This window comes from Schistocerca nitens, unplaced genomic scaffold (genome assembly GCF_023898315.1).
Source record: "Schistocerca nitens isolate TAMUIC-IGC-003100 unplaced genomic scaffold, iqSchNite1.1 HiC_scaffold_465, whole genome shotgun sequence".
Lineage (NCBI taxonomy): Eukaryota > Metazoa > Arthropoda > Insecta > Orthoptera > Acrididae > Schistocerca > Schistocerca nitens.
This window is the reverse complement of record NW_026045998.1, coordinates 2,255,436-2,507,420: the sequence shown is the minus strand read 5'-3', so window position 1 is coordinate 2,507,420 and position 251,985 is coordinate 2,255,436. Positions and strand designations below refer to the sequence as shown.

General features: G+C 41.1%; 3 protein-coding genes across 11 annotated transcripts; all 3 read right to left on the bottom strand.

The window, feature by feature from the left end:
• Positions 1–100,451: 100,451 nt before the first annotated feature.
• Positions 100,452–103,026, bottom strand: LOC126232171 (uncharacterized). The gene is made up of 4 exons (XM_049942471.1): positions 102,595–103,026; positions 102,356–102,519; positions 100,952–101,093; positions 100,452–100,687 (listed from the first exon to the last, which is right to left on the bottom strand). The coding sequence occupies exons 1-3, from the start codon at positions 102,809–102,811 to the stop codon at positions 101,040–101,042; spliced, it is 435 nt and encodes a 144-aa protein (XP_049798428.1). The 5' UTR covers positions 102,812–103,026; the 3' UTR covers positions 100,452–100,687; positions 100,952–101,039.
• LOC126232170 (uncharacterized) lies at positions 100,686–240,409 on the bottom strand. 9 transcript variants are annotated; one of them, XR_007544678.1, is made up of 8 exons: positions 174,562–174,711; positions 174,312–174,422; positions 174,123–174,204; positions 161,878–162,641; positions 160,475–161,788; positions 160,236–160,399; positions 158,683–158,972; positions 100,686–100,803 (listed from the first exon to the last, which is right to left on the bottom strand). XR_007544678.1 is itself a non-coding variant. In XM_049942470.1 (3 exons), exons 1-3 carry the CDS (start codon positions 160,689–160,691, stop codon positions 158,919–158,921), a joined length of 435 nt encoding a protein of 144 aa, XP_049798427.1. In that variant the 5' UTR covers positions 160,692–160,906; the 3' UTR covers positions 158,573–158,918. The 9 variants fall into 9 exon arrangements, 1 of the variants encoding a protein (XP_049798427.1); XR_007544679.1 differs by lacking the exon at positions 100,686–100,803 and adding an exon at positions 158,418–158,566 and having other exon boundaries at positions 158,831–158,972; XR_007544684.1 differs by lacking the exon at positions 100,686–100,803 and adding an exon at positions 158,418–158,566 and having other exon boundaries at positions 158,917–158,972.
• LOC126232168 (uncharacterized) lies at positions 215,849–218,164 on the bottom strand. Its single transcript, XM_049942469.1, has 4 exons — positions 217,932–218,164; positions 217,693–217,856; positions 216,261–216,402; positions 215,849–215,997 (listed from the first exon to the last, which is right to left on the bottom strand). Exons 1-3 carry the CDS (start codon positions 218,128–218,130, stop codon positions 216,349–216,351), a joined length of 417 nt encoding a protein of 138 aa, XP_049798426.1. The 5' UTR covers positions 218,131–218,164; the 3' UTR covers positions 215,849–215,997; positions 216,261–216,348.
• Positions 240,410–251,985: the final 11,576 nt, after the last annotated feature.

The following is a 251,985-nucleotide window of genomic DNA, read 5'->3' as shown; positions in this document are numbered from 1 at the left end:
TTTAACTTGGCACCAGGCTTTACTGTCACCGAATGTTTTGAATGTGTTACTCACGCATAAGCATGTGGAGAGGTCTTTTGTGCGACTATTAGTGTACATTATGAGACCTTTTGTGCATTTTTGCATCGAGAAGTTCATTTTTGAATATTTTTTTTTTTGGAGTATTTTAGCTTTTTTTCTGATTTTCTACACCGGTTTTATCATCGTAGTCAACGTCAAGTGCTGAAAATTTCACTGGAACTGTACTTCTAGTCCGTGTGATAATTGGTGCCTTGTCGAATGCAATACGATGACCATTTTATAGTGCGTGCTCTGCTACCGCTGATTTGTCTGGGTACCATCGACGTAAACAACTTAAGTGTTCTACACAGTGCCGTTCAGTGGTACGCACAGTCTGTCCGTTATAGAACTGTCCACACCCACGTGGTATTTTATACGCTCCTGCCATTCTCAGGCCTACGTCATCTTTCACGGGCCTCAAGATTTGTCTGATTTTTGCTGCAGCCCTGAAGACAGAATCTATTTTATGCCTCTTTAGGAGTTGGCTCGTCTTTCCTGTTATTGAGTCACAGAACGGCAAGAACGCGACCTTCTCAGTTCTCCTCAGAGTAGTCTTTCTGCATACACATTTTCAGAAAGGTAGCTTGCGCAATCTGGCGGTTGTTGCAGCTGTTTTTCTCGAATACTTGTCGCGAGTGGTTTGGTTCCTTCAGCAAGATTTTCAGAGTCTGAGACATCCACCACTTGACAATGGCAGAGGAGTATTCGGCCGAAAGCTCATGGCTTTGTCGCAGCTGGAAGCCCGAGGAACTTTTATTACTATTTCCAGTAGTCACCCTTCACATCATACACTATATGTGTGGCAACAGTTGCTTTTCTCTTCATGAGAAATCTAAAACCAATAATTTTTCCAATTGTTTTGTTCTGTGGTGCACAATGTGAAGATTTTTATTTAAGACTGCTAAACTACTTAGAAAGCTGAAAAGGAAGCTTTTGCTTTCACCAAGAACACCTGTCACTGCTTTCTCTGCGAGACCCAGACTTGTCAGTACCTTCTCACAGATTTACCGAACAAGATTTCTCCTTACAAGAAATCAGTCAGCATTGTACAAGTTGCCTCTCACTGTGGTGTACGCTGATGGGCAACAGTAACAAGACACCTAAGAATAGGGACGTCTGTGCCGATATGAAAATGCACACACCAATTTCAAAGTGCTGGGCAGTCCTGGGAAGAGAATGTGGTGTAGGAGTCTTGAAAATGGCTTTAAAGTATACCACACTGGAAGTTTATTGAAAATGATCGTGTCTATTTGGAAAGTAGTGAAGTTTAAACGTTAACGATTGCTACCTCGGAGCAGTTTCGACACAGCTCGGCACTCCTGTGCCAGTCAAACATTTGATCTACTGCCGGCAGACTAAGTGTAAGAAACTACCATTTCGAAAGCTCGAGGCAGTTGACGGTAGTAGTTCAGAAAGTCTCACCTGTCGAAGGAAGATTAGTATGAGGAGAAGAAAGAAGGGGGAGGAAGATTTGAATAATTCGACGACACGTATTTCACAGTGTCTCGGAGTTTTACTTACTTCATCTCCAAACGGTAGGACAGGTCTGTGTTACACGGGACGAATCTCACTCGGTATATCTACGACTGCCCCCCCCCCGTTGTACGCCGGGGCCAGCTCGAGAGGCTTCCTACCGTATCGGGTAAAGACCGCTCCGCCACCGACAGCAATGGCAGGTTCGCGACGGCCGCTTCGCCACGTGCGGCGACTCAGCAGAGCTGTCTGCCCGCTACCGTCCCGCGCGTCCTCGTCTGCACCGTAGAACAGCGGGACAGTCGCGGCGCCCCGTCTGCTGTATCCTGCCGCTGTCAGGAGGGGCGTCTGTCACCGGTTGTTCTGCACACTGGCTTCGTCACCCGACTCCGGCAGGCAGTTTACGACGACGTTGTTGCCGTCCTGTCAAATGCGGTGTAGCTGTTTTTACACTGGCTGTTAGCGTCCGTTCCCTGTGCCAGGATGTCTGAGCAGTTCGGCCACGTTTCCGTATTCTGCAGCTTCGTGCATCCACTTCTCGGTTGTGTGCTCCTTTGCGGCACTGTGGCAAGTGTGGAGATTTATTACTTTCCACAGAAAGCTATTTCCACAGTGAAAAGTGGCAAAAATCATTAACTACACTAATTGAGTACTATAAACCAAGTTGATCAGTGAACAGTGTGTAAGGCTCGACAACTTGTTCTAGCGTGGGCAAGGAGGTTGAGGTTACACAGAATTACTTGACAATGTCTTTAGGACTGAAAGTAATGTCAGAGGATGGTGTCGCACATTAGATCTGACGTGGGAAGCACACGCCCTTCAAAATCTCGTTCGGGGTTACTTTCCCTTAGCCATAAAACTAATTTTTGGCAAGCAAAGTTTTAGAACCCCTTCTTTAACTTTAATGTGCAGAATTTCGAGTTGAACTATGGCATCTGACATAGATTCTTAAGTGGGGATTTGCATACGACTAAAACCATCTATTAAATCGTAATATGAATATTGGCTGCCAAAACCATTAACAATCCTGTTGGTGGTGAAATTCTATTTAATGAGTAAATGTATATTCAGTATTAGAGGCTCGCTTATGAATTGACACACTGATAAAGCACCGTGACAACTGAAACTTTATTTACAAGAGGTGACCCAAAAATGATTAGAATCAAACCGTTGTGTGTGCACGCTTTGTGATAACACATTGTGCTGCCAGGTGGTGTCGGGTCGGGATCTCCCGCGTGGCTCGGTTAGCTGTCGGCAGTCGTAGTTGGGATGTTTGTTTCTGGTGCTGTGTTTGCGTTCCTGTTCCCACCCTTTGGTGTTCAATGATGTGGTTGACAAGCTGCAGAGTGTCTGAGTGAAATTCTGTTTCCTCTCGGGCAAAACCACAGCCGAGACTACGGGGGTGCTTCGGCAAGCCTTTAACGGTGCTGCTTTGCGGAAGTAGCAGGTTTGAGGGTGTTTTACTCGTTTCAAATCTGACAGCGTGTCAACTGAAAATATCGCGTACCGTGGTCATTATTTTGACAGGAAGAAATGACAATAACATTGGCACAATCGAATGTGCAATTGATGAAGACCGTGGAAGGACCGTTGACCAAATTTCTGAGGAAACAAGTGCCACACAGCACGTCCGGCAAATTTTAACTGTATATTTCCACGTGAGCTTGGTATCTGCAAAATTTGTTCTTCACTCGCTCACAAATGACGAAGAGAAAACAGTGTGAATATTTGCCACAGCTTGAAGAGTGAACTGCAAAACAATCCAAATTTTCTAAAAATAATTGTGACTGGGAATGAGAGCTGGTGCTACAGGTACGATCTGGAGCCAAAGCGAGTGTGCAGCCAGTGGGAAACTCGAATGTTACCGTGACCTAAAAGGCACGTAGTGTGGTCCGATGTGAAAATAAAGTTGATCCATTTTTCGATGTCGAGGCTTACCCACAAGGACTTCATTTGTGCACAATAAATGGGGAACTAACAGTTTTCTCTGGATGTGTCACAAAGATAGTGAGAGAATGTGCAATGAAAATAGACAGAATTGTGCGGAAACCTGAACTGGTTGCTACACCACAATAATGCTCCAGCCAACACACGTGACGGTCTGACAGTCCGTGGCAGAAAGAGACACGGTGCTCGTGCATGCTCCACCTACTCACCTCGACTTGCTCTGTGTAACTTCTTTTGTTTCCTCAGATACAGAACACTGAAAGGAAAGCAGTTCATTAATGTGGGTGACGCGAAAGAAAACGTGCTAACTACTTTGAACACGCCGAGAGCACTGTAACGAGTGCATTGATGCAAAATAAAAATACTGGTTATTTTTGAGACCCCCTCGTAAACCTGTAATTCGTACCGGAAGGCAGTGACCAAAAGCTCGGCGACTGTCTCCCAGAAACTGAAGTACGAGACACGAGCGTCGTTCCCGAGACGGGCGATCGCACGCGATTCTAAAAGTTTGGAACGGTCGACCTAATTCGCCGGTGCTTCTGAGAATGCTCACTGTATTTAGAGCAGTGGTGCGCCGTGCTGTTGCAGTGTTACGTGGCTTTATGCTTAATTACAGACTTACTATTTTATCAGTTGATACGTTTTCACCACGTAGCGCCTGCGGTTTACGTCCTCCTTCGTTGCTGAGCGATGTATCACTTTTCGTTCTGACACCGCAACTCTCCCTTTCCTATATCTCTACTACTTCTTATCTATGTAAATGATGAACTATTGGTTTTGCCGTTTAACAACTTTTTAATAACTGTGGAAGTATTACAGGTATCTGATCCCACCTAATGTGTCACCTGCCTACACATTCTACACGAACCTTTCAGAGACTCGATCGATCTGTTTACAAAGGGATCGTGATGATCGTCGGACCACGTCTTCCACGTTATCTATCTGCAACGTAAATAAACTTCCTTCCCACAGTATTTCTGAAAACCCAAAAACAAACTTGGAGAACATAATAATAATAATAATAATAATAATAATAATAATAATAATAATAATAACTGTTCTTAAAATTATTCGTATAAGTCTGTCAATTTAATGAGGGGTGGGACGGGCCTAAGCCTTGACACCACACTGTCCTCTGCTGTCTTGGAGCTCACGCTGACGGCACTCAGACACAGCTCGGAGGTGTCCCAGTCTTCACTCGGACTCAAACCGGACGCCCCGACGCAGACCATACCGCGACGCAGTGCCGAGACGGTACGCGTTCTTCCGCGACTCGACGTAGAGTCCCCGGTGCGGTCTCCACTGAGACGGAACGGCTAGTCTCCAAAATTTCGGTTGTCACTTACATCCTGCGAGAAGTCCGGGACCCCCCTCCCCCCCAACCCCTCCTTCTCCTGTAAACGCGAGATCAGGAAGTCGTTTTCTGCCCATTGTGGTGGTTAATAAAAAAGAAAAAAGAGAAGAAAAGGTTGAAAAAGTGGTGAATAAACGGGGGTTTTAAAATCGTTAATGACCGTGAAAAAGGGAAAGAATGAAATGCAAATCGCACTTCGTATTACAGAAAAGCTATCGGACTTCGTGATTCGGAAAAGCTATTGTCGGGGTGGTCCTTGTGGCGTTTCTGAGCAAAAATCAAACCAATTTCCACTACAAAAATTATTTGAAAGAGAACAGAGAATAACAAAATGTGATTAACAGGGGGAAACGGCGTAGATAAGAGTTCATTCTTTACCGTGTTAACACGTCTTCTCGCGTGCGGCGTCCAGGTCTAGTTCTCCCAAAAATCTCCTGCTTCATTTCTGCGTGAAAAGTCGTAGCTGCTCCGAAATCTTGCAATAAATTTCATTGTTCAGCAATTACTAATGTAGACAAAAACCGTCTTGATATTAAATGCAATGTATTTTATGTTGCTGCTTCCATCCTTCAAATTTTATACAAACTTCCACAATACATCTGCACATCAATAAGTTTTTTCGTCTTAATCCGACCGAGACTAGCTAATTAGTGAGTAAAGCTTCCGCTCTCGAGAGACAAAAGTGGGTAGAAAACAGAGTTACAATTTTAGTACCTTCATTTTCTTATATATTTTCTGTGCCGTCGAGCGCTCGTACAGCTGCGACGGTATAATTTATATCTGAGGGAACGAGTGTAGCGCGGCGAAATTCAAAGTCCTGCTACACCGTTTCCGGGACGTAGCGATTTGGGGAAATGGACACGCCGCTGCAGCTGCTGAGGCGGCTTGCTCCCTTCCACTGTAAAGTCCCCCCCCCCCCCCCCCCCCCCCCCCCCCCCCCCGCCTGTGGGCTGTCCTCTCGTTTGTGATTGGTAAGGCCACATGTTGGTGAACTGCTCGGTTGCCGAAAGTGAGGAATAGTGAACTACATTCTGTGAAATCTTCAGTGTCACCGTGGTTTACCTCCTTCCACCTGTGACGCGGCTGATAGTGGGACATTGTCCACTGACACGTGGCTTCCTCTTACGATGTGAGGGAGCCCTCAGTATACCACAGATGGGGGTCACAGCTATCAGTAAGACATATTTCAATTGTGTTTTACACGGTGACCTGAGGGTCGATCAGGGTCCCCCACGGGACATGCCCTCTATTAAAACTGATGATGAGGTGAGAGTTGTTTGTGTCTTAAGGTTTTCGCCTGGTGTCCATAATTCATCCCCAGATATTGGACATTTTTGTGTGTCACAGAGGGGCTTGTCACTCACTGTTTATAAGTAGTCACCCAGCCACAACCATCTACCTCCTTTTTAACAGTGTCTTTACTGATATCTTATCCCCCGTGTCAACTAGTTGCCCGCTGTCACTTGCCACGATTTTATTACGAGGTTTTCCGAATCTCACCGTATCGTCATTGCCTATCGGTACTCGTAGTGGAATGCAACTTGCCATTTCTTACATAGATTTTCACCGTGCTCGTCAGTGTATCATTAAAACGAGGGTGCTGATGACCTTGCTGTTCGGCGTCCCCAGTCGTAATGAGACATCCCCTTCTTGCCAGACAGTGGTGGTCAACAGTTGCCAAATTAGAAAACACAGCGTCCCATTAGGGAGGGTCCACGCACCGTTGTTGTTTCTGTGACTTTGTCCAAATTCCTTCACAAAACAATGGTCCGTATATTTTCCTCACAATTTTTCTTTCCTACTTTTCAATCTCTCCGATCTTCGTATGACCACGAATCACTGTAGTTTCTGCTGCATTAAGTGCTTCTGGTAAGACTTCTCTGGTGTAATGCCTTAGTTTCGCATTGACAGGAATAGATTTCTTATTATAGTGATTCCGAGTGAGCTTATACGCATTTTCAAGTCTGGAGATTCTCTCTTTATTGGCTATTGAGTTCAGTCCTGACGGTTGGATTCTTTCTCCCAGATATCTGAAGTATGCAACTTGTGCCACTTTCCCTTATTGGGTAGTAACGGGGAGATTATCTACAGGTTTGTTTTCCATATACTGTGATTTCTCATAGGAGATTTGTAGCCCAGTTTTCTGAGAGATTTCTTGTAGTTTTTCAATGCGAGTTTGGCTTCCTGTCTATTCATTAGAATGGCAAGATCGTCTGCAAAAGCCAGACACTTTGCCCCGATTCTCTGCTCTTACGTAATCCCGAGCTGACTTCCTTTTATTTCCTTTTTCCCAGTGTCCTCGCAATTTTTTCCAGAACTGTGTTCAATAGAAGGGGGACATTCCATCTCCTTGGTAAACACCAGTATGGATATGAAATCCTTCTGATGTTTCTCCCATGAATTTAACTTCGGAGGTTGTATCTGTTAATGCCTGTTGAATAATTGACCCTGTTTTCCTGTCAATCCTGAACTCCTCTTAAGTGTAGAATAATGTTTGCCTGTCTATTGAATCGTAAGCCTTCTTAAAATCGACAAAAGCTACCACAGTATCTCTACGTCTTCTCATTTGCAAAATTGTTTTTAAGTTCCGTATCTGTTGGATGCGAGATCGACCTTTGTGAAACTCTGCCCTACACTCCCCTATTAACTGGTCCGCTTGTTCTTCCAGTCTCACAGGGTCTTTGAAAGAATTTTGTACATTACAGGGAGCAGTGAAATTCCCCTGTAATTATTTGGATCAGTTTTTGCACTTTTTTTGTGGAGAGGGTGAATTAATGCACATTTCCACTCTGCAGGTATGTGTTCAGTTTCCCAAATATTTGATATAATTCTGTGGGTTGCTTGTGTGAGATTGTCATTTAATTGCCATACTTCTGCTACGATTCCTTCTTCCCCTGGAGACTTGTCGTTCTTAAAAGAATTGATTATTTCCTTTACCTCTTCAAGTGATTCTGTCGGATGCTCGCAGTTGAGAAGTGAGTGAAAATATTTAGCTAAAATTTGACAGTTCTTTTTAGGGATGGTTTCCAGTGATCCATTGGGCCGGCAAAAGCAGATTGGGTGGTTGATACCCTGTTAGGTTTCCTTTGAAATTTTGTAAAAATTTCTGGTGGTCTTCTTGATAAATTCGTGTTTAATTTCTTTAAGCTGGCTTATATCGTATCTACATTTTTCTCTTCGTATTGCCTCGGATGAACTCTTCTGCATTCTCAAATATTCCTGTCATTTTTCTGTAGTTTTGTTGCTACTGAAAGTTTTCCAAGCTTGTATTCTTTCTTCTATTGCTCGATCCCATGAACTGTTCCACCATGCGTTGTTTCTATTTCTTGGGGGTGTGCCAAATTTCATAGTGTTTAGGGCGGTCTTGTGATTTACAATCCACGGTGGTGATCATTAAAGCAGATTATATGCCCATATCGACAAGCGGTGTTCGACGAATCGTAGACGACTATGGGGCACATACGTTGGTACGTGCACAATAATCACAACATTTATATTGACCGAGATAATGAGGCAAGTACATGTTTTTTAAATGGGACGCTATACATTTTCTTTTCAATCATTCGAACGCTCCGGAACAGACGCTTATAGCGATGTAACGCACATTGCTAATGTGATTCAAACGTTGCTTACAAGACGGTGGGAAATATTGTACGATCGAAGATCAAGGTGGTCAGAAGTGGCCGCAGACTGTAAACACGCATCACGCGGGCTGAGTTGTCGTGCTCTATGCAGCGTGCACGGCCTACGCTACGTAGGTAAAGCCTCATCTGACCTCTTCACGATACACCATAGGTACGAGGGTGGCAAGTCGCGTTTTGTATTTAACTGTGGCACGTGCTAGCTAATTGCATATCAAAAGGGGATTATGAGAACTATGCCAAATGCATGGACATTCCCTGGCTGAAATGAATAGTTATTGTGTGAACATAGCAACCGCTTTGTCACGCAGTTTCTCATCCAAGCTTTGCCCCCTTCCTGCTTACATGTCACACCTGACCCACAGTATGCTGCTGATCGTGTTATTGACGGATGCGTCACGGGAAACCTTCACCGGGTGATGCCTCGGTGTGGGGTAACAAAGCGTCTGCTGTGAAACTACTGTTTCCACAGATAGTATTGGACATTAGAATTAGAGAGAATGCACATTTGATAAGATAATCATTTTATTCACATTCATATGCTGACCACCTCCCACCAAACAATACGACAGAAGGACTACCTATGTGGTACACACATTGTCCACACGTTACATTTATACTTCAAGGATGTTACTGGTCATTGACATATATTGTTCAGTAATACATTGGTAAGTACTGATAATCTTAACAATTCATAGTGTTCTTAACAGAACATGGCGTTGTACTTTACTTAAGGGGACACAGTCGTGAGGGAACTCCCATAGGGAATCGATGCTAAAACGAGCAAACGTCAGGTACACTTTCTGAAGTAACTAATGGAGATAAATACCTGAAACTTTTACAGTGTACAGCTGAAACATCATTCTCAAATCACATAAAAAATGGTTAATGTATTTTATATATTTCATGAGTAATCATTTTTTGTTCCATAAGACAAAAAATTAACTTTTCTAAACACCTTGGAGCTTGTAAACCTGTTCTTTTTATCACTACTGGTCTATTTTTTTATCTAATTAATCATCGTTGTATTAACAAGAGATACTGTAAGTCTGATGTCTGTAGCAGTCATAGTGTTTGAGAAAAGTGTACCAGAAGGTCAAAAAATGTAGTTTTGAGAAAAATGGTATTAAAGTTTTACATGCAAGAAAGTAATGTACAATGTCATACAGACACACTTTTAAAACGTTCCAGGGCTATACTGTGGCTCTTTATCTTCTTTTCTTTTCTTTGATCTTCTGGCTATCCTGGCCTCCTTGGTAGCGTTTCCTGCAGAAATATCAGCACAACGGATACGGTCCATGTCAATGTTTTTCAGTCCCCTTTCAGTATTGATACCATCCTTTGTTCCCAAGAGTCTTAATACATCAGTCTTCTTTGACACACCAGCATTGAAGCACATCACTGCATCATGAACACCAAATTTTAGTGTTTCTTTTCTAGCGAAAACAGTTTTTGGTAGCCTTGTCCAAATGACAGAATGCAAACTTTCATTTGGGTTTTGAGTTTTTCCATGGAGACACTTTTTCAAGAGCTCTTGTTGGCTAAGGTCTCTGAAAATGGGTTTCACAGCTAGCAGGATTTTTTCTGGAATTGAATGTTTCTGCTTATAGCTGGAAGATGTAGCTGGGTTGTCGAATTTGCACCAGCTGTCAGGTCCCCGTTGGCAGAGGTTATGTTGTGGTTCCTCATCCGTTGAAATTTTATGAAAGAATATAGCCCAGATGGCTCTCCTCATTGCTTCTACATTGTTGCAGTTCTTTCTAGTGGCCATACCATAATAAGTCTGGATCCTGTCTATTTCAGCCTTTGTCAGGCCCTCTTTACCACCTAACTTTTTTCCTTACATATCTTTAGAAGTCGTGATCCCATTCTTTTGTGTACATGTCCTATACATTCCAGTTTATTAATTTTGACTCTAGGCCCATAAGGTTTATCTTCTACCACTTTCTGATAAGCCTTACTGTCCCTGTCCCCAAGGTAGTCTGTATAGAGGATATCTCTTGACTGCGCAGACCTTTTGAAAATGTTAGCAACACCAGCCACTTCCATGCCTCCACTAGAACCGTCATAGGCCCTTTTGCACACATGTTGTATAGTGGGATTTTTGCTACAGATGTCACAGAACTTAGTAATAATTGCAATATCCAGAACCTTCCCAGTATCAAAAGAAGTTGCTGACACAATACCATTTAGGGATGTATGCCCACTTTTCTGGCAACTGCCATCAAAACCGGCAGAAATTTGCCTCGGGTCATATTTCGTATCATTCAACTGAACTGCTTCTTTGGCTGCTTTCAGCATTGGGGATTCACTTACTTCAGCTACAACTGCACCAATAGTCTTGTTGTAAACATCAGACTTTCTTGGAGGTGCAGGAATGTTCATCACTGCACAAAGGACAGAACCTGCACTTTGCCCTTTTCCAACAGATCTGAATGCATACACTAATCTTATACTGCTTTCATACAATCTGCTTCTTGTTACGTGGGATGACATTGTATTGGCAGTACAGCTACATTCCAAACATGTCAAAACTAAATTACAAACAGTTCCCTTGGTTTTCACCACATCTTCGTGAAAAGTAACGTTTCCACCACAGTTTTTACAATTTGTGTGTTTTGCGATAAGTTCACGTAATAACCTCATGGAGATCACAATGTTTGTGTCAGTAACAACAGAAACACTGTTCACACCACATATTGCATTGTGACGCAGTAGGGGCACTTGGAAAACCGGCAGCACCTAGAAGCTTCTTGCTTGAAGCACTGACTCTCGCATTGACTTCACTTTCAATATTATTTTCTGCCCTCTGTTCAAAACTAGCAGTTTCGTGGTTTATTTTTACTTATTTATTTCCACGAAACTCGGGCTTATATCCAAACCTCCTTATTCTACCCATTGTGTTAAAACGTTTCACAAAATCATTACATTTGTATCACCAAAATGTAAAAAACTAGGATGAAGAAACTGACAAACGATAGTCGACAATGCAGACAGGCTGTCAAACATCAGAATAACAGTTCTCTCTTGCAACCCAAATAAAGAGTATTTATATCCGTGGAACATAAATGATTGTTGTACTATAGTCAATGCTGACTACTGCGCAAGACACAGCAACAATGGACCTGGTGCAAGTTACCGTGCTTCACGAACAAATTAATAACTCCGAATCTAATAATCAGATTTGTATGAAACAAACGGCATTTTGTAGCCAAATAATTGGAGCATAGATTAAGACTAAAAAAAAAATTAGATTTTTTTAGCCTGTTCGCGACTGTGTCCCCTAAGCATGTACTCAGATGGTTTACCCTCGACTGTAAGACATCTGTAATCGATGTTCAAGAGAATGGGTAACAGATGAAAGGTCAGTGGACGGTACGACGGAGCAAGCCGTGACAATTCGGCGGCGCACGTCATCTGGCGTTGTTGGGACTTCGTGGTAGACCGCATCTTTCAGTGTTCCACACAAAAAGAAATAAAGTGGAGTCAAATCGGGGGACCTGGCAGGCCATTGTACTGCAGACTTTCCTTCACGAGCCTCCTTAAAGAGAGGGAGCTCGCACTTGTCTGCAGCTGCCATTAGTTTTGCCCAATTCCCGTGCCCTCCGGGACCTCGGCAGTGTCCATGCGACGGAGGAGGTGGTGCCTGACGGCAACCTCTGTGTCCAGTATGTGGTCACAGTCACTGGCAGATCCCGCTGTGTTGTGCTGCAGCGGCAGGAGTCCGAAGACGGGGCTCCCGACTGCAGGTATTACACAGAGTGCCTTCATCTTTCTGGTTGGGGCTTAGAGCACAAAGCTACATAATTTCAGGTAGAAATTGATTAAATTAAATCAAATACGCAGTAAGGAAATGAAAATTATCATTTATTACTTTTTTCATACATTTGCATACTACTTAGGGGATGGCTTCAAATGAAGAAAAATACACAATGCATAAAAAAGACAATATATCCTGGATGCACTCGACATAATTATGGAAAGGAATGAAAAAAGTCTTACCTGTAACAAAAAACTCCATCGGGATCTATGAAGGGCTTTTCCATACCACAATGTTGTTGTTGTTGTTGTTGTCGTCTTCAGTCCAGAGACTGGTTTGATGCAGCTCTCCATGCTACTCTCTCCTGTACAAGCTTCTTCATCTCCCAGTACCTACTGCAACCTACATCCTCCTGAATCTCCTTAGTGTATTCATCTCTTGGTGTCCCTCTACGATTTTTATCCTCCACGCTGCCCTCCAGCACTAAATTCGTGATCCCTTCATGCCTCAGAACATGTCCTACCAACCGATCCCTTCTTCTGGTCAAGTTGTGCCACAAATTCCTCTTCTCCCCAATTCTATTCAATACCTCCTCATTAGTTATGTTATCTACCCATCTAATCTTCAGCATTCTTCTCTAGCACCACATTTAGAAAGCTTCTATTCTCTTCTTGTCCAAGCTATTTATCGTCCACGTTTCGCTTCAATACATGGCCACACTCCATACAAATACTTTCAGAAACGTCTTCCGGTTACTTAAATCGGTACTCTGTTAATAAATTTTTCTTCTTCAGAAACACTTTCCTTGTCATTTCCAGTCTGCATTTTATATCATCTCTACTTCGACCATCAGTTATTTTGCTCCCCAAATAGCAAAACTCCTTTACTAATTTAAGTGTCTGATTTCCTAATCCAATTCCCTCAGCATCACCCGACTTATCTCGACGACATTCTATCATCCTTGTTTTGCTTTTGTTGATGTTCATCTTATACACTGCTTTCAAGACACTGTCGATGCCATTCAACTGGTCTTCCAGGTCTTTTGCTGTCTGTAACAGAATTACAATGTCATCAGCGAACCTCAAAGTTTTTATTTCTTCTCCATGGGTTTTTATGCCTACTCCGAACTTTCCTTTTGTTTCCTTTACTGCTTGCTCAATATACAGATTGAATAGCATCGCGGAGAGGCTACAACCCTGTCTCACTCCCTTCCCAACCACTGCTTCCCTTTCGTGTCCCTCGACTTTTGTAACTGCCATCTGCTTTCTGTACAAATTGTAAATAACCTTTTGCTCCCTGTATTTTACCCCTGCCACCGAACACTATTGCTTCAACATGGTGGTAAGCATTGGACCCGATAATAAACTGCCAAACGTAGATGTGTTGATGTGTGAATTTTACTTTTAGCACAAGGCATACACTACCAACAGATAGTCTCAAAATTACATCCTGCAACCTGTTGGCTCTGGCGTTCCTTAACACTTCAAACCTTTGTTTTGATTTACCCATAAAAAATAAGTGATGCTTACTTTTCCAGATATTTAATAAACACTGTTGTATATATTGCGTCTCCAGCATTATCACACCTTAATGAGGTTAATTCTAAGGATGAAATTAGCTAGTCCTTATTTCACTTTAAACAGAAGAAATAATAAAAATCATTCCAAATTACAGTTATTAAATAAGTAAGATAGCACCTTCAATTTCAGGTTTACTGTGAAACTGCAAATAGCACTTTTTGTCATTTTGGTGAAAGAAATGTGCTTCATATTTTCTGCATTAAATTATCGAATGAAGGGTAAATGGTCAGTGGAATAAAACTGTATTTCTTCAGCTAGGTATATTTCTTCTTTTTCTACGTATGTCTCTAAAGTCTAAAGCAGATCCTTCATCAGAAGCCCCCCCCTCCCCCCCCCCCCGCCCCTTCCAGAGCCCCATCCTTCCAGAAACGTTTTTCCTGGCACAGTGTCAGTCCATCTGCTACCCTGGTACGAAAGAGGAGTAGTCCGATTCATTTTTCTAAGGGATGAGCAAGTTTTCTGCATCTTGTACATTCCAAACAAATTTGTACAATGGTGAAAAGTTAACAGCATGAAAAATCATCTTCAAAGGCCATTTTCAGGATGTGATAAGGCTCTATAATAAATTATCTTTTGAAAAACCAGATCTGCACCACCCCCTACATGATTATATATTCCCACTGTTTCTGGTCTCGTGACCATCTATTATTTATGGCCCGGCCTTTATCCCATTGCTCAACTTCAGTTACTCTGCCTGTGGGATCTCGCCCACTCGTCGCTAATAGGATGCCTACGGGCTGCGACGTTCCTCTGAATGCTGTACGACAATTTCTAACAAATAACATTAGTAGTTTTATTTCCAGAAAGCAAACTGACAATACTTAATTTTCTTTACAGCAAATGTCGCTAGCGAGAGGCGGCGTGAAAACAGTACAGTTCTAGGTATTCACACAGTCCGAGGAAACACTCGATACTGACGGCGTAGCACTAATCACGTTGCAGATTTGGGTCGATCGTATGTGACAGACGCTAGCACGAGCTGCGTTTATGTGCAGCTGCTGTAGGGGGTGCGCCTGGGACGGTGTGGTCAGATTCTGTGCGCTGTCGGCTGCCGTTTCTTCGCTGCCTTCTCTGGTCTTTCGTTTCGCATCTTCGTTCCGGCATTTGCGATTATGCCAGACTGCCTTTGCCAACAAAGTTTGAACACAATACAACTGGCATATTGTCTACCCACTTACATATAGTAATGGCATCGGCATTAGTGATTTCTTCATAGAAACCTCTGGTTTGTTTCATTATTTCGTTTCATTATATCTTTATCTGAAAAGGCCAATTTCTTTCCAGGCCTGTTGTGCTAGATGACTAGATACCTTGAGATTGATATCTTGATTCAGAACTTGAAACAGAGGATTAGAAGAAAAAGAATTGTCAAAGTATAATTTATAGCCTTTACCTTTTAAAAGTGGGGCAGAAAGTTCTAAAACAGCATGAGCTAATCCAAATTCTCTATAGCATGTAGTACAGTTCTATCACTTTGATACAACAGAAAATTGTGCACTATTCCACTGTTTCTGTACAGCATGAAGACTTTTGATTCCCTATGGGTTCAGTTGGCCCTTAACATACTGCTTTGCAGAAAACTTCCCAGTGAAAGGAATAATTCCTTCATCCACAGAAAGTTTTTCTTCTGTATTAAGTTCATTGCAGTGTTTTCTATTGGCCTTATAGATTGGCCTTACTTTGTAAAATTTGTCTGTATTTTCAGGTGGCTTCTCCAGTATGTTCGAATGAGGATTTGCCTTGTTGTAATGCATAAGTATTGGTATACACTGCCATGCTACTGAACAGATCACCGGGTACACATCTTTTGAAGTACTTTATTGGTGAACACACATCAGATTCTTCAAAATTTGGAGCTTTGTAAGTTTCTGCAATAATACTTAGATGCTTGTGTTTCCATTTTGTATAGTCTTTAGCTGTCACCGTTACGTTGTCTCTCAGATGATCTAACTCTGGGTTATTTCCATTGCATAAAATGTTCGTGTCAGTACTCACCACATGTTTGTCATCTTCAGATGTGGTGTGTCTCATATATATATAATCATTCTTATCAACTTTGTCTACTCCAAAACATTTTGCTTTTACTTGTTTTGTAAATAAAACTGCCTTTTCTTGCTGCAAATTATTTTTCCCAGACACGGTTTGCCATTTTCTTGCTCTAAGGCATCTTCAGGGAGATCTTTAACCGTACAGTTTCATTATTTTCAGATTATCAAACTATTATATTGCCTTTTTTATGTAAACAAGTAATTACTTAGTTTGCTGTGATTTGTTTTTCCTCTCATCTGGTCTGGAGGTCCCACTAACCCTTTATTTCTGAAACAAAAGCACAATTTTGTATTCTGAACTTTTTCACGCTTTTCACTATTTTGCTTTTTGTGGGACATTGCGTTTAATAATTGATACATCATCATCCCTCAAACTGTCAGAAACTTTGCCATTTTCAGTTATGTCTAGAAACTCTTAATATCTAACTAACTAATAGACTTTAGGTTAATTTAAACACTTTGCTGGAATCAGTAAAATTTAGGCTTTCTTTCGGATGCAGTCTTATAGCTGAATTCTATCTATTAGCTCACTCGAATTTTACTTTATATCTATTGCACAATATACGTCATTGTTCATAACTTTTAGTAGGATGCATTTCCAATAAAAATAATTAGCTCATTAATTTCAGAATAGTCATTAGAATATACTGAAATAAGATTTTACTAGGGGAATTTTATTTAAACTATTTCTGAATTCTGTGCCTAAAGGCTGAAGGCCACAGAATCTGTAGTCAGAATGAAAAAATATATAAAAGTTCATAGCTTAACGAAGTTACTGAAGGAGTGTAAAACCAAAACAGGATAGCAGTGGGCAACCCCGCTTCGTTACACGTGGAGGGCATCCCTGGGCCAGAAAGACAGAAGTAAGAAGATGAGAGATCCGGGCAGGAGGGTGGACGGAGGAAGCCCACTGAAGTTTCAAGAGTGGCTCTCGGGTGTGCAGGATCCTCGCATCGTCACCGAGAAAGAGAGGTTCGTTCGCATTTCTTGTGGCGATAGGCACACTGAGGTTGTTGTTCCTTCAATTTCCTGAGGGTAGCGCAATATATTACGTAGTTCGTTGTAGTGCCACGAGGGAGGATATCAAACAGAATGTAATGCCTTCAGTGTCCTAGAAGGCAGTCACCATAACTTTACTGGCTGTGGGTGCTGCTCTGAACCTTTTCTCTGGAGGACAGGTCGTGTGGCACCACTGTGTGGTTTGCCGTTTCGTGTCCGGGCGAAAGTGGTGAACTCGTGTTTCACTGCCTGTGATGACGGTAGACAAAAAAAGTCACATACAGACCTGTAACGTACGAGCAGTTCCGTACAGGAGGTCCTCTGTAGTCCCGTACAAAGGGTCCTTTGTTGCTCTGTACAGTCTTCTGTTAGACGGCTAGTAACCCACCGGGCACACTCCTCAGAGTACCCCGACTGGTGGATGAGTGTGTCGGCACTACCAGTGAAGACGTCCAGTTGCGCACCGAGGTGTTCGATAGTGATGTGTCGATCTCCTCGAATGAACGTCCGCACGATCCGACACTGCAGGAGTCACTGATGTGTGTGGCTGGCTCGGAGCACGCCTCCATTACGGACGCCATTTTGAAGGCTGTGTTTAGTGCCACCACCTATCGGATCTTCGTGCAACTACGGGGACTGAAGTGGGAATATTTCACAGTTTCCCGTAACAGTCGGCACTTTTTCAACTCAAATTGGCCGAGAAAAACATGTGTTGCATTACTTACTAAATGCCCCTTGGATAAAATACAGGTGTGCCTAATGGATTAATACAAGGTACTAAAGTAGTTACGAAAATACACCGCTTCTCCACAGTATCAGTAATATATTAAAGCATTTGTAGGCCATAAAAATTAGTTATCCTAAAGATTCTACTTTACAAATATTTCTCCAAATATAATTTTTCATGAAATAATCAGAATAATATTGTTATGTTTCAAAAATATGTTTAGCTTTTTCATAAAGATATCTACAGTTCGTAAAAACTAAGTGTACACTGTCATTAAATGGTGATGTATTTATTTTGTAACAACTAAGTACTCACTGTCATTTACTCGTGGCATATTTCGAAATTATTAAATTTTCCTAACTATGTAAGCATCTTTTGTTTATATTGTGTTTCAGAAGTTTGTAATCACAAAAATTTAAGTTCATTTAGATTTATCTGTACTCCTAAAAGCAGAAACTGCTTTATTTATGTTTTATGACTAAGAAGTTTGTTGACACTTTTGGAATGAACATGGTTTAACTTTTGAGTTTTGTGTCAAAAACAACACTTCAATAGACACTTCTTGTGAGATTTTTCTAATACTGCTAATAAACTGCGCATTTTGTGTTAGTTTCCCCATATGCACCTTCATAGAAAACACTCTTCAATTCTAGAAGATGAACAATTTAAATTTTTATTGTTGTAATAAATCAGCATGTGCAATACACCTTGTGCAATGGTAGTGTGAAGGATTTTCACTTTGTTATTTAAGAGCCAAAGAAAATACAATAAACCTGAATCGTGGACAGCACGTATACAATCATTTGTTACATTGTTATTCATCAAACTTTTATTTAACGTTGGCACTGTCCAAGCAGGACAGGTGTGTACTGAAATAGCCGTGACAAATGCTAGAAGAGTACAATATTAAAATACCAAACTCCAAGAATGATATTTACGTAATACTGGAAAGACTGACATTACAAGCATGATCAAACAGTGCCAGTTCAGTGTCCAGAGGACATGTGACAAAGCAATCTGGGATCTTTTTATTTCCTCTCTTGTTTTCCCATCTGCCTCCTTAAATTCATTTTTGGCTAATTACTATTGATATATATCAGAATAATCTTCGTCGATCCATTATGGATCGTGGGACAACAGCTGGCGTGAACTTGTTGATAAAATAATTTACCAACAGCAGTGTGTATTGTAGAAACTTATTTTATGAACTTCTATGTGCTACCAGTATTGGCATTATATTGATGCCATCTTCAGGCCCCACTCGTCATAGTCGTAAAATCGCTATACACGGAAGGAGCCGTATAACTGGATCTGTGAATCAATTTCTCCTGCAACAGCTCTTGGTGGCCATGTGACACAGTGTGTTGCATGGCCATCAAGAGCTGTTGCAGGACAAATTGATTCACAGATCCAGTTATACGGCTCCTTCCGTGTATAGTGATTTTACGACTATGACGAGTGGGGCCTGAAGACGGCATCAATATAATGCCGAAACTGGTAGCACATACAAATTCATAAAATAAATTTCTACAATACATACAGCTGTTGGTAAATTATTGCATCGAGGAGTATATCAGAATAATCTGCATTTTCGGAAAAGAGAAAGGTTGGCCCTCGGTCTAAAGAAATACAGCACCAGATCTAATTTTGTGCTTAGTTTTGCATATGTTATCAATTCCCTAATTTATTTCGACCATTTAATATCTTTTGTTATAGGGTGAAATCAGTAATTGTTCCTTGACTTAGACTATGTTGTCGACTTATAAACAAATATAAATTCTATACTAATTATAGAACATTTGGAAGACAAACCACTAGCATTCCTAAAGTATTTATTTGGCTCCATTTGAAAACCTGCTATCAAAGCCAGCCCTTATTTATTTCCAAAATAATTACCAGGTTTGTCAAAAGTATTGTTTGTATAACTATATCTGTTAATTTCATTATTTAAACAATGAAGTAGGGCTAGTAGAAGAAACTGTTAAAAAGAAAGAATTTAGATATATTCAGTTAATTGAATGTTATGTTTTAATTGTAATTTCTGTAACCTAAACATCGAACAGTGTGTAGTTTCAGCTCCTATTATTGTGAGGATATATTAAGGCCCAGTTTTTGGTCCAGAGACAGTAGGTCCACAGCCTCTTAGAATATTGGACAAAATGACTGAGTATTTTTAGGTGCTAATGTTAGAAATGGCATTTTTGTTTGTCTACCTAGGGGTATAGTGCTGCTGCCTCCGTTACACAGAATGTCACTCGTGTGCAAATTATCACTTTCACTGTTTTACTGAACAAAACAATCTACAGAGATACTATGGTTCCACCGAGTTGTTAGTGTTTTTGATTACATTGCATAGCCTATACAGAGTTGTCAGTTAAAAATCTTATTTTAGCTCTAATAACTACAGAATTATGCATCAAATTTTGTGTGTCTGTGGAAATACATATTTATAAAAAATAGTTGTCATATGAACAAGAAAGAGTGACCTTTTTTCCTCCCTAAGGTAAGTCTTTCCACTCCTGGGATTGGAATGACTCCTTACCCTCTCCCTTAAAACCCACATCCTTTCGTCTTTCCCTCTCCTTCCCTCTTTCCTGATAAAGCAACCTTGGGTTGCAAAAGCTTGAAATTTGTGTTTGTGTGTTTTTTTTATTGTCTCTATCAACATACCAACAAAATCTAGAGCTGCAGTAAAAACAATTGACTGATGCCGACCACCTTTGTATCCTGTCACATATGTCAGAAGTAAGTTTGGTGGAGAATGTTTGGAACAATATTTCCTGTCACACTAATGGCATGTCACATTTGTGTTCCCACATCTCGTAGAGTCTCTCAGTGGAGCTGACGAGAATATTGAGAACTCCAGTCGACTGTTCCGAGTGTTCACATAAGCTAATAAATGCAGCTGTGCCTCGATGTAGAAAAGGAATGAGCATGTGTGGACCAAAGTTCCAGCATTAAAAAGCTGCAGTAGCCAGTCACATAACTGACACTAAACATCAGTGTGTGAATGGCCGGTCGCTCTGTAAGGTTTCAGTGTGAGCTAGTACTGCCGACCCAAAGCCCGGAACAAATGACGCTGTGACTTCTCTTTGAAGTCACTCCCTACTCACCTAGTTTGTCAGTTAGAACTGGTACACATTCCACGGCATACGACCAGTAAGATTGTAATTGGTCTTCAAAAAATAAAATGTTGGAGCAAATTAATCATGTTAAACATAAAGTGCTACATCACATAGGAATACATCCACAATGTTAATGAAATATTAAATTAATTTCCATATGTGGAACAACTGTTAAAAAAATTTCAGAAGGAAGCTGGGAACCAGATGCAGCTGCAGATTTACAGAAAGAAAGCAGGAGATCCCGGGTTCGAGTCCCGGTCGGGGCGCACATTTTCAGCTGTCCACATCGAGGTATATCAACAACACCTGTCGGCAGCTGAGGGTTTCAGTTAGTCATCATTTATTCCAGGGAAAAGCTGCACGGTCATCTACAGTATCTGTTCTTTCAAGGACAGTTACTGTCTTCATGTATATAGTTTTGTGAACAGTCGCAATGACACAAAATTGGAAACTGCCAAAACACTAATTCATAACTTAATTGAAACTTCACCAGTGTTGAGAAATATTTTTCATTATTTAACATAGGTGCTCATCAGATCCAACTACACCAATATTATTAGGCTGACCAGAGATCCTGCTGCCCCGAGAAAATCATTTGGGATACAATTGTCCTGGTTTTTAACTGAGAAACAAAATGAGTGCAATAATTTATTTCTCACTTAAGCACTCGTGAAAACGAGTTTCCTACTACTAGAACATTATAGAAATGTATATTTTCACAATATATAGGCCTACCACATTTAACTAGTCTTATGCCTGAAGATAGAGTAAGAGATGCTCAAAACAAGTGGGTTCTACCTACCCTCATCTCTAACTTACTGATCGTCCACTTTATGATCTTCAAAAACAAGTAAAAGTAAACTCAAAGGAGATCACTTAAACCATTTGTGCTAATGGAACTGCAGCCATACGGAAGTTAATATTGAGTGATGCAGTGTGTGTTAGCAGTGCTTTTCGAATATCATTTAGCACGTCCGCACGCTCGACTCGACCGTCCGCAGTCAGACGATACGTTAAATTTTTGTAAGAAGTACATAAGGTAAACATAACCGTAGTACTGAAGTTACGTATAAACCCAAGTGTCCCGGATTTCTCTTAGAAAACTGATTATCCTGAATGTTACTGGAGATGGAAAATGCACTAACAGCACTGCAGCAGTACCGAGCCTCGGCTACAGAAGCGAGGCACGAGTGGTGACGACACAGGCGGGACGTCCGGGCAGTGCCGGTCCACCCGTGTGGCTGTCCAGGAATAAATAACCCAAATGGAGGAACACGTACACCGTGCGGGTAGACAGAGGTCCCAGCAAACGCTCAAAATTATAAATGGTCTGGGAGAAGTGTTGGGGAGTCATACCACCCCGAGTGCAGTAGAAGACAATTTGCCTAATACGTGAAACAAACTAGAGCAACCACCACCACCGATACGTCACCTGCCACTGCCGCCCGAGCAGCACGCGGCGGCCACAGCCAACCTGCGGCATCGGTGGCTCCCCGCGATCCAAATGTCGGCACTTGTTGTACAGGAAAATACCCCGTGTGTAAGTCTAGTACGTATGGCTCCTCTGATCTCTACTTGATGTGAGACAATAGACTAATCTGCATTGTGGGGTAGATGCGATATTTTTTATATTCCAATTTTAACTTGCATGTTGGTTTTGGCACGTGTGCAGAGCAGCAAATAGTGACACCTTTCCATTAACTATAATTTACTTTTCAATTCCTAAACATTTCGCTAGACTGTTTAAAGAAATTGTGAGACAAGTCTCGTCCAGTGTCCATCCTTCCACAATTTCCAATTTAAGCCAATAATAACTTGCAAGGAGTTTTATGATACCTTTAAAACCATTACAATTACACATGCAGTTCTTGACACAAGGAATAACTGTACATTATTGAAATATTCGTAAATATAATAAAATGTCTGATGCAGCTTTCCACAATCTTTTGATTTTAAAGCTTTTATTGCATTTCTGTCTCCAGTAATATTGATGTACTTGAGCCCCAATAGTACCTCTGTTAAATAATGAGAAATGCAGAGAGAGTTCTATTCGACAATGGTCAAGTTGCAGTTTAAGGTATGAATTACTGCACATTTCTGTAGTTATCAACTTTGTTACTTCACTTTTCACAGCTCAGTTGTTTGTAATTTCTCTCTTTTTGGCAATTGTGAGCAAATCTAAACCTTTTTTTGCAGCAGTATATCTTGTTTTAACAACATTTTATGTACCAGTTATACTATCTTTTGTAAGTTAAATTTTTCATAATAGAACTGTTGTTGAATAACTTCTATTTGTGACCAATGTTGGCCAAGTGCCAAAACTATGTACTCATTCATTTTGTTGATCAATTACCTTTAAATGAATATTATGAGCAAAGTATCACTAACAGGTAAGAAACTGAAAATGTCTATTAGCCATGAATGGAAATCACTGAGACAGGATTGTCATTTCATGTCTCACATGAAAACTGACACACATTAATGGTGTTGCAGTTGCCACTGCCATCATACAAATGACTAGGATGGGGATTTAGTATTTTTTTTGTACTGATGTAAGTGTGCAAACTTGTTACTCTGATTATTAATGACTTTAGATGTTAGATTTTCAGAAATAGTTTATGATTTATTCCACAAGTCTATACAGAAGGTCCAGGTGAGAGATGAGGTAGGAGCTCTTGCGAACAAAGATTAGTCGACGAACGGAGAGACTCTGCAGTCTACAGGGTGGGCCTTAACACTGTAGCTGGAAAATCTTCCAGGAGACGTGAGTAACAGGGCTGACTGTGTAGCGAGCCCATCTGCAGCATTCAGCATTCCTTCTAAGCCCATAATGTTTTAACTGAAACCTTTATTCATTAATAAAATAAGTAGTTGATACAATTTGTCTCTCACCAGCCACTTCAGGATTTACTAGACCCCTTCCTCTTAACAATCCATTTCCATTCAATTAACACAACAGAAAGACTATTGCCCAGTTAATAACTCTTCGTGACCTATCTCTATTGAGATGATAGAAAACATGAAAACTCCCAGTTCCATACACGGATGTCTCCCAATACGTAATACCAAACAATAACCAGCACACAGTGTCCATTAGAGTTATGAGTCAATTGTTGGCAACCAGTTGCACACTGCCAATATATTTTATTAACCCAGTTAATAGTCCAGGTGAGAAAATGTGTACCATACACTGATGTAGATGTTTAAGATTTTTCTGCAATCTTATAGAATCCTACAGGTAAAAACTCAGGGCATAGTAATGGTGTGGGACAGGGAAATGGAAATGAAAGTTCAGTGGAGAGTGGTTACGGAGAGAGCTATTTACAAGTTACAGTAGTATAACTTCTGATTCAAAGCATACCCACTCATTTGTGGGAATGACACTCCATAGAGATAATCTGAAAGCAGCCAAGACTAAAAAGGACAATCCTCTGACTATTTCTATGCCGGAATGTAACTGGTTTCCTTTTCTGCATTGGCTACTAAAAGTACTGATAGTGTTAATGGGGTACATTGAGAGAGGTCAAAGAAAAACAGCATGTTTTGTATTATCACAAAATGGGGGATTGTGTCAGACGTTACACAGGATTTGGGATGGACACTGTAAAAACGGCATTTTTTGTTGCAGCAGTATCTTCTCACAAAATTTCAATCACTAGCTTCTTGCCCAAAAGCAAAAATATTTTGTCGCCAACCTACACAGGAAAAAACTGTCACAATAAAATGAGTGAACTCGGAACTCGCATAGAAAGATGCGCGTTAATTTTTTCTGTGCACTGTGGGAGAGCGGAGTAAGTTAAGTGTCATTTGCAGAGCATCCACGTGTAGGTACAGATTTATAAGATACAAGCATTGCATTATTTATGTAGTTTCAATACTCATATTTAACATCCAAATAAATGTTTCTTTTCCAAAACTGAAGATTTGAAAAAAAGTCACTAATTGCTCCAATCAAACAAGAGTAAAGAGATTTGGCGCAGTGCTTAATCTAAAGGCCACTCCCATTTGTAAGACCTATTGTTATGCATGTGTGGCATATGTTCCACATTCACATCTTTCTGAATTTCTGCCAAATTACTAAATTTAGAAATTTATGGCTGTAGAGGTATCAAATGGTTACATTCTTTTCCCATATCTAAATGAGTGGTGACTATTCTTAGCTTGACATTTTTTATTTCCACTGTTTCGTTTCATGTGTGTTACTGCTCTGTGATAAATCCACAAGGTTTAAACATCAACAGTTTGTCGTCGGTCTTGTGTCGATGCGGCTTATAGAAGTAGAATTGTAAATACTATCATGCTGTTTAGATCGTTCATTCCCATGAAGCCTTAAGTGACAACAGTCTCGAAGCAATAGACATAATGACCCGAGTCAGACAACTCACCGGTTCAATAATATTCATGTTGTGTGCAGTTAGTAAGCAAGTGGAGCTTCCACAAATGTATCTGTCCCAATAAATACTCAAGTCGTTGTTGTTGTTGTTGTTGTTGTTGTTGTCTTCAGTCCTGAGACTGGTTTGATGCAGCTCTCCATGCTACTCTATCCTGTGCAAGCTTCTTCATCTCCCAGTACCTACTGCAACCTACATCCTTCTGAATCTGCTTAGTATATTCATCTCTTGGTCTCCCTCTACGATTTTTACCCTCCACGCTGCCCTCCAGTACTAAATTGGTGAGCCCTTGATGCCTCAAAGCATGTCCTACCAACCGATCCCTTCTTCTAGTCAAGTTGTGCCACAAATTCCTCTTCTCCCCAATTCTATTCGGTACCTCCTAATTAGTTATGTGATCTACCCATCTAATCTTCAGCATTCTTCTGTAGCACCACATTTCGAAAGCTTCTATTCTCTTCTTGTCCAAATTATTTATCGTCCATGTTTCACTTCCATACATGTCTACACTTCATACAAATACTTTCAGGAACGACTTCCTGACACTTAAATCAATACTCGATGTTAACAAATTTCTCTTCTTCAGAAACGTTTTCTTTATGATAGCCAGTCTACATTTTGTATCGTCTTTACTTTGACCATCATCAGTTATTTTGCTCCCCAAATACCAAAACTCAATTACTATCTTAAGTGACTAATTTCTTAATCTTAATTCCCTCAGCATCACCAGATTTAATTCCACTAAATTCCATTATCCTCGTTTTGCTTTTGTTGATGTTCATCTTATACCCTCCTTTCAACACACTGTCCATTCCGTTCAACTGCTCTTCCGAGTCCTTTGCTGTCTCTGACAGAATTACAATGTCATCGGCGAACCTCAAAGTTTTCATTTCTTCTCCGTGGATTTCAATACATACTCCGAATTTTTCTTTTGTTTCCTTTACTGCTTGCTCAATATACAGATTGAACAACATCAGGGAGAGGCTACAACGCTGTCTCACTCCCTTCCCCAACCACTGCTTCCCTTTCATACCCCTCGACTCTTATGACCGCTATCTGCTTTCTGTACAAATTGTAAATAGCCTTTCGCTCCATGTATTTTACCCCTGCCACCTTTAGAATTTGAAAGAGAGTATTCCAATCAACATTATCAAAAGCTATCTCTAAGTTTACAAATGGTAGAAACGTAGGTTTGCCTTTCCTTAATCTTTCTTCTAAGATAAGTCGTAAGGTCAGTATTGCCTCACGTGCTCCAACATTTCTACGGAATCCAAACTGATCTTCCCCGAGGTTGGCTTCCACCAGCTTTTGCATTCGTCTGTAAAGTCCTTGAGGGAAAAAATTGTTTGCCCCCAAAAGACTCAGTTGCACAGATTCTCCCATTAGGAAATGGACACACCTGCCCTGCAAGTCTGGCAAGTGAAGAAACCGCTACCCGGTGCCACCGTATTTCACATCTCGACGGCACGTCGTGCCCGCTGTATCTCTGCTTTGACAACTGCCAGCACTGGCTACAAATATGAGACTGCAGTTCCTTTTCTAACCTGTACACCGCGCTCTCAGCACCAGTCTCCTCCTCTTACACACGAAGCTGGCTTGACCCTCAAACCGATACATCGGTCTCTCGTACCCGTCACTCGTTGCGAACATCGACTGTCTCTGCACTGCGAGAAGCGAAAATCTTTCAGTGTCTTCATTTTAATGTGTACTATATGTAAAGTAACATTCAACAATTAGCTCGACTTTGTAATTTTAGTGGTAAAGTATATTGCTCGGAAGGCAGTGTGAAATATTGTGCCTATTAACGTTTTGCTTTCAGTTGTTTTCTTTCGGATTTTCTTATTTTATAGCATTGTATTATGTGCAAGAAACTTATTTTTGGCTATAGCACGGAGTGACTTTCTAAGACAAATAAGACTTCTGCAGTTTATCCAAATTTTGAAGCTCAGGTGCAAATCAGTTACGATGTGGGTGAAATGGAACACTGGAATGATGAAATTTTTGACAATTCCGATTCTGTGGCGGCTGATGGTCACCACGAAACACAGGGATACTAGCAGAGAAAATGGTTTGTTGGTAAAAGGGGCTGTTGTGACCTGAAACTTCGTGGCAGATTAACACATGGTGTCGGTCCAGGGCTAACTCGGGACCACTATCAATATCAGAAACAAAACCACCACCATCAGCTGATTCAGCACAGCCGTCACCAGTGGCAGAAAAACCAGCGTCGACTGAAGCGAGACAGTCCTCATCAACAGCAACAGTAGGCATAGTCACAACATTAGCTGACAATCCACCATTGGTCATGGCAGAACCACCACCAGCAGCAGCAGATGAATCAGCATCATCAGTAATCCCAGTAACGAGACCAAATACTAACAGGGTGAGTAAACGGAAAACAGTGCTTCCCTCCCATCTAAAAGATTTTTTAGTGGTAGGTCGAAGGGGGAGGAAGATCTCGAGGTAAACACACTCGGGCACAGATCATACAATTTTAATATCCTTCACTGGAATGTACAGTGTTTATCTAACAAGTTGGAAGTAGTGGAAGATGTCATAGAGACTTATCACTTTGATGTAGTCTGTCTCGTAGAACACTGGTTAAAGCGTGATGAAATAGATCTAAACTTCCCTGAGGGCTACACCCTAGCTGACAAATATTGTAGAGCTGATAAAAATCATGGTGGGTGTGTTATATTTCTAAAAAAAGGGATTAAATATGAACCGATAGCAAAAGTTAAAGCATTTTCTCTAGAAAGGTTATGTGAAATTGCAGCTGTTAGGTTAACAGATTTAAATTTAATAGATGTAGCTTTGAACTCGACTAAGACTGGAGGCAATTCAACAGATGATTTTGTTAACAAGTTAGTGTCTTTATGTGAGACGGTCTGTAAGTATAAGTGTAGGATACTAATCTGTGGAGATTTCAATTTGAATTTTCAGTTGTCCACTATCTATAACTCATATGTAAATAATTTATTAAATTCTTTTGGTATTTATATTACAACCACTGAAATAACAAGGCCACATTGTAAAGGTACCGGTACCTGTATTGACAATATAGTTGTATCAAATGAGTTAATGCATCTCAAGTCAGAGGTAATTAAGGTCGACTGATTGATTGATTGAAATCAATCGATCGACCTTTGCCTGATGTGGTAAAGGGCTGTACTGACAGAGCCAACTGCCAACTCGTGACCTGTGCTCCTCACAGATTTACTTCCGCCAGCATCTCGTCTCCTACCTTCCCAACTTCCGGCAGAGCCAGTTTGTCAGTTGACTGGATTCAGGAGTACTACTCTTGCATTTGTCTCGAGAGAGCTTCTGTGAAGTTTGGAAGGCAGGAGACGAGGTACTGGCAGACGTAAAGGCAAAGGTCTCTATTTCGAGTCTCGGTCTGGCACACACTTAATCTGACACGAAGTTTCTCCACTGCAGAGAGTGATAATTTCATTCTGATAGGACCAGTTCCACAGATAATTACTCTTAGCAGGGACAGTCTTTCAAAGCAAAAATAATTTGAAGTGAAAACATTCAGAACTGTTTTGTAAGAGCAAGAAAAAACACAACACAACATTTTCAAAGGAGGAATGCTTGGACTACAAGGAAAAGTTGAATTTTGGTACAGATGCCATCCAAATCTCAAATATAGAGGAATCATGCAAAGACACGTATGTATACCAACTGACAGAATGGAAAAGAGTAAGTGTATGAGGTACTGTGCATAATAGGAAAGGAAATTGGCATATAAATGCACCAACCGAGGTCAGACAATTTGTCTGGAATGTAGTAAAAAGATGGGTGTCCACTGTGCAAAAGTTGTGCCAATTAAAACCTTCAGATAATTTGATTTTACTTACATTTACACTTTCTGCATTCTTTCATTTAATTCTACACCTACGTGTATACTTGGCAAACCACCATGAGGTGCATTGCAGAGGGTACATCCCAATGTACCAGTTATTGGGTTTCTTCAGTCTATTGATGCGTGGAGTGCAGGAAGAATGATTCAATGCCTTTGTGCACACGGTAATTTTTCTGATCTCATCTTCATGATCCACATGTGAGTGATACATAGTGGATTGCAGTATATTAAGTCATTTCAAGACTAGTACTAAGTGATTACACTCACAGTGATTCATATACATGTCGATTAATGTGAACAACGAAGTCTTTACACAGGGTTGCCACAACTTCCCCGAAGTGAAATTTCCTGATTTCTAGAGAAGTTGTTGTGTTTTTCCCTGACATATTCTGAGATCTCTAGGGTAACTAAAGACATAAGTTCAGAAAAAAGTAAGCAGTTCTGTATTTCTCTCCTGTCTGAGCAAAAATCTTAAGTACTAACATCAACATCTTTTGTAATGAACTGTTTGTAGATGCAGAAAGCAACCCAAATGGTATGTGTGTTTCATTAAGACCATTTATTTTATTTCAATAAAACATTTGGCAACAAAAATACACATTTCCTTGGAGTCACATGACAAGACTTAAAATACCTTTACTGATTTCAAAAATAATCTCAGAAAAATGTAGGCCTTTAGAAAGAAGGGTAAAGTGGGGAAGAGGTGTGTAAATCAACAGTACAGGGTGCTCGCCGAAAAGATGTCGGTTGTACTATATTTGTTGTTATCAGGTATCACCACAGTGTCATGTCTTACTTTATAGGTATCGTGTAATCTTTCTTCGAGATACCTGACTACATAGCATACAAACCACCAGCGACTGCCACAATTTTCTCATCATTCATACTTTCTAATACATTAAACTACTTTCGTGGTGCCAAAATATATTAGAATTTTAAAAAAAGGCTATAAAACACTGCACCGTACAATGTGCTTGTGGTGAGACGGTCGAAATCCGTCGTGTGGGGCCCCTCACCCACCAAGGAGCCCCAGTCCTAGGTCCACGGATAAACCACAAAAATCTGCCCCACTACAGCACACCCGCTCCCGTGGCTACATCGGCGAGACTAGATCCGACGGGCAGGGCTCACACGTCGGTGGGAGATGACCGACAGAAATGGCCCGCGCTTTTGGCCCGTCCCGGAAGTCCACTGGTCGGGCCAGCTATTTACTCGGACACCGTGTCGACGAAATGAGACCTCAGTGACCAGTCCGTGCAACAGATAGCGTGCGCAAAGACTCTGAGAGTCGGTACTGGTGGGGACAGGTAGCAACTCACTGCGGAGATAATCACCGAGGTGCAGGCAGGCACGCAGCAAGGACAACCGCACACTCTCAACTAAATTTCCGGCCGTATTCCTCGTCGGAAAACGCGAGCGCGCACACAGTCACTCGGAGAACTCAGGCGCACACGTGACCACCACCTCCGGCCGCCGTGTCGACAGTCTCCGAGAATCGGATCCGAACGAACCACTGCTCACGCCTGCCTGCCTCTCGTTAGCAGCTGCTAGGCTGGCAGCACTGACTGCCTGCTGAGGGAAGGGTTAGGAGGGGGGAGGAAGGGGAGAAGCAGTAAGAGTGAGGTGGTACGGAAGGGGCATGCCATCCCACTAAACAAACCATTTCATCTACCGAGACAGAGGCGACTGGTCTATTCACCCCGACACATTTGAAATTCCTGATTTCCAGAACTTGTGGCAAACCTGTTATAAGTGCTAAATAGCATTTCATCTGCTCTTAACAGTTTACTATTCAACTAATGTATGAGCTTATGTACTTATCTGATAAAAGTACCGGGTGATCAAAAAGTCAGAATAAATTTGAAAACTGAATAAATCACAGAATAATGTAGATAGAGAGGCACAAATTGACACGTGTGCTTGGAATGACATGGGGTTTTATTAGAACCAAAAAAATACAAAAGTTCAAAAAATGTCCGACAGATGGCTCTTCATCTGATCAGAATAGCAATAGTTAGCATATAACAAAGTAAGACAAAGCAAAGATGATCTTTACAGGAAATGCTCAATATGTCCACCACCATTCCTCAACAATAGCTGTAGTCGAGGAATAATGTTGTGAACAGCACTGTAAAGCATGTCAGGAGTTACGGTGAGGCATTGGCGTCGGATGTTGTCTTTCAGCGTCCCTAGAGATGTCGGTCGAACACGATACACTTGCGACTTCAGGTAACCCCAAAGCCAATAGTCACACAGACTGAGGTCTGGGGACCTGGGAGGCCGAGCGTGACGAAAGTGGCGGCTGAGCACGCGATCATCACCAAACGATGCACGCAAGAGATCTTCCACGCGTATAGCAGTATGGGGTGGAGCGCCATCTTCCATAAACGTCGAACGTTCCAGCAGGTGTTTATCAGCCAGACTGGGGATGATGCGATTCTGTAACATATCGGCGTACCTCTCACCTGTCACGGTAGCAGTTTTGCTGTCCAGCGCCATCTGTCGGACATTCTGTGACCTTTGTTTTTTTTTTTTTTTTTTTTTTTTTTTTTTTTTTTTTTTTTTTTGGTTTAACGAAACCCCATGTCATTCCAAGCATGTGTGTCAACTTTAACCTCTCTATCTACATTATTCCGTCATTTATTAAGTTTTCTACTTTATACTGACTTTTTGATCACCCGGTATTATGAGGATTGTGAGATGACTCATCTTTCTACTTACACACATTTAAGAGATGTTTTGCACGAGTGTTAAAATTGCATTCAGTTCATAGGGTCCTTACTTCGATAGGCCTGTCAGATTCAGTGATGCTAAGGATGTCTTCGAGTGCGTAATGTGATGCTGCAGTGTCTGCAGTTCACAGAAAAATTTAAACATTCATATTCACTCACCTCGAAGATTTGCTAGAGCGCCAGGTCCTGCTCGTGTCGGAGCCTTACGAGCAATCGAACATTGATTTCTGCACTACGATTTGCAGTCTTACAATCGTATCGTTATAACAGCTCTGGAATTTTGCATGTTATCTTCTCTATGTTAGTTGTCAAAATGTATTTAGTATGTTAAGCAAGTTGGCAAACTGATTCACATTTCACAATTATTTCTGTCCGGTGTTTGAGAATAATTTTCATGACGTCTGTACCTTCCAGTAACTGAACTGTTTGTGGTTGGCCATTACTCATCTCTCGATATCGAATATAATGATCAATTGAAGAATGTGTTATGTCCAATCTGTCAATTAACCTTACAGCGACAGTCACAGTATCCCACGACAGTACGCTTTGTCAGCCGTATTTACATTTACTGTTACAAAATTAGATCAACAAACCAGGCAGCCTGGGACATTGTCAGTAACCTGGCGTAATTTCAGTAGATTAGTGTCCTATATGCTGAAGTTTGCAGCAACTCCATATCTCGTAAGAAAGTGTTGGCAAAAGTACGGGTACCTGTATCCTCGTCACTAACCGTCGGATTAATAGTCACGGTGTTCACAAATACAAACAGTTACACGCAAAGTTGCCAAGTGACTTCACATTCAATCTCAACAACTAGTTCTGAACCTTACACAGAGCCGGCCAGTACGGCCGTGCGGTTCTAGGTCCTTCAGTCTGGAACCGCGTGACAGGTTCGAATCCTGCCTCGGGCACGGATGTGTGTGTGATGTCCTTAGGTTAGTTAGGTTTAAGTAGTTCCAAGTTCTAGGGGACTGATGACCACAGATGTTAAGTCCCATAGTGCTCAGAGCCATTTGAACCTTACACAGATTGTAAAATATGTTTTCCTTTAGGCCACCTGTAAATCAGACAATCGTGCAAGTACTTTCTGATCAATTTGGAACTAGATCAAATGAAATTGTAAATTGAAACTTAGTGTGTGATATGTGGTTAGTCTCCCTTCACAACAAACTATATGAGAGGCAAGTCACTTTCCTTTTTGTGACAAATCCAAGACCAATAATTTTTTCAGCTGTTTTGTTCCATGCCGCACAGCATAAAACTTTATTTACCATTGCTAAAATTTTTTGAACAGCTGGAAAGGAAGCTTTTGCTTTCACCAGGAATATCTGTCAATGCTTTATCTGCAAGACCCAGACTGGTCTTGATTTACCAAACAAGATTTCTCCTTACAGGAAATCAGTTAACATTGCCAACTGGTAAGTGGAGTACGCACTCTGGTGCACGCTGCTTCACCGGTGGTAACCTGACCACGTACTCCCCAGCTGTCTCTCGCACTGGTATAAGCTGACGGGCAACAGTAATTCGCCACCTAAGAATAGGGATGTGTGTGCCGACATGAAAATGCACACACTAATATCGGGCTGTGTTAACACAAGTGCTGGATGCTTGTGGGAAGAGTATGTGGATAAAGAGTCTTGAAACTGGCTTCAGAGTATACCACACTGGAAGTTTATTGAAAATGATGTGTATTTGGAAGATAGTGAAGATCGAATGTTAATGACTGCTACTCTGGAGCAGTTTCAATAACGCTCTGCACTCCTGCACCAGTCAAACATTTGATCTACTGCCTGCGGAAGGAAGACGAGTATGAAGAGAAGAAAGAAGGGGGGAGGAAGAGCAGGTAAATATTTGAATAATCCAATGACGCACGTTTCACAGTGTAATGCACCTCTTTCACCGGGGGACAAATATTAATTATTATCAGTAGTAGTATATTAAGCTACAAATTATCATTTTAAACCTGTGTGGTCTCCCCGGGGTGCCTAGTCAACCACCAGTCCCCATCATACTGTTCACTCTAACAACAGAGTACATACAGGGTTGAAGAGATGGAGAAAGATAGGTATCATCACAATTTGAATTTAGAGTAATATAACTTTGTTACCTTTATTGGTCGCTGTTGCGCGCTTGTCGTCCAGTGACGAGTCTCGCCATCCGCTGTTTGTTAAATCAATTTGAGGTCCAGGGTGTGTATTCTGCTACGTAAGAACTGACACACAGTTAAACTTCCAACTTTTATTTTCTAAATGCTGATCACGACGATATTCAATAATTTTCAATGTTACAGCTTTTCCAATACGTCATTTCGTTCCCTCTGTCATTGACCATCTCAAAGCACACGTATTACAAGATCTCTCTGCACCGACTGCCCATTGTCTCTAACACCCGCCAACCACCGGCTCCTGTTCACAGAACTTACAAACTGTGCAGTACTGCCAACCTCGGTTGTATATCGATATTTTACACATCGCACGTATACACATATGAAAAACACAGCATGAAAAAGGAAAAGTGTTTTAACAGTTTTGTAACAAATAATAATATTTCACTTTATGTTTACGCGGTTAAAGTTCACTTGCTCCTTCAAGTCAATTGACGGCACCTTACACCTCGCCAGCCGGTGGTATCGGTAGTTTCAGTAGTCCGTTACATTACAACAGATTTTACTTGCTTCAGTCTCCAAATGGTAGGACAGGCCCGTGTTACACGGGACTAATCCTGCTCAGTATGTCTACGACTGCCCTCCTATTATATGCCAGGGCAAGTTTGAGAGGTGTCCTAGCGTAGACGGCAGCAGAGCGGTCTGCCTCCAGCCGCAACAGCAGGTTCACGACAGCCGCTTCACCACACGTGGCGGCAATCTGCAGGGCCGTCAGCTCCCTGCCGTCCCACGCGTCCTTGTCCACACCGTAAAACGGCAGGACTCCCGTCTGCCGTACCCTGCCGCTACGTTGCCAGTTGTTCCGCGCACTGACGTCGCCACACGACTCCAGGAGGAAGTTACGGTCCAGACGTCGCCACCCTTTGCCGTCCAGTGAAGTGCGGTGTTGCCGTTTTCACACTGGCTGTTGACGTCCATTCCCTGCGCCAGGATCTCAACCAGTTCGGCCACATTTCCGTACTCGGCAGCTTCGTGCATCTGCTTCCTCGTGGCACACTCCTCTGCAGCACTGGCAAACATGTTGTTGTTGTTGTTGTTGTTGTTGTTGTTGTTGTTGTTTTTGCGGTCTTCAGTCCTGAGACTGGTTTGATGCAGCTCTCCATGCTACTCTATCCTGTACAAGTTTCTTCATCTCCCAGTACCTACTGCAACGTACATCCTTCTGAATCTGCTTAGTGTATTCATCTCTTGGTCTCCCTCTATGATTTTTACCCTCCACGCTGCCCTCCAGTACTAAATTGGTGATCCCTCCATGTCTTAGAACATGTCCTACCAACCGATCCCTTCTTCTAGTCAAGTTGTGCCACAAACTCCTCTTCTCCCCAATTCTATCCAAAACCTCCTCATTAGTTATGTGATCTACCCATCTAATCTTCAGCATTCTTCTGTAGCACCACATTTCGAAAGATTCTATTCTCTTCTTGTCTAAGCTATTTATTGTCCACGTTTCACTTCCATAGATGGCTACACTCCATACAAATACTTTCAGAAACGATTTCCTGACATTTAAATCTATACTCCATGTTAACAAACTTCTCTTCTTCGGAAACGTTTTCCTTGCCATTGCCAGTCTACATTTTATATCCTCTCTACTTCAACCATCATCAGTTATTTTGCTCCCCAAATAGCAAACCCCCTTTACTACTTTAAGTGTCTTATTTCCGAATCTAACTCCCTCAGCATCACCCGACTTAATTCGACTACATTCCATTATCCTTGTTTTGCTTTTGTTGATGTTCATCTTATACCCTCCTTTCAAGACACTGTCCATTCCGTTCAGCTGCTCTTCCAAGTCCTTTGCTGTCTCTGACAGACTTACAATGTCATTGGCGAACCTCAAAGTTTTTATTTCTTTTCCCAACTTTTCTTTTGTTTCCTTTACCGCTTGCTCAATATACAGATTGAATAACATTGGGGGTAGGCTACAACCCTGTCTCACCCCCTTCCCAACCGTTGCTTCCCTTTCATGCCCCTCGACTCTTATAACTGCCGCCTGGTTTCTGTACAAATTGTAAATAGCCTTTCACTCCCTGTATTTTACCCCTGCCACCTTCAGAATTTGAAAGAGAGTATTCCAGTCAACATTGTCAAAAGATTTCTCTATGCTAGAAATGTCATAGAGATTAGTTATTTTCCACATAAATTTATCATCACAGTAGACAATGGCAAAATCGTCAGCTACACCAATTGAATGCTATAAACCCACACGATCAGTGAGAAATGTGTATTAGGGTTTGAAAGTTTGCTCCAGGATGGGGAAGGAGATTGTGAGGTTACACAGAATTACTTGACACTTTTAGAACTCTAAGAAACGTCAGAGGGTGGTGTACCACATTAGACCTGGCACAGGAAGGATAAACCGCACATATATACAGATTTGGCAACCACTCCTCCGGTACAAAGTGCTCTCTAAATTTCACCAGCCTGTCGGGTAGCGTACGAGAAAGCCAGCCATCTAAAAGCCACAGTAACACTACCAATCACGGCAGTGTGTCATCGTACTCCTTGTCAGTCTTGTCCTTCGTGCAACCCTCCCCCGGAAAACTCGTTGCTATGACAGATGATGATTAATCTTAAATAATAATGAAAATACACCTGTGGGGAGGTACTGTCAAGTTCTACTGAGGAGACGTGACAAAGTTATCATTTTTCTCTCGAGACACCTGACCAATCGTGCTCAAGTTATACCTCAATACACGATTTATAGATAAATATTCATTCCGTTGTGATCTATTAGGTCAACTATACATGTCTCCAAATATACCACAACTAGCTGACTCAGCAAACTCTGTTCCGCCTTAAAGCCAATAAATAATCAGATTTTGGATGTCAAGTTCAATACTTTATTAGGAAATACATATAAAAAATTAAGTATTTTAATGATTCTTTATTCTTTGTTTTTTGGTGCATAGCTTCCACTCTTCAATTAGGTACCTTGTGACACGCGACATTTTTTGTTTTATAATCAGGCGCAAGAACATACGACGCAGATGGTCTTCCGACCCGTTAACGTGCCACATATAACTGACTGTGTGAAAAACGTGGATATTCCAGATTTAAACCACAACGTCCATCGGCCCAATGCAAATGCAAGGATACAAGCAGTAATCAGTGCCGCAGTCGTACCTAAATGCTGCTCGATTCAAATCGTCACGTGGTAAATCCCTTCTTGTGCGTCGAAAATTATCTGCATGTTGATCTCTGTTGTTCGCTCGACGATTTTGCACATTGCCAACCGAGCCGCTTAACGGGCTGCCTCACTTTGCTCTCGTGATTGAGAAGCACCAAGTCGAGCCGTACTAACGCGACACTCTTCACGGGCAATTTGTTGTTCTTCTCCAGTCCTTTCATTCGCAATGTTTTGTATCCTTCCTGCATTACGGCTTTGTCGAGAAATATTCGATCGTCTCGGTCGCGGAATTGCTAATGATGATTCAAAGAAAATACAAATTATTTCTTTAAATTTTATAATTAGTGATATATACTGATACTTAACCATAGACGTTTAGCTGTCACTTGGGGACTTATGACCTCAGCAGTTGAGTCCCATGGTGCTCAGAGCCAGCCATTAGCTGTCACTTGCGTTTTGTTATTCCATGCCAGGTCCGTTTTTGTTATACCACGTTTTATAGCAGTCGAACGGGATAAAAAGTATCCTATGTCCTTCTTCTGGTTTTGGAGGGGTATCTGTTGAGAGGCCAGACAAACGTGTGGTTCCATTTCAGTAGTCACAGGGGCAACAGTCTGGATGATTGACTGATCTGGCCTTGTAACACTAACCAAAACGGTCTTGCTGTGCTGGTACTGCAAAAGCAAGGGGAAACTACAGCCGTAATTTTTCCCGAGGACATGCAGCTTTAGTGTATGATCAAATGATGATGGCATCCTCTTGGGTAAAATATTCCAGAGGTAAAAAGAGTCCCCCATTCGGGTCTCCGGGCGGGGAGAAAGAAAACTGACGTTCTACAGATCGGAGCGTGGAATGTCAGGTCCCTTAATCGGGCAGGTAGGTAGAAAATTTAAAAAGGGAAATGGATAGGTTAAAGTTAGATATAGTGGGTATTAGTGAAGTTCAGTGGCAGGAGGAACAAGACTTTTGGTCAGGTGAATACAGGGTTATAAATACAAAATCAAATAGGGGTTATGCAGGAGTAGGTTTAGTAATGAATAAAAAAAAAGTGTGGGTAAGCTACTCTGCAGTCTGACCACAATCTATTGGTTATGAATTGCAGATTAAAACTGAAGAAACTTCAAAAAGGTGGAAATTTAAGGACATGGGACCTGGATAAACTGAAAGAACCGGAGGTTGTACAGAGTTTCAGGGATAGCATAAGGAAACAATTGACAGGAATGGGGGAAAGAAATACAGTAGAAGAAGAATGGGCAGCTTTGAGGGATGAAATAGTAAAGGCAGCAGAGGATCAAGTAGGTAAAAAGACGAGGGCTTGTAAATAATAATAATAATAATAATAATTTTATTGTCGTTCAGCTGATTACAGCAATAGACAAAGTCAAGAGCATTTATTTCTACATAAACTACTAGCCTATATCGAAGTGAATTGGTTTACATAAAATAGGTACACGTTAGAATATAGTATTTTCATCATCAAAGAATTCATCAATGGAGTAAAACGGATTGTTCACTAGTAGCTTGTATAATTTAGCTTTAAAGAAATTTACAGGCAGTTCTTTAAAGTCAGCACTTAGTCTATTAAACATCCTTAGTCCAAGAACTAGGTAAGAGTTATGCGATTTTGATAATCTATGATATGGTACGTCTACAGATGTTCTGTTTCTAGTATTATGGCTATGAATATCACTTCTCAACACAAAATTAGACACATTGTTTCTAATGTACATTAAAACATTGTAGATGAATATGTTTACTACTGTAAGACACTGCAATTTAATAAACAGAGGTTTACAATGTTCTGTTTTATCAGAATCCGTTATTATTCTTATTACTTTCTTCTGTAAAAGTAAAATGTCATTTACATGACAGCTACTACCCCACAGTAAAATTCCATAAGAGATGATGCTTTGGAAGAAGGCAAAATATGCTGATCTCACATAGTCATTGGGAACATGTCTTTTTAAATTTCTAATTAGATAAATCACTCTTGAAAGCCTAGCCAATATATTTTTAATGTGTGGTTCCCACGTCAATTTATTGTCAATAGTAACACCTAAAAATTTAATAGTTTCTAATTCCTGGTAGTTAGGAATCTCTCTGAGGCTAAAGTAAAGTGTCTGGGTTTTGGTTTCATTTAGCAAGAAGCCATTAGCTTTGAACCATAATGAGGACTGAGCAAGGGTATTTTCGGTCAGTGTTTTCAGTGTACCTAGATCAGAGCTTTTATGTAGAAAAGTTGTGTCATCAGCATACAATATTGTATGAGATTTTATGAATAAGGGCAGGTCATTAATCATTAGTATAAACAGTAAAGGTCCAAGCACCGACCCTTGAGGCACTCCGTACCTAACATTAACCAAATTTGATTTCTCCCTACCAATGCACACAACTTGTTGACGGTTCTCTAGAAAAGACCTGAACATATTTATACTGTTGTCATCAAAACCATAGTAAACTAGCTTATTCAGCACAGTGTCATGCTCTACACAGTCAAAGGCTCTGCTCAGGTCACAAAATGTAGCCTGGGCATAGTCCCTAGCCTCGAACACATCTAGGACTAATTTTACGAGGGAGTCCATTGCATCTGTTGTGGATTTACCTTTCCTAAATCCGAACTGTTTATCACTAATTATATTTAGTTTACCCAAGTAGGCACTAACTTGCTCATACATAATCGTTTCTAAAATTTTTGAAAAAACTGGGGTCATGGATATAGGTCTGTAGCTAGCGGGACAGTTCTTTTCCCCTTTTTTGTATATGGGCACAACTCTAGAAATTTTTAGTATGTCGGGGACCTTACTTTCAACTAGGCATTTGTTAACACAAAAGGTTAAAGGATAAATCACACAATCAATAACATCTTTCAACAAATTACATGACATATCATAGTAATCAACACTAATTGAAGGTTTGAAATTTTTCACTATTTTTAGGATATTATTTGGGCTCACTTCTGTGAAAGTGAAGGTGCTTGGGGGAAGCTTTTCAAAGCAGCTGTCCATAATACTAAGTGCATTTTCAGGTGGTTTGATTATTGAACTACTAATTTCTTCAATAGACTGAATGCAATATTTAATAAATTCTTCTGGGGTAATGGTAATTTCCTCTTTGTGTTTAGTGTGTGCAATGGAGTTTATTACACTCCAGGCCTTCTTGCATTTATTGTTAGATTTTTCAATGTTTACTATGTTATGCAGTTTCTTTGCTTCATTTATTGCCTTCCTGTACTTGCATTTAGCTTTAGCATACAGGTCTTTATACAGTTCTGATTTACTGGTTTTGTACAGACTGGAATACAGCATAACAGTATTTTTCAGTTGCCCTAACTGTGGAGTATACCATTCCTTCGTTTTCCTTTTCTTGTAATTACTACTAATATTCACTGTACATTTTTTCAGAGGGATGCTATTTTCAAATACATTTAAAAAGATGGAGAAAAACTTTGTGAATACAATATCAGCTGAACAATGTTGAAGCCTAATAAAACATATGTCCCAACTGACATAAGTGAGGGCATGTCTAAACCTATCCATCCTCTCTCTGCTCACTGGTCTAGTAATCACAGTTTTAGATTCTGGTTTGGTGCAGTCTGAAGTTACATTATTAAGACTAAGATATACTGCATCATGGTCTGAGAAAGGGAAACTAATTACATCAGTGGACATACAAGTTCTCTTAATATTTGTAAATATATTGTCTAGACAGGATGAGCCTCTGGTAGGTTTGCAGTTAACATAGTACATGTTAAATTGTCGAAGCACATTTCTGAGCTCAGTCACAGTTTTTCTGTCCTGCAGGACATCAAAACTTGAATTTATATCCCCTCCAATGACAACATTGTATTTTTTCCATTTCGGTATACATATGTACATTAAGAGTTCCTCAAGTTTCTCCATAAAGATATGGGGGTCACCACTAGGTGGCCTGTACACTACTACTACCATTAGCTTAAGGTTCTCAATTACTATACCTGACATTTCAAAATGCATTTCATCACAAAGGGTATTGAGATCTATCCTGCCACAGTTTGGTGCAAGAGGTGTTTTTGCATATATTGCTACCCCACCACGTAAGTGCTGTTTTCTGCAATAGCAACTAAGTAGTGTGTAATCATCCAATACTTTGTACCCAAGCTCATCCTCTTTACACCAATGTTCACTTAAACATAGAATATCTATCACGTTTTCATTTGAAAATTCGTTGACAATTAAGTTTTTATCTGCCATGCCCTGAATATTGAGGTAGCATATTTTAAACTCTACTTTAGGCATTTCTTTTTTTGCGTATTCTCTTAGTTGACATGACCTAGTGTTACTGCATGAAAGTTGACCAGGTTGTGTCCTTATGTTACTAGAACACCCAACCTGGTCTATGCATACAAGTTTTTTGTCATCTCAGTTGAAACATAATCCAAACACATTACTGGTCTTTTTTCCTTCTCTAGCTTATCCAATACTATTCCGATAATTGTATCACTTAAAACACGTTTACCTACATAACTGAAATGTTGACCATGCTTGGTATGCCATTCTCTGCTACAGCTACTGGTGTTAATTAGGGAAACATTCTTAAAGTGCCTACAGATAGCTTTGTACTCCTTGTTTGTCTGCTCCACTTCCTTATTCACACATGACCACTGGGGCCAACCATGTCGATGTGGCACATTAACAACAATCACGTTGGTGTGGGTTAACATTCCGAGAGTCTTCTTCAGTGTCGAAGTAGCAATCTTCCTTTCGTTTCTGCTGACGTCGTTTGCTCCGGCCATTACCACTACAAAGTCTCTGTCCGCGAGGACTGTGCTTTCTTTCTTGATTGATGTTGAAACATCTCGTAAACCAGCTCCCGATTTAACAGTACCTTCTATTTCAAACTCGTTAATCACACGAGGTCCGCTTTCCGTTAACATAGCTGCTAATCCTCTGGCGTAACTGTCTGAATAAATCTTGATTTTACGTTTTTTCTTATACCTTCCTTGGCTGTTCACTAAATTTTGAGAGTCCTGCACCACCTCATCAGATGAGTGTGCTGACACAGTTTCTATGTCATCTGTGTTTTGAAGCGAATTATATTTGTTATTTAATGGTAACACAAAGTCCTGCCTATGTTTATTGTTAATATGTTTGTAAGCGCCCCCCTTCGATTTTACATTTACCCATCTACTGCTAGGCCTGTTGTGAGCCGTTTTAGTCGTAGCTTCACTTTCTGGCAATCCTTCCATAGGTTTGGGGATATTAAGACATACCTGATGACCAATCTCTTCCAATTGAAGCTTGAGTCTTCTGTTTTCATCACTCAGAATTTTTGTGTCCTCTCGTAGCTCAGCAATAATTAACAACAGATCATTTTCAGAGGATGAAGCACCGATTTTCACATCTTTGGTTCTTGTTTTACCACGCCATTGCTCCGACTTTTGTGGATTTAATTCATATTTCTCGCACAGTATTTTTAATTCGTCCTGTAAGAGTCCAATAATTGTAATATATGATAGGTTTTCCTTTTTGATACTGTCGGTCTTCCTTGCTGCATCACACGTACACGTTTCTTGACCATTAAGGGATGCAGCCCTTTGTTTACAATCCGCACAATTCCACATAGTCGCACAATTATCGTCGCTTCTCAGTGAAGGATCAACCTTTCCGCAACGAAAATGAAATTTATGGTTACACTGGACACAGACGAAGCCACTTTTAACAGGTTTCGTGCACTTTTTGCAAGATAGACACTGTAAAACACTATTTTCGCGAACTTCTATATTCATTACTTCCGCAACTGACGCCATCTTCGAATACTTATTTGGGTAACAGAAGAAATATTGAATTTAATTGATGAAAGGAGAAAATATAAAAACGCACTAAATGAAGCAGGCAAAAAGGAATACAAACGTCTCAAAAATGAGATCGACAGGAAGTGGAAAATGGCTAAGCAGGCATGGCTAGAGGACAAATGTAAGGATGTAGAAGCTTATCTCACTAGGGGTAAGATAGATGCTGCCTACAGGAAAATTAAAGAGACCTTTGGAGGAAAGAGAGCCACTTGCATGAATATCAAGAGCTCAGATGGAAACTCAGTTCTAAGCAAAGAAGGGAAAGCAGAAAGGTGGAAGGAGTATATAGAGGGTCTACACAGGGTTGATGTTCTTGAGGACAGTATTATGGAAATGGAAGAGGATATAGATGAAGATGAAATGAGAGATACGCTACTGTGTGAAGAGTTTAACAGAGCACTGAAAGAACTAAGTTGAAACAAGGCCCCTGGAGTAGACAACATTCCATTAGAACTACTGACAGACTCGGGAGAGCCAGTCCTGACAAAACTCTACCATCTGGTGAGCAAGATGTATGAGACAGGCGAAATACCCCCAGACTTCAAGAAGAATATCATAATTCCAATCCCAAAGAAAGCAGGTGTTGACAGATGTGAAAATTACCGAACTATCACTTTAATAAGTCACAGCTGCAAAATACTGACGCGAATTCTTTACAGACGAATGGAAAAACTGGTAGAAGCCGACCTCAGGGAAGATAAGTTTGGATTTCGTAGAAATTTTGGAACACGTGAGGCAATACTGACCCTACGACTTATCTTAGAAGCTGGATTGAGGAAAGGCAAACCTACGTTTCTAGCATTTGTAGACTTAGAGAAAGCTTTTGACAATGTTGACTGGAATACTCAAATTCTGAAGGTTGCAGGGCTATTTGAAAGGCTATTTACAATTTGTACAGAAACCAGATGGCAGTTATAAGAGTCGAGGGACATGAAAGGGAAGCAGTGGTTGGGAAGGGAGTGAGACAGTGTTGTAGCCTATCCTCGATGCTATTCAATCTGTATATTGAGCAAGCACTAAAGGAAACAAAAGAAAAGTTCGGAGTAGGTATTAAAATCCATGGAGAAGAAATAAAAACTTGGAGGTTCACCGATGACATTGTAATTCTGTCAGAGACAGCAAAGGACTTGGATGAGCAGTTGAACGGAATGGACAGTGTCTTGAAATGAGAATATAAGATGAACATCAACAAAAGCAAAACAAGGATAATGGAATGTAGTCGAATTAGGTCAGGTGATGCTGAGGAAATTAGATTAGGAAATGAGACATTTAAAGTAGTAAAGGAGTTTTGCTATTTGGGGAGCAAAATAACTGATGATGGTCGAAGTAAAGAGGATATAAAATGTAGACCGGCAATGGCAAGGAAAGCGTTTCTGAAGAAGAGAAATTTGTTAACATCGAGTATAGATTTAAGTGTCAGGAAGTCGTTTCTGAAAGTATTTGTATGAAGTGTAGCCATGTATGGAAGTGAAACGTGGACGATAAATAATTTGGACAAGACGAGAATAGAAGCTTTCGAAATGTGGTGCTAGAGAAGAATGCTGAAGATTAGATGGGTAGATCACATAACTAATGACGAGGTATTGAATAGAATTGGGGAGAAGAGGAGTTTGTGGCACAACTTGACAAGAAGAAGGGACCGGTTGGTAGGACATGTTGTGAGGCATCAAGCGATCACAAATTTAGCATTGGAGGGCAGCGTGGAAGGTAAAAATCGTAGAGGAAGACCAAGAGATGAATACACTAAGCAGATTCAGGATGTAGGTTGCAGTAAGTACTGGGAGATGAAGAAACTTGCCTAGGATAGAGTAGCATGGAGAGCTGCATCAAACCAGTCTCAGAACTGAAGACCACAACAACATTTCTGCCACGTCCATTTGCTGCACCAGTGTGTTGTTCAGAGGCGACGTATGGAGTCACTGTATTTAGGGCAACTGTTTCATCACATGCAATACGGTTAAGGAATCGAAAGTAAGGAAGCAGTTCTGGGTATAATATTCAATTCAAATCTAAACTCTAGATCTACGTTTATGTGGATACTCCGAAAGCCACCGTGCAGTGTGTAGCAGAGGGTACCTTGTACCACTACTAGCCATGTCCTTTGCTGTTCCACTCGCAAATAGAGGGAAGGAAAAGCGCCTGTCTATATGCCTCTGTACGAGCCCCTCTAATCTTATCCTCGTGCTCCTTATGTGAAATGTATGTGGGCAGAACTAGAATCTTTCGTCAGTCAGACTCTAGTGCGGGTACTTAAATTTTCTCAACAGTGCTCTCAAAAAGAACATCGGCTTCCTTCGAGTGGTTCCTATTTGGTTTCCTGAAGCATCTGCATAACGTTTGCGCGTCGTTCGAACCCACCGGTAACAAATCTAGCAGCCCGCCTCTGAGTTGCTTACAAGTCTTCCTTTTTATTTATTTATTTTTTTTTTTAAATAATTTCGTCAGGTTAGCGCAAACGCAATCCCAGCTTCCAAAAATTATGCGCCTGAAGGACACTTCATTTTGTTTACATTTATTTATTTATTAACTTTACATCATTACAACAATACATGAGACAAATGTAATTGTGAGTAGCAGGTGAATATTATACAGAATCGAAATCCTTTAAAGAAAACAGAATGAAAACAAAAACAAATGAAATGTGTGACAAGTTATTCACAGAGTTCTTTTGGCAACAATCCTAAAAGAAATGTGTATTAGTTGTGAATTTTAAACAATTTAAATAAGTGTATCATCTAATAAAGCAAAAGAAAATGGAAAAATCTAATGAAAAAGGGAAAGAAAGGGGTATTTCTAACAAGGATATCACTGTAACTGGAACTTACTCTGATAAACATACAATAACGCAGCAGATAAACTGTTTGGAAAACGTTCGCTGTACTTCGGTGAATGGTTCAGCCGTTGATGACTTTCCCACAGGTAGGCCATACAGGATGAAAAGTATTTAAACCGACAAACTCTGGGAGGTTGTAGGAGACATCAAAACAAATATTTTTCCCTAAAGTCATTTTTTCATACGAGGTGTATTTAAGGCAGTAGAGGAAGATTTCTCTGGCGTCAGATTAATTAAACCAACAAACACTTTTCCATTTTTTATGACCAAGAGACAACAACTAGGTAGCAGATGCGGCCCAATTAAACAATCCTCAACAACACGGACCCACACATTAACGAAGAACCGTACTTGATGAGCGCTAGTAACTGTGGCATGTGGGTTATCCTCACTCCAAACATGCGAACTGTGCATCTTGAAGACTCCATCACCCCCGAACGTTGCTTCATCGGTAAACAACACAGAGGATGGAAATGTATGACGCATTTCACACTGTTCCAGATACCACTGCGAAACCTGTGCTCTGGGTGGATAATCAACTGTTTACAGGTTGTGGACACACTGTAAATGAAATGGACGTAACAATTGCTCTCGGAGGACTGTTCTTACATTCGTCTGATTCGTCCCCGTGTCACGTGCAATTGCACGAGTGATGATTGAATGATCCCGCTCCACATGCTGCAAGACAGCTTTCTCAACTTGCAGCGTTCTTACCGTGCGACGGCGTCCCTGCCCAGGTAATCCGCTAAATGGCCCGGTCTCACGCAGACGTCGGCACACAGCAGCAAAGGTCGTAGGATGCGGGATACGTCGATTAGGATATTGTTGTTGATAAACCCGCTGTGCAGCTCGTCCGTTGTGGTGCGCTACGTAGTACGAACCAACCGTAACAGTGTACTCACTGCAGGTGTATCGCTCCATTAGTAAACAGAGACAATGCACTACTACACTGGTGGACAGCAGTTGCCTACAACTGAAGAGCGTAATACGCCCTCTAACAACTGAAGATCGTAATACCGCCTCTAACAACTGAAGAGCATAATATGGCCTCCACCGATTTATATAATCCTCATAGTAAAAATGACATTAGGGAAAAATTTTTGTTTCGATGTCCCCTACAACCTCCCAGAGTTTGTCGGTTTAAATACTTTTCACCCTGTTGTTAAATCAAAAACAGCGTAGGCAGTGTGTCCCAGTAGCCAGGCCACGGCGTCGCTCTTCGCTCTTGGGTACAGTTTAAAATTTTAATCTGATGATGGACGCTCGAGCAGTACTCGAGAACTGGTCGCACCAGTGTCCTATATGCGGTCTCCTTTGTAGATGAACCACACTCTCCTAAAATTCTCCCAATCGACCAATGTCGGCCAGTCGCCTTGCCTACCACATCTAACACGCTCGTTCCATTGCATATCGTTTCACGCCCAGACATTTAAACAACTTGACTGTGTCAAGCAGGACACTATTAATCCTGTATCCGATCATTGCCTGTTTCTTCTTCCTACTCATCGCCTACTCTACTGCTCAGGCTACGCTAGTATTTTGCTTTTTACTGACTTTAACGTAGCCTTTTTCTTTAAATTCTTACTGTGCAGTTCTCTTATGTAGCAATTCCGGTCAGGTTCATATACATGCAACACTGCAAAAAGCTAGCAAGAAGGATTACGAAATTCAGGAAAAAAAAAAACAGTGACTCATGTGTACCAGAACTAAGAACAATAAGCTATTACATGGCCATTTTAAACTGCATAAAAAATGAACAAGGTTATTTGAGAAGCTGGGAAACTGTAGAACTGGCGCTTTGTATTCTTTTCTAGGGATGACAGTTTGGTGGGAGAGCAGGGCTCTACAGCTTGGCGTATGGAATATTTTTAATATCCTGGAATATAGACGGTGACTTGTAAGAAGCCATAAAAAGTTCCAGTTACTGTTCTGTTAATAAACCTGCGTAATACCGACTTTTAAATCATTTTCTTGAAAGAAATGCACCTGACTGCGCTACATTTTTTATTCTTCCCCTGACAGCTATTGGACGGGGGACCTGACCCCGAGTATGGATCCCCTTCTGTAGGTATCAAGAGAAAGCCATGTGAGGAGCTACAACCATAAAAAAAAAAAAAAAAAAAAAAAAAAAAAAACGGTGTGCTGCCAGTCCGTAATTTGCCAAACAGTAGCTTTCTGTAAATTTCGCCTCAGCTCTGCGCATGCACGTGTGGTCGCCACGAATGCTTAAACGAACCTAACCGTACACCGCCAATGCGACTCGTTTTCTGCCAGTCACGAACTGTATATGGCGATTAGAGACGGGGCTAAAAGCAAAGCCGTATCTTGAGGCAGCGTCTTGAGCTGACATCTGTTGGCAACACCGAGCAACACTGCAGTATTCGAGCGCTGTTTATTTTACTTCGCATTAACAAGTTTAGCAGGAAAATATTGGAAGTTACAAACATCATCGCGGGTATATCATTTAGTTATTTCTAGTTTGCTAACAAAATAGCAATAAGCCCCCATGTCTTTTAATTATCTATAAAGGATATACTTCACACCCATAAAGTTTCGTGGTAATGTGCTCTTTAGATATGACAACGTCGCAGCTTTGAATGAGTCCCAGTTCGTCCCGTCGATCCCCCTGTCCATCCCAACAATTCCCTCCGTCCACCCCCCACGGCCGAGGACATCATCCGGTTCATTACCGTTGTCCTCCAAAACATTCACCCTTTTCAGCGCCCCCACACCTTCCAACAAATATCCCTTGCTGCTCGCTCTGTTTTCCACCTGAATGCCTTCGCCACTTACTCCCACAACCAAGCCCACTTCACCTTCACCCGCCTCGACACCCTAGTTTAAGTCTCTTCCCTTCCCTCTCTTCCCCCCTTCCTTCCCGTCATGGCGCGGCACGAGTCTCGCATCCTCTTCCAGAACATTCGCTCCTTCCGCTCCAACAAATACCTCCTCATGCACACCCTCTCCCACCACCAGGTCGACACCTTCCTCTTGAACGAAACCTTTCTCCAGCCCCACCATTCTATCCGCACCTCCCCCTATATCCTCCACCGCACTGACGCTCCTGGTCCTCGTGCGCAGGGTGGAGTCGCGATTGGTCACCTTAAGCATATCCCTGTCCGGCCACAACCTCTCCTCAATGACCCCACTGAACACCTTATCCTTAGCGTCTTCTTCCCCTCCCTCACCATTACCTGTGCCACCATCTATGTCCGCCCCACTGCTCCTCTTCCTTATGCCTTCATCTCACACATTGACCACACCTTCTCCACCTATGTGATTGCCGCCGACCTCAACATCCATAGCCGCACTCCTGCTGCCCTTCGGCGGTGGCATCAGTTCCTCTCCACACTTCAAGGTGACCTAGTTCCTCTTCCCCAGCACACCCGACCTGAAAGTAACACCACCCCCGATGTTGTCATTGCCTCCGCCAACCTCCTTGGGCGTATCACTGTCGCCGTCCTTGACCCCACAGGTAGCGATCACCTCCCTGTCCTTCTCACCATCGCATCTGCAAACCGCCCCCCTCCGGCTCCGCACCCTGCACCCCCTCCCAAGGTCGTCCATGACTATCGCCGTGCCAACTGGGATGCCTACCGGGACTCCATCTCCGCCCAGGTCGAAAGCCACCCTCTTACCTATCACCATCCTGACGACATCAACCACGCCTCGTCCTTCCTTCAGCAGGTAATTACTGACGCCGTGGAGGCCCATGTTCCTACTAAAACCATCCACCCACACCGTCCCACTCTCCCTCCGCGGGCTGTCCTCCTCCTCCGTGAATCCCGCCGCCTCTATCGCTCCTTCCTGCGCACTCGTGACAGGGATACACTCCAACGCCACCGGCAAATACAGCGACACGTACGGAACCTTATTACAGCAACGAAACGCCGAGACTGGCGCCAGACCTGCACACGACTCAACGCCACCCTCCCTATCAACTCCTCCAAGTACTGGTCCGCCTTCCATCGTCTTACTGGTTCCCTTTCCGCTCCCCACTACCCCCTTCTCCATAACGATCGCCCCCTTCCTGACAACCTCAGTAAGGCCAACCACTTCGCTTCCCACCTTTCCGAGGTCTTCTCCATCCCCGATGATCCCCACTTTGATTATTCTCTTTTCCCCACGGTCATGGAACGTGCTGATACCTCGGTCGCTCCTCTTGCTCCTAGTCTCCAGTACTTGGGGCAGTTGCCCCCCTCCGACATAAACACTCCCATCACAGCACAAGACATTAGACTTATCCTCCGGTCCAAACGTAACACGGCCCCTGGTCACGACTGTGTCACCTACCGTCACCTTCGCGAAAGCCCCTATTCCTTCCTGACTGTCCTCGCCCATCTCTATAATGTCGTCCTCTCTACTGGCTTCTACCCTGACATGTGGAAGACCTCCCGCGTCCTCTTATTCCATAAACCCAACAAACCCCCTTCTGCCGCCTCTTCCTATCGTCCCATCTGCCTCACCTCCGTCTTCAGTAAGGTCTTTGAATCCATCCTCTCCCGCCGTATCCATCAGCACCTTGCTCAACACCACCTCCTCCCCCTTACCCAGTGTGGCTTCCGACCCTCCTTCTCTGCTGACGACCAACTCCTCAACCTTGTTCACCTTCTGTCCCTCCAGCTCAACTCCCGTCGCTCCGCCATTTTTGTTTCCCTTGACCTCCAAAATGCCTATGACCGTGTATGGCATCCCGGTCTCCTCTTTAAACTCCAAACCTACGCCCTGCCTATCAATTTTGTCCGTCTGGTCGCTTCCTTCCTCTCGCACCGTCCTTCCTATGTCACCCTCCACAACACCAACTCCCGTATCTTTTATCCCACGGCTGGCGTCCCCCAGGGTTCTGTCCTCTCCCCTCTCCTTTATCTCTTGTATACAGCTGATATGCCCAAGCCACCCCCACCCGTCCACCTTCTCCAGTATGCTGATGACACCGCCTTCCTGGCTCTCTATCCTACCCTTCAACGGTCTCAACGTACCCTCCAAACCCACCTTAACCAGTTCACCACTTGGTGTAACCAGTGGTTCCTCCGTCTCAACCCCTCCAAAACCCAGGCAATCATCATAGGCCGCACCACTCGCTCCTTCCGCCTCCATGATTTCTACCTCACCCTTTATGGTCGTCCTATCCAACTCACCCCCACCCTGAAATACCTTGGCCTCACCCTTGACCGCCACCTCACCTGGACCCCTCATCTCCTGACCATCCAGCAGAAAGCCCATTCCCGCCTCCGCCTTCTGAAACTCCTGTCTGGCCGGACATGGGGCTTGCATCCTTCTACCATCCTCCACACCTACCAATCCCTCATCCGTCCTATCCTCTGTTATGCCAGCGTTGCCTGGATCTCCGCCCCCACCCGCTTTTACAAGGCCCTCCAAATCCTTGAACGCCATGCGCTCCGCCTTGCCTTCCGTATCCGCCTTCCTTCCCCCACACGGCTCCTGTATGAACTGATCCCCTTCCCCCACCTCCTCCTGTTCCTCCAACATCTCCGCATCCTTTACATTGTTCGCAGGCTTGATCCCCCCCACCCTCTGGTTTCCTCCTTCCTCTCCACCCCCCGCCCGTTGCCGCGCCTCTATCGCTGTATCCCTCCCTCTCTCCACCTCCATACCCTCCATCTCCTTCATCAGGGCAATTTCCAACGCCTCCCCCTCCCGGATGACGAACTTCGCCGTGACATCTACCCTTCCTTCCAACTATAACCTGGCCTTGTCCCCCCCCCCCTCCCCAGGGCCCCTTTCCCTCTTTCCTCCTTCTCCCAGAGCGGATTTTCCTCTGTCCACCCCTCCCCTGAGACCCTGCACCCCATACTTGCCTCTCTCCTTCCCACATCCCTTCCTCCCTGGCCCTCTTCCACGCGCCCCCCGGTCACCTCCCCCATCTCTTCCCCTCCCTCCCTTCTTCAGGTCTCCCTCATCTCCTAGCGCCTGGCCGATCCTCTGTGTTGCTCTTCATCAGTGTGCCACATCAGTGTTGTTTAGTGCTGTTTCTCGTGTGCGTCAAGAGGTGTGATTTTAATTGTGTCCTGCCTTGAGGTTCGCCGTCAGTGTTACATTATGTGCTATGCCTTACGTCGCTACCTTTATGCTCCAGTCATACTGTGCCTCGTGTTCTTTTAACCGTCGCAGTGTGTGGCTTTTTGTGTGTGCTACTTTTAAACAGTTTTTTATCTCCATTTTAGTCTCCCCGTTTTTTTTTTGTCTTCCATGATGTTCCCCTTTTTTATATCTATGTTCACCTTATTCTCTCCTTTGCTGTTTTTAACTGTCTTCTGTTGTTTTGTTCTATGTCTTTCGGCTGCAGAGCAGCGCCTATGCTGCTGCCAGCCCGCCCCGATGGGGAATTGAAATACAATAAAGGAAAAAAAAAAAAAAAAAAGAGGAGCTTTGAATGATGTTCGACGCCGTGACTACGTTTTCTTCCAATTTTTGAAAGGCTCGGATGAAATAATCCGTGCCTCAGAAATACATTAATATTAAAAGTTTCGTTGTCTTATGTGAGTCGTGGTGGGTTAGGTACACAGCGCGGAGTGATGTACTCATAATTTTCCATGTTTTCAAATGCAGCCAGGAACTTTCTCGGTCGATCTATCGTCCACGGCTTGCTACACATATATATCCTTCTTGCAACACATCTTTATCACAGCCGCAAATTGCGTCTTTCGCATTGTTGCATCTTGTTTAATTTTTTGTATCGAATTTTAAAGCATACTTTCAAACTTGCTATTTTAGATCCTTACCGCGACTATCCTCCAGGTTTATGTGGACTAGATGTAAACAAAGTGAAAACGTATTACGAGTGCCACTAAAAAACAGTTTCAATGTTTTAGATACAGACAAAAGACCAGAAGTTATTTATGCAAATGAAAACACAAGAAAGAGTGCGTCTGTTATTACGACGAGAAAAAAAGGAAAGAAATTTTCTGATGTAAACATACTCCCAAAAACTTTACGTTATGAACATGGTGTAAATACATGTAGTTATGTGCAGCAAAGAATTAAACATCGAAATCAAAAGTAGGTCACACAAGGAACCTAAAATGTTTGTTTTGGCAGGTAGTCATGGCAGGGGTGTCGTAAATATACTAAGAAGCATACAACCAGACACAGAAACAACCGGTATCATTAAGCTTGGAACACCTCTCTGTGAAGTTGTAAGATCTTGCGAAAAAACAGTGACGCCTGGCAGTAACTGTGTTATAATTGGTGGCTCAAATGACTTGTATCATAATGAAAGTGAGCATGCAACGAGAGCTCTGAAAGAAGAAATACAAAAACTATCTCTTGTAAACTTTTATGTGGGCAGCCTCCCATTGAGACATGACTTAATACCAAAGACTTGTGTAAAGACGGAGTTAACAGCCACAAACAGAAAGTTTGAGAAGATCTGTAAAAGCTTCCCAAATGCTATCTTTATAGACATAAACAGTGATGTGAGGGAGTGTTTCCCAAGACATGGTCTCCATAGAAACACAAGAGGGAAATGTGTTCGGAGATACTGAGGAAGATAAAAGGTGAAACTGCTGTGAAGAAAGCCACAATCCCACTTCCTGCAAAAACCGAATCAGTACAAAACAGGACACTGTCAAACTCAGACCTAATATCGACAGAGATAGCTAAACCACTGCAGTCAGTGGAAATCAGTGTGGGCCTATCTTCCCCAACAGGACCTGTGGGAGATGCTGTCACAACTAATAGTGAAGTGAACACAGATGCAAAAGCAAATGGCAGTTTTACAGTCACAGGTAAAATATTAAAAACAAAGACTTCAGCAGCTTCAGGAGAAACAAGATCACCACCTGAAAAAGCTGTAGCAACTGGCAGCCAAACAATGTCTTTAAGGTCAAGAAGAGCAGCAATGCAGGAAAAGGACTTTCTATGGTGTTGTCGCAGAACAATGAGAGTGCCTTCCCAAAAGCAAACTGCAAAAACACCACCTACTAGGAACACAAAGCAGCCAAATCACCAGAAAGATTTTTTATTAACAAGAGGAAGCAAGCAACATGTAAGCAGAAGGCCACTGCATCTGTGTCTGATTACCTGCACTCACATCAAATGACAAGGACTCAAATATCGCACAAAAAACAGTGAACAAGGAAAATTGCAAGATAAACAGCCAATCGTGGGTAAGTACATCTGCTAATAGGTATACTAACGTGTTAGAACTCTTACACTACAATGTTCAATCTCCAGAAAATAAGTTATTTCTGTTTGAATTAGTAAATCTTGAACTAAAAATTCATATTCTATGTGTAACTGAACACTGGTTAGACAAAGACCAGATTATGTCAACTATGATTCCGGGTTACAAGCTTGCCAGTTATTATTGTAGAAGCAATAGTAAATGTGGTGGAGCAGCTATTTTTGTAAAAGATTATTTAAAATTTACTGCAGTAGAAAGTTATCAAAGCTTGGCAAGAGACACAACAACAGCATCCCCATAGAGGTACGCGGTCGTCCAACCTTTTAACCAGATGATCGACTGTGATTTAGTCGCCGGAAAGTAGTCACTCTCCGGATGTAAGAAGGAAGCAGGCAGGGGTAATATGTTGCGGGGTCACACGGAGGTAGCGAGCCACCACCTGTCTTCCTAGGAGCCACACGTCCTCCACCGCGATACAAGTTAAGCGGTGATGGTCGTCATCCGCTTGGCGACATTTCTGGCACAGTGGAGTGTCCGAAGTCCAATTGCACGGAGCCGTCGGTTGGTGTTGAACTTGCCACAGGCGACAGAGAACCGCAGTGCCCGAATGAAGGTAGGAAGGAATTTTTGGTGCACATGTCTCCAAATCTTTGGCCAATGCAACCTGAGGTGTTTGAGTTCAATGACACTACGGCTTATCCGTCGTAGCAGCCAAACACAAAAGTCCTTCACGCATGGCGGTCTCGTGCGCGGAACCTCGTCTCTGGTAGAACTAAGTTGCACGATGAATGTCGACACGTGCGGAAAATGTGGCGTAATGTAGCCCACCGCCTCCGGAGGTGTGAGGGACGCTGGAACCGGGAGACCCAGTAGGCGCGATGTAAGGGAACCACCCCCGCTACGCCATTGCTTCTACATCGTGGCTAGAAGTGAGCTACCCAAGCACAATTCACGCCCCGTCCCGCCAGGAAGTTTCATATCGGCGCACACTCGGCTGCCCAAAAATCTCATTCTGGTACCATACTGTTGTTCTACGGTCTGTGAATTCCCATATTGCGACCGTAATGAGTCCATAAATCTTTTCACACGGATCACCTGAGACAGCTCCGCAAAAGCACCGGCCTTGTACACCTCGTGTACACAATACTACCACCTCCTGTATGTGTGCACATCTCTGTCGCATGACTTTCGTCACCTCAGTCTATATACAGGGCTATTACAAATCATTGAAGCGAATTCATAAATTCACTGTAGCTCCATTCATTGACATATGGTCACGACACACTGCAGATACGTAGTAAAACTCATAAAGTTTTGTTCGGCTGAAGCCGCACTTCAGGTTTCTGCCGCCAGAGCGCTCGAGAGCGCAGTGAGACAAAATGGCGACAGGAGCCGAGAAAGCGTATGTCGTGCTTGAAATGCACTCACATCAGTCAGTCATAACAGTGCAACGACACTTCAGGACGAAGTTCAACAAAGATCCACCAACTGCCAACTCCATTCGGCGACGGTATGCGCAGTTTAAAGCTTCTGGATGTCTCTGTAAGGGGAAATCGACGGGTCGGCCTGCAGTGAGCGAAGAAACGGTTGAACGCGTGCGGGCAAGTTTCACGCGTAGCCCGCGGATGTCGACGAATAAAGCAAGCGGGGAGCTAAACGTACCACAGCCGACGGTTTGGAAAATCTTACGGAAAAGGCTAAAGCAGAAGTCTTACCGTTTACAATTGCTACAAGCCCTGACACCCGATGACAGAGTCAAACGCTTCGAATTTTCGGCGCGGTTGCAACAGCTCACGGAAGAGGATGCGTTCAGTGCGAAACTTGTTTTCAGTGATGAAGCAACATTTTTTCTTAATGGTGAAGTGAACAGACACAATGTGCGAATCTGGGTGGTAGAGAGTCCTCATGCATTCGTGCAGCAAATTCGCAATTCACCAAAAGTTACCATGTTTTGTGCAGTCTCACGGTTTAAAGTTTACGGACCCTTTTTCTTCTGCGAAAAAAACGTTACAGGACACGTGTATCTGGACATGCTGGAAAATTGGTTCATGCCACAACTGGAGACCGACAGCGCCGACATCATCTTTCAACAGGATGGTGCTCCACCGCACTTCCATCATGATGTTCGGCATTTCTTAAACAGGAGATTGGAAAACCGATGGATCGGTTGTGGTGGAGATCATGATCAGCAATTCGTGTCATGGCCTCCACGCTCTCCCGACTTAACCCCATGCAATTTCTTTCTGTGGGGTTATGTGAAAGATTCAGTGTTTAAACCTCCTCTACCAAGAAACGTGCCAGAACTGCGAGCTCGCATCAACGATGCTTTCGAACTCATTGATGGGGACATGCCTGCGCCGAGTGTGGGAGGAACTTAATTATCGGCTTGATGTCTGCCGAATCACTAAAGGGGCACATATCGAACATTTGTGAATGCCTAAAAAAACTTTTTGAGTTTTTGTATGTGTGTGCAAAGCATTGTGAAAATATCTCAAATAATAAAGTTATTGTAGAGCTGTGAAATCGCTTCAATCATTTGTAATAGCCCTGTATATGATTTTTTCCTTACTTGTAGCGTTATATGTCAGCTTCGTGCCCATCACCTCGCTAATGACCATTCTTATTGTGATGTACACATTTCAGTAAGACACTACGCGAAACTCAAAAAGTTTGCAACGAAAATTAGGGGTCGCTATGATTTTGCGTTTGGTGCGTATTACACCATATGTTGCTGCGTATGAAATTTAGCTAACATGCTGAATTTTTGTTTAGACTTGGGAGGAGATCTCTATCTGCCTCCGATCTCGAGAAAATGGATCCCATGTAGCGCGCTCACTTCCGAGCTCACGCCCGCGAGAATGAAATACTCGCAACATCTCTCGTATCTCCTAAACCGCTCGAGACATCGAAACGAAAGTTTGGCGAATAACAGCACACAACGAGGAGAGTGTTTTGCTAATTATTAAACACACGGAACTTTCTTATCTATGGCGATATATCACTATTTATACTTCTTTTTTTATTTATTTCACTCCAGTGACTGTAATTTTTTAAGAGTTATCGGCTGCTAGCTATACAAGAGCTTCCTAGTATGAAAATAAACATGAAATTTCTTCTTTTATGTTACTGCAAACCGATACTATGAGGTTTTTCGTAAGCTATTGAGCTGTGTAATTGCCAATTACTTGTGTAATGAGGCCCTACGTTTCGGAATTCTGTCTCGATAGCTGCTGTGAGATGAGTTTGGCAAATTACATTGTGACAAAGGAAGTACAATTAAACCAGTCACCAAGAGAAATGTGGCCTTTACTCATAAATGGTGATGCTTCTTCGAATGAGAGAAGGTTAACAACTCACACAAAAACAGATTGGCAATCCTGTTGGAATTTTGGTGGAATCCCCGTAACCCATCGTATTTTTAACACTGAGCGACGGGAATGAAAACTTACCAAAGGATTTTATTCCTTCTCTTGATCTGAGCAGTATTAAAATAATGACGCGTGTTCCTTCAGGCAGAATGACAGGCACATGCCAGATACTGTTTACTCACCTACGGCTTGCCAAACTGACAATGCGTGATCTCGAATAAAATAATTGTTATTGAGAAAAATAAACAATTGATCTGTCGCACAACACAATGGTCAGTGTATTGTCAGCAGCGAAGGATAATGCGCGCGACAGGAATGCACAAGCTAGCCACGTGTGCCTTGTGAGATGGAGTTCGGAAAACATTGTCATGAAAGTAGATCTGCCTTTGTCAGCAGCACATTTCAACAAATTAAATATATCTAATCATAACACTCTTTTAGGATATTCCTACTTTCGTAATAATACCGACCATTTTCTTCATTTGTGTAGCCTGTTGTTGTATAATTAGTTTATTAATACTGATAATGTCCATGCAACAATTGAAATGCTTTTTCTCATCACGGCGAAGCAATTAAAACATTGTTATTTGTGACTGCTTTTCGACTGTTTCTAGATTGCAGTGGAAATGTGATGTTCACATGCATGTAGAACAGTGTGTCGTATTACATTATTACATCCATATCAGAGTAATCACAGTGAAACTTCTATACTTCAGATCTTGGACGGTTTTTACCATAAGAACAAAGGGATCACACCTGTGGAGATTATCCCTTTCTAAATTTTTGTAACAGATCGTACAGATACGCTAGCTTACTAGGCAGCGAGAATATAACCTTGCTTTACTTTCCTGCCTTGATTCTTAATCACATGATTTTATAATATTCCTTGCTTCCTTATTCACTACCCTCTGACCCTTCCTGAGATCTGAAAACATCACGGAGGCATACGGTGCAACTTCAGCGGCCAATGGCTCATCAGTTACTGAAGTATACATTTTTCTTGACAGAAGAAAAACAAAACAAAACTATGCAGATATAAAGAACAGAAAAGTATAACGTGCTAACGAAGAAAGCTGGAGCGTTTAAATGGCGAAAAACGAAACACTACCGAAAGGCAATAAAATTCAGTACACAGTAAGGCAAAATTTATCGTATTGGCAGTACTACCACTGCTGATATGCGCCGTTCCGATGTGAACATATGGCCGGGCTACTTTTCCGCTCCCCTCCTCAAATTTCCCACGATGCTAGCGAGACAAGCGCGACGCGCGGCGCGAGAAACTGTGCCTCAACCACAACGCCGCGCGAACTGGCGCAGGCGCGTGTCGCGTCCCAGTCGCGTCGCGTCGCAATTTGCGCCTAGCCTAAGCTGGCGCTGCTGTTGCTTTGATACTGCCGCTACTTCTACTGCCAGTGCCAAGCCGACTGCTGATTGGCCGGTCAGCAGCGCGTTGTGAAGGCAGCGGTGGCGCAGTGCGGCGACTACTGTGGGAAACTTGGTTTGCCGGTGAGGGGAATGACGGAGAGTAACAGGCACGAGCGAGTACACAGTCCGGTTAAGCGGTCGTTCGGTTGACCGACGTTCGCATAATCGACGCTCTACTGTACTTTCTTTTCAGGTGGGATTCTTTCTCCTGTTGTATGTACAAAGATAAATTACACACTTGTTCAAATCTTACACATAATTTAGTCGAATTGTTCACATGTCCCTGTCTTGTATATGTCTGTTCAAGGTTTTTTTCTTTTGCTGCAAAATGGTTCAAATCTTATATCTCTGGCAGGAAACAAAGGGTGTTATTAGGAAAGAGACATGTATCAAGCTATCAGGCCTCATCCAACTGGGAACTAATTACATGTGGGGTCCCACAAGGTTCCATTTTGGGGCCCTTACTTTTTCTTGTGTATATCAATGACCTTTCATCAGTAACATTACCAGATGCCAAGTTTGTTTTGTTTGCCGATGATACAAACATTGCAATAAATAGCAAGTCAAATGTAGTCTTAGAAAGATCAGCCAATAAAATATTTGTGGACATTAATCACTGGTTCCTAGCCAATTCTTTGTCACTAAACTTTGAAAAAACACACTACATGCAGTTCAGAACTTGTAAGGGGTGTCCCAAGAGTATATGTCTAACATACGATGACAAGAAGATAGAAGAAGTGGACAGTGTTAAATTCTTGGGATTACAGCTTGATAATAAATTCAACTGGGAGGAGCACACCACAGAACTGCTGAAGCGTCTTAACAAATCTCTGTTTGCAGTGCGAATTTTGTCAGACATAGGGGATATAAAAATGAAAAAGCTGGCATACTATGCTTACTTTCATTCCATAATGTCATATGGGATTATTTTTTGGGGTAATTCATCAAGCCAAGCTAAAGTTTTCCGGGCACAAAAACGTGCAGTGAGAGTTATATGTGGTGTGAACTCAAGAACATCCTGCAGAAGCCTGTTTAGGGAACTAGGGATACTAACTACTGCTTCCCAATATATTTATTCCTTAATGAAATTTGTCATTAAAAATATATCACTTTTTCAAACCAACAGCTCAATTCATGGAATCAATACTAGAAATAAGAATAATCTTCACAAGGATTTAAAGTCACTTAGTCTTGTACAAAAAGGTGTGCATTATTCAGGAACACACATTTTCAATAACTTGCCAGCAGCCATAAAAAGCTTAATAACCAATGAAATTCAGTTTAAGAGAAACCTCCTTCTACTCCATTGATGAATTTCTTAGTAAAACCAACTGATTTGTATATAAGTACAACATAACTTCTGCACAATTTCAGTGCAGTAATGTGTTCATTGAAAATTTGTGTGTGTGTGTGTTAGTATAATCTAACTTCTGCACAATTTCAGTGCAGTAATGTGTTCATTGTAAATAAGTATTACAGTAGTTGTATTACCTTATAAATAAATAAAAAACTTTTTTATTTTAAATTCAGTGCATTAGTATTTGTAAAATGACTCTTAGTGTTCATCAAAAAATGACGATCATTCCACTTGGGACCTGTGGAATGGTACATTAGCTTATTTGTTTTAGTTGTAAATATTTGTCATGTATTGTTGTTTTTCTGACATGTTCCACATCCTGGAGGACCTCCTCACTACGGATCAATTGGAATGAAAGTAAATCTAATCTAATCTAAGCTGGTGTCGTTCTATAATAATGTGAGTTCATGTACGACATGACGGTTGTCATATATTTATACTCTTTTTGATTTTTGGGAATGACTCATGTAATGTTTTCAGATATTCCCCTCTGTTTCTTAAGAAATGTTTTCTTATATTTATGAATGATTTCAAGCATTTTCATTTCTTCTGTATGTAATGGAAATGTGTTGTAGCGTCTCCTGGCCAGTCGTCATAAAAGCATGTGATAGAATTGTTTCCGTGTGTGCAAGACCAGTTAACATGTATCGATATATTGCCGCGCACATGGCGAAAGAGAAATAATTTAAACACGACCAAGTGAAGCAACGAAGCAAGACTGTGTAAACATTTCACGAATGTACTATGTGTGTATGTAGAACATTCATAATTATTTGACGTTTTATGCATTTGTTAACTTTGAATCCATGACATATTATTATCTTTGAAAATCTTGTTAAATGAATTGGTGATTATGATCTGTGCCTCAGATAAAAAGGACAATTCAGTACATGTATAAATAGTAAAAAGCATTGTAATAATTTTTTTTGTTTTCTTTGCGGTTCATTACGAGTAACACTCGCGTGTTAAGCAAATGTATATGCTAGCCGTGAGTCTTTTGTTCATGAAGGTTGAGATCCACCATTAGGCGAGTTGCTGTAAAAAGGTGTGTAAAATTAATGCATTTTTGTTTGAATATATAGAGTTTGAGCAAATATGTTTTTAAAATAATTTGTAAAGTTGCCAGCCATTCGTCCCGTAAATAATTTAGACATTTTCAGCATTTAATTTAGCGGAAGCCGCTGTACCAATCTGCGAGGGCAATGGCCGCAGACGCGGCACATTTAAAGAATATTTATTTCAGGCATCGCAGTCAGCTCGCCGGTAAAGCGAGGTAACATAATAGTATTTAACATCTTCTTACAGCTTGCAGCAGTGCCTGCAGACCGTATTATATTATTCAGTGCATTTACCAGTTTGATTTGGAAGGTGCTGTGCGACATGTTCTATGCGGCCGAAAAAAGTATAACGAATAACTGTGTTAAGACTTTATCATTTTCACATTTTGTGGCAAGGTCTGCTCTGTGAAACTAAAGCAATATTTTACACTTTTTCCCTGAGATTAAGAGAGTGCGGGCTGGCTAGTCGTGCGCCTGTTCTAATTAACAGTGTCCAAAAATCCACTGCAAAACGTAAACAACATTCAGTGCTGTAACGATCATTTGAATTTCATTTCTGAGTTTTCTGAATACGATGCAAGGTAGTGAGTTCAGATACAGTTTTCTTTCTTTCTTGATTACGTTACAGTAGCAAGTTTATGTTCCCTACATGTTAATCCAGAGCAGATGTGGAAAAGCAATAATTTGATCCACGGTGTGCCACATTTATGATAAAAGTGTTTTATTCCCTCTCCCACTCCATAACCACAAGCCGAATAAAATTAACTCCAGTAGCAAAAAAGTGAGAGGTGGAGTAAGGGAGACGGAATATTGTCCTGAAGAGACTTGATAACAGTGAGTTGAGGTTCTCTCCGCTTTGCGGCGCTGCAGTTGTGTTTACCTTATTCCAGAAGGAACAGAACAAAACAGAGTAGACAGAAGAATGAGCATTGCATTGTATTTTATTCTCTTACAAAGATAATCACATTATAATCTCATACAATAAAAATAATGTCTTTTCTGCATTTATCGATCTATATTGTATATTTTTACAGTTAGTGTTATTACCTTTCGCAGATAAATCAATGTTTGCAATTCATTTTGAGTCACATACAGTCATTTTTATTTACGTTTCACCTCGATGATGGTGAATATTGCGAAAGTGACACTACAGTGGAGAGGTAGAGAGAGGGGAAATGGGCGGGGGGTGCGCTGAAGAGGGCCAGGTAGGGAGGGATGTGGGAAAGAAGGAGGGTCTCAGGAGGGGGGAAGGAAGAAAATCCGCTCTGGGTGAAGGAGGGGAGAGGAAAAAGGGAGCCATGGGGAGGGGGTGAACAAGGTCAACTTATAGTTGGAAGGAAGGGTAGATGTCACGGCGAAGTTCATCATCCGGGTGGTGGCTTATTGAGTTTGGGGGGGGGGGGGGTTAATTTCGCATTTCGCCTACACTGTATCGTTTTTCTTAATTCAGAGCTAACACTATCTAAACTCTCACTTGTCGCCATTTCTCGTGAACTTTCAATCTGTTTCGCCATCATTGTTAACAGATGTTAATAGTAAACTCTGTTTGCCAATCCTAGGGGTTGCAAAGCTTAGAGTTAAAAATTCGTTTATTCGTTTTCCACGAGGCAGCAGTGTTGCCATCACAGTGAGTTGAGGTTCTCTCCGCTTTGCGGCGCTGCAATTGTGTTAACCAATGCAGCATGCCGGTGTGCCATCTATCGGCGACGATGAGCAACAGTGCGTTCGGGAGCATCACTCATATTACTTCACCTCATTTCCAGTTTAGAACTTTGACAGAAAACTCTTAGAGGTAATAAGCAACTGCTTCGTGAGACCAAATGTTTTCTTATAGCTTTTGTTACTAATAAAATTGCTGTACGTGCCCCTGTCTGTGCAAGGGTTGTGGCGAGAATTTTTTACACCCAGGTGAGAGTTTGGTAATGTATTCTACATATTAGGTCAACTCAATGTAATTAGTTATAATATATGAAGGTCTCTACAATGCAATGTTTGTAAAGCGTGGTTGGTCAAACCACGTCATTTGTTGTAGCTGAAATGTTGTTGTAATTGTGCGCATGACATATTGTGGAACAATGCTAGGCTGTTTCCCACTGTCTATGAATGCGCGAAAGATCTTGATTATTGGATTGGACTTTGCTAGCCTGCATGATTCCTGTACTTCCCTGTCTCAACATAGCAGCTCACAGTGCGGACCTGCAAATTGCTGTGAGACTATCCTTCAGCTCCCGAATACCTCTCGCAGTTAACGTTGACCAGCATTTCTCGTTACTAAAAGTCATAGCTGGTAATCTTAGTGCTCCCTAACTTCCTTTTTCGCACAAATCGGAGGCTCAGTATACTCGCTTAGTGTTGGAAACACTGCCGAGTAGGCCAGATTATTTTCACTCTGCTAATTATTTCATTCCCTGTCCATGCAGTCGATAATCATTATCTTCAGTTCCCACAAATGAAAAAACTCATCGTTAGGTTCAATGAGTTTTATCTGTTTGCTGCTTGTGTGTAACTCTAGAGTTGTTCTATTTGAATCTGAAGCACATTTTGATGGGTGATTGATTTGGGAAACAGTTCCAAGAATCAATATCCTTTAATTGGTCTTATGATAAGTTAATCTTCCGAATTTGGTACGTTGCGGACCAGGTCTGGAGAAGATGGCACGAGATGTAATGGCGGAAAAGACACTTGGCCGACTGCACGTAGTGTACCGGAGAGGCGCGAGATGCCGGTTCGCAGTACCAACTGCCGCAGACAGATGGCAGGTCGAGTCGCTGCCTGCAAAAGTATGGCCGTCATCACATCCGCACACTGCGCAGGTTACAGCTGACTGCAGTTCGTGACATGTTCGTTTAAAGTAGGAGATATTGGGCTTTCTCGTCTTGAATAAACCAACAATGCTGTGCTGTTGGTTGTACCTTCGAAGGCAAGAAGAGAGGGACGCAGCAAGAAGAATAATACGGCTGATGAACATCTGCAGAGCATACTGGCAGATTACAAAAGCAACTGCTTTGTGTAACTTACTTTACACAAAGCAGTTGCTTTTGTAATCTGCCAATATGCTCTTTTCGCGCATTAACGTGGATTAGAAAATTTAAGATTCCGCACCGAGTATATCACGCAGTAGAGACCTGCAGTATTTTAGCTTGTTAAAGTTCTTGACGTAACTAATAGTAGATTGTTGAGGTTAAATTCAGACGTACAGTATCGGTGCTTTCACAGGTGTACACTTGGAAAAACAGAATAAAATGTCATAACTCAGCCCCAAGACAGTGACGTTTCAGTTTGTGGTGTGCAAATCCTGAAGCACGTTTTCTTAATTTTTTTTTTTTTTACCGTGTTCAGTGCATTATCACGGGAGCGACGAATTGAAACGAACAGGAAAAATGTAAAACGAAAGCAAACGGAATGAGAGCAGCATAATTAATTTCTTAATTTCTCGTTATTTTACAACTGTTTGTGTAAGATGTTACTCCAGTAAACGATCTCAAGTGCAAATAGAACTTCAACATGTGTGTGAAATATTGCTAAAGATTAAACATAACAGAAATAACATACCAAGGAATGAATGTTACTTAAGAGGAGCAGCAAAGTTTTTAAATTAAAAATTAAATTGCGTTCGAGCAATACTGTAAGTGGAATGCCACAGATGAGAAGGTATTATTGTGTGTCAGCCGAACGTGTGCAGATTGTGTGTTATTATCAGTAATATTTGTAAAGTTTTGTTTTTTTGCATCGTTTTCATTGCTAAATATAATTGTAATGGACAGTTACAAAATTTTAGCACCTATAATACACGGCTGACGTAATGAGATTAGATGATTATTGTTTCAGTGATTAATCAAATCGCTTTCCTCCAAAGCCATTTTAAACCATAGGAAATAATGAATTTGTGAGAGTTAAACCAGCACTGCAGAAAACTCTTTTTGCCGCAGTAAAACACTAATCGTATGCAAGGCCATTGCTGAGAGGAAGATGTTTTTGAAACATGCCCGTAGGAGACATGTAGCATGGAAAAATTTGTTTTATATCTTCAGTATCTGCCACATTGTATTCAGTAACACTTTAAATAAAAATAAGTTTTTATTGTACTGTATTTTTTAAAGGGGGCAAGAAGTATAAAATAATTTCATCCAGTCCCATACAGATAGCCATGAAAAATAGTAATTGTGCAACTTTGATAGCTATAGAAATGCTTGCAATACTTCAAAAAATGAGAAACGTGGTGTACATCCAGTAGATAATTGATGCATGAATAGTTCCCCTCTTTGCTATTAACTTAAGCAAGCAATTATTCCATAATACACTAGTCTGCAGAAATACGGTAAAGATGTCTGCATTATTAATTTGTCAGAATATGTATATTTCTGCAAATATTTTAGACACTCATTAAAATCCATTGGTTTTGCTGAAGAACAACTTATACTATCATAGGCTTCATAAATTTCCCATTTCCATTAACAATTTCTTGCACATCACTTTTTCAGCCTGAGCTGTGTCAATAAATATTTTGATTCGGGGTCCTGTTGTCTCCCTGCTCACAAGTTGCTAATTTCACTACCAGAATCAGATTCAAACACCCAAATAATGGTTCTAGCACATTTTACCTGTCAGAACCTTCTAAGAAAAGTGCATTAAAATACTCACAAACTAATGACTGATTCAACTTGTTTGGCAGAAAGCTCAACAATTCGTCTAGATTTCTCCTAAATCACTGATAGTCTGCTAGACCCCTGAGGAGTGTTATAATTAAAAGTGTATGATTCTGTAGTAACAACTGACAAGCACATGCTTTTACATTGTGATCTACACAAGAACCTCTTGCTTCTATATTTTTGCTTTTGTGTTAATATCCCTCCTTTTTCCAAGTAAACTGTACACACACATGATGCTAGCCTGTAATCCCTTATATTTAATTTCTCCATCACTGAGAGTACATGGTGTTGAGAGAGGCAAAAAAGACACATCTGAATTTCATACACCTTCCTGACATAAAAGAAGCTCATCTACCTATTCATTCAGCATCTTAATGTTTTAACAAACTAATTTATATTTTCTGGTAACTATTCCCTATTTTATGGTGCTATGCAGTTCTAATTCCTATCAAAGCTGTCTGTCTGTAATCTGATTCTAGCCAAAAGATGTGTCGCCTTACGCATCCTGCCAGATACTCATCTAGTATATCTCCCTAGCCACCCTATTCAGATGCAGGCGATAGTCAGCATATCCACATCTGCAAGTTGGAGCGACAGTAACAGCACACGTGTGAGACATTGTTCCAACAGACGGCAGTTCACTCGGCACCCCGATTACACGGCTGACAGCTGTGTTAACTCACGGCCGGTCGTCGTGCTGCAATACTTCCACACCAGAGTGCACTGTTACTGCTTGTATTTTCTCCAGACCAGCTTCTATACTCTGCTCTAACTTGACAGTACTATTTAAGTGAAACGAGTCCAAAACTCATTCTAGACTTTGTGTTCCTTTCTCTGTGGCTTTGTGCATCTGTATAAGTTTTGTTATTTGATGGACTGTAACAGTTGTTGAAATTTTCAGGCAGAATACATGTACACAAGTTTGGTGGACCAAAGGCTGCTGTTGGACTCTTTACTGGTGATGAGAAACGGAAAATAAGAGGCAAACGAGGGAAGAACAAACAAGCCTGAAACTTCCTGGCAGATTAAAACTGTGTGCCCGACCGAGACTCGAACTCGGGACCTTTGCCTTTCGCGGGCAAGTGCTCTACCATCTGAGCTACCGAAGCACGACTCACGCCCAGTACTCACAGCTTTACTTCTGCCAGTATCTCGTCTCCAAGCCTGTTTGGAATTGTATGAGGGTCAGCCAGCATGCGGGTTTTCTTGCCTTCGATCAGCCTGACTGCTTTTCGTACCTGCATTACTGCTGCTTTAATATTGTGGTCATCACTCCTTAGACTGATTTCATCATATCTCCAATCTAGTCCGTCATGTGCAAGCTTCTTAATCTCCGAATAACTACTACAACCTACGTCCATTTGAACTCACCTCCAGTATTCAAGGCTTTGTCTCTCTCTAAAATTTTTACTGCCAACACATCCCAATTAACCGCTACTTTTTACCTCACGATGTTTCGTGTTAACGTGACTGCACTTATAGGCAGGGGGTGCCATAAATTTCTATCCTCCCAGATTATGTACCTGTTTATCTATTATCATTATGTATCATGATCTTCTCCATTATTGTCATTGGAGAACTTCGTGGGTCAGCAAATGATAAACTGTTTATGATAGCGTAGAAGTTCCACGGCGATAATACATTGTTTTTATTTTATTACTTGATGTTCCAGTCTTTGTGATTAATTTTGGGATCTGCCACATTATCCATCTGGAATGAGGCATCGCCACTGGTCGCAGTTGGCAAAACTAGTCACAAACGTGAAATTTGTAAAATAAAACGATAGAGTGTACGTGTGGGACATTGTTCAAAAACAGTTCCTCTTAATTGGTGGTTCGGTCTACCCACCTAATCTTGAGCATTCTTCTGTAGCACGACATTTAAACAGCTTCTATTCTCCTCTTGTCTATGCTGTTTATTGCTCACGATTCACTTCCATATAAGGCTACAGTCCAGACAAATATTTCAGTCATCAGGTTGATTTATTTGTATTAATACAGGTTTGTATTGTGTCAGGATTTTAGGGTAACCTGAGGCACTGTGTGTAAAGAAACAAACCACTATTTATAAAATGGCTGTGTGGAGGTCACTAAGACTTGAACATGAATCCAAATATGTAAATAAAATAACTAAAATGTAGTACCTCCAGTGGTCATGGTCTCCTTTCTGTGCCATATACATCACAATTAACTAGCAGTGAGTTATCTGATTGTTCAGCACCCCACATAAAGGTATAAAGTTCACAGTTGAGGACAAAGTAGGCACCATTGTAAACTTACTAGACCTGACCATTTAAATAACAAGTAGTAGACATAAAATTGGAATTTATTGGAAGTCTACAACAACATTCCGCCATCCACAGCTCCTCTTGTCATCCCACAGCCCCAAAATGGCAGCATTCTGGTATGTTGTCAAGAGGAACAGCAACCCAACTGCAACACACTGAAGATAAATGTAAACAAGAGATTGAAATAAACACCAGTGTAGCAGAATCCCTGAAAAACACAAATAGTTGCAAAATAATCACAGCACACAAAACAAACATAAAATAAGACCACCTATACTGTACCATTTGTGGGTAGTATTTGGTATCAGACTGTCAATGTCTTGATACGTAAAGGCATAAACATGTCACATGCAATGCGATTGCGCAGAAAATTGTGCATCCTTGAACCACCGCAGATGTACAAATATCAAAGAAAACAGACTGAGTCCATCCTAATTGACAACATATACCAAAGCGTTTGTCGTCTCTGGTCTTAACAGCAGCGTGCCCCATTAGATTTGCAATGCACATGTCCAATCTCTCCCCACCTCCCCCTCTCCCCACCTCCCCCTCTCCCCCGCTCTCTCCCTTGTATCACATACATTACGTTTTTGCCCCACTTCATATTTACTACGAATTTCGTAATTTGTGTTTCATTAATATTTTCTAAATGAACGTTTGACATGCATACTCCCAGTACTCATTAGATCTACTTAAAATGACAACACAGTTTGGATCATTGTCAATATAGTTGGTTATAACATGCAACAGATGGAAGCCTAGCAAACCCATACCTCTGGGACGACCAAAATTTCGCTCTTCTTCTGTCACTCCTTTCATCCTCTATCTCTGAATCCCAAACCGAATTGTTATTTATGTATAATTATATCATTTCTAGCAATATAATTAGCACATTTCATGTTTTCAACAGGTCATCTGAACACACAAATGAATACAACGTTTGAGTTATGTAAACTTAAAAGAAGTCATGTTCCATTTTAAATACTTAATATCTATTCATGTGCTCAACCACAGATACACACAATACTTTAAGACTTACTCAGACATAATGGTCTGTTTTACTATATGTTCTTAGTATTTTGAAGTAGTGTTTCTGCTGTATGTTGTTTGTATCTATCACTTTCCAAATATCATCTTTGTTTACAAAGTGTGTCAGTTTATTGTGCTGTATATGATGCACAAACTAGCCTGTGAAGACCAGAGGTATTCTATTGTAACTGTTTTATTTGTACATTTAGATTTACGTCCACGTTTTAGTCGGAGATCTCCACAGAGCCGTGTTCCAAGTAGTGATTTGTTTCCCTACAGGCAGTGCCTCCGGTTAGCCAAAAATCATAACATATTACAAACATCATATTAATACAAATAATCCACCTGGTAATGGAGGTTTAAATCTTTGAAACATGGCGAGGAAATAAATTAAACAGTGACTGGTAACAGTAAACACATTGCTTCAATTGAATTAATATAGTTACTTAAAGTGGCTTCAGAAGTATTGGGGTGAAGGGCTTAACTGAACCACTCAGCATGTCTTGTAGGACTCCGAATGCAAGTAAACAGAAACCACAGGGAAATGTAAAACAAGGTAAAGGGTTGTAGTCAAATTACAGCAGATAATGCACAAGGGATTAAGAGTGGGAAATGGAACACTACTAGGACTGGACGAATTTTGCTATTTTGGCAGCAATGCCCAAACTAGAGAGCATGAAAACTGCAGTGCGGCAGTGAAAAAACTGAGATGTTTACATCACGTAATTGTAAATATGAGTAGTGGAAAGTATTTTTTTAAAGAATTTTTGTGGAGTTTTACTAGGTACGGAAGTTAACTGTGGACAACAAATACCGTAGACAGGAGGAGAAAGGTAGTTGTTTAAATGTGGTGTTACAGAAGAAAGCTGAAGATCAGATGTGTAGACTGGATAACCCATGAAGAGGTATTTGTTTTTGAATACGAGTCCCACGGGAAGTCCTCATATCCATATTTTGACCGTGTGTCTTCGAATGCGAGATAACCTTCCTTGATAAATCAACCGTTGATTCCCTTGGGTACATGCCCTGCCCATCTGTAATACATTCCCATTATAGCTGTAATTATGTCCATCCCGCCGGTCTGCTTCCTCGCCCATTTTTACTCTTCTGTATATTCAAGCTGTACTCTTAGGTCCAATAGTTCAGAAATAATACACCCAAAAACTTTCCTTCTCAGAGATTGGAAATGTCTTTTGTACTCACCTAACTTGAAAGAATTCAGAAGACATGATGGTTATATGAGGTGCCTACAGCACTGAGTGATATTTTAATCAACAAAACACACAATGCTCATTTAACTATTATTTAAGTTAGATTCTCTGCATGCTATTCAAAACTGCACATGCTCAACCATAGGATGCTTACAACTAGTATAAAGACCTCACTTATCTGTACAAATATATGGAGAGGAAAAAATTTGTTTCTTTGACTGTCTGGGAAGAAATTTTGTTTGTTATGACTTTAACTTACAAATGATTCACTGAAATGTTTATATTGTTATAAATATTTGTAGCTACAAATTGTAAACTCGTTCTTTCCGTGTCTCCACACATGACAACTCATCAGTCATGTATACAATGAAGTGGATGATGATAGATGAAATGTTTTGAAATTGCTACTTATATTTACCACAAATATGTCATTGTACCTATAACTACAGATATCTCACGCTAATGTATCTGAATCACAATCATATTCTTAAGGATGCCAACTGTTTGCAGCAAATTTGGAGGCTACAGTTCAAAATCGAGTCTTCTTGGCTTTATAAAAAGATAAACCTCTTGACTGGCAGGTTTTACTCAATTAATGAATAATAAAATTGTCAACCACCTCGAGTCACAGATATAGGTAATAAACAAAGTTGTGTATCGTCTTGGTGAGCACAGGGCATGCAACTTTTGACACCAGTGCAAGAAAAAGTTTCCACTTCTAAACTATTGTTTGAAACTCTTGGGTTTTATGCCGCACATGAGCTAATTTTCCTCTCACTCTTACCAAAACATGGTGGGTGAATGTGTCACACTTCACACAAATGATGGTAAAATGTCTATAAACTGTTTTTCCCTGTCAAATAGTGAAGTTTGATTTCACTATGAATGATTTCCAGTGACAGAAAGCAGACTTGAGTAGTACAGTGGTACAGACTTTAAGTTGAACTGAAAAGAAGGAAAGACAGTGAGGATTACCTTTGTAAGCTACGTTACTGCAAAGGATTTTAAAGGTAGCATTAAAATCATATACGAGTGTGTCACAGAACTGCAGTATTCTCATGTCAGGATGAAGGCTGCTGAAGTCACAAAGGCAGTAACAAGGCAGGAGGCCATTGCAATACCGCCACGGAACTCAATTGACATAGGTGGCGGTTGTTATTGTTGTTTATTCCAAAACACGTTTCGGCAGTGAACCGATCTTCCCTCCTGTCGTAGTACTCGGATGACTCCATCCGTCTTCCCACATATTCCCACGCACAGGCGCACACCATCCCGACACGTAACCGACTGCTCACATATTCCCACACACAAGCACACACCGTCCAGACACGTAACCGACTGCTCACATATTCCCACGCACAGGCACATACCGTCCAGACATGTAACCGACTGCTCACATATTCCCACACACAGGCACACACCGTCCCGACACGTAACCGACAACTCACATATTCCCACACACAGGCACACACCGTCCCGACACGTAACCGACAACTCACATATTCCCACACACAGGCACACACCGTCCAGACACGTAACCGACTGCTCACATATTCCCACACACGGGCACACACCGTCCCGACACGTAACCGACTGCTCACATATTCCTATGCACAGGCACACACCGTCCCGACACGTAACCGACTGCTCACATATTCCCACACACAGGCACACACCGTCCAGACACGTAACCGACTGCTCACATATTCCCACACACCGGCACACACCGTCCCGACACGTAACCGACTGCTCACATATTCCCACACACAGGGACACACCGTTCAGACACGTAACCGACTGCTCACATATTCCCACACACAGGCACACACCGTCCCGACACGTAACCGACTGCTCAAATATTCCCACACACAGGCACACACCGTCCCGACACGTAACCGACTGCTCACATATTCCCACACACAAGCACACACCGTCCCGACACGTAAGCGACTGCTCACAAATTCCCACGCACATGCACACACCGTCCCGACACGTAACCGACTGCTCACATATTCCCACACACAGGCACACACCGTCCCGACACGTAACCGACTGCTCACATATTCCCACACACAGGCGCACACCGTCCCAACACGTAACCGACTGCTCATATATTCCCACACACAGGCGCACACCGTCCCGACACGTAACCGACTGCTCACATATTCCCACACACAGGCACACACCGTCCCGACACGTAACCGACCGCTTACATATTCCCACGCACAGGCACACACCGTCCCGACACGTAACCGACTGCTCACATATTCCCACACACAGGCACACACCGTCCTGACCCGTAACCGACTGCTCACATATTCCCACACACCGTCCCGACACGTAACCGACTGCTCACATATTCCCACGCACAGGCACACACCGTCCCGACACGTAACCGACTGCTCACATATTCCCACACACAGGCACACACCGTCCAGACACGTAACCGACTGCTCACATATTCCCACGCACAGGCACACACTGTCCCGACACGTAACCGACTGCTCACATATTCCCACACACAGGCACACACCGTCCCGACACGTAACCGACTGCTCACATATTCCCACGCACAGGCACACACCGTCCCGACACGTAACCGACTGCTCACATATTCCCACACACAGGGACACACTGTCCCGACACGTAACCGACTGCTCACATATTCCCCCACACAGGCACACACCGTCCCGACACGTAACCGACTGCTCACATATTCCCACACACAGGCACACACCGTCCCGACACGTAACCGACTGCTCACATATTCCCACACACAGGCACACACCGTCCCAACACGTAACCGACTGCTCACATATTCCCACGCACAGGCACACACCGTCCTGACACGTAACCGACTGCTCACATATTCCCACACACCGGCTCAAACCGTCCCGACACGTAACTAACTGCTCGCATATTCCCACTCACAGGCACACACCATCCCGACACGTAACCAACTGCTCATATATTCCCACACACTGGCACACACCGTCCCGACACGTAACCAACTGCTCACATATTCCCACACACAGGCACACACCGTCCCGACACGTAACCGACTGCTCACATATTCCCACACACAGGCACACACCGTCACGGCACGTAACCGACTGCTCACATATTCCCACACACAGGCACACACCGTCCCGACACGTAACCGACTGCTCACATATTCCCACACACAGGCACACACCGTCCCGGCACGTAACCGACTGCTCACATATTCCCACACACAGGCACACACCGTCCCGACACGTAACCGACTGCTCACATATTCCCACACACAGGCACACACCGTCCCGACACGTAACCAACTGCTCATATATTCCCACACACTGGCACACACCGACCCGACACGTAACCGACTGCTCACATATTCCCACACACAGGCACACACCGTCCCGACACGTAACCGACTGCTCACATATTCCCACACACTGGCACACACCGACCCGACACGTAACCGACTGCTCACATATTCCCACGCACAGGCACACACCGTCCCGACACGTAACCGACTGCTCATTTGCGGACGACATCGGTCCGGCACTGACCACAGCTCCACTGCCAGTGCTGCCAACACTGCTGACCGTGCCACGTATCTCACAGTTGCACCAGCCAGCTGCTCCACTTCCACCATCGTCATCACTACGTCTGGATCCAGAAGCAGCTTCCCGGCATCCCCACATCCTCCAGCAACAACAAACCGACACCTACATGCTGTGCCACAGTTGTTACCGCACTGGCTCCGTCTGCATTGGCCTCAACCCACCTGCTAAAGGTAAGAAAAGTAAGAAAAGGCATTCAAAATCTTGTCCCACTGCACAGTCAATATCCTGTGACACCGCAGCCTCAACCGATGCCAGTAACCCACCTGAGAGAGGTACCCCACCTATCTGTGACACCCTCCCACATTTGCCCCCCACACCCGAACCTATGCGGTCAAATCCCATCCCAGCCTACACGTCTTCTACATCACATTCCTTAATCCTCTCACACTCTGATTTCGGATTCCCCAGTGCTAAAACACTTTTCCTCAAAAAAAAAGAAAAAAGAAAAAATTACTACCGGACAACATATCACAACTCGTACCCTGCAAAGACTCGGTAATCCTAAAATCCACCGATTCTGATTTCCAAACCCACCTCCTGCAATGTCTATCTGCCATCACCCTTGGTCCACATGCCTCCCTCCCCAAAAACAGTCCACTGTGACCCAGATGACGCCGACGACCCACCTCCTGCTGACTTTCATTTTTGCGATTGACGGTGGTGGGCCCCGAGATCACAGTGGGGGCAGTTGTGTGGAAGCCGAGTCCAAATCCTGACACACAGATCCAAAGAGCCCATTGAATTCGCCACAATTCTGGCCCTATATTCCTCATTCGCATCTTTTCTGATGACCCCTCAACCGTAGATCGCCACCTTCAGAATGCGGTGCTCATCTGTTACCAGAACACAAAGTAGAGCCTTCCTGATACCTAGTCAGAGACTGTCATTACCACAGATTCATCATCTACAATGATCATTTAACTCCCAACTGCGAAAACCCTCCTACGTGTACCCACTTGCCCTATTGGGTGGGGAATTGTAGGACGCCCCTAGGTAGGTCAGGGGTGCTCTACACAAAGGAAGCGGCTACTCGGGTAGCAGAGTACTTCTGGCGTGCACAGGTTTTTTTTTTTTTTTTTTTTTTTTTTTTTTTTTTTTTTTTTTAGGATAGGCATCAGTGCGAGGTGTCCCGATGAACACTCACCAGTCGACGTGCGGGCAGGGAAATCGGGACGCGCTCAGTTTAAATACACTCCAGCTATCAAGATATTAGCAGTAAATTTTCAGAGTGTTCGGAATAAAGTTCCCGAATTTACTGCCCTCCAGGAAGCGTGTGGCGCGCAAATTATTCTCGGGACTGAGACCTGGCTGAACCCTGAGACAGGAAGTTCTGAAACATTTAGTGAGGGTCTGAATGTGTATCGGAAAGACAGATTAGACACCGTAGGAGGTGGTGTCTTCATTCCAGTTGACAAAAATATTGTGTCTACTGAGGTCGAAGTAGAGTGTGATTGTGAAGTTATCTGGACACGTCTAACAGAGCAAGGAGAAATAAAGTTAATTGTTGGGTGTTATTACTGGCCACGAGGTTCCACCGTGACAGTTCTAGAATCATTCAGAGGGAGTCTACACTCTGTATCGCAGAAGTACGTGGATCGTGCTATATTAGTCGGAGGTGACTTCAACCTACCTAGTATATAGACTGGGATGTCTATGGATTCATTACAGGTGGTACAGACAAGCTGTGGTGTGAATTACTTTGGAACACATTATCCGAAAACTGTCTTGAGCAGCTAAATCGACAGCCAGTGCGTAATGGAAATATTTTAGATCTGGTAGCCACGAACAGACCAGACATCATCGATGGTGTCAGTGTTGAGACAGGGGTTAATGATCCTGATGTTGTCATTACGACTATGGTTACGAAAGTTAAAAAGTCGGTCAAGGAGTCTAGGAGAGTGTTCTTACTAGAAAGTGCGGATAAGCAGTTGTTAGCATCCCACTTAGTAAATGAATCGACTTCATTTACTTCCGGTACGATGGACGTGGAAGAATTATGGGCAAATTTTAAACACATTGTAAATCACACATTGGACAAGTATGTGCCGAAAAAGTGGGTTACGGACGGGAAAGACCCACTGTGGTTTAACAGTGCAATTCGGAGAATGCTCAGGAAGCAGAGACAGTTGTATTCGCAGTACAAGAAAAATCGGGAGAATGAGGACAGGCAAAAGTTAGTGGAGATTCGTGTTGCTGTAAAAAGAGCGATGCGCAAAGCATACAACCACTACCACCGTCGTACCTTAGCAAAAGATCTTGCTGAAAACCCAAGGAAATTCTGGTCTTACGTAAAATCGGTAAGCGGGTCGAAGGCTTCCGTCCAGTCACTCACTGATCTGTATGGCCTGGCAACGGAAGACAGCAAAACGAAAGCTGGAATTTTAAATTTAGCATTTGAGAAATCTTTCACGCAGGAGGATCGTACAAACATGCCGCCGTTTGAGTCTCGTACAGATTGCCGTATGGAGGACGTAGTGATAGACATCCCTGGGGTTGTGAAGCAGCTGAATGGGTTGAAAATAAATAAATCGCCAGGTCCTGATGGGATTCCAATTAACAGTAACAACAGTTCGTTGTCGGTGGCTACAGAGATGACAGCTGAATTTCATACAGTAACACTGTGTAACGATGTTGCTCATGTATAATACACTTTACTAAATGTAGGAGATTCGTTTTGAGCTCCACAGTAATCACCAATCAATTCAGACCTTCTTCTGTGGAGCTGTAATAAGAACGTGGCTGTGAAATGTGAACCAGCTACACATCCCTCTAAGAGTCGAGCGGCAACTAACAAATTAACTGAACTGCCTTTCAAAATCTGCACTGAAAGCCAGAGCAGTGGTGCATGTACACACAAAGCACACAGCTGTGTTTTATTTCACTTGTGCATTCCTAAAATCTGGTTCCCGTAGAGTTACTCAGATCTACAAATAATGCAGCGTTTCTGGACACGTGTAGCATACAGCACTTCACCGTGCACTAATACAAGAGAGTGTAACCTGATAGTTGTACCCATAAATGTGCGCCATGTCACACAGTCTTCTGGCGGGCCACATATGTTGTGATTTGGTAGTACAGAGGTGTTGTTGTTGTGATCTTCAGTCCAAAGACTGGTTCGATGCAACTCTCCGTGCTACTCTATCCTGTGCAAACCTTTTCATCTCAGAGTAACTGCTGCGACCGACATCCTTCTGAATTCATCTCTTGGTCTCAATCTACAATTTTTACCCTCCTCGCTTCCCTCCAGTACTAAGTAGGTGATTGTCGATCCCTCAGAATGTTCCTACCGACTTGCCTCTTCTTCTAGCCAAGTTGTGCCACAAAGCTACAGCCCTGTCTCACTCCCTTCTCAATCACTGCTGCCCTTTCATGCCCCTCGACTCCTATAACTGCCATCTGGTTTCTGTACAAATTGTAAATAGCCTTTCGCTCCCTGTATTTATCATGAGAATTTGAAAGAGCTTGTTCCAGTCAACATTGTCAAAAGCTCTCTGTGCCTACAAATGTTGTAAATGTAGGTTTACCGTTCCTTAACCTAGCTTCTAAGGTAAGTAGTGGGGTCAGAATTGGTTCGCGTGTTCCTACATTTGAACAGAACCCAAATTGATCTTCCTGAGGCCATCTTCTACCAGTTTTTTCATTTGTCTGTTTTGCAATGGTGACTTATTAAAACGATAGTTTGGTGGTTCACACACCTGTCAGCACCTCCTTTCTATGGATATGGAGTTCTTATATTCTTCTTGAAGTCCGAGGATACTTCGCCTGTCTCATACGTCTTGCTCGCCAGAAGATAGAGTTTTGTCAGGGCTGGCTCTCCCAAGGGTATTAGTAGCTCTAACGGAATGTTGTCTACTTGCGGTGCCTTGTTTCTACTTAGGTGTTTCAGTGCTCTCACCAATTCTTCACACAGTGTCATATCTCCTACCTCATCTTCATCTACGTCCTCTTCCATTTCCATAATAATGCCCCCGACTACATCACCCTTGTATAGACCCTCTATATACTCCTTCCACCTTTCTGTTTTCCCTTCTTTGCTTAGAACTGGGTTTCCATCTGAGATCTTGATATTCATACAAGTGGTTCTCCTTTCACCAAAGGTCTCTAATTTTCCTGTAGGCAGTATCTATCTTGCCCCTAGTGAGATAAGCCTCTACATCCTTACATTTGTCCTTTAGCCATCCCTGCTTAGCCATTTTGCACTTCCTGTCTATCTCATTTTTGAGACTTTTGTATTCCCTTTTGCCTGCTTCATTTACTGCGTTTTTATATTTTCTCCTTTCATCAATTAAATTGAATATTTCTTCTGTTACCCAAGGATTTCTACTAGCCCTCGTCTTTTTTTACCTACTTGATCCTCTCCTGCCTTCACTATTTCATCCCTCAAAGCTACCCATTCTCCTTCTACTGTATTCCATTCCCCTTTTATTGTCCTCTAATGCTCTCTCTGAAACACTCTACAACCTCTGATTTTTTTCAGATTATCCAGGTCCCAACTCCTGAAATTCCTACCATTTTGTAATTTCTTCATTTTTAATATATAGTCCATAACCAGTAAATTGTAATTTTTGTAATGCCCTGTATAATCAATCTGAAATCTTTTGGTGTCTCCAGGTCTCTTGCACACATACAACCTTCTTTCATGATTCTTAAACCTCCATATTCACCTACTACTTTTCGTTCTCCTCCTTTTCCTACTACTGAATTCCAGTCCCCAATGAGTATTAAATTTTTTTCTCCCTTAACTATGTGAATAATTTGTTTTATCTGATCATACATTTCTTCAGTGCATCATGTGCAGAGCTAGTTCGCATATAAACCTGTACTACTGTGCAAAAGCATTAACCCTGCTGTTTTTAGTAGCTTATCCGCATTCCTAATTTTCATTCATTAATAAACCTACCCCTGCATTATCCCTATCTGATTCTGTATTTATGACCCTGTATTCACCTGACCAGAAGTTCAGTTTCTCCTGCCAATCAACTAACTAATTCCCATTATATCTAACGTTAACCTATCCATTTCCATTTTTAAATTTTCCAACCTATCTGCCCAGTTAATGGGTCTGACATTCAACGCTCCAATCCATAAAAGCCCTGTTCTGTTTCTCCTGATAATGATGTTCTCCTGAGCATCCTGAGCAGTCCCTGATCGGAAATCCAATTGAGGAAGAATTATACCTCTGTAGTGTTTTACCCGAGAGGATGTCATCATTATTTAACCGTACAGCAAAGCTGTATGCCCCCAGGAAAACTTACGGCTGTAGTTTCCCCTTGCTTTCAGTTGTTTGCAGTACAAGCACAGAAAGACAATTTTGCGTGATGTTAGAAGGCCAGTTCAGTCAATTGCCCAGACTGTTGCCCATTGCAACTACTGAAAAGGCTACTGCTCTTCTTCAGGAACCACACGTTTGTCTGACCTCTCAACAGATACCCCTGTGTTCTGGGTGCACCTACAGTATGGTTATCTGCATCTGTATCACGCAAGGCTTCCCATTAACGGCAAGGTCCAAGGTTCACGGAGGGGGTGGGGAGGGGGTAGTAGTGCAGAGCTACATAATTACAATAGCTGACAGCAGTCATTTTGAACACAGCCGAGGGTCATGTGAAAACACTCACATTCAGTTCTGTCAGGAAGTAATAAGGGTTTAGTTTATTTCCAAGACAGCAATCAAATTTTGTTTAAATAGAGTGCATACGGGTAACACACACAGTTTATTGATGTGCTACAGTGGTCTTGCTCTATGCCTTCTAATTGATTTCACAAACTGATGGCAGATATTTTATGAAACTGCCCACATTACCATTCTCATTTTGTTTCAGGGTATCTGTCCAAGTAGTTGCGCTGCACAAAAATAGCAATCTTCAGTCTCCTTAGATTTTGTTGGTGTGGATTGGTGTAGCAATTCCTCCTGATTCCATGTCGTTTGTGGTGGCCATAGTTTTTCCGTTATTCAGTCTGATTCACCCAGAAGCCTCCATGTCATTTCCTTCTGCAGCACTATTGGTGGAAGCTGCTACAGCATCACTTTCTTGTCACGAGGTTGCATCTCTCTCAAATGTACAAAATAATGATTTAGACGTAGGAGGTCATTAGAGATGGATCAAAAGCTCAGATTAGCAAAGGATGGTAAAGGAAGTAAGGCCTTGCACTTTGATAGGACCCATCCCGGCATTACGCTGAAGTGATTTAGAGAAATAACAGAACATCTAAAATGGGATGGCTGGACACGGGTTTGAACCACTGTCTTTCTGAATACGATTCCATTGTGCTATCCACTGCTCCACCTCGTTCAGCATAATTTAGATGTAGTAGCCAGTTTGGTCTTGTGGGTAGTGAAGAAAAAAAAATAGTTAGGTAGTATCTGCACGTCACAATAAATGCACACATAAAGTTCTGATGTCTGTGGTTCTACAACTTGTAGCTGCAGCAATAGATTTAGCAGTAGTACTAGCAGTTGCAAAAATTGCATTTGTGTAAATTATATTTAGCCTTAACAGCAATAAACTAAGATACTGAGATGTTTAATTGAATTGATTAATCTGTACATTCCTGCTGCTGGTAATTATTAAAATCAGTGCTCAAACATAGTGCCATCAATTAAAGATTGTATTTACTTACTAGGTCACAAAGAGACATACACAAATATGAAAACTTACCTGAGAAATACAGATACTGTGGCAGCAGAAGTGAAGAGACATACAAAGTTTTCACTTTGACACACAAAGTGCTGATTCAGATAGCAAGGTTGGATGGGATTTCTGGATGAATTATATTTTTACAGATTGACACTCCCATCTTGAATTAAGGTCATGAAGTATCACATTTATGTGTTACATACAAGCCTTGCAAAACACTAATTGCAAAAGCTGCAAAGAATCCAGAACCTGAATGGCACATAAATAACTGAAGAGTTCATGCATGCAATTAACTCGCAAAAAATGCGAGTGCAAAGCCGTTTCAGTAGGTTAATCATAGTAACTTATAAACTGGAATTATGTTAAGTAATTGTTAATGAAGTTGAATTCCTATTTAGATGTAAGTAATGCTCTTTTTGAAATTAAAGTTCTGATGGTAGCGTACAGCCAGCGCAAACAGTTGAAAATAATTAGCTCGTAATAGCACAAGGGCAAGAATTTATTTGGAGACTGCTGTAGGATATACTATCAAGTACCGTATGTGGGTTGTTTATAATGCAAAAGGTGAACGTTGAATCCTTACAGAATCTGTTCCACATACAAGTGTCGTACTATCTTCTCACTTGTGAAACTTTGCTCATCTATCCGATTGCACGATTGAAGGTTTTAAACACACATCCCCGTTCTTCCACGAGGAAGCCGTTTTGCTAGCAAGTCCAAAGTTGGCAGCAGTGCAAGTCGAGATGCACTCCACTTTGCAGCGCTGGAGTCATGGCGTGTTTACCAGGGCAGTACAGCCTCGTATAAAGGGAAGTACGGCCATCGTATTCTGCTGCGTTCGCGGCCATCCACAGTTGGCTGAAATCACATCTTGTAACATTAGCAGCCGTTGTGGGCCCAAGCATTGTGTGTGAGGCATGGGCAGTGTTGTGTAGTTTCGTAGTTCTAAGTAGAATACTGCCTCAGTGCTGTGCTTTTGGCTTTTTGGTCTGAGGCAGAAAGGGAGGTAAACTGTACAGAATTCCTTCTGAAGGTAGAGATGCAACAAGAAGGAGAATATGACCGATGAAAACCAGCAGAGCCAACTGGCAGCCCACATGAGACTCTCGCTTCTGTATGGAAAGTACAGTTGTCATTCATTAGTGCAAATAATCTTAAGGTTTAACATTCGCTGTGTAACAGACTTGCTGTATTTCGACTCGCTTAGTGATCAGATTTGGTGTGTCATTACATGTGGTTCATCTCAAACCGGTCACATTTGTTTTTAAGAGGTACGTTGTGTGCAAGCCCATTTTTTTGGACAAACCATAGTGAAAGCTACACGTCTCTAGTTAATCTGTAATGTACTGACTGCTATAGAGGCATATTTTTTGCAACACGAAAGGTGTAATAGGTAAACACGGTTTTTCATTTAGTATTCAGTGTGTACGTCCAATTGTCGAAGATGGAAAGTAAAGTATTTGGATGTTTTAATGTATGTTGTTGGCTACGGCTATGTGTACTTCAAAGATCAATTAACAGTGCCTGATTTTCAGTAAATTTTGTGAAAATAATTGGCGTGATAATGACGTGCCTCTGTAAAGTACCTGTTACTTGCATTTAATAGTGTAGGCCTACCCTTTCGACAAACATTGAAATAAATAAAAAGAATAGCATAGTTGAATTGTATCGTCAGTCGTAACAGTACAGTATATTTATAATTAACTCTTTTAATACGGCATCTTGTATATTCAACAGTCTCAGATACAAATACTACACTATGTGATGAAAAGTATCCGGACACATGCCTGAAAATGACTTAAAATTTCCTGGCGCCCACTCTTAGCCTTGATGACAGCTTCCACTCTCGCTTGCATACGTTCAATGAGATGCTGGAAGTTTTCTCAGGGAATGGCAGCCCATTCTTCACGGAGTGCTGCACTGAGGAGGGGTATCGATGTCGGTCGGTGAGGCCTGGCACGAAGTCCGCATTCCAAAACGTGCCAAAGATGTTCCCTAGGATTCAGGTCAGGACTCTGTGCAGGCCAGTCCATTACAGGGATGTTATTGTCGTGTAACCACTCCGTCGCAGGCCGTGCAATACAAACAGGTGCTCGATCGTGTTGAAAAATGCAATCACCATCCCCGAATTGCTCTTCAACAGTGGAAAGCAAGAAGGTGCTTAAAACATCAATGTAGGCGTGTGATACTGCCACGCAAAACAACAAGGGGTGGAAGCCCACTCCATGGAAAACACGACCACACCATATAACACCGCTGCCTCTGAATTTTGCTGTTGACACTACATATGCTGACAGATGATGTGCACCGGGCATTCGGAATACCCACACCCTGCCTTCGGATCGCCACATTGTGTACCGTGATTTGTCTGTCCACGCAACGTTTCTCTGCTGTTCAATCGTCCAATGTTTACACTCGCTGCACCGTGCGCTCAACCTTGAAATCCAGTATTTACTATCAAAAACAGTCTTGATCACAATTTGTTTATTACGGTGAGTACCGATTGGTGGTAGTGATTTACCACCAGAAGGAGGTTCTTACTCATTGCTCTAAAGATGACCACAGTAGTGGTCGAAACCAGTCACCGTAATAAATAAATCGTGATCGAGACTGTTTTTGATAGTAAATATTTGTAACACATTGACCACTGTTCACTCCCGTAATGTACTTAAAAGTAACTTGAAATCAAAGTTCCCAAGTGTCATAGTACTTGCATTGGATTGTGATGCAGTTTGGAATTCCTGCGTGACGGTTTGGACAGACCCTCTTCAACTGTCGGCGGTCTCTGCCAGTCAACACAAGAGGTCGGCCTGTACGCTTTTGTGCTGTACGTGTCCCTTCACGTTTCCACTTCACCGTCACATCGGAAACAGTGGCAGTAGGTGGCAGCACTATGCACCTAATATGAAAAACTGATATTTTTGGTGGTGTCCGGATACTTTTGATCACACAGTGTAGGCAGGCGTAGACAACGTGCATCGTACAATATTTGTTGTTACACAGGAAACCTAAACCTAATGAAAATTAAACTTGAATGAAGATACATTCCCTAAAAGATGTTAGTCGTATCGTGTAAAATGAAACTTTTTCAGTTAGTTTGTAGATAGAATCTGAGTGTTACAATGTTTGTGTATAGCTACTGTACCTAACTCATAGGTCTCTGACTTCTTGCACTGTATGTAGTTATGAGTAGCATGTGCTGAGTTCTATTGATATCACACATTCATATATTTTATGTTACAAAATATAGTTATAACGTACAGTCTTGAAATTTTTATATCGCTTAAATAACGAAGTTGGTAACTAAATTCACTGATAGTACTGTTTGTGTTTACCAGAATCACTTTGCTCCAGACCAGTTTGAACCGACAGACTGGGTGGAGTGGTAAAACGTAAACCAAATGCTGTGCCAACCATTTTTGGTGATCGTAAAGCTCCTGCCGAGAGGAAACCTGTTGGCCTACTAGAGAAACGAACTGAGAATACAGGTAACTGGAAAATAACATTCACAGCTTCAATTGCTATCGGCATACAAGACGCTGTCACTTGCTCCTGAATTATGACACTCTGAAAATCTCGTGTGACTGCTAACAGCACACATTTGTTGTTTCGGTCAGTAGGACACACAGAATTTCCCTTCACAGCATTATGTTTGCAGAAAGTAGGCTTACTTGTATCGTAGTAATTGTCGTACGAAACACTTTGTCAGTTGAGTACAGCAAGATTATACCTTTTTAAAGTTGTTGTAAATGTGTTGCTTAGAGTTCCTTCTTTAGAAGTTATATTTTGTACACTCATTTTAACCCTGAGTTGTGTACAGAAGAAGACTAAAACATTTCATTTGCAAGAGCTGTATATTTTTGAAACTGACATGTGCAGGGTCTGTTGATGGGGGGAACAAAATACTTCACCACAAGGTAATTTAGTGAACAAGACCACATCTCTCACACACACAGTCCACTTGTATTGGTATCTGATGAAATATAAAGTAATGTAATTTCTCGTACCTTCGTGCTATATCGTTTCTACTGCTTGCCATTGGACACTGTATATACCGTATTTCTAATTTACAGTTAAATGTTATACACAAATGGGAAAACTGATGCTTTGATTTGTTGCCACAGCTGGTTAAAGTTTCCTTAAAAGCCTGTGCTGTTTCCCATACCATCTGTATATACCGTATTTCTAATTTACAGTTAAATGTTATACACAAATGGGAAAATTGATGCTTTGATTTGTTGCCACAGCTGGTTAAAGTTTCCTTAAAAGCCTGTGCTGTTTCCCATACCATTTGTGTTTTTCAGACTCTGTACACAGAGCTTTGCCTTTATTGGTAATATGTAGCACAACAGGTGCTAAGGTGTCTAATGTTGTGGTTAGGCCTGGTCCTGATTATTTAGTCTTTTATTGTAAATAATAATTACTTGCACTGAAAGGTAATCTCCACTAAAACCCACATCAGGAAGTAACACTTGCCTCACAGCTCTTGTAATTTAAGTATTCAGTTCTCACGTGCTGCGTTATTATTGAAGTGTTGTAAAGTGAAGCTCTTTTACAATCTATTGCTGTCGGATTTCTGTGGTGCCTAGCAAAGATCTTACAGATTTCTGGAAACAGTATAGTAGTGTTTGTTGAGAATTAAATATAATTGGTCAACTACAATTCCACTTTAGGATACGACATTACTTTACCATTTCATAGTATTAAGAGCATACTGGGAATATTACCACTCAGATTGTCATAGACTTGCTTCAGTCCTTTGAAAGTAAGATTTTGGCATCTTACGAATCTTTAAATTACGTACCACAGCCTACTGAGAAACAATTACTGGCTACCTAAAAACATATTACAGTATTAAATGCTTTTTATGTTTGAAGATTGTAATATTGCAAATATGTGTTCCAGAGGTTGGAGAGCCTTCGAATGTGCCCAATGACATCAGTCCTGCAGCGAACTTGGACACAACAGAAGATGAAGTCACCACCGTGAATAACCTAGCTTCAGGCTGGAATTGAAGCTTTCAAGAGAAAACTCATCCTCTCTCAGAAAAGTGAGAGAGGAGTGCGTTTAGAAAAAGACAGCCTCTTTGCGAGTCTGCACTGTTTATTCGGTGCAGATCAGTTTGCAGTATGAGTGAAGGGGACACGTAAAGGTAGCAAATGGTCAGTGAAAAGGGCTAAAAATTAGACCACCTTGTAGTAGTATGGGGTACAAAGTCCTGCTGGAAAATAAATTACCATTTCCTTGAGATAGATTACCAATATGTTCGCTACAGAGCATAAAATTTAGATCTGGTGTGCTGAGGGAGCTTGTGAGTTCCCTGAAAGACAAGCTTGCCCTCATGTTACCAGTGGAGATGCATGCTGTTCTCCTGATGGATGAGGTTAGTATCACTCACCATTGGAATGTGGTTGAGCATTGGCTGCACCATTGATAATGATACGACACCTCCACCAGATCTCGCCCTTGCAAAAACTATAGCTTCTAATGTATTAGTTGTTATGCTGGGTGGTATTACCTCAAGATGGAAACAAACAATTGGTTACCATTACACAGGGCCATCTTTTTCAAGTTCTCACGCCAGACATCATTATAAGCTTTATTAGGGAATCTTAGGCACTCGTACAATGTTCGCTGCATCGCGTCAGTGACGGGAGGGCAAAATTGAGCTCTATGGCGAGAATTTTCAATTGTTATCAAAAGGTTTTCAAAATTAGTTTCTGCCAGTGTCTTTGTGATGATAATTGGAAACTAATTTTCCTCACAGATACACCACACATTTTGAAAAACGAGGATTCACTTAGTCAATGGGCAATCGGTCTTCCTCTGACGAAATGTTGTCGAGGGACGTGATCTGCCTTGTAATGAGGTACATATAAATCGTGTATAACAGTGGCTTGAGGTAGACAGTGGTTTAAGTCTTAAACTGGCACCAAAACTGTGTGAGGGAAGTCTGAGGCCAAACCATTACGAGAAAATGAAAGTTGGCTCGTCTACTGCCCTAATTAACAGCCAGACTGCAGCAGCCAGTGAGTATGCTGTCAAGACAGAGAAACTGCAGAAAAATACTTTAACCACAGCAGGGTTTCTAAAGCATGTTCGTAAGTGGTCTTGCCTCATGACATCCAGAGCTCCAGTTATGCCTCTGAGTCGTTCTGATGAACAAACATACAGTGAGGCTCTCTGCCATCTTCAGGACACTCTGTGATTATTTGGAAACTTGAAAATTGGCCTGAACAGTGCCTGGAAACCAGTTCAGTGTGGTGTAGTTTTGACAGCTGGAGGTATTTTGGAATTGCAGAACACATTCCTGAATGAGAAGAAATTTAAATTTTTCCTAATAAGTAGATATACACGAGATACCTTGGAAAATCTGTTAGCAATGCTCCACTTCAAAAATCCAGTAGCAACACTACGAGAAGTAAAATCGTCACTGAGGGTTATTACTCTCTCAGTTCTTTAATACTGCCACTGATAATAATGAAATGAAGGCAGTAGTTTGCAGGCAGAACTACTGGGGGAATCTGTAAGTGAAGATGGGGATGTGTGTGCTGAGGAAGTTGGTGAGCCACTTTGTAACACTGTGTGTGATGAAGAGCAGCAGTGTCAATACTATTTGTGTGGTCACACTGTGCAAAGAAAATCTCTGTACCTGTGTGAACGTGCTTTTACATCTGAAGTCCTTCACAGATACCTCACTTATTGAGCCATCAAGTGAGGTTTTCAGTGTGTTGCAAAAGGCAGAGATGTGTTTGAGAAGCAACAAGAAGAAATTACTCTCAGGTGAATTGTTGCTCTCTGATGTAGCCACTGCCGTGCCTGCATCAGTGAAGGAGAAAGTAGTTTTCCCAGCCTGCCACAGTGCTCAGGAGAAAATAATTCACACTTTCCTGGCAACAAGAATTCATCTGGTTCCAAGGGAGGGAAATAAAAGATATCAGGGTGTAGTGACACAAGGCAGTAGAAGCAGGCCATGAGAAAGTTACTGCAGAAACTGTGATTTCCAAAATCATTCTTTAGTAAATGATTTGAAAAATTGACATCCAAACTTCATTTGGTTGCCAATTTCTCTTCAAGTGGTCTCATTTTTGTTTAAATCACAGTGATTTTTATAAATTTTTTTTCTATGTTTCTTGCTGAGTATGGAGTATTTTTATTATATCATATATTATTTGCAAGTAAACTATGTTGCTCTCCAGGTTTCAGATTGAGGCATATATAAATAAAAACTTCACCCTTCTGACCTGTGTACATATTTGACTTCTGTGCTTTGCCACCAACTTTGTGCCTTCCTTGTGCTTCATTTATGTCGTTTATTTTTTTCTCTGGATTTTAATAGCTTTTTATACATACAACGTACCCATATTTCATATAATATTGTAGAGAGGAAAAAAGTATACATTCACTCAGTAAGAACATTAGCTTGTACTCTGTACTCTTTTCTAGCCTCAGAATGAAATAGCACATATGCAAAATCTGCTGAAGAATACTTGTTTCCAAACACGGTAAAAAGTAAACGTCATTACAATTAAATGTAGTGCATATTTTGTATTGTAACTGCTATTTTTATTTATTATCAAAATTTAGCATTTTAAGTTGAAGACCGGGAATATGTGAATGGAAATGCAGTCAACTGGGGGAACTTTGCCCCACTTTAGACCATTTTTTGAAAATACTGCCCACAAAATATGTTACTTGTTGCAACACATGTTGTAGTTACAGTTACTGAGCATTTTTTATAGTAAAAATATAGACAAATTGACAGTTTGCTGTAATATTTTAATATTTATACTGATAAAGTTGCTCTGCTATTCTGGCTAAGTTTATGTCAGTCTTGGACAACACATTATTTTACCTACATAAAATACTCTGTGTAATTTTAAGCCATTCCAAAAGTAAATCGGTGGTTAATAAGAAGCCTAAATAAATTGTTCTACTTCAGTAATGCATGTTTACTTTGAAATTTAAAGATATTTATATAGACCTGTTATTAACAGTTTTTAGGCTAAGGGGTTGTAAATGTAAAAATAACACATTCGTTAAGGATATTTTTGATAACATGTGTTCCAAATAATAGTGCACACATTGTCTTCAAAGTAGAACAACACTTTCAGTAATACCATATATTAAATACATTCCGTCAAACATTTTCAGATATTTAGCGTAGATGTTCACTGCTTTCTGTTAACAGGTATTGGGCGAGATTCAGCTTTTCTGTTAATACACTGTCTTTACAGTACAAGACTCCACCTTAGCTTTGAAGCCAAAACCTATTTCTTTTCCCCTTTCTTGATCCTGCAATTGCAACTTATTTTAAATGAGATATACTTGCATTACATATCTGCTGCAGTGACTTCTCCAGCTTATGATTTACCTTCATACAGTCTAATGACAAATCATTTATTTGGAAGCTACATTCAAAGATAAATGTAAATATAATGAACAAATCTATCAGCAAGCCTAGAACCATGTTCCCTTATTGGTAGTGACAGACATGACGTTTATAAGTTCCCTGTGAGACTGCTGTTCACACCTAATTCAGCTAATTTCATGCTACTATCTGGAGCATCTCCAGGCTCATTATTTCAGTTTCTGTGTCTGAACACTGCAGCACGAGTTCTTCCACATTTCATTGTTTTTGCGTTTATCTCGGTCCCAATGGGAAAGGTTGCAGGAACTTGATTTAACCATTCAGTTAATTTCATTCATTTCTGGTCTTTTGTCTTATTTTACATTTCTGTTACTTAGTTTCCAATCCATCCGAACAGCAAAGAAAAGTCAGAAGAGGTAATAGGACGTTTTAAAGGTAATCTAATTACAAAATAGAAATCTTAGAGTCAAAACTGCCTCTGTTAGCAGATACAACGGAAAATAGTGAGTGGTAGTGTACAAAGTTATAATGACTGGTAAAAAAATTTGACCTGGTTGACTGTAGAGTATGGTTTAAATGTATATTTAGGATGCTCACGACAATAAATTGTTTTTGTTCAACACATTATAATGTAAAAAAAAATTATGCACGGTGCACGTACCGAACCTACAACCTTATATTCAGTGAATATTGACGTTACTGGCAGACTATTATTTCTGATCCCCCCCATGAACCATGGATCTTGCCGTTGGTGGGGAGGCTTGCGTGCCTCAGCGATACAGATGGCCGTACCGTAGGTGCAACCACAACGGAGGGGTATCTGTTGAGAGGCCAGACAAACGTGTGGTTCCTGAAGAGGGGCAGCAGCCGTTTCAGTAGTTGCAGGGGCAACAGTCTGGATGATTGACTGATCTGGCCTTGTAACATTAACCAAAACGGCCTTGCTGTGCTGGTACTGCGAACGGCTGAAAGCAAGGGGAAACTACAGTCGTAATTTTTCCCGAGGACATGCAGCTTTACTGTATGATTAAATGATGATGGCGTCCTCTTGGGTAAAATATTCCGGAGGTAAAATAGTCCCCCATATGGATCTCTGGGCGGGGACTACTCAAGAGGACGTCGTTATCAGGAGAAAGAAAAATGGCGTTCTACGGATCGGAGCGTGGAATGTCAGATCCCTTAATCGGGCAGGTAGGTTAGAAAATTTAAAAAGGGAAATGGATAGGTTAAAGTTAGATATAGTGGGAATTAGTGAAGTTCGGTGGCAGGAGGAACAAGACTTTTGGTCAGGTGATTACAGGGTTATAAATACAAAATCAAATAGGGGTAATGCAGGAGTAGGTTTAATAATGAATAAAAAAATAGGAGTGCGGGTTAGCTACTACAAACAGCATAGTGAACGCATTATTGTGGCCAAGATAGACACAAAGCCCATGCCTACTACAGTAGTACAAGTTTATATGCCAACTAGCTCTGCAGATGATGAAGAAATAGATTAAATGTATGACGAGATAAAAGAAATTATTCAAGTAGTGAAGGGAGACGAAAATTTAATAGTCATGGGTGACTGGAATTCGTCAGTAGGAAAAGGGAGAGAAGGAAACATAGTAGGTGAATATGGATTGGGAGGAAGGAATGAAAGAGGAAGCAGCCTTGTAGAATTTTACTAACACTTGGTTCAAGAATCATAAAAGAAGGTTGTATACCTGGAAGAATCCTGGAGATACTAAAAGGTATCAGATAGATTATATAATGGTAAGACAGAGATTTAGGAACCAGGTTTTAAATTGTAAGACATTTCCAGGGGCAGATGCGGATTCTGACCACAATCTGTGGGTTATGAACTGCAGATTGAAACTGAAGAAACTGCAAAAAGGTGGGAATTTAAGGAGATGGGACCTGGATAAACTGAAAGAACCAGAGGTTGTAGAGAGTTTCAGGGAGAGCATAAGGGAACAATTGACAGGAATGGGGGAAAGAAATACAGTAGAAGAAGAATGGGTAGCTCTGAGGGATGAAGTAGTGAAGGCAGCAGAGGATCAAGTAGGTAAAAAGACGAGGGCTAGTAGAAATCCATGGGTAACAGAAGAAATATTCAATTTAATTGACGAAAGGAGAAAATATAAAAATGCAGTAAATGAAGCAGTCAAAAAGGAATACAAAAGTCTCAAAAATGAGATCAACAGGAAGTGCAAAATGGCTAAGCAGGGATGGCTAGAGGACAAATGTAAGGATGTAGAGGCTTGTCTATCTAGGGGTAAGATAGATACTGCCTAAAGGAAAATTAAAGAGACCTTTGGAGAGAAGAGAACCACTTGTATGAATATCAAGAGCTCAGATGGAAACCCAGTTCTAAGCAAAGAAGGGAAGAGAGAAAGGTGGAAGGAGTATGTAGAGGGTTTATACAAGGGCGATGTACTTGAGGACAATATTATGGAAATGGAAGAGGATGTAGATGAAGATGAAATGGGAGATAAGATATTGCGTGAAGAGTTTGACAGAGCACTGAAAGACCTGAGTCGAAACAAGGCCCCCGGAGTAGACAACATTCCATTAGAACTACTGATGGCTTTGGGAGAGCCAGTCATGACAAAACTCTACCATTTGGTGAGCAAGATGTATGAGACAGGCGAAGTACCCTCAGACTTCAAGAATAATATAATAATTCCAATCCCAAAGAAAGCAGGTGTTGACAGATGTGAAAATTTCCGAACTATCAGTTTAATAAGTCACAGCTGCAAAATACTAACGCGAATTCTTTACAGACGAATGGAAAAACTGGTAGAAGCGGACCTCGGGGAAAATCAGTTTGGATTCCGTAGAAATGTTGGGACACGTGAGGCAATACTAACCTTAAGACTTATCTTAGAAGAAAGATTAAGAAAAGGCAAACCTACATTTCTAGCATTTGTAGACTTAGAGAAAGCTTTTGACAATGTTAACTGGACTACTCTGTTTCAAATTCTAAAGGTGGCAGGGGTAAAATACAGGGAGCGAAAGGCTATTTACAATTTGAACAGAAACCAGATGGCAGTTATAAGAGTCGCGGGGCATGAAAGGGAAGCAGTGGTTGGGAAAGGAGTGACACAGGGTTGTAACCTCTCCCTGATGTTATTCAATCTGTATATTGAGCAAGCAATAAAGGAAACAAAAGAAAAATTCGGAGTAGGTATTAAAATTCATGGAGAAGAAGTGAAAACTTTGAGGTTCGCCGATGACATTGTAATTCTGTCAGAGACAGCAAAGGACTTGGAAGAGCAGTTGAATGGAATGGATAGTGTCTTGAAAGGAGGATATAAGATGAACATCAACATAAGCAAAACGAGGATAATGGAATGTAGTCAAATTAAATCGGGTGATGCTGAGGGAATTACATTAGGAAATGAGACACTTAAAGTAGTAAAGGAGTTTTGCTATTTGGGGACCAAAATAACTGATGATGGTCGAAGTAGAGAGGATATAAAATGTAGACTGGCAATGGCAAGGAAATCGTTTCTGAAGAAGAGAAATTTGTTGACATCGAGTGTAGATTTAAGTGTCAGGAAGTCGTTTCTCAAAGTATTTGTATGGAGTGTAGCCATGTATGGAAGTGAAACATGGACAATAAATAGTTTGGACAAGAAGAGAATAGAAGCTTTCAAAATGTGGTGCTACAGAAGAATGCTGAAGATAAGGTGGGTAGATCACACAACTAATGAGGTATTGAATAGGATTGGGGAGAAGAGAAGTTTGTGGCACAACTTGACTAGAAGAAGGGATCGGTTGGTAGGACATATTTTGAGACATCAAGGGATCACAAATTTAGCCTCGGAGGGCAGCGTAGAGGGTAAAAATCGTAGAGGGAGACCAAGAGATGAATACACTAAGCAGATTCAGAAGGATGTAGGTTGCAGTAGGTACTGGGAGATGAAGAAGCTTGCACAGGATAGAGTAGCATGGAGAGCTGCATCAAACCAGTCTCGGGACTGAAGACCACAACAACAACAACAACAACAACAACATTATTTCTGATGGAACCTGGCCAAAAATTTGTAGTATACTAATAAGAGTACAGTTGTTACAGTTCCCTACAGCCTACTTTTGATCATACGACTAGTTTTACCTCAACACATTTGAAACAAATTGTATTCTCTTGTACTTTTGTAATCATTCTCCTAATGCCATGAAGAATTTGCAGAAAAAATTTTGTGGGATAGGGCTGACAAAGATATAAAGCATGCCTAATCATAAAGCCACGTTTGTCAATTATATTTACTAGGGTACCGCGCAATGCTTCATTTCATTTAACAAAAGAGACATTGGGTGAATTTTCGTACTACGAAGTAACAGGAACAAGAGGTAAGCTGATATAGAGCTTTAAATTAGCGACTTCTTTTTCCCTGCACTTGCGACCTAACATTGGACTTACTAACAGTTGGATAGGACCGATTTAATGCTAATTACGAAACAGGTGTTCAAACTCGATACCGCATCAAGAACTGCGAATCTGCTTTCCCTACTAATAAAGAATAGCAGGCAAAAAACTGTTGTGCTCCCAGCAGCAAATGCTTTTCGACTCATTTAGCTTTAATTTGTTGAGATTTTTTGTTGCAAAATATCCGACATGTTCCTTTTGCAGCCACTGATTAGTCTTAGCAGTGCAATGGAGAGCTGAGTGTACTCCTTCAGTAAACACTGCTAAACACGCTGCAGCAGTTAATGTATCGCAACTCCTGACTTGACCCGGGGTCTACCATTCCGTCTGAGCACCAAGCTAGCGACCAATGAGTGTTCAGAAGTGGGCGAAACCGAGTATCCAATCAGATAGCGCCTTATAAAAGCTGTATTGCCTGGCTGGGAACAGCTGATGTTTGTTGTAGCCTAGTAGGAAAGTACATACAAAGGCGTGGATATTTATATTTAGTTGTGAAAACTTGTTTTTTTTTTTCTGTGAAAGTTATATTTCTTCGTGGAAATTGTAGGTGCTTCTTTATGAATAGTGTGCTAAGATTACAAGTACGAATATGTTGTGCCTTAGTGATGATTATCCGCTGTAAAATCGGAGAACTGTCGATTTATCGCGTAGAACGTAAAGCTTTTGGTGTGGTTGTTACTATAAACCTTGAATGTAATTTACTCTTGATTATGTATTAACACAGTGAAATATAATAATCATTCTACTATAGAACAATAAAACTGTCAGCTTAAGAAAACGTGACAAATCACAAATTTTGTTGCGCTAAGAGTTTGTTTATAAATAACTAAGCTACCAGTCACAATTTTTTCTGTTCTTTATATTTTGCACGAAGCGTTGTGCTAAATAATAACCATTATCAATTGCATTCTTCACCATCCTGTGCCATTTTTTCGTGGTGTTTTCGCTTGTAACCATATATGTGCGTTTGTTATTTTTTTTACGTATGCCTGTATTGTGCTCAGAAAATTGGACCACAGAAGAATTTAAGGACAACAGAAGAATCAGAACCCCACACAAACACCACGAAAAAATGGCATAGTATACAGAACAATGCACTTCAAAATGAGAATTATTTCTCGAAACGCATCGTGAAAAATATAAATAAAAGTAAAAATCGTGTGGTAGCAGTTATTTATAAACAAAGCCATTGTTTGCACAGTCGTTGCTGGCTTTCACAAGCCATGTCTAACGCATAAAATCAAATTGTTCCGGTATTTTTATTAATTTTTAAAATTTATGTGTCCGCAGAGAAATATTAATTAAATGGTACATGTTTATTTTTTAAATTACACATACACTCCTGGAAATTGAAATAAGAACACCGTGAATTCATTGTACCAGGAATGGGAAACTTTATTGACACATTCCTGGGGTCAGATACATCACATGATCACACTGACAGAACCACAGGCACATAGACACAGGCAACAGAGCATGCACAATGTCGGCACTAGTACAGTGTATATCCACCTTTCGCAGCAATGCAGGCTGCTATTCTCCCATGGAGACGATCGTAGAGATGCTGGATGTAGTCCTGTGGAACGGCTTGCCATGCCATTTCCACCTGGCGCCTCAGTTGGACCAGCGTTCGTGCTGGACGTGCAGACCGCGTGAGACGACGCTTCATCCAGTCCCAAACATGCTCAATGGGGGACAGATCCGGAAATCTTGCTGGCCAGGGTAGTTGACTTACACCTTCTAGAGCACGTTGGGTGGCACGGGATAGATGCGGACGTGCATTGTCCTGTTGGAACAGCAAGTTCCCTTGCCGGTCTAGGAATGGTAGAACGATGGGTTCGATGACGGTTTGGATGTACCGTGCACTATTCAGTGTCCCCTCGACGATCACCAGTGGTGTACGGCCAGTGTAGGAGATCGCTCCCCACACCACGATGCCGGGTGTTGGCCCTGTGTGCCTCGGTCGTATGCAGTCCTGATTGTGGCGCCAAACACGCATACGACCATCATTGGCACCAAGGCAGAAGCGACTCTCATCGCTGAAGACGACACATCTCCATTCGTCCCTCCATTCATGCCTGTCGCGACACCACTGGAGGCGGGCTGCACGATGTTGGGGCGTGAGCAGAAGACGGCTTAACGGTGTGCGGGACCGTAGCCCAGCGTCATGGAGACGGTTGCGAATGGTCCTCGCCAATACCCCAGGAGCAACAGTGTCCCTAATTTGCTGGGAAGTGGCGGTGCGGTCCCCTACGGCACTGCGTAGGATCCTACGGTCTTGGCGTGCATCCGTGCATCGCTGCGGTCCGGTCCCAGGTCGACGGGCATGTGCACCTTCCGCCGACCACTGGCGACAACATCGATGTACTGTGGAGACCTCACGCCCCACGTGTTGAGCAATTCGGCGGTACGTCCACCCGGCCTCCCGCATGCCCACTATACGCCCTCGCTCAAAGTCCGTCAACTGCACATACGGTTCACGTCCACGCTGTCGCGGCATGCTACCAGTGTTAAAGACTGCGATGGAGCTCCGTATGCCACGGCAAACTGGCTGACACTGACGGCGGCGGTGCACAAATGCTGCGCAGCTAGTGCCATTCGACGGCCAACACCGCGGTTCCTGGTGTGTCCGCTGTGCCGTGCGTGTGATCATTGCTTGTACAGCCCTCTCGCAGTGTCCGGAGCAAGTATGGTGGGTCTGACACACCGGTGTCAATGTGTTCTTTTTTCCATTTCCAGGAGTGTAGATTACTAGTTTTGAGAATATAAGAGTGCAAAGGATGCCACAGAACATTATTGGTGTAAATGATTCCCACACATTTGGTCAAAGGTATACAACAAATTTATTAACTAACATTAGGGCTACTGCACTGAAAATGAGTATTTGAAATACCTGTGGACAACCACATATTCATCAGTACTATGTAACAACATGTGCCATAATCAGGAATGCCAGCCTAATTACAGAAAACCGAAAACTGTAAGAAACTAGAGGTCAATGGAAGTGTCCGATCCCACCTGTGCGCCTTCACTCGCAACATAAGGGTGTTGTGGTGTGACACGTCATTATGGCACAGAGTTATGAGCTGGTTTATTATGAGAAAACTGAGACATCTGGATCTATAAGAACATCATTCTATTGTCAGACATTTATGAAATATGGTCAAAGTTTTCTTAAATTCACTTTCTTTTTTTTAGGTGCCCATTTAAAAAAGTATTTTTCGAAGTTGCGTTTGTATTGCAGATGTTTTGATCTTATGACTCAACTTTTTACTGTGCAAAAGTAATCTCTTCAGAAAAGACTGACCAAGGCTCAATAAAACCATACATAGAGTTTCACAGCTGCTGACCAGTATTTTGGTGTATTACTCATACATTTATTATTATTATTATTATTATTATGAATTTGGCCAGTTATGGGCCGCATACAACTTAAGACTTATGGTGTTTCTTTTTCTTCCGTTCTTCCCAGTACTTCTTCATTTTCTCGCCAACTGCTCGTCTCTGCTCATCTGTCCACACTCTCTTGGGTCGAGGTTTTGGCGCATCTTCTTCATAGCTTGCGTTTTCTATAGGTGGCCTAAAGTTATTCCTGTCATGTATTATTTCTTCTGTAACACCTATTTTGTTGGCGTCTTTCTTTACTGCTTCTATCCATCCTACACAAAAAAAAATTTTTTCCAAAGCACACACAACATATGTATGAGAGGTCAACATATGTAAGTATGCAACAGTACCTATGGGCATTTTTGGGGCATTATCCTGGATAAAAACGAGTAGAATATAATACAATACATTTTATCCCAATTTTGCTAAAAATGATTCCATGGCAGCATCTAATTAGTGTATTGCTCTTTCATGACCTTTTTACAGTATTAAATGTTACTATTTAACTGACCCTTTCCTCTTTGTTTCTAGGACTGTACATCATTTTCATGCACGTAGGATGAAACATGGACACATTAACAAATGTATTAATCTTCCAGTTTGTTAATATATCTGTTTGCCCCAATAGAAGTTGAATGTAGCACAGTCAGCCATGATACATTAGGTAAATTGCCAGTACCAGACCTCAAAGGCTTTTAAGGCACAGTAAAATATGCTTAATATAGGCGTGTTGTGATGGAATCATTATAAAGAAGCGTAGAATGTACTTACCTTCAATACATTTTTTTTAGTCGAATCAGAAAATAACATGTGCTCATGTAATAGTTCAGGCTAAGCTCATAAAACTACATTCATACGGGTCCAAAAGTCTTACTTGTGTTATTTTTATACAAATTAAAGAATTTTACTAAATTAGTTTAAGTGTAAAGAAACGTGTTACGATAACACCAGTTACCTTGGATCTTAGCAAAACAAAATAGGCTAAGACTTTTCAAATGGTAACAACTTTCAGATTTAAAAATAAATATGCCAGACTGAGTGTGCAGTACAGATTAAGGTGTTGGGTGTCTGCTTTTTTTATACCCCCATTGCTGTTAAATGATATGGAGGTTTTACATCTGTCCATCTTTTGTCTTCTACTTTTAACACAACTTTGAATCTAAAAATGGGCCCTAATATTTGTTTTAACTGTATTATACTACATATAATTTTAAGAACAACAGAAAATGTGGAAATATACTTTCAGTTGCTTGTTCCACATATTGTCTCAGATTTAAAAATTACATCTATCTGGAAAAATTTGTCTAGTATTACTCCATACAGTTAAAGATTTTTCTGTGGGCAATAGTGCTTTTTTCTGTTTGTGTATGCCTTGAAGACAATCTATACATTCCAAGCTCTGGTATCCTAAAATATTATCACATAACTGATGTTTGAATGTTTGTTTACAAAGTAGATCACTTTGAGAATTCTCAGAGTAGTGTAACATGTGCTCTGCTAAAATGTTCACATGTTCTCCTTGTTCCAGCTGGCAACACATTAATGCCCACAAATTTACTCTCACATGTTTTAATCGATCTTTGTTAACTATTAGTCAAACCTCACTATGGTTTTTATTTGAATGGAAGTTCATACAGTTAGTTTTATTTATGTTTAGGGCCACTTTGTCTTTATGTGATGAATTTTAACCATCTTTGAGACATTTATTTGATTTCTCTGTCAGCTGGCTTGGATTTTTATTTGGGATTACTTAGTACCATCGTTAGTGAATGGAATTTATCCTCCATGCATGATAGTTTGTGGGAAACATTCATGAAGAGAAAGACTTTGTATAATATGGTCCCCTGAGTGACCCACACCTATTTAGGTTATGATAAATGTTTTACTAAGTTTTTTTGAAGTGAGATATCTCAACAACTTGAAGCACCCTGTTTGACAAGTGTGGTGGAGGAGTTTCATTAGGAAGACAATGACCGAGACTTAATGGTGTAAGGCGTAAGTCTTAAAAGTGAAGCTGATATAATATTAGTTATGTTTAATGCATTTTCCTGGGCAAGCTGGCATACCTGCCCTGTTGTAACTCATTCCAGTTTCTTTCCTGATACATACTGTCGTTTCCTGTGCACCTTAATGTCACAAGAGAATGACTGAAGATTGGATATGTATATACATAAAGGAAATACAGTGCGTCACTTACCTGAAAGCTGATAGCTGGCAGTGGTGGATGAGCATGATCTCCTCCTCAGATATGGATCACACAAACAGCATGCAATCCGTAAATGTGTGGTGTGCGTCTCTCTCTCTCTCTCTCTCTCTCTCTCTCTCTCTCTCTCTGTCTCTGTGCGTGTGTGTAATTGCAAAATTAGAAAATCAAAGTTACTTAGACATTACATGGTTCAGTTTTTAGTCCTTAATAGGCAATCTCTATGAAAAGAGCAAGATTTTACTATGCTGAAGTCCTAAAGGACTATCTTGTGAACTAAATAGCCTGTCAGTTCATTAGTAATATGTTCCAGGGATTACTTTGCATTATACATTGTAGTGATGTGCAACAAATCACAAATTAATTTGGACATATGATTGCATTCTCTGCATTTTTGTTGATGGTAATACCACTAAAGTTGAACATAACTCCACTAGTCAAATGGCAGTGAGAGATGTATGTATAAGCTTGCTGGCAATTTGAAGGCAGCACTGAGTGGGGTTTTAAGAGCACCAGACATCTAGGTCTAAGTGAGCTTGGTATGGGTTAGGACAGAAACACTACAGTACATTACATGAAATCCCAATTAGTTTAAATAACACAACAGTCTGTATAGCAATACAGTATCATTTTTAAAAAATGCTGTAATGTGAATAACCCCAAATTGTGTTTTACTGTCAGTGTTTGTTTTGTGGCAGTTGTGTACAAATTGTAATCATTATAGTCAATACCTTTCTTAAATTGGTTTCTTGAATTTAGTAAATGTGTGCCAGTGCTTTATCTATATTCTTAGTCTTTGTCATCGATGCATGCAGTTGGACATTAATACATATACAAAATTAAACAAATCATTACTCTCTCCTGTCCAGTTAATAGCTCTCTGTAGACCAGGCAGTGATTTGAAACACACAGTTAAATTACAAGAATCTGGCTTTCATCCACCTACTCATGTCAACCCTCATCTGCAGGTTGTTTACCACACAAGCATAGGTCTCTTTGGACCCTGATTCTGTCTTATTACTTACTCACATATTTTACAATTTTTCCACACTCCTTTGCTTTTCCCCTTTGTCTTCACTTACCAGAAGCAGAACATTGCGTCACCAAAAGCTGAACGTAAACATTCGTGGCGAGTACACTTACCTAGTTCAGCTTTCTATCTGCTATTCAAATAAAAGTTTAAAGAGATTCATTGTCCTTTCATTTCAGAATGAAGTCACAAACTGTGATATGAAGACATGCAGTCTGACTAGTTGGCTTGGCATTTAATGAAAAAATTAAGTTTTTTACAACATTAATTCACTTTTTGTTTAGTTTAGGATGGTTGCCTGAAAGTGTGTTCTCCCAGCAAAAAAAAAATAATTTACTTCCCTTTTAGTTAATTTGAGATGGAAAATTTTTGTTTGGACTCTACATGCCAGAGGAAGCTATCATCATAAGCAATTCCTTTATGCCAACCTTGGTGTAAATGGGGGCAATCTGTTCATAATTCCTATTTAAATGTGATGCTTATATTAACATTGCAAAATATCTTCACTTAATCTTCTAAAATAAAGTTTTAATACAAATTAATAAAATAACAGTTCATTCCTGCCAATATATATTAAAATGCAGGAAACATTTTTCATTATCAGCTGACAGAACTACTTCAGAAAGCAGACATAATATGACAAATTAAATAAGCTACATGTAACCTGAAGGAACAGATGTAAATAAAAAAGTCATATGCAGAATATAAAATTAGTTTACATTTTAAGAAAAGATAATTCACATTTCCCAGAAACTTGTGCAACATACACAATAAGTATCCACATTGTTGGGATATCCCAATTTAAAGAAGAACTTCTATATTTCAATAGTAAGTTTGGTCTGAGCTGTAACAAAAAACTTATTTCAATAATCGGGTTAGAAAATGGCTCTGAGCACTACGGGACTTAACGTCTATGGTCATCAGTCCCCTAGAACTCAGAACTACTTAAACCTAACTAACCTAAGGACATCACACAACACCCAGTCATCACGAGGCAGAGAAAATCCATGACCCCGTCGGGAATAATCGGGTCAGACCCGAGGTACAACAAAAAAACTTAATATATTTCAGCAGTAAGGCTAGGCCTGAGCTTTAAGAAAAAACTTACTACAATCATTCCCTTAATAGTTCCATTACGTTGGATCTCAGATTAAGAAAATCCTACACACTATGCTGCAGTAAACAGTCGCGCACCTTCAAAAGTCTGAAGCTGACTGGGATGACTGCGTAGCTGGTGATGGAAAGGTAGCCTGAAAAGAAATTAAAATCCACATTAACATTACTGAAAACCTTTATTTCTAAATTATGGATTACTAAGTTTGTTGCACTAATGTTGGGGAAAAATGTTTATGTAACATGGCTTTTCTTATCCATTACTGTACCGAAATATTCAATGACGGAATGAAACTCAAAGTGGCTCCACATTTGTGTGTATTTACATCTTTATATTGTAAGTAGCTACTTAAAGCCATAATATGTATATGCCACACCTTAAAAAAACACTTAGATAACTAATAATAAAAAATATAGGCCTAGTTAATTGTTACAATTTAGATGTCATGTAATGAGAATTTTACTGTACGTGCAAGACATACTGGACCAAAGAAACGAAATGCCATGATGTTAATAACCTAACATCTAAACAAGATTAGCAAACAGTTTGAACGTGAGTATATTAATATGGGTGATAATACCAGATGTAATTTTTCTGCCTAGATGGTGTTGTAGTCAGGACTGAGATTTTAAGCTAATGGGCAACTGCCAATCAGGAAGTTGTGTTAACACAAGATATGAGCACTTTTACCCATCAGCAATTATTCCATAATGTACTAATGCCACTGCTTTGGAACAAGACGTGTTGTGAACTATGTTGGAACATTCACATTTGCATGAGAAAGTCACAAGCCAATGGAAATATGCAATGCCGCTTGCACAGAAGGGAACATCCTGTACACACATCAATTTTTTTTCCGAATGAAACAGAATGTGTAAACACTTTATGACTGATTTGCAGTGTATCATTCAGCTGGCTTGCTGTGTAATGGAATTATCCACACCAAGTACAAGGTGTGGAGTGACTTCAGTTTTTTCAATAGCAATGTCTACAAATTATTCCACGTGACAGTCACATCAAATCATAATTAAGTATTTTCTTTAATTATACTAACAGAGCTACCTTCAGATAAAATAAGAATTATTTTAAAAATGGTGCCGGAAACTTGCATGCCATAGCCTTTATCAATACTGGATGTGAGGTCAGTCTGGAGGCAGTTTTCAGTTGCAATTTCTTATTTCTTTTGTGGATTGTTTCGGTCTTTACGCCACCATTAGCACACAGTATTAAATTTATGCAAGTTAGCCAATAGCACTGTATGTCCAGCAGTGCTCCCTCAAACTTAAAAATGTTAAATAAATAATAATTACTTTATTCCTTAATATGCCCTTTGGGGAAAGGAAAGTTGCTAGATAAATTTCAAAATGCCATACATGACTTTAGAAATGTAATACTTACCATTTCAGAAATTTCTACTGTCTTTACAAATTCCTCGCTTTGCTTAGAGTGTGGTCTTTGTCTTCCCCCCGGATGACATCTGCGACCTGCCAACTTGTTTTTTCTTCTGCTTATTGTAGTGGACTGAACGGGAATATAGTTACCGCGATTTTTTCTAGATTTTCCTGTAACAAAAATTAGAATTCATACAATATTGAATTACTTGCCATAACATTTATATAAAAGTATGTTTTACTTACCTTCACCAAAATTTGCCAAATAAGATGCAAGCTTTCTCAATTTTTCGCACATGACTTCAAGGCCTTTCCTCATTTCCTCAGGGGATTTATTTGAAAAATCTATGAGACGAGCTTTTATCTCGTCGATTAAATCATTATTTGTATTGTCTGGAACTGTCTCCGGGTGAAGTGTCTCTGGCATCTCTGCTTGGCTTTCACAGAGCAAACCTGTGTCCATTTGCTCCAAACGTTCCGAAGAACTTGAAGCCCCTGCATTCTGAGTGCAATACAGAGGCTCTAGCCACCCTTGAGGAGGCTCCTCATCTGTAGCAATAAAATAATACAGTCTACGTACAGTGTCACTATCCGTCACCTCCCTGTAGTTCCCCAGTCTATATGTTTGCAGATCTTCCCTGTATTGCCTTGGCAACAAGTGCAAACAAGAACAGCCATATTAACAATGTAATAATGATTCTCCCTTTCTTCACTGGGAATGAGCAGAACATCCTCATTGACTTGTCTGATTTTTGCTAGAATCTCCTGTGAAGGAGCCTTTGTAGGCCTACAGAAAGACTTAGGACTTGCTCCATTAGCAGCATCAAGAAGTCTCCTCTGAAAATACAAATTCACCTTTTTGAGAAAAAAGTCCACCATCTGAACCACATTGAAGGCACGCACCCTCTCAAAAATCCTGTCCTTTAAAATTCTCGTGAAGGCCCCAGTTATATTATTTGTGTTGTGCCCTTCTACAAGCATACCTCGCCGACGTGAAAGGGTCCACAGTCCTCTCCTATCCCAATACACTTCCAAGTATTTCAATAAATTTTGATTATTTTCACCGATGTTCGCTCTTGTTACATTATAGTTTACCACTGCTTCATTTTTTGTTTGCGCAAACATTTTTTTGAAATTCTGGAGGAACTCGCACTGTTTTTGCTGTGGTATAGCATTTTTTGCTTTGAGAAGCCAGCGCCACACTGCCTGCAGGACATGGAATATACACGACAAAGCTTTTGTGTTTGGGAAGCACCTTCTAATTGCATTTTGTTCTGACTGGCTGTCGTCAGTCAGAAACACACTTGGGCCATTGATGTTTCCCCCAAAATATTTTCCCCCACTATCTCTTTCAGCAACTCTAGTCCCATTTCTGTAACTCCGCAGCTTTCTGAAGACACAATCAGAACTCCTAGTGGTAAACCTCCACACTCACTGTGAGTAAGTAAAACAAACACTCTGCTGCTGTCGTGATCCAGAGAACCGGTGGAATCCATAAATACAAGTTTGGAAGCAGCTTTTACACGAGTATGGACTTTTTGCATCAGTGGTGAGCAAATTCTGAAAAACAATTATACAAATATTAATAGTAGCTAAATGTATATGCATAAAGTTTTCATCAGACTACAAATTTGTAAATATACTCTTACCATACTATATAATCATCATCTTACTGAATCATCTTGGCACACACAGCTCCAACTTCGCTGTTGTATTCCTCTAACCTCTGTTGTAACAGCTGCTTTCCATCTTTGTTCGAGTCTGTTGGCCCATAATTTTTCTTAAAAACTTTGTTGAACAAATAGTGGCAAAAGTTGTAATCAGGACACCTGCTTCTGTCTGCAAGGACTAAATGGTAATCTGAACAATTCAGCTGTATTTCAACCTTTATTGACTCAAGAGCAGTGGCTGGTGAATGACCTCTTTCAAACAGGGATATTAATATTTCTTTGACATCACTTGGTGGTTGTCTAAATCTTAAAGCAGCAGCATTCTCAACACTGTGGTTATGACCCAACACCAAGTTAACCTCACACGGCATTTCCTTGTAGACCATTGCTTTCTCTACAGACTTACCTCTGGATCTATCATGCACAGCGTGAATTGTCACTGTCATTTTTGACGGACAGTCAGTGTTTTTTGTTGCCCTTTGCACTGAACCGTGAACTTTTATACTGCGAGTATTGTGGTGACAGACCAGCCTTTGTTTGCAAACAACATACTTTCCTGATGCAGGTTCAGTGCACCTTATTGTATAAGTTGTTTTTGTTATGTTTTCAAACTGTGCCAACCACTGTCCAAACTCCTCCCTTGATTTAACATCAACAAGGATGTTTAAAGATTTAATTTCTTGCACATTACAATCATTTCTGTGCAGCTCCAACACACATGTTTTCCACTGCGGGAGAATTTCCTGTTAAGAGAGAAGAGCATGTATTACTAATACTTCTGTACTTGGCTTCATTTAAATTATGTCAGAATTTTCCTCCCTACAGTAACATACATTTGATATAAGAAGTGCAGCAGGTATGTAGACACATGGTAGACCAGACCACAATTTCATAAAAACCACCAACAAGTACACATTTTACCTTGGGTAGGGAGTGGTAAAAACAAAATAATATTTAAACTTTCGAAATTTTGGGTGAAAAGCTTTTGTACTCGTCAGAATATGGTTAAAAATGTTTCATATTCACACAAACATTTCACTGAAAAAAGAAAAAATACTTGGGGGGCACAAAAAAAGACCTAGTGACTAAATTGAAGAAAGTGCCTACACAGGTGACAGGACAATGAAAGTATGAGGCAAGATAAAAAGAATTCATATAATGGTCTATTAGACATATCTATGTCAAACAAATTAATGTAGTATAAGCTTTGAGGAAAAGGGTAGATTTTTATACAGAGGAAATATTAACTATGTCCATTAATGTTACAAACAGTATTTAAACTAATAGTTTTGTCCTAAACAAATTTTTCTAGACACTTCAGTCTGATAGTTCCAATTCCAAATCTTAAGGGAAAGACAAATGGACATGTTGGTGTGCTCCTATAGATTATTTAAAATTTGTGAAGTTTCTGGGTGATTAGAGCTGGGTGTTTGGTAAAATCTGAAAAGCAATCCTTACTGGCAAAACTTCTTTTCACTGGTAAATATGCTTTCTGTAGTACCTGAACAAACTCAGAAACAAACTTTTACCTTGAATGAAGTTACAGGAAGGCCCATGTAGCCAAGCAAGTATATTCATCTTTACTGAGAACAGATCTTTGTGTATTCAGAACTTTTTAGTATTACTCTCAGATACCAGTGGTATGTTTAAATTACAGTTGAGTAACAGCTTTTATTTACACCTGGCATTAATTTTAAACTACCACAGCATACTCCGTGTCTTTCTCTTAAAGGTTGCAGTTTAATGTAATTTCTAGGCATTCAACACTACTGACAGTCTAATGATTTCCAAATTGAAATACAGAGAGTAAACAAAAAAGTTACTAATTTAAAAAAAAAGCAAACACTATTTGTAATTAATCTGAACTTAGGACGCAGTCAGCTGCTCAAGATATGATTGCCTTCTGTTTACTCCACTTTTCCTCCACCTTTCCAAACAATGGAAAAAAACAACTCACAGTTTAGTATACAAATGTGTTTTATAATTCCAGTACACAATGTTAATAAGTTTTAGCTGATTATGAAACTTCTTACACATACACATGTTTCACATATATGTGAAACATAAAGAAAAAATGGCCTACGAAAAAAGCCTTCTTTTAAAGGATCATTAAAAGTCTATGTGGGTAACAAGAAACATAAAAACCAAATTCGTACAGAAACATGTATTAAATGGTAATTTTCCAGTACCGAGAAATGAAAATCTGTCAAAATAGGTATACCGCTGTTTTATATTACGATTTGCGTGCGCTGTTTCATACAGTTATTAAATCTCCTGCTTACTATCACACCATTTAAATTACTGGAGTCCACAGCAAGATTTTTAAATGAGGATTTCTGATCAGGTAAACAAGTTGGCTGTACCTTCATCTTATTTCCTTCCATAATGTACTCTAGTAATAGCTATTTTTACCCGATCGTGCTTATTTTATTTTTACCCTACCAATACCCTTATCTTTCATGTTTTATTTGATCCCCGTAATTCTATAATCTTAAGTAGCCAACATTACCAAGTTGCCAATAACAACTGTCAAGTGAGCAGTCTGGATTAATAGCTTCAAAAAGCAAGCAGAGAATACACCCACTTGAGAAATAGTATTAACTATTTCACTCTGCCTTTCGTTCGCCGACAGCATTATCATTGAAAGCAATGAATTTCAACGCTTAAAAAAAAACATTAAGTGCAAAAAATTCATACTAAATATGGTACTTACAAATACTTCAGCCTTTCGCTTGTACACAACACTATCTTCGAACGAAATCATTTCCAAAATACAGTACGGAGGACACGCTGACGCAGGAAACGCATACACATACAAACCGAGGGCAACGGGCTCGTTGGCCTCGATACAAACACAATAGTGAGTAGTGACTAACACAAAATTTCGCGCGCGCGCGCGCCTGATGCACAGCACTTTTTCATTGGTAGTCGTCTGGTGGCTCCTTATTGGTCGCTAGCTACAGTGCTCAGACAGTGTGGAGGGGAGATGGCTAGACCCCGGGTCAAGTCAGTACTCGCTTAATGTATCACCATCGGCGCAGTCGTTCGAAAATGTCGCTCACTGGCAAGTTGGCCATAATTTCCCTTTACATAGATTTATGCACTGCAGTTCGCGCCTGTCATCTGTCGGTGGTAGTCCGTACTACGCGGGTCCGGCTACTCTGCTGCCCTCTCGCGTCACGACTCTACACTACGTGCAGCTGGCTGGGTTAGCATCGCCATTACATCTCTTGCCGTCTTCTGCTTGCCTGGACTTCCACTGGGTAATACGAAACGTGGGAAGAGTTTTTACGTGAAGCACATAAACCTGGAGACACTCGAAGTAAGACCCTATAACAGTAAGTTGGAAAGTATGCTTGAAATTCGATACAAAAACTCAGCTAATATGCAGCGAACAAATCGATAAAGTTATGGGTTGGGGAGAGGAGAAACGTAAACGGGAAAATAAAATTAACCTGGGCTGGTTTACTGTAAACTCGATATAGGTTTTCCATAACAGATTTTCCTGCTGCTTCGAAAGGCGAAGTTAAGAAATGTTAACCATTTTGAGTTTCGTGTATGTATGTGTGTGTGTAGCCAAGCACATAGATGATAGATCATTTATCGACCGAGGAAGTTCCAGGCTGTAGTCGCAAGTACGGCTAATGAATGGAAAATTATGGGCACAGCAATTCCGGTGACGTATCAATTCCAACTGCGCGCTGTGCTGTTAAAACACGAACCCTTACGCCGCCGATACTATTGCATTTAGAGCATGTGCTCGGATCATATTCTCCGAGCCACTCAAAAATTGATTCCATCTCTTACCCAAATGATAATACACATCTTTTTTTTTTTTTCTTTATTGTAATTTTAATGACCTCATACTAGGTGGGCTGTCAGCAGCATAGTACGCTGCTCTTCAGCCTTAAGTGGAACAATGACATGACAGAGGTGATACAGAGAATACAAAAAACGGCGGGCAAAAAATGGAGATACAAAAAAACAATAAACAAGAAGCCGTTCACGTTGGACGATAAAAACGCTAACACTTGTAGACACAGCGCACAAAACACGGAGAACGGCGACGGCACATGTGAACAGTTGAGGTGTAACTGCACGAAACACAAAACGAAGCACACACACTAGACACTGATGGCGATGATCTCCGGCGCGCGAATGTCCACTCAGCGTGTACGAGTCCGGGGACCTGCCAAGAGAGGAGGTGGAGGAGGAGGAAGGGGAAATGGGAGAGGGGAGAGCAGAGATGCCATGGGCAAAGGAGAGAGGGGGAGGGAGGAAGGGGGAGGGAAGCCCGGAGGAGAGGGTAGGAGGGAGGGGGGGAAAGGAAAGAGAAGGGAAGGTGCCTGAAGGAAAGGACACAGGAGGTGGGGGGGAGGATCAAAGTTGATAGGAGGGGTAGATGCAGGGGAGGAGGACATCATCAGGGAGGGGGAGCTGGCGGAAGCCACCTTGGGAGAGGGTAAGGAGGGTGGAGAGATGGAGACCGGGTGGGACGTGGGAATACAGGCACGGCAGTGGGCGGGGGTGGGAGAGGATCGGGGACACGAGCGGGTGAGGAGGATCAAGTTTACGGGAGGTGTACAGGATCCGTATCCTTTCAAGGAAAAGGAGGAGGTGGGGGAAGGGGATGAGATCATACAGGATCTGCGTGGGGGAGGGGAGACGGATGCGATAGGCAAGGCGGAGAGCATGGCATTCAAGGATTTGGAGGGATTTGTAGAAGGTAGGGGGGGGCGGAGATCCAGGCTGGATGGGCGTAACAAAGGATAGGGGGGATGAGGGATTTATAGGTTGTGAGGATTGTGGAGGGGTCCAGACCCCACGTACGGCCGGAGAGGAGCTTGAGGAGACCGAGTCGGGAGCGTGCCTTGGCTTGGATCGTCTGGAGATGGGGAGTCCAGGAGAGGCGACGGTCGAGGGTGACGCCAAGGTACTTAAGGGTGGGAGTGAGGGCGATAGGACGGCCATAGATGGTGATACACATCATTCCAAGTTATCATATCTAAAGAACGCCTTACCAAGAAACTTTGTGGGTATGAAGTATATCCTTCACAAATAATGAAAAGACGTTGGTACTTATTCCTATTTTGTTAGCAAACTGCAAATAAGAAATTGATATACCTGCAAAGATGTGTCTTACGTCCAACGTTTTCGCGCTAAACTTGCCAATGCGAAGTAAAATACGCAGCGCTTGAGTAATGTAGTGTTGCTCGGTGTTGTCAACAGATGTCAGCTCAACATGCTGCCTCAGAACTGGGCTAGTTCGTTCGGGCGAAAACAAGGTCTCCCATCCTCACATCTTTACTTCTGCCAGTACCTCGTCTCCACCCTTCCAAAGTTAACAGAAGCTCTCCTGCGAACCTTGCAGAACTAGCACTCCTGAAAGAAGTGATATTGCGGAGACATGGCATAGCCACAGCCTGGGGAATGTTTCCAGAATGAGATTTTCACTCTGTAGCGGAGTGTGCGCTGATATGAAACTTCCTGGCAGATTAAAACTGCGTGCCGGATCGAGACTCGAACTCGGGACCTTTGCCTCTCGCGGGCAAGTGCTCTACCAACTGAGCCACCCAAGCACGACTCACGGCCCGTCCTCACAGCTTTGGAAGGTAGGAGACGAGGTACTGGCAGAAGTAAAGCTGTGAGGATGGGGGCGTGAGTTGTGAGTCTTTACTTTTTCATGGATTTGTCTATGCATTTATAGTGGTAACAGTAAATATGACAAGACAGCAAAATAATATAATACTCAAATTCTTATATTAAGCATAAAATGTAAACAAAAAGTGACATATTAAACTCATGTAATAATACCAGTTAGACATTCTCAACTATTTATCATGAAACAAAGTAGAATTATTTATTGTATGTGGTTAAAAGGCAGTATACCATTCGCCCACTGCATTTTTTGTAGTTACGTACAATATATGTAATGCACAAATGAGGTACATGTCTTTTATCCTGTATGTGCTTTCTGAACTTACCTTGCAGTTCGTTTTTGTAACAAAAAGTACACTAAATAGGGCACGAACGTAGACATCATGCTACTCTACACATCACTATGTTACATCTAGCTCAAAATAACTTGGCACCCACATACGACCAGCCTTGTTCTCAGCTCCAGGTGTGTCTACCTTTTTGTTCCAAAGGAGTGACCATCTTAGTCTGCAGTAATCTGCTGATCAGTGTACTGCATCCACTGTCAGCAGTTGCGTTAATTGTTAACGCGGTGATTTCCTTATTAGGCACTCCGGTTGTAACACCGAAAATGCAGGATGCATGGCACCTGATACAGTTATATATTTTTTTTTGCTGAACTGTGTGTAAATATTTGTAATTTAAATGCTTGCTTTTAATCAGTAAGAAAGTATGGTTCATCTGTAAAGGAGACCACATATAGGACACTGGCACGACCAGGATTAGTTAAAAACTATGGAACTGTGTACAAAGAAACACATCAAAATTACTGGGTCAGAAGATATGAAATTTTACTTTTCCCATACATTATTGTAGCTGGTTCTAAAGTTTCGGTTAATCTTTACGTGTTTCGTTGTGTGTTGTCTACCCGATGTTTCACACTGTGTCGTTAATCACATACGCGTGTTATTTTACGCAAGTGCTCTGGTTGACAGAAAGAGTCATCCAGTTTGTGTGCAATTTTTCAAGGATTAACAATAAATGACATATGATATGATAGAGGAGACAATTAGCTTCTACAGTGCGAGAAAAGAAACTGTGTGAGTGAGAAATCATATAGTCCAAAATTACAAGTCTTGGATGTATAAAATATATTTTTATTCACAGAATACATGTGGCAGTAAGATGCTGATTACCAGCTAACTATGTAGGCAGTACAGTTTACTATGTATCCTCTGTATTCACTTATGCTCAGGAAACCTTATTTTTTACCTTTATATTTATTCTCATTACCAGTTCTCCATTTCGTGAATAGACCGGTGACACACAATAATATTTGAAAGTGTTGATGTGTAAGAGAAAACATTAGAAAGGGTATCACGCACATTGATACCACAACTCTCTGCTCATTTGTGGCAAGATTCCAATTTACAAAATAATTATAATGTTAGGAACAGTAATCTTTCATTCTAGATGATATAATATCTAAATGATTATGAAACAGTAACACATCAAACACATAAAAATCGATAAAATAGTAGAAGCATCTGAAACTGTTACATTGTCTTGTAATTAGCATATACTAAAACTGCATTGTAGCACATTGCTCTGTTTTGCTGTTACCCAAAACTGAATGTCTGAAAATAATAAGAGGGAAAATTGACTTTTGATCATTTTTAATTGTAATATCTAAATAGAGCAATACTATCAAACAACTGTTTGAAAACATATATAACAAGTGGGGTTGAGGTTCGCACTGTTCACTGTTGATCTGACATTTGCAAAGGACCGTCTGTGTATCTTTGAGTAGTAAAAATTTGATATCTATAAAAGCATATACTGTTTATTCACTTACTATGCTGACTGGACCTTAGATTCATATCCTATTCTTGTCAAAAATTTCGGGAAAATGAGGAGGAAAAGACAATTACTTGAGTTGCACCAGATATCTGCCAGCCAGCCATCTGAAGTGTTTACATTTCATCGAATTATAAATTCAGTAAGCTTACATCATTTTCACAGTCAAGAAATAAAAATCATTTAGTACCAAGATTTTCTTTGTATCGTCAATAGATGGCTTAATGTGTAGAGTGGCCCCGCACCAGCAGTCCGTGAGAAATGTGGGACTGGAGCAGTGCAAAATAGGTCAATCTTAAATATTCTATAGTACATAAATCTCTCAGTTTCCATTATAGATGTGATACCTTTGACAATTTTTTGCAGATGTAACTAATGTGTTCTTCCCAGGTCAACTTGGAGTCAACATGGACTCCTAAAAGCTTAACTGTTCAATTTCCTATATCTTTAGATAGTTCTGACAGAAAATGCTGGTTCTTGTCAGGTTTAGACACAAGGTTGTTAGAGGAGAACCGTTTTACTACAGCATCTAGTGATTACAGCCACATTTGTTGTACTACTGAAGTGTCTTGATGAGTTGCAATAGCACATTACAGATTGGGGAATATGATGCAGCATTTGATATGCCAATTCAAAAAAGCTGTACAGAAAAGAAATCATTTCTGCAAAGAAAAAAGCTAATGATAACTATATTTATCAGTCCAGCAGCAAATATAAAGCAGCATGGAAAATAGTTAAAGCAGAAACAGGGCTAATTGCAGAAAATTTACTTGTTCCTCTAAGTGAAGTTGAACTAAATAATAGTTTCATAAATTCTGGAGAATTTAGATGATAGTGAGGACAGACTTCCCAAATTGCAGGAAACAGAGTTAACAGGCAACTTGCCAAAATTTGAATGGAGAACAATTTATCTTAAGGATATGCTGGATGTAGTCAGATCACTAAACAACTCCAGAACTGAGGACATCCATGGTTTTTCTAATTTTACCATAAAGAAAATATGACACTATATGCATTCCACTGTCTTACTTAATCAATAGGATGTTTACTGAGGGAACATTTCCAGACTGCCTTAAACTGACAATTGTATTGCCCATATACAAAAAGGGAGACAGAAATTCACACCAAAATTACAGACCTATAGCAATAGTACCGATATTATCTAAAATTACTGAAAGTCCAATTAAACGATTTTTTTGAGTGTCACAACCGTCTCAATAAGGCTCAGTATGGATTCTGAACTGGGCTATCAACAATAAAAGCAGTTCAGGAAGTTGTCTTATCAATATTACAAGGTTTTGAGAAAAGGGAACATACCTATACAACTTTATTTGATTTAACTATATATGACGGTAGTATCTGATCCCGAAAGAACAGTTACCGTGGATGACCATGCAGCTTTGCTAGAAATGAAATGATATTTAAATGGACACACTAGCTGCAAACAGGCGTTGATGTACTTCATTGGGGACATGTTGCAGCTAGGGTGTCCATTTAATTGTCATTTTATTTGATTTAACCAAGGCATTTGACACTGCCTCACGTAGCATTTTAATTAAGAAACTAGAAAAATATGGAATAACTGAAACAGAACTATTACTGCTGAAATCATATTTGACAAACACAGACCAAATGATCTATATAAATTCAAACAACAAATCTGACCTTCTCAAGGTAAAATATGGAGTCCCACAAGGGTCTGGACTGGGACCTTTCTTATTCATTGTGTATGTGAATGACTTGCCCAACACATTACCATATAAATCTGTAATGTATGCTGATGACACAACTTTTATCATGTCACATAATGATGTGGATGTTGTCAAACAAATGAACAAATCTATGAAGGAAATGGCAGCTCACTTGTTCCATGAAAATAGACTGTCGTTAAATAGAGATATTAATGATGTACCTAATGAAATCAGACATTCAGTAAAATTGCTAGGCATTTGTCTTGATACCAAATTGTGCTGGAATACTCACACAGAAAAGCTGTGCAGTAGGTTGGAAAGATTTCTTTATCTCCTTAGGAAACTGAAGCATTGTGTCAGTAAGGAGTGCATACTTATGGTATACCATGCCTATTTTCATACTCATCTGCATTATGGAATAATTCTTTGGGGAAACTCTGCTGGGGCAAAAGATGTTTTCCTCTGGCAGAAGAAAGCCATTAGATGTATTTTTGGTGTGAGCAATTTAACTTCTTGCGGACAATGCTTCATTGAGCACAAAATTCTTTCAGTTCCCAGTCTATACATACTTAAAGCACTTATGCATGCCAAAGAGAATTCCCACATGTAGGAAAGCAGGTCAGACGTGCGCTCATATGAAACCAGACATAGGAACTTATTAGACATTCCTTGGACACGTTTGAGTTAAATCCAAAATAATTTTTTACGTGCTGGCAAAACATTTTACAAAAATACATCACATGGAATGAGGGAATTGCATGAGAATAGATTTAAAATGGTAGTAGAGACATGGTTGAAAGAGAAAGCATTCTATAGCATAAGTGAATTCCTACATGATGAAAAAATATGATTCTCTATTATTATAAATGTGATTGTGATCAAAGGAACTGTAATTTATGTCATACAACCACACTGACCTTTTGTATAATCATATACCATATGTTAACTTTTGTGTAATCTTTAGTACCACAATCTGTATAACTATGTAACTACTGACCTTATGTATAATCATTTGTATAACCATCTGACGATGCCTACACAACACAACAGTTGTCTACAGGCAAATAAATAAAATAAATAATCACATTTAAGTTTCTTAATGACTGCATATGAGCAGTAACCACTTATGTAGTGGAGTACAGGCCACACATACTCATCCAATTCCTGTATATCAATATCTTCCACAACTACATTTAACTCTTCATTATATGTCACTCCTGGAAGGTCATTTATGTCTGTCTCAGTAGAAAAAATGTCATCCTTGGCAATTACTACACCACCCATTTTTGGGACTTTAATATTAATGATACATAGCTTCATACCCTCAGTTTCTTTCTGTCTCAAAAATCTGTCTAATTGACACATGGTAATTACCACCACTCATCTGATAAAATTTACCAAACCTGCTTTCCAGGTCATCAGTTTGAACCTTGCCTGTTAGAATGTATTGCCTCTTTTTCTCATTGAGCCAATACCTAGGCAGATCCACCAATGTGAGAATGGTATGCCCAAGAGCTAAATGTGTTTGTCTGCTAAGACCAATTAAACCCTGAGAATTTTCCTTTATTAACCAATTTGCAAACTGATGTAGGAACTCCAGTATGTGCTTAGAATTCCTGGTTATTGGCTGTTGAATCCTATTTAATAACCTTTGACCTTTTAATAATGTTTTTACATTAACTGCATCCACCACCTGCAAATGATCTCAATGAAAGTTGCAGTATTCAATATTGTGTTTAGAGCCTAATTCTCTGAGAGCAATAGCTGTTGTATGGTCAAAAATATGGAGACCAAGTTTTACATTCTGCCTTTCTATGGTTCAGGGATACAGTGATTTAAGACATAGCTTGTTTGCAAATGTCAATAAATTTGCCTTTTCCAGCAAATGAAGAGATTTCAAGCTGTTGAAAGACGCAAAACCATCACCCAGCTCATAATTAAAATCCGGAAGCTCTATAATCTCTTCTTTCTGATTCAGCCAGTTGTTTCTTATGCATTTTGATGGGCGCACACTATTGATTAGAAAATAAAATGGCCTCCTTCCAGCACCTGGAGAAGGGTGTCGGTACTTAATTTTAAGTTCGGGTGGATCACTGAAGTAAGATACAGCTTTCTTATTGATGGTATTATTATGAGATACAATACCAACAACTTCAAACTCCATGCTTTCTAACTTCGATACAATATCTTTAAGGAAGGTGAAAAGAGCAGGGGCGTGCAAGACTTTGACCAGCAGAATATGAGCTACATCGGTGTACTGTGTATCCAAACCACGCACCACGAATACGTAGGCTGCAGATGCAAATTCACTACTATTGTAGGCCTGGCCAACTATGTTTCCCCCTTTGTGACTTTAAATGGATTTCATGCACTGAGAGGAGACTGCCCGGTCTTCTTCAGTTAAAAATCTCACTGTCCAAGTTATATATCCCAGAAAATGTGCAGGAACTTGTTCAAGAGCAGTATTTCTAGCAAATCCACCACATATTCTAGTCAGAGTAGCAGGGTTAGACATAGTTATTATACCACTGCTTCTTAAAAACTTGTAACACTGAGGAGAAATAGAATGAACTAATGACCACAAAACTAAAATATCCCACGAATATCTTGCAATTTTCTTCTTGCATTTTAGCAATGGAATCTGTTCTTCCATAACGTTTACAATTTCATGTTTATCTGGCAAGTTTTCAGATAAATTATTCAAAATAGTGGTTATGAAATCAATACTCTCATTAGGTTCCTGATCTTCTCTGTTGCTAAATTTTAACTCGACAATATTAAGAATATTAGCTAACTGTGTTTTGGTACTTACGGTCACTAGAAACTTTATGTTCCCTATTTGACCAAGCTGTTAATCATTGACATGGACAGTGAAAGTGAGATTTGCGTTAATTGTAACATACCACAGAACTCTCAAAAATGGCATTTCACTAATTAAAAGAAAATACACACTACTCAACTTTTTGACACAGGTCCACTCATTCGAATGGCTACTATTAATTTTATCACATAATACCTTCAACGAAAAGAATGATATTTTCCTTCTTGTGGTGTAGTTAAATAATCAGGACATTCTGGCAATAGTGCTGGTATTGCACCTATAAACAAATATTAATTCTCAGTACCTTACCATATAAACCAAGAGTGTAAGAGATTCATCCAATAATTATATAACCTAACTAAAGTCCGTAAACGACCAACTAACCTTTCCTTAAACGTGGACGATCAAGAGGCGTGTAATTAATCTTCCAGTCTTAGCATCATATGACGATGTACTTCTTTCTATTTCGTGTGCATGGAAATGCAGCTCACAAATCTGTTAAAAATAATGGATTACGTTACGTTAATATGAGAAAAGTTTGGCCTATGTATACAGGTTATGTTTACAAATCACAATTAACACTCAGACTAAACAGAACCATTTCATAGGTTTATTTACTAAAGCTGCTACTTACCACAGAGTGATCTGAAGGGATGAAATTATCACGGTGAACTGCTCTTATCCATTCTCTCCATGCATCTTCATAACGAGGGAAATGGAATGTACTGACTCTTTCCCGAGCAGTATAATTGCCTCTACAAGCAGGCATAAAGTCTTCTTTTCTCCTTTACTGCATATCGATTGCCCCCCCCCCCCCCCCCCCTTCACAACCGTACGCTGCTCTGCAGCCTACAGACGTTAAAAACGTAAGAAGAAAAGAAACAAGAAAAACAGGTGATAAAATGGTGACTTAAATTGTAAAACGGCGGAAAATTGTGGAAAGTAGGCATACAGCATCTACGTGGCACGTTTATATGTTGAATTCTATAAGTCCCTCCAGATCCTTGAGCGTCGTGCACTCCACCACGCCTTCCGTATACACCTCACGTCCCCCACAACAACAACAACAACAGGCTGTAGAGCAGCGTACTAAGCTCCCCTTCGGGAGGAATTGAAAATCAATAAAGGAAAAAAAAAATATGCGTGGGGAACGAAATAAATAGGAGAGCGAAAATAACCTGGCCTACTCGGCAGTGTTTCCATCACTAATCGAATATACTGAGCCTCCGATTTGTACGAAAAAGTAAGTTAGGAGGCACTACGATTACTGCTTATGACTTTTAGTATCGAGATATGCCGGTCAACGTTAACTGCGAGAACTGAAAGTTGGTCTCACAGCAATGTGGAGATGCGCACTGTCAGCTGCTGTACTAAAACAGGGAGCTGCAGGAACTACGCATAGCTGCACATTCAAATGCAATAAGCTAGATGTTTCTCGGATTCACAAACACATCTGCATTGTGCTACTGAGTGCAGTGTGCCAAGTTTCGGCTACATCGTTTGACGCGGTTTCATAAACCACGCCGTTCAAAAATTGGAATTAGAAGAGTATTGTATAAAATAAACAAACATTACTTGAGTTGACCGAATATGTAGAATACACTACCAAACTTCTACCTGGGTGTAAGAAATTCTGGCCACAAACCTTGTACAGACAGGGGCACGTACAGCAGTTTTATTAGTAAAAAAGCTATAACTAAACATTAGGACACACCAAGCAATTGTTTATTACCTCTAAGAGTTTCCTGTCAAAGTTCTAAATTGGAAATGAGGCGAAGAAATACGAGTGATGCTCCCGAGTGCACTGTTGCTCATCGTCGCCGATAGATGGCACACCGGCATGCTGCCCTGGTAAACACACCGCAAACGCAGCGCCGCAGAGCGGAGAGCATCTCAACTCACTGTGCTGGCAACACGGCTGCTTCATGGAAAACGAATAAACGAGCTTTTTAACACTAAACATTTTGGCGTGAGCCATTACACACTGTGGTTAATATTCATAAGGCTTTGCATGCTGTGCTAATTCTTTGTCCAAGTATGCTGATGTGTTAACACCATTTTAATAGTTGATCGACATTGATACCTAAGAATTATGTGCCAGCTACACAGTCTATGGTTTCACCACATTCTTTAAGTTTTGTTATATTATCTTTTGTATTTGTGTAGAAGTTTATTGTTATCTGACCAGTTACACAACGACTTAATTCCTTTTCATTTTTTACTTCTAATATTTCTGGTGTCCTATCTGTAATTACTATAATGCTATCAGCAGCAAGTAACACAGTTTATCCTAGTGTGACCAACAGTGGGAAGTCATGATGGAAATGAGAAACAGTGTTTGGCCTGACACACTCTCTTGTTGACATATTGGTGATCTGAAAGGTGTTTCACCATATAATTAGGGCCACTTGAGATCTGGGATATCTCTGTACTCTGTCTGCTAGGTAAGACCAAATCATTCATTAATCGCTAGTGTTTCAATTTTACCTTGAAGTATTTCATGATCAATCGTGTCAAATGCTTCACTGAGGTCTAGGAAAATATCTGTTACTTGTTCTCCTTTACCTAGAGCTAGCTATCACTTTTGTAAATTTTGCTATAGCTTCTAGTGTTCACTCTCCAGACCTCAAGCCAAATTGTTCTTTGCACCCAAGTTACCACTTATGAAAATAACCCATAAGTCTGTTTTTCATAATAATTTCTATCATTTTCTTGAAAAGTAAGACAGCAATAAAACTGGTCTGTTGTCACCTATGTTTTCTGTATCACCTTTTTTATGCACGGGAAGGACTTTTGCTTACGTCAGGCAATCGGGGAGACAACCTGATGAGAACTCATTTATTATGTCTGTTAAGGGTGTTTTTGTGCTTCTAATGCAGGGGGACACCAAGAGTCTCCTTTCTGTGCCATATACATCACAATTAACTAGCAATGAGTTATCTAATTGTTCAGCACCCCACATAAAGGTATTAAGTTCACAGTTGAGGACAAAGTAGGCACCATTGTAAACTTACTAGACCTGACCATTAGAATAACAAGTAGTAGACATAAAATTGAAATTTATTGCAAGTCTACAACAGCATTCCGCCATCCACAACTCCTCTTGTCATCCCACAGCCCCAGAATGGCAGCATTCTGGTATGTTGTCAAGAGGAACAGCAACCCAACTGCAACACACTGAAGATAAATGTAAACAAGAGATTGAAATAAACACCAGTGTAGCAGAATCCCTGAAAAACACAAATAGTTGCAAAAGAATCGCAGCACACAAAACAAACGTAAAATAAGACCACCTAAACAGAACAATTTGTGGGTAGTATTTGGTACCAGACTGCCAATGTCGTGATACGTAAAGGCATAAACATGTCAGCCCGCATCTCGTAGTCGTGTGGTAGCGTTCTCGCTTCCCACGCCCGGGTTCCCGGGTTCGATTCCCGGTGGGGTCAGGGATTTTCTCTGCCTCGTCATGGCTGGGTGTTGTGTGCTGTCCTTAGGTTAGTTAGGTTTAAGTAGTTCTAAGTTCTAGGGGACTTATGACCACAGCAGTTGAGTCCCATAGTGCTCAGAGCCATTTGAACCATAAACATGTCACATGCAACGCGATTGGGCAGAAAATAGTGCATCCTTGAACCACCGCAGATGTACAAATATCAAACAAAGCAGACTGAGTCCATCCTAATTGACAACATATACCAAAGCGTTTGTCATCTCTGGTCTTAACAGCAGCCTGCACCATTAGATTTGCAATGCACATGTCCAATCTCTCTCTCTCTCTCTCTCTCTCTCTCTCTCTCTCTTGTATCACATACACTACGTTTTTGCCCCTCTTCATATTTATTACGAATTTCGTAATTTGTGTTTCATTAATATTTTCTAAATGAACATTTGACTAGCGTACTCCCAGTACTCATTAGATCTACTTAAAATGACAGCACAGTTTGGATCATTGTCAATATAGTTGGCTATAACATGCTACAGGTGGAAGCCTAGCAAACCCATAGCTCTGGGGTGACCAATATTTCGCTCTTCTTCTGTCACTCCTTTCATCCTCTATCTCTGAGTCCCAAACTGAATTGTTATTTATGTATAATTATATCATTTCTAGCAATATAATTATCACATTTCATGTTTTCAACAGGTCACCTGAACACACAAATGAATACAACGTTTGAATTATGTAAACTTAAAAGAAGTCATGTTCAATTTTAAATACTTAATATCTATTCATGTGCTCAACCACAGATATGCACAATACTTTAAGACTTACTCAGACATAATGGTCTGTTTCACTATATGTTCTTAGTATTTTGAAGTAGTGTTTCTGCTGTATGTTGTTTGTATCTACCACTTTCCAAATATCGTCTTTGTTTAGAAAGTGTGTCAGTTTATTGTGCTGTATATGATGCACAAACTAGCCTGTGAAGACCAGAGGTATTCTATTGTAACTGTTTTATTTGTACATTTAGATTTACGTCCACGTTTTAGTCGGAGATCTCCACAGAGCCGTGTTCCAAATAGTGATTTGTTTCCCTACAGGCAGTGCCTCAGGTTAGCCAAAAATCATAACATAATACAAACATCATATTAATACAAATAACCCACCTGGTAATGGAGGTTTAAATCTTTGAAACATGGCGAGGAAATAAATTAAACAGTGACTGGTAACAGTAAACACATTGCTTCAATTGAATTAATATAGTTACTTAAAGTGGCTTCAGAAGTATTGGGGTGAAGGGCTTAACTGAACCACTCAGCATGTCTTGTAGGACTCCGAATGCAAGTAAACAGAAACCACAGGGAAATGTAAAACAAGGTAAAGGGTTGTAGTCAAATTACAGCAGATAATGCACAAGGGATTAAGAGTGGGAAATGGAACACTACTAGGACTGGACGAATTTTGCTATTTTGGCAGCAATGCCCAAACTAGAGAGCATGAAAACTGCAGTGCGGCAGTGAAAAAACTGAGATGTTTACATCACGTAATTGTAAATATGAGTAGTGGAATGTATTTTTTTAAAGAATTTTTGTGGAGTTTTACTAGGTATGGAAGTTAACTGTGGACAACAAATACCGTAGACAGGAGGAGAAAGGTAGTTGTTTAAATGTGGTGCTACAGAAGAAAGCTGAAGATCAGATGTGTAGACTGGATCACCCATGAAGAGGTATTTGTTTTTGAATACGAGTCCCACAGGAATCCTCATATCCATATTTTGACCGTGTGTCTTCGAATGCGAGATAACCTTCCTTGATAAATCAACCGTTGATTCCCTTGGGTACATGCCCTGCCCATCTGTAACACATTCCCATTATAGCTGTAATTATGTCCATCCTGTCGGTCTGCTTCCTCGCCCATTTTTACTCTTCTGTATATTCAAGCTGTACTCAGAGGTCCAATAGTCCAGAAATAATACACCCAAAAACTTTCCATCTCAGAGATTGGAAATATATTTTGTACTCACTTAACTTGAAAGAATTCAGAAGACATGATGGTTATATGAGGTGCCTACAGCACTGAGTGATATTTTAATTAACAAAACACACAATGCTCGTTTAACTATTATTTAAGTTAGATTCTCTGCATGCTATTCAAAACTGCACATGCTCAACCGTAGGATGCTTACAACTAGTATAAAGACCTCACTTATCTGTACAAATATATCGAGAGGCAAAAATTTGTTTCTTTGACTGCCTAGGAAGAAATTTTCTTTGTTATGACTGTAACTTACAAATGATTCACTGAAATGTTTATATTGTTATAAATATTTGTAGCTACAAATTGTAAACTCGTTCTTTCCGTGTCTCCACACATGACAACTCATCAGTCATGTATACAATGAAGTGGATGATGATAGATGAAATGTTTTGAAATCGCTACTTATATTTACCACAAATATGTCATTGTACCTATAACTACAGATATCACATGCTAATATATCTGAATCACAAACACATCCTTAAGGATGCCAACTGTTTGCAGCAAATTTGGAGGCCACAGTTCAAAATCCAGAGTTGTCTTGGCTTTATAAAAAGATAAACCTCTTGACTGGCAGGTTTTACTCAATTAATGAATAATAAAATTGTCAACCACCTCGAGTCACACATATAGGTATTAAACAAAGTTATGTATCGTCTTGGTGAACACAGGGCATGCAACTATTGACACCAGTGCAAGAAAAAGTTTCCACTTCTAAACTATTGTTTGAAACTCTTGGGTTTTATGCCGCACATGAGCTAACTTTCCTCTCACTCTTACCAAAACAGGGTGGGTGAGGGCGCCAATTCACGCAAATGATGGTAAAATGTCTATAAACTGTTTTCCCCTGTCAAATAGTGGAATTTGATTTCACTATGAATGATGTCCAGTGACAGAAAGCAGACTTGAGTACAACAGTGGTACAGACTTTCTTAAGTTGGACTCAAAAGAAGGAAAGTGAGTGAGGATTACCTTTGTAACATACGTTAGTGCAAAGCATGTGCAAGGTAGTGTTAAAATCATATACGTGTGTGTCACAGAACTGCAGTATTCTCATCTCAGACTGAAGGCTGCTGAAGTCACAAAGTCATTAACAAGGCAGGAGGCCATTGCAATACTGCCACGGAACTCGATTGACATAGGTGGCGGTTGTTATTGTCGTTTATTCCAAAAACGTTTCGGCAGTGAACGGATCTTCCCTCCTATCGTAGTACTCGGATGACTCCATCCGTCTCCCCACATATTCCCACGCACAGGCACACACCGTCCCGACACATAACCGACTGCTCACATATTCCCACACACCGGCACACACCGTCTCGACACGTAACCGACTGCTCACATATTCCCACACACAGGCACACACTGTCCCGACACTTAACCGACTGCTCACATATTCCCACACACAGGCACACACCGTCCCGACACGTAACCGACTGCTCGCATATTCCCACACACAGGCACACAAGATCCCGACACGTAACCGACTGCTCACATATTCCCACACACAGGCACACACCGTCCTGACACGTAACCGACTGCTCACATATTCCCACACACACGCACACACCGTCCCGACACGTAACCGACTGCTCACATATTCCCACACACAGGCACACACCGTCCCGACACGTAACTGACAGCTCACATATTCCCACACACAGGCACACACCGTCCCAACACGTAACCGACTACTCACATATTCCCACACACAGGCACACACCGTCCCGACACGTAACCGACTGCTCACATAACCCCACACACCGGCACACACCGTCCCGATACGTAACCGACTGCTCACATATTCCCACACACCGGCACACACCGTCCCGACACGTAACCGACTGCTCACATATTCCCACACACTGGCACACACCGTCCCGACACGTAACCGACTGCTCACATATTCCCACACACAGGCACACACCGTCCCGACACATAACCGACAGCTCACATATTCCCACACACCGGCACACACCATCCCGACACGTAACCGACTGCTCACATATTCCCACACACAGGCACACACCGTCCCGACACGTAACCGATTACTCACATATTCCCACACACCGGCACACACCGTCCTGACACGTAATTGACTGCTCACATATTCCCACACACCGGCACATACTTCCCCCATGAACCATGGACCTTGCCGTTGGTGGGGAGGCTTGCGTGCCTCAGCGATACAGATGGCCGTACCGTAGGTGCAACCACAACGGAGGGGTATCTGTTGAGAGGCCAGACAAACATGTGGTTCCTGAAGAGGGGCAGCAGCCTTTTCAGTAGTTGCAGGGGCAACAGTCTGGATGATTGACTGATCTGGCCTTGTAACATTAACCAAAACGGCCTTGCTGTGCTGGTACTGCGAACGGCTGAAAGCAAGGGGAAACTACAGCCGCAATTTTTCCCGAGGACATGCAGCTTTACTGTATGATTAAATGATGATGGCGTCCTCTTGGGTAAAATATTCCGGAGGTAAAATAGTCCCCCATTCGGATCTCCGGGCGGGGACTACTCAAGAGGACGTCGTTATCAGGAGAAAGAAAAGTGGCATTCTACGGATCGGAGCGTGGAATGTCAGATCCCTTAATCGGGCAGGTAGGTTAGAAAATTTAAAAAGGGAAATGGATAGGTTAAAGTTAGATATAGTGGGAATTAGTGAAATTCGGTGGCAGGAGGAACAAGACTTTTGGTCAGGTGATTACAGGGTTATAAATACAAAATCAAATAGGGGTAATGCAGGAGTAGGTTTAATAATGAATAAAAAAATAGGAGTGCGGGTTAGCTACTACAAACAGCATAGTGAACGCATTATTGTGGCCAAGATAGACACAAAGCCCATGCCTACTACAGTAGTACAAGTTTATATGCCAACTAGCTCTGCAGATGATGAAGAAATTGATGAAATGTATGACGAGATAAAAGAAATTATTCAGGTAGTGAAAGGAGATGAAAATTTAATAGTCATGGCTGACTGGAATTCGTCAGTAGGAAAAGGGAGAGAAGGAAACATAGTAGGTGAATATGGATTGGGGGGAAGAAATGAAAGAGGAAGCCGCCTTGTAGAATTTTGCACAGAGCATAACTTAATCATAGCTAACACTTGGTTCAAGAATCATAAAAGAAGGTTGTATACCTGGAAGAATCCTGGAGATACTAATAGGTATCAGATAGATTATATAATGGTAAGACAGAGATTTAGGAACCAGGTTTTAAATTGTAAGACATTTCCAGGGGCAGATGTGGATTCTGACCACAATCTATTGGTTATGAACTGCAGATTGAAACTGAAGAAACTGCAAAAAGGTGGGAATTTAAGGAGATGGGACCTGGATAAACTGAAAGAACCAGAGGTTGTAGAGAGTTTCAGGGAGAGCATAAGGGAACAATTGACAGGAATGGGGGAAAGAAATACAGTAGAAGAAGAATGGGTAGCTCTGAGGGATGAAGTAGTGAAGGCAGCAGAGTATCAAGTAGGTAAACAGACGAGGGCTAATAGAAATCCTTGGGTAACAGAAGAAATATTGAATTTAATTGATGAAAGGAGAAAATATAAAAATGCAGTAAATGAAGCAGGCAAAAGGGAATACAAACGTCTCAAAAATGAGATCGACAGAAAGTGCAAAATGGCTAAGCAGGGATGGCTAGAGGACAAATGTAAGGATGTAGAGGCTTGTCTCACTAGGGGTAAGATAGACACTGCCTACAGGAAAATTAAAGAGACCTTTGGAGAGAAGAGAACCACTTGTATGAATATCAAGAGCTCAGATGGAAACCCAGTTCTAAGCAAAGAAGGGAAGGCAGAAAGGTGGAAGGAGTATATAGAGGGTTTGTACAAGGGCGATGTACTTGAGGGCAGTATTGTGGAAATGGAAGAGGATGTAGATGAAGATGAAATGGGAGATAAGATACTGTGTGAAGAGTTTGACAGAGCACTGAAAGACCTGAGTCGAAACAAGGCGCCGGGAGTAGACAACATTCCATTACAACTACTGATGGCCTTGGGAGAGCCAGTCATGACAAAACTCTACCATCTGGTGAGCAAGATGTATGAGACAGGCGAAATACCCACAGACTTCAAGAAGAATATAATAATTCCAATCCCAAAGAAAGCAGGTGTTGACAGACGTGAAAATTACCGAACTATCAGTTTAATAAGTCACAGCTGCAAAATACTAACGTGAATTCTTTACAGACGAATGGAAAAACTGGTAGAAGCGGACCTCGGGGAAGATCAGTTTGGATTCCGTAGAAATGTTGGAACACGTGAGGCAATACTAACCTTACGACTTATCTTAGAAGAAAGATTAAGAAAAGGCAAACCTACGTTTCTAGCATTTGTAGACTTAGAGAAAGCTTTTGACAACGTTAACTGGAATAGTCTCTTTCAAATTCTGAAGGTGGCAGGGGTAAAATACAGAGAGCGAAAGGCTATTTACAATTTGTACAGAAACCAGATGGCAGTTATAAGAGTCGAGGGGCATGAAAGGGAAGCAGTGGTCGGGAAAGGAGTGAGACAGGGTTGTAGCCTCTCCCCGATGTTATTCAATCTGTATATTGAGCAAGCAGTAAAGGAAACGAAAGAAAAATTCGGAGTAGGTATTAAAATTCATGGAGAAGAAGTAAAAACTTTGAGGTTCGCCGATGACATTGTAATTCTGTCGGAGACAGCAAAGGACTTGGAAGAGCAGTTGAACGGAATGGACAGTGTCTTGAAAGGAGGATATAAGATGAACATCAACAAAAACAAAACGAGGATAATGGAATGTAGTCAAATTAAGTTGGGTGATGCTGCGGGAATTAGATTAGGAAATGAGACACTTAAAGTAGTAAAGGAGTTTTGCTATTTAGGGAGTAAAATAACTGATGATGGTCGAAGTAGAGAGGATATAAAATGTAGACTGGCAATGGCAAGGAAAGCGTTTCTGAAGAAGAGAAAATTGTTAACATCGAGTATAGATTTAAGTGTCAGGAAGTCGTTTCTGAAAGTATTTGTATGGAGTGTAGCCACGTATGGAAGTGAAACGTGGACGATAACCAGTTTGGACAAGAAGAGAATAGAAGCTTTCGAAATGTGGTGCTACAGAAGAATGCTGAAGATAAGGTGGGTAGATCACGTAACTAATGAGGAGGTATTGAATAGGATTGGGGAGAAGAGAAGTTTGTGGTACAACTTGACTAGAAGAAGGGATCGGTTGGTAGGACATGTTTTGAGGCATCAAGGAATCACAAATTTAGCATTGGAGGGCAGCGTGGAGGGTAAAAATCGTAGAGGGAGACCAAGAGATGAATACACTACGCAGATTCAGAAGGATGTAGGTTGCAGTAGGTACTGGGAGATGAAGAAGCTTGCACAGGATAGAGTAGCATGGAGAGCTGCATCAAACCAGTCTCAGGACTGAAGACCACAACAACAACAACACCGGCACATACCCTCCCGACACGTAACCGACTGCTCACATATTCCCACACACCGGCCCACCAAATCCCGACACGTAACCGACTGCTCACATATTCCCACACACAGGCACACACCGTCCCGACACGTAACCGACTGCTCAAATATTCCCACACACCGGCACACACCATCCCGACACGTAACCGACTGCTCAAATATTCCCACACACCGGCACACACCATCCCGACACGTAACCGACTGCTCACATATTCACACACACCGGCACACACTGTCCCGATACGTAACCGACTGCTCAAATATTCCCACACACAGGCACACACCATCCCGACACGTAACCGACTGCTCAAATATTCCCACACACCAGCACACACCATCCCGACACGTAACCGACTGCTCACATATTCCCACACACAGGCACACACTGTCCCGGCACGTAACCGACTGCTCACATATTCCCACACACCGTCCCGACACGTAACTCACTGCTCACATATTCCCACACACCGGCACACACTGTCCCGACATGTAACCAACTGCTCACATATTCCCACACACAGGCACACAAGGTCCCGACACGTAACCGACTGCTCACATATTCCCACACACAGGCACACACCGTCCCGACACGTAACCGACTGCTCACATATTCCCACACACTGGCACACACCGTCCCGACATGTAACCGACTGCTCACATATTCCCACACACAGGCACACACCGTCCCGACACGTAACCGACACTGCTCACATATTCCCACACACAGGCACACACCGTCCCAACACGTAACCGACTGCTCACATATTCCCACCCATCGGCACACACCGTCCCGACACGTAACCGACTCCTCACATATTCCCACACACAAGCAGACACCATCCAAACACGTAACAGACTGGTCACATATTCCCACACACACGCACACACCGTCCCGACACGTAACCGACTGCTCACATATTCCCACACACAGGCACACACCGTCCCGACACGTAACTGACTGCTCACAATTCCCACACACAGGCACACACTGTCCCGACATGTAACTGACTGCTCACATATTCCCACACACAGGCACACTCCGTCCCGACATGTAACCGACTGCTCACATATTCCCACACACCGGCACACACCGTCCCGACACGTAACCGACTGCTCACATATTCCCACACACCGGCACACACCGTCCCTACACGTAACCGACTGCTCACATATTCCCACAAACCGGCACACACCATCCCGACACGTAACCAACTGCTCACATATTCTCACACACAGTCCCGGTGCGTAACCGACTGCTCACATATTCCCACACACAGGCACACACCGTCCCGGCACGTAACCGACTGCTCACATAATCCCACACACCGGCACACACCGTCCCGACACGTAACCGACTGCTCACATATTCCCACACACCGGCACACACCGTCCCGGCACGTAACCGACTGCTCACATATTCCCACACACCGGCACACACCATCCCGACACGTAACCGATTGCTCATTTGCAGATGACATCAGTCCAGCACGGACCACAACTCCACTGCCAGTGCTGCCAACACTGCTGACCGTGCCACGTATCTCACAGTTGCAGCATCCAGCTGCTCCACTTCCACCATCGTCATGACTACGTCTGGGTTCGGAAGCAGCTTCCCGGCATCCCCCACCTACTCCAGCAACAACAGACCGACACTTACAAGCTGTGCCACAGTTGTTACCGCACTGGCTCCGTCTGCATTGGCCTGAACCCACCTGCTAAAGGTAGGAAAAGTAAGAAAAGGCATTCAAAATCTTGTCCCACTGCACAGTCAATATCCTCTGACACCGCAGCCTCAAACAATGCCAGTAACCCACCTAAGAGAGGTACCCCACCTATCTGTGACACCCTCCCACATTTGCCCCCCCCCCCCTCCCACACCCGAACCTATGCGGTCAAATCCCATTCCAGCCCACACGTCTCCTACATCACATTCCTTAATCCTCTCACACTCTGATTTCGGATTCCCCAGTGCTAAAACACTTTTCCTCAAAAACAAAAAAAACAAAGATAGTCCCAGACAACATATCACTACTCATACCCTGCAAAGACTCGGTAATCGTAAAATCCATCGATTCTGATTCCCAGACCCGCCTCCTGCAATGTCTACCAGCCGTCATCTTAGGTCCACATGCCTCCCTCCTCAAAAACAGTCCACTGTGACCGAGCTGACCCCGACGCCCCACCTCCTGCTGACTCATTTTTGCGATTGACGGTGGTGGACCCCGAGATCACAGTGGGGGCAGTTGTGTGGAAGCCGAGTCCAAATCCTGACACGCAGATCCAAAAAGCCCACTGAATTGTCACAATTCTGGCCCTATATTCCTCATTCGCATCTTTTCTGATGACCCCTCAACCGTAGATCGCCACCTTCGGACTGCGGTGCTCGTCTCTTACCAGAACACAAAGTAGAGCCTTCCTCATACCTAGTCAGAGACTGTCATTACCACAGATTCATCATCTACAATGATCATTTAACTCCCAACTGCGAAAACCCTCCTACGTGTACCCACTTGCCCTATTGGTTGGGGAATTGTAGGATGCCCCTAGATAGGTCAGGGGTGCTCTACACAAAGGAAGCGGCTACTCGGGTAGCAGAGTAATTGCGGCGTGCACAGGGTTTTTTTCTTTTTTAGGATAGGCAGCAGTGCGAGGTATCCCGATGAACACTCACCAGTCGACGTGCGGGCAGGGAAATCGGGACGCGCTCACTTTAAATACACTCCAGCTATCAAGATATTAGCAGTAAATTTTCAGAGTGTTCGGAATAAAGTTCCCGAATTTACTGCCCTCCAGGAAGCGTGTGGCGCGCATATTATTCTCGGGACTGAGACCTGGCTGAACCCTGATATAGGAAGTTCTGAAACATTTAGTGAGGGTCGGAATGTGTATCGGAAAGACAGATTAGACAGCGTAGGAGGTGGTGTCTTCATTCCAGTTGACAAAAATATTGTGTCTACTGAGGTCAAAGTAGAGTGTGATTGTGAAGTTATCTGGACACATCTAACAGAGCAAGGAGAAATAAAGTTAATTGTTGGGTGTTATTACCAGCCACGAGGTTCCACCGTGACAGTTCTAGAATCATTCAGAGGGAGTCTACACTCTGTATCGCAGAAGTACGTGGATTGTGCTATATTAGTCGGAGGTGACTTCAACCTATCTAGTATAGACTCGGATGTCTATAGATTCATTACAGGTGGTACAGACAAGCTGTGGTGTGAATTACTTTGGAACACATTATCCGAAAACTGTCTTGAGCAGCTAAATCGACAGCCAATGCGTAATGGAAATATTTTAGATCTGGTAGCCACGAACAGACCAGACATCATCGATGGTGTCAGTGTTGAGACAGGGGTTAATGATCCTGATGTTGTCATTACGACTATGGTTACGAAAGTTAAAAAGTCGGTCAAGAAGGGTAGGAGAGTGTTCTTACTAGAAAGTGCGGATAAGCAGTTGTTAGCATCCCACTTAGTAAATGAATCGACTTCATTTACTTCCGGTACGATGGACGTGGAAGAATTATGGGCAAATTTTAAACACATTGTAAATCACACATTGGACAAGTATGTGCCGAAAAAGTGGGTTACGGACGGGAAAGACCCACTGTGGTTTAACAGCGCAATTCGGAGAATGCTCAGGAAGCAGAGACAGTTGTATTCGCAGTACAAGAAAAATCGGGAGAATGATGACAGGCAAAAGTTAGTGGAGATTCGCGTTGCTGTAAAAAAGAGCGATGCGCAAAGCATACAACCACTACCACCGTCGTACCTTAGCAAAAGATCTTGCTGAAAACCCAAGGAAATTCTGGTCTTACGTAAAATCGGTAAGCGGGTCGAAGGCTTCCATCCAGTCACTCACTCATCAGTCTGGCCTGGCAACGGTGACAGCAGAACGAAAGCTGAAATTTTAAATTTAGCATTTGAGAAATCTTTCACGCAAGAGGATCGTACAAACATACCGCCGTTTGAGTCTCGTACAAATTCCCATATGGAGGACGTAGTGATAGACATCCCTGGGGTTGTGAAGCAGCTGAATCGGTTGAAAATAAATAAATTGCCAGGTCCTGATGGGATCCCAAGAGAACTCTAATGCATTGGACAAGTATGTGCCGAAAAAGTGGGTTACGGACGGGAAAGACCCACTGTCGCGAATAATTGCCAGGTCCTGATGGGATCCCAAGAGAACTCTAATGCATTGGCTTCTTACTTAGCTTTCATTTATCGTGAATCTCTTGCCCAACTGGAAAAAGTGCAGGTGACGTCTGTATATAAAAAGGCAAGAAGGATGCATCCTCAAAATTACAGACCAATATCCTTAGCATCAGTTTGTTGCAGGATTCTCGAACATATTCTCGGTTCGAATATAATGGATTTCCTTGAGACAGAGAAGTTGCTGTCCATGCATCAGCACGGCTTTAGAAAGCATCGCTCCTGCGAAAGGCAACTCTCCGTTGTTTCACACAATACCTTGCGAACCGTGGATGAAGGAAATCAGACGGATGCCTTATTCCTTGACTTCTGGAAACCGTTTGACTCTGTGCCCCACTGCAGACTCCTAACTAAGGTACAAGCATATGGGATTGGTCCCCAAATATGAGAGTGGCTCGAAGATTTCTTAAGTAATAGAACCCAGTACATTGTCCTCGATGGTGAGTGTTCATCGGAGGTGAGGGTATCATCTGGAGTGCCCCGGGGAAGTGTGGTAGGTCTGCTGTTCTTTTCTGACTACATAAATGATCTTTTGGGTAGGGTGGATAGCAATGTGCGGCTGTTTGCTGATGGTGCTGTGGTGTACGGGAAGGTGTCGTCGTTGAGTGACTGTAGGAGGATACGAGATGACTTGGACAGGATTTGTGATTGGTGTAAAGAATGGCAGCTAACTCTAAATATAGATAAATGTAAATTAATGCAGAGGAATAGGAAAAAGAATCCAGTGATGTTTGAATACTCCATTAGTAGTGTAGCGCTCGACACAGTCACGTCGATTAAATATTTGGGCGTAACATTGCAGAGCGATATGAAGTGGGACAAGCGTGTAATGGCAGTTGTGGGGAAGGCGGATAGTCGTCTTCGGTTCGCTGGTAGATTTTTGGGAAGATGTGGTTCATCTGTAAAACAGACCGCTTATAAAACACTAATACGACCTATTCTCGAATACTGCTCGAGCGTTTGGGATCCCTATCAGGTCGGATTGGGGGAGGACATAGAAGCAATTCAGAGGCGGGCTGCTAGATTTGTTACTGGTAGGTTTGATCGTCACGCGAGTGTTACGGAAATGCTTCAGGAACTCGGGTGGGAGTCTCTAGAGGAAAGCAGGCGTTCTTTTCGTGAATCGCTACTGAGGGAATTTAGAGAACCAGCATTTGAGGCTGACTGCAGTACAATTTTACTGCCGCCAACTTATATTTCACGGAAAGACCACAGAGTTAAGATAAGAGAGATTAGGGCTCGTACAGAGGCATACAGGCAGTCATTTTTCCCTCGTTCTGTTTGGGAGTGGAACAGGGAGAGAAGATGGTAGTTGTGGTACGAGGTAGCCTCCGCCACGCACCGTATGGTGGATTGCAGAGTATGTATGTAGATATAGAATATATTAGTGCTTACTAGTCATTATTTTTGTACATATAGCATTCTCATTTATTTGCTGTTACACTTGCCAGTAGCAACGGCAGCCTCGTTAACAGTAACAACAGTTCGTTGTCGGTGGCTACAGAGATGACAGCTGAATTTCATACAGTAACACTGTGTAACGATGTTGCTCATGTATCATACACTTTACTAAATGTAGGAGATTCGTTTTGAGCTCCACAGTAATCACCAATCAATTCAGACCTTCTTTTGTGGAGCTGTAATAAGAACGTGGCTGTGAAATGTGAACCAGCTACACATCCCTCTAAGAGTCAAGCGGCAACTAACAAATTAACTGAACTGCCTTTCAAAATCTGCACTGAAAGCCAGAGCAGTGGTGCATGTACACACAAAGCACACAGCTGTGTTTTATTTCACTTGTGCATTCCTAAAATCTGGTTCCCGTAGATTTACTCAGATCTACAAATAATGCAGCGTTTCTGGACACGTGTAACATACAGCACTTCACCGTGCACTAATACAAGAGATTATAACCTGATAGTTGTACCCATAAATGTGCGCCATGTCACACAGTCTTCTGGCGGGCCACATATGTTGTGATTTGGTAGTACAGAGGTGTTGTTGTTGTGATCTTCAGTCCAAAGACTGGTTCGATGCAACTCTCCGTGCTACTCTATCCTGTGCAAACCTTTTCATCTCAGAGTAACTGCTGCGACCGACATCCTTCTGAATTCATCTCTTGGTCTCAATCTACAATTTTTACCCTCCACGCTTCCCTCCAGTACTAAGTAGGTGATTGTCGATCCCTCAGAATGTTCCTACCGACTTGCCTCTTCTTCTAGCCAAGTTGTGCCACAAAGCTACAGCCCTGTCTCACTCCCTTCTCAATCACTGCTGCCCTTTCATGCCCCTCGACTCCTATAACTGCCATCTGGTTTCTGTACAAATTGTAAATAGCCTTTCGCTCCCTGTATTTATCATGAGAATTTGAAAGAGCTTGTTCCAGTCAACATTGTCAAAAGCTCTCTGTGCCTACAAATGTTGTAAAATGTAGGTTTAGCGTTCCTTAACCTAGCTTCTAAGATAAGTAGTAGGGTCAGAATTGGCTCGCGTGTTCCTACATTTGAACAGAACCCAAACTGACCTTCCTGAGGCCATCTTCTACCAGTTTCTTCATTTGTCTGTTTTGCAATGGTGACTTATTAAAACGATAGTTTGGTGGTTCACACACCTGTCAGCACCTGCTTTCTGTGGATACGGAATTATTATATTCTTCTTGAAGTCTGAGGATACTTAGCCTGTCTCATACATCTTGCTCACCAGATGGCAGAGTTTTGTCAGGGCTGGCTCTCCCAAGGGTATCAGTAGCTCTAACGGAATGTTGTCTACTTGCGGTGCCTTGTTTCTACTTAGGTGTTTCAATGCTCTCACCAATTCTTCACACAGTGTCATATCTCCTACCTCATCTTCATCTACGTCCTCTTCCATTTCCATAATAATGCCCCCGACTACATCACCCTTGTATAGACCCTCTATATACTCCTTCCACCTTTCTGTTTTCCCTTCTTTGCTTAGAACTGGGTTTCCATCTGAGATCTTGATATTCATACAAGTGGTTCTCCTTTCACCAAAGGTCTCTAATTTTCCTGTAGGCAGTATCTATCTTGCCCCTAGTGAGATAAGCCTCTACATCCTTACATTTGTCCTTTAGCCATCCCTGCTTAGCCATTTTGCACTTCCTGTCTATCTCATTTTTGAGACTTTTGTATTCCCTTTTGCCTGCTTCATTTACTGCGTTTTTATATTTTCTCCTTTCATCAATTAAATTCAATATTTCTTCTGTTACCCAAGGATTTCTACTAGCCCTCGTCTTTTTTTACCTACTTGATCCTCTCCTGCCTTCACTATTTCATCCCTCAAAGCTACCCATTCTCCTTCTACTGTATTCCATTCCCCTTTTATTGTCCTCTAATGCTCTCTCTGAAACACTCTACAACCTCTGATTTTTTTCAGATTACCCAGGTCCCAACTCCTGAAATTCCTACCATTTTGTAATTTCTTCATTTTTAATATATAGTCCATAACCAGTAAATTGTGTACAGAGTCCACATCTGCCCCTGGAATATGTCATAGAACTTAAAACCTGTTTCCCAAATCTGTCCTACCATCATACAGGGTGTTACAAAAAGGTACGGCCAAACTTTCAGGAAACGTTCCTCACACACAAAGAAAGAAAATATGTTATGTGGACATGTGTCCGGAAACGCTTACTTTCCATGTTAGAGCTCATTTTATTACTTCTCTTCAAATCACATTAATCGTGGAATGGAAACACACAGCAACAGAACGTACCAGTGTGACTTCAAATGCTTTGTTACAGGAAATGTTCTAAATGTCCTCCATTAGCGAGGATACACGCATCATCCCTCCGTCACACGGAATCCCTGATGCGCTGATGCAGCCCTGGAGAATGGCGTATTGTATCACAGCCGTCCACAATACGAGCACGAAGAGTCTCTACATTTGGTACTGGGGTTGCGTAGACAAGAGCTTTCAAATGCCCCCATAAATGAAAGTCGAGAGGGTTGAGGTCAGGAGAGCGTGGAGGCCACGGAATTGGTCCGCCTCTACCAATCCATCGGTCACCGAATCTGTTGTCGAGAAGTGTACCAACACTTCGACTGAAATGTGCAGGAGCTCCATCGTGCACGAACCACATGTTGTGTCGTACTTGTAAAGGGACATGTTCTAGCAGCACAGGTAGAGTATCCCGTATGAAATCGTGATAACGTGCTCCATTGAGCGTAGGTGGAAGAACAGGGGGCCCATTCGAGACATCACCGACAATGCCTGCCGAAACGTTCACAGAAAATCTGTGTCGATGACGTAATTGCACAATTGCGTGCGGATTCTTGTCAGCCCACACATGTCGATTGTGAAAATTTACAATTTGATCACAGCCCCATGCATAAAGAGAACATTTGCACTGAAATGAGGATTGACACATTGTTGGATGAACCATTCGCAGAAGTGTACCCGTGGAGGCCAATCAGCTGCTGATAGTGCCTGCACACGCTGTACACGGTACGGAAACAACTGGTTCTCCCGTAGCACTCTCCATACAGTGACGTGGTCAACGTTACCTTGTGCAGCAGCAACTTCTCTGACGCTGACATTAGGGTTATCGTCAACTGCACGAAGAATTGCCTCATCCATTGCAGGTGTCCTCGTCGTTATAGGTCTTCCCCAGTCGCGAGTCATAGGCCGGAATGTTCCGTGCTCCCTAAGACGCCGATCGATTGCTTCGAACGTCTTCCTGTCGGGACACCTTCGTTCTGGAAATCTGTCTCGATACAAACGTACCGCGCCACGGCTATTGCTCCGTGCTAATCCGTACATCAAATGGGCAACTGCCAACTCCGCATTTGTAAACATTGCACTGACTGCAAAACCACGTTCGTGATGAACACTAACCTGTTGATGCTACGTACTGATGTGCTCGATGCTATTACTGTAGAGCAATGAGTCGCATGTCAACACAAGCAGCGAAGTCAACATTACCTTCCTTCGTTTGGGCCAACTGGCGGTGAATCGAGGAATTACAGTGCATACTGACAAAACTAAAATGAGCTCTAACATGGAAATTAAGCGTTTCCGGACACATGTCCACATAACATCTTTTCTTTATTTGTGTGTGGGGAATGTTTCCTGAAAGTTTGGTCGTACCTTTTTGTAATGCCCTGTATAATCAATCTGAAATCTTTTGGTGTCTCCAGGTCTCTTGCACACATACAACCTTCTTTCATGATTCTTAAACCTCCATATTCACCTACTACTTTTCGTTCTCCTCCTTTTCCTACTACTGAATTCCAGTCCCCAATGAGTATTAAATTTTTTTCTCCCTTAACTATGTGAATAATTTGTTTTATCTGATCATACATTTCTTCAGTGCATCATGTGCAGAGCTAGTTCGCATATAAACCTGTACTACTGTGCAAAAGCATTAACCCTGCTGTTTTTAGTAGCTTATCCGCATTCCTAATTTTCATTCATTAATAAACCTACCCCTGCATTATCCCTATCTGATTCTGTATTTATGACCCTGTATTCACCTGACCAGAAGTTCAGTTTCTCCTGCCAATCAACTAACTAATTCCCATTATATCTAACGTTAACCTATCCATTTCCATTTTTAAATTTTCCAACCTATCTGCCCAGTTAATGGGTCTGACATTCAACGCTCCAATCCATAAAAGCCCTGTTCTGTTTCTCCTGATAATGATGTTCTCCTGAGCATCCTGAACAGTCCCTGATCGGAAATCCAATTGAGGAAGTATTATACCTCTGTAGTGTTTTACCCGAGAGGATGTCATCATTATTTAACCGTACAGCAAAGCTGTATGCCCCCAGGAAAACTTACGGCTGTAGTTTCCCCTTGCTTTCAGTTGTTTGCAGTACAAGCACAGAAAGACAATTTTGTGTGATGTTAGAAGGCCAGTTCAGTCAATTGCCCAGACTGTTGCCCATTGCAACTACTGAAAAGGCTACTGCTCTTCTTCAGGAACCACACGTTTGTCTGACCTCTCAACAGATACCCCTGTGTTCTGGGTGCACCTACAGTATGGTTATCTGCATCTGTATCACGCAAGCCTTCCCATTAATGGCAAGGTCCAAGGTTCACGAGGGGGTGGGGAGGGGGTAGTAGTGCAGAGCTACATAATTACAATAGCTGACAGCAGTCATTTTGAACACAGCCGAGGGTCATGTGAAAACACTCACATTCAGTTCTCTCAGGAAGTAATAAGGGTTTAGTTTATTTCCAAGACAGCAATCAAATTTTGTTTAAATAGTGTGCATACATGTAACACACACATTTTAACAGTGGTCTTGCTCTATGCCTTCTAATTGATTTCACAAACTGATGCCAGATATTTTATGAAACTGCCCACATTACCATTCTCATTTTGTTTCGGGTATCTGTCCAAGTAGTTGCGCTGCACAAAAATAGCAATCTTCAGTCTCCTTAGATTTTGTTGGTGTGGATTGGTGTAGCAATTCCTCCTGATTCCATGTCGTTTGTGGTGGCCATAGTTTTTCCGTTATTCAGTCTGATTCACCCAGAAGCCTCCATGTCATTTCCTTCTGCAGCACTATTGGTGGAAGCTGCTACAGCATCACTTTCTTGTCACGAGGTTGCATCTCTCTCAAATGTACAAAATAATGATTGGATCAAAAGCTCAGATTAGCAAAGGATGTTAAAGGAAGTAAGGCCTTGCACTTTGAAAGGAACCATCCCGGCATTTCGCTGAAGTGATTTAGAGAAATAACAGAACATCTCAAATGGGATGCCTGGACACGGGTTTGAACCACTGTCTTTCTGAATACGATTCCATTGTGCTATCCACTGCTCCACCTCGTTCAGCATAATTTAGATATAGTAGCCTGTTTGGTGTTGTGGGTAGTGAAGAAAAAAAAATTAGTTACGTAGTATCTGCACGTCACAATAAATGCACACGTAAAGTTCTGATGTCTGTGGTTCTATAACTTTTAGCTGCAGCAGTAGATTTAGCAGTAGTACTAGCAGTTGCAAAAATTGCATTTCTGTAAATTATATTTAGCCTTGACAGCAATAAACTAGGATACTGAGATGTTTAATTGAATTGAGTAATCTGTACATTCCTGCTGCTGGTAATTATTAAAATCAGTGCTCAAACATACTGCCATCAATTAAAGATTGTATTTACTTACTAGGTCACAAAGAGACATATACAAATATGAAAACTTACCTGAGGAATACAGATACTGTGGCAGCAGAAGTGAAGAGAGATACAAATTTTTCACTTTGACACACTAAGTGCTGATTCAGATAGCAAGGTTGGATGGGATTTCTGGATGAATTATATTTTTACAGATTGACACTCCCATCTTGAATTAAGGTCATGAAGTATCACATTTATGTGTTACATACAAGCCTTGCAAAACACTAATTGCAAAAGCTGCAAAGAATCCAGAACCTGAATGGTACATAAATAACTGAAGAGTTCATGCATGCAATTAACTCGCAAAAAATGCGAGTGCAAAGCCGTTTCAGTAGGTTAATCATAGTAACTTATAAACTGGAATTATGTTAAGTAATTGTTAATGAAGTTGAATTCCTATTTAGATGTAAGTAATGCTCTTTTTGAAATTAAAGTTCTGATGGTAGCGTACAGCCAGCGCAAACAGTTGAAAATAATTAGCTCGTAATAGCACAAGGGCAAGAATTTATTTGGAGACTGCTGTAGGATATACTATCAAGTACCGTATGTGGGTTGTTTATAATGCAAAAGGTGAACGTTGAATCCTTACAGAATCTGTTCCACATACAAGTGTCGTACTATCTTCTCACTTGTGAAACTTTGCTCATCTATCCGATTGCACGATTGAAGGTTTTAAACACACATCCCCGTTCTTCCACGAGGAAGCCGTTTTGCTAGCAAGTCCAAAGTTGGCAGCAGTGCAAGTCGAGATGCACTCCACTTTGCAGCGCTGGAGTCATGGCGTGTTTACCAGGGCAGTACAGCCTCGTATAAAGGGAAGTACGGCCATCGTATTCTGCTGCGTTCGCGGCCATCCACAGTTGGCTGAAATCACATCTTGTAACATTAGCAGCCGTTGTGGGCCCAAGCATTGTGTGTGAGGCATGGGCAGTGTTGTGTAGTTTCGTAGTTCTAAGTAGAATACTGCCTCAGTGCTGTGCTTTTGGCTTTTTGGTCTGAGGCAGAAAGGGAGGTAAACTGTACAGAATTCCTTCTGAAGGTAGAGATGCAACAAGAAGGAGAATATGACCGATGAAAACCAGCAGAGCCAACTGGCAGCCCACATGAGACTCTCGCTTCTGTATGGAAAGTACAGTTGTCATTCATTAGTGCAAATAATCTTAAGGTTTAACATTCGCTGTGTAACAGACTTGCTGTATTTCGACTCGCTTAGTGATCAGATTTGGTGTGTCATTACATGTGGTTCATCTCAAACCGGTCACATTTGTTTTTAAGAGGTACGTTGTGTGCAAGCCCATTTTTTTGGACAAACCATAGTGAAAGCTACACGTCTCTAGTTAATCTGTAATGTACTGACTGCTATAGAGGCATATTTTTTGCAACACGAAAGGTGTAATAGGTAAACACGGTTTTTCATTTAGTATTCAGTGTGTACGTCCAATTGTCGAAGATGGAAAGTAAAGTATTTGGATGTTTTAATGTATGTTGTTGGCTACGGCTATGTGTACTTCAAAGATCAATTAACAGTGCCTGATTTTCAGTAAATTTTGTGAAAATAATTGGCGTGATAATGACGTGCCTCTGTAAAGTACCTGTTACTTGCATTTAATAGTGTAGGCCTACCGTTTCGACAAACATTGAAATAAATAAAAAGAATAGCATAGTTGAATTGTATCGTCAGTCGTAACAGTACAGTATATTTATAATTAACTCTTTTAATACGGCATCTTGTATATTCAGCAGTCTCAGATACAAATACTACACTATGTGATGAAAAGTATCTGGACACATGCCTGAAAATGACTTAAAAGTTCCTGGCGCCCACTCTTAGCCTTGATGACAGCTTCCACTCTCGCTTGCATACGTTCAATGAGGTGCTGGAAGGTTTCTCGGGGAATGGCAGCCCATTCTTCACGGAGTGCTGCACTGAGGAGGGGTATCGATGTCGGTCGGTGAGGCCTGGCACGAAGTCCGCATTCTGAAACGTGCCAAAGATGTTCCCTAGGATTCAGGTCAGGACTCTGTGCAGGCCAGTTCATTACAGGGATGTTATTGTCGTGTAACCACTCCGTCGCAGGCCGTGCAATACAAACAGGTGCTCGATCGTGTTGAAAAATGCAATCACCATCCCCGAATTGCTCTTCAACAGTGGAAAGCAAGAAGGTGCTTAAAACATCAATGTAGGCGTGTGATACTGCCACGCAAAACAACAAGGGGTGGAAGCCCACTCCATGGAAAACACGACCACACCATATAACACCGCTGCCTCTGAATTTTGCTGTTGACACTACATATGCTGACAGATGATGTGCACCGGGCATTCGGAATACCCACATCCTGCCTTCGGATCGCCACATTGTGTACCGTGATTTGTCTGTCCACGCAACGTTTCTCTGCTGTTCAATCGTCCAATGTTTACACTCGCTGCACCGTGCGCTCAACCTTGAAATCCAGTATTTACTATCAAAAACAGTCTTGATCACAATTTGTTTATTACGGTGAGTACCGATTGGTGGTAGTGATTTACCACCAGAAGGAGGTTCTTACTCATTGCTCTAAAGATGACCACAGTAGTGGTCGAAACCAGTCACCGTAATAAATAAATCGTGATCGAGACTGTTTTTGATAGTAAATATTTGTAACACATTGACCACTGTTCACTCCCGTAATGTACTTAAAAGTAACTTGAAATCAAAGTTCCCAAGTGTCATAGTACTTGCATTGGATTGTGATGCAGTTTGGAATTCCTGCGTGACGGTTTGGACAGACCCTCTTCAACTGTCGGCGGTCTCTGCCAGTCAACACAAGAGGTCGGCCTGTACGCCTTTGTGCTGTACGTGTCCCTTCACGTTTCCACTTCACCGTCACATCGGAAACAGTGGCAGTAGGTGGCAGCACTATGCACCTAATATGAAAAACTGATATTTTTGGTGGTGTCCGGATACTTTTGATCACACAGTGTAGGCAGGCGTAAACAACGTGCATCGTACAATATTTGTTGTTACACAGGAAACCTAAACCTAATGAAAATTAAACTTGAATGAAGATACATTCCCTAAAAGATGTTAGTCGTATCGTGTAAAATGAAACTTTTTCAGTTAGTTTGTAGATAGAATCTGAGTGTTACAATGTTTGTGTATAGCTACTGTACCTAACTCATAGGTCTCTGACTTCTTGCACTGTATGTAGTTATGAGTAGCATGTGCTGAGTTCTATTGATATCACACATTCATATATTTTATGTTACAAAATATAGTTATAACGTACAGTCTTGAAATTTTTATATCGCTTAAATAACGAAGTTGGTAACTAAATTCACTGATAGTACTGTTTGTGTTTACCAGAATCACTTTGCTCCAGACCAGTTTGAACCGACAGACTGGGTGGAGTGGTAAAACGTAAACCAAATGCTGTGCCAACCATTTTTGGTGATCGTAAAGCTCCTGCCGAGAGGAAACCTGTTGGCCTACTAGAGAAACGAACTGAGAATACAGGTAACTGGAAAATAACATTCACAGCTTCAATTGCTATCGGCATACAAGACGCTGTCACTTGCTCCTGAATTATGACACTCTGAAAATCTCGTGTGACTGCTAACAGCACACATTTGTTGTTTCGGTCAGTAGGACACACAGAATTTCCCTTCACAGCATTATGTTTGCAGAAAGTAGGCTTACTTGTATCGTAGTAATTGTCGTACGAAACACTTTGTCAGTTGAGTACAGCAAGATTATACCTTTTTAAAGTTGTTGTAAATGTGTTGCTTAGAGTTCCTTCTTTAGAAGTTATATTTTGTACACTCATTTTAACCCTGAGTTGTGTACAGAAGAAGACTAAAACATTTCATTTGCAAGAGCTGTATATTTTTGAAACTGACATGTGCAGGGTCTGTTGATGGGGGGAACAAAATACTTCACCACAAGGTAATTTAGTGAACAAGACCACATCTCTCACACACACAGTCCACTTGTATTGGTATCTGATGAAATATAAAGTAATGTAATTTCTCGTACCTTCGTGCTATATCGTTTCTACTGCTTGCCATTGGACACTGTATATACCGTATTTCTAATTTACAGTTAAATGTTATACACAAATGGGAAAACTGATGCTTTGATTTGTTGCCACAGCTGGTTAAAGTTTCCTTAAAAGCCTGTGCTGTTTCCCATACCATCTGTATATACCGTATTTCTAATTTACAGTTAAATGTTATACACAAATGGGAAAATTGATGCTTTGATTTGTTGCCACAGCTGGTTAAAGTTTCCTTAAAAGCCTGTGCTGTTTCCCATACCATTTGTGTTTTTCAGACTCTGTACACAGAGCTTTGCCTTTATTGGTAATATGTAGCACAACAGGTGCTAAGGTGTCTAATGTTGTGGTTAGGCCTGGTCCTGATTATTTAGTCTTTTATTGTAAATAATAATTACTTGCACTGAAAGGTAATCTCCACTAAAACCCACATCAGGAAGTAACACTTGCCTCACAGCTCTTGTAATTTAAGTATTCAGTTCTCACGTGCTGCGTTATTATTGAAGTGTTGTAAAGTGAAGCTCTTTTACAATCTATTGCTGTCGGATTTCTGTGGTGCCTAGCAAAGATCTTACAGATTTCTGGAAACAGTATAGTAGTGTTTGTTGAGAATTAAATATAATTGGTCAACTACAATTCCACTTTAGGATACGACATTACTTTACCATTTCATAGTATTAAGAGCATACTGGGAATATTACCACTCAGATTGTCATAGACTTGCTTCAGTCCTTTGAAAGTAAGATTTTGGCATCTTACGAATCTTTAAATTACGTACCACAGCCTACTGAGAAACAATTACTGGCTACCTAAAAACATATTACAGTATTAAATGCTTTTTATGTTTGAAGATTGTAATATTGCAAATATGTGTTCCAGAGGTTGGAGAGCCTTCGAATGTGCCCAATGACATCAGTCCTGCAGCGAACTTGGACACAACAGAAGATGAAGTCACCACCGTGAATAACCTAGCTTCAGGCTGGAATTGAAGCTTTCAAGAGAAAACTCATCCTCTCTCAGAAAAGTGAGAGAGGAGTGCGTTTAGAAAAAGACAGCCTCTTTGCGAGTCTGCACTGTTTATTCGGTGCAGATCAGTTTGCAGTATGAGTGAAGGGGACACGTAAAGGTAGCAAATGGTCAGTGAAAAGGGCTAAAAATTAGACCACCTTGTAGTAGTATGGGGTACAAAGTCCTGCTGGAAAATAAATTACCATTTCCTTGAGATAGATTACCAATATGTTCGCTACAGAGCATAAAATTTAGACCTGGTGTGCTGAGGGAGCTTGTGAGTTCCCTGAAAGACAAGCTTGACCTTATTTTACCAGTGGAGAAACATGCTGTTCTCCTGATGGATGAGGTTAGTATCACTCACCATTGGAATGTGGTTGAGCATTGGCTGCACCATTGATAATGATACGACACCTCCACCAGATCTCGCCCTTGCAAAAACTATAGCTTCTAATGCATTAGTTGTTATGCTGGGTGGTATTACCTCAAGATGGAAACAAACAATTGGTTACCATTGCACAGGGCCATCTTTTTCCAGTTCTCACGCCAGACATCATTATAAGCTTTATTAGGGAATCTTAGGCACTCGTACAATGTTCGCTGCATCGTGTCAGTGACGGGTAGGGCAAAATTGAGCTCTATGGCGAGAATTTGCAATTGTTGTCGAAAGGTTTTCAAAATTAGTTTCTGCCAGTGTCTTTGTGATGAGAATTGGAAACTAATTTTCCTCACAGATACACCACACATTTTGAAAAACGAGGATTCACTTAGTCAATGGGCAATCGGTCTTCCTCTGACGAAATGTTGTCGAGGGACGTGATCTGCCTTGTAATGAGGTACATATAAATCGTGTATAACAGTGGCTTGAGGTAGACAGTGGTTTAAGTCTTAAACTGGCACCAAAACTGTGTGAGGGAAGTCTGAGGCCAAACCATTACGAGAAAATGAAAGTTGGCTCGTCTACTGCCCTAATTAACAGCCAGACTGCAGCAGCCAGTGAGTATGCTGTCAAGACAGAGAAACTGCAGAAAAATACTTTAACCACAGCAGGGTTTCTAAAGCATGTTCGTAAGTGGTCTTGCCTCATGACATCCAGAGCTCCAGTTATGCCTCTGAGTCGTTCTGATGAACAAACATACAGTGAGGCTCTCTGCCATCTTCAGGACACTCTGTGATTATTTGGAAACTTGAAAATTGGCCTGAACAGTGCCTGGAAACCAGTTCAGTGTGGTGTAGTTTTGACAGCTGGAGGTATTTTGGAATTGCAGAACACATTCCTGAATGAGAAGAAATTTAAATTTTTCCTAATAAGTAGATATACACGAGATACCTTGGAAAATCTGTTAGCAATGCTCCACTTCAAAAATCCAGTAGCAACACTACGAGAAGTAAAATCGTCACTGAGGGTTATTACTCTCTCAGTTCTTTAATACTGCCACTGATAATAATGAAATGAAGGCAGTAGTTTGCAGGCAGAACTACTGGGGGAATCTGTAAGTGAAGATGGGGATGTGTGTGCTGAGGAAGTTGGTGAGCCACTTTGTAACACTGTGTGTGATGAAGAGCAGCAGTGTCAATACTATTTGTGTGGTCACACTGTGCAAAGAAAATCTCTGTACCTGTGTGAACGTGCTTTTACATCTGAAGTCCTTCACAGATACCTCACTTATTGAGCCATCAAGTGAGGTTTTCAGTGTGTTGCAAAAGGCAGAGATGTGTTTGAGAAGCAACAAGAAGAAATTACTCTCAGGTGAATTGTTGCTCTCTGATGTAGCCACTGCCGTGCCTGCATCAGTGAAGGAGAAAGTAGTTTTCCCAGCCTGCCACAGTGCTCAGGAGAAAATAATTCACACTTTCCTGGCAACAAGAATTCATCTGGTTCCAAGGGAGGGAAATAAAAGATATCAGGGTGTAGTGACACAAGGCAGTAGAAGCAGGCCATGAGAAAGTTACTGCAGAAACTGTGATTTCCAAAATCATTCTTTAGTAAATGATTTGAAAAATTGACATCCAAACTTCATTTGGTTGCCAATTTCTCTTCAAGTGGTCTCATTTTTGTTTAAATCACAGTGATTTTTATAAATTTTTTTTCTATGTTTCTTGCTGAGTATGGAGTATTTTTATTATATCATATATTATTTGCAAGTAAACTATGTTGCTCTCCAGGTTTCAGATTGAGGCATATATAAATAAAAACTTCACCCTTCTGACCTGTGTACATATTTGACTTCTGTGCTTTGCCACCAACTTTGTGCCTTCCTTGTGCTTCATTTATGTCGTTTATTTTTTTCTCTGGATTTTAATAGCTTTTTATACATACAACGTACCCATATTTCATATAATATTGTAGAGAGGAAAAAAGTATACATTCACTCAGTAAGAACATTAGCTTGTACTCTGTACTCTTTTCTAGCCTCAGAATGAAATAGCACATATGCAAAATCTGCTGAAGAATACTTGTTTCCAAACACGGTAAAAAGTAAACGTCATTACAATTAAATGTAGTGCATATTTTGTATTGTAACTGCTATTTTTATTTATTATCAAAATTTAGCATTTTAAGTTGAAGACCGGGAATATGTGAATGGAAATGCAGTCAACTGGGGGAACTTTGCCCCACTTTAGACCATTTTTTGAAAATACTGCCCACAAAATATGTTACTTGTTGCAACACATGTTGTAGTTACAGTTACTGAGCATTTTTTATAGTAAAAATATAGACAAATTGACTGTTTGCTGTAATATTTTAATATTTATACTGATAAAGTTGCTCTGCTATTCTGGCTAAGTTTATGTCAGTTTTGGACAACACATTATTTTACCTACATAAAATACTCTGTGTAATTTTAAGCCATTCCAAAAGTAAATCAGTGGTTAATAAGAAGCCTAAATAAATTGTTCTACTTCAGTAATGCATGTTTACTTTGAAATTTAAAGATATTTATATAGACCTGTTATTAACAGTTTTTAGGCTAAGGGGTTGTAAATGTAAAAATAACACATTCGTTAAGGATATTTTTGATAACATGTGTTCCAAATAATAGTGCACACATTGTCTTCAAAGTAGAACAACACTTTCAGTAATACCATATATTAAATACATTCCGTCAAACATTTTCAGATATTTAGCGTAGATGTTCACTGCTTTCTGTTAACAGGTATTGGGCGAGATTCAGCTTTTCTGTTAATACACTGTCTTTACAGTACAAGACTCCACCTTAGCTTTGAAGCCAAAACCTATTTCTTTTCCCCTTTCTTGATCCTGCAATTGCAACTTATTTTAAATGAGATATACTTGCATTACATATCTGCTGCAGTGACTTTTCCAGCTTATGATTTACCTTCATACAGTCTAATGACAAATCATTTATTTGGAAGCTACATTCAAAGATAAATGTAAATATAATGAACAAATCTATCAGCAAGCCTAGAACCATGTTCCCTTATTGGTAGTGACAGACATGACGTTTATAAGTTCCCTGTGAGACTGCTGTTCACACCTAATTCAGCTAATTTCATGCTACTATCTGGAGCATCTCCAGGCTCATTATTTCAGTTTCTGTGTCTGAACACTGCAGCACGAGTTCTTCCACATTTCATTGTTTTTGCGTTTATCTCGGTCCCAATGGGAAAGGTTGCAGGAACTTGATTTAACCATTCAGTTAATTTCATTCATTTCTGGTCTTTTGTCTTATTTTACATTTCTGTTACTTAGTTTCCAATCCATCTGAACAGCAAAGAAAAGTCAGAAGAGGTAATAGGACGTTTTAAAGGTAATCTAATTACAAAATAGAAATCTTAGAGACAAAACTGCCTCTGTTAGCAGATACAACGGAAAATAGTGAGTGGTAGTGTACAAAGTTATAATGACTGGTAAAAAAATTTGACCTGGTTGACTGTAGAGTATGGTTTAAATGTATATTTAGGATGCTCACGACAATAAATTGTTTTTGTTCAACACATTATAATGTAAAAAAAAATTATGCACGGTGCACGTACCGAACCTACAACCTTATATTCAGTGAATATTGACGTTACTGGCAGACTATTATTTCTGATCCCCCCCCATGAACCATGGACCTTGCCGTTGGTGGGGAGGCTTGCGTGCCTCAGCGATACAGATGGCCGTACCGTAGGTGCAACCACAACATAGGGGTATCTGTTGAGAGGCCAGACAAACGTGTGGTTCCTGAAGAGGGGCAGCAGCCTTTTCAGTAGTTGCAGGGGCAACAGTCTGGATGATTGACTGATCTGGCCTTGTAACATTAACCAAAACGGCCTTGCTGTGCTGGTACTGCGAACGGCTGAAAGCAAGGGGAAACTACAGCCGCAATTTTTCCCGAGGACATGCAGCTTTACTGTATGATTAAATGATGATGGCGTCCTCTTGGGTAAAATATTCCGGAGGTAAAATAGTCCCCCATTCGGATCTCCGGGCGGGGACTACTCAAGAGGACGTCGTTATCAGGAGAAAGAAAAGTGGCATTCTACGGATCGGAGCGTGGAATGTCAGATCCCTTAATCGGGCAGGTAGGTTAGAAAATTTAAAAAGGGAAATGGATAGGTTAAAGTTAGATATAGTGGGAATTAGTGAAATTCGGTGGCAGGAGGAACAAGACTTTTGGTCAGGTGATTACAGGGTTATAAATACAAAATCAAATAGGGGTAATGCAGGAGTAGGTTTAATAATGAATAAAAAAATAGGAGTGCGGGTTAGCTACTACAAACAGCATAGTGAACGCATTATTGTGGCCAAGATAGACACAAAGCCCATGCCTACTACAGTAGTACAAGTTTATATGCCAACTAGCTCTGCAGATGATGAAGAAATAGATTAAATGTATGACGAGATAAAAGAAATTATTCAAGTAGTGAAGGGAGACGAAAATTTAATAGTCATGGGTGACTGGAATTCGTCAGTAGGAAAAGGGAGAGAAGGAAACATAGTAGGTGAATATGGATTGGGAGGAAGGAATGAAAGAGGAAGCAGCCTTGTAGAATTTTACTAACACTTGGTTCAAGAATCATAAAAGAAGGTTGTATACCTGGAAGAATCCTGGAGATACTAAAAGGTATCAGATAGATTATATAATGGTAAGACAGAGATTTAGGAACCAGGTTTTAAATTGTAAGACATTTCCAGGGGCAGATGCGGATTCTGACCACAATCTGTGGGTTATGAACTGCAGATTGAAACTGAAGAAACTGCAAAAAGGTGGGAATTTAAGGAGATGGGACCTGGATAAACTGAAAGAACCAGAGGTTGTAGAGAGTTTCAGGGAGAGCATAAGGGAACAATTGACAGGAATGGGGGAAAGAAATACAGTAGAAGAAGAATGGGTAGCTCTGAGGGATGAAGTAGTGAAGGCAGCAGAGGATCAAGTAGGTAAAAAGACGAGGGCTAGTAGAAATCCATGGGTAACAGAAGAAATATTCAATTTAATTGACGAAAGGAGAAAATATAAAAATGCAGTAAATGAAGCAGTCAAAAAGGAATACAAACGTCTCAAAAATGAGATCGACAGGAAGTGCAAAATGGCTAAGCAGGGATGGCTAGAGGACAAATGTAAGGATGTAGAGGCTTGTCTATCTAGGGGTAAGATAGATACTGCCTAAAGGAAAATTAAAGAGACCTTTGGAGAGAAGAGAACCACTTGTATGAATATCAAGAGCTCAGATGGAAACCCAGTTCTAAGCAAAGAAGGGAAGACAGAAAGGTGGAAGGAGTATGTAGAGGGTTTATACAAGGGCGATGTACTTGAGGACAATATTATGGAAATGGAAGAGGATGTAGATGAAGATGAAATGGGAGATAAGATATTGCGTGAAGAGTTTGACAGAGCACTGAAAGACCTGAGTCGAAACAAGGCCCCCGGAGTAGACAACATTCCATTAGAACTACTGATGGCTTTGGGAGAGCCAGTCATGACAAAACTCTACCATTTGGTGAGCAAGATGTATGAGACAGGCGAAGTACCCTCAGACTTCAAGAATAATATAATAATTCCAATCCCAAAGAAAGCAGGTGTTGACAGATGTGAAAATTTCCGAACTATCAGTTTAATAAGTCACAGCTGCAAAATACTAACGCGAATTCTTTACAGACGAATGGAAAAACTGGTAGAAGCGGACCTCGGGGAAAATCAGTTTGGATTCCGTAGAAATGTTGGGACACGTGAGGCAATACTAACCTTAAGACTTATCTTAGAAGAAAGATTAAGAAAAGGCAAACCTACATTTCTAGCATTTGTAGACTTAGAGAAAGCTTTTGACAATGTTAACTGGACTACTCTGTTTCAAATTCTAAAGGTGGCAGGGGTAAAATACAGGGAGCGAAAGGCTATTTACAATTTGAACAGAAACCAGATGGCAGTTATAAGAGTCGCGGGGCATGAAAGGGAAGCAGTGGTTGGGAAAGGAGTGACACAGGGTTGTAACCTCTCCCTGATGTTATTCAATCTGTATATTGAGCAAGCAATAAAGGAAACAAAAGAAAAATTCGGAGTAGGTATTAAAATTCATGGAGAAGAAGTGAAAACTTTGAGGTTCGCCGATGACATTGTAATTCTGTCAGAGACAGCAAAGGACTTGGAAGAGCAGTTGAATGGAATGGATAGTGTCTTGAAAGGAGGATATAAGATGAACATCAACATAAGCAAAACGAGGATAATGGAATGTAGTCAAATTAAATCGGGTGATGCTGAGGGAATTACATTAGGAAATGAGACACTTAAAGTAGTAAAGGAGTTTTGCTATTTGGGGACCAAAATAACTGATGATGGTCGAAGTAGAGAGGATATAAAATGTAGACTGGCAATGGCAACGAAATCGTTTCTGAAGAAGAGAAATTTGTTGACATCGAGTGTAGATTTAAGTGTCAGGAAGTCGTTTCTCAAAGTATTTGTATGGAGTGTAGCCATGTATGGAAGTGAAACATGGACAATAAATAGTTTGGACAAGAAGAGAATAGAAGCTTTCAAAATGTGGTGCTACAGAAGAATGCTGAAGATAAGGTGGGTAGATCACACAACTAATGAGGTATTGAATAGGATTGGGGAGAAGAGAAGTTTGTGGCACAACTTGACTAGAAGAAGGGATCGGTTGGTAGGACATATTTTGAGACATCAAGGGATCACAAATTTAGCCTCGGAGGGCAGCGTGGAGGGTAAAAATCGTAGAGGGAGACCAAGAGATGAATACACTAAGCAGATTCAGAAGGATGTAGGTTGCAGTAGGTACTGGGAGATGAAGAAGCTTGCACAGGATAGAGTAGCATGGAGAGCTGCATCAAACCAGTCTCGGGACTGAAGACCACAACAACAACAACAACAACAACAACATTATTTCTGATGGAACCTGGCCAAAAATTTGTAGTATACTAATAAGAGTACAGTTGTTACAGTTCCCTACAGCCTACTTTTGATCATACGACTAGTTTTACCTCAACACATTTGAAACAAATTGTATTCTCTTGTACTTTTGTAATCATTCTCCTAATGCCATGAAGAATTTGCAGAAAAAATTTTGTGGGATAGGGCTGACAAAGATATAAAGCATGCCTAATCATAAAGCCACGTTTGTCAATTATATTTACTAGGGTACCGCGCAATGCTTCATTTCATTTAACAAAAGAGACATTGGGTGAATTTTCGTACTACGAAGTAACAGGAACAAGAGGTAAGCTGATATAGAGCTTTAAATTAGCGACTTCTTTTTCCCTGCACTTGCGACCTAGTATTGGACTTACTAACAGTTGGATAGGACCGATTTAATGCTAATTACGAAACAGGTGTTCAAACTCGATACCGCATCAAGAACTGCGAATCTGCTTTCCCTACTAATAAAGAATAGCAGGCAAAAAACTGTTGTGCTCCCAGCAGCAAATGCTTTTCGACTCATTTAGCTTTAATTTGTTGAGATTTTTTGTTGCAAAATATCCGACATGTTCCTTTTGCAGCCACTGATTAGTCTTAGCAGTGCAATGGAGAGCTGAGTGTACTCCTTCAGTAAACACTGCTAAACACGCTGCAGCAGTTAATGTATCGCAACTCCTGACTTGACCCGGGGTCTACCATTCCGTCTGAGCACCAAGCTAGCGACCAATGAGTGTTCAGAAGTGGGCGAAACCGAGTATCCAATCAGATAGCGCCTTATAAAAGCTGTATTGCCTGGCTGGGAACAGCTGATGTTTGTTGTAGCCTAGTAGGAAAGTACATACAAAGGCGTGGATATTTATATTTAGTTGTGAAAACTTGTTTTTTTTTTTCTGTGAAAGTTATATTTCTTCGTGGAAATTGTAGGTGCTTCTTTATGAATAGTGTGCTAAGATTACAAGTACGAATATGTTGTGCCTTAGTGATGATTATCCGCTGTAAAATCGGAGAACTGTCGATTTATCGCGTAGAACGTAAAGCTTTTGGTGTGGTTGTTACTATAAACCTTGAATGTAATTTACTCTTGATTATGTATTAACACAGTGAAATATAATAATCATTCTACTATAGAACAATAAAACTGTCAGCTTAAGAAAACGTGACAAATCACAAATTTTGTTGCGCTAAGAGTTTGTTTATAAATAACTAAGCTACCAGTCACAATTTTTTCTGTTCTTTATATTTTGCACGAAGCGTTGTGCTAAATAATAACCATTATCAATTGCATTCTTCACCATCCTGTGCCATTTTTTCGTGGTGTTTTCGCATGTAACCATATATGTGCGTTTGTTATTTTTTTTACGTATGCCTGTATTGTGCTCAGAAAATTGGACCACAGAAGAATTTAAGGACAACAGAAGAATCAGAACCCCACACAAACACCACGAAAAAATGGCATAGTATACAGAACAATGCACTTCAAAATGAGAATTATTTCTCGAAACGCATCGTGAAAAATATAAATAAAAGTAAAAATCGTGTGGTAGCAGTTATTTATAAACAAAGCCATTGTTTGCACAGTCGTTGCTGGCTTTCACAAGCCATGTCTAACGCATAAAATCAAATTGTTCCGGTATTTTTATTAATTTTTAAAATTTATGTGTCCGCAGAGAAATATTAATTAAATGGTACGTGTTTATTTTTTAAATTACACATACACTCCTGGAAATTGAAATAAGAACACCGTGAATTCATTGTACCAGGAATGGGAAACTTTATTGACACATTCCTGGGGTCAGATACATCACATGATCACACTGACAGAACCACAGGCACATAGACACAGGCAACAGAGCATGCACAATGTCGGCACTAGTACAGTGTATATCCACCTTTCGCAGCAATGCAGGCTGCTATTCTCCCATGGAGACGATCGTAGAGATGCTGGATGTAGTCCTGTGGAACGGCTTGCCATGCCATTTCCACCTGGCGCCTCAGTTGGACCAGCGTTCGTGCTGGACGTGCAGACCGCGTGAGACGACGCTTCATCCAGTCCCAAACATGCTCAATGGGGGACAGATCCGGAAATCTTGCTGGCCAGGGTAGTTGACTTACACCTTCTAGAGCACGTTGGGTGGCACGGGATAGATGCGGACGTGCATTGTCCTGTTGGAACAGCAAGTTCCCTTGCCGGTCTAGGAATGGTAGAACGATGGGTTCGATGACGGTTTGGATGTACCGTGCACTATTCAGTGTCCCCTCGACGATCACCAGTGGTGTACGGCCAGTGTAGGAGATCGCTCCCCACACCACGATGCCGGGTGTTGGCCCTGTGTGCCTCGGTCGTATGCAGTCCTGATTGTGGCGCCAAACACGCATACGACCATCATTGGCACCAAGGCAGAAGCAACTCTCATCGCTGAAGACGACACATCTCCATTCGTCCCTCCATTCATGCCTGTCGCGACACCACTGGAGGCGGGCTGCACGATGTTGGGGCGTGAGCAGAAGACGGCTTAACGGTGTGCGGGACCGTAGCCCAGCGTCATGGAGACGGTTGCGAATGGTCCTCGCCAATACCCCAGGAGCAACAGTGTCCCTAATTTGCTGGGAAGTGGCGGTGCGGTCCCCTACGGCACTGCGTAGGATCCTACGGTCTTGGCGTGCATCCGTGCATCGCTGCGGTCCGGTCCCAGGTCGACGGGCACGTGCACCTTCCGCCGACGACTGGCGACAACATCGATGTACTGTGGAGACCTCACGCCCCACGTGTTGAGCAATTCGGCGGTACGTCCACCCGGCCTCCCGCATGCCCACTATACGCCCTCGCTCAAAGTCCGTCAACTGCACATACGGTTCACGTCCACGCTGTCGCGGCATGCTACCAGTGTTAAAGACTGCGATGGAGCTCCGTATGCCACGGCAAACTGGCTGACACTGACGGCGGCGGTGCACAAATGCTGCGCAGCTAGTGCCATTCGACGGCCAACACCGCGGTTCCTGGTGTGTCCGCTGTGCCGTGCGTGTGATCATTGCTTGTACAGCCCTCTCGCAGTGTCCGGAGCAAGTATGGTGGGTCTGACACACCGGTGTCAATGTGTTCTTTTTTCCATTTCCAGGAGTGTAGATTACTAGTTTTGAGAATATAAGAGTGCAAAGGATGCCACAGAACATTATTGGTGTAAATGATTCCCACACATTTGGTCAAAGGTATACAACAAATTTATTAACTAACATTAGGGCTACTGCACTGTAAATGAGTATTTGAAATACCTGTGGACAACCACATATTCATCAGTACTATGTAACAACATGTGCCATAATCAGGAATGCCAGCCTAATTACAGAAAACCGAAAACTGTAAGAAACTAGAGGTCAATGGAAGTGTCCGATCCCACCTGTGCGCCTTCACTCGCAACATAAGGGTGTTGTGGTGTGACACGTCATTATGGCACAGAGTTATGAGCTGGTTTATTATGAGAAAACTGAGACATCTGGATCTATAAGAACATCATTCTATTGTCAGACATTTATGAAATATGGTCAAAGTTTTCTTAAATTTACTTTCTTTTTTTTAGGTGCCCATTTAAAAAATATTTTTCGAAGTTGCGTTTGTATTGCAGATGTTTTGATCTTATGACTCAACTTTTTACTGTGCAAAAGTAATCTCTTCAGAAAAGACTGACCAAGGCTCAATAAAACCATACATAGAGTTTCACAGCTGCTGACCAGTATTTTGGTGTATTACTCATACATTTTTTATTATTATTATTATGAATTTGGCCAGTTATGGGCCGCATACAACTTAAGACTTATGGTGTTTCTTTTTCTTCCGTTCTTCCCAGTACTACTTCATTTTCACGCCAACTGCTCGTCTCTGCTCATCTGTCCACACTCTCTTGGGTCGAGGTTTTGCCGCATCTTCTTCATAGTTTGTGTTTTCTACAAGTGGCCTAAAGTTATTCCTGTCATGTATTATTTCTTCTGTAACACCTATTTTGTTGGCGTCTTTCTTTACTGCTTCTATCCATCCGACACAAAAAAAAAATTTTTCCAAAGCACACACAACATATGTATGAGAGGTCAACATATGTAAGTATGCAACAGTACCTATGGGCATTTTTGGGGCATTATCCTGGATAAAAACGAGTAGAATATAATACAATACATTTTATCCCAATTTTGCTAAAAATGATTCCATGGCAGCATCTAATTAGTGTATTGCTCTTTCATGACCTTTTTACAGTATTAAATGTTACTATTTAACTGACCCTTTCCTCTTTGTTTCTAGGACTGTACATCATTTTCATGCACGTAGGATGAAACATGGACACATTAACAAATGTATTAATCTTCCAGTTTGTTAATATATCTGTTTGCCCCAATAGAAGTTGAATGTAGCACAGTCAGCCATGATACATTAGGTAAATTGCCAGTACCAGACCTCAAAGGCTTTTAAGGCACAGTAAAATATGCTTAATATAGGCGTGTTGTGATGGAATCATTATAAAGAAGCGTAGAATGTACTTACCTTCAATACATTTTTTTTAGTCGAATCAGAAAATAACATGTGCTCATGTAATAGTTCAGGCTAAGCTCATAAAACTACATTCATACGGGTCCAAAAGTCTTACTTGTGTTATTTTTATACAAATTAAAGAATTTTACTAAATTAGTTTAAGTGTAAAGAAACGTGTTACGATAACACCAGTTACCTTGGATCTTAGCAAAACAAAATAGGCTAAGACTTTTCAAATGGTAACAACTTTCAGATTTAAAAATAAATATGCCAGACTGAGTGTGCAGTACAGATTAAGGTGTTGGGTGTCTGCTTTTTTTATACCCCCATTGCTGTTAAATGATATGGAGGTTTTACATCTGTCCATCTTTTGTCTTCTATTTTTAACACAACTTTGAATCTAAAAATGGGCCCTAATATTTGTTTTAACTGTATTATACTACATATAATTTTAAGAACAACAGAAAATGTGGAAATATACTTTCAGTTGCTTGTTCCACATATTGTCTCAGATTTAAAAATTACATCTATCTGGAAAAATTTGTCTAGTATTACTCCATACAGTTAAAGATTTTTCTGTGGGCAATAGTGCTTTTTTCTGTTTGTGTATGCCTTGAAGACAATCTATACATTCCAAGCTCTGGTATCCTAAAATATTATCACATAACTGATGTTTGAATGTTTGTGTACAAAGTAGATCACTTTGAGAATTCTCAGAGTAGTGTAACATGTGCTCTGCTAAAATGTTCACATGTTCTCCTTGTTCCAGCTGGCAACACATTAATGCCCACAAATTTACTCTCACATGTTTTAATCGATCTTTGTTAACTATTAGTCAAACCTCACTATGGTTTTTATTTGAATGGAAGTTCATACAGTTAGTTTTATTTATGTTTAGGGCCACTTTGTCTTTATGTGATGAATTTTAACCATCTTTGAGACATTTATTTGATTTCTCTGTCAGCTGGCTTGGATTTTTATTTGGGATTACTTAGTACCATCGTTAGTGAATGGAATTTATCCTCCATGCATGATAGTTTGTGGGAAACATTCATGAAGAGAAAGACTTTGTATAATATGGTCCCCTGAGTGACACACACCCATTTAGGTTATGATAAATGTTTTACTAAGTTTTTTTGAAGTGAGATATCTCAACAACTTGAAGCACCCTGTTTGACAAGTGTGGTGGAGGAGTTTCATTAGGAAGACAATGACCGAGACTTAATGGTGTAAGGCGTAAGTCTTAAAAGTGAAGCTGATATAATATTAGTTATGTTTAATGCATTTTCCTGGGCAAGCTGGCATACCTGCCCTGTTGTAACTCATTCCAGTTTCTTTCCTGATACATACTGTTGTTTCCTGTGCACCTTAATGTCACAAGATAATGACTGAAGATTGTATATGTATATACATAAAGGAAATACAGTGCGTCACTTACATGAAAGCTGATATCTGGCAGTGGTGGATGAGCATGATCCCCTCCTCAGATATGGATCACACAAACAGCATGCAATCCGTAAATGTGTGGTGTGCGTCTCTCCCCCTCTCTGTGTCTGTGTGTGTGTAATTGCAAAATTAGAAAATCAAAGTTACTTAGACATTACATGGTTCAGTTTTTAGTCCTTAATAGGACATCTTTATGAAAAGAGCAATTAAAACAAGATTTTACTATGCTGAAGTCCTAAAGGACTATCTTGTGAACTAAATAGCCTGTCAGTTCGTTATTAATATGTTCCAGGGATTACTTTGCATTATACATTGTAGTGATGTGCAACAAATCACAAATTAATTTGGACATATGATTGCATTCTCAACATTTTTAATTTTGCATTTTTGTTGATGGTAATATCACTAAAGTTGAACATAACTCCACTAGTCAAATGGCAGTGAGAAATGTATGTATAAGCTTGCTGGCAATTTGAAGGCAGCACTGAGTGGGGTTTTAAGAGCACCAGACATCTAGGTCTAAGTGAGCTTGGTATGGGTTAGGACAGAAACACTACAGTACATTACATGAAATCCCGATTAGTTTAAATAACACAATAGTCTGTATAGCAATACAGTATCATTTTTTTAAAATGCTGTAATGTGAATAACCTCAAATCGTGTTTTACTGTCAGTGTTGTTTTGTGGCAGTTGTGTACAAATTGTAATCATTATAGTCAATACCTTTCTTAAATTGGTTTCTTGAATTTAGTAAATGTGTGCCAGTGCTTTATCTATATTCTTAGTCTTTGTCATCGATGCATGCAGTTGGACATTAATACATATACAAAATTAAACAAATCATTACTCTCTCCTGTCCAGTTAATAGCTCTCTGTAGACCAGGCAGTGATTTGAAACACACAGTTAAATTACAAGAATCTGGCTTTCATCCACCTACTCATGCCAACCCTCATCTGCAGGTTGTTTACCACACAAGCATAGGTCTCTTTGGACCCTGATTCTTTCTTATTACTTACTCACATATTTTACAATTTTTCCACACTCCTTTGCTTTTCCCCTTTGTCTTCACTTACCAGAAGCAGAACATTGCGTCACCAAAAGCTGAACGTAAACATTCGTGGCGAGTACACTTACCTAGTTCAGCTTTCTATCTGCTATTCAAATAAAAGTTTAAAGAGATTCATTGTCCTTTCATTTTCAGAATGAAGTCACAAACTGTGATATGAAGACATGCGGTCTGACTAGTTGGCTTGGCATTTAATGAAAAAATTAAGTTTTTTTACAACATTAATGCATTTTTTTGTTTAGTTTAGGATGGTTGCCTGAAAGTGTGTTCTGCCAGCAAAAAAATAATTTACTTCCCTTTCAGTTAATTTGAGATGGAAAATTTTTGTTCAGACTCTACATGCCAGAGGAAGCTATCATCATAAGCAATTCCTTTATGCCAACCTTGGTGTAAATGGGGGCAATCTGTTCATAATTCCTATTTAAATGTAATGCTTATATTAACACTGCAAAATGTCTTCACTTAATCTTCTAAAATAAAGTTTTAATACCAATTAATAAAATAACAGTTCGTTCCTGCCAATATTACAGTATATTATTGCCAATATATATTAAAATGCAGGAAACATTTTTCATTATCAGCTGACAGAATTACTTCAGAAAGCAGACATAATATGACAAATTAAATAAGCTACATGTAACCTGAAGGAACAGATGTAAATAAAGTCATATGCAGAATATAAAATGTAGTTTACATTTTAAGAAAAGATAATTCACATTTCCCAGAAACTTGTGCAACATACACAATAAGTATCCACATTGTTGGGATATCCCAATTTAAAGAAGAACTTCTATATTTCAATAGTAAGTTTGGTCTGAGCTGTAACAAAAAACTTATTTCAATAATCGGGTTAGAAAATGGCTCTGAGCACTACGGGACTTAACATCTATGGTCATCAGTCCCCTAGAACTCAGAACTACTTAAACCTAACTAACCTAAGGACATCACAGAACACCCAGTCATCACGAGGCAGAGAAAATCCCTGACCCCGCCGGGAATAATCGGGTCAGACCCGAGGTACAACAAAAAAACTTAATATATTTCAGCAGTAAGGCTAGGCCTGAGCTTTAAGAAAAAACTTACTACAATCATTCCCTTAATAGTTCCATTACGTTGGATCTCAGATTAAGAAAATCCTACACACTATGCTGCAGTAAACAGTCGCGCACCTTCAAAAGTCTGAAGCTGACTGGGATGACTGCGTAGCTGGTGGTGGAAAGGTAGCCTGAAAAGAAATTAAAATCCACATTAACATTACTGAAAACCTTTATTTCTAAATTATGGATTACTAAGTTTGTTGCACTAATGTTGGGGAAAAATGTTTATGTAACATGGCTTTTCTTATCCATTACTGTACCGAAATATTCAATGACGGAATGAAACTCAAAGTGGCTCCACATTTGTGTGTATTTACATCTTTATATTGTAATTAGCTACTTAAAGCCATAATATGTATATGCCACACCTTAAAAAAACACTTAGATAACTAATAATAAAAAATATAGGCCTAGTTAATTGTTACAATTTAGATGTCATGTAATGAGAATTTTACTGTACGTGCAAGACATACTGGACCAAAGAAACGAAATGCCATGATGTTAATAACCTAACATCTAAACAAGATTAGCAAACAGTTTGAACGTGAGTATATTAATATGGGTGATAATACCAGATGTAATTTTTCTGCCTAGATGGTGTTGTAGTCAGGACTGAGATTTTAAGCTAATGGGCAACTGCCAATCAGGAAGTTGTGTTAACACAAGATATGAGCACTTTTACCCATCAGCAATTATTCCATAATGTACTAATGCCACTGCTTTGGAACAAGACGTGTTGTGAACTATGTTGGAACATTCACATTTGCATGAGAAAGTCACAAGCCAATGGAAATATGCAATGCCGCTTGCACAGAAGGGAACATCCTGTACACACATCAATTTTTTTTTCCGAATGAAACAGAATGTGTAAACACTTTATGACTGATTTGCAGTGTATCATTCAGCTGGCTTGCTGTGTAATGGAATTATCCACACCAAGTACAAGGTGTGGAGTGACTTCAGTTTTTTCAATAGCAATGTCTACAAATTATTCCACGTGACAGTCACATCAAATCATAATTAAGTATTTTCTTTAATTATACTAACAGAGCTACCTTCAGATAAAATAAGAATTATTTTAAAAATGGTGCCGGAAACTTGCATGCCATAGCCTTTATCAATACTGGATGTGAGTTCAGTCTGGAGGCAGTTTTCAGTTGCAATTTCTTATTTCTTTTGTGGATTGTTTCGGTCTTTACGCCACCATTAGCACACAGTATTAAATTTATGCAAGTTAGCCAATAGCACTGTATGTCCAGCAGTGCTCCCTCAAACTTAAAAATGTTAAATAAATAATAATTACTTTATTCCTTAATGTGCCCTTTGGGGAAAGGAAAGTTGCTAGATAAATTTCAAAATGCCATACATGACTTTAGAAATGTAATACTTACCATTTCAGAAATTTCTACTGTCTTTACAAATTCCTCGCTTTGCTTAGAGTGTGGTCTTTGTCTTCCCCCCGGATGACATCTGCGACCTGCCAACTTGTTTTTTCTTCTGCTTATTGTAGTGGACTGAACGGGAATATAGTTACCGCGATTTTTTCTAGATTTTCCTGTAACAAAAATTAGAATTCATACAATATTGAATTACTTGCCATAACATTTATATAAAAGTATGTTTTACTTACCTTCACCAAAATTTGCCAAATAAGATGCAAGCTTTCTCAATTTTTCGCACATGACTTCAAGGCCTTTCCTCATTTCCTCAGGGGATTTATTTGAAAAATCTATGAGACGAGCTTTTATCTCGTCGATTAAATCATTATTTGTATTGTCTGGAACTGTCTCCGGGTGAAGTGTCTCTGGCATCTCTGCTTGGCTTTCACAGAGCAAACCTGTGTCCATTTGCTCCAAACGTTCCGAAGAACTTGAAGCCCCTGCATTCTGAGTGCAATACAGAGGCTCTAGCCACCCTTGAGGAGGCTCCTCATCTGTAGCAATAAAATAATACAGTCTACGTACAGTGTCACTATCCGTCACCTCCCTGTAGTTCCCCAGTCTATATGTTTGCAGATCTTCCCTGTATTGCCTTGGCAACAAGTGCAAACAAGAACAGCCATATTAACAATGTAATAATGATTCTCCCTTTCTTCACTGGGAATGAGCAGAACATCCTCATTGACTTGTCTGATTTTTGCTAGAATCTCCTGTGAAGGAGCCTTTGTAGGCCTACAGAAAGACTTAGGACTTGCTCCATTAGCAGCATCAAGAAGTCTCCTCTGAAAATACAAATTCACCTTTTTGAGAAAAAAGTCCACCATCTGAACCACATTGAAGGCACGCACCCTCTCAAAAATCCTGTCCTTTAAAATTCTCGTGAAGGCCCCAGTTATATTATTTGTGTTGTGCCCTTCTACAAGCATACCTCGCCGACGTGAAAGGGTCCACAGTCCTCTCCTATCCCAATACACTTCCAAGTATTTCAATAAATTTTGATTATTTTCACCGATGTTCGCTCTTGTTACATTATAGTTTACCACTGCTTCATTTTTTGTTTGCGCAAACATTTTTTTGAAATTCTGGAGGAACTCGCACTGTTTTTGCTGTGGTATAGCATTTTTTGCTTTGAGAAGCCAGCGCCACACTGCCTGCAGGACATGGAATATACACGACAAAGCTTTTGTGTTTGGGAAGCACCTTCTAATTGCATTTTGTTCTGACTGGCTGTCGTCAGTCAGAAACACACTTGGGCCATTGATGTTTCCCCCAAAATATTTTCCCCCACTATCTCTTTCAGCAACTCTAGTCCCATTTCTGTAACTCCGCAGCTTTCTGAAGACACAATCAGAACTCCTAGTGGTAAACCTCCACACTCACTGTGAGTAAGTAAAACGAACACTCTGCTGCTGTCGTGATCCAGAGAACCGGTGGAATCCATAAATACAAGTTTGGAAGCATCTTTTACACGAGTATGGACTTTTTGCATCAGTGGTGAGCAAATTCTGAAAAACAATTATACAAATATTAATAGTAGCTAAATGTATATGCATAAAGTTTTCATCAGACTACAAATTTGTAAATATACTCTTACCATACTATATAATCATCATCTTACTGAATCATCTTGGCACACACAGCTCCAACTTTGCTGTTGTATTCCTCTAACCTCTGTTGTAACAGCTGCTTTCCATCTTTGTTCGAGTCTGTTGGCCCATAATTTTTCTTAAAAACTTTGTTGAACAAATAGTGGCAAAAGTTGTAATCAGGACACCTGCTTCTGTCTGCAAGGACTAAATGGTAATCTGAACAATTCAGCTGTATTTCAACCTTTATTGACTCAAGAGCAGTGGCTGGTGAATGACCTCTTTCAAACAGGGATATTAATATTTCTTTGACATCACTTGGTGGTTGTCTAAATCTTAAAGCAGCAGCATTCTCAACACTGTGGTTATGACCCAACACCAAGTTAACCTCACACGGCATTTCCTTGTAGACCATTGCTTTCTCTACAGACTTACCTCTGGATCTATCATGCACAGCGTGAATTGTCACTGTCATTTTTGACGGACAGTCAGTGTTTTTTGTTGCCCTTTGCACTGAACCGTGAACTTTTATACTGCGAGTATTGTGGTGACAGACCAGCCTTTGTTTGCAAACAACATACTTTCCTGATGCAGGTTCAGTGCACCTTATTGTATAAGTTGTTTTTGTTATGTTTTCAAACTGTGCCAACCACTGTCCAAACTCCTCCCTTGATTTAACATCAACAAGGATGTTTAAAGATTTAATTTCTTGCACATTACAATCATTTCTGTGCAGCTCCAACACACATGTTTTCCACTGCGGGAGAATTTCCTGTTAAGAGAGAAGAGTATGTATTACTAATACTTCTGTACTTGGCTTCATTTAAATTATGTCAGCATTTTCCTCCCTACAGTAACATACATTTGATATAAGAAGTGCAGCAGGTATGTAGACACATGGTAGACCAGACCACAATTTCATAAAAACCACCAACAAGTACACATTTTACCTTGGGTAGGGAGTGGTAAAAACAAAATAATATTTAAACTTTCGAAATTTTGGGTGAAAAGCTTTTGTACTCGTCAGAATATGGTTAAAAATGTTTCATATTCACACAAACATTTCACTGAAAAAAGAAAAAATACTTGGGGGGCACAAAAAAAGACCTAGTGACTAAATTGAAGAAAGTGCCTACACAGGTGACAGGACAATAAAAGTATGAGGCAAGATAAAAAGAATTCATATAATGGTCTATTAGACATATCTATGTCAAACAAATTAATGTAGTATAAGCTTTGAGGAAAAGGGTAGATTTTTATACAGAGGAAATATTAACTATGTCCATTAATGTTACAAACAGTATTTAAACTAATAGTTTTGTCCTAAACAAATTTTTCTAGACACTTCAGTCTGATAGTTCCAATTCCAAATCTTAAGGGAAAGACAAATGGACATGTTGGTGTGCTCCTATAGATTATTTAAAATTTGTGAAGTTTCTGGGTGATTAGAGCTGGGTGTTTGGTAAAATCTGAAAAGCAATCCTTACTGGCAAAACTTCTTTTCACTGGTAAATATGCTTTCTGTAGTACCTGAACAAACTCAGAAACAAACTGTTTTACCTTGAATGAAGTTACAGGAAGGCCCATGTAGCCAAGCAAGTATATTCATCTTTACTGAGAACAGATCTTTGTGTATTCAGAACTTTTTAGTATTACTCTCAGATACCAGTGGTATGTTTAAATTACAGTTGAGTAACAGCTTTTATTTACACCTGGCATTAATTTTAAACTACCACAGCATACTCCGTGTCTTTCTCTTAAAGGTTGCAGTTTAATGTAATTTCTAGGCATTCAACACTACTGACAGTCTAATGATTTCCAAATTGAAATACAGAGAGTAAACAAAAAAGTTACTAATTTAAAAAAAAAAGCAAACACTATTTGTAATTAATCTGAACTTAGGACGCAGTCAGCTGCTCAAGATATGATTGCCTTCTGTTTACTCCACTTTTCCTCCACCTTTCCAAACAATGGAAAAAAACAACTCACAGTTTAGTATACAAATGTGTTTTATAATTCCAGTACACAATGTTAATAAGTTTTAGCTGATTATGAAACTTCTTACACATACACATGTTTCACATATATGTGAAACATAAAGAAAAAATGGCCTACGAAAAAAGCCTTCTTTTAAAGGATCATTAAAAGTCTATGTGGGTAACAAGAAACATAAAAACCAAATTCGTACAGAAACATGTATTAAATGGTAATTTTCCAGTACCGAGAAATGAAAATCTGTCAAAATAGGTATACCGCTGTTTTATATTACGATTTGCGTGCGCTGTTTCATACAGTTATTAAATCTCCTGCTTACTATCACACCATTTAAATTACTGGAGTCCACAGCAAGATTTTTAAATGAGGATTTCTGATCAGGTAAACAAGTTGGCTGTACCTTCATCTTATTTCCTTCCATAATGTACTCTAGTAATAGCTATTTTTACCCGATCGTGCTTATTTTATTTTTACCCTACCAATACCCTTATCTTTCATGTTTTATTTGATCCCCGTAATTCTATAATCTTAAGTAGCCAACATTACCAAGTTGCCAATAACAACTGTCAAGTGAGCAGTCTGGATTAATAGCTTCAAAAAGCAAGCAGAGAATACACCCACTTGAGAAATAGTATTAACTATTTCACTCTGCCTTTCGTTCGCCGACAGCATTATCATTGAAAGCAATGAATTTCAACGCTTAAAAAAAAACATTAAGTGCAAAAAATTCATACTAAATATGGTACTTACAAATACTTCAGCCTTTCGCTTGTACACAACACTATCTTCGAACGAAATCATTTCCAAAATACAGTACGGAGGACACGCTGACGCAGGAAACGCATACACATACAAACCGAGGGCAACGGGCTCGTTGGCCTCGATACAAACACAATAGTGAGTAGTGACTAACACAAAATTTCGCGCGCGCGCGCGCCTGATGCACAGCACTTTTTCATTGGTAGTCATCTGGTGGCTCCTTATTGGTCGCTAGCTACAGTGCTCAGACAGTGTGGAGGGGAGATGGCTAGACCCCGGGTCAAGTCAGTACTCGCTTAATGTATCACCATCGGCGCAGTCGTTTGAAAATGTCGCTCACTGGCAAGTTGGCCATAATTTCCCTTTACATAGATTTATGCACTGCAGTTCGCGCCTGTCATCTGTCGGTGGTAGTCCGTACTACGCGGGTCCGGCTACTCTGCTGCCCTCTCGCGTCACGACTCTACACTACGTGCAGCTGGCTGGGTTAGCATCGCCATTACATCTCTTGCCGTCTTCTGCTTGCCTGGACTTCCACTGGGTAATACGAAACGTGGGAAGAGTTTTTACGTGAAGCACATAAACCTGGAGACACTCGAAGTAAGACCCTATAACAGTAAGTTGGAAAGTATGCTTGAAATTCGATACAAAAACTCAGCTAATATGCAGCGAACAAATCGATAAAGTTATGGGTTGGGGAGAGGAGAAACGTAAACGGGAAAATAAAATTAACCTGGGCTGGTTTACTGTAAACTCGATATAGGTTTTCCATAACAGATTTTCCTGCTGCTTCGAAAGGCGAAGTTAAGAAATGTTAACCATTTTGAGTTTCGTGTATGTATGTGTGTGTGTAGCCAAGCACATAGATGATAGATCATTTATCGACCGAGGAAGTTCCAGGCTGTAGTCGCAAGTACGGCTAATGAATGGAAAATTATGGGCACAGCAATTCCGGTGACGTATCAATTCCAACTGCGCGCTGTGCTGTTAAAACACGAACCCTTACGCCGCCGATACTATTGCATTTAGAGCATGTGCTCGGATCATATTCTCCGAGCCACTCAAAAATTGATTCCATCTCTTACCCAAATGATAATACACATCTTTTTTTTTTTTTTTCTTTATTGTAATTTTAATGACCTCATACTAGGTGGGCTGTCAGCAGCATAGTACGCTGCTCTTCAGCCTTAAGTGGAACAATGACATGACAGAGGTGATACAGAGAATACAAAAAACGGCGGGCAAAAAATGGAGATACAAAAAAACAATAAACAAGAAGCCGTTCACGTTGGACGATAAAAACGCTAACACTTGTAGACACAGCGCACAAAACATGGAGAACGGCGACGGCACATGTGAACAGTTGAGGTGTAACTGCACGAAACACAAAACGAAGCACACACACTAGACACTGATGGCGATGATCTCCGGCGCGCGAATGTCCACTCAGCGTGTACGAGTCCGGGGACCTGCCAAGAGAGGAGGTGGAGGAGGAGGAAGGGGAAATGGGAGAGGGGAGAGCAGAGATGCCATGGGCAAAGGAGAGAGGGGGAGGGAGGAAGGGGGAGGGAAGCCCGGAGGAGAGGGTAGGAGGGAGGGGGGGGAAGGAAAGAGAAGGGAAGGGAAAGGGGGGGAGGGAGGGTGCCTGAAGGAAAGGACACAGGAGGTGGGGGGGAGGATCAAAGTTGATAGGAGGGGTAGATGCAGGGGAGGAGGACATCATCAGGGAGGGGGAGCTGGCGGAAGCCACCTTGGGAGAGGGTAAGGAGGGTGGAGAGATGGAGACCGGGTGGGACGTGGGAATACAGGCACGGCAGCGGGCGGGGGTGGGAGAGGATCGGGGACACGAGCGGGTGAGGAGGATCAAGTTTACGGGAGGTGTACAGGATCCGTATCCTTTCAAGGAAAAGGAGGAGGTGGGGGAAGGGGATGAGATCATACAGGATCTGCGTGGGGGAGGGGAGACGGATGCGATAGGCAAGGCGGAGAGCATGGCATTCAAGGATTTGGAGGGATTTGTAGAAGGTAGGGGGGGGCGGAGATCCAGGCTGGATGGGCGTAACAAAGGATAGGGGGGATGAGGGATTTATAGGTTGTGAGGATTGTGGAGGGGTCCAGACCCCACGTACGGCCGGAGAGGAGCTTGAGGAGACCGAGTCGGGAGCGTGCCTTGGCTTGGATCGTCTGGAGATGGGGAGTCCAGGAGAGGCGACGGTCGAGGGTGACGCCAAGGTACTTAAGGGTGGGAGTGAGGGCGATAGGACGGCCATAGATGGTGATACACATCATTCCAAGTTATCATATCTAAAGAACGCCTTACCAAGAAACTTTGTGGGTATGAAGTATATCCTTCACAAATAATGAAAAGACGTTGGTACTTATTCCTATTTTGTTAGCAAACTGCAAATAAGAAATTGATATACCTGCAAAGATGTGTCTTACGTCCAACGTTTTCGCGCTAAACTTGCCAATGCGAAGTAAAATACGCAGCGCTTGAGTAATGTAGTGTTGCTCGGTGTTGTCAACAGATGTCAGCTCAACATGCTGCCTCAGAACTGGGCTAGTTCGTTCGGGCGAAAACAAGGTCTCCCATCCTCACATCTTTACTTCTGCCAGTACCTCGTCTCCACCCTTCCAAAGTTAACAGAAGCTCTCCTGCGAACCTTGCAGAACTAGCACTCCTGAAAGAAGTGATATTGCGGAGACATGGCATAGCCACAGCCTGGGGAATGTTTCCAGAATGAGATTTTCACTCTGTAGCGGAGTGTGCGCTGATATGAAACTTCCTGGCAGATTAAAACTGCGTGCCGGATCGAGACTCGAACTCGGGACCTTTGCCTCTCGCGGGCAAGTGCTCTACCAACTGAGCCACCCAAGCACGACTCACGGCCCGTCCTCACAGCTTTGGAAGGTAGGAGACGAGGTACTGGCAGAAGTAAAGCTGTGAGGATGGGGGCGTGAGTTGTGAGTCTTTACTTTTTCATGGATTTGTCTATGCATTTATAGTGGTAACAGTAAATATGACAAGACAGCAAAATAATATAATACTCAAATTCTTATATTAAGCATAAAATGTAAACAAAAAGTGACATATTAAACTCATGTAATAATACCAGTTAGACATTCTCAACTATTTATCATGAAACAAAGTAGAATTATTTATTGTATGTGGTTAAAAGGCAGTATACCATTCGCCCACTGCATTTTTTGTAGTTACGTACAATATATGTAATGCACAAATGAGGTACATGTCTTTTATCCTGTATGTGCTTTCTGAACTTACCTTGCAGTTCGTTTTTGTAACAAAAAGTACACTAAATAGGGCACGAACGTAGACATCATGCTACTCTACACATCACTATGTTACATCTAGCTCAAAATAACTTGGCACCCACATACGACCAGCCTTGTTCTCAGCTCCAGGTGTGTCTACCTTTTTGTTCCAAAGGAGTGACCATCTTAGTCTGCAGTAATCTGCTGATCAGTGTACTGCATCCACTGTCAGCAGTTGCGTTAATTGTTAACGCGGTGATTTCCTTATTAGGCACTCCGGTTGTAACACCGAAAATGCAGGATGCATGGCACCTGATACAGTTATATATTTTTTTTTGCTGAACTGTGTGTAAATATTTGTAATTTAAATGCTTGCTTTTAATCAGTAAGAAAGTATGGTTCATCTGTAAAGGAGACCACATATAGGACACTGGCACGACCAGGATTAGTTAAAAACTATGGAACTGTGTACAAAGAAACACATCAAAATTACTGGGTCAGAAGATATGAAATTTTACTTTTCCCATACATTATTGTAGCTGGTTCTAAAGTTTCGGTTAATCTTTACGTGTTTCGTTGTGTGTTGTCTACCCGATGTTTCACACTGTGTCGTTAATCACATACGCGTGTTATTTTACGCAAGTGCTCTGGTTGACAGAAAGAGTCATCCAGTTTGTGTGCAATTTTTCAAGGATTAACAATAAATGACATATGATATGATAGAGGAGACAATTAGCTTCTACAGTGCGAGAAAAGAAACTGTGTGAGTGAGAAATCATATAGTCCAAAATTACAAGTCTTGGATGTATAAAATATATTTTTATTCACAGAATACATGTGGCAGTAAGATGCTGATTACCAGCTAACTATGTAGGCAGTACAGTTTACTATGTATCCTCTGTATTCGCTTATGCTCAGGAAACCTTATTTTTTACCTTTATATTTATTCTCATTACCAGTTCTCCATTTCGTGAATAGACCGGTGACACACAATAATATTTGAAAGTGTTGATGTGTAAGAGAAAACATTAGAAAGGGTATCACGCACATTGATACCACAACTCTCTGCTCATTTGTGGCAAGATTCCAATTTACAAAATAATTATAATGTTAGGAACAGTAATCTTTCATTCTAGATGATATAATATCTAAATGATTATGAAACAGTAACACATCAAACACATAAAAATCGATAAAATAGTAGAAGCATCTGAAACTGTTACATTGTCTTGTAATTAGCATATACTAAAACTGCATTGTAGCACATTGCTCTGTTTTGCTGTTACCCAAAACTGAATGTCTGAAAATAATAAGAGGGAAAATTGACTTTTGATCATTTTTAATTGTAATATCTAAATAGAGCAATACTATCAAACAACTGTTTGAAAACATATATAACAAGTGGGGTTGAGGTTCGCACTGTTCACTGTTGATCTGACATTTGCAAAGGACCGTCTGTGTATCTTTGAGTAGTAAAAATTTGATATCTATAAAAGCATATACTGTTTATTCACTTACTATGCTGACTGGACCTTAGATTCATATCCTATTCTTGTCAAAAATTTCGGGAAAATGAGGAGGAAAAGACAATTACTTGAGTTGCACCAGATATCTGCCAGCCAGCCATCTGAAGTGTTTACATTTCATCGAATTATAAATTCAGTAAGCTTACATCATTTTCACAGTCAAGAAATAAAAATCATTTAGTACCAAGATTTTCTTTGTATCGTCAATAGATGGCTTAATGTGTAGAGTGGCCCCGCACCAGCAGTGCATGAGAAATGTGGGACTGGAGCAGTGCAAAATAGGTCAATCTTAAATATTCTATAGTACATAAATCTCTCAGTTTCCATTATAGATGTGATACCTTTGACAATTTTTTGCAGATGTAACTAATGTGTTCTTCCCAGGTCAACTTGGAGTCAACATGGACTCCTAAAAGCTTAACTGTTCAATTTCCTATATCTTTAGATAGTTCTGACAGAAAATGCTGGTTCTTGTCAGGTTTAGACACAAGGTTGTTAGAGGAGAACCGTTTTACTACAGCATCTAGTGATTACAGCCACATTTGTTGTACTACTGAAGTGTCTTGATGAGTTGCAATAGCACATTACAGATTGGGGAATATGATGCAGCATTTGATATGCCAATTCAAAAAAGCTGTACAGAAAAGAAATCATTTCTGCAAAGAAAAAAGCTAATGATAACTATATTTATCAGTCCAGCAGCAAATATAAAGCAGCATGGAAAATAGTTAAAGCAGAAACAGGGCTAATTGCAGAAAATTTACTTGTTCCTCTAAGTGAAGTTGAACTAAATAATAGTTTCATAAATTCTGGAGAATTTAGATGATAGTGAGGACAGACTTCCCAAATTGCAGGAAACAGAGTTAACAGGCAACTTGCCAAAATTTGAATGGAGAACAATTTATCTTAAGGATATACTGGATGTAGTCAGATCACTAAGCAATTCCAGAACTGAGGACATCCATGGTTTTTCTAATTTTACCATAAAGAAAATATGACACTATATGCATTCCACTGTCTTACTTAATCAATAGGATGTTTACTGAGGGAACATTTCCAGACTGCCTTAAACTGACAATTGTATTGCCCATATACAAAAAGGGAGACAGAAATTCACACCAAAATTACAGACCTATAGCAATAGTACCGATATTATCTAAAATTACTGAAAGTCCAATTAAACGATTTTTTTGAGTGTCACAACCGTCTCAATAAGGCTCAGTATGGATTCTGAACTGGGCTATCAACAATAAAAGCAGTTCAGGAAGTTGTCTTATCAATATTACAAGGTTTTGAGAAAAGGGAACATACCTATACAACTTTATTTGATTTAACTATATATGACGGTAGTATCTGATCCCGAAAGAACAGTTACCGTGGATGACCATGCAGCTTTGCTAGAAATGAAATGATATTTAAATGGACACACTAGCTGCAAACAGGCGTTGATGTACTTCATTGGGGACATGTTGCAGCTAGGGTGTCCATTTAATTGTCATTTTATTTGATTTAACCAAGGCATTTGACACTGCCTCACGTAGCATTTTAATTAAGAAACTAGAAAAATATGGAATAACTGAAACAGAACTATTACTGCTGAAATCATATTTGACAAACACAGACCAAATGATCTATATAAATTCAAACAACAAATCTGACCTTCTCAAGGTAAAATATGGAGTCCCACAAGGGTCTGGACTGGGACCTTTCTTATTCATTGTGTATGTGAATGACTTGCCCAACACATTACCATATAAATCTGTAATGTATGCTGATGACACAACTTTTATCATGTCACATAATGATGTGGATGTTGTCAAACAAATGAACAAATCTATGAAGGAAATGGCAGCTCACTTGTTCCATGAAAATAGACTGTCGTTAAATAGAGATATTAATGATGTACCTAATGAAATCAGACATTCAGTAAAATTGCTAGGCATTTGTCTTGATACCAAATTGTGCTGGAATACTCACACAGAAAAGCTGTGCAGTAGGTTGGAAAGATTTCTTTATCTCCTTAGGAAACTGAAGCATTGTGTCAGTAAGGAGTGCATACTTATGGTATACCATGCCTATTTTCATACTCATCTGCATTATGGAATAATTCTTTGGGGAAACTCTGCTGGGGCAAAAGATGTTTTCCTCTGGCAGAAGAAAGCCATTAGATGTATTTTTGGTGTGAGCAATTTAACTTCTTGCGGGCAATGCTTCATTGAGCACAAAATTCTTTCAGTTCCCAGTCTATACATACTTAAAGCACTTATGCATGCCAAAGAGAATTCCCACATGTAGGAAAGCAGGTCAGACGTGCGCTCATATGAAACCAGACATAGGAACTTATTAGACATTCCTTGGACACGTTTGAGTTAAATCCAAAATAATTTTTTACGTGCTGGCAAAACATTTTACAAAAATACATCACATGGAATGAGGGAATTGCATGAGAATAGATTTAAAATGGTAGTAGAGACATGGTTGAAAGAGAAAGCATTCTATAGCATAAGTGAATTCCTACATGATGAAAAAATATGATTCTCTATTATTATAAATGTGATTGTGATCAAAGGAACTGTAATTTATGTCATACAACCACACTGACCTTTTGTATAATCATATACCATATGTTAACTTTTGTGTAATCTTTAGTACCACAATCTGTATAACTATGTAACTACTGACCTTATGTATAATCATTTGTATAACCATCTGACGATGCCTACACAACACAACAGTTGTCTACAGGCAAATAAATAAAATAAATAATCACATTTAAGTTTCTTAATGACTGCATATGAGCAGTAACCACTTATGTAGTGGAGTACAGGCCACACATACTCATCCAATTCCTGTATATCAACATCTTCCACAACTACATTTAACTCTTCATTATATGTCACTCCTGGAAGGTCATGTATGTCTGTCTCAGTAGAAAAAATGTCATCCTTGGCAATTACTACACCACCCATTTTTGGGACTTTAATATTAATGATACATAGCTTCATACCCTCAGTTTCTTTCTGTCTCAAAAATCTGTCTAATTGACACATGGTAATTACCACCACTCATCTGATAAAATTTACCAAACCTGCTTTCCAGGTCATCAGTTTGAACCTTGCCTGTTAGAATGTATTGCCTCTTTTTCTCATTGAGCCAATACCTAGGCAGATCCACCAATGTGAGAATGGTATGCCCAACAGCTAAATGTGTTTGTCTGCTAAGACCAATTAAACCCTGAGAATTTTCCTTTATTAACCAATTTGCAAACTGATGTAGGAACTCCAGTATGTGCTTAGAATTCCTGGTTATTGGCTGTTGAATCCTATTTAATAACCTTTGACCTTTTAATAATGTTTTTACATTAACTGCATCCACCACTTGCAAATGATCTCAATGAAAGTTGCAGTATTCAATATTGTGTTTAGAGCCTAATTCTCTGAGAGCAATAGCTGTTGTATGGTCAAAAATATGGAGAGCAAGTTTTACATTCTGCCTTTCTATGGTTCAGGGATACAGTGATTTAAGACATAGCTTGTTTGCAAATGTCAATAAATTTGCCTTTTCCAGCAAATGAAGAGATTTCAAGCTGTTGAAAGACGCAAAACCATCACCCAGCTCATAATTAAAATCCGGAAGCTCTATAATCTCTTCTTTCTGATTCAGCCAGTTGTTTCTTATGCATTTTGATGGGCGCACACTATTGATTAGAAAATAAAATGGCCTCCTTCCAGCACCTGGAGAAGGGTGTCGGTACTTAATTTTAAGTTCGGGTGGATCACTGAAGTAAGATACAGCTTTCTTATTGATGGTATTATTATGAGATACAATACCAACAACTTCAAACTCCATGCTTTCTAACTTCGATACAATATCTTTAAGGAAGGTGAAAAGAGCAGGGGCGTGCAAGACTTTGACCAGCAGAATATGAGCTACATCGGTGTACTGTGTATCCAAACCACGCACCACGAATACGTAGGCTGCAGATGCAAATTCACTACTATTGTAGGCCTGGCCAACTATGTTTCCCCCTTTGTGACTTTAAATGGATTTCATGCACTGAGAGGAGACTGCCCGGTCTTCTTCAGTTAAAAATCTCACTGTCCAAGTTATATATCCCAGAAAATGTGCAGGAACTTGTTCAAGAGCAGTATTTCTAGCAAATCCACCACATATTCTAGTCAGAGTAGCAGGGTTAGACATAGTTATTATACCACTGCTTCTTAAAAACTTGTAACACTGAGGAGAAATAGAATGAACTAATGACCACAAAACTAAAATATCCCACGAATATCTTGCAATTTTCTTCTTGCATTTTAGCAATGGAATCTGTTCTTCCATAACGTTTACAATTTCATGTTTATCTGGCAAGTTTTCAGATAAATTATTCAAAATAGTGGTTATGAAATCAATACTCTCATTAGGTTCCTGATCTTCTCTGTTGCTAAATTTTAACTCGACAATATTAAGAATATTAGCTAACTGTGTTTTGGTACTTACGGTCACTAGAAACTTTATGTTCCCTATTTGACCAAGCTGTTAATCATTGACATGGACAGTGAAAGTGAGATTTGCGTTAATTTAACATACCACAGAACTCTCAAAAATGGCATTTCACTAATTAAAAGAAAATACACACTACTCAACTTTTTGACACAGGTCCACTCATTCGAATGGCTACTATTAATTTTATCACATAATACCTTCAACGAAAAGAATGATATTTTCCTTCTTGTGGTGTAGTTAAATAATCAGGACATTCTGGCAATAGTGCTGGTATTGCACCTATAAACAAATATTAATTCTCAGTACCTTACCATATAAACCAAGAGTGTAAGAGATTCATCCAATAATTATATAACCTAACTAAAGTCCGTAAACGACCAACTAACCTTTCCTTAAACGTGGACGATCAAGAGGCGTGTAATTAATCTTCCAGTCTTAGCATCATATGACGATGTACTTCTTTCTATTTCGTGTGCATGGAAATGCAGCTCACAAATCTGTTAAAAATAATGGATTACGTTACGTTAATATGAGAAAAGTTTGGCCTATGTATACAGGTTATGTTTACAAATCACAATTAACACTCAGACTAAACAGAACCATTTCATAGGTTTATTTACTAAAGCTGCTACTTACCACAGAGTGATCTGAAGGGATGAAATTATCACGGTGAACTGCTCTTATCCATTCTCTCCATGCATCTTCATAACGAGGGAAATGGAATGTACTGACTCTTTCCCGAGCAGTATAATTGCCTCTACAAGCAGGCATAAAGTCTTCTTTTCTCCTTTACTGCATATCGATTGCCCCCCCCCCCCCCCCTTCACAACCGTACGCTGCTCTGCAGCCTACAGACGTTAAAAACGTAAGAAGAAAAGAAACAAGAAAAACAGGTGATAAAATGGTGACTTAAATTGTAAAACGGCGGAAAATTGTGGAAAGTAGGCATACAGCATCTACGTGGCACGTTTATATGTTGAATTCTATAAGTCCCTCCAGATCCTTGAGCGTCGTGCACTCCACCACGCCTTCCGTATACACCTCACGTCCCCCACAACAACAACAACAACAGGCTGTAGAGCAGCGTACTAAGCTCCCCTTCGGGAGGAATTGAAAATCAATAAAGGAAAAAAAAATATGCGTGGGGAACGAAATAAATAGGAGAGCGAAAATAACCTGGCCTACTCGGCAGTGTTTCCATCACTAATCGAATATACTGAGCCTCCGATTTGTACGAAAAAGTAAGTTAGGAGGCACTACGATTACTGCTTATGACTTTTAGTATCGAGATATGCCGGTCAACGTTAACTGCGAGAACTGAAAGTTGGTCTCACAGCAATGTGGAGATGCGCACTGTCAGCTGCTGTACTAAAACAGGGAGCTGCAGGAACTACGCATAGCTGCACATTCAAATGCAATAAGCTAGATGTTTCTCGTATTCACAAACACATCTGCATTGTGCTACTGAGTGCAGTGTGCCAAGTTTCGGCTACATCGTTTGACGCGGTTTCATAAACCACGCCGTTCAAAAATTGGAATTAGAAGAGTATTGTATAAAATAAACATTACTTGAGTTGACCGAATATGTAGAATACACTACCAAACTTCTACCTGGGTGTAAGAAATTCTGGCCACAAACCTTGTACAGACAGGGGCACGTACAGCAGTTTTATTAGTAAAAAAGCTATAACTAAACATTAGGACACACCAAGCAATTGTTTATTACCTCTAAGAGTTTCCTGTCAAAGTTCTAAATTGGAAATGAGGCGAAGAAATACGAGTGATGCTCCCGAGTGCACTGTTGCTCATCGTCGCCGATAGATGGCACACCGGCATGCTGCCCTGGTAAACACACCGCAAACGCAGCGCCGCAGAGCGGAGAGCATCTCAACTCACTGTGCTGGCAACACGGCTGCTTCATGGAAAACGAATAAACGAGCTTTTTAACACTAAACATTTTGGCGTGAGCCATTACACACTGTGGTTAATATTCATAAGGCTTTGCATGCTGTGCTAATTCTTTGTCCAAGTATGCTGATGTGTTAACACCATTTTAATAGTTGATCGACATTGATACCTAAGAATTATGTGCCAGCTACACAGTCTATGGTTTCACCACATTCTTTAAGTTTTGTTATATTATCTTTTGTATTTGTGTAGAAGTTTATTGTTATCTGACCAGTTACACAACGACTTAATTCCTTTTCATTTTTTACTTCTAATATTTCTGGTGTCCTATCTGTAATTACTATAATGCTATCAGCAGCAAGTAACACAGTTTATCCTAGTGTGACCAACAGTGGGAAGTCATGATGGAAATGAGAAACAGTGTTTGGCCTGACACACTCTCTTGTTGACATATTGGGGATCTGAAAGGTGTTTCACCATATAATTAGGGCCACTTGAGATCTGGGATATCTCTGTACTCTGTCTGCTAGGTAAGACCAAATCATTCATTAATCGCTAGTGTTTCAATTTTACCTTGAAGTATTTCATGATCAATCGTGTCAAATGCTTCACTGAGGTCTAGGAAAATATCTGTTACTTGTTCTCCTTTACCTAGAGCTAGCTATCACTTTTGTAAATTTTGCTATAGCTTCTAGTGTTCACTCTCCAGACCTCAAGCCAAATTGTTCTTTGCACCCAAGTTACCACTTATGAAAATAACCCATAAGTCTGTTTTTCATAATAATTTCTATCATTTTCTTGAAAAGTAAGACAGCAATAAAACTGGTCTGTTGTCACCTATGTTTTCTGTATCACCTTTTTTATGCACGGGAAGGACTTTTGCTTACGTCAGGCAATCGGGGAGACAACCTGACGAGAACTCATTTATTATGTCTGTTAAGGGTGTTTTTGTGCTTCTAATGCAGGGGGACACCAAGAGTCTCCTTTCTGTGCCATATACATCACAATTAACTAGCAATGAGTTATCTAATTGTTCAGCACCCCACATAAAGGTATTAAGTTCACAGTTGAGGACAAAGTAGGCACCATTGTAAACTTACTAGACCTGACCATTAGAATAACAAGTAGTAGACATAAAATTGAAATTTATTGCAAGTCTACAACAGCATTCCGCCATCCACAACTCCTCTTGTCATCCCACAGCCCCAGAATGGCAGCATTCTGGTATGTTGTCAAGAGGAACAGCAACCCAACTGCAACACACTGAAGATAAATGTAAACAAGAGATTGAAATAAACACCAGTGTAGCAGAATCCCTGAAAAACACAAATAGTTGCAAAAGAATCACAGCACACAAAACAAACGTAAAATAAGACCACCTAAACAGAACAATTTGTGGGTAGTATTTGGTACCAGACTGCCAATGTCGTGATACGTAAAGGCATAAACATGTCAGCCCGCATCTCGTAGTCGTGTGGTAGCGTTCTCGCTTCCCACGCCCGGGTTCCCGGGTTCGATTCCCGGTGGGGTCAGGGATTTTCTCTGCCTCGTCATGGCTGGGTGTTGTGTGCTGTCCTTAGGTTAGTTAGGTTTAAGTAGTTCTAAGTTCTAGGGGACTTATGGCCACAGCAGTTGAGTCCCATAGTGCTCAGAGCCATTTGAACCATAAACATGTCACATGCAACGCGATTGGGCAGAAAATAGTGCATCCTTGAACCACCGCAGATGTACAAATATCAAACAAAGCAGACTGAGTCCATCCTAATTGACAACATATACCAAAGCGTTTGTCATCTCTGGTCTTAACAGCAGCCTGCACCATTAGATTTGCAATGCACATGTCCAATCTCTCTCTCTCTCTCTCTCTCTCTCTCTCTCTCTCTCTCTCTCTCTCTCTTGTATCACATACACTACGTTTTTGCCCCTCTTCATATTTATTACGAATTTCGTAATTTGTGTTTCATTAATATTTTCTAAATGAACATTTGACTAGCGTACTCCCAGTACTCATTAGATCTACTTAAAATGACAGCACAGTTTGGATCATTGTCAATATAGTTGGCTATAACATGCTACAGGTGGAAGCCTAGCAAACCCATAGCTCTGGGGTGACCAATATTTCGCTCTTCTTCTGTCACTCCTTTCATCCTCTATCTCTGAGTCCCAAACTGAATTGTTATTTATGTATAATTATATCATTTCTAGCAATATAATTATCACATTTCATGTTTTCAACAGGTCACCTGAACACACAAATGAATACAACGTTTGAATTATGTAAACTTAAAAGAAGTCATGTTCAATTTTAAATACTTAATATCTATTCATGTGCTCAACCACAGATATGCACAATACTTTAAGACTTACTCAGACATAATGGTCTGTTTCACTATATGTTCTTAGTATTTTGAAGTAGTGTTTCTGCTGTATGTTGTTTGTATCTACCACTTTCCAAATATCGTCTTTGTTTAGAAAGTGTGTCAGTTTATTGTGCTGTATATGATGCACAAACTAGCCTGTGAAGACCAGAGGTATTCTATTGTAACTGTTTTATTTGTACATTTAGATTTACGTCCACGTTTTAGTCGGAGATCTCCACAGAGCCGTGTTCCAAATAGTGATTTGTTTCCCTACAGGCAGTGCCTCAGGTTAGCCAAAAATCATAACATAATACAAACATCATATTAATACAAATAACCCACCTGGTAATGGAGGTTTAAATCTTTGAAACATGGCGAGGAAATAAATTAAACAGTGACTGGTAACAGTAAACACATTGCTTCAATTGAATTAATATAGTTACTTAAAGTGGCTTCAGAAGTATTGGGGTGAAGGGCTTAACTGAACCACTCAGCATGTCTTGTAGGACTCCGAATGCAAGTAAACAGAAACCACAGGGAAATGTAAAACAAGGTAAAGGGTTGTAGTCAAATTACAGCAGATAATGCACAAGGGATTAAGAGTGGGAAATGGAACACTACTAGGACTGGACGAATTTTGCTATTTTGGCAGCAATGCCCAAACTAGAGAGCATGAAAACTGCAGTGCGGCAGTGAAAAAACTGAGATGTTTACATCACGTAATTGTAAATATGAGTAGTGGAATGTATTTTTTTAAAGAATTTTTGTGGAGTTTTACTAGGTATGGAAGTTAACTGTGGACAACAAATACCGTAGACAGGAGGAGAAAGGTAGTTGTTTAAATGTGGTGCTACAGAAGAAAGCTGAAGATCAGATGTGTAGACTGGATCACCCATGAAGAGGTATTTGTTTTTGAATACGAGTCCCACAGGAATCCTCATATCCATATTTTGACCGTGTGTCTTCGAATGCGAGATAACCTTCCTTGATAAATCAACCGTTGATTCCCTTGGGTACATGCCCTGCCCATCTGTAACACATTCCCATTATAGCTGTAATTATGTCCATCCCGTCGGTCTGCTTCCTCGCCCATTTTTACTCTTCTGTATATTCAAGCTGTACTCAGAGGTCCAATAGTCCAGAAATAATACACCCAAAAACTTTCCATCTCAGAGATTGGAAATATATTTTGTACTCACTTAACTTGAAAGAATTCAGAAGACATGATGGTTATATGAGGTGCCTACAGCACTGAGTGATATTTTAATTAACAAAACACACAATGCTCGTTTAACTATTATTTAAGTTAGATTCTCTGCATGCTATTCAAAACTGCACATGCTCAACCGTAGGATGCTTACAACTAGTATAAAGACCTCACTTATCTGTACAAATATATCGAGAGGCAAAAATTTGTTTCTTTGACTGCCTAGGAAGAAATTTTCTTTGTTATGACTGTAACTTACAAATGATTCACTGAAATGTTTATATTGTTATAAATATTTGTAGCTACAAATTGTAAACTCGTTCTTTCCGTGTCTCCACACATGACAACTCATCAGTCATGTATACAATGAAGTGGATGATGATAGATGAAATGTTTTGAAATCGCTACTTATATTTACCACAAATATGTCATTGTACCTATAACTACAGATATCACATGCTAATATATCTGAATCACAAACACATCCTTAAGGATGCCAACTGTTTGCAGCAAATTTGGAGGCCACAGTTCAAAATCCAGAGTTGTCTTGGCTTTATAAAAAGATAAACCTCTTGACTGGCAGGTTTTACTCAATTAATGAATAATAAAATTGTCAACCACCTCGAGTCACACATATAGGTATTAAACAATGTTATGTATCGTCTTGGTGAACACAGGGCATGCAACTATTGACACCAGTGCAAGAAAAAGTTTCCACTTCTAAACTATTGTTTGAAACTCTTGGGTTTTATGCCGCACATGAGCTAACTTTCCTCTCACTCTTACCAAAACAGGGTGGGTGAGGGCGCCAATTCACGCAAATGATGGTAAAATGTCTATAAACTGTTTTCCCCTGTCAAATAGTGGAATTTGATTTCACTATGAATGATGTCCAGTGACAGAAAGCAGACTTGAGTACTACAGTGGTACAGACTTTCTTAAGTTGGACTCAAAAGAAGGAAAGTCAGTGAGGATTACCTTTGTAACATACGTTAGTGCAAATCATGTGCAAGGTAGTGTTAAAATCATATACGTGTGTGTCACAGAACTGCAGTATTCTCATCTCAGACTGAAGGCTGCTGAAGTCACAAAGTCATTAACAAGGCAGGAGGCCATTGCAATACTGCCACGGAACTCGATTGACATAGGTGGCGGTTGTTATTGTCGTTTATTCCAAAAGACGTTTCGGCAGTGAACGGATCTTCCCTCCTATCGTAGTACTCGGATGACTCCATCCGTCTCCCCACATATTCCCACGCACAGGCACACACCGTCCCGACACATAACCGACTGCTCACATATTCCCACACACCGGCACACACCGTCTCGACACGTAACCGACTGCTCACATATTCCCACACACAGGCACACACTGTCCCGACACTTAACCGACTGCTCACATATTCCCACACACAGGCACACACCGTCCCGACACGTAACCGACTGCTCGCATATTCCCACACACAGGCACACAAGATCCCGACACGTAACCGACTGCTCACATATTCCCACACACAGGCACACACCGTCCTGACACGTAACCGACTGCTCACATATTCCCACACACACGCACACACCGTCCCGACACGTAACCGACTGCTCACATATTCCCACACACAGGCACACACCGTCCCGACACGTAACTGACAGCTCACATATTCCCACACACAGGCACACACCGTCCCAACACGTAACCGACTGCTCACATATTCCCACACACAGGCACACACCGTCCCGACACGTAACCGACTGCTCACATAACCCCACACACCGGCACACACCGTCCCGATACGTAACCGACTGCTCACATATTCCCACACACCGGCACACACCGTCCCGACACGTAACCGACTGCTCACATATTCCCACACACTGGCACACACCGTCCCGACACGTAACCGACTGCTCACATATTCCCACACACAGGCACACACCGTCCCGACACATAACCGACAGCTCACATATTCCCACACACCGGCACACACCATCCCGACACGTAACCGACTGCTCACATATTCCCACACACAGGCACACACCGTCCCGACACGTAACCGATTACTCACATATTCCCACACACCGGCACACACCGTCCTGACACGTAATTGACTGCTCACATATTCCCACACACCGGCACATACTTCCCCCATGAACCATGGACCTTGCCGTTGGTGGGGAGGCTTGCGTGCCTCAGCGATACAGATGGCCGTACCGTAGGTGCAACCACAACGGAGGGGTATCTGTTGAGAGGCCAGACAAACATGTGGTTCCTGAAGAGGGGCAGCAGCCTTTTCAGTAGTTGCAGGGGCAACAGTCTGGATGATTGACTGATCTGGCCTTGTAACATTAACCAAAACGGCCTTGCTGTGCTGGTACTGCGAACGGCTGAAAGCAAGGGGAAACTACAGCCGCAATTTTTCCCGAGGACATGCAGCTTTACTGTATGATTAAATGATGATGGCGTCCTCTTGGGTAAAATATTCCGGAGGTAAAATAGTCCCCCATTCGGATCTCCGGGCGGGGACTACTCAAGAGGACGTCGTTATCAGGAGAAAGAAAAGTGGCATTCTACGGATAGGAGCGTGGAATGTCAGATCCCTTAATCGGGCAGGTAGGTTAGAAAATTTAAAAAGGGAAATGGATAGGTTAAAGTTAGATATAGTGGGAATTAGTGAAATTCGGTGGCAGGAGGAACAAGACTTTTGGTCAGGTGATTACAGGGTTATAAATACAAAATCAAATAGGGGTAATGCAGGAGTAGGTTTAATAATGAATAAAAAAATAGGAGTGCGGGTTAGCTACTACAAACAGCATAGTGAACGCATTATTGTGGCCAAGATAGACACAAAGCCCATGCCTACTACAGTAGTACAAGTTTATATGCCAACTAGCTCTGCAGATGATGAAGAAATTGATGAAATGTATGACGAGATAAAAGAAATTATTCAGGTAGTGAAAGGAGATGAAAATTTAATAGTCATGGCTGACTGGAATTCGTCAGTAGGAAAAGGGAGAGAAGGAAACATAGTAGGTGAATATGGATTGGGGGGAAGAAATGAAAGAGGAAGCCGCCTTGTAGAATTTTGCACAGAGCATAACTTAATCATAGCTAACACTTGGTTCAAGAATCATAAAAGAAGGTTGTATACCTGGAAGAATCCTGGAGATACTAATAGGTATCAGATAGATTATATAATGGTAAGACAGAGATTTAGGAACCAGGTTTTAAATTGTAAGACATTTCCAGGGGCAGATGTGGATTCTGACCACAATCTATTGGTTATGAACTGCAGATTGAAACTGAAGAAACTGCAAAAAGGTGGGAATTTAAGGAGATGGGACCTGGATAAACTGAAAGAACCAGAGGTTGTAGAGAGTTTCAGGGAGAGCATAAGGGAACAATTGACAGGAATGGGGGAAAGAAATACAGTAGAAGAAGAATGGGTAGCTCTGAGGGATGAAGTAGTGAAGGCAGCAGAGTATCAAGTAGGTAAACAGACGAGGGCTAATAGAAATCCTTGGGTAACAGAAGAAATATTGAATTTAATTGATGAAAGGAGAAAATATAAAAATGCAGTAAATGAAGCAGGCAAAAGGGAATACAAACGTCTCAAAAATGAGATCGACAGAAAGTGCAAAATGGCTAAGCAGGGATGGCTAGAGGACAAATGTAAGGATGTAGAGGCTTGTCTCACTAGGGGTAAGATAGACACTGCCTACAGGAAAATTAAAGAGACCTTTGGAGAGAAGAGAACCACTTGTATGAATATCAAGAGCTCAGATGGAAACCCAGTTCTAAGCAAAGAAGGGAAGGCAGAAAGGTGGAAGGAGTATATAGAGGGTTTGTACAAGGGCGATGTACTTGAGGGCAGTATTGTGGAAATGGAAGAGGATGTAGATGAAGATGAAATGGGAGATAAGATACTGTGTGAAGAGTTTGACAGAGCACTGAAAGACCTGAGTCGAAACAAGGCGCCGGGAGTAGACAACATTCCATTACAACTACTGATGGCCTTGGGAGAGACAGTCATGACAAAACTCTACCATCTGGTGAGCAAGATGTATGAGACAGGCGAAATACCCACAGACTTCAAGAAAAATATAATAATTCCAATCCCAAAGAAAGCAGGTGTTGACAGACGTGAAAATTACCGAACTATCAGTTTAATAAGTCACAGCTGCAAAATACTAACGCGAATTCTTTACAGACGAATGGAAAAACTGGTAGAAGCGGACCTCGGGGAAGATCAGTTTGGATTCCGTAGAAATGTTGGAACACGTGAGGCAATACTAACCTTACGACTTATCTTAGAAGAAAAGGCAAACCTACGTTTCTAGCATTTGTAGACTTAGAGATAGCTTTTGACAACGTTAACTGGAATAGTCTCTTTCAAATTCTGAAGGTGGCAGGGGTAAAATACAGAGAGCGAAAGGCTATTTACAATTTGTACAGAAACCAGATGGCAGTTATAAGAGTCGAGGGGCATGAAAGGGAAGCAGTGGTCGGGAAAGGAGTGAGACAGGGTTGTAGCCTCTCCCCGATGTTATTCAATCTGTATATTGAGCAAGCAGTAAAGGAAACGAAAGAAAAATTCGGAGTAGGTATTAAAATTCATGGAGAAGAAGTAAAAACTTTGAGGTTCGCCGATGACATTGTAATTCTGTCGGAGACAGCAAAGGACTTGGAAGAGCAGTTGAACGGAATGGACAGTGTCTTGAAAGGAGGATATAAGATGAACATCAACAAAAACAAAACGAGGATAATGGAATGTAGTCAAATTAAGTTGGGTGATGCTGCGGGAATTAGATTAGGAAATGAGACACTTAAAGTAGTAAAGGAGTTTTGCTATTTAGGGAGTAAAATAACTGATGATGGTTGAAGTAGAAAGGATATAAAATGTAGACTGGCAATGGCAAGGAAAGCGTTTCTGAAGAAGAGAAATTTGTTAACATCGAGTATAGATTTAAGTGTCAGGAAGTCGTTTCTGAAAGTATTTGTATGGAGTGTAGCCACGTATGGAAGTGAAACGTGGACGATAACCAGTTTGGACAAGAAGAGAATAGAAGCTTTCGAAATGTGGTGCTACAGAAGAATGCTGAAGATAAGGTGGGTAGATCACGTAACTAATGAGGAGGTATTGAATAGGATCGGGGAGAAGAGAAGTTTGTGGCACAACTTGACTAGAAGAAGGGATCGGTTGGTAGGACATGTTTTGAGGCATCAAGGAATCACAAATTTAGCATTGGAGGGCAGCGTGGAGGGTAAAAATCGTAGAGGGAGACCAAGAGATGAATACACTACGCAGATTCAGAAGGATGTAGGTTGCAGTAGGTACTGGGAGATGAAGAAGCTTGCACAGGATAGAGTAGCATGGAGAGCTGCATCAAACCAGTCTCAGGACTGAAGACCACAACAACAACAACACCGGCACATACCCTCCCGACACGTAACCGACTGCTCACATATTCCCACACACCGGCCCACCAAATCCCGACACGTAACCGACTGCTCACATATTCCCACACACAGGCACACACCGTCCCGACACGTAACCGATTGCTCACATATTCCCACACACCGGCACACACCGTCCCGACACGTAACCGACTGCTCACATATTCCCACACACCGGCACACACCGTCCCTACACGTAACCGACTGCTCACATATTCCCACAAACCGGCACACACAATCCCGACACGTAACCGACTGCTCACATATTCACACACACCGGCACACACTGTCCCGATACGTAACCGACTGCTCAAATATTCCCACACACCGGCACACACCATCCCGACACGTAACCGACTGCTCAAATATTCCCACACACCGGCACACACCATCCCGACACGTAACCGACTGCTCACATATTCCCACACACAGGCACACACTGTCCCGGCACGTAACCGACTGCTCACATATTCCCACACACCGTCCCGACACGTAACTCACTGCTCACATATTCCCACACACCGGCACACACTGTCCCGACATGTAACCAACTGCTCACATATTCCCACACACAGGCACACAAGGTCCCGACACGTAACCGACTGCTCACATATTCCCACACACAGGCACACACCGTCCCGACACGTAACCGACTGCTCACATATTCCCACACACTGGCACACACCGTCCCGACATGTAACCGACTGCTCACATATTCCCACACACAGGCACACACCGTCCCGACACGTAACCGACACTGCTCACATATTCCCACACACAGGCACACACCGTCCCAACACGTAACCGACTGCTCACATATTCCCACCCATCGGCACACACCGTCCCGACACGTAACCGACTCCTCACATATTCCCACACACAAGCAGACACCATCCAAACACGTAACAGACTGGTCACATATTCCCACACACACGCACACACCGTCCCGACACGTAACCGACTGCTCACATATTCCCACACACAGGCACACACCGTCCCGACACGTAACTGACTGCTCACAATTCCCACACACAGGCACACTCCGTCCCGACATGTAACCGACTGCTCACATATTCCCACACACCGGCACACACCGTCCCGACACGTAACCGACTGCTCACATATTCCCACACACCGGCACACACCGTCCCTACATGTAACCGACTGCTCACATATTCCCACAAACCGGCACACACCATCCCGACACGTAACCAACTGCTCACATATTCTCACACACTGGCACACACCATCCCAACACGTAACCAACTGCTCACATATTCCCACACACCGGCACACACCGTCCCGACACGTAACCGACTTCTCACATATTCCCACACACAGGCACACACCATCCCGACATGTAACTGACTGCTCACATATTCCCACACACAGGCACACACCGTCCCGACACGTAACCGACTGCTCACATATTCCCACACACAGGCACACACCGTCCCGACACATAACCAACTGCTCACATATTCCCACACACATGCACACACCACCCGACACGTAACCGACTGCTCACATATTCCCACACACCGGCACACACCATCCCAACTCGTAACCGATTGCTCACATATTCCCACACATCGGCACACACCGTCCCGATACGTAACCGACGGCTCACATATTCCCACACACCGGCACACACCGTCCCGACACGTAACCGTCTGCTCACATATTCCCACACATAGGCACACACCTTCCTGACACGTAACCGACTGCTCACATATTCCCACACACAGGCACACACCATCCCGACACGTAACCGACTGCTCACATATTCCCACACACAGGCACACACCGTCCCGACACGTAACCCACTGCTCACATATTCCCACTCACAGGCACATACCGTCCCGACACGTAATCGACTGCTCACATATTCCCACACACAGGCACACACCGTCCCGACCAATAACCAACTGCTCACATATTCCCACACACAGGCACACACCATCCCGACACGTAACCAACTGCTCACATATTCCCACACACTGGCACACACCGTCCCAACACGTAACCGACTGCTCACGTATTTCCACACACAGGAACACACCGTCCCGACACGTAACCCACTCCTCACATATTCCCACACTCAGGCACACACCGTCCCGACACGTAACCGACTGCTCACATATTCCCACACACAGGCACACACCGTCCCGACACGTAACTAACTGCTCACATATTCCCACACACTGGCACACACCATCCCGACACGTAACCGACTGCTCACATATTCCCACACACTGGCACACACCGTCCCGGCACGTAACCGACTGCTCACATATTCCCACTCACAGGCACACACCGTCCCGACACTTAACCGACTGCTCACATATTCCAACACACAGGCACACACTGTCGCGACACGTAACCGACTGCTCACATATTCCCACACACAGGCACACACCGTCCCGACACGTAACTAACTGCTCACATATTCCCACACACTGGCACACACCATCCCGACACGTAACCGACTGCTCACATATTCCCACACACTGGCACACACCGTCCCGGCACGTAACCGACTGCTCACATATTCCCACTCACAGGCACACACCGTCCCGACACTTAACCGACTGCTCACATATTCCAACACACAGGCACACACTGTCGCGACACGTAACCTACTGCTCACATATTCCCACACACAGGCACACACCATCCCGACACGTAACCGACTGCTCACATATTCCCACACACAGGCACATACCGTCCCGACACGTAATCGACTTCTCACATATTCCCACACACAGGCACACACCGTCCCGACCAATAACCAACTGCTCACATATTCCCACACACAGGCACACACCATCCCGACACGTAACCAACTGCTCACATATTCCCACACACTGGCACACACCATCCCGACACGTAACCGACTGCTCACATATTTCCACACACAGGCACACACCGTCCCGACACGTAACCCACTGCTCACATATTCCCACACACAGGCACACACCGTCCCGACACGTAACCGACTGCTCACATATTCCCACACACAGGCACACACCGTCCCGACACGTAACCGACTGCTCACATATTCCCACACACAGGCACACACCGTCCCGACACGTAACCGACTGCTCACATATTCCCACACACCGGCACACACCGTCCCGACACGTAACGGGCTGCTCACATATTCTCACACACAGTCCCGGTGCGTAACCGACTGCTCACATATTCCCACACACAGGCACACACCGTCCCGGCACGTAACCGACTGCTCACATAATCCCACACACCGGCACACACCGTCCCGACATGTAACCGACTGCTCACATATTCCCACACACCGGCACACACCGTCCCGGCACGTAACCGACTGCTCACATATTCCCACACACCGGCACACACCATCCCGACACGTAACCGATTGCTCATTTGCAGATGACATCAGTCCAGCACGGACCACAACTCCACTGCCAGTGCTGCCAACACTGCTGACCGTGCCACGTATCTCACAGTTGCAGCATCCAGCTGCTCCACTTCCACCATCGTCATGACTACGTCTGGGTTCGGAAGCAGCTTCCCGGCATCCCCCACCTACTCCAGCAACAACAGACCGACACTTACAAGCTGTGCCACAGTTGTTACCGCACTGGCTCCGTCTGCATTGGCCTGAACCCACCTGCTAAAGGTAGGAAAAGTAAGAAAAGGCATTCAAAATCTTGTCCCACTGCACAGTCAATATCCTCTGACACCGCAGCCTCAAACAATGCCAGTAACCCACCTAAGAGAGGTACCCCACCTATCTGTGACACCCTCCCACATTTGCCCCCCCCCCTCCCACACCCGAACCTATGCGGTCAAATCCCATTCCAGCCCACACGTCTCCTACATCACATTCCTTAATCCTCTCACACTCTGATTTCGGATTCCCCAGTGCTAAAACACTTTTCCTCAAAAACAAAAAAAACAAAGATAGTCCCAGACAACATATCACTACTCATACCCTGCAAAGACTCGGTAATCGTAAAATCCATCGATTCTGATTCCCAGACCCGCCTCCTGCAATGTCTACCAGCCGTCATCTTAGGTCCACATGCCTCCCTCCTCAAAAACAGTCCACTGTGACCGAGCTGACCCCGACGCCCCACCTCCTGCTGACTCATTTTTGCGATTGACGGTGGTGGACCCCGAGATCACAGTGGGGGCAGTTGTGTGGAAGCCGAGTCCAAATCCTGACACGCAGATCCAAAAAGCCCACTGAATTGTCACAATTCTGGCCCTATATTCCTCATTCGCATCTTTTCTGATGACCCCTCAACCGTAGATCGCCACCTTCGGACTGCGGTGCTTGTCTCTTACCAGAACACAAAGTAGAGCCTTCCTCATACCTAGTCAGAGACTGTCATTACCACAGATTCATCATCTACAATGATCATTTAACTCCCAACTGCGAAAACCCTCCTACGTGTACCCACTTGCCCTATTGGTTGGGGAATTGTAGGATGCCCCTAGATAGGTCAGGGGTGCTCTACACAAAGGAAGCGGCTACTCGGGTAGCAGAGTAATTGCGGCGTGCACAGGGTTTTTTTCTTTTTTAGGATAGGCAGCAGTGCGAGGTATCCCGATGAACACTCACCAGTCGACGTGCGGGCAGGGAAATCGGGACGCGCTCACTTTAAATACACTCCAGCTATCAAGATATTAGCAGTAAATTTTCAGAGTGTTCGGAATAAAGTTCCCGAATTTACTGCCCTCCAGGAAGCGTGTGGCGCGCAAATTATTCTCGGGACTGAGACCTGGCTGAACCCTGAGACAGGAAGTTCTGAAACATTTAGTGAGGGTCTGAATGTGTATCGGAAAGACAGATTAGACACCGTAGGAGGTGGTGTCTTCATTCCAGTTGACAAAAATATTGTGTCTACTGAGGTCAAAGTAGAGTGTGATTGTGAAGTTATCTGGACACATCTAACAGAGCAAGGAGAAATAAAGTTAATTGTTGGGTGTTATTACCAGCCACGAGGTTCCACCGTGACAGTTCTAGAATCATTCAGAGGGAGTCTACACTCTGTATCGCAGAAGTACGTGGATTGTGCTATATTAGTCGGAGGTGACTTCAACCTATCTAGTATAGACTCGGATGTCTATAGATTCATTACAGGTGGTACAGACAAGCTGTGGTGTGAATTACTTTGGAACACATTATCCGAAAACTGTCTTGAGCAGCTAAATCGACAGCCAATGCGTAATGGAAATATTTTAGATCTGGTAGCCACGAACAGACCAGACATCATCGATGGTGTCAGTGTTGAGACAGGGGTTAATGATCCTGATGTTGTCATTACGACTATGGTTACGAAAGTTAAAAAGTCGGTCAAGAAGGGTAGGAGAGTGTTCTTACTAGAAAGTGCGGATAAGCAGTTGTTAGCATCCCACTTAGTAAATGAATCGACTTCATTTACTTCCGGTACGATGGACGTGGAAGAATTATGGGCAAATTTTAAACACATTGTAAATCACACATTGGACAAATATGTGCGGAAAAAGTGGGTTAAGGGTGGAAAAAACCCACCTTGGTTTAACAGTGCAATTGGGAGAATGCTCAGGAAGCAAAGACAGTTGCACTCGCGGTACAAGAAAGATCGGGAGAATGAGGACAGGCAAAAGTTAGTAGAGATTCGTGTTGCTGTAAAAAGAGCGATGCGCAAAGCATACAACCACTACCACCGTTGTACCTTAGCAAAAGATCTTGCTGAAAACCCAAGGAAATTCTGGTCTTACGTAAAATCGGTAAGCGGGTCGAAGGCTTCCATCCAGTCACTCACTCATCAGTCTGGCCTGGCAACGGTGACAGCAGAACGAAAGCTGAAATTTTAAATTTAGCATTTGAGAAATCTTTCACGCAAGAGGATCGTACAAACATACCGCCGTTTGAGTCTCGTACAAATTCCCGTATGGAGGACGTAGTGATAGACATCCCTGGGGTTGTGAAGCAGCTGAATCGGTTGAAAATAAATAAATTGCCAAGTCCTGATGGGATCCCAAGAGAACTCTAATGCATTGGCTTCTTACTTAGCTTGCATTTATCGCGAATCTCTTGCCCAACTGGAAAAAGTGCAGGTGACGTCTGTATATAAAAAGGCAAGAAGGATGCATCCTCAAAATTACAGACCAATATCCTTAACATCAGTTTGTTGCAGGATTCTCGAACATATTCTCGGTTCGAATATAATGGATTTCCTTGAGACAGAGAAGTTGCTGTCCATGCATCAGCACGGCTTTAGAAAGCATCGCTCCTGCGAAAGGCAACTCTCCGTTGTTTCACACAATACCTTGCGAACCGTGGATGAAGGAAATCAGACGGATGCCTTATTCCTTGACTTCTGGAAACCGTTTGACTCTGTGCCCCACTGCAGACTCCTAACTAAGGTACGAGCATATGGGATTGGTCCCCAAATATGAGAGTGGCTCGAAGATTTCTTAAGTAATAGAACCCAGTACATTGTCCTCGATGGTGAGTGTTCATCAGAGGTGAGGGTATCATCTGGAGTGCCCCAGGGAAGTGTGGTAGGTCTGCTGTTCTTTTCTGACTACATAAATGATCTTTTGGGTAGGGTGGATAGCAATGTGCGGCTGTTTGCTGATGGTGCTGTGGTGTACGGGAAGGTGTCGTCGTTGAGTGACTGTAGGAGGATACGAGATGACTTGGACAGGATTTGTGATTGGTGTAAAGAATGGCAGCTAACTCTAAATATAGATAAATGTAAATTAATGCAGAGGAATAGGAAAAAGAATCCAGTGATGTTTGAATACTCCATTAGTAGTGTAGCGCTCGACACAGTCACGTCGATTAAATATTTGGGCGTAACATTGCAGAGCAATATGAAGTGGGACAAGCGTGTAATGGCAGTTGTGGGGAAGGCGGATAGTCGTCTTCGGTTCGCTGGTAGATTTTTGGGAAGATGTGGTTCATCTGTAAAACAGACCGCTTATAAAACACTAATACGACCTATTCTCGAATACTGCTCGAGCGTTTGGGATCCCTATCAGGTCGGATTGGGGGAGGACATAGAAGCAATTCAGAGGCGGGCTGCTAGATTTGTTACTGGTAGGTTTGATCGTCACGCGAGTGTTACGGAAATGCTTCAGGAACTCGGGTGGGAGTCTCCGGGGGAAAGGAGGCGTTCTTTTCGTGAATCGCTACTGAGGGAATTTAGAGAACCAGCATTTGAGGCTGACTGCAGTACAATTTTACTGCCGCCAACTTATATTTCACGGAAAGACCACAGAGTTAAGATAAGAGAGATTAGGGCTCGTACAGAGGCATACAGGCAGTCATTTTTCCCTCGTTCTGTTTGGGAGTGGAACAGGGAGAGAAGATGGTAGTTGTGGTACGAGGTAGCCTCCGCCACGCACCGTATGGTGGATTGCAGAGTATGTATGTAGATATAGAATATATTAGTGCTTACTAGTCATTATTTTTGTACATATAGCATTCTCATTTATTTGCTGTTACACTTGCCAGTAGCAACGGCAGCCTCGTTAACAGTAACAACAGTTCGTTGTCGGTGGCTACAGAGATGACAGCTGAATTTCATACAGTAACACTGTGTAACGATGTTGCTCATGTATAATACACTTTACTAAATGTAGGAGATTCGTTTTGAGCTCCACAGTAATCACCAATCAATTCAGACCTTCTTTTGTGGAGCTGTAATAAGAACGTGGCTGTGAAATGTGAACCAGCTACACATCCCTCTAAGAGTCAAGCGGCAACTAACAAATTAACTGAACTGCCTTTCAAAATCTGCACTGAAAGCCAGAGCAGTGGTGCATGTACACACAAAGCACACAGCTGTGTTTTATTTCACTTGTGCATTCCTAAAATCTGGTTCCCGTAGATTTACTCAGATCTACAAATAATGCAGCGTTTCTGGACACGTGTAGCATACAGCACTTCACCGTGCACTAATACAAGAGATTATAACCTGATAGTTGTACCCATAAATGTGCGCCATGTCACACAGTCTTCTGGCGGGCCACATATGTTGTGATTTGGTAGTACAGAGGTGTTGTTGTTGTGATCTTCAGTCCAAAGACTGGTTCGATGCAACTCTCCGTGCTACTCTATCCTGTGCAAACCTTTTCATCTCAGAGTAACTGCTGCGACCGACATCCTTCTGAATTCATCTCTTGGTCTCAATCTACAATTTTTACCCTCCACGCTTCCCTCCAGTACTAAGTAGGTGATTGTCGATCCCTCAGAATGTTCCTACCGACTTGCCTCTTCTTCTAGCCAAGTTGTGCCACAAAGCTACAGCCCTGTCTCACTCCCTTCTCAATCACTGCTGCCCTTTCATGCCCCTCGACTCCTATAACTGCCATCTGGTTTCTGTACAAATTGTAAATAGCCTTTCGCTCCCTGTATTTATCATGAGAATTTGAAAGAGCTTGTTCCAGTCAACATTGTCAAAAGCTCTCTGTGCCTACAAATGTTGTAAAATGTAGGTTTAGCGTTCCTTAACCTAGCTTCTAAGATAAGTAGTAGGGTCAGAATTGGCTCGCGTGTTCCTACATTTGAACAGAACCCAAACTGACCTTCCTGAGGCCATCTTCTACCAGTTTCTTCATTTGTCTGTTTTGCAATGGTGACTTATTAAAACGATAGTTTGGTGGTTCACACACCTGTCAGCACCTGCTTTCTGTGGATACGGAATTATTATATTCTTCTTGAAGTCTGAGGATACTTAGCCTGTCTCATACATCTTGCTCACCAGATGGCAGAGTTTTGTCAGGGCTGGCTCTCCCAAGGGTATCAGTAGCTCTAACGGAATGTTGTCTACTTGCGGTGCCTTGTTTCTACTTAGGTGTTTCAATGCTCTCACCAATTCTTCACACAGTGTCATATCTCCTACCTCATCTTCATCTACGTCCTCTTCCATTTCCATAATAATGCCCCCGACTACATCACCCTTGTATAGACCCTCTATATACTCCTTCCACCTTTCTGTTTTCCCTTCTTTGCTTAGAACTGGGTTTCCATCTGAGATCTTGATATTCATACAAGTGGTTCTCCTTTCACCAAAGGTCTCTAATTTTCCTGTAGGCAGTATCTATCTTGCCCCTAGTGAGATAAGCCTCTACATCCTTACATTTGTCCTTTAGCCATCCCTGCTTAGCCATTTTGCACTTCCTGTCTATCTCATTTTTGAGACTTTTGTATTCCCTTTTGCCTGCTTCATTTACTGCGTTTTTATATTTTCTCCTTTCATCAATTAAATTCAATATTTCTTCTGTTACCCAAGGATTTCTACTAGCCCTCGTCTTTTTTTACCTACTTGATCCTCTCCTGCCTTCACTATTTCATCCCTCAAAGCTACCCATTCTCCTTCTACTGTATTCCATTCCCCTTTTATTGTCCTCTAATGCTCTCTCTGAAACACTCTACAACCTCTGATTTTTTTCAGATTACCCAGGTCCCAACTCCTGAAATTCCTACCATTTTGTAATTTCTTCATTTTTAATATATAGTCCATAACCAGTAAATTGTGTACAGAGTCCACATCTGCCCCTGGAATATGTCATAGAACTTAAAACCTGTTTCCCAAATCTGTCCTACCATCATACAGGGTGTTACAAAAAGGTACGGCCAAACTTTCAGGAAACGTTCCTCACACACAAAGAAAGAAAATATGTTATGTGGACATGTGTCCGGAAACGCTTACTTTCCATGTTAGAGCTCATTTTATTACTTCTCTTCAAATCACATTAATCGTGGAATGGAAACACACAGCAACAGAACGTACCAGTGTGACTTCAAATGCTTTGTTACAGGAAATGTTCTAAATGTCCTCCATTAGCGAGGATACACGCATCATCCCTCCGTCACACGGAATCCCTGATGCGCTGATGCAGCCCTGGAGAATGGCGTATTGTATCACAGCCGTCCACAATACGAGCACGAAGAGTCTCTACATTTGGTACTGGGGTTGCGTAGACAAGAGCTTTCAAATGCCCCCATAAATGAAAGTCGAGAGGGTTGAGGTCAGGAGAGCGTGGAGGCCACGGAATTGGTCCGCCTCTACCAATCCATCGGTCACCGAATCTGTTGTCGAGAAGTGTACCAACACTTCGACTGAAATGTGCAGGAGCTCCATCGTGCACGAACCACATGTTGTGTCGTACTTGTAAAGGGACATGTTCTAGCAGCACAGGTAGAGTATCCCGTATGAAATCGTGATAACGTGCTCCATTGAGCGTAGGTGGAAGAACAGGGGGCCCATTCGAGACATCACCGACAATGCCTGCCGAAACGTTCACAGAAAATCTGTGTCGATGACGTAATTGCACAATTGCGTGCGGATTCTTGTCAGCCCACACATGTCGATTGTGAAAATTTACAATTTGATCACAGCCCCATGCATAAAGAGAACATTTGCACTGAAATGAGGATTGACACATTGTTGGATGAACCATTCGCAGAAGTGTACCCGTGGAGGCCAATCAGCTGCTGATAGTGCCTGCACACGCTGTACACGGTACGGAAACAACTGGTTCTCCCGTAGCACTCTCCATACAGTGACGTGGTCAACGTTACCTTGTGCAGCAGCAACTTCTCTGACGCTGACATTAGGGTTATCGTCAACTGCACGAAGAATTGCCTCGTCCATTGCAGGTGTCCTCGTCGTTCTAGGTCTTCCCCAGTCGCGAGTCATAGGCCGGAATGTTCCGTGCTCCCTAAGACGCCGATCGATTGCTTCGAACGTCTTCCTGTCGGGACACCTTCGTTCTGGAAATCTGTCTCGATACAAACGTACCGCGCCACGGCTATTGCCCCGTGCTAATCCGTACATCAAATGGGCATCTGCCAACTCCGCATTTGTAAACATTGCACTGACTGCAAAACCACGTTCGTGATGAACACTAACCTGTTGATGCTACGTACTGATGTGCTCGATGCTATTACTGTAGAGCAATGAGTCGCATGTCAACACAAGCAGCGAAGTCAACATTACCTTCCTTCGTTTGGGCCAACTGGCGGTGAATCGAGGAATTACAGTGCATACTGACAAAACTAAAATGAGCTCTAACATGGAAATTAAGCGTTTCTGGACACATGTCCACATAACATCTTTTCTTTATTTGTGTGTGAGGAATGTTTCCTGAAAGTTTGGTCGTACCTTTTTGTAATGCCCTGTATAATCAATCTGAAATCTTTTGGTGTCTCCAGGTCTCTTGCACACATACAACCTTCTTTCATGATTCTTAAACCTCCATATTCACCTACTACTTTTCGTTCTCCTCCTTTTCCTACTACTGAATTCCAGTCCCCAATGAGTATTAAATTTTTTTCTCCCTTAACTATGTGAATAATTTGTTTTATCTGATCATACATTTCTTCAGTGCATCATGTGCAGAGCTAGTTCGCATATAAACCTGTACTACTGTGCAAAAGCATTAACCCTGCTGTTTTTAGTAGCTTATCCGCATTCCTAATTTTCATTCATTAATAAACCTACCCCTGCATTATCCCTATCTGATTCTGTATTTATGACCCTGTATTCACCTGACCAGAAGTTCAGTTTCTCCTGCCAATCAACTAACTAATTCCCATTATATCTAACGTTAACCTATCCATTTCCATTTTTAAATTTTCCAACCTATCTGCCCAGTTAATGGGTCTGACATTCAACGTTCCAATCCATAAAACCCCTGTTCTGTTTCTCCTGATAATGATTTTCTCCTGAGCAGTCCCTGATCGGAAATCCAATTGAGGAAGTATTATACCTCTGTAGTGTTTTACCCGAGAGGATGTCATCATTATTTAACCGTACAGCAAAGCTGTATGCCCCCAGGAAAACTTACGGCTGTAGTTTCCCCTTGCTTTCAGCTGTTTGCAGTACAAGCACAGAAAGACAATTTTGCGTGATGTTAGAAGGCCAGTTCAGTCAATTGCCCAGACTGTTGCCCATTGCAACTACTGAAAAGGCTACTGCTCTTCTTCAGGAACCACACGTTTGTCTGACCTCTCAACAGATACCCCTGTGTTCTGGGTGCACCTACAGTATGGTTATCTGCATCTGTATCACGCAAGCCTTCCCATTAATGGCAAGGTCCAAGGTTCACGGAGGGGGTGGGGAGGGGGTAGTAGTGCAGAGCTACATAATTACAATAGCTGACAGCAGTCATTTTGAACACAGCCGAGGGTCATGTGAAAACACTCACATTCAGTTCTCTCAGGAAGTAATAAGGGTTTAGTTTATTTCCAAGACAGCAATCAAATTTTGTTTAAATAGTGTGCATACACGTAACACACACATTTTAACAGTGGTCTTGCTCTATGCCTTCTAATTGATTTCACAAACTGATGCCAGATATTTTATGAAACTGCCCACATTACCATTCTCATTTTGTTTCGGGTATCTGTCCAAGTAGTTGCGCTGCACAAAAATAGCAATCTTCAGTCTCCTTAGATTTTGTTGGTGTGGATTGGTGTAGCAATTCCTCCTGATTCCATGTCGTTTGTGGTGGCCATAGTTTTTCTGTTATTCAGTCTGATTCACCCAGAAGCCTCCATGTCATTTCCTTCTGCAGCGCTATTGGTGGAAGCTGCTACAGCATCACTTTCTTGTCACGAGGTTGCATCTCTCTCAAATGTACAAAATAATGATTGGATCAAAAGCTCAGATTAGCGAAGGATGGTAAAGGAAGTAAGGCCTTGCACTTTGATAGGACCCATCCCGGCATTACGCTGAAGTGATTTAGAGAAATAACAGAACATCTAAAATGGGATGCCTGGACACGGGTTTGAACCACTGTCTTTCTGAATACGATTCCATTGTGCTATCCACTGCTCCACCTCGTTCAGCATAATTTAGATGTAGTAGCCAGTTTGTTCTTGTGGGTAGTGAAGAAAAAAAATTAGTTACGTAGTATCTGCACGTCACAATAAATGCACACGTAAAGTTCTGATGTCTGTGGTTCTATAACTTGTAGCTGCAGCAGTAGATTTAGCAGTAGTACTAGCAGTTGCAAAAATTGCATTTCTGTAAATTATATTTAGCCTTGACAGCAATAAACTAGGATACTGAGATGTTTAATTGAATTGAGTAATCTGTACATTCCTGCTGCTGGTAATTATTAAAATCAGTGCTCAAACATACTGCCATCAATTAAAGATTGTATTTACTTACTAGGTCACAAAGAGACATATACAAATATGAAAACTTACCTGAGGAATACAGATACTGTGGCAGCAGAAGTGAAGAGAGATACAAAGTTTTCACTTTGACACACTAAGTGCTGATTCAGATAGCAAGGTTGGATGGGATTTCTGGATGAATTATATTTTTACAGATTGACACTCCCATCTTGAATTAAGGTCATGAAGTATCTCATTTATGTGTTACATACAAGCCTTGCAAAACACTAATTGCAAAAGCTGCAAAGAATCCACAACCTGAATGGTACATAAATAACTGAAGAGTTCATGCAGGAAATTAACTCGCAAAAAATGCGAGGGCAAAGCCGTTTCAGTAGGTTAATCATAGTAACTTATAAACTGGAATTATGTTAAGTAATTGTTAATGAAGTTGAATACCTATTTAGATGTAAGTAATGCTCTTTTTGAAATTAAAGTTCTGATGGTAGCGTACAGCCAGCGCAAACAGTTGAAAATAATTAGCACGTAATAGCACAAGGGCATGAATTTATTTGGAGACTGCTGTAGGATATACTATCAAGTACTGTATGTGGGTTATTTATAATGCAAAAGGTGAACGTTGAATCCTTACAGAATCTGTTCCACATACAAGTGTCGTACTATCTTCTCACTTGTGAAACTTTGCTGATCTATCCGAATGCACGATTGAAGGTTTTAAACACCCATCCCCGTTCTTCCACGAGGAAGTCGTTTTGCTAGCAAGTCCAAAGTTGGCAGCAGTGCAAGTCGAGATGCACTCCACTTTGCAGCGCTGGAGTCGTGGCGTGTTTACCAGGGCAGTACAGCCTCGTATAAAGGGAAGTACGGACATCGTATTCTGCTGCGTTCGCCGCCATCCACAGTTGGCTGAAATCACATCTTGTAACATTAGCAGCCGTTGTGGGCCCAAGCATTGTGTGAGAAGAAGGGCAGTGTTGTGTATTTTCAAAGTTTTAAGTAGAATACTGCCTCAGTGCTGTGCTTTTGGCTTTTTGTTCTGAGTCAGAAAGGGAGGTAAACTGTACAGAATTGCTTCTGAAGGTAGAGAAGCAACAAGAAGGAGAATATGGCCGATGAAAACCAGCAGAGGCAACTGGCAGCCCACGTGAGACTCTCGCTTCTGTATGGAAAGTACAGTTTTCACTCATTAGTGCAAATAATCTTAAGCTTTAACATTCGCTGTGTAACAGACTTGCTGTATTTCGACTCGCTTAGTGATCAGATTTGGTGTGTCATTACATGTGGTTCGTCTCAAACCGGTCACATTTGTTTTTAAGAGGTACGTTGTGTGCAAGCCCATTTTTTTGGACAAACCATAGTGAAAGCTACACGTCTCTAGTTAATCTGTAATGTACTGACTGCTATAGAGGCATATTTTTTGCAACACGAAAGGTGTAATAGGTAAACACGGTTTTTCGTTTAGTATTCAGTGTGTAGGTCCAATTGTCGAAGATGGAAAGTAAAGTATTTGGATGTTTTAATGTATGTTGTTGGCTACGGCTATATGTACTTCAAAGATCAATTAACAGTGCCTCATTTTCAGTAAATTTTGTGAAAATAATTGGCGTGATACTGACGTGCCCCTGTAAAGTACCTGTTACTTGCATTTAATAGTGTAGGCCTACCCTTTCGACAAACATTGAAATAAATAAAAAGAATAGCATAGTTGAATTGTATCGTCAGTCGTAACAGTACAGTATATTTATAATTAACTCTTTTAATACGGCATCTTGTATATTCAACAGTCTCAGATACAAATACTACACTATGTGATGAAAAGTATCCGGACACATGCCTGAAAATGACTTAAAATTTCCTGGCGCCCACTCTTAGCCTTGATGACAGCTTCCACTCTCGCTTGCATATGTTCAATGAGATGCTGGAAGTTTTCTCAGGGAATGGCAGCCCATTCTTCACGGAGTGCTGCACTGAGGAGGGGTATCGATGTCGGTCGGTGAGGCCTGGCACGAAGTCCGCATTCCAAAACGTGCCAAAGATGTTCCCTAGGATTCAGGTCAGGACTCTGTGCAGGCCAGTCCATTACAGGGATGTTATTGTCGTGTAACCACTCCGTCGCAGGCCGTGCAATACAAACAGGTGCTCGATCGTGTTGAAAAATGCAATCACCATCCCCGAATTGCTCTTCAACAGTGGAAAGCAAGAAGGTGCTTAAAACATCAATGTAGGCGTGTGATACTGCCACGCAAAACAACAAGGGGTGAGAGCCCACTCCATGGAAAACACGACCACACCATATAACACCGCTGCCTCTGAATTTTGCTGTTGACACTACATATGCTGACAGATGACGTGCACCGGGCATTCGGAATACCCACACCCTGCCTTCGGATCGCCACATTGTGTACCGTGATTTGTCTGTCCACGCAACGTTTCTCTGCTGTTCAATCGTCCAATGTTTACACTCGTTGCACCGTGAGCTCAACCTTGAAATCCAGTATTTACTATCAAAAACAGTCTTGATCACAATTTGTTTATTACGGTGAGTACCGATTGGTGGTAGTGATTTACCACCAGAAGGAGGTTCTTACTCATTGCTCTTAAGATGACCACAGTAGTGGTCAAAACCGGTCACTGTAATAAATAAATCGTGATCGAGACTGTTTTTGATAGTAAATATTTGTAACACATTGACCACTGTTCACTCCCGTAATGTACTTAAAAGTAACTTGAAATCAAAGTTCCCAAGTGGTAAACCAAATGCTGTGCCAACCATTTTTGGTGATCGTAAGGCTCTTGCCGAGAGGAAACCTGTTGGCCTACTAGAGAAACGAACTGAGGATACAGGTAACTGGAAAATAACGCTCACAGCTTCAGTTGCTATATGCATACGTCATGCTTTCACTTGCTCCTGAATTATGACACTCTGAAAATCTCGTGTGACTGCTAACAGCACACATTTGTTGTTTCGGTCAGTAGGACACACAGAATTTCCCTTCACAGCATTATGCTTGCAGAAAGTAGGCTTACTAGTATCGTAGTAATTGTCGTAGGAAACACTTTGTCAGTTGAGTACAGTAAGCATATACCTTTTTAAAGTTGTTGTAAATGTGTTGCTTAGAGTTCCTTCTTTAGAAGTTATATTTTGTACACTAATTTTAACCCTGAGTTGTGTACAGAAGAAGACTAAAACATTTCATTTGCAAGAGCTGTATATTTTTGAAACTGACATGTCCAGGGTCTGTTGATGGAGGGAACAAAATACTTCACCACAAGGTAATTTAGTGAACAGGACCACATGTCTCAGACACACAGTCCGCTTGTATTGGTATCTGATGAAATATAAAGTAATGTAATTTCTCGTACCTTTATGCTATATCGTTTCAACTGCTTGCCATTGGACACTGTATATACCGTATTTCTAATTTACAGTTAAATGTTATACACAAATGGGAAAACTGATGCTTTGATTTGTTACCACAGCTGGCTAAAGTTTCCTTAAAAGCCTGTGGTGTTTCCCATACCATTTGTGTTTTTCAGACTCTGTATACAGAGCTTTGCCTTTATTGGTAATATGTAGCACAACAGGTGCTAAGGTGTCCAATGTTGTGGTTAGGTCTGGTCCTGATTATTTAATCTTTTATTCTAAATAATAATTACTTGCACTTAAAGGTAATCTCCACTAAAACCCACATCAGGAAGTAACACTTGCCTCACAGCTCTTGTAATTTAAGTATTCAGTTCTCACGTGCTGCGTTATTATTGAAGTGTTGTAAAGTGAAGCTCTTTTACAATCTATTGCTGTCAGGTTCCTGTGATGCCTAGCAAAGAGCCTACAGATTTTTGGAAACACTATAGTAGTGTTTGTTGAGAATTAAATATAATTGGTCATCTACAATTGCACTTTAGGATATGACATTACTTTACCATTTCATAGTATTAAGAGCATACTTGGAATATTACCACTCAGACTTTCATAGACTTGCTTCAGTCCTTTGAAAGTAAGATTTTGGCATCTTAAGAATCTTTAAATTACGTACCACAGCCTACTGAGAAACAATTACTGGCTACCTAAAAACATATTACAGTATTAAATGCTTTTTATGTTTGAAGATTGTAATATTGCAAATATGTGTTCCAGAGGTTGGAGAGCCTTCGAATGTGCCCAATGACATCAGTCCTGCAGCGAACTTGGACACAACAGAAGATGAAGTCACCACCCTGAAGAACCTAGCTTCAGGCTGGAATTGAAGCTTTCAAGAGAAAACTCATCCTCTCTCAGAAAAGGGAGAGAAGAGTGTCTTTAGAAAAAGACAGCCTCTTTGCGAGTCTGCGCTGTTTATTCGGTGCAGATCAGTTTGCAGTATGAGTGAAGGGGACACGTAAAGGTAGCAAATGGTCAGTGGAAAGGGCTAAAAATTAGACCACCTTGTAGTAGTATGGGCTACAAAGTCCTGCTGGAAAATAAATTACCATTTCCTTGAGATAGAACACCAATATGTTCGCTACAGAGCATAAAATTTAGACCTGGTGTGCTGAGGGAGCTTGTGTGTTCCCTGAAAGTCAAGCTTCACCTCATGTTACCAGTGGAGATGCATGCTGTTCTCCTGATGGATGAGGTTAGTATCACTCACCATTGGAATGTGGTTGAGCATTGGCTGCACCATTGATAATGATACGACACCTCCACCAGATCTCGCCCTTGCAAAAACTATAGCTTCTAATGCATCAGTTGTTATGCTGGGTGGTATTACCTCAAGATGGAAACAAACAATTGGTTACCATTACACAGGGCCATCTTTTTCAAGTTCTCACGCCAGACATCATTATAAGCTTTATTAGGGAATCTTAGGCACTCGTACAATGTTCGCTGCATCGCGTCAGTGACGGGAGGGCAAAATTGAGCTGTATGGCGAGAATTTGCAATTGTTGTCGAAAGGTTTTCAAAATTAGTTTCTGCCAGTGTCTTTGTGATGATAATTGGAAACTAATTTTCCTCACAGATACACCACACATTTTGAAAAACGAGGATTCACTTAGTCAATGGGCAATCGGTCTTCCTCTGACGAAATGTTGTCGAGGGACGTGATCTGCCTTGTAATGAGGTACATATAAATCGTGTATAGCAGTGGCTTGAGGTAGACAGTGGTTTAAGTCTTAAACTGGCACCAAAACTGTGTGAGGGAAGTCTGAGGCCAAACCATTACGAGAAAATGAAAGTTGGCTCGGCTACTGCCATAATTAACAGCCAGACTGCAGCAGCCAGTGAGTATGCTGTCAAGACAGAGAAACAGCAGAAAAATACTTTAACCACAGCAGGGTTTCTAAAGCACGTTCGTAAGTGGTCTTGCCTCATGACATCCAGAGCTCCAGTTATGCCTCTTAGTCGTTCTGATGAACAAACATACAGTGAGGCTCTCTGTCATCTTTAGGACACTGTGATTATTTGAAAACTTGAAAATTGGCCTGAACAGTGCCTGGAAACCAGTTCAGTGTGGTGTAGTTTTGACAGCTGGAGGTATTTTGGAATTGCAGAACACATTCCTGAATGAGAAGAAATTTAAATTTTTCCTAATAAGTAGATATACACGAGATACCTTGGAAAATCTGTTAGCAATGCTCCACTTCAAAAATCCAGTAGCAACACTACGAGAAGTAAAATCGTCACTGAGGGTTATTACTCTCTCAGTTCTTTAATACTGCCACTGATAATAATGAAATGAAGGCAGTAGTTTGCAGGCAGAACTACTGGGGGAATCTGTAAGTGAAGATGGGGATGTGTGTGCTGAGGAAGTTGGTGAGCCACTTTGTAACACTGTGTGTGATGAAGAGCAGCAGTGTCAATACTATTTGTGTGGTCACACTGTGCAAAGAAAATCTCTGTACCTGTGTGAACGTGCTTTTACATCTGAAGTCCTTCACAGATACCTCACTTATTGAGCCATCAAGTGAGGTTTTCAGTGTGTTGCAAAAGGCAGAGATGTGTTTGAGAAGCAAAAAGAAGAAATTACTCTCAGGTGAATTGTTGCTCTCTGATGTAGCCACTGCCGTGCCTGTATCAGTGAAGGAGAAAGTAGTTTTCCCAGCCTGCCACAGTGCTCAGGAGAAAATAATTCACAGTTTCCTGGCAACAAGAATTCATCTGGTTCCAAGGGAGGGAAATAAAAGATACCAGGGTGTAGTGACACAAGGCAGTAGAAGCAGGCCATGAGAAAGTTACTGCAGAAACTGTGATTTCCAAAATCATTCTTTAGTAAATGATTTGAAAAATTGACATCCAAACTTCATTTGGTTGCCAATTTCTCTTCAAGTGGTCTCATTTTTGTTTAAATCACAGTGATTTTTATAAATTTTTTTTCTATGTTTCTTGCTGAGTATGGAGTATTTTTATTATATCATATATTATTTGCAATTAAACTATGTCGCTCTCCAGGTTTCAGATTGAGGCATATATAAATAAGAACTTCACCCTTCTGACCTGTGTACATATTTGACTTCTGTGCTTTGCCACCAACTTTGTGTCTTCCTTGTGCTTCATTTATGTCGTTTATTTTTTTCTCTGGATTTTAATAGCTTTTTATACATACAATGTACCCATATTTTATATAATATTGTAGAGAGGACAAAAGTATACATTCACTCAGTAAGAACATTAGCTTGTACTCTATACTCTTTTCTAGTTCAGAATGAAATAGCACATATGCAAAATCTGCTGAAGAATACTTTTTGAAGAATACTTGTTTCCAAACAAGGTAAAAAGTAAACGTCATTACAAGTAAATGTCGTCCATATTTTGTATTGTAACAGCTATTTTTATTTATTATCAAAATTTAGCATTTTATGTTGAAGACCGGGAATATGTGAATGGAAATGCAGTCAACTGGGGGAACTTTGCCCCACTTTAGACCATTTTTTGAAAATACTGCCCACAAAATATGTTACTTGTTGCAACACATGTTGTAGTTACAGTTACTGAGCATTTTTTATAGTAAAAATATAGACAAATTGTCTGTTTTCTGTAATATTTTAATATTTATACTGATAAAGTTGCTCTGCTATTCTGGCTAAGTTTATGTCAGTCTTGGACAACACATTATTTTACCTACATAAAATACTCTGGGTAATTTTAAGCCATTCCAAAAGTAAATCGGTGGTTAATAAGAAGCCTAAATAAATTGTTCTATTTCAGTAATGCAGGTTTACTTTGAAATTTAAAGATATTTATATAGACCTGTTATTAACAGTTTTTAGGCTAAGGGGTTGTAAATGTAAAAATAACACATTCGTTAAGGATATTTTTGATAACACGTATTACAAATAATAGTGCACACATTGGCTTCAAATTAGAACAACACTTTCAGTAATACCATATATTAAATACATTCCGTCAAACATTTTCACTTATTTAGCGTAGATGTTCACTGCTATTATGGACCACGCCCCTTTCTGTTAACAGGTATTGGGCGAGATTCAGCTTTTCTGTTAATACACTGTCTTTACAGTACAAGACTCCACCTTAGCTTTGAAGCCAAAACCTATTTCTTTTCCCCTTTCTTGATCCTGCAATTGCAACTTATTTTAAATGAGATATACTTGCATTACGTATCTGCTACAGTGACATTTCCAGCGTATGATTTACCTTCATACAGTGTAATGACATATTTATGTGAAAGCCATACTCAAAGATAAATGTAAATTTAACGAACAAATCTATCAGCAAGCCTAGAACCATGTTCCCTTATTGGTAGTGACAGACATGACGTTTATAAGTTCCCTGTGAGACTGCTGTTTACACCTAATTCAGCTAATTTCATGCTACTATCTGGAGCATCTCCAGGCTCATTATTTCAGTTTCTGTGTCTGAACACTGCAGCTTGAGTTCTTACACATTTTATTGTTTTTGCGTTTATCTCGGTCCCAATGGGAAAGGTTGCAGGATCTTGATTTAACCATTCAGTTAATTTCATTCATTTCTGGTCTTTTGTCTTATTTTACATTTCTGTTACTTAGTTCCCAATCCATCTGAACAGCAAAGAAAAGTCAGAAGAGGTAATAGGACGTTTTAAAGGTAATCTAATTACAAAATAGAAATCTTAGAGACAAAACTGCCTCTGTTAGCAGATACAACGAAAAATAGTGAGTGGTATTGTACAAAGTTATGACTGGTAAAAAAATTTGACCTGGTTGACTGTAGAATATGGTTTAAATGTATATTTAGGATGCTCACGACAATAAATTGTTTTTGTTCAACACATTATAATGTAAAAAAAAAATTATGCACGGTGCACATACCGAACCTACAACCTTATATTCAGTGAATATTGACGTTACTGGCAGACTACTATTTTTGATCCCCCCCATGAACCATGGACCTTGCCGTTGGTGGGGAGGCTTGCGTGCCTCAGCGATACAGATGGCCGTACCGTAGGTGCAACCACAACATAGGGGTATCTGTTGAGAGGCCAGACAAACGTGTGGTTCCTGAAGAGGGGCAGCAGCCTTTTCAGTAGTTGCAGGGGCAACAGTCTGGATGATTGACTGATCTGGCCTTGTAACATTAACCAAAACGGCCTTGCTGTGCTGGTACTGCGAACAGCTGAAAGCAAGGGGAAACTACAGCCGTAATTTTTCCCGAGGACATGCAGCTTTACTGTATGATTAAATGATGATGGCGTCCTCTTGGGTAAAATAGTCCCCCATTCGGATCTCTGGGCGGGGACTACCCAAGAGGACGTCTTTATCAGGAGAAAGAAAAATGGCATTCTACGGATCGGAGCGTCGAATGTCAGATCCCTTAATCGGGCAGGTAGGTTGGAAAATTTAAAAATGGAAATGGATAGGTTAAAGTTAGATATAGTGGGAATTAGTGAAGTTCGGTGGCAGGAGGAACAAGACTTTTGGTCAGGTGATTACAGGGTTATAAATACAAAATCAAATAGGGGTAATGCAGGAGTAGGTTTAATAATGAATAAAAAAATAGGAGTGCGGGTTAGCTACTACAAACAGCATAGTGAACGCATTATTGTGGCCAAGATAGACACAAAGTCCATGCCTACTACAGTAGTACAAGTTTATATGCCAACTAGCTCTGCAGATGATGAAGAAATAGATTAAATGTATGACGAGATAAAAGAAATTATTCAAGTAGTGAAGGGAGACGAAAATTTAATAGTCATGGGTGACTGGAATTCGTCAGTAGGAAAAGGGAGAGAAGGAAACATAGTAGGTGAATATGGATTGGGAGGAAGGAATGAAAGAGGAAGCAGCCTTGTAGAATTTTACTAACACTTGGTTCAAGAATCATAAAAGAAGGTTGTATACATGGAATAATCCTGGAGATACTAATAGGTATCAGATAGATTATATAATGGTAAGACAGAGATTTAGGAACCAGGTTTTAAATTGTTAGACATTTCCAGGGGCAGATGCGGATTCTGACCACAATCTGTGGGTTATGAACTGCAGATTGAAACTGAAGAAACTGCAAAAAGGTGGGAATGTAAGGAGATGGGACCTGGATAAACTGAAAGAACCAGAGGTTGTAGAGAGTTTCAGGGAGAGCATAAGGGAACAATTGACAGGAATGGGGGAAAGAAATACAGTAGAAGAAGAATGGGTAGCTCTGAGGGATGAAGTAGTGAAGGCAGCAGAGGATCAAGTAGGTAAAAAGACGAGGGCTAGTAGAAATCCATGGGTAACAGAAGAAATATTTCAATTTAATTGACGAAAGGAGAAAATATAAAAATGCAGTAAATGAAGCAGGCAAAAAGGAATACAAACGTCTCAAAAATGAGTTCGACAGGAAGTGCAAAATGGCTAAGCAGGGATGGCTAGAGGACAAATGTAAGGATGTAGAGGCTTGTCTCACTAGGGGTAAGATAGATACTGCCTACAGGAAAATTAAAAGAGACCTTTGGAGAGAAGAGAACCACTTCTATGAATATCAAGAGCTCAGATGGAAACCCAGTTCTAAGCAAAGAAGGGAAGGCAAAAGGTGGAAGGAGTATATAGAGGGTTTATACAAGGGCGATGTACTTGAGGACAATATTATGGAAATGGAAGAGGATGTAGATGAAGATGAAATGGGAGATAAGATACTGCGTGAAGAGTTTGACAGACCACTGAAAGACCTGAGTCGAAACAAGGCCACCGGAGGAGACAACATTCCATTGGAACTACTGACGGCCTTGGGAGAGCCAGTCCTGACAAAACTCTACCATCTGGTGAGCAAGATGTATGAGACAGGCAAAGTACCCTCAGACTTCAAGAAGAATATAATAATTCCAATCCCAAAGAAAGCAGGTGTTGACAGACGTGAAAATTTCCGAACTATCAGTTTAATAAGTCACAGCTGCAAAATACTAACGCGAATTCTTTACAGACGAATGGAAAAACTGGTAGAAGCAGACCTCAGGGAAGATCAGTTTGGATTCCGTAGAAATGTTGGGACACGTGAGGCAATACTAACCTTAAGACTTATCTTAGAAGAAAGATTAAGAAAAGGCAAACCTACATTTCTAGCATTTATAGACTTAGAGAAAGCTTTTGACAATGTTAACTGGAATACTCTCTTTCAAATTCTGAAGGTGGCAGGGGTAAAATACAGGGAGCAAAAGGCTATTTACAATTTGTACAGAAACCAGATGGCAGTTATAAGAGTCGAGGGGCATGAAAGGGAAGCAGTGGTCGGGAAAGGAGTGAGACAGGGTTGTAGCCTCTCCCCGATGTTATTCAATCTGTATATTGAGCAAGCAGTAAAGGAAACAAAAGAAAAATTCGGAGTAGGTATTAAAATTCATGGAGAAGAAGTAAAAACTTTGAGGTTTGCCGATGACATTGTAATTCTGTCAGAGACAGCAAAGGACTTGGAAGAGCAGTTGAATGGAATGGAATGGATAGCGTCTTGAAAGGAGGATATAAGATGAACATCAACATAAGCAAAATGAGGATAATGGAATGTAGTCAAATTAAATTGGGTGATGCTGAGGGAATTAGATTAGGAAATGAGACACTTAAAGTAGTAAAGGAGTTTTGCTATTTAGGGAGTAAAATAACTGATGATGGTCGAAATAGAGAGGATATAAAATGTAGACTGGCAATGGCAACGAAATCGTTTCTGAAGAAGAGAAATTTGTTAACATCGAGTATAGATTTAAATGTCAGGAAGTCGTTTCTGAAACTATTTGTATGGAGTGTAGCCATGTATGGAAGTGAAACATGGACAATAAATAGTTTGGACAAGAAGAGAATAGAAGCTTTCAAAATGTGGTGCTACAGAAGAATGCTGAAGATAAGGTGGGTAGATCACATAACTAATGAGGTATTGAATAGGATTGGGGAGAAGAGAAGTTTGTGGCACAACTTGACTAGAAGAAGGGATCGGTTGGTAGGACATGTTTTGAGACATCAAGGGATCACAAATTTAGCCTCGGAGGGCAGCGTGGAGGGTAAAAATCGTAGAGGGAGACCAAGAGATGAATACACTAAGCAGATTCAGAAGGATGTAGGTTGCAGTAGGTACTGGGAGATGAAGAAGCTTGCACAGGATAGAGTAGCATGGAGAGCTGCATCAAACCAGTCTCAGGACTGAAGACCACAACAACAACAACAACATTATTTCTGATGGAACCTGGCCAAATATTTGTAGTATACTAATAAGAGTATAGTTGTTACAGTTCCCTACAGCCTACTTTTGATCATACGACTAGTTTTAGCTCAACATATTTGAAACAAATTGTATTCTCTTGTACTTTTGTAATCATTCTCCTAATGCCATGAAGAATTTGCAGAAAAAATTTTGTGGGATAGGGCTGACAAAGATATAAAGCATGCCTAATCATAAAGCCACGTTTGTCAATTATATTTACTAGGGTACCGCGCAATGCTTCATTTCATATAACAAAAGAGACATTGGGTGAATTTTCGTACTACGAAGTAACAGGAACAAGAGGTAAGCTGATATAGAGCTTTAAATTAGCGACTTCTTTTTCCCTGCACTTGCGACCTAGTATTGGACTTACTAACAGTTGGATAGGACCGATTTAATGCTAATTACGAAACAGGTGTTCAAACTCGATACCGCATCAAGAACTGCGAATCTGCTTTCCCTACTAATAAAGAATAGCAGGCAAAAAACTGTTGTGCTCCCAGCAGCAAATGCTTTTCGACTCATTTAGCTTTAATTTGTTGAGATTTTTTGTTGCAAAATATCCGACATGTTCCTTTTGCAGCCACTGATTAGTCTTAGCAGTGCAATGGAGAGCTGAGTGTACTCCTTCGGTAAACACTGCTAAACACGCTGCAGCAGTTAATGTATCGCAACTCCTGACTTGACCCGGGGTCTACCATTCCGTCTGAGCACCAAGCTAGCGACCAATGAGTGTTCAGAAGTGGGCGAAACCGAGTATCCAATCAGATAGCGCCTTATAAAAGCTGTATTGCCGGGCTGGGAACAGCTGATGTTTGTTGTAGCCTAGTAGGAAAGTACATACAAAGGCGTGGATATTTATATTTAGTTGTGAAAACTTGTTTTTTTTTCTGTGAAAGTTATATTTCTTCGTGGAAATTGTAGGTGCTTCTTTATGAATAGTGTGCTAAGATTACAAGTACGAATATGTTGTGCCTTAGTGATGATTATCCGCTGTAAAATCGGAGAACTGTCGATTTATCGCGTAGAACGTAAAGCTTTTGGTGTGGTTGTTACTATAAACCTTGAATGTAATTTACTCTTGATTTTGTATTAACACAGTGAAATATAATAATCATTCTACTATAGAACAATAAAACTGTCAGCTTAAGAAAACGTGACAAATCACAAATTTTGTTGCGCTAAGAGTTTGTTTATAAATAACTAAGTTACCAGTCACAATTTTTTCTGTTTTTTATATTTTGCACGAAGCGTTGTGCTAAATAATAACCATTATCAATTGCATTCTTCACCATCCTGTGCCATTTTTTCGTGGTGTTTTCGCTTGTAACCATATATGTGCGTTTGTTATTTTTTTTACGTATGCCTGTATTGTGCTCAGAAAATTGGACCACAGAAGAATTTAAGGGCAACAGAAGAACCAGAACCCCACACAAACACCACGAAAAAATGGCATAGTATACAGAACAATGCACTTCAAAATGAGAATTATTTCTCGAAACGCGTCGTGAAAAATATAAATAAAAGTAAAAATCGTGTGGTAGCAGTTATTTATAAACAAAGCCATTGTTTCCACAGTCGTTGCTGGCTTTCACAAGCCATGTGTAACGCATAAAATCAAATTATTGTGGTATTTTTATTAATTTTTAAAATTTATGTGTCCGCAGAGAAATATTAATTAAATGGTACGTGTTTATTTTTTAAATTACACATAGATTACTAGTTTTGAGTCTATAAGAGTGCAAAGGATGCCACAGAATATTATTGGTGTAAATGATTCCCACACATTTGGTCAAAGGTATACAACAAATTTATTAACTAACATTAGGGCTACTGCACTGTAAATGAGTATTTGAAATACCTGTGGACAACCACATATTCATCAGTACTATGTAACAACATGTGCCATAATCAGGAATGCCAGCCTAATTACAGAAAACCGCAAACTGTAAGAAACTAGAAGTCAATGGAAGTGTCCGATCCCACCTGTGCGCCTTCACTCACAACATAAGGGTGTTGTGGTGTGACACGTCATTATGGCACAGAGCTATGAGCTGGTTTATTATGAGAAAACTAAGATATCTGGATCTATAAGAACATCATTCTATTGTCAGACATTTATGAAATATGGTCAAAGTTTTCTTAAATTTACTTTCTTTTTTTTAGGTGCCCATTTAAAAAAGTATTTTTCGAAGTTGCGTTTGTATTGCAGATGTTTTGATCTTATGACTCAACTTCTTACTGTGCAAAAGTAATCTCTTCAGAAAAGACTGACCAAGGCTCAATAAAACCATACATAGAGTTTCACAGCTGCTGACCAGTATTTTGGTGTATTACTCATACATTTTTTATTATTATTATTATGAATTTGGCCAGTTATGGGCCGCATACAACTTAAGACTTATGGTGTTTCTTTTTCTTCCGTTCTTCCCAGTACTACTTCATTTTCACGCCAACTGCTCGTCTCTGCTCATCTGTCCACACTCTCTTGGGTCGAGGTTTTGCCGCATCTTCTTCATAGTTTGTGTTTTCTACAAGTGGCCTAAAGTTATTCCTGTCATGTATTATTTCTTCTGTAACACCTATTTTGTTGGCGTCTTTCTTTACTGCTTCTATCCATCCTACACAAAAAAAATTTTTTTCCAAAGCACACACAACATATGTATGAGAGGTCAACATATGTAAGTATGCAACAGTACCTATGGGCATTTTTGGGGCATTATCCTGGATAAAAACGAGTAGAATATAATACAATACATTTTATCCCAATTTTGCTAAAAATGATTCCATGGCAGCATCTAATTAGTGTATTGCTCTTTCATGACCTTTTTACAGTATTAAATGTTACTATTTAACTGACTCTTTCCTCTTTAATTGTTTCTAGGACTGTACATCATTTTCATGCACGTAGGATGAAACATGTACACATTAACAAATGTATTAATCTTCCAGTTTGTTAATATATCTGTTTGCCCCAATAGAAGTTGAATGTAGCACAGTCAGCCATGATACATTAGGTAAATTGCCAGTACCAGACCTCAAAGGCTTTTAAGGCACAGTAAAATATGCTTAATATAGGTGTGTTGTGATGGAATCATTATAAAGAAGCGTAGAATGTACTTACCTTCAATACATTTTTTTTAGTCGAATCAGAAAATAACATGTGCTCATGTAATAGTTCAGGCTAAGCTCATAAAACTACATTCATACGGGTCCAAAAGTCTTACTTGTGTTATTTTTATACAAATTAAAGAATTTTACTAAATTAGTTTAAGTGTAAAGAAACGTGTTACGATAACACCAGTTACCTTGGATCTTAGCAAAACAAAATAGGCTAAGACTTTTCAAATGGTAACAACTTTCAGATTTAAAAATAAATATGCCAGACTGAGTGTGCAGTACAGATTAAGGTGTTGGGTGTCTGCTTTTTTTATACCCCCATTGCTGTTAAATGATATGGAGGTTTTACATCTGTCCATCTTTTGTCTTCCACTTTCTATTTTTAACACAACTTTGAATCTAAAAATGGGCCCTAATATTTGTTTTAACTGTATTATACTACATATAATTTTAAGAACAACAGAAAATGTGGAAATATACTTTCAGTTGCTTGTTCCACATATTGTCTCAGATTTAAAAATTACATCTATCTGGAAAAATTTGTCTAGTATTACTCCATACAGTTAAAGATTTTTCTGTGGGCAATAGTGCTTTTTTCTGTTTGTGTATGCCTTGAAGACAATCTATACATTCCAAGCTCTGGTATCCTAAAATATTATCACATAACTGATGTTTGAATGTTTGTGTACAAAGTAGATCACTTTGAGAATTCTCAGAGTAGTGTAACATGTGCTCTGCTAAAATGTTCACATGTTCTCCTTGTTCCAGCTGGCAACACATTAATGCCCACAAATTTACTCTCACATGTTTTAATCGATCTTTGTTAACTATTAGTCAAACCTCACTATGGTTTTTATTTGAATGGAAGTTCATACAGTTAGTTTTATTTATGTTTAGGGCCACTTTGTCTTTATGTGATGAATTTTAACCATCTTTGAGACATTTATTTGATTTCTCTGTCAGCTGGCTTGGATTTTTATTTGGGATTACTTAGTACCATCGTTAGTGAATGGAATTTATCCTCCATGCATGATAGTTTGTGGGAAACATTCATGAAGAAAAAGACTTTGTATAATATGGTCCCCTGAGTGACACACACCTATTTAGGTTATGATAAATGTTTTACTAAGTTTTTTTGAAGTGAGATATCTCAACAGCTTGAAGCACCCTGTTTGACAAGTGTGGTGGAGGAGTTTCATTAGGAAGACAATGACCGAGATGCATTTTCCTGGGCAAACTGGTATACCTGCCCTGTTGTAACTCATTCCAGTTTCTTTCCTGATACATACTGTCGTTTCCTGTGCACCTTAATGTCACAAGATAATGACTGAAGATTGTATATGTATATACATAAAGGAAATACAGTGCGTCACTTACCTGAAAGCTGATAGCTGGCAGTGGTGGATGAGCATGATCTCCTCCTCAGATATGGATCACACAAACAGCATGCAATCCGTAAATGTGTGGTGTGCGTCTCTCCCCCTCTCTGTGTCTGTGTGTGTGTAATTGCAAAATTAGAAAATCAAAGTTACTTAGACATTACATGGTTCAGTTTTTAGTCCTTAATAGGACATCTTTATGAAAAGAGCAATTAAAACAAGATTTTACTATGCTGAAGTCCTAAAGGACTATCTTGTGAACTAAATAGCCTGTCAGTTCATTAGTAATATGTTCCAGGGATTACTTTGCATTATACATTGTAGTGATGTGCAACAAATCACAAATTAATTTGGACATATGATTGCATTCTCTGCATTTTTGTTGATGGTAATACCACTAAAGTTGAACATAACTCCACTAGTCAAATGGCAGTGAGAGATGTATGTATAAGCTTGCTGGCAATTTGAAGGCAGCACTGAGTGGGGTTTTAAGAGCACCAGACATCTAGGTCTAAGTGAGCTTGGTATGGGTTAGGACAGAAACACTACAGTACATTACATGAAATCCCAATTAGTTTAAATAACACAACAGTCTGTATAGCAATACAGTATCATTTTTAAAAAATGCTGTAATGTGAATAACCCCAAATTGTGTTTTACTGTCAGTGTTTGTTTTGTGGCAGTTGTGTACAAATTGTAATCATTATAGTCAATACCTTTCTTAAATTGGTTTCTTGAATTTAGTAAATGTGTGCCAGTGCTTTATCTATATTCTTAGTCTTTGTCATCGATGCATGCAGTTGGACATTAATACATATACAAAATTAAACAAATCATTACTCTCTCCTGTCCAGTTAATAGCTCTCTGTAGACCAGGCAGTGATTTGAAACACACAGTTAAATTACAAGAATCTGGCTTTCATCCACCTACTCATGCCAACCCTCATCTGCAGGTTGTTTACCACACAAGCATAGGTCTCTTTGGACCCTGATTCTGTCTTATTACTTACTCACATATTTTACAATTTTTCCACACTCCTTTGCTTTTCCCCTTTGTCTTCACTTACCAGAAGCAGAACATTGCGTCACCAAAAGCTGAACGTAAACATTCGTGGCGAGTACACTTACCTAGTTCAGCTTTCTATCTGCTATTCAAATAAAAGTTTAAAGAGATTCATTGTCCTTTCATTTCAGAATGAAGTCACAAACTGTGATATGAAGACATGCAGTCTGACTAGTTGGCTTGGCATTTAATGAAAAAATTAAGTTTTTTACAACATTAATTCACTTTTTGTTTAGTTTAGGATGGTTGCCTGAAAGTGTGTTCTCCCAGCAAAAAAAAAAAAAAAAAAAATAATTTACTTCCCTTTTAGTTAATTTGAGATGGAAAATTTTTGTTTGGACTCTACATGCCAGAGGAAGCTATCATCATAAGCAATTCCTTTATGCCAACCTTGGTGTAAATGGGGTCAATCTGTTCATAATTCCTATTTAAATGTGATGCTTATATTAACATTGCAAAATATCTTCACTTAATCTTCTAAAATAAAGTTTTAATACTAATTAATAAAATAACAGTTCATTCCTGCCAATATATATTAAAATGCAGGAAACATTTTTCATTATCAGCTGACAGAACTACTTCAGAAAGCAGACATAATATGACAAATTAAATAAGCTACATGTAACCTGAAGGAACAGATGTAAATAAAAAAGTCATATGCAGAATATAAAATGTAGTTTACATTTTAAGAAAAGATAATTCACATTTCCCAGAAACTTGTGCAACATACACAATAAGTATCCACATTGTTGGGATATCCCAATTTAAAGAAGAACTTCTATATTTCAATAGTAAGTTTGGTCTGAGCTGTAACAAAAAACTTATTTCAATAATCGGGTTAGAAAATGGCTCTGAGCACTACGGGACTTAACATCTATGGTCATCAGTCCCCTAGAACTCAGAACTACTTAAACCTAACTAACTAAGGACATCACAGAACACCCAGTCATCACGAGGCAGAGAAAATCCCTGACCCCGCCGGGAATAATCGGGTCAGACCCGAGGTACAACAAAAAAACTTAATATATTTCAGCAGTAAGGCTAGGCCTGAGCTTTAAGAAAAAACTTACTACAATCATTCCCTTAATAGTTCCATTACGTTGGATCTCAGATTAAGAAAATCCTACACACTATGCTGCAGTAAACAGTCGCGCACCTTCAAAAGTCTGAAGCTGACTGGGATGACTGCGTAGCTGGTGGTGGAAAGGTAGCCTGAAAAGAAATTAAAATCCACATTAACATTACTGAAAACCTTTATTTCTAAATTATGGATTACTAAGTTTGTTGCACTAATACTGGGTTAATGTTGGGGAAAAATGTTTATGTAACATGGCTTTTCTTATCCATTTCTGTACCGAAATATTCAATGACGGAATGAAACTCAAAGTGGCTCCACATTTGTGTGTATTTACATTTTTCTATTGTAATTAGCTACTTAAAGTCATAATATGTATATGCCACACCTTTAAAAAACACTTAGATAACTAATAATAAAAAATATAGGCCTAGTTAATTGTTACAATTTAGATGTTATGTAATGAGAATTTTACTGTACATGCAAGACATACTGGACCAAAGAAACGAAATGCCGTGATGTTAATAACCTAACATCTAAACAAGATTAGCAAACAGTTTGAACGTGAGTATATTAATTTGGGTGATAATACCAGATGTAATTTTTCTGCCTAGATGGTGTTATAGTCAGGACTGAGATTTTAAGCTAATGGGGAACTTGAGGCAACTGTCAATCAGGAAGTTGTGTTAACACAAGATATGAGCACTTTTACCCATCAGCAATTATTCCATAATGTACTAATGCCACTGCTTTGGAACAAGACGTGTTGTGAACTATGTTTGAACATTCACATTTGCATGAGAAAGTCACAAGCCAATGGAAATATGCAATGCTGCTTGCACAGAAGGGAACATCCTGTACATACATCAATTTTTTTTTCCGAATGAAACAGAATGTGTAAACACTTTGTGACTGATTTGCAGTGTATCATTCAGCTGGCTTGCTGTGTAATGGAATTATCCACACCAAGTTCAAGGTGTGGAGTGACTTCAGTTTTTTCAATAGCAATGTCTACAAATTATTCCACGTGACAGTCACATCAAATCATAATTAAGTATTTTCTTTTTCTTTAATTATACTAACAGAGCTACTTTCAGATAAAATAAGAATTACTTTAAAGATGGTGCCAGAAACTTGCATGCCATAGCCTTTATCAATACTGGATGTGAGTTCAGTCTGGAGGCAGTTTTCAGTTGCAATTTCTTATTTCTTTTGTGGATTGTTTCGGTCTTTACGCCACCATTAGCACACAGTATTAAATTTATGCAAGTTAGCCAATAGCACTATATGTCCAGCAGTGCTCCCTCAAACTTAAAAATGTTAAATAAATAATAATTACTTTATTCCTTAATGTGCCCTTTGGGGAAAGGAAAGTTGCTAGATAAATTTCAAAATGCCATACATGACTTTAGAAATGTAATACTTACCATTTCAGAAATTTCTACTGTCTTTACAAATTCCTCGCTTTGCTTAGAGTGTGGTCTTTGTCTTCCCCCCGGATGACATCTGCGACCTGCCAACTTGTTTTTTCTTCTGCTTATTGCAGTGGACTGAACGGGAATATAGTTACCGCGATTTTTTCTAGATTTTCCTGTAACAAAAATTAGAATTCATACAATATTGAATTACTTGCCATAACATTTATATAAAAGTATGTTTTACTTACCTTCACCAAAATTTGCCAAATAAGATGCACATGCAGATGGCGTTTTAAGCTTTCTCAATTTTTCGCACATATCTTCAAGGCCTTTCCTCATTTCCTCAGGGGATTTATTTGAAAAATCTATGAGACGAGCTTTTATCTCGTCGATTAAATCATTATTTCTATTGTCTGGAACTGTCTCCATGTGAAGTGTCTCTGGCATCTCTCCTTGGCTTTCACAGAGCAAACCTGTGTCCGTTTGCTCCAAACGTTCCGAAGAACTTGAAGCCCCTGCATTCTGAGAGCAATACAGAGGCTCTAGCCACCCTTCGGGAGGCTCCTCATCTGTAGCAATAAAATAATACAGTCTACGTACACTGTCACTATCCGTCACCTCCCTGTAGTTCCCCAGTCTATATGTTTGCAGATCTTCCCTGTATTGCCTTGGCAACAAGTGCAAACAAGAACAGCCATATTAACAATGTAATAATGATTCTCCCTTTCTTCACTGGGAATGAGCAGAACATCCTCATTGACTTGTCTGATTTTTGCTAGAATCTCCTGTGAAGGAGCCTTTGTAGGCCTACAGAAAGACTTAGGACTTGCTCCATTAGCAGCATCAAGAAGTCTCCTCTGAAAATACAAATTCACCTTTGTGAGAAAAAAGTCCACCATCTGAACCATATTGAAGGCACGCACCCTCTCAAAAATCCTGTCCTTTAAAATTCTCGTGAAGGCCTCAGTTATATTATTTGTGTTGTGCCCTTCTATAAGCATACCTCGCCGACGTGAAAGGGTCCACAGTCCTCTCCTATCCCAATACCCTTCCAAGTATTTCAATAAATTTTGACGATTTTCACCGATGTTCGCTCTTGTTACATTATAGTTTACCACTGCTTCATTTTTTGTTTGCGCAAACATTATTTTTTTGAAATTCTGGAAGAACTCGCACTGTTTTTGCTGTGGTATAGCATTTTTTGCTTTGAGAAGCCAGCGCCACACTGCCTGCAGGACATGGAATATACACGACAAAGCTTTTGTGTTTGGGAAGCACCTTCTAATTGCATTTTGTTCTGACTGGCTGTTGTCAGTCAGAAACACACTTGGGCCATTGATGTTTCCCCCAAAATATTTTCCCCCACTATCTCTTTCAGCAACTCTAGTCCCATTTCTGTAACTCCGCAGCTTTCTGAAGACACAATCAGAACTCCTAGTGGTAAACCTCCACACTCACTGTGAGTAAGTAAAACGAACACTCTGCTGCTGTCGTGATCCAGAGAACCGGTGGAATCCATAAATACAAGTTTGGAAGCAGCTTTTACACGAGTATGGACTTTTTGCATCAGTGGTGAGCAAATGCTGAAAAACAATTATACAAATATTAATAGTAGCTAAATGTATATGCATAAAGTTTTCATCAGACTACAAATTTGTAAATGTACTCTTACCATACTATATAATCATCATATTACTGAATCATCTTGGCACACACAGCTCCAACTTCACTGTTGTATTCCTCTAACCTCTGTTGTAACAGCTGCTTTCCTTCTTTGTTCAAGTCTGTTGGCTCATACTTTTTCTTAAAAACTTTGTTGAACAAATAGTGGCAAAAGTTGTAATCAGGACACCTGCTTCTGTCTGCAAGGACTAAATGGTAATCTGAACAATTCAGCTGTATTTCAACCTTTATTGACTCAAGAGCAGTGGCTGGTGAATGACCTCTTTCAAACAGGGATATTAATATTTCTTTGACATCACTTGGTGGTTGTCTAAATCTTAAAGCAGCAGCAAGCACTCTCAACACTGTGGTTATGACCCAACACCAAGTTAACCTCACACGGCATTTCCTTGTAGAGCATTGCTTTCTCTACAGGCTTTACCTCTGTATCTATCATGCACGGCGTGAATTGTCACTGTCACTTTTGACGGACAGTTAGTGTTTTTTGTTGCCCTTTGCACTGAACCGTGAACTTTTATACTGCGAGTATTGTGGTGACAGACCAGCCTTTGTTTGCAAACAACATACTTTCCTGATGCAGGTTCAGTGCACCTTATTGTACAAGTTGTTTTTGTTATGTTTTCAAACTGTGCCAACCACTGTCCAAACTCCTCCCTTGATTTAACATCAACGAGGATGTTTAAAGATTTAATTTCTTGCACATTACAATCATTTCTGTGCAGCTCCAACACACGTTTTCCACTGCGGGAGAATTTCCTGTTAAGAGAGAAGAGCATGTATTACTAATACTTCTGTACTTGGCTTCATTTAAATTATGTCAGAATTTTCCTCCCTACAGTAACATACATTTGATATAAGAAGTGCAGCAGGTATGTAGACACATGGTAGACCAGACCACAATTTCATAAAAACCACCAATAAGTACACATTTTACCTTGGGTAGGGAGGGGTAAAAACAAAATAATATTTAAACTTTCGAAATTTTGGGTGAAAAGCTTTTGTACTCGTCAGAATATGGTTAAAAAATGTTTCATATTCACACAAACATTTCACTGAAAAAAGAAAAAATACTTGGGGGGCACAAAAAAAGACCTAGTGACTAAATTGAAGAAAGTGCCTACACAGGTGACAGGACAATAAAAGTATGAGGCAAGATAAAAAGAATTCATATAATGGTCTAAATATATCTAAAAAGAAAGATGATGAGACTTACCAAACAAAAGCGCTGGCAGGTCGATAGACACACAAACAAACACAAACATACACACAAAATTCTAGCTTTCGCAACAAACGGTTGCTTCGTGAGGAAAGAGGGAAGGAGAGGTAAAGATGAAAGGAAGTGGGTTTTAAGGGAGAGGGTAAGGAGTCATTCCAATCCCGGGAGCGGAAAGACTTACCTTAGGGGGAAAAAAGGACGGGTATACACTCGCGCACACACACACACATATCCATCCACATATACACAGACACAAGCAGACATTTGTAAAGGCTTAGCTAGAATTTTGTGCGTATGTTTGTGTTATTTTGTGTGTCTATCGACCTGCCAGCGCTTTTGTTTGGTAAGTCTCATCATCTTTCTTTTTAGATATATTTTTTCCACGTGGAATGTTTCCCTCTGTTTTATTCATATAATGGTCTATTAGACATATCTATGTCAAACAAATTAATGTAGTATAAGCTTTGAGGAAAAGGGTAGATTTTTATACAGAGGAAATATTAACTATGTCCATTAATGTTATAAACAGTATGAGGAAAAGGGTAGATTTTTATACAGAGGAAATATTAACTATGTCGATTAATGTTACAAACAGTATTTAAACTAATAGTTTTGTCCTAAACAAATTTTTCAAGACACTTCAGTCTGATAGTTGCAATTCCAAATCTTAAGGGAAAGACAAATGGACATGTTGGTGTGCTCCTATAGATTATTTAAAATTTGTGAAGTTTCTGGGTGATTAGAGCTGGGTGTTTGGTAAAATCTGAAAACCAATCCTTACTGGCAAAACTTCTTTTCACTGGTAAATATGCTTTCTGTAGTATCTGAACAAACTCAGCAACAAACTGTTTTACCTTGAATGAAGTTACAGGAAGGCCCATGTAGCCAAGCAAGTATATTCATCTTTACTGAGAACAGATCTTTGTGTATTCAGAACTTTTTAGTATTACTCTCAGATACCAGTGGTATGTTTAAATTACAGTTGAGTAACAGCTTTTATTTACACCTGGCATTAATTTTAAACTACCACAGCATATGCTGTGTCTTTCTCTTGAAGGTTGCAGTTTAATGTAATTTCTAGGCATTCAACACTACTGACAGTCTAATGATTTCCAAATTGAAATACAGAGAGTAAACAAAAAAGTTACTAATTTAAAAAAAAAGCAAACACTATTTGTAATTAATCTGAACTTAGGACGCAGTCAGCTGCTCAAGATATGATTGCCTTCTGTTTACTCCACTTTTCCTCCACCTTTCCAAACAATGGAAAAAAACAACTCACAGTTTAGTATACAAATGTGTTTTATAATTCCAGTACACAATGTTAATAAGTTTTAGCTGATTATGAAACTTCTTACACATACACATGTTTCACATATATGTGAAACATAAAGAAAAAATGGCCTACGAAAAAAGCCTTCTTTTAAAGGATCATTAAAAGTCTATGTGGGTAACAAGAAACATAAAAACCAAATTCGTACAGAAACATGTATTAAATGGTAATTTTCCAGTACCGAGAAATGAAAATCTGTCAAAATAGGTATACCGCTGTTTTATATTACGATTTGCGTGCGCTGTTTCATACAGTTATTAAATCTCCTGCTTACTATCACACCATTTAAATTACTGGAGTCCACAGCAAGATTTTTAAATGAGGATTTCTGATCAGGTAAACAAGTTGGCTGTACCTTCATCTTATTTCCTTCCATAATGTACTCTAGTAATAGCTATTTTTACCCGATCGTGCTTATTTTATTTTTACCCTACCAATACCCTTATCTTTCATGTTTTATTTGATCCCCGTAATTCTATAATCTTAAGTAGCCAACATTACCAAGTTGCCAATAACAACTGTCAAGTGAGCAGTCTGGATTAATAGCTTCAAAAAGCAAGCAGAGAATACACCCACTTGAGAAATAGTATTAACTATTTCACTCTGCCTTTCGTTCGCCGACAGCATTATCATTGAAAGCAATGAATTTCAACGCTTAAAAAAAAACATTAAGTGCAAAAAATTCATACTAAATATGGTACTTACAAATACTTCAGCCTTTCGCTTGTACACAACACTATCTTCGAACGAAATCATTTCCAAAATACAGTACGGAGGACACGCTGACGCAGGAAACGCATACACATACAAACCGAGGCCAACGGGCTCGTTGGCCTCGATACAAACACAATAGTGAGTAGTGACTAACACAAAATTTCGCACGCGCGCGCCTGATGCACAGCACTTTTTCATTGGTAGTCGTCTGGTGGCTCCTTATTGGTCGCTAGCTACAGTGCTCAGACAGTGTGGAGGGGAGATGTCTTGACCCCGGGTCAAGTCAGTACTCACTTAATGTATCACCATCGGCGCAGTCGTTCGAAAATGTCGCTCACTGGCAAGTTGGCCATAATTTCCCTTTACATAGATTTATGCACTGCAGTTCGCACCTGCCATCTGTCGGTGGTAGTCCGTACTACGCGGGTCCGGCTACTCTGCTGCCCTCTCGCGTCACGACTCTACACTACGTGCAGCTGGCTGGGTTAGCATCGCCATTATATCTCTTGCCGTCTTCTGCTTGCCTGGACTTCCACTGGGCAATACGAAACGTGGGAAGAATTTTTACGTGAAGCACATAAACCTGGAGACACTCGAAGTAAGACCCTATAACAGTAAGTTGGAAAGTATGCTTGAAATTCGATACAAAAACTCAGCTAATATGCAGCGAACAAATCGATAAAGTTATGGGTTGGGGAGAGGAGAAACGTAAACGGGAAAATAAAATTAACCTGGGCTGGTTTACTGTAAACTCGATATAGGTTTTCCATAACAGATTTTCCTGCTGCTTCGAAAGGCGAAGTTAAGAAATGTTAACCATTTTGAGTTTCGTGTATGTATGTGTGTGTGTAGCCAAGCACATAGATGATAGATCATTTATCGACCGAGGAAGTTCCAGGCTGTAGTCGCAAGTACGGCTAATGAATGGAAAATTATGGGCACAGCAATTCCGGTGACGTATCAATTCCAACTGCGCGCTGTGCTGTTAAAACACGAACCCTTACGCCGCCGATACTATTGCATTTAGAGCATGTGCTCGGATCATATTCTCCGAGCCACTCAAAAATTGATTCCATCTCTTACCCAAATGATAATACACATCTTTTTTTTTTTTTTCCTTTATTGTAATTTTAATGACCTCATACTAGGTGGGCTGTCAGCAGCATAATAGTACGCTGCTCTTCAGCCTTAAGTGGAACAATGACATGACAGAGGTGATACAGAGAATACAAAAAACGGCGGGCAAAAAATGGAGATACAAAAAAACAATAAACAAGAAGCCGTTCACGTTGGACGATAAAAACGCTAACACTTGTAGACACAGCGCACAAAACACGGAGAACGGCGACGGCACATGTGAACAGTTGAGTTGTAACTGCACGAAACACAAAACGATGCACACACACTAGACACTGATGGCGATGATCTCCGGCGCGCGAATGTCCACTCAGCGTGTACGAGTCCGGGGACCTGCCAAGAGAGGAGGTGGAGGAGGAGGAAGGGGAAATGGGAGAGGGGAGAGCAGAGATGCCATGGGCAAAGGAGAGAGGGGGAGGGAGGAAGGGGGAGGGGAAGCCCGGGGGAGAGGGTAGGAGGGAAGGGGGAAAGGAAAGAGAAGGGAAGGGAAGGGGGGGAGGGAGGGTGCCTAAAGGAAAGGACACAGGAGTTGGGGGGGGGGAGGATCAAAGTTGATAGGAGGGGTAGATGCAGGGGAGGAGGACATCATCAGGGAGGGGGAGCTGGCGGAAGCCACCTCGGGAGAGGGTAAGGAGGGTCGAGAGATGGAGACCGGGTGGGACGTGGGAATACAGGCGCGGCAGCAGGCGGGGGTGGGTGAGTATCGGGGAGACGAGCGGGTGAGGAGGGTCGAGTTTACGGGAGGTGTACAGGATTTGTATCCTTTCGAGGAAAAGGAGGAGGTGGGGGAAGGGGATGAGATCATACAGGATCCGCGTGGAGGAGGGGAGACGGATGCGATAGGTGAGGCGGAGATCACGGCGTTCAAGGATTTGGAGGGATTTATAAAAGGGAGGGGGGGCGGAGATCCAAGCCAGATGGGCATAACAAAGGATAGGGCGGATGAGGGATTTATAGGTGTGGAGGATGGTGGAGGGGTCCAGACCCCACGTACGGCCAGAGAGGAGCTTGAGTCGGGAGCGTGCCTTGGCTTGGATTGTCCGGAGGTGGGGAGTCCAGGAGAGGCGACGGACGAGGGTGACGCCAAGGTACTTAAGGGTGGGAGTGAGGGCGATAGGACGGCCATAGGTGGTGATACACATCATTCCAAGTTATCATATCTAAAGAACGCCTTACCAAGAAACTTTGTGGGTATGAAGTATATCCTTCACAAATAATGAAAAGATGTTGGCACTTATTCCTATTTTGTTAGCAAACTGTAAATAAGAAATTGATATACCTGCAAAGATGTGTCTTACTCCCAATGTTTTCGTGCTAAACTAGCCAATGCGAAGTAAAATACGCATCGCTTGAGTACTGTAGTGTTGCTAGGTATTGCCAACAGATGTCAGCTCAACACGCTGCCTCAGAACTGGGCTAGTTCGTTCTGGCGAAAACAATGTCTCCCATCTTTTACCGCCATCTACAGTTCGTGATTGGCTGAAAACTTGTTGGATTGGCGGCATACGGTTAGGTTCGTTCGAGCAGTCGCTGGCGGTCCCACGCGCTAGCGCAGAGCTGAGGTGAAATTTACAGAATGCTATTCTTTGTTAAATTACGGACTAGCAGCACACCGATTGTTTTTTGTCATTTTAGCTCCTCACATGACTTTACGTTGATACCTACAGAAGGGGATCCATATTCGGGGAAATATAACGTAGTCGCGTGCATTTCTTTAATGAAAATCATTTAAAAGGAGTTATTGTGCAGGTTTATTTACAGGACAGTGAGTGGAACCCTTTATGGCTACTTACAAGAAGCCATTTATATTCGAAGATACTAAAAGTATTCCATACACCAAGGTCTACCCCCCTCCCCCCAAACTGTCATAATTAACTTATTATCCTTTGTTTTGGTATACATGAGCAACTGCTTTATTACATTCTTAATTATTGCTAGAATTTCGTATTCCTTCTTACTAGATTTTTGTAGCGTTGCGTAGACATCAACGTGACTGGTATTGCTACATAACAGCACTACACAGTAAGAATTAAAAAAAAAGTCTATGTTAAAGTGAGCACAAAGCAAAATACTAGCGTAGCCTGAGCAGTAGAGTAGGCGATGAATAGGAAGAAGAAACACGTAATGCTCGGAAACAGAGTTAATAGTGTCCTGCTTGACACAGTCAAATCGTTTAAATATCTGGGCGTAAGCCGGTATGGAATGGAACGAGCATGTGGGAACTGTGGTAGGGAAGGCTGATGGTCGCCTTTGGTTAATTGGGAGAATTTTAGAGAAGTGTAAAGGAGACCTCATATAGGACGCTACTTGCGAGCAGTTCTCAAGTACTGCTCGAGTGTTTGGGAACCGTGCGAGGTCAGATTAAAGGAAGACTTCTAAGCAACTCAGAGGCGGGCTGCTAGATTTGTTACCGGTGGGTTCGAACGACGTGCAAGGGTTATGCAGATGCTTCAAGAAACCAAATAGGAACCACTGGAAGGAAGCCGATGTTCTTTTTGAGAGCACTGTTGAGAAAATTTAAGTAGCCGCACTAGAGTCTGACTGACGAAAGATACTAGTTCTGCCCACATACATTTCACATAAGGAGCACGAGGATAAGATTAGAGACATTAGGGCTCGTACAGAAGCATATAGATAGGCGTTTTTCCTTCGCTCTGTTTGCGAGTGGAACAGCAAAGGACATGGCTAGTAGTGGTACAAGGTACCCTCTGCTACACACTGCACAGTAGCTTTCGGAGTATCTACGTAGATGTAGTGTCTTTGACAAGACTTTAGTGACAACGAAACACGTTGTTCACAGGTGTTAACCACATCCAGTAGAAACCATTGTGAGTATTATCTTTGAAGGCGAAATTTGTGGCGGGCAGAATGATCCGTGAAACTTCCTGGCAGGTGAAAACTGTGTGCCGGACTGAGACTCGAACTCGGGACCTTTGCCTTTTACGGGAAAGTGCTCTACCAACTGAGCTACCCAAGCACGACTCACGCACCATCCTCACAGCTTTGGAAGGTAGGAGTCGAGGTACTGGCAGAAGTAAAGCTGTGAGGACAGGGCGTGAGTCGTGCTTGGGTGGCTCAGTTGCTAGAGCACTTTCCCGTAAAAGGCAAAGGTCCCGAGTTCGAGTCTCGATCCGGCACGCAGTTTTAATCTGCCAGGAAGTTTCATATCATCGCACACTCCGCTGCAGAGTGAAAAACTCATTCTGGAGTATGATCCGTGTTTGTTGATGTTCTCATCAAGGTAAGTAGATGCTGCGTTGAACTGTAGTAGTAGCACAGCAACAGGCTTAGTGCTGTTCCGATTTCTAAGACACGAAAAGCGGAACGCAAAATAGTTGGAGAGAGAATAAAAAATGTAATATACATTCAGGTTCTGGGACGCAAATTAGTTGATCGGTTAAAATGGCTGTGGTTCGAAAATCGTATTTTGCCGTAGAATATAAATGCGTAGGATTTATGTAACACTGTGACGTATGTACTCAAGCTGCAAGTTTAGTGTTGTACTGATGGACGTCATAAACTGCAGATTTAGTTTTGTAATTGTGAGCATATATGAAAGCTGTGTTGTATGCAATGTAAAGAGTGTGCAAGGCTTCTTGAAAGTTAACTCCCATTTAAACATTCTGAATTGTTAAGTAGTGGAGTTCTTGAACTTCATTTACAAAGTGTTTAACGATGAAACTCGCCAACAGTAGAAGGAGACATGCAGCAGAACTGGAGATACTGTAGGAAATTTGCATTTGCAAAACAAGATGCTGAAGAGATAGCAGGTAAGTCTTCATACGAATGTCTCAACTGACATTCTGAAAATTCGTAAATCAAATCAGTGTGTAGTAAACGCACTCCTTATTATTAATCACAATTACAATTAGGGAGTAAATGGTTTAGGGTGTAAGTATAACAATTTCAGTGTTAGAATGTACAATTTTATATCCTAGCTGTGGCACATAAAGAGAAAATGCTGCAGGACAGATTGAATAAAATTATGCTGCGAGTCCTGTTTGTGGGCCAGTACAGTGAGAAAGATTTCCAAGTGCAAAGCAGCCAGTACTGATATTCTTGGATTGTACCAAAAGACTCACACTCTGAACAAAAGTTCCAACAGCATTTAAGCTTCATGCTAGATAATTTGTTCCTGTTTTCTTGCCAATTGGCAGTCATTGTCACCATTTACTATCTGGGGATAACGTAAGGTTATTCACACTCGGTCGGGTCTGATGCTACACCCATCTGCTTAGGCCTGTGACATAACTGTGATGTGGTGTGTGATGTCATGGTGAGGTTTGATGTTTTTGTCTCTGTTTGTGTTTGTAGATGGTGTGCTGTAGCATTTGGTGGCCCTCTCTTGACTTGGATGTTGGTTAGTGAATTGGTTGACATGAATTGAATGTTTGAGGCTGCTATTGGAAGAATTTGTGCTGGTTTACTGGTGAGATACTTTGAATTTACATATTATAGCTGATGGATTAATTTTTATGTTTGGAACAATCAGTGCCATGTGTTTCTTATGGTCAGAGATTTAATATTAATTTTCTTTGTGTTTGTGGCTACATACCAGCTTCTTACAGATTACTGGCTGAAAAGTAATAATAATGAACATATTGATCTGTCACTGCTCATGTAACATTTACATCTATTTATCAATAGCACAAGTAATCATTGTAGTGTTTTGTGCCACAAGATTTTGGTTAAATATCTATCTTCAGGGCAGATGTTGCCAGAAGAAGCAATTTCAGTTCAGATTTAATGTTGTGTAATGGTTTCCAGCAGCCAGTAGCCTTTAGTTTTATTATTCAGTTTCTATTTACCATTTTTCTTTAATGTGTCATGTTCTGGTGGTCTAAGGATCTGCCACTGGAATTTCTCCCAGCATTGCCCAGGGTACGCCCGAGCGCTGACGACGACATTGTGTGTCGTATCTTCCTCGTGTTGCGATCTTCACTGAGGCATCTTCCATGTACCCCTCTGTTTACAGTGTCTGGTTTTGAATCGACAAGCGATTTATCATCAGGTGGTACATATTTATTGCATATTTGCAGCATTGTTGTGGCTCATGTAGCTATGGCAAGAAAACGAAACATGTACGCATGTAATGTGGTGAGTAGTATGTGTGGTTCACATCTGGCCACAGCTGGGCAACTCCAACAATGCTGCAAACATGCAACAAATATGTACCATGTGATTATAAAGATTCAAAACTGGTCACGGTAAACAAATATTGAAAAATAATAGAAAAGGTGGCTGGTAACTGTAATTTCTAGAGACATCGATCCACGACAGTTACCATGCCCCACATATATAATGGACAGATACTAAAGGTTTTTAAATTTTTTGGCACCTGTCAGATTATATTAGTGGGAAAACAATACAAAACTTTTGTGGCTATTGTTTGACCCTTTCATCAGCCTTTGGCGATTTAGTGATAAAGGATTATTATGTTTTCTTCTAAATTTCGATTAAAACTACTTTGTGGCTGGCAGTCACCTGTGATGGTGAACGGTTGCTGGTTGTATACATTATTCCACATACTTGGAACGAACAAGAGCTGCATGTGCAACACAAACAGAGCAAAACATGTATTCAGATTACTTTTATTGTTATCGTTGTGAGCAGCACCACTTGATAACTTAGCATTTGCTCGAATGCAGGAGTTTTTGCTCCTAGGTACTTCATTTGAGATTGATTTGCACCTCACTGGCGACACAGTGGTGTACTCTACATACAGAAGTCGTGTTACTAATCAGTGTAGACATAATTCTTTTCTGATTTGACAGAATGATGTTATTCTGCTTATGTTTGTCCTTTCCATTACTGCCATGTTCTATCAGAAACTATTCAATATACCTTTGATTTGTTTTGAGAGACACGTCGCAAACTCAGCACCACAACAAAACGACTACAGGATTGCACAAGCAAACGTTTTCTGCCACCGCCCTTTATTTTCTGGGGTGGTTGCCAGGGATAGTCTGTGGCCAATACCCAAGAACACAATTTTATATTTTACCATCTGTGCCAAATCAGTGTGTCTGGTAATATATTAACCTTATGGCACTGTCAATAGTAGTATGATAGATAGCTCTTGGATCAAACATAGTTCCCTCCTTTTGACAAAGTGGTACGGTGTACATAGAATAATATTTCTTTGGGTTAGTACACACAGTAACAAAACACTGTTGTGAAAGAGTGCACAAACACTTGCATCAGATGTACATTCGTGAAGTTACTATCCAGCATTAATATTTTATTATAATTACCTAACGCAAAGAGCTACAAAAAAGAACTCTTGGTTAAGTAGTTGTAAGCTTGTTTAGGAAGGACCTCATTTCAGGACAAGATACAAGAAAACATAATAAAAGATATTTATTTTCACAGTTACTATTTATTTTCTGTACACCATTAAGGATAACACATGTGTAATAAGATGCATGAGCACAATACCATTACTTCATAATAAGAAACATTTATGAATATACACAAGTGGTACAACAGCCTGCCAAAATATTTTAAGAGGAGTAACTGAAATTTGTTTTACGTAAAATTACAACATACATGTAGTGAATAAGGAACATGAATTTAGGACTTCTTAGTACCTTATGGCATAGTTCAAAATAAAGGAACTGTGATTTTACAATTGAGAGATAGCAGAACCCAAAAACTGAATCTTACAATACTTCAAATGGCAACAATTGCACACCTATTGCAGTAAACAACACATTAAATCATGATACCACTATGAGTGATCAATATTTACACTGAAAAACAAATCTGTGCATTTTATGTCCTCATGTAGAACCGACAAAAATTGTTTGTGTAAACATATTGAAACTCCACTTGTGCAATGTGAAGAGCAATGTTTTAGGGTCATTGGCAAATCTAGAAAATTCGAGCATATCCTGTTGGGTGGCATGCTGAGCAGCTGGGTGGTCCAGCTGTTTCTTGGCGAGTTTGGCGGTGGCCATTCGTGCGGACACACAACTTGTTTGTGGTCGTGACCGTGTAGAATGCCAGGAAGTGGTTGCAGGTAACTTGCTGGAGCACACGGCTGCTTCCACATTTGTCCCTGGCTTTGATGGGATGGGAGATGCCCGGGACAGGACTGGAGTGTGTTGTGGTATGGATCAGGTTTTGCATCTATTGCAGGATAAGCCCCATGGGGCAATTGATTCGGAATAGGGGCAGGGAAGTATGTCGCATAAGTTGGGTAAGCAGTTGAATACCCTAGTTGGGGGGGAAGGGGGGGGGTGGCGGCGAGATATTTTGCATTTCATGACATATGATGAGAGGTTGTCAAGTCGCTGTCATTCTCCGAAGTATCACGAATGAACACTGATGATGACAGAAAAATTGTTATGAAGTATCATTAATGCAGTACAAGTCATCCAGTCGTACGATTTTAACAAAACTGAATTGTGTGGTTCCCTTAGTCTTAGATCAGTATTTATGTCTCCATGAATACATATTCTGTCCTTAGATCATTTTGCAAAAAAAAAGAAAAAAAGTCAATTTTCTTCAAGGACTGAGCAAATGCTTCAATATTAGTGTCTGGCATACAGTACAAAAATATAGTTACGATTTTTAACATGGGCCGTAATGGTGCAGCTGCCTCCACTGCATTTTCTATGCTTGTATCAGCCACAGTAAGGACACTGTATTGCACAAGTACTGTAAGCCCACCAAACTGATTTATGTTTTCTCCTCTGTGGAGCCTCTTCGGTAGCACATCAGTCTGAAGTCATAAAGCTGAAAATCTTAATGAGTATAGGATGGTGTTTGCTAAAAAATATATGCCCCACCATAATTTTGGTTTCGTTTTTTCACATATTGCTTTCAACGTTTCATTGTTGGAAAAAAATTTGCTTATAACTGTCAATATTAATTTGGTTTGTAAAAAGTGTAGTGATCTAGGACTTTGGAAAAGTATATGGAATCGTTTTATGCATCTGCAGTGGCACTGATCCGTCTGCTATTTGCTATAGTAAAATTTTTAATCAGACATAACTTTTAATTAACATGGTTTGAAACAAAAGTAATTGTATTTTTGCTGTCAGATCCTTAGGCTACAATTGTAACAATGACATCTGACCTAAATAACAAATGGGCAGACTTATGCCTACCTCTCATATGGATATCACTGAAAATCAGAACCAAAAGATATCCATAGACAGAAAAAAAATATTGGTAGTAGTTGGGGTGTAATCGGAGCAGGCAGAGGGTGCCAGCTTCATCTCCCACAGTATGCCATGACTGACATGTATCAGAGGTCCATCCCCTGTGATACATGGCAGTTGTAGCTGATCTTCACTAAGCCAGAGTTTATTAACACGTAATGCAGTTTTCTTGCCTATGCCTCACAGAATACTAGGATTACGAATATGACCTGACATTTATATAAAAGAATAATAATGAGTTATGACCACAAAGGGGTAAAGGTGGATTCTTAGGCAGCGGCACATCATTGTGCTCACAGTGTGTAGTCTACTGTCACAAGGACATTGTGTACATTCAACAGAAGCTAGTTGCTTGATTGCATTGAATCCAGACACTCCCAGCAAAGTGATTTGCTCAGAACCACCCATAAAATAATCGCTGTTCCTTTCTTGTTCTGGCACACTCTCGTACAATGACTTCTTTGCGTTCATCCAAATTCTATACATTTGTTTGTTTTGCAATTTATTACTAATATAATTGTACATTTGTAATACTTTCCTATGAAAAAAATGTGAGTCTTTACTTTTTCATGGATTTGTCTATGCATTTATAGTGGTAACAGTAAATATGACAAGACAGCAAAATAATATAATACTCAAATTCTTATATTAAGCATAAAATGTAAACAAAAAGTGACATATTAAACTCGTGTAATAATACCAGTTAGATGTTCTCAACTATTTATCATGAAACAAAGTAGAATTATTTATTGTATGTGGTTAAAAGGCACTATATCATTCGCCCACTGCATTTTTTGTAGTTACGTACAATATATGTAATGCACAAATGAGGTACATGTCTTTTATCCTGTATGTGCTTTCTGAACTTACCTTGCAGTTCGTTTTTGTAACAAAAAGTACACTAAATAGGGCACGAACGTAGACATCATGCTACTCTAGACATCACTACGTTACATCTAGCTCAAAATAACTCGGCACCCACATACGACCAGCCTTGTTCTCAGCTCCAGGTGTGTCTACCTTTTTGTTCCAAAGGAGGGACCATCTCAGTCTGCAGTAATCTGCTGATCAGTGTACTTCATCCACTGTCAGCAGTTGCGTTAAATGTTAATGCGGTGATTTCCTTATTAGGCACTCCGGTTGTAACACCGAAAATGCAGGGTGCAAGGCACCTGATACTGTTATATAATTTTTTTTGCTGAATTGTGTGTAAATATTTGTAATTTAAATGCTTTCTTTTAATCAGTAAGAAAGTATGGTTCATCTGTAAAGGAGACCACATATAGGTCACTGGCGCGACCAGAATTAGTTAAAAACTATGGAACTGTGTACAAAGAAACACATCAAAATTACTGGGTCAGAAGATATGAAATTTCACTTTTCCCATACATTATTGTAGCTGGTTCTAAAGTTTCAGTTAATCTTTACGTGTTTCGTTGTGTGTTGTCTACCCGATGTTTCACACTGTGTCGTTAATCACATACGCATGTTATTTTACGCAAGTGCTCTGGTTGACAGAAAGAGTCATCTAGTTTGTGTGCAATTTTTCAAGGATTAACAATAAATGACATATGATATGATAGAGGAGACAATTAGCTTCTACAGTGCGAGGAAAGAAACTGTGTGAGTGAGAAATCATATAGTCCAAAATTACAAGTCTTGGATGTATAAAATATATTTTTATTCACAGAATACATGTGGCAGTAAGATGCTGATTACCAGCTAACTGTGTAGGCAGTACAGTTTACTATGTATCCTCTGTATTCACTTATGCTCAGGAAACCTTATTTTTTACCTTTATATTTATTCTCATTGCCAGTTCTCCATTTCGTGAATAGACCGGTGACACACAATAATATTTGAAAGTGTTGATGTGTAAGAGGAAACATTAGAAAGGGTATCACACAGATTGATACCACAACTCTCTGCTCATTTGTGGCAAGATTCCAATTTACAAAACAATTATAATGTTAGGAACAGTAATCTTTCATTCTAGATGTTATAATATCTAAATGATTATGAAACAGTAACACATCAAACACATAAAAATCGATAAGTTAGTAGAAGCATCTGAAACTGTTACATTGTCTTGTAATTAGCATATACTAAAACTCCATTGTAGCACATTGCTCTGTTTTGCTGTTACCCAAAACTGAATGTCTGAAAATAAGAGGAATTTTGAAAATTCTACATGTATGGAAAATTGACTTTTGATCATTTTTAATTGTAATATCTAAATAGAGCAATACTATCAAACAACTGTTTGAAAACATATATAACGGGTGGGGTTGAGGTTCGCACTGTTCACTGTTGATCTGACATTTGCAAAGGACCGTCTGTGTATCTTTGAGTAGTAAAAATTTGATATCTATAAAAGCATATACTGTTTACTCTATCCACTTACTATGCTGACTGGACCTTAGATTCATATCCTATTCTTGTCAAAAATTTCGGGAAAATGAGGAAGAAAAGACAATTACTTGAGTTGCACCAGATATCTGCCAGCCAGCCATCTGAAGTGTTTACATTTCATCGAATTATAAATTCGGTAAGCTTACATCATTTTCACAGTCAAGAAATGAAAAGCATTTAGTACCAACATTTTCTTTGTATCGTCAATAGATGGCTTAATGTGTAGAGTGGCCCCGCACCAGCAGTGCATGAGAAATGTGGGACTGGAGCAGTGCAAAATAGGTCAATCTTAAATATTCTATAGTACATAAATCTCTCAGTTTCCATTATAGATGTGATACCTTTGACAATTTTTTGCAGATGTGACTAATGTGTTCTTCCCAGGTCAACTTGCAGTCAATATGGACTCCTAAAAGTTTAACTGTTCAATTTCCTATATCTTTAGATAGTTCTGACAGAAAATGCTGGTTCTTGTCAGGTTTAGACAGAAGTTTGTTAGAGGAGAACTGTTTTACTGCAGCATCTAGTGATTACAGCCACATTTGTTGTACTACTGAAGTGTCTTGACGAGTTGCAATAGCACATTACAGATTGGGGAATATGATGTGGCAATTGATATGCCAATTCAAAAAAGCTGTACAGAAAAGAAATCATTTCTGCAAAGAAAAAAGCTAATGATAACTATATTTATCAGTCCAGCAACAAATATAAAGCAGCATGGAAAATAGTTAAAGCAGAAACAGGGCTAACTGCAGAAAATTTACCTGTTCCTCTAAGTGCAGTTGAACTAAATAATAGTTTCATAAATTCTGGAGAATTAGCTATGACAGATGAAAGTAATTTAGATGATAGTGAGGACAGACTTCCCAAATTGCAGGAAACAGAGTTAACAGGCAACTTGCCAAAATTTGAATGGAGAACAATTTATCTTAAGGATATGCTGGATGTAGTCAGATCACTAAACAACTCCACAACTGAGGACATCCATGGTTTTTCTAATTTTACCATAAAGAAAATATGACACTATATGCATTCCACTGTCTTACTTAATCAATAGGATGTTTACTGAGGAAACATTTCCAGACTGCCTTAAACTGACAATTGTATTGCCCATATACAAAAAGGGAGACAGAAATTCACACCAAAATTACAGACCTATAGCAATAGTACCGATATTATCTAAAATTATTGAAAGTCCAATTAAACGATTTTTTTTGAGTGTCACAACCGTCTCAATAAGGCTCAGTATGGATTCCGAACTGGGCTATCAACAATAAAAGCAGTTCAGGAAGTTGTCTTATCAATATTACAAGCTTTTGAAAAAAGGGAACATACCTATACAACTTTATTTGATTTAACTATATATGACGGTAGTATCTGTTCCCGAAAGAACAGTTACCGTGGATGACCATGCAGCTTTGCTAGAAATGAAATGATAATTAAATGGACACCCTAGCTGCAAACAGGCGTTGATGTACTTCATTGGGGACATGTTGCAGCTAGGGTGTCCATTTAATTATCATTTCATTTCTAGCAAAGCTGCATGGTCATCCACGGTAACTGTTCTTTCGGGAACAGATACTACCGTCATATATAGTTAAAAAAAATATGGCTTCCCGGCCATTGACCTTCTTGTGCGAACGCACACGCTATGCCCGAACTCGTACGGGACTTGGTGGATTAATCTGCCACGAGTAATGAGTATGATGGGCAAACATCTATTATGCACACTACAAATGTAGTGGTGTGGACATGTTGGGAATGTGGATCTCACGGGGAGCGTGCAAGGGATAAGTCCCTGCAGACGCACTACCCTCTGTGACCGCGGTGGCTCAGATGGATAGTGTGTCTGCCATGTAAGCGGGAGATCCCGGGTTCGAGTCCCGGTCGGGGCACACAATTTCAACATGACCCCAATGAAGTACATCAACGCCTGTTTGCAGCTAGGGTGTCCATTTAATTATCATTTTATTTGATTTAACCAAGGCATTTGACACTGCCACACATAGCATTTTAATTAAGAAAGTAGAAAAATATGGAATAACTGAAACAGAACTATTACTGCTGAAATCATATTTGACAAACAGAAACCAAATGATCTATATAAATTCAAACAACAATTCTGACCTTCTCAAGGTAAAATATGGAGTCCCACAAGGGTCTGTACTGGGACCTTTCTTATTCATTGTGTATGTGAATGACCTGCCCAACACATTACCATATAAATCTGTAATGTATGCTGATGACACAACTTTTATCACGTCACATAATGATGTGGATGTTGTCAAACAAATGAACAAATCCATGAAGGAAATGGCAGCTCACTTGTTCCACGAAAATAGGCTGTCGTTAAACAAAAATAAAACTGAACACATCCTTTCTTCCCTTAGACATATTAATGATGGACCAAATGAAATCAGACATTCAGTAAAATTGCTAAGCATTTGTCTTGATACCAAATTGTGCTGGAATACTCACACAGAAAAGCTGTGCAGTAGGTTGGCAAGATTTCTGTATCTCCTTAGGAAACTGAAGCATTGTGTCAGTAAGGAGTGCATACTTATGGCATACCATGCCTATTTTCATACTCATCTGCATTATGGAATACTTCTTTTGGGGAAACTCTGCTGGGGCAAAAGATGTTTTCCTCTGGCAGAAGAAAGCCATTAGATGTATTTTTGGTGTGATCAATTTAACTTCCCGCAGACAGTACTTCATTGAGCACAAAATTCTTTCAGTTCCCAGTCTATACATACTTAAAGCACTTATGCATGCCAAAGAGAATTCCCACATGTAGGAAAGCAGGTCAGACGTGCGCTCATATGAAACCAGACATAGGAACTTATTAGACATTCCTTGGACACGTTTGAGTAAAATCCAAAACAATTTTTTACTTGCTGGCAAAACATTTTACAAAAATACATCACATGGAACGAGGGAAGTGCATGAGAATAGATTTAAAATGGAAAATGGTAGTAGAGACATGGTTGAAAGAGAAAGCATTCTGTAGCATAAGTGAATTCCTACATGATGAAAAAATATGATTCTCTATTATTATAAATGTGATTGTGATCAAAGGAACTTTAATTTATGTCATACAACCACAATGACCTTTTGTATAATCATATACCATATGTTAACTTTTGTGTAATCATTTGTACCACAATCTGTATAACTATGTAACTACTGACCTTATGTATAATCATTTGTATAACCATCTGGCGATGCCTACACAACACAACAGTTGTCTACAGGCAAATAAATAAAATAAATAATCACATGTAAGTTTCTTAATGACTGCATATGAGCAGTAACCACTTATGTAGTGGAATACAGGCCACACATACTCATCCAATTCCTGTATATCAATATCTTCCACAACTACATTTAACTCTTCATTATATGTCACTCCTGGAAGGTCATTTATGTCTGTTTCGGTAGAAAAAATGTCATCCTTGGCAATTACAACACCACCCATTTTTGGGACTTTAATATTAATGATACATAGCTTCATACCCTCAGAGTCTTTCTGTCTCAAAAATCTGTCTAATTGACACATGGTAATTACCACCACTCATCTGATAAAATTTACCAATCCTGCTTTCCAGGTCATCAGTTTGAACCTTGCCTGTTAGAATGTATTGCCTCTTTTTCTCATTGAGCCAATACCTAGGCAGATCCACCAATGTGAGAGTGGTATGCCCAAGAGCTAAATGTGTTTGTCTGCTAAGACCAATTAAACCCTGAGAATTTTCCTTTATCAACCAATTTGCAAACTGATGTAGGAACTCCAGTATGTGCTTAGAATTCCTGGGTATTGGCTGTTGAATCCTATTTAATAACCTTTGACCTTTTAATAATGTTTTTACATTAACTGCATCCACCACTTGCAAATGATCTCAATGAAAGTTGCAGTATTCAGTATTGTGTTTAGAGCCTAATTCTCTGAGAGCAATAGCTGTTGTATGGTCAAAAATGTGGAGAGCAAGTTTTACATTCTGCCTTTCTATGGTTCAGGGATACAGTGATTTAAGACATAGCTTGTTTGCAAATGTCAATAAATTTGCCTTTTCCAGCAAATGAAGAGATTTCAAGCTGTTGAAAGACGCAAAACCATCACCCAGCTCATAATTAAAATCCGGAAGCTCTATAATCTCTTCTTTCTGATTCAGCCAGTTGTTTTTTATGCATTTTGATGGGTGCACACTATCGATTAGAAAATAAAATGGCCTACTTCCAGCACCTGGAGAAGGGTGTCGGTATTTAATTTTAAGTTCGGGTGGATCACTGAAGTAAGATACAGCTTTCTTATTAATGGTATTATTATGAGATACAATACCAACAACTTCAAACTCTATGCTTTCTAACTTCAATACAATATCTTTAAGGAAGGTGAAAAGAGCAGGAGCCTGCAAGACTTTGACCGGCAGAATATGAGCTACATTGGTGTACTGTGTATTCAAACCACGCACCACGAATACGTAGGCTGCAGATGCAAATTCACTGCTATTGTAGGCCTGGCCAACTATGTTTCCCCCTTTGTGACTTTAAATGGATTTCATGCACCGAGAGGAGACTGCCCGGTCTTCTTCAGTTAAAAATCTCACTGTCCTAGTTATATATCCCAGAAAATGTGCAGGAACTTGTTCAAGAGCAGTATTACTAGCAAATCCACCACATATTCTAGTCAGAGTAGCAGGGCTAGACATAGTTATTATACCACTGCTTCTTAAAAACTTGTAACACTGAGGAGAAATAGAATGAACTAATGACCACAAAACTAAAATATCCCACGAATATCTTGCAATTTTCATCTTGCATTTTAGCAATGGAATCTGTTCTTCCATAACGTTTATAATTTCATGTTTATCTGGCAAGTTTTCAGATAAATTATTCAAAATAGTGGTTATGAAACCAATACTCTCATTAGGTTCCTGATCTTCTCTGTTGCTAAATTTTAACTCGACAATATTAAGAATATTAGCTAACTGTGTTTTGGTACTTACGGTTACTAGAAACTTTATGTTCCCTATTTGACCAAGCTGTTAATCATTGACATGGACAGTGAAAGTGAGATTTGCGTTAATTGTAACATACCACAGAACTCTCAAAAATGGCATTTCACTAAGTAAAAGGAAATACACACTATTCAACTTTTTGACACAGGTCCACTCATTCAAATGACTACTATTAATTTTATCACATAATACCTTCAACGAAAAGAATGAATTGCCTTCTTATGGTGTAGATAAATAATCAGGACATGCTGGCAATAGTGCTGGTATTGCACCTATAAACAAATATTAATTCTCAGTACCTTACCATATAAACCAAGAGTGTAAGAGATTCATTCAATAATTATATAACCTAACTCAAAGTCCGTAAACAACCACCTTACCTTTCCTTAAACGTGGACGATCAAGAGGCGTGTAATTAATCTTCCAGTCTTAGCATCATATGACGATGTACTTCTTTCTATTTCGTGTGCATGGAAATGCAGCTCACAAATCTGTTAAAAATAATGGGTTACATTACGTTAATATGAGAAAAGTTTGGCCTATGTATACAGGTTATGTTTATAAATTACAATTAACACTCAGACTAAACAGAACCATTTCATAGGTTTATTCACTAAAGCTGCTACTTACCAGAGAGTAATCTGAAGGGATGAAATTGTCACGGTGAATTGCTCTTATCCATTCTCTCCATGCATCTTCATCACGAGGGAAACGGAATAAAGTCTTCTTTTTTCCTTTACTGAATTTCTGCAGCCTACAGACGTTAAAAACGTAAGAAGAAATGAAACAAGAAAAACAGGTGATAAAATGGTGACTTGAATTGTAAAACGGCGTAAAATTGTGGAAAGTAGGCATACAGCATCTACGTGGCATGTTTATATGTTGAAGTACTATGAACACTATTACACTAACATTTCAATTCACAATCATATAACGGCTACACAGGCGAATCAACCACGACAGCACATGTTGCCTTGTGTCTGTTATGACCCGAGTGCTTACATCACGAGCGACTCCAAAGACAGTGTAGCGGCCTTGTTCCTAGATGGCCATGCTAAAAGTAAAGCCATATCTTCTGTAGCAGCGTCTTGAGCTGACATCTGTTGGCGACACCGAGCAACACTGCGGTATTCAAGCGCTGTTTATTTTACTTCGCATTGACAAGTTTAGCAGGAAAATATTGGAAGTAACATACATTATCGTAGGAATATCATTTAGTTATTTTTAATTTTCTAACAGAATTGCAATAAGTGGCCACATCTTTTGATTATCTGTAAATGATGTACTTCATACCCATAAAGTTTTGTGGTAAGGTGCTCGTTAGATATGGCAACGTTACAGGTCTAGTTGCGTGCGGCATAAATTTTGCATAATAATTAATAATTTTTGGAGGGCTCGTATACATTAATTCGTGCCCCGGAATAAATTTTGCATAATAATTAATAATTTTTGGAGGGCTCGTATACATTAATTCGTGCCCCGGAATTGGTCAATACAAATTATTTCGCTATCTGATTGAGTCATTGCGGGTGAAGATGTACTGATAATTTTCCGTATTTTCAGCTACAGGCAGGAACGTTCTAGGTCGATCTATCGACCACGGCTTGGCTACACATCCTTCTTGGAACACATCTCCATCACAGCCGCAAACTGCGTCTTTTTTTCCTTGTTGCATCTTGTTTATTTTTTGTATCGAATTTCAAGCATACTTTCAAACTTGCTATTTTAGATCCTTACTTCGACTATTCTCCAGGTTTCGGTGGACTATATGTAAACAGCACGATGCTGTCAGCCCAAGCAGGGGGATTCACTCAAAAATTCTTCCCGCGTTTCGTCTCATCCAATGGAACTATCGAATTATGACGCAAAATTCCGCTGAAATGCCAAGAATATCAGCTTTCGTACCCTTTCTTTCGCCTACGGCGCCAGTCTGTTCGTTGAGCTCAGCTTTGGAAATCCAGCCAGGCAGAAGACTGCGATTCTAACTCGGCCAGCTGCACGTAGTGTAGAGGAGTCACGCGAGAGAGCAGCAGCCGCCTGCTATGGAGAAAAGCCGGACTCGAGTAGTACGGATTGTCGCCGACAGATGGCAGGCGAGAGCTGCAGAGAATAAAACTCTGTGTAGGTAGAGTAAAGCCAAATTTCGGCCCACTGCGAGATGATAATGCATTGACTTCCGCTGTACATTTACCGTGTCTAATAAAGAAGTACACTCAACCGTCTAATGCACTGCTAAAACTGATCAGTGGCTTCATACGGAACATGATACATATTTTGCAACAAAGAATTCTTTTTTTCGCTATTGTTATTTTAAACACCTTGTACAAAGGTGGGTTGTCAGCAGCATAGTACGCTGCTCTTCAGCCGTGAGTGATACAATATATGACATAAAGGAGGTACAGATAATACAATAAAAATGGCGGACAAAAACTGTAGACACGGAAAACAATATACTCGAAGCCATTCACGCTGGACAAGAAAAAACACTAAAACCTGTTGACACGGCGCATGAAACACAGACGACTGCGACGGCACAGGTGAACGGTGGTGGCGTGACGGCGAAAGAACACTAAACACAAACACAAACGAGACGATCGACGGCGCGGGAATCTCAACTGAGCGTGTACGAGTCCGGGGACCTGCCAAGAGAGGAGGAGGGGGGTGGGAGAGGGAGAGAGGAGAGCAGAGATGCCAAGGGCAGCGGAGATGGGGGGGCAGGAAGTAAGGGAGGAAGGGGGAGGGGAAGCCTGGGGGAAGAGGGGTGGAGGATCTGTATCCCTTCGAGGAAAAGGAGGAGGTGGGGGAACGGAATTAGGTCGTACAGGATCCGTGTGGGGGAGGGGAGACGGATGCGATAGGCAAGGCGGAGAGCATGGCGTTCAAGGATCTGAAGGGATTTGTAAAAGGTAGGGAGGGTGGAGATCCAGGCCGGGTGGGCGTAACAGAGGATAGGGCGAATGACGGATTTCTAGGTGTGGAGGATGATGGAGGGGTCCAGACCCCACGTATGGCTGGAAAGGAGCTTGAGGAGACGGAGTCGGGAGCGTGCCTTGGCATGGATTGTCCGGAGATGGGGAGTCCAGGAGAGGCGACGGTCGAGGGTGACGCCAAAGTACTTACGGGTGGGGGTGAGGGCGATAGGACCGCCATAGATGGTTAGATATAAAGCGAGGAGGCGGAAGGAAGGGGTGGTTTTGCCTACAATGATCACCTGGGATTTGGAGGGATTGGCCTTAAGCAACCACTGGGTTGACCAAGCGGTGAACCGGTCAAGATGGGATTGGAGAAGGTGTTGAAACACTGCAGTGTGGGGTCGAGGGCAAGGAAGGCGGTTTCATCGGCAAACTGGAGAAGGTGTAGGGGGGGTGTTGGCGGCGGCATGTCCGCCATATACAAAAGTACAGAAGGGGGGAGAGGACGGAGCCTTGGGGCACACCGGCAGAGGGAGAAAAGGTGTAGGAATATGTGATATGGATGGTGACATAGGAAGGACGGTGGGAGAGAAAGGAGCCGATCAGACGGACATAGTTAATGGGAAGGGCGAAGGGTTGGAGCTTGAAGAGGAGACTGGAATGCCATACGCGGTCAAAGGCACATTCGAGGTCCAGGGAGAGGAAGATTGTGGAGCGGCGGGAATTAAGCTGTTCGGAAAGGAGATGAGTGAGGTGAAGGAGAAGGTCATCGGAAGAGAAGGACGGCCGAAAGCCACACTGGGTAACTGGAAGGAGGCGGTACTGGCGGAGATGCTGGTGGATGTGTCGGGTGGGGATAGATTCCAGGACCTTGCTGAAGACCAAGGTAAGGCTGATGGGACGGTAGGAGGAGATGGCGGACGGCGGTTTGCCAGGTTTAAGGAACATCAGGATACAGGAGGTTTTCCACAGGTCGGGGTAGTAACCAGTGGACAGGAGTAAGGAGTACATTGTAGAGCCTGGCCAGGGTGGAGAGAAAAGAGACAGGAGCTTCACGAAGGTGGAGGAAGGTGACACGACCGTGACCAGGAGCGGTGTTGCATTTTGTGCGGAGTGTAGCAATGAGATCCTGTGTAGTGATAGGGGTATTGAGATCCGTGTGTGCAATGTTGTCCAAGTACTGGAAACCAGGTGCAATGGGAGGGACACAGGTGTCACTTCGATCGCGAACATCCGGGAAGAGGGAGTAATTGAACTGGGGATCATCGGGGATGGAAAAGATTTCAGGGAGGTAGGAGGCAAAGTGATTGGCCTTACTAAGGGTGTCAGGGAAGGTGTGATCATCATGGAGAAGAGGATAGTAGGGGGAGGGTTTATTTCCAGTAAGGCGATGGAAGGCTGACCAGAACCTGGATGAGTTTATAGGAAGGGTAGCATTTAAACAGGTGCATGTCTGTCGCCAGTCCCGGCATTTCTTAGCCGCGAGCAAGTTACGGATGTGTCGCTGGAGTTGCCGGTGGCTGTGTAGTGTGTCCGGGTCACGTGTGTGGCCGAAGGCACGGTAGAGATGGCGGGATTCACGGAGGAGGAGGACGGCCTGTGGGGGTAAGGTAGGACGGTGGGGGTGGATGGGGACAGTAGGGACGTGGGCCTCCATGGTCTCAGACAAGGTCTGCTGGAGAAAGGAGGCAGCATCGGTAACGTCGTCAGGGTGGTGGTAGGTGAAAGGGTGGCTTTCGACCTGGATGGAGAGGGTATCCTGGCAGACATTATGGTCGGCACGGGAATAATCATTGACGTACTTCGGGGGAGGGTCATTACGAGCGTCGGGGCGGGGGCGACGACCGTCTGAAACGGTGAGGAGGACAGGGAGATGGTCACTACCAATGGCGTCCAGGACATTCACCGCTATGCGGCCAAGGACGTTAGGGGAGGATTGGAGTTGGATTTGGGGCGGGTGTGCTGGGGAATGGGGATGACGTCGCCTTGGAGGGAGGAGGGGAACCGATGCGACCGCCGTAACTGGGCGGTGGAACGACTATGGATGTTGAGGTCGGCGGCGATCACGTAGGAGAAGAAGGTACGGTCAATGTGGGAGAGGAAGTCGGAAGAAATAGGGGCGTTAGGGCGGACATAGATGGTGGCGCAGGTGACGGTAAGGCCGGGGGAGAAGAGACCGAGGATCAGGTGTTCGGTGGGGTCGGGAAGGAGAGGTTGGAGCCGAACGGGGATCTGGCGGTGGTGACCAATGGCAACTCCGCCACGCGCAATCGGGAGGGGATTATCGGAGCATTGAAGGAGGCAGGGCGAAGTGTGGATGGTGTGGTAGGGTTGGAGGAAGGTTTCATTTAGGAGGAAGGCATCCACGTGGTGGGTGGCAAGGGAGTGCAGGAAGAGGTTCTTGTTGGGAGGAAGGGAGCAGATGTTGTCGAACAGGATACGGTGCTGTCACGCTATGACAAGGATTTAAACGAGGGTGTCGAGACGGGAAAAGGTGAAATGGGCCTGGTTGTGGGAGTAGGTGGCATACATTTTTAGGTGGAAGACGGAACAGGAGGCAAGGGATATCTGTTGGAGGGTGTGGGGGTGCTGGAAAATGTGAACATTTTGGAAGACGATGGTAAGGAATCTGATGATGTCCTCAGAGGTAGGGGGGGGGGGGTGAAGGGAATTGCCAGGAGGGCTGAGGGCGTCGAGAGGGCGGACAGGGACTGTGAGTTCAGGAGTGGCAGGAGGGGGTCGGGCCTTACATTTTTGGGAGTACATAGGATGAGGGAGGTTACAGGTGTTACAGGAGGGAGGGGACTGAAGGTTAGGGCACTGCCGTAGGAAGTGTGCTTGCTTACAGTGCAGGCAGGTGGGGGCATGGCTGCACTCAGATGTCGGTTGTGCATTATACCACAAGCACCTCTGGCAGCAGACAGATTGAGGAGGGGAATGGGAGGGGACAACTTTGTAATGTTGGTTAAAGAGGAGGGCACCCTCCTTCAGGGGATGGTCTATGGAGGGGGCGAGTTTGGAAAAAACCCGCATAAGGCAGGTGGGGCCAGCGGATTTGTGAGTGTGGCGAAGTGCACCCACATCCACACGGGGATGCGCCTCGAGCTCCGCGAACATCTCCTCCTCTGTGATCGCCGGACGGAGCCGAGTGATCACGGCGGTGAGGGTCGGCGGGAGGGAGGTGGGGAAGGGGCAGGGGTGAGGGAGGCAATAGGGCTAAAGCAGGTGACGGGGATGCGGGAAAGGATATCGGTGTGAAGGGTAGGGCTGGAGGAGGAGATAAGGACCGAGTCACGGTGAGGAGTGAGGAGGGAGATGGGGGCACCAGGAAAATGTTGGCGAATGAAGAGGGTGAGGTTCCGGGCCTCAAGAAGGGAGGGATCAGGACGGTAGAGGAGATAGTGGTAGGAGGAGAGGGTAGAGGAGGAGGAGGAGGAGGAGGAGGGGGCAGGGACAGGTGGGGAGACACGCATGGCATCATGGGCTCGGGACGGGGACAGGGCGGAGCCTTTTTAGGTGCAGAGGAGACAGGGGTGGCACTGGGGCGTTTGACGGCGGCAGAGGAGGTGTGGGGCCTGGAGCAACTGGAAGGTCGCGTGGAGTGGCAGGTCCCGGTGCTGGAGTCGGCGCCGGATATGGTGAGGGCGAAGGCGATGGCGATGACGATGACGTAGATGACGAAGAGGGCGAAGGGGAGAGTGGAGCACGGGCCGTAGCCCGCTGGGCGACCACCCTGGCGGGGGCCGCAGAAACGGAAGGAGCAGAGGGAGGGAGTGGAGGGGAGGGATCAGAGGGGGCGCGGGAGGGAGGAGCCAGGGAATGGGGGACAAAAAGTGAGGGAGATGGGAGAGTGAGGAGTGGGGGGATGGACTGAGGGGGGAGTGATGCGGCGGAGGGGGATGTGTAGATGATGGCAGTGGTGGTGGCTGTTGTAGTAGTGGTGGGTGTCGACATTGTGACAAGGAGAAAGACACAGGGCAGGACAAAAGAACAGTGGCGAACAAGGGACGGGTAAGCCGACCAAAAACAGAAGGAAAAGGACGGAGAGGCGATGAAGAGGACTGGGGCCAAAGCCCCACTCTGCTGCTGCTGGCTGGCTGGCACCTGCAAAACCTATCGCTTCGATTAGTGAACCAAATGTCACAATCGAAGGGTGGTATTCTTTCGTATTACCGGAGGAGATGCAACAAAGAATCTGAACAAATTAGGGTAAATGAGTCGAAAAGCATTTGTTGTGGCGAGCATGAAACATAGTTTCTCACGTGCTCTCCTTCATTAATAGCGAAAGGAGATTTCAAAGTTCTTGATGCAGTATTGAGTTTGGACACCTTTTTTCGTAATTAGCATTAAATTGGTCGTATCCAATAGTCAGCAGGACAAGAGGGAACCAATATTAGTTCACAAGTGAAGAGAAAAATCAGTCACTAACTTAAAGCTTTATATCGGCTTACTTCTTGTTCCTGCTTGTCGATACTACGAAAATTCGCGCAATGCCTCCTTTGTTATAGAAAACAAAGTATTGCAGTTCAATTATATATACGCAGTCTCTTAGTGACCGGCCGAAGTAGCCCTGCGGCTCTAGGTGCTGCAGTCTGGAACCGCGAGACCGCTACGGTCGCAGGTTCGAATCCTGCTTTGGACATGGATGTGTGTGATGTCCTTAGGTTAGTAAGGTTTAACAAAGTTCTAAGCTCTAGGGGACTAATGATGTCAGATGTTGGGTCCCATAGTGCTCAGAGCCAGTATTTTAGTAAATAGAACTGATAAACTTGCCTATACGATTACGCATGCTTTATATTTTTTGTCAAGTCTATCCCATAAACTTTTTCTGCAAATTCTTCTATGGCATTAGGAGAATGATTACGAAAGTACAAGACTACACAATATGTTTAAAATGTGTTAAAATAAAATATTGTGTGGAACAAAGCAGATTTTATTATTGTGAGCATCCTAAGTATAACTTCTCTGCACAGTCAATCAGGTCAAAGTTCTTAACAGTCATGATAATTTTGTACTGTACCACTCACTATTTTTCGTTTTATGTGGTAACAGGGGCAGTTTTGTCTCTAAGGTTTCTCATCCGATTAGCTCTTCTGACTTTTTGCCTTTTAAATGGATTGGAAACTAAGTAGCAGAACTGTAAAAAAAAAAAAAAAAATTAAAAAAACGACAAAGGGTCAGAAATGAATAAAATTAACTGAATGATTAAGTCGAGTTCCTGCAACCTTTCCATTGCGATCAAGATAAATCCATAAACAAGGAATTATAAACATCATTTCTGTCACTACCAATAAGGGAACATGGCTCTAGGTTTGCTAATGGATTTGTAGACTGTCACCAAATTTACATTAATTTTTGAATATGGCTTGCAAATAAATATGTCATTACACTGTATGAAGGTAAATCATATGCTACAGAAGTCACTGCAGGAGGTACATAAGGCAAGTACATCTCATTTAAAATAAGTTGCAATTACAGGACCAGGAAAGGAAAAAAGAAATAGGTTTTGGCTTGAAAGCTAACACGGAGTTCTGTACTGTGAAGACAGTATAATAATACAAAAGATGAATCTTTCCCAATATTTGTTAACAGAAAGAGGCATGGTCCATAACAGCAGTGTACATCTGCACTCAAGATTTGAAAATGTTCGAGGGAATGTATTTACTATATGGTACTACTGAAACTGTTGTTGTACTTGAAGGCAATATGTGCACTATTATTTGTAATACGTTTTATTAAGAATATCCTGAAGGAATCTCTTATTGTTCATTTACACCCCCTTAGCTTAAAAACTGTTAATCTCAGGTCTATATAAATATCTTTCAATTTCAAAGTAAACCTGCGTTTCTGAACTAGATCAATTTTTTAGGCTTCTTATGATCCACTGATTTACTTTTGGAATGGCTAAAAGTTACCAAGAGCATTCTATGTAGGTAACATCATGTGTTGTCTAAGACTGAACTAAACTTAGACAGAATGGCAGTGTAACTTTATCAGTTTAAATATTAAAATATTATAGAAAAATGTCGATTTGTATATATTTTTACTATCAAAAGCACTGAGTAACTGTAACTACAATATGTACCCCAGTTGACTGCATTTCCATTCACATATTCATGGTTTTCAACATAAATTGTTAGAGTATGAAGAGAATTACAAATAGCAGTTACAGTACAAAATGTGCATGACATTTCCATGAAATTACCCTCACATACCGATGACATTGTAATTCTGTCAGAGACAGCGAAGGACTTGGAAGAGCAGCTGAACGGAATGAACAGTGTCTTGAAAGGAGGATAAGATGAGCATCAACAAAAGCAAAACGAGGATAATGGAATGTAGTCGAATTAAATCGGGTGATGCTGTGGGAATTAGATTAGGAAATGAGACACTTAAAGTAGTAAAGGAGTTTTGCTATTTAGGGAGTAAAATAACTGATGATGGTCGAAGTAGAGAGGATATAAAATGTAGACTGGCAATGGCAAGGAAAGCGTTTCTGAAGAAGAGAAATTTCTTAACATAGAGTATAGATTTAAGTGTCAGGAAGTCGTTTCTGAAAGTATTTGTATGGAGTGTAGCCATGTATGGGAATTGAAGGTTCCGAAATGTGGTGCTACAGAAGAATGCTTAAATTAGATGGGTAGATCACATAACTAATGAGGAGGTATTGAATAGAATTGGGGATCAGAGGAGTTTGTGGCACAACTTGACTAGAAGAAGGGACCGGTTGGTAGGACATGTTCTGAGGCATCAAGGGATCACAAATTTAGCACTGGAGGTCAGTGTGGGGGTAAAAATCGTAGAGGGAGACCAAGAGACGAATACACTAAGCAGATTCAGAAGGATGTAGGCTGCAGTAAGTGCTGGGAGATGAAGAAGCTTGCACAGGATAGAGTAGCATGGAGAGCTGCATCAAACCAGACTCAGGACTGAAGACCACAACAACAACAATAACAACAACAACCTTCACATTTAACCATGTCTGAACAGAAGTATTCCTCAAAAAGCGTTGGCCTACATGTATAGCACCACCAGATTTTGTATATGAGCTATTTCAGTCTGAACTAGGAAAGAGTATAGAGTACAAGCTAATGTTCTTCCTGGAAGAATAAATACTTTATCCCTATCTGCAATATTAAATGAAATGTAGATACACCATGCGTATAAAAAATATTATAATCCTGAGAAAGAAATTAAAGAAAGCAAATGAAGCACAAGGAAGAAACAAGGTGATGGCAAATCACAAAAATCAAATATGGATACAGGCTGAAGGAGAACTTTTTATTTATATATTCATCATTCTGAATCCTTGACAGGGACATAATGTACTTGCAAAATGTAACAAATATTACATGAGATAATAAAAACACTCCACACTCGGAAAAAGAAACATTGAACAAAAGTGTTATAAAAATCATTGTAAGTACAACAAAAATGAGGCCATTTGAAGAGAAAATGTTAACACAGATTTTGTGTCTCAAGACGTTACTGATAACCAAAAAGGTTTGAATGTCAATTTTTCAAATCATTTACTGAGAAGTGATTTCGGAAGTCACAGTTTCTGCACTAATTTTCTCGTGGCCATGCTTCTACTGCCTTGTGTCACTACACCTTGATATCTTTTATTTCCTCCCTTAGAAGCAGATGAACTGTTGTTGCCAAGAAACCGAATTATTTTCTCCTTTACACTGTGGCAGGCTGGGAAAACGCCGCTGTGGCCGAGCGGTTCTAGGCGCTTCGTCCGGAACCGCGCTGCTGCTACAGTCGCAGGTTCGAATCCTGCCTCGGACATGGACGTGTGTGATGTCCTTAGGTTAGTTAAAGTAGTTCTAAATCTAGGGGACTTATGACCTCACATGTTAAGTCTCATAGTGCTTAGAGCCATTTGAACCATTTTTTGAACAATTCACCTTTGAGTAATTTCTCCTTGTTGCTTCTCAAATACGAGAGTGGTTTGAAAAGTTCTCGGAATGGAATAGAAAGTAAGTAGTTACATCACGGACACTTTTTTTTCTATTTTTCAGTGTAGTCTCCTTGTAGAATAATGCACTTGATTCAACAATGTTCCAGTGCCCTGGTCCTATCTCGAAAATGAGTTTCCTCCAGGCTAGCAAAGTAGTTGTCAACTCCAGCAGTGCAAGGAGCTCAGAGGCCTATGAATTAGGTACAGCAGCTATACAGAAACACTGTAACACTTGTCATTCTCTCAGCTTCCACCTGCAAACTAATTGGAAAAATTTCATTTTATACGAGAAAACTAACATCTTTTAGGTAATGTATATTCATTCAAGTTTAATTTTCATTACGTTTAGGTTTGCTGTGTAACATCAAATATTGTAGGCCTACCTAGTATTTCGATCTGAGTGTGGTGAGTGTACAAGAAGTAATTAAAAATATACTGTACTGTTGTGATTCAAGTTGCAATTTAACTATTATTGCAATGTTTGCCAAAACAGTAGGCCTACGCTGTTAAATGCTAATATTAGGTGAGGATCCTTACTCGCTAAAAGAGGAACTGGAAGTGGGATTGGAAATATGTAGCAGTGGCATATAAATGGAATACAGAACGAACTGCCAATGTGACCTGAAGAAGGGTATGTGGATACTCTTTTTGCAGTACGAGTAGGAAGTAGCGAGTTGTTTGAGTGAAGTGGTGCGTTAATAGGGCAGATTGCAACAGTCAGGTGAGGCTTGGTGATAGCAGGTTTGGCTGCACACGTATAGGAGTAAGTGGAGTGGGATTGGTTGCAGGTGGATGGGGCCTGAGGATTGGAGCAGTGCCGGTACAGGCGGCCAGCTCTGCAGTGGGTGGAGGTGGGAGGGTTTTCGCAGTTGGGCATTCAACCATCACTGTAGAGGAGGAATTTGTGGCAATGTTAGTCTCGGACTAGGGATCAGGGAGGCTCTACTTGTGTTCGTGGTAATAGATAAACACTGCATACTGAAGATTGTGGAATTTTCAGAAAAGATGCAAATGGGGAATATAGGGACGAATTGTAATGAATTGAAAGGCCTTTTTGACTCTGCATGTCAGGATTGTAATTTGGCTCGCAATCAACTTCCCCCACTGTGATGTCGGGGCCAAACCCCGTAGGTCGACAATAGAAGTTGACAGGAGGTGTGGCATTGGAGTCATCTGGGTTGTGCTGGAGCGTTTTTGAGGAGGGAGGGATGTGGATCAAAGGTGGTGAGAGGTGGGCATTGCAAAAAGTGGGTTTGAGAATCAGAGGATTTGATGATTACACAGTCTTTCCAGCGTGTGAGTTGTGATATATTGATATCTGGGACGTTCTTTTTTATTTCAAGGGAAAGTGTTTTAGGACTCGGGAATCCAAAATCGGAATATGAGAGAATGAAGGAATGTAATGGAGGAGATGTGTGGGCTGGGACAGGAGTAGACTGCATAGGTTTGGGTGTGTGTGGGGCCGATGCAGGGGTGTCTGTGTTCTTGGGTTCAGTGCATTACAGGAAGTTTTTATTATTTCGTTTGGCATCAAGGATACATTACTTGAATTGAACAGCAATGATGTTACTGGTAACACAATATACATATACTACAAATAAAATAGATTACATTCCTTTATGGTAATAAAAGTCTTAGATTAGATCGACAAATCAATAATATACATATGGATAAAAATACTAGGATGAGTTACATGTAAAAGAGAAAATGTGGTTTTTGTAAACAGTAATATTGACAAACAGAGCT

Excerpts from the sequence above, each read along its gene's own strand:
- LOC126232171 (XM_049942471.1), bottom strand. The coding sequence starts at position 102,811 with ATGGACACAGGTTTGCTCTGTGAAAGCCAAGCAGAGATGCCAGAGACA. Across the intron at positions 102,520-102,594 it reads TTTGGCAAATTTTGGTGAAG|GAAAATCTAGAAAAAATCGC; the intron begins GTAAGTAAAACA and ends TTTTTGTTACAG. Across the intron at positions 101,094-102,355 it reads CAGTAGAAATTTCTGAAATG|GCTACCTTTCCATCACCAGC; the intron begins GTAAGTATTACA and ends ATTTCTTTTCAG.
- LOC126232170 (XM_049942470.1), bottom strand. The coding sequence starts at position 160,691 with ATGGACACAGGTTTGCTCTGTGAAAGCCAAGCAGAGATGCCAGAGACA. Across the intron at positions 160,400-160,474 it reads TTTGGCAAATTTTGGTGAAG|GAAAATCTAGAAAAAATCGC; the intron begins GTAAGTAAAACA and ends TTTTTGTTACAG. Across the intron at positions 158,973-160,235 it reads CAGTAGAAATTTCTGAAATG|GCTACCTTTCCACCACCAGC; the intron begins GTAAGTATTACA and ends ATTTCTTTTCAG.
- LOC126232168 (XM_049942469.1), bottom strand. The coding sequence starts at position 218,130 with ATGCCAGAGACACTTCACATGGAGACAGTTCCAGACAATAGAAATAAT. Across the intron at positions 217,857-217,931 it reads TTTGGCAAATTTTGGTGAAG|GAAAATCTAGAAAAAATCGC; the intron begins GTAAGTAAAACA and ends TTTTTGTTACAG. Across the intron at positions 216,403-217,692 it reads CAGTAGAAATTTCTGAAATG|GCTACCTTTCCACCACCAGC; the intron begins GTAAGTATTACA and ends ATTTCTTTTCAG.